The 243,362-nt window shown below is 40.0% G+C and overlaps 1 protein-coding gene and 1 long non-coding RNA gene across 2 annotated transcripts; one reads left to right on the top strand and one right to left on the bottom strand.

The window, feature by feature from the left end:
* Positions 1–11,163: 11,163 nt before the first annotated feature.
* nrg3b (neuregulin 3b) lies at positions 11,164–227,803 on the bottom strand. The gene is made up of 9 exons (XM_085170975.1): positions 225,052–227,803; positions 126,804–126,939; positions 60,804–60,877; positions 53,365–53,391; positions 48,599–48,701; positions 46,328–46,454; positions 30,346–30,455; positions 21,907–22,089; positions 11,164–18,816 (listed from the first exon to the last, which is right to left on the bottom strand). The coding sequence occupies exons 1-9, from the start codon at positions 225,884–225,886 to the stop codon at positions 18,072–18,074; spliced, it is 2,340 nt and encodes a 779-aa protein (XP_085027101.1). The 5' UTR covers positions 225,887–227,803; the 3' UTR covers positions 11,164–18,071.
* LOC146512697 (uncharacterized) lies at positions 103,716–105,721 on the top strand. Its single transcript, XR_014875798.1, has 2 exons — positions 103,716–104,340; positions 105,562–105,721. It is a non-coding gene; the product is annotated as an uncharacterized LOC146512697 (long non-coding RNA).
* Positions 227,804–243,362: the final 15,559 nt, after the last annotated feature.

Below are 243,362 nucleotides of genomic sequence, written 5' to 3'. Positions count from 1 at the left end.
TGAGTTTTTTGTATTATGTTCTTAGTTCACTTTGTTGTCCCAGCTTATTCTTTAGTGTAGTGTCTTTGTTTGGTTTTCTTGTATTCTGTTTAGTTCTCTGAGTATTTAGTAGCTCCCGTCTGTGTCTCTTTGTTGTTGGTATTGTCTGTGTTTCTTAGTTGCTCTGTCTCCCCTAGTCTAGTTTGCGTCTTCCTGTTTTACTTTGAAGGTCTGTGTCTCATGTGAGTGTATCCTACTTTGCTCCCGGTCTCGTCAGTTCTGATTTTCCCCAGCTGTGCTCTCCTTCCGTGTCTCATTCCCCTCGTTACTTCCCAGTGTATTTAAACCCCGTGTTTCTCTGAGTCAGTGTCGCGTCGTCCCTCTTGATGTGTGGATCTCCCTGTGTCTCCCCGTGAGTCTTAGTTTGTTAATTCCCTGTGTGTTTTAGTTTGTTTTTCCTGCCAGCAAATAAAGCTGCGATTTTGAGTTCATCCCCTGAGTCTGAGTCCTGCATTTTGGGTCCTACTCCTGCTTGCCACACTGCAATCCTTGACAGAACGACGCGACCAGTAATGGATCCAGCGGACTCACCGTGGAAGCGCAGCTCCCGTTTTGACGGGACCCGGCTGGCGCTTGGAGGGCCTCCGTGCTGCCGTTCCTCGCTAGCAGCCCACCCTTCGGCCCGCTCGTCTGCTTCCTCCCCGCGGACGCCCCGGTCTCGCAGAAGACGCTCCAGCCGGTCCCGGGAGGATTACTACGTGCCTGCCAGCAACCAGCTTACGCCTGCTCAGGCATTCTATAGGATGTTAGGGATTGTTATCGTGCCACCCGACTCACCCAGCGTGTCCACATCACTGCAGCAGCCACCTGCAGCTCCGTCAGCTGATCAGCAGCCACCTGCAGCTCCGTCAGCTGATCAGCAGCCACCTGCAGCTCCGTCAGCTGATCAGCAGCCACCTGCAGCTCCGTCAGCTGATCAGCAGCCACCTGCAGCTCCGTCAGCTGATCAGCAGCCACCTGCAGCTCCGTCAGCTGATCAGCAGCCACCTGCAGCTCTGGGTCCAGTGTTTTCCGCTCAGCAGCCGCCTGCAGCTCCGGGTCCAGTGTTTTCCGCTCAGCAGCTGCCTGCAGCTTCGTGTCCAGTGTTTTCTGATCAGCAGCCGCCTGCAGCTCCGTGTCCAGTGTTTTCCGCTCAGCAGCCGCCTGCAGCTCCGGGTCCAGTGTTTTCCGCTCAGCAGCCGCCTGCAGCTCCGGGTCCAGTGTTTTCCGCTCGGCAGCCGCCTGCAGCTCCGGGTCCAGTGTTTTCCGCTCGGCAGCCGCCTGCAGCTCCGGGTCCAGTGTTTTCCGCTCGGCAGCCGCCTGCAGCTCCGGGTCCAGTGTTTTCCGCTCGGCAGCCGCCTGCAGCTCCGGGTCCAGTGTTTTCCGCTCGGCAGCCGCCTGCAGCTCCGGGTCCAGTGTTTTCCGCTCGGCAGCCGCCTGCAGCTCCGGGTCCAGTGTTTTCCGCTCAGCAGCCGCCTGTAGCCCATTCACCAACTCCACCACCATCACTTTCATCTCAAGTTCAGTCACCCATAGCTCGGTCTTCACCCCCGCTATCTATAGCTCAGCCGCTACCCCAAACAGATTATCTGCAAACTTTGTTACAGTCCATAGCCCAGTCAGTAGCGCAGTTAGTAGAGGAATCATTAACTTTGTCATCTGCACAGTCAGCCACTCATCTTCACCCTCAGCCAGGGGTCCCTATTGCCTCTGGCCCTGCATCTGCTCCAGCTGGAGGGCTCGAGGAGCCCGTCCAGCCGCCTGTCTCGTCCGCTGGAGGGCCCGAGGAGCCCGTCCAGCCACCTGTCTCGTCCGCTGGAGGGCCCGAGGAGCCCGTCCAGCCTCCTGTCTCGTCCGCTGGAGGGTCCGAGGAGCCCGTCCAGCCTCCTGTCTCGTCCGCTGGAGGGTCCGAGGGGCCCGTCCAGCCTCCTGTCTCGTCCGCTGGAGGGTCCGAGGGGCCCGTTCAGCCTCCTGTCTCGTCCGCTGGAGGGTCCGAGGGGCCCGTTCAGCCTCCTGTCTCGTCCGCTGGAGGGTCCGAGGGGCCCGTCCAGCCTCCTGTCTCGTCCGCTGGAGGGTCCGAGGGGCCCGTTCAGCCTCCTGTCTCGTCCGCTGGGGGGCCCGAGGAGCCCGTCCAGCCACCAGCTGCTCCACTAGCGGCCGCATCCACGCCTGCAGCAGCAGCCGCATCCACAGTTTCGTCCACGCCGCCGCCTGCTGCAGCGCCTCCGTCTCCGGCTTCACCACCGTCATCCACGCCGTCGCCTGGTCCGGCTTCACCACCGTCATCCACGCCGTCGCCTGGTCCGGCTTCACCACCGTCATCCACGCCGTCGCCTGGTCCGGCTTCACCACCGTCATCCACTTCGCCGTCGCCTGGTCCGGCTTCACCACCGTCATCCACTTCGCCGTCGCCTGGTCCGGCTTCACCACCATCGACTTCGCCGTCGCCTGGTCCGGCTTCTGCCTCATCTGCCTCACCTGGTCCGGCCTCTGCCTCATCTGCTTCGTCTGGTCCTGGTCCAGCTCCGCCTTGGTCTGGTCCAGCTCCAGCTCCGCCTTTGTCTGGTCCAGGTCCTGGTCCAGCTCCACCTTTGTCGGGTCCTGCCTCAGCTCTGCCTTCGCCTGGTCCTGCCTCGTTTGGTCCTGCGGTTGCCACACCGCCGTCAGAGCCAGCTCGACCTGTTTCACCTCGCCTCTGCCGGCCGTCTTCCGGGCCTCTGAGTTGGCATCATGGCCTTCGGGGACGGCCCCCAGAAAGAGTTCGTCGCCGCCGCTGGCATCGCGGCCGACCTCCGGCCCTGCTTAGTGGCCACCGCTGCCTTCCAAGTGGTCGGCCTCCTGAGTGGTTTTGCCTGCGCCGCCGTCGTTGCCGCCGCGTGCACGGTCGGCCCCCAGAACAGTCTCTACGTCGTCGCCGCCGTTGCCCTCCGCACGGCCGGCCTCGGGACCAGCTCTGTCACCTGTGCCACCCACCTGGTCGGCCCCCCGACCGTTTGACTTGTGAATTCTTGTGCCGGCGACCTTCGGGTCGGTCCCCCGAACTGTTTTTCTGTTGTTGCCGTCTTCACGGCCGGCCCCCTGAACTGGCCTGTGTTTGGGCTGTTTTCTTGGGCTCCAGTGTTTCCTGTGCACTGCTTTTTGTTTTCTGTTCCTGGCCCTCCGTCCTGGGCCCCCGCTGCCCACCCTGGTTGGGTTGTCTTTTGTTTTTCCTGTTGGGCTGTCTGGGGCCAGCCCTTGAGGGGGGGGTACTGTCATGGTCCTGGGTCAGTGACCCAGTGTGTTGAGTTTCTTGTGCCTCTGAGTTTTTTGTATTATGTTCTTAGTTCACTTTGTTGTCCCAGCTTATTCTTTAGTGTAGTGTCTTTGTTTGGTTTTCTTGTATTCTGTTTAGTTCTCTGAGTATTTAGTAGCTCCCGTCTGTGTCTCTTTGTTGTTGGTATTGTCTGTGTTTCTTAGTTGCTCTGTCTCCCCTAGTCTAGTTTGCGTCTTCCTGTTTTACTTTGAAGGTCTGTGTCTCATGTGAGTGTATCCTACTTTGCTCCCGGTCTCGTCAGTTCTGATTTTCCCCAGCTGTGCTCTCCTTCCGTGTCTCATTCCCCTCGTTACTTCCCAGTGTATTTAAACCCAGTGTTTCTCTGAGTCAGTGTCGCGTCGTCCCTCTTGATGTGTGGATCTCCCTGTGTCTCCCCGTGAGTCTTAGTTTGTTAATTCCCTGTGTGTTTTAGTTTGTTTTTCCTGCCAGCAAATAAAGCTGCGATTTTGAGTTCATCCCCTGAGTCTGAGTCCTGCATTTTGGGTCCTACTCCTGCTTGCCACACTGCAATCCTTGACAGAAGCAGCAACATCTGTCATATTGATCCTTCTTAAAGCAAATGAGCCAAAGGCTTATCTAGTCAAACTCTGTCAAGATTTGATGAGTAGGAGGTTGTTAAGTTGACACATCAATAAAAATGGAAAGAAGAGAAAAACTGCAGTTTTCATATATATATATATATATATATATATATATAGATATATATATATATAGATAGATAGATATCTCATCGGAGGTCTCTGTCCAGAAGAGCGCAGTCCTGGGAACAGCTAAGATACTGCGCAGGACCCTCAAGCTCCCAGGCCTCTGGTAGAGGACCCGAGCTTGAAGGATAAACCTTCAAGCTGGGTGTTTTTTTACATATATATTCTTGTTCGCGAGTGATGGGAGAAGGGAGCCGGAGATCGACAGACGGATTGGGGCTGCAGCTGCAGTAATGCGGACGCTGCACCGGTCCGTCGTGGTGAACAAGGAGCTGAGTGTAAAAGCGAAGCTCTCAATTTACCGGTCGATCTACGTCCCTACCCTCACCTATGGCCACGAGCTGTGGGTAGTGACCGAAAGAACGTGATCGCGGATCAAGCGGCAGAAATGAGCTTCCTCCGAAGGGTGGTTGGCCTCTCCCTTAGAGATAGGGTGAGAAGTTCGGCCATCCGGGAGGGGCTCAGAGTAGAGCCGCTGCTGCTCCACATCGAAAGGAGCCTGCTGAGGTGGTTCGGGCATTTGACAAGGATGCCTCCTGGGCGCCTCCTGGGTGAGGTGTTCCGGGCATGTCCCGCCGGGAGGAGGCCCCGGGGCAGACCCAGGACACGCTGGAGAGATTATATAACTCGGCTGGCTGGGAACGCCTTGGTGTTCCCCCGAATAAGCTGGAGGAGGTGGCTGGGGAGAGGGAAGTCTGGGCCTCTCTGCTTAGGCTGCTGCCCCCGCGACCCAGCCTCGGATAAAGCGGATGTGTATATATGTATATATGTATATATGTATATATATATATATATATATATATATATATATATATATATATATTTATTAGTGGATGATTAAGGATGCTTTGAGTGACAAGGAGGGCACTGACAGATGGCTACACCGCTATCTGTCTCCAAGACGCTTCAGAATGCAGTGGCTACATCCATCGTTTATCCATGACTCCCACTCCACCAAGCAAAAAAGGGAAAAAAAGCTAAATAAATTCTTTTTTCTTTGCTCACACTTTTTCCTCTTTTTAATTCCACGAACTGGCAGTGAGATAATCCCTCTTCAGACTACTCTAGACCTTTGTCTAACATACATTAAGCATCATGAGTGTAATTGACCATCTAACCACATAAAAATCCATTTTCGGCTCGGTTCATATTTTTGTAAAAGTGCTTGAAAATGTGGTCATCACTGCTGAACTCAGTGCATCTTTTTTTTTTTTCCCTGCAGCAAATAAAAAACCTATTTCAAAAGCAGATACAATGTGAAAATGTCCTAATGCAATAATGATGTAGCTCTTCAAAAATGATTTATTTCTTCATGATAATAACTGTTAGTGAGTATTTGGAGTATATATACAGTATGTCTGCTGTGGTCACCAAAATAACATCTTCCCTTTTATTAATTAGCTTCTGGGTCTAAATTAATAAGGAAAAACACATTAAAATAGTCTGTGTAATCACTTGTGAGATTAACAAAGTCTGATAATACTCCTGATTATAGACTGACATTAAACCAACACAGCTCCAGTTTGTACAATTTTCATGTAAATGTAACATTTAGTAACACCTTCAAACATTTGTTATTTAAATGAAACCCCAATACTCCTGGTTAACATTTGATATTGCATATTAAGTATATTGGTTGCTGATAACTCTGAGTCTCAGGGTCTATGGGTCAGATCAGCAGGTGAAGCCAAACCTACACTACTGCTTATCACACTGTTTTGATTCTAGCACTGAGACTCACCCATGTCAGCAGTGTTCCTGCAATTGCAGGCTGTATAGCAGATAAGCGTGATGGAAAACTCGAGCATCAGCTGCGAGCAGAAGAGTATGGAGTGAAGAGAAAAGAGTGATGGGCTGCAGATGAAAACTGAGGGGAAACAGATTACCCTCGGCTATGGACTACTGGAGAAAACTGGCTGAAGTTAAGCAGCATGAGTGGGCAGGTTGCAGAGGTTAGGTCGCATACTGATGATTGGAAATAGAGACTTATGCTCAGTATACAGCCGTTTAGACAACAGCAAGACTTGACAACCTGACAAGAAGTGCCAAGAGATTCTGCCTTAAATAGACTCGAGCAATTAGGAGCAGCTGCTGAGTAATGAGGACAATGCAGGGCGGTGAGGTTGTGAAAATCCAGATAAACTGAGGTGCTATCATGATGTGTGAGGACTAGACGGCAGCATGATTAGAAATAAAGTTTGTCTTATAAGGACTCCTGTATGATGGACCCAAAGCAGACAGCTAGCTTAGCAGAAAAGCTGGAAATAATAGACTGTATTTAAAAGATGGCTGTAGCCACTATGACATCACTTAGTGGTTGCTGTAGTTTTGACTGTTTTTTATCTTGAGTATTTTATAACTAAAGGTGACATATAAGGGGTAGATGTGACCAATAAATCAAGCTAGTTTGCCTCTAATAGGGATTATAGTTCACAACATAACCATTTTGTTCTATTCATTAAAACCGGCACTTATTCATTAAGTATTTTCTCACATAATATATTAAGGGTCATTTACTCGTGGCCTTCTTTTTGCAAACACTGGTCACACTTTGCTGGCTGCTAAAAGCAAAGGTGGTTTAAAGCACTTTTGCACTGGCATCACTTTTCAGCTTGCTAATTTTTACCTTTTTAAAAGAACAAAAAAAAAAGTATGTCTGAAACTGAAGTGCAAAAGTAACAAGCCGTGTCTTGTTATTTCTTGACTGGAAGCAATAATGTCCTGAGGTCCTTTTTGTCAATGTTTTGCAAAGCTTGCAATGTAACCGGAGGAGCTACATCCGCTTGCTGTTGGTTGCAGCTTCGTAATTACTAGACAAAATTTACACTGGTATCAGTCTTTTTCTTCAAAAAACAAGGATATTTCTCAGAAATCCATGCTTATGTTATAAATTGGTTATTAAAAAAAGACTGTAAATGCTGAAACAGTAGAGATGCACTGTGAAGATTGATACTGAATTTAACACTGAGCCTGATTGCATCAATTAACACAAACTGCCTCCACCATGAAACAGTTGCTAGAAATAACTGAATGTAGAAATACAGAATTTGACAGAAATATTTCCACGCTTTCTCGCTCTCTGATCATATGACCTCACTCCACTTTGAACTCAGCAGTTCTGAAGTCTGCATCTTGACAGCCTGTGCATAGGGAACATCCTGATTATAGCACAGTCCCAACCAGAGTCTGAGGTCAGGACCACAATCTGTCTTGCAGGCTGACTTCGGAGTCTCTCAGGATCAGAGGGATGTAGCTTGTGGATGCCCCATCAATGACAGCAACCCTAAGGGTTTCTTTGTATGTGAGGGGGGTGGGATACATGAAGTGTCCCTGTCATTCCTGCACATCAGAAGTATAATAGCGTATTAAAGAGTCTTCTGAAGAGTGATTTTTCTGGGAAAATTCCCTTGTGGCAAGCATATGTAGTCTAAACTCCTGTATTAAGTCTGGGCATACATCTCCCAGCAAAGGTTTGGACTTACCGATCTCCTTTCATTTGAATGAAAAGCACATTTGTTTTCATCTAAACTGATCAAACATCTTGAAAATAATAAGTCATAAAAAATCGAGTTCTTAATGTTTTTACTAGAACGTCTTTGCAGTTGTATAGAGGTCCATTTTCAGCACAAAAATACTCCCAACAATGATGCATTGTTACTTATTGCAGCTTTATCATGTTAAAATGCTAACTAAGCACATTAACAGGAGTAAAAACTGTTTCTTACAAAGAATAGCTAATACCTTTTATTCATGTTTGAAGGATTGAGGGCTGCTTCATGCACAAAGTTTCCCAAATATTTCACATGAGAATATGAACTGCTCCCTTTCCTTTTCCAGCAAAATGTCTGGTTTTATTCAAAACAGCTGCTAGATGACAACCTGCAAGGCATTTGTTTCTCTGACTAGAGACTCTGTTGTATTTGTCCTCTTGCTCAGTTGTGCAACTCTGATTAGAGCCAAGTTGTGCTGTTCTGTGAAGGGCACAATACAAACCATTATATGGAAGCTTCACTTTTTTTTGGCAATTTACTCCCTGCGGAGTAGCCTGCATTTTAAGAATACTGTGATGGGCTTTGTGATGGGAGATAATAGTTGCCAAATTTATTGCTTATTTAATCAGCAGAACAATTTTCAGCTGTGCTAACATAATTGGAAAATGTTTTTCTAATGATCAATCAGCCTTTTAACAATGATAAACTTGCATTAGGTACCACAATGTGCCACTGGAACACAGGAGTTGATTGCTGAAAATGGGCCTCTGCACTGCGTAGGTATTCCATTAAAAAAAAAAAAAGCTCTATGATGAATGATTCCTTTAATCATGAATTGTCATTTCCAATACTTGTGATTATTTTCAGATTATATTAGATATAAACAAATGTTTTCCTTTACAAACACAAGTGTATTTCAAAGTGACCCAAAACTTTTGAGTGCTTCGTGCTTAATTTTAGTTTTAAAAAAAAGTATTTATAATTCATTTCCCTAAACAGTACCTGTCTTTGTAAAGGTAACAAAATATAACAGTGACAACACTAAAAAAACATCTTAAAGTACCACACTGGCTACATATATGGAGCTAATTGGGAAAAGAGCTTTGTGGGTATTGATCCAACCTCTTGTTAATAGCGTGGCCATGTAGGGATGAAACACACTACTCTGTCTGTCAGCCTCTTTTTTTTCACCTTTGTTATTTCTCCTTTGCCAAGAGAATATCTTACACTGGTGGAGGTAGCATACAGTCATTAGAAAAATAATTCAGTAGCTGGTAAAAACTCCAATAACTTGCAGCAGTCGTTCTCTGTATGACTTTATTAGTCTCTCACATCGTTGTAGATACCACCACTCTTAGCAGTTTGTATGAGGTTTTTGTGCTGATATCCTCCATTTGTTTTTTGCAAAGTAGTGATGTGCATTATGGCCACACACATCTCCACTTTGGTCTTGTCTGTCGAAAAGTCATTGTTCAAGAACTTCTGTGGTTTGTTCTAATGCAACTTTGCAAACCAAGGTTGTGCTGCGTGTTCCTTTTAGAGAGAAGAGGCTTTCTCCCGGCAATCCTTCCAAACATGTCATACTTACTCAGTGTTTTTGTAGTTGTACTTTCATGAACTTTAACATTTAACATGCTAACTGACGCCTGCAGAATCTTAGATGTAGCTCTTGGGGTTGTTGCAGTTTCTCCAAGCATTGCACAACCCCAAGAGCTTGTGGTGTATTTGGGGACATCCACTCCTAGGAAGATTGTGGGATTGTGCTAACACACAACTGAATTCTCCTGACTAGCAAACTGAGAAAGCTTCTATTTTTATAAAAGTGCTAACACTTGCTGATGATTAATTAATGAAATTGTGTTTGATTAGCAGAACTTGGTTAATGCTTTTAATCTGATTCTTATGGAACCAGTAGGGGTCCATAGAGTCCTGTGAAAACTTTGTTTTGGATGACTTCAGACCCACTTTCCACCTCTTTGGTCCACCTATGTTATCTAAATTACTACCTTGAACCTTTTTTATTCCTATTTTTGAAAGGTACTTTGTACTTATTATGTTGTCTGGCTTTGCAGCTAACAGCAACAGCACACTGCAGGCTAACATGCTTGGGAGCACCCTGTTTTGTCTTAGATGTAATATGAACATAGACCTAACCTAGGCCTGTGGCCTGATGAATCACTAAGGATGTAACAACTTTATCCACAAGTATTTACATACCTTGAGAACTGATTGACATACATGCTGCCTGGTATGTCACTTGATGATGTATGTGCCCGTAGGAGCGTCATGATTGAAAACCAGCCAAAAACGCTGCACATTACTCAAGATATACATTTTTTGAGGACCCATTTTTTACCCCTTTGGAAGCAGGAAATTTAAACCGTCAACTTTAAGGAAGCAGCAGCGTCCAACCAAATGAACCAAATGAACAGTGTGTTTTCGGATGTCTTAATTAGTTCTCCGCCATCCATATGTTTGGGCTGGTCATTAAGCGAGTGTAGTGTCAAACTTTGTCTGAAAAATAGTACATGATATGACAATGGTGTGCCTAATGATCTGAGTGTGCCTTAAGATGTATAATGTTTTTGCACTGTGGTTTTTAGAAACCTCCACAAAACAAGCCTGCTGTTTTTGTTCACTATGGAGCTCATCACTCACACTCTCCCTCTTGATGTTACTAGTGCATGAATGCCATTTTTTTCTTCCAGAGGAAGAAGTGTAATGCTGCAGTGGCGTCATTAAAACTCCTGTCTTGACTTTTGGTTTGAGCAAGTGAAGCAAATGATCACATACATTTCACTTTACGGTGTCACACTGAAAGAATAACAGAAGTTTTGCCATCAGTGTGAGAAATTTTGTGAAAATAAAATTGCTTAATAATTCCGACCCGCAATGTCAGGACAGCAGTGTAGCGAGGGGGGAGCAGATGGACTATTGTTGCTAACATAACAATAGCACTGCCCCATTGATAAACTCCCAGCATTTTAGCAGCTGCATTGTTCTGCTAATCCCTCTACATTTAAATGGAAGACTACACAAGATAATATACTGCAAGAATGCCTTACGGGTAAAAAACAAAAAAACAAGCCCTTGTCTGAAATCACATGGATAATTGACCAAGCTGGGATATCACAGTGACATAGTAGCAGGACAGCTAGATTACCGTTTAATAAGGAGAAAAAAAATCAGCTGTCAAAAACCATAATTGTTAAATGCCAAGTCTTGTCAGCTCCTCAGGCTGAAAGAGAAAGGTCTTCTCTCCGCTCGCCATTTTGAGCCATTGTTCAACAATCATGCAGCGATGCCACCTCTTATGTTAATAGCAGCGGACACAAAGACAAGATTGGCTGGGTTTTGTCACGCTGTCTTATCTTGACTCTCTTTTTCCACCTATAATTCTAAAATGTAATACTCTGGCAATGTTTATATGTGCAGCATTTACCCATCTTCAAAAAAATTGTATTAATTATACTATGAGTATAAAACATTTTTGAAAATGACAACTGGTGCTGAACAATTAAGCAAATGCCAAAGTGGCAATAATTACGATTCTGGGAATGACCACTTGATCCTGGAATCCATAACTGGGCTTATACTCAAAGAATGCTTTTGTCACCTTTTGATTAAATTTTCCCTTTTCTTTAAAAATGTGATTCACCTGTTTTAATTGTACTTATTAAGCAATGCATTCTTATGGGCATGACAAGTGGGAGCCAAGAAGTGCAGCTGTAGCAGGTAGTCATCTGCTCAACATCTGTACCAGAGCTGCACTTTGTTTTTGGTGGTATTGACTTTTTAAGCATTTTTTTGTGCAGTCATCAAGCTAACAGGATGGCTTGCTCTGTGGTAAACACCTGACAAATCACTCAAAAAGTCTCTTCTCCTGTTTATAGGTGAGTGAATTTTTAGAATTAGCTCTTCATCTGTGATTCATCTGTATCAATAAGGCGAACTCAATTCTGTTCAGTGTTAATTTTATCTCTTTATAAGCTTATTGGTGTGGCGCTCCAGAACATCCCAGTTCTCTGGTGAAAACTAATTGCCCACTCCTGATCAATACACTCCTTTCTATCTGTCCTCACTCGTTTATTAGCTCTGCAGCCCATTGTCCAACCGCAGACAGTATGAAAGATAGATAGCTAGCATGACATCACCCACTGGTTACTGAGATGACCATTTTCACCATCGCCATCTTACAAAATAGCCATTTGTATTGAAAACGTGGAGTGTGCCGTAGCTAAGCGCTATCGTGAAGCTAAACATAGCTCCCCTGCCACCTTGCATTTGATTGGTCTTGAACATAACTCTTCCTGCCATATGGGGCAGTTTATCTAAACTGCTGTCTCAGATGATGCATTGCAGTTCATCGATCAGCGCAATGACACCTGCTTGTCTGAATGATGATTTTTACTGTTAAATGTATTTTATGAACAAGCTAATATGACAGCCTTAAAAATACAGAATGACGTTTATGGTAAAACTTCAGTTATAAACTCTCTACTCTGTTGTAATATTTATAATTGTTATATTGTTTAGAGGATGATTATGAAAGGGAATTTGATTCTTTTAAACAAATAATGAACAGATTGCAGTATATAAACATTAGCAACATTAGCATGTTTGTTGGCATTGCTAAATAAACTGTCAAAGTATCAAAGTTTTGTGTTTGTGCTACATATTACCTTTGGGTATTCAACACTAGACTCGTGACTGTCATTAGCCAGTGAGTGTGCGCTTTCTTAGCACAGTGACCCTCCATACTGAACCATTGTTTCACCAAGATTTATAAAAGAGACATTTTTCTTTGTCCAATATTACCCAAAATGAGTGATTGAGTCCATTAACTCAGAAAAAAAATGTTTGCAGAGGTCAAGGCAGAAAGCTGTTCTCCCATCGAACTTCTATATGTCCAGAAATCTTTTGCCACAGCTTTTCTCTTCTGGTAGTCTTCAGATAGAATGCAAGTGTAAGCCAGTTCCACATTGGCTTTATTTATGCTAATACTTATCATCTTGATTGATCAACCAAGCATTGTGACATGTAAAAGGAGGGAACCACGTGCAACCGGAGGTAGATTGGCTCATCTACTAATCAAAAGGTCAGCAGTTCAAACCCCGGCTGCTCTAGTCTACATGCCAAAATATACTTGGGCAACATACTGAACACTGAGTTGGCATTCGTCAGAGTGTGAATGTGAAGGCTAGTTTAAAAGCATTTAAGCACAGAAAAAGTCATTTCTATAAATGAATGGGTGAATGAGGCGTTTAATAAGAAAGCACTTTAGGTACTCCAATAAAGTAGAAAAGTGCTATACAAGTATCAGTGCATTTACCATTTGCATAATTATGATTGCATTCCGTTTGGGTTACTTCTGGTCTTGTACATGCCAGTTCATTGAAACTGCAAGTTCTTATGCAGACATTAAAAACAGATACAGGAAGCTTCAGCATTCATATGAAACATACTGCAGGAGATCCTATCTTAACTACTAAATCTGCTGCATTCACAATGTCAGCAGCTGTCACTTAAGAACAAACAAAACATATTTCCTTTCAGGAGAGAAACTTTCACTATCAACATGGCCACTGGCAATGTTAAATATCACCTGATATCCCACATCGAGGGGAGCCTGTGAGAGATGCTAGGAGACATCCACACTGGTAGCTCTGCATTACACATGCTGGCCTGCTGTCGTCATAATCTCCATGCCATCTGGCGGGGAACTTCACAGTCCCTTTGCACCCCTGGCTCATTAGTATTCCTCTCACACTGAGCAGGAGAGACCAGTGTGTATGTGACATTTCTCAGAAACATAAAAGAGTCAACACCTGCGAGGATTAATTGAAGAGTTACAGAGTAAGGGCCCACCTCCAACAAACCGACTCATTTTAGGCAGTGAGAACACTTAATTTTTCATCCTCCTCATTTATGTGCTGCAGTCCCTTCACAATGCCAGCGTCTTCTCCCGTTTCCCACAAAATGGATCCACTACTTTTGTTACATGTGGACTACTGATATTAGCTGATTAAGTCTGGGTGAGTGCTGCCTGGATCCCTGGCTCAGATGTTTTAGAGGGAGAACCCAGTCTGCAAACAGTGAGACTGCGACTCTTTAAAAAGATGCTTCAAACAGCGCTTCCAGCATTCACTGTGAGCTGTGATCAAAGACTGATCCCGGCCTTTTTCAAATCCACACGGCCTCTCATTAGTGCCACATGGGAAGAGCCTTTTCTGACAGCAATCTATTATTTCCAGCTTTATATTTGACTACAATCGTGAGCTGTTTAGAAAGCTTGCCATTGTGTCGTGGTGATTTTCACATTGGTCGTTATGTAATTTTTTCAATAAGAAGATCAGTTAGCATGTGGTTCAGAGCTTGTATGTAAGTAGCATGGCCTCGCAGCTGGCAGTTTTCCATGAGATATGATCAGGGATTTTCAGAGCTTTGGTGTCTAGTGTTGACTGTATCCACTTCAAGTGTTTGATGGATTATTGGATAGAGACACTTCAGGCGTCTTTGTTAAAACAGCAAAACAGTATCTACAGATTTAGAATTTTTTTAACACTATCTAAACCAACTTAAATAAACAAATATATGCTACATTTTCACTAACAGAAAATGTGCAAAATGTGACAAACTAATTTGCTCAAGATCTAAAATGGTAGAATATAAGGTATAGGTGTAATTTGGCAATCCCGAAGTGCAATTCACAGATATTAGGCCATTTGAATTAGATACGGGAGACAAATTAGGGCCATGGTAAATTCCTGGGCCACCATTTCCTTGGTGTGCCATTGCATTGATACTCTGCTGAAACACCACTCTTCCAAAAGATATTTCCCACTCTGCTGTTTTGCTGATGGTAGTGAAGTGCCTAAGACAAAATCTCTCCAAAATCTCTCATCGTATTCATCTGGGTTGAGATAGAGTGACTGCAAAGGCCATAACAAACAATTCACATCATTTTCATACTCATCAAATCATTCAGTGACCCTTTCTGCCATATGAATCGGGGCACTGTCTTTCTGGAAGAGACTATTCCATCAGGATAAAAATGTTTCATCACAGGATAAATATAATCACTCAAAACAATACTGCATTGATTTGCAGTGACCATTCTGTCTAAGTGTAGCCACACCATGCTAGCAAAATACTCCCTTGAGTTGATAGTTTTTCCTTCTATATTATTTGAGTTGGTCCTGTGTGCCTGCATTTTAGCTTAATGATGACTCTGCGTACAGCATAGTTGTTACTTTAGATGGTAAGGGTAATATACTACGTTTGCTTCACGCTATTTCCTGCACATATCACTTTGTTCCTGATGGTAAAGCATGAAACGCTGATGGATAAATGTGCATCCGAATGATGCATTCAGAAATGTGATGAACTGTATTTTAGTTGGCAATTGTGTTCCATCATTAGTCTTATTTCATGTTTAGAGTGCTGTGAAACACGTCAGTCCATAATCTTTTGCATGCTATGAAGGAAACAGCATGCACACTATAACTTATACCCTGTATGGAAATATCAGCATTTAATGTGCTCTTCACTTTATTTATTCACTTTAAAAATAAGAAAAGAAATACAACTGTATTCGCACACCTGGGGCACCTTTTGTGATCAGGTAAAACTCCTATGCAAATCTCCATCAGCATCTGAAAATTCAGTGAAAAGTATAGTAAATTCTGTCTTACCAGCTTTTACTGTATGCATTTAGGATGCAAGTTATTTTCTATTTATGGTAATTTTATCTTTCCTTTGCAGCTGTCTTGGCTCTATTTCTCATCAGGGATCAATGAAGTTCGTTTTAATCTTCACAAAAGCCTTCTTATAGACTTAAGATAGTTTTATTCTGCAAAAAAAAAAAAAGTGATGAAGAAATCTCAGTAATACCCATTTGTAAGTGCTGTACAATCTACCTTGCCAGCAGTCATTGCAAACCTGAAAGGGAGGAAAGTGAGATATAGTAAATTTGACGTAAATGAGGCATAAATAAAGAATTGCGTTCAGCTTGTATGCTGCCGTGCTTCATTTCCAACCACAAACCTCATGGCCATTGTTAGCATTCATCACTGTGGAAGGAGGTCTTCTTTTGTGCTCATAGCCTATGGATACGGCACAAGGTTTATCATAGGAAACAATGAATAATGAGTATAATTCTGCACTCAGTGAGAACATGGAAAATCTTTGAAGAACTCTTATCATTCACAGTATCTGAGTCACCTTTTTCTTTCACATACACAATAGTTCCATTACCAAAGCTTTCCCCATTATCCTCGGCTCAATTTACATATTTTTTTTGTGAGATCCATTGTGGGAAACTTGCGTGCACACACATGCACAAGCAAAAAATTCCAACCAAAAAACAGTAAATTTTAGATTTAAAGGGAAAGGTACCATTCATCACCACGGAAACTTTGTATATTGATACGGCAATCAGTACTCCCATACCATTCTCTATATTTTGAAGTTTCGTGGTTGTGGCTCCAACTATAACACACTGGCAACTTCACCAGTCATCTCTTTCATTTTAACATCATACAGTATGAAGGTGTTTGGTTATATGCCTCAGAGGTAAAGGGCTGTGGTAATATTGATATGGTTCAGCACTTGTAGCAAGAGCAGTAGTAGCAGCTTAGCTGTGCTCTGAAGTTTATAGTTTAGTTTGTGTTTTGCCATGTTTGTTACCCCTAATGCTCTTTTTACCTGTGTTTTGTGTTTTGCTCTTCCTGTTTAAGGGTAGTTTTCCTCCCCGCAGTTGCCAAGTGCTTGCTAAAAGTGTGACTGTTGGATTGTGTACTAACAAAGCACCTTTATCATATTAAGAAGGCCTTTATTGTTAACCAGTGAGCTACATAAATAGAATTTCACTGAACCAAACCAGAATCCTTATACACTTAAGTTTGATTTCTAGTCCCAAAAGCTCCCATGGTTTGCAAAAACAAATCAGTTCCAATAAAATGATAAAATATTACATTTAACATTTGAAAAAGAGGAGTTAGCTCACTAGTTTTTGTCAAAAGGTGATGCACGATACTGTTCTGACTTCAGTATGTAAAAAAACTGAAATGTGCAGGCAACATTTGGAAGGTTAGTAAGTTGGGCTAGCTGACATATTGTGATGGCTAGGGAGTTCACGAACACATCAGCACAGTAAAGATGTGGAATGAAGGTCAAATTTTCCCTGATAAAACTTGATCCATTGGGTTGGTCATCATTTTGTTACTGTGTGGTTTGAATTACTCGCTATGCCAAAGTTGAGATCTTAAGCTAACACTGAAATCTTTTCTGAAGCATTCAAGTATTTGTTGTCTTGAACACTGTGAGCCCAAAGGCTGCAGAGTTTTAAAAAGATGTGTCGCACATCTGTAAGGGGGGGCTTTCCTATGTTAAATAAAACATAGGATTGCAACACGTTAAAAAGCCAACAGCTTAAACAAGTGAAGTAGGAGCTTGGAACCAGCAAAAGCTTGATATCTTATCATTCGACAAGCGGATTACTGAACATACAGTACCTAAACCAACTTGACCCTTCCATTGTGAAGGACGGATAATCCCTCACAAAACACTTAGTGACAGCCCTGTGACAGTCTATCCACAGGCCCAGCTGTAGTTGTTGCTTATCTAATGGCAATATTTAAATAAGTTCATTAAAACGGGCTCCCAAGTTAACAACTAAAAACTTTAAAAACAACAGCAAGTGTTGCCATTTTTAGTCTGGCAAAATCCCATCAGCAGGAGACCAGAAGGCTGCACGATGGCTTACTAAAGCAGCCAAACATGGTGCACTGCTTTACTTATAAAGAATCTTGTTTTTGGTGCTTCCTGCATTTTCTGGTGATACCCTGTTTATTTTCAACTACCTGCTTATTTGCAACTACAATTTCACATACAGTAGAAAGAGAACTCATATGTTTGAAAGCTGATGTATTTCCAACAAATGCAACAATCTCCTGACAGCTTTGTCGTTACTTGTAATCGTTCGACTCGACTTCGATATTTGTCCACATTTATTTCAGAATGCCGATTAAGTCACGAAAATGGATTAAGATGAATAAAGCCCATAATTAACACTGTTATCTTAGTCTTTATTTTGTCACAATTGTATGTCAAATATATATATGTCTATATGACATATATTATATGACATATATAATTTCATTTCTTTACAATAGAGAAACAACATAGAGATAACACACTATTTTGGTTTCTAAGTAGAAGCTCCTTGTAATAGTGGCATTTTTTTCAATACACTGTTTAAGTCAAGCTCCCACTCAAGTCATGGTTTTGTTTTCCTTTTGAGTCACATTTATTCACAATGTGTGTTTGTTTGTCTCTTTTCCTTTTGTAATTTGATGTCTTTTGTGTCAATATTTTTTTCCCCCCTCGGGAATTCAATCTGTTCGTGTTCTTTCGAAAACTGATGGCCATCTGTTATTGGTCCATGTGGCCACACAGATGGTCCCACCTGCTAGCCATACTGAGCCACCAGCAAAGGTATACATTTATTGGAAACGGTGTCTTCTCTTTACAGAGTTAATCCAATCAGCTCGCAGAGGGCTTGGCATAAGTGTTTTCAATTCCTCTGCAGATGGGTCCTTTGGTGGCCAAGTCTGCCCCTCCGTACACAAGAGATGTCTGACCTTGGCACTGTCCCCGGGCTCCTCTTTGGCCTGCTGCCTTCCATCCTCTGGTCCCGCTGCCTGTGTGCAGAACTCTGGGGGAATACTGGACACTTTCCCCCTCTGACTCCAGTGCCGTCTTCGTCTCAAGAATGTTTGTGCCACCGTGGTGGATCTCACTGTGAGACCCAGACCTTTCCATGGGGCTGCAAAGGCTTTTCTGTTTTAACTCCTGCGCGAGATCCACTGTAATTTCAAAGGAGCAGGGTGTTTGAGGAGAGCCGAGATTCTTCTCCAACCCCAGGAGAGAAGCGGCGGCGGCGGGGGGGCTAACGCTGCTGGGCATGACACTGGTCGCCAGCACGACGCTTTCAGGGGGAGAGGGAGGATTGCTAACGGGAAGGCCTGTCTTTCCAGCCAGCACGGGGTGCCACTTGAAGAGCCCTGCTTGGTTCTGGTCACTCGTGAACGGGTGACCGGCCTCAAGGTCACACGCTTGGAGCGAAGGGATGATGGGCACAGATCGGGTGCGGAGGGAGGGTGGCAGGAAGGTTGTACCTTGATCGAGGCGGGTGCAGGGAACCTCAGTCCATCCTTTCCTGGCTGTGAAGTGAGAGAGTGAGGTCCTGCTCAGGAGGGCGCCGACCCTTCCGCCGGCAGAATCACACCTTTGGGCAAAGAGAAAAGGATGGAAATGTCAGGGTGAGGAAGTCATTTATAATTTGACCTTTTCATCCTAGACACTTTCCTAATTTTAAATAAATAAAAAAGCCAGCGCAATAGAGAATATGAAGTTACCATCCATATTTAGAACACCAAGATGACATTCGTTGTGTTTTAGAAAGATGCCAGTCTGTCAAGGCTTCACCGTATCATTTCACACCGGCACAAAAATATCTTGTACCAAACAAAATGATCACTATTTAGGTGTTGTTGTTTCATAATCTACGTGTAATTATGTATAATCCTTGGCATGAGCGGCGTCTACTGTTGCTGCATGAATGTTTAACTGAGAAATCCCTCTGCTCATCACTGCCTTATCAGAGATTTAAGGCTTTAGCAGCACAGCAGGTGGATTCCTGACCCGCCCTGTGTGACTGTTGTATGTAGAAACAATACACGGCTTCACATGGCTTCTAATTTCATTTTATTGTAGTTTTCACACAGCAAGCAACTAATCAGATGGGCCCACGATGTAACATTAAGCAGGGTTGAACGGGGGAGTGAGTCTCAGCAGGTGCATTTGCATGATGATGCATCCTCCTTCAAACGTAGAGCGGAAGCAGAAGCTTGAAAGGCATTATCGTCGGCCATGACAGTAACACGGCAGAGAGGGGAAACTTATCTGGAGTCAAGTGGGCAAGTTTGTGTATGTTTGTTAAAGTTGTTATTGAAGCCTCGACTCCCATTTAGAATCGCATCCAGTGTTATTGTCAGCCTTGAAAGACTGTTGGTAGCGTAACCAAGTTTAAAAAATTGAATTACCACCCCACCCTCCACCCCCACCCTTGGTATTAGAAGGGCAAAAGCAAGCTGGAGGTAAATCCGACAGATCAAAACAAAACCTAAAAATAACTCCCATAGCAAATTTGCCTTCAATTCCTCCCCTAATCGTGATGGGTAAATATGTTTTGACACCAGATGATGAAACTGACAATACTCTGGGGATTTGTTGTCACAAAATGGAAAACACGCAAGAGTGCTCTCGTGTTTGTTTGTGGCTCTCGCCTCTTTATTAACACTTTCCACCGCGCCGGACTCGGTGCCTCCATCTTTACTTCTCGGCTCAGTCCTCCTCCTCCTTTCCCCTCTCGCGTTCTCTCATTCTCCTTTCCACCTCCCGTCTCTCATTTCCAGAGATGAGAGGGTGTATCCATGGCAACACGGGAGACATGGGGGCTGGAGGAGGAGGAGGAGGAGAGGGAGGGGGCTGTAAGCTTGGTGTTGCGTGGCTTGTAAGTCGAGAAATAGGTCATTTCAACCTCCAGAAGGCCAGCGAAAGCCATATTTGAGTGATGGATGTGTGGGGGAATTATCAGTGGCTAATGAGATCTAAATTGTTTAACTACACAAATGCAATTTTATCCCCAAGAAGATGACAAGCCCTCCTATTTCAGCTCCTCTCCTAAACATTTGACAAAGCGCGGCAGATTTAATTGCCTATAGCTTTACAGATTTCGCCGTTGTGAAAAAGAATTCTCGTCAGCTTCTTTATTAGTTTGTTTCGTTACTCCTTATAAGTGCGAGCGTGCATGTTTGTGAGTGTGTGTGTGTTTAGAGGGAAACTGCTCCTGAAGGATCTTTCTGCACAACCATTTGAAAGAACTGCTGAGCTCCGTGGAGCTTTGTTTAAAAATGTAAATTATGGAAATAGGTCACATAAAGAGTTTGGCAGCTTGCAGTGTAACTTACAAGTCACTGTAATGCTCAATCAGGTTGGCATGCTAATAGGAACATTGCTAGGCACTTTAAAGTGTATGAAATGCACAGGGGACACTGCTGCTTTAATGACAGACGTTTCTGTTAACAGTGCTATTGCTCAAGTTCCACACAGTGACATCAAATTAGGCTGCTTCTGAGTCATATGCTAAACAGGACTGTCTTACTCAGGATTAAAGATGCTCTTGTCTGCATCTGTAAATAAAACCTACACTTATTTAATGTTTACAGTGTTTTGAAGGAGAAATGCCAGTGGAGCTGCTTGACATTATGCATCAATGCACCGAGGAATACAAGCACCTCAGTGATAAATATTTTCCATCTTTGGTGGTCGTTACGCAACAATCAGCCTGAAAAAAGGGCAAAAGAAAAGTTATAACTAATGTGAAAAGCTTTGTTTTAACATCAAATCAAAAATCAGTATGTCAGAGAGGATTTCACATCACATCACATTTTAGCAAGCGTGACCAGTCTGTACTTTTTAAATGTGTTTTAAGTCTGCAGACTAGGCTGTGCCAAAAGTCCCTCTCGCTTCTAATGCCTCCTGAAACAGCACAAGGAGCTGCGCTTCGCTCGGGATGGCCGTCAAAATAGGCCAGCTCGCTTCACTTGACATCAGCGGGAGCATGGGGGGCAATTCAAGATGTGCAAAAGCCTGGAAGTATTCCATTTCAACATGTAGCCTGTTCTAAGAGGCCGCAGTCATCTAATGTGGCTTTATACTCAGCTTGTAAATTACAGAAAATTAATCATTTTGTTGATATGTGAACTATGACGCTTCCCATGCTTGATCATTAGCCAAAATCAAACCGTTTTGGATAGCTAGAAATTCGTGTGAACCCGTGCATCATTTGGTAATTAGCTTTGGCACAGCCGTTGTATTTTTAACCCTGTTAAAACATGCAGATAAAACAAATTTTCATTCACAGCAGCAGCCCAGTGGCAGCGAGGATTACACACATCTTCCCCAGCACCATGATACTGTTGCGCTTTTGGGATCAAGTGTGTTCTCCAAATTAATTGTGACAGTCCCAGCTGAAAGAGGAGGGGGGGGAGGGGGGCACTGCAGATCTCATTTATTTCCCTGGATCACATTTCATAGGCTGGTTCACGGATTTGAACTGAGAGTCTTCCAGTCATAAACTCATTTCTCCCTAAATTATCCCTCTGCCACTCCGACTTAACCTTAGTTAGTCCAGAGGTCTGTATCACTGAACCGGCTATTTGACCTCGGCGTGGAGGGAGGCGAAGAGAATTTCCTCTTTGCTGGCTCAAACAAACATGACAAAACTAATAACGAGACGTAGAAATAGTTTCACCTTCTTATGGACTCCATGTCCGATGACTCATCCTCCTGCAAGTGTTTGTAGACATGCCCTGCCACTCTGGATCCGTCAATAAGATTTGTGGATATTTTGTGTTTCCCTCTGGAAATGGGTGGAGTCCTGAAGTAATTAGTCTCTCTCCGTTGTAGGGCTGGGCTGAGTGAGAGCGAACTACTCCTGAAACCAGACAGCATGCAAAAGAGATGGGTCAAAATCATCAGGTAAAGACCGTTCACTAATTCATCTGTTGTATCAGCTATAGATGTCCTTTCTAGGGTTTCATGATGTAAAAATGGTCTGGAGTAAATCGACCTTTGTGCTTGAGACTTGAAAGGGGAAAAAACAAAATCCAATCCCACATTCAATTGACTCGACGCGGAAATTACCCTGGTATCGAAGCTTATGAGACAGATGAATCAGATACACGTGAAAGGAATCGTAAGTTATCAATAAGCAATACAATTTACATAAGAATGGAATCACTTCCATTCATCCATCCATTTTCATCTGCTTATCTAATTCAGGCTGAAAGGCTCGGTACACGGCAGACAGGTTGCCAGTCTATCTCAGAGCTAATGCAGACAGACAGACAAACATCCAACCTCACATTCGCACCTATGGCCAATTTAAAACCACCAATTAACCTAACATGCTTTGGATTGTGGGAGGAATCCGGAGCACCCAGAGAGAACCCACACAGGCACAGAGATAACATGCAAACTCCACACTCTTCCCACCCCCGCAAGAGAGGAGGGAAGGAACTATGGGAGAAATCTCAAGCTGTGCCTTAAACACGAATGCGCTTGAAACGCCACCCCCCTCCAAAAAATATCTTTAGTGTAAATGTTTTAATTTCAGGATTAGTATGCATTCTCTATGCTTTTTTTTTTCACTTCCTTCTACCTGTTGAAAAGGGGGCTTAGATTAATTAACATTCACAAAGCACACATGTAGCATAGAAAGATGGTTTTCATGCCAAGCATTCATTCATTCTTGGAATTGGCTCACCTACGAAGAATGCAGCTGTTTTTTCATATTACAAAAATACACCCGTGTTTTCCCTGCAATATGTGCTGTGAAAAGGTCTAATCCCAAGGCAAATGTGGAGGTTAGCAGTGTGATGATGCTCTGTTTTTGTTGCCTGTGAATGTAAAGATGCAGGACTAGTTTCTCCCTGGGTTTTATTGAACAAATCTCAGAGATTTTGCCTTGAACCAGGTGCCGGAGAAGAGGCTGTGTACTTACTGCGGTGCATTCTAGGAGAGGTGTGTTACACTATTAAACACATACTTTTTCATGTACTTTGAGGGCTGCTTTAAAATTAAAAGATTAATATAAAAAGTTTTGTTACACACATGCTTAAATGAAAAGCCCTGTGCTGCTTGAGAGAAAACAGTGCAAAAGTCTTGAGTCTCTCCTATCCGGTTTTTGGTACCACCACCTTTATTCTTCAACACAGCAATGGGAAAGCCTTCTTTGAGTAACCTCACCTATGGTTATGAGCTTTGGTTAGTGACTGAAAGAACGAGATTGCGGATACAAGCAGCGGGAATGAGCTTTCTCCAAAGGGTGGCTGGCCTCACCCGTAGAGACAGGGTGAGGAGTTAGGCCATCCGGGAGGGGCTCAGAGTAGAGCCGCTGCTCCTCCACATCAAAAGGAGACAGTTGAGGTGGTTCAGGCATCTGACAAGGATGCCCCCTGGGCGCATCTTGACTGAGGTGTTCCGGGCATATCCCACCTCTGGGCAGACCCAGGACATGCTGGAGAGATTATATAACTCGGCTGGCCTGGGAACGCCATGGTGTTCCCCCGGATACGCTGGAGGAGGTGGCTGGGGAGAGGCCAGTCTGGGCTTCTCTGCTTAGGCTGTGGCCCCTGCGAGCTTCCCCCGGAAGAAAATGGATGGATGGATTCATGGACCGAACATTCAACATTTTAAACAATCATTTTGAATTAACATCTGTGTTTATACATTTTATTGTCAGTGATGGATGCTGGAAGCTGGGAATCACCAAGAAGACAGTGTCACTCCTACTTGTAGAGTTTGATTATTTCCATAATTTTTGATTTAGACATTCAACGCAAATTACAGGATAATCGCTGCAGTTTTAATGTTACATTTTGAAGTGTCATTTTGATCCAAAGAGCCATGCACTAGCATGGTTAAGCAAGTGCTAACATGCTAACGAAGTTTACATACAGACCTTTATCGTTCAGAATATATAGAAAACACTGCTTTAGTGTTTTCTTTCTGTGAACTTCAAATAAATGCCATGTATTGTTAGGGGTTATCCTGCACCTTGAAAATGACCTCTAGCTTACATACTGATATTCTACTGCAGTTAATGATAGAAGCAGCTGCCTTTAGAGACTGAGCTTCCTGTTTAGGCACACAGTTTTTAAATTGGTCTGTGGGCAGTAGGTGGTCTGCCTCAAAGCAGATCCCTGGATGTCTGCAGTAATGAAGCAATGGTATTAAATCCAAGGTATACCAAGCCATAATGCAATCTGATGTGTGAGCACATCATGCAAAGACAAACAGCTCCCAATGAATATGTAATCACAAAATACACTCAATTATTTTGATGTTATTATGAATTTCTTTAAGACACCGTGGCTCCCCTGATCGTTGCTTACCAGCAAATCCTCTGTGATCAATATGATCAAACAATATCAGTTGATTGTACTAGTTAATCTGAACCACTGAAAAGAGCTGAAACATTATTATTGTCGTGTAAATAACTTTATTTTTGTATTGAACCATTAAACAAAAATCAGCACCACACGCGCTCACAGCTTGATTTTGGCTCTTGAATAATTTGGCACAGCACAAAAATGGCTTGTGTATGAAGTGCTGCATTGTTTGATTCTTCTTGTTATTGAAATAGTAATCAAGATGTTCAAACTTTAGGATTTTCTTGCCAGTCATTAAACTGAACTCCCTGATTCCTTTTATTTCATGCAGTAAGCTAAATAGTCCAGTGGATGACTGCTTAATAATTGATAAACCACTGGAACACTGAAAAAAACAACAACAAAAAAAAACGCTCAGCTACAGTAATTTCCTGATGTCCGTGGCTGTGGAACAAAAAGCATACACAATGTTGGCTCTAGTGTTTGCTAGCTTTTATATCGACTGATGTTGTAAAAAGTTGATATGAATACAGCTAAATATTGTCTGTTTTGTTGGCTATTAGCATGCTGATTTTTCTTTTAATTAGGATTAACCGAGAACTGGAAAAAACATGAAAACATGATTTTTTGGGGCTGTTGTAATTACTAAATGATAAAAGTTGAACCTTTTAAAACAGAAAGGCAGCTGCTTATCTCCACAATTCAACAAGACTGTGCAACCCCCTGATGTTAAATGGGTAAGCCTGGTTGGTAGGGGAATCCAGTACTTATTTAAACCACTTCCTCCCTCTGTTAATGCCTTTACCGGACATATCGCAGAGAGAGAGAAATGGCAGGAAAACAGAGGGGGATGTCATGTGACAAAGAACCTGAGGTGAGTTAAAAAAATGGAAAAAATTTGCCACATTTTCAGAGTAAACACCATTTTCTACTAAACCAGCAGGAAACACCCACATAGCACTTCTGATATTCACTATGGATACTGATTATGTCCCCTACTCAACATGTACAAGCCACACGTGCTGGCTTTCAGCACATTGATTAAGCTTCTTACTACAATTTTCTCATAATACCATCATGACAAAGGAATCATTGTAATCAATTGAATTTAAGTGAAAACGGCAATTGACTTGTGGCAGCAAGAGTCCACTGTTTTCATCAAAGCAACTCGTACATATTACTGCATTCAATAGGACACGCAAGTGGGAAGTTACGAATCGAAATGATTTTTGACCTCTAAACATTTGATGAACGATGGTTGCCTTGAGCTTTTTTTCTGCAATCAACAGGCGTGTAGTTCAGTTAACTGCAGGAGCAGAAGAGCAGGAAAAAAAAAGCTCAATACATCCTTTGTCCAATATTATATCAGGTGAACAAGATGAAGATTTAATTGCTTTTGGTACTGATGTGCTAGATAACACATGGCACAAGGTTTTAAGTTCATATTTAACCAGCATTGTATTGCCAGTTATTCTTGGCTGAATGACTTAAATCATGGAAATCAAGGCTGAAAAATCTCAGTTCTGGTCAGAGCCAGAAATTCCTAGCTGCCATCAAAGGCAGCATCCCCACGAATAGGCTGAGTATGACAGGGCAATATGGCCAAAAATATTTATCACGATATATATTTGAAAATTTGCGATAACAATATAACTGAGGATATAATTAACACGAGACAAAATAATTTACAACTCCGCAACTTTATTAGTGCAAAAAAACCAAAACCAAAAAACCCATCAATGTATTTTCACTTAAACAAGTAGCTGTTTTTTTATGCAAATTCCTTGCTGACAGTTTAACCATTTCCAGTGAAAACTGGCGGACATATCCTCAGCATAACCATGTATAATATCCACAAAACTTAAAAAGTTATACAAACACAATACGGTAACATTATGTTGAAGCACAGTACGTATCACGTATCAGCCTATGATACCTGTAATGCTCCGACAATCCATCAAGTGGTGCGGCTTCGTAGCTTATCAAAGTCATACTAAAACATTTTTGACAGATTTTCGAGCGCTGTGTACCACATAAAATCAGTTCAAGGTCAGTAAGCACAACCAGAATTCATACATAAAGCGCACCAGATTATAAGGGGCACTGTCGCTTTTTCAGAAAATCAAAGGATTTTAAGTGTGCCGTATTTTCTGAAAAACACGGTAATAACGACGGCCCGCTTGCATGCTCTACCAAAAATTGTGCTTCGGTGTGTATCTGACGGACAAAAGCTAAACCAGTTCCACACCACTGAAGTTGCAGCATTTTTACAAACCAACTCTGGTTCATCCGTTTCATTCAACAATCCGCTTTTGCCCTTCTCATTCTCCGTGTCCGCCATGCTTTTTCTGCCATGTGCATATTAAAACAAAGGCACTGCGCATGTGCGTTTTACCCATATTCTATCACGATATTTCATTTTCTTATGATTGCCTAACATTATACCGGTATTACGGTATTACGGTGAACGGTATTAAATGGCCTAGCCCTACTGAAGACAGTGACCTATGCTGTTTCGATTATTTTCAAGCACTTTTCTTTTGCCCAGAGACTTAATCTAGGGACAGTCATGGGATTTTGTGCAATGGCAGTCCTCAAAGGATTAATTCTACTTAAGTTGATTTACCTTACAAGAGATCTGGATTCACACGAGATTCATAATCACCAAAGAATCCATCTTACTAAGTTTGTCAACTACTGCATGCCATCAAAGGCGCACTGAAGTTGGTACAGTGAAATAGAAGGAGAACTATGGGGTGTATAAGGTCAACTAAAGGTCTGGTTTACCTTTAATAATGGATCTTATATGTAATCACCTAACAAAGTATTTGTTAAGTATCTTTAGGAGTCCTTTATATGCATATTTTCTTTAGGAAATCTTGCTAGCTTTCAAAGCTTTCAAGGTCTTCCGAATCTGTTGTTTTCTTCCCCTCTTTGATGTTCCTTGGTTGTCCTGTGGCTTGTTGATCTGCTGTTTGAGTTTAGTCCATGGTGGGGCTATTGCGCAAATGGTTCAACCAATCACCTGTCTTTTTTGAAGAAGACTGTCCTTTTCTAACTATTTTTCACAGAGAAGCTCTCTGCAACAAACCATGTTTCAAAAATGTTGATAAGATCTTCTGGATTTTCCACTAGTGCAAACGTTGGATGATATTTATGGGTTTTAGACAAATATCTTCTATTGCAAACATTTCCATTGACTGCAAGGCAAGATATTGCTAATGCCTTTGGTGACGTGTATTAAAGGATAACGTTTGCTTGTGCAAAACAACAAATCCTGTCAGCCTTAAATGTGCTTAATGCTAATTACCGAAGGTTCAGACGCACTAACGTATTAATGCTAAGTTGGTTAAAGATTACGTTACAGCTGTTTTAGAATCGTATTGTGACATTTAACAAAATCTCAGCTCAACAGAGGCAATCTGCATTACAAGTGAATCAGTTTGCATATAATCCAGCCCAATTATAAACCAATGAGACACAGGTAACCATTTTCAGCAGTATTGATAGGCCATATTGACACATTTTTATGGTGCAGTTCTCCTGATAGCTCACGTTGTGGTCCACTTTCAGGTCAATAGCTCAAAGCATCTCAACATCATCCATCACAGTCTAGTTCTCCCCTGCCTCGGCCTACTTTGAGAGCAAGCTGAACAGATGATTGACTGTCAGCTGCCCTTCACGAGGCACCTGCACGACACTGCGGAGAATAAAACACCAGAGGGAGATGGTACCATCCCCGCAGCCACATATGACAACCTTTTTTTGTGAAAAACTTTCCTCTTTGAAACAGCACTGGTCCATTAAAACAGAATAACTGCTGCCACAGTGGGGCTTTCACTAAAGGTGGCCACACATAAAAAAACCTTCCTCGGTATATAGAGACAAGCTCGCCATTCACCGTTTTCTACCCTAACATAGGCTCTTTTAATCTCTGTACATGCTGTATTCTGTGTTTTTGATGCAGAATATGGAAAATCCATCACGCTAAACCAAAAATAATGAGGTTTTAAATAAATATGTTAAAAGAGTTCTGTTTAAAAGTATTGAGTCACCCCTGATTTCTTTCTATTTCTCTTTCAATGAGCCAGATTTTCTTGTAATTTCATGAAAGTGGTGAGTTGAGCAACAGTTCTCAGTTTTCAGAGGTTTTTTTTGTCTAGCCACAACACTGACCTATAAATCCATTCAAGCATAAAAAAGGCACCTAACTCAAGGGGTGAATCAGCATTTTGTCCACACATAAACAACTGGCAAAAAACTATTTGCAGCCTGTTGCAAAAATAGATAATTTGCTTCCCTTTCTTTTGTTGAATCTAATGCAGTTTGACAAGTCATAAAACAGTATTCGAACTATTTAACCAGTATAAATGGAGAAGATCCAGAACATTGAGTGTCTACAACCATCTTTAAAACATGGTGGAGGCTCTGTGGTGGTTTGGGGCTAAATTTCAGCCAGTGGTGTTGCCGATCTGTTCAAAACTGATTGAAAAATAATTACATTTTAATCCAGCATGTAATACCATCTGGAAAGCATCTGATTGGTAACGGCTTTATATTTCAGCATGAAAATGATTCAAAACATATTCCCAGTGAAGTTCAAGTATACCTGAAAAGAAAAAGCACACAATGGAGCACTATCAGTCATAGACTGATCTGGCCAGAACCCAGACCTCAACAATACTGCAGCAGTGGGAACATCTTGACAGAGAACAGAACAAAAGGCAGCCAACATCCAAAGAAGAGCTTTGAATTTCCTTCAACAAGCCTGGAGAACTATTTTTGAAGACTCCTGAAAGAAGCTAGAAAGCCTTGCGTTTACCTGTTTGTGCTTCATTTCCATGCATGTTTGCAAGTTTTAATCACTGCAATTATGTACCATTTCCCACGCAAAATATAAAGAAAAGGGTGGCTCAAGACTTTTGCGCAGTGCTATATCTTGCATTGTAACATAATGTGCAGCTCCAACACTGTTATTCAGATTTGGTACCAATCATCTCAGGTAACAGGCAACAAGTATGAGGATCAACAATCCGTGTAATAGCTTCTAAGGAAAATAAACTTCTTTGAAAAGATGGCAGGCTTACATGTCGTGTGACTGAATGGCATTAACTGTCAAAGTGTGCCTGCATCCATATCATCAAAGCAAATGAAACGTCTCTTTAAACAGCTCAGATGAGGCCATTGTAGCGCGGCCTATATCCACATCCCTGTGTTCTTCTGAGGATTGGAAACTGCAGCATTTGATACTGAGTGCTGTGATCACAAAGCAACCCTGCTTGCGATATCCCTTGTAGCAAAAGCGCTGTTCATTTCCTTGAATCTTCTGTCATTTGAAGGATGACATAAAAATTGGGCTGAGTCAGTGTTTAACTCTGGACATTAAATTCACTTCTCCTTGGAGGAGTGTTATTATGTTCGCTCCTATCTGCGTTCAACTAGTCATTTCAGGAGATGCCCGAGGACACATTTAATTACTTTGAACAATTTACTTGAATGCCATGTAAATAAAGACGTCTCCATCCTCAACTAGCTTGACAGCCTCTACTCAGTTTTTTCTTTTTTATGTCATGTTCGCTGAACCAATAATCATACAATAAAATGCACGCAGATATAAGATCTAACCTCTATGTGTATGTGATCTGTTTCCTTTTGTTAGCCGCCTCGACGATATACATATTACACTACATGGGATGATTAAATTTCTCACCTCACTGCCCCTTATGGCTCAAACATGCTGACTCAGCACCAGATATGAAACAGGGCAGGAAAAAAAAAAGAGCATGTCATAATTGTACCTGAAGCGTTTCCCTTTAGACAGTGCTTTGCTGAGAATAGGTGGAGCTACTGTTGATGCCCCTGGTGCCACTTTGCCGCCCTTAACAGACGATCCGTGAGAAGTGCAACTCTGCAAGAAATGAAGAAAGTTGCGCAGGCAGTTAGTGAAACTCAGATACTCAATTAGTTATACTCAGCAAAAGACCCGGAAATGTAGCTAGATTCCACTGCTGTAACGATTAAAATGAAAAACAAAATGTCCAATGTAAGTAGCTATGTAAGTACACAGAAGTGAAGCTTAGGATATAACACATAAGGCTGATAATTCTCTATGAGTTTAGCAGCAATCCCCAGTCAGGTCGAGCGTGTTCTCTCGCTGATGTATCCCCGGTTACTCAGGCAGAGCGTCTTTAATTACATTTTACATTTTAAAGCGGCAGATTAGGAGGGGACACTTTGTGAATAAACTCCACACTGGCCCTCACAGCACTCCTGATTCACTCAAGAATTAATCCAACACAAGATTACATTAATGGTTTCCTAAAGAAATTGCCCTCTCAATTCTTTCCCTTTATTCTTATCAAAATTAACACTATTATCTTACAACAGGCTGCAGTCAGAGCTCTGGCACAGTGACCGTGAACGCCCCGAGACCCCCTCTGTGAAACACTAAGTCATGAGATAATTCTGTCATTCCAGTTACAGCTCTCTCTCCTTCGCTGTCTGATTGTACATCAATTGCATGTGACTTAGTGCTGGGTTCACGGTTCTCATGAATGATAAGCCTCTTTTTTTCCCCCATACACCGTTTGGCTTCCAGAAGAAGCTGTTACCGCTGCTATCCTAAGTTGTGCAAGAAAATAGTATCATTTGGCCACCCTCTCATATACCCTGCGGGGGGAGAACACCTCACTTTGTGAAACAATTGCCATCGCAAAGCTTCCTGGGGGAAGATATCTATGTCAGGGGATAAAATAAATAGCTGTTGGCAGTCTGCCATGCCATGCAGGTCTGCCACTGGCAGACAGTGGCGTAGCCCATTGGCGTAACCCTGTTTGCTTGTTCCCTCCCATCACAATTTTGCCTTGTTTCATGCCACTTGTGAACCTTGGATAAACACAAGGCAATGTGCACACACAAGGAAAATACAAGAGAAGGAGAGAGTGACAGGAAAAAACCCTCCCCCATCATGTTGACTATCACCTTCATATTAAGAAGTAAAGCAAACCTATGCATTCAGAGCAGCCATAATCCCCCTTGGATTACGATCAAATCACAGGTCCTGAACTGTGCATAATAGGATATTTGACCATTCTTCAACAAGGACAGTCTTTGAGCTGGCAGCTCAAAACTGCATGTACGTTTACTGAAAGAGCATGTCTTAACACTTTAGGCCAAGGTGTGAAGATTTTTAATGGACAACAAAGTGCGACTCTACCCCGTATTTAAATGTTAACGAGTTCATTCAGAATTATGCACCGCCATGCTCAGATTTGGATTTAACATTCAGGCTGCACTGTCCTTTCCTTTTAATAGTCGCTGAGATACCTGTAGAAGTTATCATATCTCCCCTTCAGCTGACACAACACCCCTGCTGAACAAGCGGCTAATAGTCCTGATCCATTTCCTATTCATAATTGTACTCTGCTTGATTATCTGATGGCAGAAGCACAGCTTCAGTACTTTACACTTTCACACTTTCTGAGACATACTACATGGGTGCTAATTGAAGCTGTTCCATCAAATCTTTCCCAGATGTTTGAAGTTCATTGAACAACGTAGATCTGATAAAAACTAATGAATCAAAATGAACAATTCTCTAATTATCTCGAGAAAGTCTTTGGCAAACAAAATTAGACGAAAAACGCATTACTTCATAATATTAATAATAATAATGAAATAATAATAAAACTGACCATGGTTCAAGAGAACGTAGCCTTGAATCACACCGAAGCATTCATTAAAATATTCTGATATGATGAAGTATTTATATAGCATGCTCACTCCTGAGAGGGACTCTTCTTAGAAGACTAGTTAGTTAGAACCACTCAAGCTTCAAGCTGATGTCCTCGTTGCCTGTGTGACCCTATTCCTTCATGTCAGCACATGTCTGTTACCGTGCAGCCTGTCTCATGGGTGTATAAGCCATCTCTTTCATTTGACACATATTATTACCACAGAGGTGTTGATTCAAATAACAGTGGACACAGAGGGGTGTTTCAGTATGTACTTACAGTTCATTTTCTCTTTTTCATTTCCTTTCCTTTCCTTTGTAAAATACTTGATATATACAAATCCCAGCTGTTTACAAGTGTGTATTTGAAGTAGCAGTTCATGTGGAAATGTATACTCTGAAGATGGAAGAAACATATGCACAGAAATAGCTACAGATGTGCATACAGTATATATAATGCTTCATGTTCCACTTCAGGTGCCCTATCAAAACATAATAAATAATAATCATCTGTATTGCTTAAGGGGTGGTTAAAATGATGGCTATTTACTTGGGGAACCTCCTGTAGTCATGTAAAATATAAACCCTTTAATCTTTTCGGAAAGATGGTCATCGCCTCAGGCATAACAAGGAAAATGGAGGAGAAGGTTGCTGTCAATACAGGTTTGCATGCATGTGCTTAACATATAGCTAATACACTATTCTTACACGTTCACAAGACATTTTATTAGATACATCTTGCTAGTAGCGGTTTGTTTCTTTTGCAAAGCTACCTTAATTCTTCATGGCTTGGATCGATGAGGAGCTAAAAACATTTCTCTGACATTTTGGTCTATATTGACATGAAAGCATCACACAGTTGCTTCAGATTTGTTCCACCACATCACAGAAGAGTTCTGGTGGCTGTGGAGGCCATTTGAGTACAGTGAGTACAGTACAGTTTGTAATGAATCAAATTGAAATCACTTTGTACTAAGGGGCCAAAAGTGTGCCAAGAAAATATTTTGGTTTGAAAGAGGAGTAAAAGAGGCCATTTATGTCCACTGTGAGCGACCGTCTTTGAACAGAAGCGGTGGCTTACGACACCAACTTTCTGCCATCTATAATCCAGTCCCTTCCCAGACGCCTTAACGCCCACTGACATCCTGGGGCATTTGACCTCAGGAAATCACATGATAGGGTGGGGGCTAGGCTTCACAATGAGCTCACCTGAAACCTTGGCTGATTGTGACCTACACCCGTTTTCACACCTTGGCTCGTGTGATTAGGTAGAGGATCATTAGGGCGTCCATTTGTCCCTCTTGGGGGGGATACTCCCACTGGGTTTAAATCTGGGACTCTCCACCATTTGACCCTAGAACTGAAGAAGCTTCTCGGATGAGAGGTGAAACGTCTTCAAGCAACTTAAAGAAGTCCAGACGCTTTTCTTTCCAAGCTCCAGGACTACAGTGACCTGGATGACTGAGAACCTTCACAGACAAGAAAGTACCATTATACCAGCAGCCTGAAATGTTGATCCAAGACAGGTTGGATCCATGCTTTCATGGTATTTACGCAAAACTCGGACCCTACCAACAGCAAAAATCGAGACTTCTACTGTCCACTTTAGGTATGCCTATGCAAATTTTATGCTCTGTTTCTTGACAGGAGTGGCACATGATGTGGTATCCTGCCACTGTAGCCCATCTGCTTCAAGGTTCAATGTTGTGTGCATTCTGCATACTTTAGTTCTAACGAATGATTGTTTACTAGTGATCAGTTACTGTTGCCTTCCTGCTCAAAGCAGTCTGGCCATTCTCCTCTGCCCTCTGCCCTCTGGCATCAACATCATCAATTTTCACCCAGAGAACCACAGCTCACTGGACGTTTTCTCTTTTTCAGACCATTCTCTGTAAACCCTAGAGACTGTTGTTTGGGAAAATTTCAGTAGAGCTCCAGATTTTGAAATACTCAACCATGCCACATTTAAAGTAATTGAAACTGCCTTTCATCCTCATTCGGACACTCAGTTTGATCTTCAGCAGGTTGCCTTGACCATGTCCATGCATGTTCTTAACATATGGTTAATGAACCATAAGGGTTTAATATAACCCAAATCATTATATTTTCCTAAAGCTAATCTCTCCATAATTTCCATCTTGATGTGGATTTTGTAGGTTTTTACACAGCTTTACTGGCGTCGACACCATTTACATCAAATGCACGCCATTTCAAGAGTGTGCCTCTTAGGAGTGACGTTATGCTTTGAATACAAGAGTTCAATTTATTCTATAAGGAGTGTGTAGGTGCCCAGGTGTATATTTTTAAAAAGAGCTGAGGGTTTAATTTGTCTTGCATATGCTTTCATCATGTCAGCATATATGTCTTTAGTGATCACACCTAGAGGGGAAATGCCTTTCTCTTTAATCCCAGAATTCAAAGAGTTAATAACAACTGAGCGCCGCATTAGTTTATTAGAGACTTCAAATGGAAGACAATGACTAAAAAAGGGCTTCAGTTTTATCCTCCCCTCTTGCACCTGCCTTGTCAGAGGCAGACATTTTTTTTCTAGCTCGCTGCACTCATCCTCCATCCTACTGCCTTGAACACATGCACAAAAAACCCCCATTGTGCTTTGATGCTGGGTTATGCTGCATACACCAAATGTTTTGAGCCTATTTAAGAACACTCTGCTCTGTTCTTCCTTTGAAAGTATTTTCATTTTGTCTGTGTAACTTTAAAGAAAATAGAGATATTGTAGGACTACACCACCCACACCCACATGTCCTCTCCCTAGATGGTTACAAGCTGAGGGAGTGGGTGGAGAGAAGCTGTGGTCTGGGGTCATTGTGTCAAATCTGTGGAAAAACAGGTTTCACTTGTTAATCTTTCGTTGGTCTGTACAGCTCATGCCCCCTCCTGGGTGCTTATAGCCAGTGATCTTTCACATCCCACCTTAAGCTTCCCTCACACTGTTCTATTATAGCTTGTGTTTCCGTGTTGTCTTTGCCTTCCTCCTGGCTTCCTTCCTTTGTCCAGCATTCAATGCATTTCTTGTTGGATGCAGGGCTTCACTGCCTCACCCGCTGAGCCCTAACACATTCCCGATACCACCATCTGAGTCTCCCCTTTTTTTAGGTTGCTGTTGTGCTGGTTATTGTGCTTATATGAAAACATTTTTTAAATATTACTTAAACGCAACTACTTAACAGCTTTTTTAACATTTGCATCAAAGGTGGTACAGCGTCTTAGCGATCAGCTGCCCAGAGCCATGATTTTCAAATGACACCCTCGAAAAGCTTTCAGATGGTGCCAACTGCAGATCCGTGGGTGGGGTTAGCTTAAGGGGTGTTTGTTTCAGTGGGTGACACCAGACAGTGTTGAATTATTAAAGAAGCCTCCATATACAGTGGTATGAAAAAGTGTTTGCCTTCTTACCGATTTACTAGTTTTTTGCATATTTGTGACACTTGCATGTTTCAGATCATCAGACTCATTTTAATATTATACAAAGATAACCTGAGGAAATACAAAATGCAGTTTTTAAATGATGATTTCATTCATTAAGGGAGAAAAGGTTTCCAAAACTACCTGGTCCTATTGCGAATTAACTGTGATTAACCACTTTTTTTGAAAATCTGAGTTCAGTTTCACTAAACACATTCAGGGATGATTACTGGCAGACCTGCTGAATTAAGAAATCACTTACATTGAACCTGTCTGACAAAGCAAAGCAGCATAATAGATCTCTAAAAGCAACACATCATGCCACAATCTTAAGAAACACACGAGAAACAAAATCACAGACATCTACCAGTCTGGAAAGCTATTTCTAAGCCTTCAAGCTCCAGTGGATCACAGTGAGAGCCATTACACACAAATGGAGAAAATTTGGAACAGTGGCGAAGCTTTCCAGGAATGACTGGACTACCAAAATTCCTCCAAAAGCACATCAACGACTCATCCAGGAGTAGGGATGGCTACCGGTATCCGGCGCCATAATGGCACTGGTTCTGACATAAATGGTAGTAACCAGACCGAAAAGCAGCACGTACGTTCCTTTATAGCAGAGCTACAGATTAAAAATGCCCAAGGCGAAGCGGTCAAAAGTCTGGCTGTACTTCACAGCAAAAGATGCAAACTCAGCAGCCTGCAACAAGTGCTTTAAGGTGATACTGTGACACCTTGAATCTGATGACAAACCTGGCGACGCATGGCGTTTTTTTAAAAGCCGAGAAATGCACCAAGTTAGCAACATCCCCAAAGAACCCGGAGAGGAGAGTCCTGGCCCCTAGCCCTGCCAGTGTAGCAGAAATGATGAAGGATGATGATGGCAGCAGCAGCCGTTCTTCTCTGCGTGAGTAGCTTAATGTTGTTCATGTGTAATTTAAGTTGAGTAGTTTAACCACGTTATTACATTAATGCATGTAAGGTGAACTAGCAAACATCATCATAGCTACATGCGGCTGTCTTGTTTGATGGCAGATACTCCCTTCACCCTGGCCAAAAAGGCTAAAATGACCAAAGAAAAAGTGGAAAACAGCTAAACATGAGAGGTTTTTCGACAAAGTTTGTGTTTTTTCCATTGATTAAGCACTGCTTCCAGCCAAGAGTGATACCATAAATCCCCTATAGCTGCAGAAAAGGCTAACATTGTTGTCTTTTTACAAAAAAAAACAGCTGAACATGAGAGGTTTTTGGACAAAGTTTGTGTTTTTCATTCTTTAAGCACCGGTTTGAGAACCGTTTAAGCACCGGCACCGTTTCAAAAGTACCGGTTTGGCACCGGTATCGGATAAAACCTAAAGGATACCCATCCCTATCCAGGAGGTCACAAAAGAAAGTAAAACAACATTAATGAACAGTAGGGTTCACATGTTTCAGTTAAGGCCAGAGTTCAGGACACTGGGCAAAAATGGTATCCATTGAAGAGAACATAAAGGCTTGTCTCAGATTTGCAAAAAAACATCTTCATTAATGTGGCTGAATTACAACGATTCTGCAAAGATGAGTGGGCCAAAATTCCTCCACAAGCTCTGTAAAAGACTCATTGGCAGTTATCGAAAAGGCTTGATTGCAGCTGTTGCTGCTTAGGGTGGTAAACCAGTTATTAGGTTTAGGGGCCAATCATTTTTTTCCCCACACAGGGACATGTAGGTTTGGATTTTTTTTACCCTTAATAATATACAGCTTCATTTAGAAACTGCAGTTTGTGTTTACCTGTGTTATCTTTGACTAATATTTAAATTTCTTTGATGATTTGAAACATTTAAGGGTGAAAAACATAGAGAAAATAAAGAAATCAGTGTTATAGTATTAATCAGTATTAATAACCTTGCTACCTTATTACCCATACATATTAAAATGAGATTTGTGGAAGCTGTAAAGTATTTATGTTTCAGAAGTGGAAACGTCAAATCTATAATTGATCTCTCTTTCATTTTAGCATTGATACATGATGGACTACTACTCCATATAACTTCCTGAAATGATAAAAGAATAACTGCACACTGAACTTCTTTAAAAACAAAAAAAAATCCATCTAATTAAATAAAGAAAGTAGGAACGCATTATGCCAAGCGGTCAGACTCTTTGATGAAACCTTTACAAGTGTGCAGTAGAGTGCAATTACCCCTCTGTGGAGACATTAGCCTTATCAGTGCCATCCACGTCTTCTCTCTGCTTTTTCTAAGAATGTCTGGGTCACTGCTGCTGCAGGCTGTGGTGGCTTGTAATGAATTCTGAGCCACTTTTTCTTCTACGGTTTGCCATTTTTTTTCTTAACCAAGAATTATTTGCCCGCCTGGATGAAAATTTCTTCCTAGAGCTGATGCTATGTGTTTATTAGTTGATAAATGATTACATAATATTCGTCTCTTTCAGTTTTTGAGTTGGTCGAGGGTTATGTAGTTCAAATTTGCAAAATCCAACTTTTTAAACACATGAACCTGCTGTAATGTACAGTTTTGTGCTCATTGTGGATTATGACTGTGCTGCTGTGCTTGAATGTTGAATTCAGGATTCATGATCCAGAGTATGGGCACAATTTTACATTCTTCTATTTAAAGAGGTCAGAATTCCAGCAACGTTTACTTCAAGATCAACTTCATTGGCTGGGGACTTTTACTATCAAAAGAGCCATTTTTAGGTAAATGTAAAACACCCAAAATCTTATTTATTTAGCCTATTATGTATAATTGAGGTAAATCTTTTTGTGTATTTTGTTGTTGTTGTTGTTAATAGTTATGATAATACAGTACTTTAACTTGGCATTTTGATTTTAATAGCACCATGTTTCTGCCATTTGGCAGTGGCACAAAGTTGTTTTTTTGTGCCCTTTGCTGCTTAAGTTTTATTTAGATCTTTTTTTTATGTTTATATGACATAGTGAAGAACAATCACAACCACAATTCTCAAGTTTCATAAACTTTTTATTGGCAAATTGTCACGGCCAGGGGATCAGCAGGCCGCTGACTAGGAGCTCTCTTGCTCTCTCTCTCACTCTCTCTCTCTCTCTCTCTCTCTCTCTCGCCAGGGCGGAACTCATGGTGGGTTCACGCCTTCGGCCCACACCCCTCTGAAGAGGAAACACCTGGGCCTCATCAGCACAGCCAGCATTTAAGCCAGGGAGTGGCTTCTGCTCATCGCTGGATCGTTGTGTGTGACTCACGTTAGTGCAGCCCGGCTCTGAGCACGTTCTCTTTTCCCTACGCAAAACCTTTGACGTATGCTCCTTTCTGTACATAGATCCCCTGGACCCGACCCTGCATTCCCCGAGTGGATTCCGTTGTGTGAGTGTCTGGAGAGAGAAGAAGAAGAGCGAGCGTCCTTTCCCTCCCTGGATTACCCCGGAGCCTTTTCCCCTGTCACTACCTTGTATATAGCACTACCCCCCTCTGCACTGTTTGTAAATACACCGGGTGGAATTGTAATAAGTACTTTGCCTGAGTCCTGCGTGTGAGTCCTCCAGTGAACCCTGACAGTAACGATCCAGCCATACGATGGACTCAGCGGACTCAACCCCTGCCCAGCATATCGCCGTTTCTCCGGAAGCGGTACTGGAGCGGCACGAACAAATGCTACGGCAAATCAATCATCAGCTGGCTGCGCTCACCCAAGCCCTGGCCCAACATGTGCCTCTGGAAAGCCCTCCCACATCATCTCCGCCTTCTCTTCCACAAGCTCCAGAACCCCCGGCGCCTCAGCCCTCCACTCCGGTTTCATCGGAGCCCCTGGAGCGTCCGCTACCCACACCGGAGCCCTTTTCGGGTGAGTTCGACAAATGTGCAGGATTTTTGATCCAACTCGGGTTACAGTTTAGACTGCAGCGGAGGACGTATGGGAGCGATGAGTCCAAGATTGCCTTTTTCGTTCAATTATTACGTGGTCGAGCATTAAATTGGGCGCAGGCTGTGTTAAGATCTGATCCGGAAATCACTTACCATGATTTCCATTCTAAGTTTAAGAGTGTTTTTGAGAGGGGCACCGGGGCGGCCGCTGCTGCTCACCGGTTGCTGAATTTGAAGCAGGGCAGACGAAGCATGGCAGACTACTCCGTTGAATTCTGGACTTTGGCCGAAGAGACCGGGTGGGAGGAGCCGGCGTTGATAAGTACCCTTTTGAACAATGTTTGTGACGATTTAAAGGGGGAATTACTTATGAAGGAGTTACCCGCTTCTCTTGATGACGTTTTATCACTGTGCATAAAGGTGGATGAGCACTTACGAGCGCGCCGCGGATTGAGAAACTACAACACCCATAAGCCCCCTGGATACATGGAGATGGCCTACAGCAGAGGTGCGGTCGGAGGCGGAGTCCTTCGGGAGAGGGAGGACGAGACCGAGGGCGAGCAGCCTATGCAATTGGGACGCTTCAGGTTATCTCCCGAGGAGCGACATCGCTGCTGGATGGCCGGTGAGTGCTTTAACTGTGGCCACAAGGGCCATATTGCCGCCACATGTCAAGCGCGACCAAAAGATCGTGCCCGCCGGTAGTGAGGAGAGTACGGGTGGGCGAGGTTTCCTGCACACGGTCTCCTCCGCGTTTAATGATTTCAGCCAAGCTTACTGTTCACTCGGTTCCTCATCCACTCCGCGCATTGATTGATTCAGGGGCGGAGCAAAGTTTCATTGATGCCACTCTGGCCCATAAATTAGGCCTCAGCCTCACAGCTCTGCCACATACGCTTCAAGTCACTGCCCTCAGTGGCCAGCGCCTTCCTGATATCACCCATATTACAGAGCCACTAGCTTTAACACTTTCCGGCAATCACACGGAAACCTTACAGTTGTTCGTCTTTAAGGCGCCCCTCACTCCATTGATTTTGGGGTTTCCCTGGTTACAGCAACATAACCCCGTACTGGATTGGAAGAAGGGATGCGTTCTTGGGTGGGGGGAGGGGTGCCATATGACCTGTTTGAAAGCCGCCACCCCAGCTATTACCTCACGCACTCCCTCTCCAGCATCCGACCCCCCTGACCTCTCCTCTGTCCCATCTGTCTATCATGATCTGGGGGAGGTGTTTAGGAAAGACAGGGCTTCCTCCCTACCCCCCCACAGACCATATGATTGTGGAATAGACCTACTGCCGGGTGCGTCACTTCCCAAGAGTCGACTGTATAGCATCTCACGACCCGAACGGGAAGCCATGGAGAAGTATATTACTGAGTCTCTTACTGCAGGAATAATCCGCCCCTCCTCCTCCCCCGTAGCTGCGGGATTTTTCTTTGTTGAGAAGAAGGACAAGAGCCTGAGGCCTTGTATTGACTATCGTGGTCTCAACAGCATTACTGTGAAGAATAAGTACCCGTTGCCTCTGTTGACCTCGGCCTTTGAACTGCTTCAAGGGGTCACGATCTTCACCAAACTGGATTTACGGAACGCATACCACCTGGTGAGAATAAGAGAGGGGGATGAATGGAAGACGGCTTTTAATACTCACTTGGGTCATTTCGAGTATCTAGTTATGCCGTTTGGTCTGACCAACGCCCCTGCTGTTTTTCAAGCTTTGGTTAACGACGTGCTCCGGGATTTCATAAACCATTCAGTTTTTGTTTACCTTGACGACATCCTCATTTTCTCTCGCTCCGTTGCTGAACATGAACGCCACGTCAGACAGGTCCTGCTTCGCCTCCTAGAGAACCAGTTATTCGTCAAGGCTGAAAAATGTGAGTTTCATGTGAGCACGGTTTCTTTTCTGGGCTATGTCATTGACCGTGGCAATCTCAAGGCTGACCCCGCTAAGGTCCGAGCAGTCGTCAACTGGCCAACCCCTCCCAATCGCAGGCAGCTTCAGTGTTTCCTGGGCTTTGCGAATTTCTATCGTCGTTTCATCCGTGATTTCAGTAAGGTCGCTCTCCCACTAACCCGTCTTACTTCACCTAAGGTTCCCTTCCACTGGGACGAGCCGGCTCGCCGAGCGTTTGCCCTCCTTAAGGACCGCTTCGCCTCTGCCCCCATCCTTGTTCAGCCAGGACTCACTCAGCAATTCGTCGTGGAGGTGGACGCTTCGGATTCTGGGGTGGGGGCCGTGCTCTCCCAACAGCACGAAGGTAAACTCCACCCGTGTGCTTACTATTCACGGTGTCTCACCCCTGCAGAACGGAATTATGACGTGGGGGACCGGGAACTCCTTGCCGTCAAGCTTGCCTTGGAGGAATGGCGCCACTGGCTGGAGGGCGCAGCCCAGCCTTTTGTAGTGTGGACAGATCATAAAAATCTGGAGTATATTCGATCAGCGAAACGGCTCAATGCTCGACAAGCTAGGTGGGCCCTGTTCTTCACTCGGTTTCAGTTCACCATTACTTACAGGCCTGGATCTCGCAACACCAAACCCGATGCTCTCTCTCGTCAATTCACGGTCTCCGAGGACGTTGCCCGTGACTCTCCCATTCTCCTGCCCACTTGTGTTATCGGAACGCTGACCTGGGAAATAGAGACTGCCATAAAGGAGGCCCAACGAACGGAACCGGACCCTGGAACCGGCCCGCCTGGATTGCTTTTTGTTCCCTCCTCTGTTCGCTCCCAGGTGCTGCACTGGGCTCATACCGCCAAGTTTACCTGCCACCCAGGGGTCCACCGCACCATCTCATTCATCCAACGTTTCGCCTGGTGGCCCACCCTCGCCAATGACGTCCGTGAGTACGTCGCTGCCTGTCCAGTCTGCGCGCAGAACAAGACTGTCAACCGACCTACCGCTGGTCTGCTCCGGCCTCTACCTACACCAAGCCGCCCCTGGTCACATATCGCTATCGACTTTGTGACAGGCCTACCACCGTCCTCAGGTAACACAGTTATTCTCACCATAATTGACCGTTTTTCTAAGGCTGTACACTTTGTCGCCCTCCCCAAGCTTCCCACGGCTCTGGAGACCGCCCGGCTCCTAACAACCCACGTCTTCCGCCTCCATGGGATCCCCACCGATGTTGTGTCCGACAGAGGTCCGCAGTTCACTTCCCGCGTCTGGAAGGAATTCTGCTCCGCCCTTGGGGCTCAGGTCAGTCTCTCCTCCGGCTTTCACCCGCAGACGAATGGTCAAACAGAGCGCGCGAACCAGGAGCTCGAAGCGGCCCTACGATGTGTGGCCTCCACCCACCAAACCACCTGGAGCGAACAGCTCCCTTGGATCGAGTATGCGCATAACAGCCTCACTTCCTCGGCCACCGGTGTTTCCCCCTTCGAGGCCTCTCTGGGTTTCCAACCACCCTTGTTCCCGGCGATCGAAGGTGAGCATTTTGTGCCTTTGGTTCAACGGCACCTCCGAAGGTGTCGGCGTGCCTGGAAGGTGACGCGGACCGCTCTTCTCCGAACAGCGGACCGGAACAAACGCCTGGCGGACCGCCGCAGGACCCCGGCGCCAGCATACACGCCTGGGCAGAAGGTTTGGCTGTCGACCAGGTTTGTTCCTCTCAGGTCGGAATCGAAGAAGCTGTCTCCCACCTTCGTTGGCCCGTTTGTGATTAACTCTTTGGTTAACCCAGTTTCCGTCCGTCTTGAGCTGCCTCGGAATATGCGAATTCATAACGTTTTCCACGTGTCTCAAGTAAAGCCCTGTCTCTCCAGTCCTTTGTGCCCTCCTTCCAGGGCCCCGCCGCCCGCCCGGATCATCGACGGCCATCCGGCGTTCACCGTCTCTCGGATCATGGACGTCAGGCGCCGGGGGCGCGGCTTGCAGTATCTGGTGGACTGGGAGGGCTACGGTCTTGAGGAGCGCTCGTGGATCCCACGGGCGGCACTGCTGGACGAGGACATGTTGCGGGGGTTCCACGCGGCTCACCCGGAGAAGCCTGGGGGTCGCCGGGGGGCTCCCGTTGGGGGGGGGGGTACTGTCACGGCCAGGGGATCAGCAGGCCGCTGACTAGGAGCTCTCTTGCTCTCTCTCTCTCTCTCTCTCTCTCTCTCTCTCTCGCCGGGGCGGAACTCATGGTGGGTTCACGCCTTCGGCCCACACCCCTCTGAAGAGGAAACACCTGGGCCTCATCAGCACAGCCAGCATTTAAGCCAGGGAGTGGCTTCTGCTCATCGCTGGATCGTTGTGTGTGACTCACGTTAGTGCAGCCCGGCTCTGAGCACGTTCTCTTTTCCCTACGCAAAACCTTTGACGTATGCTCCTTTCTGTACATAGATCCCCTGGACCCGACCCTGCATTCCCCGAGTGGATTCCGTTGTGTGAGTGTCTGGAGAGAGAAGAAGAAGAGCGAGCGTCCTTTCCCTCCCTGGATTACCCCGGAGCCTTTTCCCCTGTCACTACCTTGTATATAGCACTACCCCCCTCTGCACTGTTTGTAAATACACCGGGTGGAATTGTAATAAGTACTTTGCCTGAGTCCTGCGTGTGAGTCCTCCAGTGAACCCTGACACAAATAAATAAAAATTGCCAATAAAAGTGCTCAAAAGTGTAGAACTGCAATAACTAAAATTGTTATCACTCGCCTATTTTTTTAACCACCAGAATGGAATAATTGTGAAGTGAAGGAAGAAATGTCTGGCAGAGCAGCTATAACATGTGTTTTGCAAATTAAAAGAATCCTGCTCTGATATATAAAAAACAGCAGCCAATGAAAGTGAAAGTAAACAGACATTTCATAATATTTTACTTAATTTTAATTTGATTTAAGTCCAGCAGCACATCAAACATACTAGTGTAGTAGCAAATATGGTGAAAGCCAACAAATGTGTCTATTGTTAAATTCTCTATTCCCCTCCGCAACTCAATTTTTAATCCATAGCCGGTGGGACTCAGGACTTGACATTTAAGTGCATACATTCATGCTAACCACCAAAATTGAGATTCTGCATAACTGATAAGATATATACATTAATACATCAAAAAGCACCAATCCCATATGTAACCATCATCACCATATACAATAGTTCCCTTATTTAGCCAGGGAAAACAACTGGCCTGAACTTACATGACTTATGTCTAATGTACAGTGCTGTGAAAAAGTCTCATTTCTTTATATTTTGCCTCAAAGGAGCGATGCTCGGTTGAAATTACAATTGTTCTCCATGCTTTCCGAGGTTTTCCTTTCATCATTAGCTGCTTTTTAACTTGTTTCCACTTCAGTTCTCGTGCCTGATCATTCCCAGAGGAATCTTTCTTTGTCCGTTTGTTTATTTGTTACGCCAATTAACACTGACATATAAATCATTCAAGCATGAAAAAATGCACCTAACTTGAGGAATGAACCTGTGTTGTGTCCACTTATAACAGCCGACTTAGCAAATATACATTTTTAAATTTTATTTCTATGCACTTTTTACTAGGAGCCTGTCAAAAAGAACACCTGATTTCTTTGGTTGAATCGACAAAAAATACCAAAGATAACAGTTTGGCAGGCACAAAATAGTAGTTTTGCACAAATAATGTGATTCCCAAAGGCCTGTTAGCCAAATACCTGGCATATCTGGGCATGGTGTGCAGTCTGTCTTTAAAAAAATGAGGAAACTGGACAAGAGGCTGACAAAAGAAGAAGTGGCAGGCCCAAAAATGATCTACAGCAGATAACCAGCATCTAAAGGTCATGTCCTTAAGGAAACACTCCAAAGACCTTATATAGGACCTGAGAGAGGCATCTGGCCCTTTACTTGTTCCATTTACTGTTCACTGAAATGATCTTGATGCATGGCTGTCGAGAAGCCATTCTTAAGGAAGAGAAACCAGGAAAAAAAGGTGTATTATGCCAAATTACACAAGACCTGGACAGAATATCGGTGGTAGAATTTTGCACAGTACTGTATCCTTGTACACCGTAAAACAACGTTCATAGTTACTGCTTACTAAGTTAAATATTTTGAGCTTTGTCACTTCTGACATTTTCTACCTTTCCTTGATTTGATTTGCTCCACTTTAAAGTATAATTTAACGCACTGTTTCTACTCCTTCAACATCAGTATACAGTATGTGTCTGACATCACAATGTAAGTGCATGTGGAGAGGGATAATAGGAAAGCAATCAATCAATTAGTGTAAGCCCTGTTAGGCTATTGAGAGTATTATGCATGCAGTCGTAGATTGTATTTATTATTATTGCTGTATGTGGTTGTTTCTGGAAAGCATTGGTTTTCGAGGAATGTCTAACTAACTCAAAATTTAAAGTTTAGCAGCCAGCTTCAAACCAATCCCTTTAAAATGTTATTTGTGATATTACTAAAATGAATATGCACAAGCACAATCACATTTAGCTATCAATAAAGTTCTGCTGGAGTTCTTTAGAATTCAGGATCCTTGACACCAAAACAGATTATAATTTCTACTCTGCAGTTTGTCACAGGAATCTGTCAGAGTGAACATGGCAGGCAGATTTTTCCTCTGTAATGTGTGATGCATTTATTTTAAGCTATAATTCCCCACTGCCTCTCAGCCTATGTCAGATACGAGTGTGAACAAAAGACTCGAGCCAGTAGAGAGATTATTAAGACGTATTTTAGATCATAAATCATCCTGTCAGGAACTCAAAAGACTATAATGTGTATATGAAGTACTGTATATATAAAGAAGAAGATGGTGACAATGATGATTAGGGTGTGACTGGAAATGAATAAATACATTATTGATAAAGACGCACCTTTTGGAGCTGAAGGCTGTATTGAAGTCTGGGGGTAGATTTGGACATGAGGCCGGAGGCATTGACGGTGCAGTCTCTGAGGCTGCGGCTGTCGGAGAAATGAGCCTGGAGTTTCTCCCTGTGTCTCCTGTGGAGGAAATGTGCCGGTGAAAAAGGGAGAACAAATGTAAGTCTACAACAAAACTAAAGAAATAATCCAGAACAATGGATAGACTGATGACAATACAGCATGCAATTAGGAAAACAAAGGGATTTCTATGAGGCAGAAAAACCTCCCTATAATAGCTGCATTTGCTCTGCTGAGGATTCATTCTTTTTTTTTCTAGTCGTTACACAGTTTAATAACGGTTTCTTTTTAGGTCATATTCTTCACACACATCTAATGGCAACAATATTACATTTATTGACTTGTTACCATTTATTTCTGAGACTCCCTTACAGATCACACATAGTAAACAAGATAGGCCCTGTCAATGAATTTCACATCTACTCACATCTACTCACACATATGTGGGAATTGTGACGATGAACTAATATATGCATTTTTTGTTATGCAGCGATAAAACATCCTTTGACAGTTTGAGGTTTTTAAAACGGTGAAATTTAACATTTCTGGAACACACCATAGCTGAAAGTGACGTTCAACGTTCAACTGTGATTACTTTTCCGAGGTGAAACTTAAGGTGGTAAATGTGCGCCACAAAAATAGCTTTAAAATGAACAAAAAAATGCATGAAAATAAGATTTAAAACTACATGAATTTAATCAAGGAAAGTTAAAGTAAAAGAGATAAATACAAAGGTTTTATTGATTTACTATGAAAGCCAAAGTTTGGATTCTCTCATCTTTGTGGGGAACTAGAGGGAGAATTTCACATGCAGTGATATCCATACATACAACAAGAAGCCTTAATTTACAGCAGTGGGAACAGATATAACCTAAGGAATTGAAGTAAAGTCAAGTTTGCTGACATGAGCAGACATTCCACTACTTCATTTTAGTTGTTCTGCCACATTTTTACCTACTCTGTCTTTTACCTTTACCACACATACACACAAAAAATGAAACAGTAAAACGTGACAAAGAAAAAAGTCAAATTCTTCTGCTATACATTTTTTTTTAAAAAAGGAAAAAAGATGATACCGTTCTTTCATTTTGGATTAAAATTTGATTGGATTAAAATTTAATTGCTGTTTAAGACTTTTGGATTAAATGTTAATTCACCATTAAATGTTCATTTTTAAATTCTAGAATGCAAAATTCTGTCTGCAGCTGAGACTCATTAAGTGTTTCCTGCATAAAGGATGATAGCGAGAAGTAAAAAAAAAAAAACTTTTTAAAAATGTGGAAAGCAACAAATCATTACATTGGTTTATAGGGTTAACAAACTATAATCCGACTACCTAATGGCTTGGAGGGATTAAAACGTGCTGCAGGAACCCACTCTAATAAATAATAATAATGAAGTTATACCACCTAAAAGCAACCTTTCTGAAAACTTTACTAATCTTTTCTGAGAAGTAGTGATACAAACAAAATTTCACATTTTTTCTTGAGAGGAAAATAACCACAGAGTTTAAAAAGCTATTTATCCACGGTAGCCTGGCGCACAGCTATTTCTTTTGAAGGAAAGAGACTTATTATCACAGGATTTGTGATTTTGGATCATTTTCAGTACATTAATTCTATCTGTGAGCCAGGACTATCTGTTCATGTTGACCAATATGTGCTGCACTGCTCAGAGCACTACACTTCTCAAACATAAAACCACCGTTTTTGTTTTTGTTTAGCAAGCTTAATTTAGTCAGCACAGCATTCATTCACTCCTACTGAATGAATATACATACACGCACTCTTCCAGTTCTTTCCCTCTGCTTTCTTTTTCCTTCTTCTTTGGTGCCATGCATAATTGACTTTGGTGGTCTGCTTCTGAGCCACCAGGAAACCCTCTTATCTTGTCACACACATGTACACGTGCACTTAGGGTCTACTGAACTTGAACTTGGTCTGTCTCTTGCCATATCTGAGTATTTTGTTTTGTGTGAAGCATTTTGTGACACACCTGCTTGCTAAAACCACTTTCAAATAAATCTTACATGAGTATCTGTCCCAAATGCATCCTACACTATTTAGATTTGTTGCCTTGCTAAAACATCCTCTAGCTGACTCACACTTAGAATTTCATTGGGCTCCATGCCATGATAGTAAAGTGCTCTTTCTGCACAGCCGGGGGCATACGCTACTAATGTGGTTCTCGCTGGCATCACTCACTTGTTGTGGCGGTAGAGAGCCATACATGCCACTCCAAGAAGACAGATCCCCGAGGCAATGCTGAATATGGACAGCACCTGCCTCTGGTAGGTGTCACCACTCTCTGTGGAGGAGAGAATAAAGTTCAGTCCAATGAATTTCTGCTGTGACATAAACAATATGGACTATGGTTCCGATTGAGCTGAGAGGAAGAGATGGATCATGAGGAATTAACATACCTAATACACATAAATGGTGGAATGACATACACTCGAAACCGCGCGCAGACATCTGCCCACAATCTGCATTTGCATAAAGCGACCAATGCTGCTGTCAGTAAATGTCACTGTCTGAGCAAGAGATAGGGACATGGCAGACACAGGCAGGGCTCAGTGACGTGCTAACTGAAGTGTGATAATCATTTCGTTCAGACAAACCCAGCAGGGACCGATGGACTGTCTGCACAGCAGGACTAGCACTTGGTGTGTATGTGCATGCAAGGGCTGCATATGTGTCAGCATTCAGAGACTGATGGCGACAGGGAATTAGCAGCAAATGAATGCTCCCGGAGCTTCTTGTCAGACCCCTGCACGTCAGCGGCAGAGGCTTAAGGTCACAAGCAGCTGGGACAAGTTGTAGTTGATCCCAGCAAATATCTGTCTCACTGAGCAACTGGATTGCGGTGCTGAAATACTTAGCACGGTGCACAGTGTGGAGTTCAAGGGCACGCACCCACTGGCTTACCAGAAACTCTCATGACGATACTATCTCATGATCAAAATGAGCACAATCCATAACCAGCAACTCATATCACTAATCCACAAAAGTCGCTGAGAGTTTGAGACACTTTTCTGATCCACCAGCGTCCATGACCTTACGGGCAACGTCCTGTGCCATTACTCGATCACTCAAAAACAACAAATCCCCCTGTGTCTGATTTTACTACCTTGACAACTGCAGGGGAAAGTGCAGAAAACATCACCGCAACCTGCTCATGACCTTTAAGGGCTTGTCTGTGGCTTTTGATGTTGTCAACAGAGAACTGTCCTGGGAGGTCTTCTTGATCCGTGCTTGTCGGTCCAGGTTTATCAACTTCCCTCAACTCTTGTTTTTGAGGGCAGATACTGCTGGAGAGCGTTTTTGTTCAAAGCTAACGTTTGAGTGCAACCATGCGTTCTGTTTTGCACCGTTTTTTTTTTCTCTCTCTCGCCCCACCGCTTTCTTCCTCTGCATTACATCAGTGCTGCATCAACACAATTTTTGATAGTATGATGTAACTGAGTTCAAACAGGAGAGAAACCTTTTTAAAATTAGAGTGCTTCTGGCAACAGATAAAGATAAAATCTGAACATATCCTGGAGTGACAGTATGTGAATATATATATAAACATTGGAGGTCCAAACTACCCACTCAGCTCCCATAGAAGGGAAGCAGGATGAATTAAATATAGAAGTGATCCATAGAAATGCTGCAGGAGTGGCCTGCTGTGGCACACGATTGCTTACTTAATACCGTCAACCAATAAATAGTGGGGGTTAGCTTTGTTAGGCTAGATCACATTTTTTACTGTTAAAACAATAAATGTTCTGAAATGAGAAATTATTGAGTTGGAAAAAATAGTCAATCGACAATATACTGTGTAATGACGCAAATATAACTATTTATATATATGAAAAAACCCAATATAAGCTCCTGAATTACTGAATTGTATAGTCTGGTTCTATCCTATAATTTTAAATGGATTTTAAAAAAATGTGTTTGTTTATTGCTGTGCAGGTAGAAGAGGAGAAATGTCCTGCAGCTGCTCAGTAAAAGTTGGCTTTTTTCTTTGTTTATAAGTAATGTGCCACTTGGAAATCCATGTCCCTGTAAAGCCTCCGGCCTTTACCATCAGTGAAATGACCTCTGCATGGTTGCATATCTGAAAGATATTGAAAACATTTTTTTCCTGCTCCTGCATTATCAGTGCTCATGTGGAGCACCACCTGAGACAGGCCTTTGCCTTTTTTTCCCCTTTTTTTTTTGAGGGATGAAAAAGGCTTTTCCATAATGTGAACATAAAAACAGCTGTCTACAAAGCTCTGCTGAATGGCTGCAAGGAAAACCGACATGCAGTCTGTATATAAAACCATTACAGGCCTTTCATGCCAGATGCCTATGAGGCATTCTTGAAATTAGATGCAACAGCACGTTATAAAAGAACCCCACCAAAGTGAAGAGTCTTAGCTATATTGGCTAAGCCGTGTTATTTTGACTCAAAGACAAGACAATCCCATATGGCCGCTATGCCAGCGATGCACTCTACACTTGACAAGAATAACATGCTATAATGAAGTTCATGCTAAAGAATCCATGAGAAAATGGGGTATTCAGACTGCAAAACATCAGAGTCAACTATTCTGAGTCACAAAGAGCTTCAGTTGCTGGGCTAAAAAAAAAATGCAAGAAAATCAAAAGACAAGATTACTTTTAGAGCGCTCAATTCTACTTCAAACGGAGCTTTGCTGTAGTCTGACAGGCTGTCTCAGACTGTCACATATCAGACTTATATAACAAGCTATCAAACAATTCATTGATAAAGCAAAGACGAACTCATGAGGGAACACAATGAATACCAAACCCAACCAAAAAAAAAAAAAAAAAATCCTATCTGTACCTCTGTCTGTCATCTGTCCGACTATCAATCGATCAGTCCTGCTCTCATTTTCTCTAATGCATCCGCCCACCTCCAGTAGCATTCTGAACTAATTTAGTCCCCCAGATTAAAGTTACTGAAGTGAGGAATGCTGTTTGCAGGGCATACATCCTCTCCCTCCTATTTCCTGGAGCTAGCGTGTGATGTGACAGCAGTGTATGAAGCCATGTTAATGGAAAACTTCATAGCATGCGGTGTTAGTTTTTATGTATGCACAAAAGCAAGGCAGAAAGTGGAAAAAAAGATAGGAAAAGAGAAAATGAAAAACGGTGTTGCAGATAGAGTGTATGTGTGTGTAGTCTGGGGTGATGAGACTGTCTCTCCCCTCCCTTGTTTTTTTTTCTCTTAGTTTGTTGACAGTCTGTAGGAAAGTAGAGAAGTACCTAAAGTAACTCCAATGAAAATCCAAAGAATTAAAAAAAATCTATATGCACTGCTTCTCATTTCAGTATTTGACCTTCTTTGGATTTTTATATTTTATATTATACTTTAGATCCTATTGTTAAACTTGACTAAACATCTATACCAGAAAAAGGCTCAGCCTCCTAATTGAACTTGGTTTGTTTTTAGGTTATTTAATCTAAAAACAGAATAATGTACTCATGAATACACATTGATTAGTCTGTAATTATGTTCTCTAACAAAATTATAACCCATTACATATACACTGGGTTGAGATGGCCAGGAAAAACAGCAATGAAAGAAAAGTTAAGGATATCTTTAACAACTCAGCTTACTATCACTGTTATTGGACAGAAGTGACCTACACAGACTCCTCGAACCATATCAGTAAGTAGATGTGAATGCTCGGGTTATTGATAGCTGAGGTTAACAGCATACTGACAACCTACACTCACTGCAGATGAACGGCAGCCAGAGGTTATGAAGTGACTCAGCAGCAAAAATGTAAAATGCAACAAAATATTTAATTGTCACATATCTATTTTTATTTGTGGTTTATTCAAGTGTTAATATTCAAATATGTTAAAACATGCCGGCCAAAGCAGTTATCGAGTGCAGTCTAAATTTGACATTTCTAATCTCTCTTAGCTAACTAAAATGTGTTTGGTCTAAAGGGGCCACCGTAGTTAGGGTTATGGCTAGGTGCTTGAATTGGAAGAGATAAAAAAAACTGAATTCAAATGACTGCGATCTGTGATCTACTGACATCTAGTTGTGAGATTTTACACACTGTACCTTTAAGAGTACTGACGGAGACTTGCTTGAACATGGTCGACACTATCTGAAGTATAGAAACTAAATTGCTTCTACTTTTAAAATGAGGGTGAGTTCCATTTTAACTTTCTACAGAACGACTACTACATTTTTAGTAATCATTAACTTCATAATGTAAGGGCCTTTTATCTTTGTAACTACTTAACAGCTTGTCAGTAACACACTGTTGTTGCTGTTGTGTGTCTGAAAACTATCCGTCCACTGCATATGAATCAGTTCAGTCATGCAAACAAAATATTTTGTTCATCATAAGCATCGCAAAATTCAGAACGCTGTAAACTTCTATACAAGACGTTTCTGTTGTTGGGCTTCTTGTTTTACTATCTGCCTAAGACTTAGTGAATTATACATAGAGCTGTGTCTTATATTCAAACACAACAAGTACAGAAAACCAAATGAATTATGTAAATCTGCAAATCAAAACTGCAGATTCAACTTGGAATATTTTTGTCGAAATAGAACTTGGTGATATTATTTACTTCTCGAACATTTCGACTAACTTCATGCTGTAACACGATTACACTGGAAACCGGGATCATTTTGGAGATCACTACCGAGATATGAAATTTTCACATAGTACACAGTAGGCAAGTAGACTCGGATTTATACAGTACATGAATCGCTTTCTTTGCTCCATAATCATTACATCACTCCTCTCTAACGGTACTGTTCTTCATGCAGACAGAATACACCTAATTCACCACCACAGTGTTTCCATGGCGACTAGCCCACATTAATTTTCCAAGGTGAGCGGCCTTGTTGTGCTGGTTGTGTGTGTTTTGTATGCAGTATTTCACAGACGTGAGGCACACGGAAAGATTGAGCACTCGGCACAGTCAATGAAAAGTTGTCTTACCCATGAACTCGATCCCAAGTTCATCCGCTGCTCCATTCAAGGCGGGATAGCATGAGAAATGAGGGTGGGGAAAAGAGAGAGAGACAGAGCATAAAATAATTACAACATGATGCGCCTCAGTTTTTTTTCCTCACAGAATTCACCTTAGGGGTGAGACACTTGGTGCAACTACACTGTGGAGTTGGCTTTGCTGGCTTTTTCTAACACGGCTTCCTCTTTTGCACCAGGTAATGAGCCAGCCAGCCAGCCTTGGAATGCTTTTCCGTGATGCTCTGAATTTACACAGCCTGCAGTGGCTTTGATTGAAGCAAGAAAACAACGCAGATGTGGGGGCTGAGAGGATTAGAGGAAGGATCATGAAAATAAAGTTGGAAATGACATATCATGTGGCTTTATGTCATTGATGTTGCTTTGCACAGGCCTTTTATATTGATTTGAGCCTGAGGCATTGCAGTAATTGTCCTCTTCTGTCTCCAAGCATAGCTTTTCTCTATTCACAATCTGGTTGCTTTAGGATGCGTCACTCTAACACACACACACACACACACACACGCTCAAATGCATGTGTACCCACACGATATGGTATAAGCTTGCACGTGTTTTTGGTCTTTTTCTGCACAGGCACACACTTTGACATTCACCCTCTCTTTCACTCTCCTCCTAACACACAGTCTTTCTTCATGCAGTTGTCTTTTCCCACAATCCCAGCGCTGGGGAAAACAGATAAAAAGAAGCACTCGTGTTCTTTCCATCCTGGCAGTGCCCCCTTTTCATGTCACTGTAATGTAATCTTATTTAAATTAAAATGAAACCCTCACTAGTAATTGCTTTTCTGACAGAGGTGGTCTGAGTTTTAAATAGAAGATGGCTTGCCAAGCCCTGACAGATTATGTGTTGGAACCTCTGAAAAAATGTCTATAAAATAGGGGGAAAAAAGCATTTTGATTGTGCCACGGGAAAAATTCTGTCATTGCCATGGCTTTTATTTACAGAAAAATAAAAACACAGCGTGACAGGAGTGAGATCCAAGCATTTAGGTGAATGGATTAAAATAAACTGTGCTGCCTTATTAAGAGGTGGAATGTAAACGATTAAAAAACCCTCCCTACATTGCATAAAGGGAATGCTTCGGAGGGCATTTGGACTTAAATGGTAAGATAAGTGCTTAAGTCAAATTAGGCTATTTGCTCTAAGATTGCTTGACAGGTTCTTAATGAGCCAAAGGGATTTTCATGATCACAGAGATAACAAGAAAAAAACAGCCTGGAAAAGCAGGTCTGAGATTCCCAAATTAATCAATGAACAAATGAGTTTATGTTTGTATTTAGACAGGCTGCAGGTGTCATTGTGTTGTTGTTGAGCAGAATGCAGGGTGTGCATTTTCCTCCTGCAGCCTCGAGGATTATTTTACATGCCAACATTTATTATACGCTCCTTCTGAATCATAGTCAGTCTCATAGCAACCTTGCAAACCAATGATTAAACAGTTAAGAGCCAATCACTTCTGACTGGGGGACTTTATGCTTGTTGCCACAAAGAGTTCGGAGATATAACTGAAATGAAGATATGGCTACCACTTTTCTCACTTTTTTTTTTTTTTTTTTACACTTTTCTGACTCGCCCTCCTTACAAACAACAAAAAAAAAAAAAGAAGAAAAATGCAGCATCTTCCTGACGTTACTTGATCTGTATTATACATTCAAGCCTTTTCCTGTGATTGCCCATGGCAACAGCCAACCCTTCTCCACTCTAAATTGCCCTGACTGTCATAGCCTGTGCAGATGATGTCATTACAACTCTGATACACATCCCTTCCTCTGGCATTGCCTTGTCTGGAGACATTCACCAATCATAATATGTGCAGGCTCCCAATCCTTCGCACTGGCAACTCGAAGCACCCGGGGGAATCATTCACGGCATCTTATGGGAGCCTTGAGCAAGCTTGGAGAATACCTGTGCATCGTGTCAGATGCTTTTGGCCCGATTAAGAGGCAGGAATCTGGCTGGTGGGAGAGACAATGGCAGGAGTGAATCAAATCCTTAATCCCCTCCCTCACTTGGGTGAGAAGGGAACTGCAGAGTCAATATGTATGTGTGTGTGTCTGTTATTGAATTCGATATCCTGTGTAGCTACTTACTCCAGGCATAATATCTACAGAAGATCAATAGTTCAAATTAGAGGATTGCCTCCTTCCTCTTTGTGAGTAAACCGGGTAAAAACCAAAAAGGCCCATCTTTCCTCCGCCTCCTCTTCAGTCTTCTACCGAAATATCCCCTCTGTAGCCTCAGAAGTGCGACTTGCCCAACTGAACACCATTAGTGGGATGCTCTAAACTTTTTCATGGTTAAAACAGAAACTCAATCCACATCCTCAAGCAGTTATAAACTAAATTGCTGCCTTCCTACTCCGCCATGGCTCCACTTAAAGACTCCACCACTTGCCCTGTGCACCAATATGTTAAACTCCAGCATTATTTCCAAAGCTGAGTTCACTGCAGTACGGCTGGAGTGTTACAGAGAGGACTTAATTCTTTTAGTCCATGTGGTTCTGTCATGTGCAGGACGGACTCGGTTATACAAAAAAAAATCAATATTGTGATTATTTTGATTAATAGCGAGATTACTTACTACTTATTCATCGTTAAATACATTTACCCTTTTTTTTTTTTACACTGGATTATTTTTCCTTTATCAATGTATATAATTTAAGTAATAAAAACAATTTTTAAAAAGTCCCTGTTATCTGTAGTCTCCATCATAGGAGTTTTGTGCAGACAGTGGCAACAAGAGGTCCATGAGGCAATTTTCTTATGTGACCTGACAGACCTGCACAAAAGTCACAAACAGAGAGCGAGTGAGGGCTGAGTGACACAAGTTTATTCCGACTATTACTTCGTCTCAATAGATCTTGTTGACCCAAGACTCCTTTTTTCACCATGTTGCCTGGAACTGAATTAAACAATGAGCAGGTCTGGGCTTTCAGGGAGGGGCCACAGCACTATTGTGATAACGACTGACGCATGATAGTCGCTTTATCTCAATTATGTTGTTTTCATAATCACTGGAGCCAAAAATCATAATTTGATTAAACTCTAACCCGCCTTCGCCTGTGATTCTCTATCTACTTCTGTGAGGACGTGTGAATGAGTGAGTGACTGAGCGGCACTGTGGTCCAAACTGCTCTTTTGAGTATTTTACCAGTCGATACGAAGAAAAAGGATAAGGGGCGAGAAATGATTTGTGACTGTAAGGTGCTCAGATATTGATCTGAAATGAAAGCTCAAAGCAGAAAAGCGTGGCACGGCACGGCAAAAAAAACTCCAAAAAAAAAAAAAAAAAAGTTGCTTATTTGTACACACGCTGAATTTCATCAGCGCTTAAGATTTAGCTGTTGTTGGTATATGCATGTATGTTTGTGCTGTATGTTATTACGTGATTTGGATTTTGGAGGCAGGATAATCCTCCAAACCCTTGGTAATCTGGGTAAATTTTAGATGAGTGTGTATCAACACAGATCAAAACTAGGCTCCATTCCCCCCCGACTCTCAAATCTTCCTGTGTTATTGGTCACGGTCACTGGAAGCCGTTTTCTGTGGTTAACTGTTGTGGCCATTGAGAAGTGATGCAAGACAAATTCAGGATAAAGCTGTCAGTTTCTTTTTTTCCTTTTCCTTTTCTTGTGAAGGTCAGGGGTGTACTCGGTGCACCGTCTTAACCTACTACTGAAGATTTCTTCAGCAGCTTGTTTGTACAAAGCATTTTATTGATTCTTTCTTCCAGCACAAGGGAAGCATTCTGATTAAAAACGCTAAGCAATTTTTTGATTTTCCATACTCCCTGATATATAAATCTCTTCCAGCACTCCTCTGATCATTTCTATTTGTAGATTGGAAGCCTCTGAACAGTGCATTCAGTGTGAGAAGGAAAAAATAGAAAGGCTTTTGGCTCATTGTCCACATCTAATAAACATTGACGCGAGCTTGCTAATGGCTAATGCATTTGTCTAAAGGGTTCACAAGATGAATGGGGGTGGACTGACCACCAGAAAGATCAGTAATTTTCCTGGTAGGTTAGTCTTTTGCTGATTAGCCCTTTATCTTGAACCTGCCATTAGCCTATTTACACTCACTGGCCAGTTTTTTTTAGGCTTGTCAACACAAATATCTAATCAGCCAATCAGGTGGCAGCAACTCATATAGGCATGTAGACATGGTCAAGATGACCTGCTGAAGTTCAATCAGAACATCAGAATGGAGAAGGTGAGTTAAGTGACTTTGAATGCTGACAACATGGTTGTTGTGCCAAACTTGTTTGAGTATTTCAGAAACTGCTGATCTATTGGGATATTACCACTCAACCATCTTTAGAGTTTACAGAGAATGGTCTGATAAAGAGAAACTTCCCACTGAGCGGCAACTTTTCTGGGTAAAAATGTCTCATTGATGCCAGAGGTCAGAGGAGAATGGCTGGATTGCTTCAAACTCAGACAACATTAAGTCAAATAACCACTCATTGTGACTAGGGTATGCTGAAGTAGATCTCTGAACGCAAAACATATTGACCCTTGAAACAAATGGGCTAAAACAGCAGAAGACCTCACCGTAGCGCTCCTACTCCTCTTGTCATGTAAGAACAGGAAACAGAAGTTATAATTTGCGCAGGCTCACGAAAATTAGATGATACAGGACTGGAAAAACCTTGTCTGGTCTGATGAGTCTTGAAGTTGGCTGCAACATCGGAATTTGGCATAAACAACATAAAAGCTTCACGCTTGGATTAATCCTGCCTTGTATCAACAGCTCTGGCTGCTGTTGGTGTAAGGGGGAATATTTTCTTGACACACTTTGGGCCCCTCAGTATGATATGAGCCTCTTTTAAATGCTGCTGACAATGTTTATCTCTTTGTGACCACAGTCTTCTGATGGCTCTTTGCAGCAGAATGTCACAAACCTCAAATCATCTCAAACTGGTCTCTTGAACATTAAACAAGACATGACATGAGTTCAGTGTACTCACACAGTTACCAGATCTCAGTCTAACTTTGGGATATGATAGAGCAGGAGATTCAAATCATGACTGAACAGCCTACAAATCTGCAGCAACTCTGTGACACTGTCATGTCAATATGGAGCAAAATCTCAGAGGAATGTTTCGCACACCTTGTTGAATAAATGCCACCACATTAGCATGCTATACCTAATAAAGTGGCCAGTGAGTGTAGCTTACAAATCTTCAATAGGTCAACAGCTGGTGCAATCAAGCACAGCACAGACCTGAAAAAAACTACTAAAAATTTTAGTAGTTATTATGAAAGCAGTCGTACAGCCAAACATGGAGGAGCATGTGGCTCGTGGTTCAGATATAAGAGAAACAAAATTTCAAAAGAAGAAGTCGTGCCAAACCCTGAAACACGAGGTAATGGATTTATTTAAGTGATGGGGTGCAAGTGATGACAGTTGCAAGAGGCAATTTTCTCTTAAACTGCTCATCAGTCTTTTCCGCATTACAGCCTAGCATGTAATGCTAGGATACTTAGCTTGCGATCTAAACAAACAGGTGAACGTGGCTCTGAACAAGAATGGTGATCAATCAGATCCATCGGCGGGGCCCTGTTCATGTCTGTCGTCTGTTTATGAAGTGACAACATCATTTATATGATCAGGTTGGACAAAAGTACCGTTTGCATTGCAAGAAATCAAACATTTCTATCAATGCAAGGCAATTTATCACAAATGTAATGAATGCACGTATCAGAGGTAAGTCAAATTAGATATGAATTAATTTACAACCTTTAAGCGATAAATATTTCCAATCTGTATTTTTGACAGAATTATTGATAAATATTTTGCTGATTTCATAGAAATCCAAATGTGGTCATTTGTGTGAGCTTAATTTTGTGTTATCAGATGGGGGCAGTTCTCTAGGTTGCTTATTGTTGCTGGTTGACTCCTGACTGAATGACACAGTGAAACTGTTACAGTATAAGAGCAGCAACTCCACAGCAACAGCTTAACAGCTCAGGGATTGCTTCTACAGCCTGGGAGATCCTTGCTCTGAAGTGTTGTGCTTCCGTCATGCTAATTAAAGTGATTTATAGGTCTAGCTATAGCCACTGTAAAAGATGCTCGCCCCTGAAATGCAAGTTTTTGTCTTCTGAACGATACGGTGTAAAAACTTCACCTTTTTGTTTCATATTTTGCCTTCTGAGGCATATTGTCTTATATATTTCAATAAATCTACAAGTACCACGGCTTTGTTGTAATTCACTGGTTTGTTTTAGAGTCCGTTTTTATCCAAAGCACAGTAGAATTCGGCTTATTTTAAATAGCATCATAAAAATCTCTTGAGCTGGACACGCTGGAAAATTAATGTCTGCCTATGGAACATAAAACAAATCCTAGTGTGAAAACTGTGTGCCATGCGAGAGCATAAAACAAGCTTTGTGACACTGGCTTGTGACTCTATTAATGGACTCTCAGCGGGCCTGATGGAATCAAACAGACGGCAATAGGAGTTAAGTTTTCTCTTTGACTCTTGGTGCGGAGGAGACGAGTCACTCCATAAAACAGTGTGAATTTGTAAAGCTGCACTCTCACGGGAACGGCTCTGGGCCTCCAGTTTTTCTTCTTTGTACCTGTGACTTTTGCTTTATTTTATGTTTTTTTAAGTACACCACACAGCTGTCATCGCTTTAGGGGAACAGTTTTTCACGAACACCAGGAAAGTGAATACTTTCCTTCCTTTAGGCTAAATAAAAGCATGATTATAAAACATGCAAAGGATTTTTCATGCATCTATATGAGGGACATTCGTGTAGGACAATGAAAATAAATCTATCGGGATACACATTTTACCCGGTAACTAAATAATATCTTTGACTGCAGTAATAACTGCTTGCATTAATATTTAAATGAAAACCCCCACGTTTGACACAATATCCAATGTGTGATCACCTCCGTAGATATAGTAGGAGATATTAAAGTAAATGGAAAAAAAAAAACTTTTCTTTATTGAATGAATTCAGCGCCGTAATACCCTTGCTTTTTTATTTTCAATGCGCACGTAGCAGAAAAACTTTAGCATGAATCTTAACCTTTTACCCCGCTAAGCTGAACATTTTTCTTTGACCACCTTTGTCAACTTAAGGAGCGCCTGGAGGTTCTCTGCATTTGTATACTTCAAAATGACTGAACCATATTGGAAATGTTAGTTTTTTCAATATAAAGCTCCACACGATACTTTGATCACATAGTATTACTGTACAAGACCAACAGACTTAAACAGATAACAGCTAATCTAAGGCTAATTTGTCTTACTGATAAATATAGTAGAGTAAGAGATTTGCTCAAGGGCATGTAGCGTGCACTTGTTATGAATTTGGTTTTATGTTTCAGATCAATACACCAAGACTAAAAAAAAGGGTAGAGTAGGGAGCGTACTTGGATCTGACAAGATAGCATCTGTCTTGGGAACAAACTGGTCACAGCGTAGTCCATGGTAGCCCTCTTTACACCTGTCAGAGAGAGAGGGAAAAAAGAGACACAGAGCAAGGTTTGAGATTAGAGGCAAGACAAACAGAGCAAAAAGTACCAGCATGAACTATCAGCTGAAGGGACTTTTAGATAAAGAAAGTTGAAAACAGGAAGACCCTAGACAGATGAATGAATGGATTGCTAAAAAAAAAAAAAAAAGTGGAGTGGAGTGGAGTGCTCGCTAAGGACCGAGGTGGTCGAGGGAGATACACAGCAACTGTGGAGAGGGGTGGAGTGAGGACAGAGAGGGGAAGATAGTTGGGCAGGCCCAAGAAGTGCCTGCAGTCTCTCTGATAGCACATGACTGGCAGGAATGCCACGTCCCAGAGGAAGAAAATGGGGTACTGGGAGCGGTTAGTACTTGGCGTGGATGCAGCAATGCAAGATTTTCAAGGGAAGGGAAGCTGCCATAGTTTGAACAATCATAAACAAAGTCCTGGCACGGTCCAAATATTTACCTTCATCATCAAATAAATATGCCTCTACTGCTGATTCCTGCAGATCTTTGACCAACTGTTATATACCTACTAAAATTATGACAGTTGATGACTGATTGGGGATATTTAGCAATACAAATATCAATTTTACTTTATTGGCCAAATCGGACCTGTAGAAGGTACAAATGAATGAATGAAAACAGACATATAGTTTCATAATTTAAAAAAAAAAACGTGCCAAAGCATATTCATCAAGTTTCTCAAAACAACTCATAGTTATGAGGAACTAAGTTTGGCACAATCCTCAATAGCTTTTGTCTCCAAGAGACTTAAACACTTTTATTTCTGTCTTCAATAGTGGCCACAGTGCGGGGACATTCAGTAGGCTGATCCATCCCTCTGCTCTTTGAAAGATTAGGCGAGACAATTGGAGGATTTGCTTTGATGTGCCGTTTCGACATAAACTTGTACATGAGCGAGTGACATGTCAGAGTTGTCTATACTTTCGCCATTCCATCATTCGGTGCTTTATTGTTGGTAGACGACGAGGGGTTAACACTGCCACAATATCCATCAATATCTGTCCACCATGTTTCCAGCAGTGCCAAAGAATCCACCACCCACCACCCCAATGCAGTTTAATGCATTGGATGAGTGACACGCAGAAGTGGACCATTCAGTCTCTCTTAGCTTGGCTCGAAATAAATTAATAAATAAATAAAAAGAAAAAGTGAACCATATTTTTGAAGAAAAAAAAGAGTAAGCAGCAATGGAAATAGGAAAGTCAGAAAAATTGTTATAAGGTTCTAAAATATTCTCTGTTTTTAGGTCTTTGGTGGACGTTTATGCTCCATAACTCAGCTCAATAGGTGCAGTTTGCCATCTTTATGTAAATGCTTCTACATGGTAATGTTTATTTTGTAGCCAAATTATTGAATCTGGTTGAATTTGGTGAGTCTGCAGAAAGGCCAGTGAAATTTCTGCATAATTTTAGGACACAGAAAATAAGAAGCAGTGTTTTGCAAAACGTTAAAATTTTATATTTTGAAAATAGCACAAAAACAGTATATCAAATGCCAAAAACATTCATTTGAATTTCTAAAAGCTGTGTCTGAGGCATATTTACGCGTCTTTCTAATGCAAAATATTTCCCTATTCTTGCTTGATGTAGAATTTCAGCTTTTCAATACTTCAGGGCTTTCTTTGTCATATTTCTTATTTCAGTGAAAGCGGCTTTCAACAGGTGGCAGGTCTGCACCTGGATTCTACTAAAGTACAGAGCCATTTGTCATGGTTCTGGGATTTTGAAATCTAAGCTTTAGTTTGTTGGGACTAGGTTATTGTTAAATTCTCTTTGATTATAGTTGTCTAATTTTTCTGTTCTTATGGCTGCTTTTTTCTTTTCATTTCTGTCAGTCTAATATGGTTTACAGTATCATTTCCAGTCACTTCCCGTTCTTTATATTCTAGTTTGTATTTGTATTCTGTATCTTCATTTTGCATTAGGTTCATGGTCATAATGTTTAGTCCTTAGTTGTTGTTGCTTTGTATTTTTTGTTATTCATGCTAGCTTCATTGCTTTAATGTCTCCTTGTATCTTGTTGTCAAGTCTTTGTCTTGGTGTCATATTACTTCCTGTTTTATGCTGATAGCCATATGTCTCTTGGGCCATGTTTTACTTTCTCTTACCAATGTTTCATTATCTGATTAAGTTCAGCTGTGTCTAGTTTCCCAGGTGTCTCCATTCTGCCCCAGTCACCCTTATGTTTATAAATCGTTGCTGTCTCCCTTTGTCAGATTGTCTGTGTTCCAAACTTGTTTTGTTCTCTCTATTTGCTAAGCCTTATGTGCTTTTGCTTAAGCCTTTTGAACCCTGCAGTTGATTTTCTGTTTTGGACCTCCACAGTCTTACTACTCAACCTGAATAAAGGCTGATTTTCTGTTTATCAGGTTCTAGATCAGCAGCCTGCATTTGGGTCCTTTTCTGCACCGCAGGACACTATGCTGCTGCAAATGTGTACCACTCAGCATTATTGGGGCCTTGCTGTGTGCACTAATCTGATCTAGCTATCGAGCTGTTTACTGTTAACAAGCAAACATGTATATGAGAGCCTAGTTTAATTTTATTTTAGGGGTGCATCATTCATGATTTCCAAAAATGTTTTTATATTTTTATTCATGAGATCATGGGGCAGTTTTCTGCTTCACCTCACTTCATCTTTACCAACCTCTGGCCTAGTTTTGTCTTAACATATGCTTGTTTCTGTGCACGGTAGAGACAAGTATCCACTTGCATGTGAAGACAGAAGGACTTACCGTGTTCAGTGGCATTGGATTTCAGAAGTGGTTCTAGAGCCCATGCATTGATTTCTACCACAGAATTGTGTTTTGTTTTAATGCAGCCTGGAGGTATACAGATGATGGCTATTCAATACTGGTCTTCGGTCTTGACCTCTGCGTACCAGGATCGACATAAAATTCTAAATTGTTTATTTTATTACATTTTATTTTCAATTCAGACTTTAATGATTTTCAATTTTCATCACAGTTTGTTTTTATTGTTTTTTTTGCACATCATCTCAACTATTTTTGCAAACTCTTTTTTGGATTTGTTTTGCTGTCCACTAAATTTATCTGTAATTGTTGCTTTATGTGAACGAGCTAATTGCTAAAGATTTTAATCTGTTGTTTGCAGTCTGGACATCTGTAACTGTTCAACTTTTTTGCATATTGTGGTTGTACACTGACACATGCCCTGATAAATTAATCTTCACTACAAACCACCCCTTTCACATCAAAGTTATTATTATGCTAAGTTGCACTGAAATGTATAAAAACATCTTGAATTATGGGGGTTCTCAAAAGTGAGTTTGAAAAGCTTTTGACATCTGTGTTGCCTTCATAATGAACAACATCGCTGTCAAGCTCCAAGGTATGATCGTTGAAAGGGCCATTTTGGTGTTATGTGGCAGTAAAAACCTCTCTAACTGCACCTTTAAATAGCGAGACTCATTACTGTTCAAATGATGTGTGAAAAATACCCTTGAATTAAACCCTCTAAATCTTAAAACTTTGACTCTTTGTGTCATTTCATTTCCAGAGTAATAAGCAAAACACACAAAACCTCTATAGTCCTCTGCTCAAGAAACCGAAGGAGGATAAAGGACTCCATTCTCTCTTGTCATTGTCTCTCCTACAGCCAGACTCCTGCCTCTTAATCAGCCTGAAAAATGACTAAGTCAAAACTGAGGATTCTCCAAACTCTGCAAATCTTTCTTTCATACAAATATACACAACTACACAAAGATTCTCGCAGCGTGGCTCACGGACCTATCAATACCCTGCACTTGCACTAAACATCTGAAACATCGAATATATTAGGCAAAAACCACAGTAGAAATGCTTGTATAACTCCCAAGAACATTTTAGGGAAGAACTATTCCGTGATAGATAACTAGATGGAAAAATGTTTGTGGTGAAGAGCATCAGTTGGATTCTTACAATCATCATCTACTCACTATGCATTTTAGGAGACAAAAGAGACAAAAGCCAACCTAATTTAAGTGATCGCAAATGAAAGCTTTGAGAAATCATATTAAATCCAACACCCATCTAAAAATTATCATTAATCACCATAGAGATAGACTATTAAATCTGATTGAACATTTTACAGTGAAAATGGAATATGCAAAAGAACATGCCATGCGATGCGTAAAGCAGCAGTCCAAATGACTGATGCAAACAGCTTAGATTTATTACCACATTAAAGCAGCTCGGTATGTGAGGTTTGCAATGAGAAGGGCGTGGACAAGAAATGTTATTTTGCATCAAATGTTAATGTGACGTTTCCATTACCTTTATGTTGAGAACTTATTAAACACATACCAAAGGAAATGAACCCACTCTCACTCCAACAGCGTCAAATATGATGCTTTTCAAAGCCGCTTGTGTAAAAAAAAATATGCACAATGCATCCAGTGACACTGCTGCTGTGACTCAATAGCTAATAGTAATCTTCCTGAAATGCTGCGTAGGGGAATTTGTGAAGGGCCCTTTAGCATTACATTAAAAATGCAAAGGGTGCCTTTAAGTGTACGAGGGTTAATGCTGTGAATGGATGTATTTTAACCTAATCCATGATCTTTTCCTAAATGAAATTGTTTTGTTGCATAAACCAAACAGCCAATAAAAGCAAAACTAAACAGAAATGTGATTTGCACTACAGCTATTCCCTTCTACTCCTTTCTCTGGACCTTGTCGCTTCATCAAACAGACCATTAGCTCCAATATTAGTCCAATATTGCTGCGACTGCTGGATCAAGGAACTATGAGAAAGGCTTCCTCTCTCCAACGCCAACGCCTTTTGATAAAATGACAGATTGTGGCACATTTTTAGCAGCCAAACAGAAACTTAGAGAATAGCTATGTTCTTGATTTCCTTGTTTAGGTGTGAGAGATATGCACTGTCCTTTTGTTTTTGTCAGTATGACAATCTCAGTCAAACAATGATGTTCAGAGAGGGACCTGAGATGGCGAGCAAGATTTTATGGGTACGCTTTCCCTCCCCTCCCGCCGCTTGGCTCTGCCCTGCATCACACCTTCTATCCCTGGGTGTGAGCTGAGACGCCTTGTTAGTATTCTGAATCACAACCCCAAAGGCAGAATGCCTGTCTGGCTATCTGTTTACATCTCGGCTTCCTGTCTGTTTGTCTACATCTCTCTCTTCCTGTCATCTTTGTAGTACTGTGAAATAAGCTCAGAATTCCTCAAAGAAATATGAACAATGCTTTGTAAATGTGTTTGCAGGAAAATGGCATTGAATGCCTGAATGAATGATAAACAATGTGAGATAATGACATGCATGAGTATTTGTCTGGGTTTTGTATCTCCAAAGAGGGAGGGAAAAGGGAGGAAAAATCTCATATCTATGTTTGCGTGCATTGTTGGGATTCAAAAGGTGGGAATATCTCAAAGTGAAGTGTGTGTCTGTGTGTGTTTGCTTATACCCTGTAGTCACTGTGTATATGAACAGCAGCTATAGACTCAGAGCGTGTTTTCCCCTACTGCTCCAGAGCTGTCTTTGACTACCCAGCTGCTTTTAACACATGTTCCAGTCACAGAAAAAACACACCTCTGAGTCTGGAGGATGACAGGAGGGTGGGGAGCTCTGCCTCATAACTAATCACCATTCTGCCTGTTAATTAGCAGGAAGAAAAATGAAGGATAGTTTCAGTGCAAGGGGAGGGAATGGAGGTTCAAGGAGGAGATAAGGGAAGGGAGTGTGATCATGTCAACCAAACTTCATTTACCTTCTGACAGCAGTGCATATTAGCTTCCGCATGTTCTATAAAATAACTCCATATGCTACTGCTGATGAGGCACAGAGGAGTTGCCAAAGCCTACTGTCGGGGGATAGCACTTTCTGACACGATGAATGATTAAAGCTTTGAACCTATGTTGCCGCTATAGGTCGCCTGGCTAAACAGGTGAGCCACATGCCAAATGGCTGCAGGGGCTTGGGTTTGATTTCACGCCGGACTGTTTCTTGTGAGTCATTGGCCCTTGCTCTGGCTTAATGTTCTTAAATGTTCTGCCCAGTAAAGGCAAAATAACCCCCCAAAAGAGGATTTCAACTTATATGTGGTTAAAAACCAAAACCCATCATGTATTTTCATAAGCACACTGTCAGTAATAGTTTTAACTAGATAAATTGTTTATTACTGAATTTAACAGGGGATTAATAGCTTGATTTTTTTTACTAACATCTGTTCACAGGCAGCTGTAATGATGTGGCAATTTCTGTTGTGCAGTTTATGGAGTTCTTTAATTGACATTAAAGTTTTACAAGTCATTTTAGCTGAAATTACCTTTGAAGCTGCAGTTATGAGTGCTAATGCAACTGGCTAGCTTTTATTAGAAAAGCTGCTAAGATAATCTAACCTGCTGTATCTGATATTTACTGTACAAACACAAGTGTGGCGATTTGATCTAATGCTCAAAAATAAGCAAGAAGTTCCTGAAATACAAATTTCAGAAGATTTCATTCCAATCTTGACTGTAACAACTGTACGTTAAGAATTTTTTTGAACTCCATCCAGAAAAATGGAGGATGTCTTAAACGATACAAATGTAACATTGCTTCTAGCATAGAGCTGGGCGATAGAACGATAACGATATGTATTGCGAAATAACTTTTTCTCGATAGAAAAATTAAACTATTGCAATAGGCCTCATCTCTCTTGTCCTCTTAAAAAAAAAAAAAAAGAACAGCCAATCAAAATTAAGTAGCGCAGAGCTGAACCAATCACAGCCGCAGCGTCACGTCACGTGACTTGTTACGTACAGCACAAGTGCCAAGCCGCACATGTGTATTTGTTTGGGAAGCAGCCAGCCGCCGTGTCGTCCAGGTAATGGAGGAAATGAGTGTGCCGACTAGAGAAAAATCAACCGAGAGCGTGACCGAAGGTTACCGAAGAGAAAACAGATGATGTACATTAAGTACATCTACCATGTTGAACTTATTATGGGAAATAAATATTTAAATCAAAACAAGCTGCTGATTATTTCACATTTTACCTGTGAGCAATGGCACATTTAAATCTTACAAATATAGTTATTTGGCTTATATCGTGATATATATCGTTATCGCCTGAAATGAAAAAAACATATCGTGATATGAAAAAATCTTATATCGCCCAGCTCTATTCTAGCAATGGACTAACAAGCTCCTGTGACCAGGGCTTGCTTGCTGTCCAACACTGCTTGCTGTCCAACACACGAGGCTGAAAGCAAAAGGCGACAAAGCTTTTGGAACTGTGGCCCCCAGAATGTGGAACTCTCTCCCTTTGAGCCTGAGATCTGTGGACTCTTTTTAAACTTGCTTTTGGTTGATTTTTATTTTTAGGTTTTAGCTTCTGTGAAGCACTTTGTGATTTTTATCTTGAAAGGTGCTAAGTTTTGCTTACTTATTTACTAACAAATATACATGATCTTTTTTGATATGTATTCTTATTAACAGACCCCCCCCCCCCCCCCCCCCCTCCTTAAACTAAATTATTTTATAAGATAGCATACAACATCCTGTAAGGATCAATACTATGACTGTGTCTCCTTTCACTTGAAATCTGGAGCTGAACACACCTATAGTCTCCAGCTCAGTATAAAATGTATCTGTGCTTGAGACAATTAGTCTACATGTGACTAAAGCTGGCTAACCCAGAACTGCAGGAAATTACAATTTCCAGCTGTTAGATGTTGGATCATTTTGCCACAGTGAAATTAACAACTTTTTATACTGGCATGAACAGATGCCTTAGAAAAATTAGCAAACATGAGAGGGAGAGACGCCGCATGTTACCGAAATTTGGCGCTTTATCTCGTCTGTTCACAATAATTGCATGTAAACTTAAAGTATCTACATATAATCTGAAACACAGGTAATGTTGGACCGGACCAGGTTTTCCCTAATTACCTGACTTCTTGGAAATGATTTTCTTCAGGCTCACTATCAAAGGCAATCATTATTTGGCAGCAGGGATTCTCGCCACACTCAATAGACACATTTATCACACTGCACCGAGCCTTTTGACTCGCTGCCACATTTCATATGGCACACCAACTGGTGCGGTTGATGTTTTCAAGTATTACTGAATTGGGCGTTACCCCTAATTTCCATAACTTGACCTACAAGGCACGCATAATAAAATCAAGATTTGCATATGCATTGAAGCACAGATGCAATATGGCATTATGTTAATTGCTAAATATTGAAATAAATTATTTAAAATCTATTCACTGTGTGGGGCTGGTGAATGCTGTGGTATTTTAATTTGCTCAGTTTTGAGATACAGCACCTGCTGCAGTCCATGATATAGTCCTGTTGAGTGTATGAATGCAGTACAGAAGGAGGCTGGGGGCATGCGGCTGATTTAAGCCGCATTTGCTTTCCACCACAGTCTAATTTTTACCACTGGGAAGGTCAGGATGACTGACGGAAATCCATTTTATTATCCATTCTTATGAGCAGAAAAAAGCAGACCTCAGTGATGTAATTTCTCTTATAATAAGAAACACACACACACAGACGCACACTCTCATACACACAAACAAACAAACATGCACACACCAAACCATCACTGCTTCACTCTCAATATCAAAGCATAATCAGTGGCTGTCACTTCTCTCATTGTTATTGATGAGCTATGGGGGAAGAATAGGTATGAGCTGGCTGCAGTGTGCCCCGATTGTTCTAAGCTGAAAAATAAATAACAATAATGCCAAAACGTCTCCAATGACGACAGTCTTTTGCCTGTATCTCGTCGTGCAGCGGCACACTGTGCGATCTGTCTTTTGCAGCGGTGCAGCAGAGCAGGTAGAGACATCATTTATACCTTGAGAGAGGTTTTATAGATGTCTACTGTTACATGTGAGCTGTTTACATACATAAGTAATATGCAGCTGCTGGGATGTGCCTATCCTCAAAAAGCATATGACAAAAAAAAAAAGTACAGGAACTTTTGTTTGAGTTAAATGTATATAATGCTACTGTAGTAGTAATAGTAGTAGTAGACTATTTGGCGTAATGAATGTAAACAACTTAATTAAGGTGATGACATAACAATCTGTTAATAAGCTGTTTCACTGTCTGTGGACATGTAAAGTCTGTATGATGTATGATTAGATCCATAATATAATGGTGTGATTAGGATATACATTGTCAAGCCAAAGAATTACAGGGTCAGAAATTGCACATGAAAACACAGCCACAGTAATTATGGCTTCATTAAGGTTCTCACTAATGAGCCACTTTACTGCTGAAGTAAATACATGGTGAATATAGTTAAGTGAGGTTATAGTGTCCTCATTTCTCTCCCCCCCCCCCCCTTTTTGGATGGTATCCTGAATACATTTTCCATCCCTGCTAAATAGTGTTTACAGTACACTGCATTTCCTTGAGCTGTACCCTGGTGTAATTGCTGCTGCGATGTCCCCATTTTGTTGTAGGCTCCATTATATTTTCATCAGCTAAGACGGTAAACAAGGGTGCCGCGACCATCTCATCCATCAAGTAAAAAAAAAAAAAAAGAAATCTACCCATCAAATGTCACGTGAACTAACAAGCTAAGCAAAACATTGCAGTAAGCACGGGGGCATAAAAAGAAAACCAGCACATGACACTCTGGTCTAGCGTGCCCTATCTAAATGCTCCAAGAAGTCATTAAGCTCTTGGAGGATGAAGACATCCCAGCTTGTTTGCCTCTCACATAAGCAGGGCTGAACTTGAAACTGGGAGCTGGCACTGTATCACGCAGGAGTGTGCACTACATCATAACGGAGCTCCCAAGATGCAAGGCTGTAACAGGTGCTGTTTCAAAGCACTAGAGATAACAGAGAGGAAGAAAAAGGGTGAGGGGAGACGGACAGTGAGAGAGAAGGGATGCTGCTAAAGGAGATGTACTCCTCTTCATCTTCAGAGATGTCTTTTTGCTTTTATTTGCGAACGGGAGTATGTGCATGGGCATGCAATTTGAAAAGAAAAAAAAAACCCAAACAGAAACAAACTGGGACATTCTAATTTTGTTTTGAAAAGATGAATATTTAAAGCTATACACCTCAAGCATAGGGATGGATTTACCAGTCGTCCATATGGATTAAATATTCATATGATTTGCACTTCTAGTCCTAGTGTTATTAACCCTTAGGTCTTAAGGTTTTTGCACTTCTAGTGATTAAAAAATAGACATTTACTAGATAAAAAGCTATGTATTTCCATTCTGAACTGAAGGAAAATAAACACAACCAAGTCCATTGTTTTAACTATCTGGAATATCGAGTAACAGCCGTCTCTGAATGCATTTTCTTATGCTTTCTTTTGTGAACAGATCGATTTTTGAGCAAGGTTTAGAGAGAAAACCAGGAAAGGGCTTTGTCGTTTGGCTCTCGGGGGTCAGGTTTTGCATTTTACAGGCTCAGTAGTTGGGGCATTTAGAAATAAGTGTAACAGATTTCTCCATTGAGTGATTTCATAATGGAGCCAGGCATCAGATCAATTCATAATGAATTTACACACCAACCATCACCAGGGAATCGCCACCGGGGTACATCCACATTACTTATTTTCGTTCTTGCTACTTAACCCCTCCCACCCCTCCGACTCTTTGATATCCAGGCCACTTAGTCACCGTACTCCACACTATGGGTAATATCATGTATTTTTCCTAACAAGGAAAAGGTAAGGAGGAGTTTAACAGCGACTAAAATGCACAAACAATTTCAACTTCAACTGTGCTTGTTTATACAGTATGGCACATTAGGACTTCTAAGCCGTTAGGAGTGATAACTGTGGGAATATTTGGACTGAGATAATCCTTGCTATTTTAAAGATACCACAGAGCTTGAGAGCCATCAAAACAATATCTCCCTGAACCACCAGAGACATGTCTGTGACTTTTATTATTCATTAGGCTTCTCTTTCCTGCAAGCGACTGCCAGCACCAGACAGCCACAACACATCCTTTTGGCTGTCTCCACTTCTGATGCAGGGGCATTACAAATTTAGCAGGGGGGTTTGAACTGTACCTTGAGAGGACATAATGTGATTATTAAACAATAATAAAGAAAGATGACTAGAGAGGGGGGAAAACCCACTCAGGGCCTGCGCCGTAAACGAGGTGTGTAAAAGCGTATTCTCTTTGATATTATTTACATGGCCCTTTAGGAACGGCGCCAGTGGGGAAAAAAGCGATTAAGTTCAACTGTGTTGCTTTAACCCAGCAACTGGAGAAAAGCTATTCTTGAGACCATACATTGCTCGTGAATGATTTTTTTGTGTCTGACTAAAAGGTGCCAAAAATTGTAGCATCATCAAAGCAGGAGTGAGAGTGACCTAAATAATTCACCTCCTCTCTGTAATGGGTAGTCAAAGATGTATGTAGCATCATAGTCTTGTCTAGACAGATCATATGAAGTGGGAGAGCTTTGTCAAAAAGTTGGTGATACTTTTAGGATTGAGAGAAAACATGATGGGCGGATTTAAATCTTAATGCGCTTAAAAATGTACACTTGTGTACATTTTACAGGCATTTACTTCACATGTTTTAAACTAAAACAAAGTATAGTAGCTTTATTAAAAAATATTATTTATGTTTAAATCATTTATTTAAAAAAAAAAAAAAAACACACACTTTGCAAGATTTTGTATAGGATGGAGCTCATTATTGTGTTATGAAATCTTAGCCACCACATCAATCTTTAAAAATCTCTATTTCCCTGCATTATCTTTTAATAAGGTGTTGCTGCAAACAAATAATGGAGAAGAAATTACCTTTATCCGATAAAGTACTTTAGCTTGTAAATAAGTGCGACATTAAATGCAGATGTCTCTTGGATATCATAGCCCGAGAGGGATGTTTTGTTGTAGACTAGCAATTTAGTCTTGAAGAAGAGGGCATTGCCATTTAAACGTGATTATACTGTGATTATAGGATGAGAGAGTATAGGGAGAGAAACTGATCTGTTTATGCATTACATTTGACTAACACTTGACACAAAGTATCAGCAGTTCTTTAAACACTGTCATCTCCAGGAGACAAAACATTAACCCCCTGTGTATCACAGCTTATTTTTGATTTTACCTTTTTATAAGAGATTCATTACTGGCTCTCCTGTTTTACGCTTGTTTCCAGATATATAGGGAGTGCAGCGTCTCTCCTTTTTGGCCTGTGTGTGTTTCGGTGCTACGCTTTAGGCTGTAGAAATGTTACAATGCCAACAACAAAAGCAAAAAGATAATGTTTCGGGAAGTAATCAGAAAATTCCACCCTAATCGAAACTAGACACAATCAATGCCATTAAATTCTTGGATGACTCACTACACCAGATAAACATATGATATATGGATACTGTAGTTACAATACATTAATCTTGCAAAAAAAAAAGTGCTTAAGTAAGTACTTACAGTAAGCCTAGTGGCTATCTTCAGTCTGTCACGCACTTCTGTTCCATCTTTATGGTTACACTAACATTCATGCTTCTAATTAGTAAGTATGAATGCAGTCACCATCATATGCCACATTTAATTAATTTTTACATTAGAAATGGGTGGAGAAAAACTGACACTTAGAATGCACTCAAGAGCTTTAAGTATCATCTGTGCAGGATTATGCTGTGGTTTTCTCTGTAAACATCAATATGATGATGTATGCTTAGTTTCCCTTCTTGGCCTACACAGTCCCAAATTTGTCTCTGGGTTTTAGATCTGGCGGATCACTCTGCTCTGTCATGCGCAGCAGAGTGCAAAAGCCACAGTGCAACATAGCTCCAGGTGCTAATGCTAATCGGCATTCGTATCAGAAGCTCATCAAGAGGTCAGGTCGAGTTAACCTTTTCCCTGAGACAGCCGAGCCCCCCTCCTCTGCGCCGCGTGCAGGCCAGCCTTCTCCTGAAGATGGATATTGCATTTTCAAGAGCTTTATTAAAAGGTGTTTCTTAAAGGAAAGCGGACACTGCTGCCTTTTCTGTCCAGCGTTTTGGATGCTGTTGACATCTACAACCTTAATCCTGTCGGTGACATTCAGCATGATTGATCTCAAATCATTGTAAATGCTAATGGACTTTAAAGGGCCTCTGCATGCTCGCCATAAAAATACACGCGCGGTGACAAATACTCAGCTGCACACTGAAAGTGTACAACACTGTCAAGGTAGAGCTTTGTCTGTAGATGAACTGTCTTGAAGTCAAACCCTCCAGCTCAGCTACAGTATCATCTGTAAAAGATGGATTAGAGTTCTCTATAACTACTCTCTCACTGAGGCACAATGTAATAATGTGAGTGTGTATGTGTGTGTGTGTGTGTGTGTGTGTGTGGGTGTGCTAGAGAGAAGAGGGCACATCTTAAAGTGACTGCAAACAGCTACCGTGCCTACTCTGGTATGTTTACTTCTGCAACCTGCCTACAAGTGTGAGCGGTTTAAAGGAGTCTGCTCTGATAGAGACAACTGGAACAGCTTACACTGCTCCCTAAAAAAAAAGCAAACAAGTGTCTTGAGGGGGAAGGGATTGCTCCTGTTGTGATCAATCTGACTGCCTTAGCCAACCAACCTTGAATAGATGGTCACATTTCACCCTGCAGACAGACACAACTATGCAGCACAATGTCGCGCAGACTGAATGACATCTCACCCCGGCTTAAAATCTGTCATCAACCTCTTCTTTTCCCTTATGCCCATACAATTGTTTACACAATATCTCACGGTATAATAGAGGCTAAATGCTTCCTAAATGTGTCGAGATCATAAATGTGTGCGAGTAAACAACACAGTTTATAAGACCTGGATCTTGTTAGCCTCCTTATTACACCTGTGGTTACTTGAAAAACGCCCATGACGACGACTGCAAATAGAAAACACTGTCAAACTCCAAAGACCGATTGCTGCAATCACCCAGCGAGAATTATAGTTATCACAAACAGAGACCTTTCATAGGCATAACAAAGACTTAGCAACAGCAATATCGCTGCCAGTGTGAGAGGCCCAAAACAATGTATCAAAGAAATATGAAAAAAAAAATAGCCACACGTTTCAGCTGCTTTGGAGAGGCGAGATATCAAAGAAACTTGCAGATCAGTGAGGCTGGGTAGGTGTTGGCGGGGTTTAGACCAGACGGCATTTTCTTAAATAGCTGCATTCTCGAGAATTTTCATGTCATAAGGAACTGTCAGGTTCTTCGATGCAGAACACGACATTCCCACTGTGGAACTAGTGAAACCGATCTCACGGAGGGAGCGAGATCCGCGTCGAATATTCATGATAAGTACTTCTTGGCATCGCTTTAAAAGCAGCGGGTACAGTACCGGTAATTTCCGGTCATTAAAACACGCAAGATTAAACAGGTGTGCTCTAACACAAACCACAATCCCTTCCCAAACATCACCAACTGGGTTTGATGCTTAAATGTAACCTAGCAACAAGTGAGAGCAAACTAAACAGCAAATGAAAACAGAGCACAAGAAAAGAAGGAAGATGTTCTGAACTGGTTACAGTGTGTCCAGTGTTACCACAGCAGTCAAAGCACCAGTTCTCAAGGACATCTTGTGCATACTTACAGTATGTGATACTACTGTGTGCTGTTAGAACTGATGCATCTTTATTTCATTTTCCTCATTATCCATTCTCAAGCTTGCAAATTTTTAAATATAGATGTTGTGCTCAAGATGCCGCCTACTGTACTTCACTGAAACCTGTAAGAAATGCACATAATCTAGTGGACTTGCTGTATTCAAAAAATCACACATCTGTTGCTTACTTAACAGTTGGCACTGATTAAATTTAATGCTAGTATGAATAGTACTGTAGCTCACAAATGTTGCATAAGAGCAGGAAAAGATGCAGGAGCAGAGCATACTTAGAACATCTTGTTTCCACTCTTGCAGCGGTCTGAATGCCCTTGAGGGATGTTTTTAAAATGACAGGTATGCCTCCTTTGTTCATACCAGCTCTTATAAGCTCCTTTAAATATTTAACATCATGCATCGACTTCATTTAGCATTCGGACAGTGTATTTGAAAGATCCCAATTAAAAAAGTTTAGACTTTTAGCCATAGTAAAAGACTCATGGAGTTAGAATTAACCATGCTGTAAGGTCATGGTTTTTGCACAGCACTGAGCCCTAAGATGCAGCTGGGAAACATAACAAATATAGTCTTTAGGCAGTGAGAAAACAAATTCCATCTAAAAGATTTAAGAAATGGATTTCATTCACAGTTAGAAGTGAAAAACAAGGCACCAGACCAAAGTTATAGCTGCAAAGCTAATTGGAGGAGAATTGAGCTGGAGAAATAACCTCGCAGTCTCACTGCCGATGTCAGCCACTATAGATTTTCTGTGTGGACAGTGATATATATTTACTATACACTCTAAATACACCAATGTTTTATGATTTACCTATTGGCGAGTTTTTGTGTGAGCAAAGTCTATTTTTTAACTCGAGGATGGCTATGAATTGGTATCGATTAAATTCTAATTCAATTCCCCTCGTTTTGCTGTTATTGCCAGCAGAAGCTCAGATGCACCGCCTGTCTAGGCAAATGTAGCTCGAGCACAGAAATAGATGACCTCTGTTGCTTTAATTACCCTCAGCCCATCCAGTGTGGTGAGTCTGACTTGCTGGACTATATATTTACATTAACGGCATTAAGGATGGAAAACTGGCACATCGAACTGCCAAAAAAAAAAAAAAAGAAAGAAAAATCTCAGCTATCTTGCTTAGAAATAATTCAGCTGACAATTATCACCTAGTCAATGTTTCACAGTTGATTTGAGCTGCTTTTCAATGAAATTACACCATTTTGTCAGAGAGCATTGCACTGCAGCGAGAGCCAGATGATTCTCTCCTCCGTTTGTTTCACTCCCCGGTAGCAAAACAAACCCAAATCCTATATCCATCTGAGGCAAGCTGGGCTCCAACTATATAGTTGTCAGTGGATTCGCTTCCATGTTTAGCCTTTGGTTAAATTCATTATAACCATCTCTCTCGTAGTTTGAATCACGGCTAAAAGGAAGAGCATGAAAGTGATGGGCAAAAGAAGTGAAATTGAAGGCTGGGTGACTCTGGGAATTATAAGAGGGAAACCGTCAACGTAGGGTGCATCAGTGTCAGTCAAGCTCCATCCCCAATGATGGCGGCTAATTAGATTTTCCTATGCTCAACAAATCGTGCTGATGGGGAGAAACATTTTGCAACTCAATAGCCAGCTGACATGTACTGATAGCATTGTCAACAGAGTCAGCTGTGCTGCCTGCTAACATGGTTCAAGTGGAGGATTATGGATGATATTACAGATGCATGTTCTGTTTACATGCAGTGACAGATTCCATGAGGGGGAAAATGCCTATAATGAGAAATGAATGAATAAATGGATGAGCGATATCATACTGCATGTTCAGAGGCATCAGCTAATTTCTTTATATTATTGGTACTATTATTTCCTTACATCATCTGTCTGTCTGTCTCTCTACTCATATCTATCTGTGCTTTTTGCCCTAAATTATTCATCTCTTCTCCAGTCATATCCTTGTTTGACCTTGATGATGCAGACAGTGTTTCAAACGCTTTAAAGGAATTTAGTTCAAAATGAGCCCAAAGACTTGAGTAATCTGCCTTGCTGGATGTACTGCACTGCCGGAGTGGTAAAAATCTTCAGTTGTAGCTCTGACTTGGCTTGAGTTTTCATTTGGATTCCAAGATGTGGCAATTCACAGCAGATACTTGGCTTTTCCTTCATAGTCACATTAATGAGGACAAATAAAAATAACAGACACTAAAATGGTCAAATTCACAAAAGCCAAATGACTGGGAAATTGTGGAAGGACAGACTCTTCCACGCTATACAGTACATTCAAACAATAATATTTATTTCATAGCTGATGGTATTTTAGAGGGGGCAATTCTGCAGAAAAGCACTGTGTTTTTCAGCTTCAACTGCAACTGTCAACTCATGCACATATTTCCTCCCTCAACTGCTTTATCTTGCTTGTGAGGTGCTGCCTAGGTACTAATTACTTTCTTACGCGCTGCTGATTAGCTCTGCCTTGAAGTCAAAGCTCCAGAGTGTGTATGTGTAAATTTGTGAGTGTATTCATATGTATGGCTTCTAATCGCTTCTATTTGATTGCAAAAAGAAAAATGACAGTTTTTTACAAAGATGACAAATCAAGGGTCCTGCAATTTTTTGATGCAAGATCATGTGTGACTGGGGGAAATCAATCATGCTGACTTAAGAAGTGTCCCTCACTCAGTTCTTTCCCTTCAAACTGGTAATGATGAGATTACATTGTCTGGTAATAAACGATAACCTTTAGTGTGTCTCTGTTTGTTCACATCTCTGACAGTGAGTTATTAACCTAGAGCAGCTGCAGTGACAGGTATCAGATTAGCAACCAAATTATTCTGAAGGGTTTTCTGTTGTTTTTTTCATTGTGTAGGATGATTATTTATTTATGTGAGCAATTTCTTGGCTTTCTTTGCTATATGTTTATAATATTCTTGTAGGCTAACGTGCTTCCTCAGGCAGTTGGCAAAATTCAGCCATCGACATATTTGTACTAAAATAAACCAGCCTCCTTCCTTTGCAGGAATTTGGCATTTCTTCAGTTAAGTATTGTTATTGCACTAAATTACGCAAAATAAAGAACTTTATGGTACTGTGGAAAAGTCTTGAGCCACCCACCATTTTTTTATATTTACACATCTTCATATTTTACTTCCAAAACTGGAAGTTTTTCTAATTTTTTTCCCAAAGTGATCTTGAGCTTTCGTTCTCCAGACTTTCTGAAAGTCTGAAGCTTTCTTTCAACAATAGCTGCTTTTCCCTTATTTTCAGTCCAGTCCTTATACCGGACCGTTTTCAGACGAATGCTCTTTGTAAAACGCCTTAACACTGACAATATGAATTTTTTAAGTGTAAAAAAAGTGTTGCGTCTGCATATTTAGGCACATAGGACAAAACACAACTTGGTCCATTGAATCGACAAATGTCAACAATAGGACAGTTTGATGAGCATAAAATAGTATTTATGAACCAGCATCGTGGTTTCTGAAGTACTAGATGAGAACTTAACATAGCTTTTTCTCTTGTTTGGTGTGTCCTTAAATTACTGGACAAGTTGAGGATAAATGAAGAAGTGATAGGGCGAAGAATCTATCTGCAACAGATGGACACTATCTGAAAGTCACGCTGAAAGATAGATCTGGCACTTCAGTTGATCCATCTACTGTGCCTCATCAGAAATGGTCTCAGTGGTAGGGTGGTTTTTAAGAAGCCATTCTTAAGAGCCACCCTACCTGAGCTTTTTTTGTTTTGTTTACCAAATTACAAAAGAACTGGACTGAAAATTGGTGTGAGAAGGATTATGGAGTGGTAAATCCAAACGTAAAAGAGGTCCGACAGTGAGGCCTACAGCCATCAGTGAAAAATGATGGTGGCTCCGTCTTGGTTAGGGGTTGAATTTCAACCAGTGGTGTTGAGGTCTCGTCAAAACTGATGGAATTATGAGTTCAGAAAAGTACCGTCAGATTTCAATCTGCAATGGCTGCATTTTTTTCATACAACAATGATCCCAAAAACACTGCAGATGCAGTAAAAGCTCACCTGCGTAGAAAATATACTGTCAATCATGGATTGGCCTCAGCAGAGCCCAGACCTTAACATTATTGAAGCACTGTGGGATCATCTGTTCAGAGAACAGAACAAAAGGCAGCCAACATCTAAAGAAGAGCTTTGAATGTCCTTCAAGAAGCCTGGAGTACTATTCTGAAATAAATTACCAGAAGCCTGTGTTGAAGAATAAAGGTGGCCATATTAAATACTCCCATTTTTGCCTCATTAACTGCATTTCCATGCATGTTTACACATATTTGAATAAACACCTATTTAAATTTCAGGTAAGCAAACGCCATCACTTAAAAATAAATCGTGACATATCGGGCTAATAAAAAAAATGTTAACTGCAATTTCTGGGGTGTAAAAGTTACCACGCAGCGCATTAGCTATGAGGTGGGAAAGTATTCAAAATAAGGTCACAATGGAAAAACACAATCTTTTACTGAAAAGCAAGATTATCTCAGGATTTTCAACCATGTTATTCTTTACATGACAGCCTCCGTTAAACAGGTGAGCAAAATAACAAAGAATGCTTTATCAAGGCAATTATCTGAGCAGAACTGCACTGGTGAATGTATTCCACTCTTGACTTCTCTTTGATGAAAGCAGCAGGAGCCTTCTCACTCCCTCCTTCTTATCACACTGTCAAGGCAGCTTGCCTGCTCCCACACTGTGCTTGCCAGCAGAAAGGGCACTGCTCGTTAATGCCAGTGAGCTGGAAATGAGTCACAGCACCTTGTCACGTGGCTGATCTGTACCCTGGCGGCGCCCTCTGCTCGGAAACTAAAGAACATGGTTTTCCCCGCTCGTTGACATTCAGTGCTGCTTTCATGACTGTTGTTCTCATCAAATTGAGGGAAAAGAGCAAATGCGCACATGGAGTAAGACGTGCTGAATTGAACTGCAAGGTTGGCGGTGTGGCTACTGGATCCTCTGGTCTTACATATTGCAGTCTTCAGTAAAAAATATCCACTCTATGGACTTCACAGTGATAAAAGGTGTGTAAAAGGTGAAAAAATAAACACGTCTCTTTTTTGGGCTTCATCCAAGCTCGTATATGGTACAAACACCGGGTAGTCGTGCAACATAACTTTAGTTGTGCGTCGGTGTGCTGAGATTATATAAACATTCATTCTCTCACAGTTGATTTGTTTCAACCGGCTCCGTGTTTTCATGTGGGGCTTGGGAAACATTTGATATAATCAGGTTATCTTCCACAGTTTTCCAATGTTCTGTGTGGAATATAGAGACAGTTTTCTCAGTGACTTCACATCAGCGCCATATCTTGTGCAGGCTTTGAGGGCCCACGCTCACCTTGAATTCTGTGCTAATCTCCAATGGCGTGTTTTTCAAATGCGCTGAAGACGAATTTGCACAATCTGAACTCGGACACTGTTTCTTAGCCTCTCTTTTCTCAACAACCGTGAAAACATTACGTCTGTCACACTAAGTCAAGTCTTCATTAAACCCCAAGCATAACACAAAGATAGAAAGCCATCTAACAGGCCAAGCACTGAAAAAGGACTTCTGTATTGATGTATCTCACAGTAAAAGACCTCACTAGAACCATGAGCATGAATTAATGCAAATGACTTTCCAAGTGCTAGCCCTGTCTGCTGCAACATAAAAATAGCATAATAAAAGTAGAAGCCTAAAGGCAGAGTTTAAATACAGAAAGCTCCCGCATTAAAGCAGAAAACTCAGGATCAGAAGCTGCTATCATTTCCGATGTTGGCCTGTTCTTAACACAAGAGTCAAACAGCAACAAAGTCAAATTTATAAATTATTGATGCAACTGTAGGTTTACTTCACCACACCAAATCACACCGACTCAGTGGTCTTCTGGTCTAAATGCAAGTTGATGCTAGAAAAGCATTGTGTAATATTCTGCAATGCAATTACTGCAGATATTAATTATTACTTGCCATCGCTGCTGCTAACTTCTTCTAAACGGTTATAAATTAGGCTTTTAAAAACACCTTTATGAGCCCAGCTTGTCTAACATCCTTACTAAGGTGAACAGATGGTGATGGACTCACAGCTGATTCACTCCGTGTGGCCATTTCTCAAGCTGAACATGGTACCTTTTTATTAAATTCTAACTCGATGTTAGTGTTGTAGCTAAGCAGTCATGTTACATATTAATATTAAAGCATTCTGAAGCACTACTAGGAAACTGTGTTTGTAGACACACGAACCAGCATCTTTAATCATGGCAGCTTTCTTATTTTCCCAATTTCAATGCTTCATAACATAATGACTTTACTGTAGTTCGCACCATCCACAATTGCAAATCCTGTTTGCAAACCAATATTATTATTCAACTTACTCCAGGAAGCCCTAATGTTGCTTTAAATCCAGGAAATAGTCTGCCACAATGATATATTTAAACATGTATGCATGCATGTGTTTAGTAGCCATTACAGATAAACATTGTTGTAATTTCATGGACCCCACTGTGTTAGGGCCCTGGTAAGTTAGCTACACTATTCCACTTTGTACAACATCCCCGTTTCATAAAGTCACATTACCATTACCAAGGCCAGGCCCTCAAAATAATACATTGTATATTCTCATATATGAGACAGCAATTAGTTTGATCATAATTGTAAATCCATAAAAACTACTTAGACAAATTATTTTGTGAGTTTGCGTTCATTGCTTTCAAGAAGTTAATATGTGGTAAATGCACATTTAGCCCTTTTTTTGTATCCACTTCCTCTAAGTTTAACTGATTTCCTTTCCATTCTTTGAATTTATATTCAGAATTAGGAAATGAACACTTAACTTTAACTCTGTCAGTGCACCAGTGTAGCTGTCAAGCACCACTCAAGCAAATCTGTGGAGATTACCAAAAAAAGAAGCCTTTTCATTTTTATTGTGCGGCGTCCTCTCTCGGGAATAGGTGACCCAAATTCTGAGTGAGAGTGTAAGCATTCTTTGATAATCTGTTAAAAACACTGTTATATAATCTTTAAGAATTCATAGGTTTGATCATGGGACATTTGTGAGACTAACACAGCAACATTTATAGATTTCCCCCTGAGGAGTTTTCCTAATGACAGTTATTGAATAGAATATCTTAGTTAAACGCTAAATTATGCACAGCTAACATGCTGATCCTTTCAATCTGTTATGGTAGAACGTTATCAATTGCTAATTGATGCTAATACCAAAATACAGCTGTCATTAGTTTTGTTGGAAATTGGTCTTAAACCAAAATTTTGACATTCTTGATTAAAGTAATAATAATAATTATATACCAATCTGGCTATTATTGTTATTGAGATCTGGAGCAAAGTGGTGGACAGCTGGCAGTATGACTCCTCGAGGCACACTATTAACATGCCACATTTTTAAAGCCTGTGATGGCTGCATGCAACCACACAATTGAGATACTTAGGTAATATTCATTAGGTCTTTTGTCTTATGTTTATGTTATGCTCTAAAGCTTCTGTGATCATAAGTTAACTAATTTGATATTTTGAGTTTACCTGTAATGCATGACAGCACTAAGCTATAGCCCAAATGGTGGCATAGACTTTGCTTTGCATTGTTTGTTATTTTATATGGGTATATGTTATATTAATTATATTTCTGCTCTTTCTGAGTTACCCGACCTCCGCTCCAGTCCTTCCTGGTTTGGCTGAAAGAGGAGGCTGAGGGTGGAGCTGGTTTAAATGCAGAAGCCAATAAAGTGGACTGGACCATCTATTGTGATCATGCAGGGGGAATGGGGTTCTTCTTGAATGATGGTTAGCTGTTATCTCTTTAGTTTTCACCTTTGGTGTATATAATGGTTTATTCATTTGCTATATAACTGGAGCTGTTTCTCATTTGGGAGGTCAGTTTGTTGAGTTATGTTTTTGTTAAGTGACTTTTGAATAGCATTCTGTTAAGTTAACCTCTTTTATGGGCCCACTTGGTTCTTAAAAGCTTTATTTTTGTTATTTTGAATTTTTGTAATCATCTTGTCCTTTTTGGGGTATAATAAAACCCTTTTTTTTTTTATGAAGATTACATTTGTGCCTGTGTGTTCCTGGCTGCTTGGATCATGACAAAGCCTTTCAGCAAACTAAAACTATAGATGTCAACTCTGCTTAGTGGTCTAGCTGTCACGGTCCGGGTGTGTGGCTGTAAAATTCTGCTGAAGGTCTGGGCCTCCCTGGTATCCACCCATGGGCAGGGCCTACAGCCTCCCTCACCTGAAGCTGATTGAGGCAATCAGGTTGGAGATTTAAGCTGCTTGCTGACGCTGCTTCCTTCCAGTTCGTCAACTACCCTATTTACTCCTGGAAATTCCATCACACTGAACGACTTATCCTGGAAATCTGGTTAACCCGCCTGCTTTCAGAATCATCTCCTTGCCTCACCTGCCTGCCCTCCTGCCGTTACACCACCTCGGGACCTTCACTGCCCAGGACAGCTGCCACACACCACCAAACCCACCTGGACCACACCACCTCTCCTTCAACGCTTCCACCTCCCACCTGCACAGTAAGACGAGGATTTTCATAGCTTCCACCCTCTCCAGAACTCCACATTGGCTACTGCTTTAACACTGCTCTCCTCTCTTCCAGTGCTTACCTAATCACCAGCCAGCTGCCGTTGCTTTCTTGGACCTGTCCCCTTGCTTATCCCTCTCCCCTGGCCAAGACCCTCACGCCCTATGTGTCAAGCCTGAAGTCAAGTGCTATTGTAAACGTCATTTTTGTGCTAGTTAATAAACGTTTGTTAAACCCTTTCCTCAGCCTCCGCTTTAGGTTTTCGGCACGTGGGTTTGATTTTTGGTACTCGGCCTCTGGCCGTTTTGTGACATTAGATGCTTTAGTCCTCAGAAAAGTGGCTGTTTTGGCATTGCTTCCATTTTTCAAAGATAACTTTGCCTGTGATCTTTCCCTTTTGTTTGTCTTTGAAATAAGCTTACTACACGCAGCAGATCAAATACAGAAAGCACAGTGGGCTTACTGTAAGCGAATTGTTAAGAGGAGTACACAGCAAATCCAGCATGTCCAAATTAACACTGTCAGATTTGATTTCAACACTTTTAAAGTGTCTATATGGGTCCACACCAGAGAGTGTTAATTTAACTCTTTTTGGAGAGTTGGTATGTTAACTCTGATTTAGTGTTAAACACCAAATCTCTCTGGAGTTGATAATTTAACACTTGGTGTTAAGAGTTTATATATTAACTCTCAAAGAGTATTTTAGTTTAACTACGTAAGAGTTATCTTCTAATTAATTCTAAAAAGCGGGAATTTTACTGTTCTGAACTTCTAGAAATTTCTTTTGGAAATAAACATTTACTAAAAAGACGCAATGGTTTTTGAAAAACATTTATTCTGAACTGTGCACCACAATTTCAAAACATTTTCTGAAAGATGTAACAGTGTACATGTTCTCACTTTCATTAGAATTTCGTTTATCAAAAGGTCTGACATAGGTGAGCTGGTAAATGCAAATAACAGCATTCTCATCACTTATTTCAATAAATACAAAATACAATATGCATGTCCTTCATTCATCACTTTGTGGAACTTCAACGCACTTCTGCTCTCCCCCATATTCCATCTTCACAAGCATATCCTATGTGGAGATTGAATAAAAATTAGTTGACACTAATTAATGGCACAAATCAATTGCAGCACAGAAAAAAAAAGGAATCCTTTTTGAGCCATTACTTGTGTAAAGTATTTTCCCAAAAGACAAGGACACAGACAACAGGTATTACTGAACTAAATGTAAAACCTCAACCTTTTTCATTTTTACCTAAACCGTGTGCACAAAACTCTGGAGGAATCTAAGTGCTAACGTAGAACTCAGTCGGGACTCGGGACATCTGCTACTGCTGTTTGCTCGTTTTTTATGGGAGATCGTTTTCAGGCTTCAAGTAGCACCATTATATCAACATTTCACATTCTAGACATTGTTTTAAGTGTATTTGACCAAGAAATTTGACTGAAAATTCACATGCAAGCTTTTTTTCAAGGCTGTGGTATTTGCCCGCAAACAATACCTTTCAGCTAGCTAAAACAGAATATTATGCTATCAGCGAGCAACATGGCTAATGCCTTTCACACAGCTTTGTCTCAACTCCAAAGAGCCACAGAAGTAAAAGCTAATAACAATAATTGAAACAATCTTTGAAAACATGACTTACCAAGCATGGCAAACAACTCAAATATGTAGAGCAAAATGTTCTGAAACGGCTTCACTTCAGCTTCGATTGGAGCCGTGCTGGGGGCGGAGTCTGTGAATTTACTCTATTAGTGTCATAGCCCCTCTAGGAGTTCAGAGTTAAGAGGTCAAGAGTTAATGTTTCCATTGTAACACCTCCAGATTTGAAATAGAAACACTCATTTTTAACACTCGATTTTAACTACTATCATTTTACACCTCAGAGTTACATTAAAAGAATGTGACTCTACTTAGAGTAAAATTAACTCTAAGACTACTAACACCAAAACATTTAACACTTTTGAATTTGCTGTGTACTACTTACTTTACAGACCAGATCAATTTTTCTATCTTGCAAAATATAATTTCTTAGAAGGATCAGCAGTGGGTATAAAAGAGTTGGGGTCAGATCACAAACATTCGAAGAGACTGGAAAATATAAACTTGCCATGGCAGCGTAAACATTTGCAGCAGGAATTTCTTGATGTTTTAAGATAGCGGAGGTGAATCGAAATCAAGCAAAGTGCCCAGTTTAAAAAGATAACACAGGGAGCTGTTTAAAGGAAGGATGAATGGTGTAATATGTCTTCTAAATTGAGAAAGCACAGTTGACTTACTGTAAGCTGTGTATTCTCAGCCAGGTGTAATGGAATGATTGAAGGATAAAGGCCTTGAATTGTGAAAGGCCTGTTTCTTAGAAACAAATTCAGTGTTTGTGTTTAAAAGAAGCTGCTTGGCTAGATTCATCAAGGTATTATTTTAAAATCTGCAGCACTTAATAGCGTTACAATACTGGTAGTTTGGAAGCTTTTAAAGGTTACAACAAAACTACACAGCAACTCGGATTACTGCTGTAAGAAAAATGAAAGTTTACTGAACTGCCTGGTTGCCTGTGCCCTTCCAAAAATGAGCTCATTGGTCCTAATAAAGTCTGTGCTTTGTCCTTGAGCTCCTTCTTGTAAAGCAGGAAGGCAGAAGGCTGGCAGACAGTAAAAAAATAAACAAATAAACAAATGATAACATTTTTAAAGAGACTGAATAAACGGCCCTTAACTCATCTTTCTTAAAAAATATTCAAAACAAGTAAACTATGGTCAAGGACTGACACTGGGCCTATATTAAAAATATGCGTTTTTACTGCATTTATTATCTGCGACTGCATCACAGTTAGAAATATTTAACTACATGTAAAGTGCTTAGGCTATACGATATATAGCAAGCACTAGTGTTGGCTAGTATACATATACAGTGGGGCAAAAAAGTATTTAGTCAGCCACCGATTGTGCAAGTTCCCCCACTTAAAATGATGACAGAGGTCAGTAATTTGCACCAGAGGTACACTTCAACTGTGAGAGACAGAATGTGAAAAAAAAATCCATGAATTCACATGGTAGGATTTGTAAAGAATTTATTCGTAAATCAGGGTGGAAAATAAGTATTTGGTCACCTCAAACAAGGAAAATCCCTGGCTCTCACAGACCTGTAACGTCTTCTGTAAGAAGCTTTTCTGTCCCCCACTCGTTACCTGTATGAATGGCACCTGTTTGACCTCATCATCTGTATAAAAGACACCTGTCCACAGCCTCAACCAGTCAGACTCCAAACTCCGCCATGGCCAAGACCAAAGAGCTTTCGAAGGACACCAGGAAAAGAATTGTAGACCTGCACCAGACTGGGAAGAGTGAATCTACAATAGGCAAGCAGCTTGGTGTGAAAAAATCAACTGTGGGAGCAATCATCAGAAAATGGAAGACATACAAGACCACTGATAATCTCCCTCGATCTGGGGCTCCACGCAAGATCTCATCCCGTGGGGTCAAAATGATCATGAGAACGGTGAGCAAAGATCCCAGAACCACACGGGGGGACCTGGTGAATGACCTGCAGAGAGCTGGGACCAAAGTAACAAAGGTCCCCATCAGTAACACACTACAACGGCAGGGAATCAAATCCCGCAGTGCCAGACGTGTTCCGCTGCTGAAGCCAGTGCATGTCCAGGCCCGTCTGAAGTTTGCCAGAGAGCACATGGATGATACAGCAGAGGATTGGGAGAATGTCATGTGGTCAGATGAAACCAAAGTAGAACTTTTTGGTATAAACTCAACTCGTCGTGTTTGGAGGAAGAAGAATACGGAGTTGCATCCCAAGAACACCATACCTACTGTGAAGCATGGGGGTGGAAACATCATGCTATGGGGCTGTTTTTCTGCCAAGGGGACAGGACGACTGATCTGTGTTAAGGACAGAATGAATGGGGCCAAGTATCGTGAGATTTTGAGCCAAAACCTCCTTCCATCAGTGAGAACTTTGAAGATGAAACGAGGCTGGGTCTTCCAACATGACAATGATCCAAAACACACCGCCCGGGCAACAAAGGAGTGGCTCCGTAAGAAGCATTTGAAAGTCCTAGAGTGGCCTAGCCAGTCTCCAGACCTCAACCCCATAGAAAATCTGTGGCGGGAGTTGAAAGTCCGTGTTGCTCGGCGACAGCCCCAAAACATCACTGCTCTTGAGAAGATCTGCATGGAGGAATGGGCCAAAATACCAGCTACTGTGTGTGCAAACCTGGTAAAGACCTATAGTAAACGTTTGACCTCTGTTATTGCCAACAAAGGTTATGTTACAAAGTATTGAGTTGTATTTTTGTTATTGACCAAATACTTATTTTCCACCCTGATTTACGAATAAATTCTTTACAAATCCTACCATGTGAATTCATGGATTTTTTTTTCACATTCTGTCTCTCACAGTTGAAGTGTACCTCTGGTGCAAATTACTGACCTCTGTCATCATTTTAAGTGGGGGAACTTGCACAATCGGTGGCTGACTAAATACTTTTTTGCCCCACTGTACATGCACTCACCATCATTAAGACACACTAATAGTTTAATGATAGCAGAAAGTCTGTGAAGTAGACTGTATGGACGGAGTCTTATTGTTATTTAATATATGTATGTTAGGCTCACATTCTTGATGTGTCTGTGGCCTCTTTCCTCTTTTTAATCCTCCATCTGTCTTTATTGTTCTTGAATATCGCTACAAAACAGAGTATGCTATACTGTATGCTAATATGCTGCTCTTCTAGAAGTTAGAAGATGGTTGAAAGGCCAAGCTAACTGTGACGTGAAGTACCAAACATAATGCATTATAACGTAACGGATAGTCTGTTTTAGGATCCATATATGCAAACATGGCAGGGAAAGCGGGTTAACATGTTTTGATCCATATTAATCTGCATTTAGGCCCTAATCACGTGTTTTAAGCGAGCAGTACAACCTATAAAACCACCTCAGTCCTCCAATGAGCCACTGAGTAACTAGAGTAGATGGGGATAAAGGCTTCACTCCCATTGTTTTTGAGACACTTTACATATTCATTTCTCCCACCTACAGTATATTTTCAAACCTGTACAGCTGGGCTCAGCAGTCTCATAGTGCGACCAGGTTTCTCTAATTATTGTGTTTCTAGCCAAGAGGTCATGAAACTGAGAAACTAGTGAAACAGCTGAAAATACTGAAACATATAACTATGGTATTACCGCGAAGCAGTCACAGCATGAGCACTTATCTCACTCTCTCTTTTCCCTCATAGTGCCTACAGTGTGGTAATAAAACAAGCCATAACATTTAGAGTTAACTATCAAATATGTGCTATACATGCTTCTCTACATAAATTACGCTGAGGGCTCTACAGAAATACTTAAATAAATGAATATGTGTAAGCAGACTTCAACAAAGTCACTCACATGGCAAACATCATTAAAATCTAGGGCTGTAAACAGAAAGCCAGCAACACAGCTGAAATGGAAATCCCAAAAGCATCCAAACTTGCACGCATGGGCCACAATAGATTGGCTCAGAGCCTAATTGGTCAGTAAACAAAAATAGATCTTTGTTTTGAAATGAAAGTAGGAGTCTTTCCTTTGCTGTGCCATAATGTAATGTACATATAAGCTAATTAATTAATACATTCTTTACTCCAAAGAGGATAAAAAAACAAAAAAACAAGACAGTCTAAGGATGCCATAGATTATGGTGGTTTAGGTGGTCAGTGTAACTTAATTACTGATGAAAACAAATTAATTTAATCTGAGTCAGTTTAAACCACGTATTTGAAAATACGTTTGGCTGCTCTGTATAAAATTAAATTTTCCTTCTGATTAGAATTAAGACCCTAAATATTAAGCTTTCAGTACTCACGCACGTCAACATTTAGATGCAAAGTCTGTTGAAATGTGAGTTATTACATTAGATTCGTATCCCAGATTATGTGAAGGTCAGCCATAGAAATGTGCTTGATCAACATTACACATCAGCAAACGGAATCAAGCTTTGTGCAAATTAGTAATGTTAAATATTCTGAGCTGCTAATGATCAGATTACTAGATGCGAACTCAGGATCCCAGCGGCATGCGTCGAAAGTATGGGATTGGTGGCATGAAAGCAGATGAAATCTCATTTAAGCAGTGAGGCGATTATTCATGGGTTAACCTAGCTTAATGTAATGCAAGCAAATAACGCTTATACAATCAGCTAATTCAAATGACCCAAAACATCCGTCTATACACATGAGGATAGCATGCTCAAATAAACTGCATTAAGCAAACAAACAAACAAAAAAATGAATATACATATATACAGTTATTAGATGTGTGTAATTGTGCCAGAACGCAAGGACTAAGCATGAGCACTTTAGGGATCTACTGTATTTCAGTGACTGTTTTGGTTATATGACCTTCGACTTTGGTTTTGAGTGCAATCAAACCTGATTCTAACTGTGGCAGACACTAAGCCATGTAGCTGTCCAAAAGCTAATCAGCAAACACACAAAGTCAGCGGGAAGCCTGCGAATTGCAGTAGCCTGTATACGCTTACTTTATTAGGCACACCTGTTCAACTGCTCATTAATGCAAATATCTAATCAGCCATTCATACGGCACCAAGTCTACACGCCCAGTGTATCTAGGGATGCAGACATGGTTAAGGCAATCTGCTGAAGTGCCAGAATGAAGAAGAAAGATGATTTAAGTGCCGGTAATACGGTGATATTCTGATGTTCTGTAAAAGAGAAAATATCCAGAGAGTGGCAGTTCTCTGGATGGAAATGCCAGAGGTCGGAGAAGAATAGTCGGTCTGCTTTTAGCTGATAAGAAAGCAACAATAACTGAAATGACCCCTTGATACACCCAAGGTAGGGATAAGAGCATCTCTGAATGCACAACACATTGTTTGGATGTACAGTAGCAGAAGACCACACCAGGTACCACATTCAGATGGCAAAGGTATAATATGATGGAAACAATGTGAAAGCATGGGCCTAATGAATTGTCCAGGGAGTGTATGTTAATACTTTGTCTGTCCAGTGTACAAAAATGTGATAGCTTGAGAGCTTAATTGGCCTTGGAAAAAAAAACATTTTCTTTCAAAAGCTTTTCAACGTAAGTGAATCCATACTACAGTTTTAATTTGTTTTTGTTTTTTTCATTTTTAAAAGTGGAAAATCTGTAAAGGATGTTTTCTTTGTGTTGTGTTGTGTTGTGTGGCACATACTCATTATGTTACTGACAATAGAGAGACTTATGAAACTAACTATAGCCGTATCCCATCTTGAAAAATCTCTGACCTGATAATTAGAAGTGATGTGGGAAGTTGCCATAGCAACTCTGTAATCCACATCATGTATCTCTATTCACAGACACAGCACAGGTGATAGCCAATGAAATAATTATGCAAATGCAGCCCTGCATATTTAACACCTACCAAATTGATTTCCTATGCACCTGACGAAGTCAAGCGTACAGCCTTCTTGTCTTGATAGACTAGCGAAGGAAAAAAAAGAAGAAGTCTTTCCTAGGAAATCATTTGTGAGACGAGGTGCTAGAAAAAAAACATGTTTGAATATGACATTGAAGCACTAATTGAGCAGGAAATATTGCATCAATCAGAAAACAAAACAAAAAATAAATAGTTAAGCGGTCTTTCTTTCCCCACCACAGCCAATATGACGAAAAATGTGAAAATGAAATCTTCCAACTTCGCTCAATACTCCTTTACACACAGATTGGAGGATGTAAAGTGAAAACTAATGAGATAAGAGGAAACCTAATTAAATACAAAGCCAGTGGAGGGTGTCTGGGGGACTGCATGGCTTCTAAGCAAGAAATTTCCTTCACATCTGCAGGTCAAAGCTTAGTTTAACCTGACAGGGTGATAACATCAACGTGACGTCCATATTTTGGAGCGCTGGTTTGCAATTTTGTCTTGGTGTGACAATATAAGCAAGCTCCCAAAGTATCCTCTTATCTATGAAGTGACACAAATACCCACTCCATCAACTCAATGTGCAGAAGGTGCCCCAAGTAGCTCTTATCAACACCCTAACACATCCCCTTTTGCCAGCCTGCACTCTGGATGCAAACCCTTCACCCTCACCATGCATGGTGCACAGCCAAAAGTGTCAGCAAACAGCCTGAAGAGCATTCAATTCAGGAGGTTGATGCCATACTGGCTTGTTTATGGGTGGCAACAGGTTAGATTAATGTTGTTTTGATAAACCCTAATTATTTTATTTTTAGAAATATACAAAAAAACCATAATAAGTTTTTACAACTGTTATTTTTAATAGCCTGTTGCCATTTGAATGTATGAAGTGGTCGAACAAGGAAAATCCTGGCATACTCAATATTTTCTCCCTTTCAGTAAATCCTGGAAAATGACTCTTACCTTGTTCCAAATGCGCACCGCACTGTTGTTTTATTTGAGACATTCCCATATACACTTTTCTTCTGCCGGTGAGGAGGAAACATACCGACTATACTGTATCTTTGGGAGTGATAACAGCTTCTAACAGCCATTCGGTGGGCTGATATAACTTCTGAAAAAGGTGACTAAATGTGTATTAAACCGCAGTGCCAAACAGGCGGCGCTGTGCACTCCTCTTTGAGTAATGTGGGGTAAAAACTACAGCGTTCAGCTGTTTTAGAAAATTACTTTATACTGTATCTTGTGAAAACATCAATCCATCCATTTTCTTATCTGCGTAAGGGAGCTGGAGCCAATCCCAGCTGACGTTGGGCGAGATGTGAAGCGCACCTTAGAGAGCCAGCCCGTTAAAGGACCCCGTCTGAAAACCAAGCCATGCATTTTTGACCTGTTTTAAAGACTTATGTGATCAGAAACAGCAAATGATGAGAGGTTTAACTGGCAAAGTTAAGCTGGTTTGGTTTGCTGACAAAAGCAAACATTTTAATATAACATAGGCTTATCTTCTAAACCCTGATAATAAAATAACAAAACCGCTAAACAGTATTGACGCAAGACAGATAATTATGACAAACTGAATTAAACGAATTACTTATTAATATTGAAGGCAACAAGAAAAAGGCATAATTATACATGACTGACTGACTAGTTTATAATACATTAATGTCTACATGTTATTTTTGGCCAGGAAACTACGCCAGACAATTGATGTTGCAGCTCTGTGTTTTGACTTTAATCTGGGTGGGGTTCTGCCTGGCTTGGATCGCATGCGTATAAGTTACTTTGAGCTTGTTTATTACTATGTGCTGATGTGCCCGTGCCCATCATGACTGATCTCTTCCTTTTTCACAACCTCCCTTTTACTGGCAGACAACCGGCTAATGAATAATTTAAACCGCTGCTAACATCCTCAGCTTAGACAGAGAAAATTGTTTCGGAAACACATGAATGTTTAAAGACAAGTCACTGAACCTCTGTGGTGTCTGGAGGGGCCTCACTGGTGTCATTAATTTGTGCCCAAACTGCTATCAGAAGGTTGAAGCAACAGCACGAGGCTCCATGCAAATTCAGCAGAAGAAAGAAAATCCCTTTGATTTGTTGGGTGGAATCGTTTGTTCGTGTGCTGATACCTTTCCAGACTGATACAAATGAGTGAGGAGCTTTACATTTCAGTGCAAAATGCCAGGCTGCAGTCGGGCTGCAAGGGGGAGGGGTTGGTGGGCGGGTGAATTTTAAGCCACCTCTTAGCATTGTTGGCTGTGTCTCTGCTTGGTTTGGCAAGAGTCCCTGTAAGCTCTGCATACAAGGATTCAGTGTGCATGTCCATAAAAACAAACTTTTTTATCACAGCCCCACTGCTGTGCAGGATATTTATGTCAACATCAAATGAAACGAGAAATGAGATGATAAAATTAATGCCTGCCTCTTTCGCCGCTTGACATAGCGCGCATGATGATGGTGATGGTTTCAAACGTGATGCATTTCGGCTTTTATTGCAAAAAAGCCTTGTATAAATCAGATGTTTTATTTGAAGTGCAAACGAACAGCTCTAGATTACGTTTAAATAAATAACTGGACGAAGAAAAAGTGAGCTATAGAGTCTGTGTTAAGCTTTCCATTTGTCAAAAGAGAACCAGATTATTATTGCTATAATATAACTCTTACAGATGCTGAACGAGGCCTGCGCTCTTCTACTTGCATCTGTAAATACAGTGTTTAAAATACACACACACAACACGAGCTCCTTTTATGTCATTTCAAACCTTTAATTTACAGTCGGGCTGCTCAGTCTCAAGTAACATTTCAAGCTCCATCCTTTTTGCCATTTTCGTGCCTGAAAGTGTCTTAAACTACACAAAAGTCTCTGGAAAAAATTTCAGAGCTAAGATGAGCATCACTCCCACACAGATATTTAGGGTGTCTGTCATAAATTATTGAGTGCCATCTAACCACTCACAGAAGGTAGAGCAACTTTAGAAAGCAAGAACACAATTTTTAAAAAAAAACAAAAAACTTTGTGTTTGTCTTTATCTCTGATGCCATCTGTATATAAAACTGGTGTTTGGAGCAATATTAGCGTAAGCTGCCCGAGTGTCTTATATTATGCAAAATAAAAACTGCTAGACAGACAAGGACACAGAAGAGAGTGAAATTATTTCAATTCCTTGAATAAATCATTGGGTTGCTTCTGTCAAGTCTTTACTAATTTAAATGAGCTATTTCTATTGCTTTCCTCCCCCACTTCCTCCTCTCCATCATGTAAAGGTGCTACGATTGCACAGCTATGATGTACAGCTATGATGTACAGCAGAGCCGTCACAGAAATGACTGTGCATCACTTAGAAAGAATATGGACTGGATTTCTGCCTATTTTGGCTTCATTAGTGCAGACTATAGTTAAAAGCTTTCTGTCTGCACCTCAATTTCCTATCAAAGATCTTGATCTTGCGATTCCACAACATTCTTTTATTCTATTGAGCAATTTTTCTCACCAGCTGTAACCCTAGCTATTACTTCAGCGTGCACAAAAAAGCTCCCAGGGAACGGTTGACACTGAAACACTCTGAACTCAGCAGATTAACCTTTCTTGGCCTAATACAGTGTAAAGGGCTACGGGGCACCGCTGCCCAGATGTGTCTCACTCATCCACACGTAATTTTTGCTGTAAGAAGAAGAAACCACTGTAACGCTGGGGATATTCACGTCTGCTTATAACATTACATAACTACTGCACTGCTTCTGTGTTTAATACCACTCCAAGAAAAAATATTCTCTAATCTTACCAGCATGTGTGAGTGCGGATCAGAGGAATAACAGATGACATGAGACAAGTGTGCCTCATATTTATATTCTGACTAATCTCAGTCGTGCCGGTTCCTTGCACTGACTATATGTAATGTAAACTGTATGCTTGAATACAAAAATAAAAGAATCCAGCAATTAGTTTGAAACCATAACAAAAAAAATTGTTCCTTTGTTATTGCTTTTGGAAAAATACGGATCATTTCTGATACAATCTAACGACTAATCCTCGTTTTTCTTGTTATATTTTCGCGGTAAATATATAGAAACATATTTTGTCGTATCGCAATTATTGAGATGCCGCTTTGTGCATAAGTTTATTAAATTCTCGGCTGTGCTGCTTTGTGCGGTGTTGTTGTCTAGTCCCAACAATAATGAAAAGCAATTCCATCAGATCATGGTCGTCTTCTAAAAAAACTAATTTAATTTCTCCATTCCGTTTGGTTTCAGTTAAAATATTCATCATGTATGGATGTCCCAGTCATATTTTTCTGGCTTTGATTTTGGAGTGAGAGTCAACTATAATAAATCACTGTGAGAGCAACCTTCTCTGTAAAATACATAATCACTTGCAAGCATATGCACATATATGGAAAAAAGCGAATATCTTCCATTGTTGTATAAATAACAGCAATTCGATACACAATATTTACTGATAAAATCCATTCTAGTCTACATAAATCGGCTTCTCGTTGCATATTCTGGTGATTTTTTTTTTCAAAGCATGATTTAAACATAAGCATATTGGCTCATTAATTATATTCTGTTAATGTACTGTAACATAAAGAATAACATTTCACTGGTAAACACTTTTAAATAATCCAGATGTAATCCCACTTGCTGCTCACAGGATGATTCCGGCATACGACAGATATCAACTTACATTTGGGCTTCATGTGCAAGCAGACAAAATAAGCATTGATAGAAGCCCATAATTAAAAATTAAGTATAATTTTGAAAGAAAATTCATTTTTTTCTAAAAATCACATTCAATTCAATAGTATCTAAAATAGTTTTTTCTTTACGAGTGAACCCCTTTCATGTCAGCATGAAAGTGAGACGATATATGACCATTTAAACATATAAAATAATTTTCAATAATATGACATTCAGCAAATTAAAACTGATATCAGCCTAAAGCAAATAAGTAAGTAATATTATGTCAGCACAATGTCAAAGTAAGCATGGCCATGAGTTATCCGGGGTTTTTTTCCTTCATATCCGGCGTGTTCATCGTGTCTTCATATAACACTGTAGATGGCTTTAGATAAAAGGCAAAATAAGAATAATCAGCATAACTCATTTGAAAATTACATTTTTCTTTCAACAGCAGAACTATAGCGGAAAGAGCATACTATACTTCACATATGTTCAAGGACATTTACTCTTATCCACATTTTGGTTTCCTTTCTTTTACACTCACGATCAACAGGGCTCCATGAATGCTAAAATATTCAGTGTTTATGAAACCTTTGAAGAAGCTCCGTAGAGTTTTTGACCGCTATCTGCACTAGGAAACAATTACTAATAGGACTTTTCACAAGTGCGTTTCCATGTTGTTTGTCTCTTGTGCTCAGCCAACACAAGAGTAATGTGATGGACAGTTTTGCTGACTGCAGAGGCGGCATTGGAAATCCATCACGGAATGTAAATGACAACAGAGTGGAACAGAATAAATGTACAAAATTCACGTCTTGTATAAACAGTAGGTTGGAGAGTGCAAAGAGGACCATCTGCTTTCCACTAGATAGCATACAAACGCCATGGTGGTCAGGGAGAAGGTCTACAAGCTGACAATTTGTGTAATTTTGACAGCCTAGCAACTGAAATTGGGTCACGGAAACCTAATGAGGGGACAGTTTGAAAGATGAGATATATTATACAATCCGAGCAGCTGCTATGGGGAGGGCATCCAATTTGACAGCAAAGTTAGGTTATACAGTACTTTCATATAAACAGAAAAGTAGGATCCCTTATTGAGACGTGAAAAGAAATCTCTTACATGACACATACAGGAACTCTTCCACCCAAATATAGGACTTCGAGTTGCACTACATGGTACATTAACAGAAGAGTGTCTTTTCTTGAGCAGAGGCTGAAAGAGGCAGACTGTAGGACAAGGATGAGTGGGTTCCAGGAGGTATGCTCCTGCCAGATTACATAACAATACAAGATGAACTCTGGCAACAGTGTTATGTGATTAGGAAGAACATTTTCTCCTGTATGTGAGGAAGATCTTTGGGTTTTAAGATAACCTTCTAGCGTAGCTTCCGTGCTATTGTCCACATAATCACATGCTTAACCGGTCAAAGGGAAAAAGGTTGATATCTCATTGTTGCAGTGATGCGCAACTGTGTAATTCTGTTCAGTTGTATTACAAAGGGATCCTGTCACAAATGTGACTCTGGAGTTATAGATTTTTGGGTCAATTTTCAAGGCAGCCAGAAACTCTGCTCTACTTTAATATTTCCTCAGAGAAGATTAAGATAAGCATCTTCGTTCGTGTCCTAAATGCAATGAAATGACAGCCCCTACTGCGCCCCTGGTTCTGAAGGGAGAGAAAAGCAGGGCTGTGATACGCCTTGCTTAAGCAAACGGGGACTGAATTTTGAACAGATGTGACCTAGGTCAGACTTTGCTAAGACTACCCTCAATCCAAGACTTTATATGAGGAAAACCCTCAAAAAAGGACGGGGATAACTTGGATGAGTGGAAGTGTTTTCACAAGGAAGTAGTTACCCTGCGGTTCCTTTCAATGTGAGTTCTTTTCCACAGTCATGCCAGGATACATTCATTGACAAGTCTCGATACATAAAAATTGGATTTTGCTCGCAGCTTTACTGCGCTGTCAATATCAGAAATGAATGAGACCGACCTCGTATTTGTGATTCGAATCCAGTACTGGAGCACAATGTGTGTGTGATATATGTCAAGATATCATCACATAGAGCAGGAAAAATAATGAACAAACTCAAAGGCGCACTAAACTGTGGATATGAAGTTCAATTTAAATTCATGCCTCGAAGTTAAAGTCACGTACACGGGAACCAACAGCACCATGAAAACCAATTTGTTATTTTAAAAAAAAGAAAGAAATATCATCAACAACAAATCTAAAACTACGAGATCCAAATATATATTTTTTGTTTATATTTATTTTGAGCATAGAAAGCTCAATAGGTGACGTGCAGAGACATTTCACTTGCTCATTACGTGGTTTTCAGCGAACGGTCTCAACATCTGGACGTCACACAAATTTTATAGAGAGAATCAAGGAGCTCTCCGGGACCGATTCAAACTCCCCTGCATTGTATTGATCTGTCACTGACATGGCTGTAATGCAGGACATGGCTCCTAATGGAGGGTGATAAAGTAACTTTAAACCTGCTGTAACCTGCCAGTGTATCACTGTAAAAACAGAGAGCGGCAAACGAGAGCAGCAGGGGGAAAGCAAAGAGATGAAGATTTCTAAATTTTTGTAGTACTCCCATTAAAGAGACCTTTTATGGATTGTTTTTCTTTTGTTGTGAGGATGACAATAGCAAAGCATTTCACCACAGAGAGCAACAAATGGGGAACGCTGAGGGGGGTCTTTTGTGATCTCCTAAAAATGTAAGCTCGACGTGGTGGTTACTTTCCACTTAAGCCTTAAATATGCATGCGTTGAGCTTGGCGAGGGAAAAATAGTCGGCCTTTTTGTTTGTTTACCATGTCTCACGGGAATTTTTGTAAAATGGCTGAGGAAAGCTAATTGCCTTTTTTGTTACTCCTAACCTTTCACATTTGAATGCATGTAACTTCCTGCAATTACACTGTGTGCCAAAGGATATGTGATTTTCCCATTAGAGTTCCGTAATGTTTTTCCTTTTGGAGTAAGCCTACAGTGATGAGAGGTATGCAAGCCCAGCAGCGTAATGCAATTAAAAACCAATGTTATTTGAAAAATTTCTGTCTTTACAAAATATTATTGCTGTGAGGGGCTGAGTTACCATCACCAATCAAACGTGTCACTTGCAAAATAGTAGTGTAATTATTATCGATTCCCACAGAGGAAGTCAGATTTCAAATTTACTCTCCCGCTGCAGGGATAAGCGTCTTGTTCAAGGATGCATAAGCTCTTGTTTGTCCAGTTGAACAATCATTTTTCTGACCCTCCAGCTATCCTATATAAAAATGACCACATATTTATTTCTTATATAAGAACAATGTAAGAAAGGAAAATACTTGTTTACCTCTTTTATAAAGCTGGAGAACTGAGAATAGATTAAATAAAAGTGGTCAATATTGAGCACACAGAGGCAAAAAAACATCCCAACACTTCATCAGTAATATGGGCCGAGCTGTATAAACATTTGATCGCACATTTCCCACAATGTAACTTTCTAACATTTCATGTGTCTCAAATGCCCAACTGAATAACTCCATTTGTAATATAAGCTAAACATTAAAGTTCTAACCCCAAGACAATATATTATTATCTTTTCATAGGAAGTGAAAGGCAAATAAAATAACAGTATCGCTCTTTTCACATTCACTACACTCACGTGAAAAAGAGTTTTTACTGGACTCCATGCAGTGCTATGAAAAAATACTGCTCCCGTTAGAGTTGAGGGGTTAAGTAGCAGCAAGGTGCAACTAATGAAATATATCTGATTAACTGATCATCAGCAAGTGCAACCATGTCTGTAAAAGCACAAAGTCTGGCAGTTTGCCGCACTGGAGCATCCAAGTGTCTGTTAACACGATGCTACAATCTTCCCAAGAGTGGGCGTCCCAGCAAATTCACCCCAAGGTCAGACAGTGCAACGCTCAGAGAAACTCCAAAAACCAAACAGCTACATCTCAGACTCTACAGGCCTCAGTTTATGACAGGACAATTAGATAAAGACTGAAAAAGGATGGCTTGTTTGGAAGGGCTGACAGGAGAAGGCTTTTTCCCGATAAAAGGGACATGGCAGCATGGTTTAGGCTTGCAGTGTTTCATCTAAACAAACCACAAGACTTCTGGAATAATCTCCTTTAAACAGACGAGACCAAAGTGGAAAGGTTTGACCAGAAAGCACTGTGCCATATTTGCACTGTGCCACATTATGTGAGCATAAACACCTCACATGCACTGTGATGGTGTAGGGGTAATGATTAGGGCATGTTTTGTACCATTTGACAGGACAACGATCCCAAGCAAACCACGAAATCAGCAGCAGAGTGGCCGAAAAAGAAAAGAATGGAGGCATTCCAATGGCTCATTTCGATTAGGTTGGAGTCCAGACCTCAAACCCCTCACACTGAAATGCTGTGGCAGGACCTTAAGAGAGCTGTGCATATATGAATGCCTGCAAATGTAAATGAGCTGAAGGAACGTTGCGAAGAAGAGAAGGCCAAAATTCCTCCGCAATTATTTGAGAGACTGATAAAGTGAGAGACTGATAAAGTGATGCAGAAACAGATAACTTCAAATTACTGCTGCAAAAGGTCCTTCGACAAGCTAATGAATCATAACAACTGGCGTGTTAAACACCATTCAGACATTTGCCTTCCCCCATGCAGCTCCACTCGCGAAAATTCAGGGATGCAGTTCGTGTGTGAAAAAGGCTACTATACAAATTAGGGTTTTTTTGAAACCACACCCTGGATACCCAAAGGTACAGTTAGATTGTGTCCTCAAATTTTCCCTAAAGGATAATACACCATATCAGCAGGGAAGCATTAGTAAAAGTTTTATCAACACATTGTTGGAGTAAGCTCCGGATGTAACAGGTATTTTTTCAGACAGAGAAAATGGATAATCACGAAATTATCCCAAAGAGTAATATGTGGTATGATCAGTTTTGTTTTTGCATTGTGCAAAAAGTTGAAAAAGAAAAAACACACAGTTTTAGTCATCTAATGATAGACAGAAATCCGTTTTGCAAGAGCTTCAATTTGTTTAAGGTTACTACCAATTATTCAAAGGTCACAGCAATTCATTTTAAACAGAAATGAATTGTGTCACTGAAGGATAGTTCTAAAGAGGATGGATACCGAGTAGCAGGCATTTCATCGCTCGAGTCAGAATTAGTTCTGTTATTAGTTGGGTAAAATCATATAGCAGAGCTCTGAGCACTTAAGTGAAATAAATGTTCGGTACGTGTAGCACGCACGTCATAAATAAATACTCTGTGTGTGTGCACATTAAGCCTGTTGATGATGTGTTTTGGTATGAAAGACTGACAAACATTTGAAAATAATTCCCATGGAAACTGCAAAGAAAATGAAACTTTTCCATTAATTTGATTTTTTTTTTTTTTAGCTGTAAACTGTTTAGCCTGATAATGCACGTGCAATAATTCTATTTATTACTAGGAAGTCAGCAAAGGTGTTTTCACACATGTATGATATGACTGTCAAGCAAAGGTGCCACACTTTTCTTCAAATTCATATTTCTTCCATATCTCCCAGACTGACTGCTGACTGCAAACACTTTTTGAAACCCAAACATTCATTTGGGTGTTTGCTTTGCTTGAGCATAGAAATAACACATGGATCTTTAAATTGACTGCTAAACACAACCTCACCATTTTCTGCAGTGCTATCGATGGCGCCCACTCTTTTTTTGTGCGTGTGTAGTTTTCCTGCAGTGTTACATGGACGCCTGATAAACAGCAGATTTCTATTAAGATGATGTATGAAGTTTTTATTTGTCCTCTACACCGCTCTGTCAGGCTCTTTCACAGTGTAATAACATTCACTTTGCTCGGTTTAACTTCTAAAATGTTTAGGTTCAATATACATCATGCTTCACACTATCACCACCTGGCAAAATAACCAGGAGCATCTTTCCATCCTTCTTACTTCTTGTCCACCCTTCTCTCACTTCCTCCACTTGACACTCTTTTTGTAAAGCAACTACACTAAATCCATATCTGCCCCACCGCCACATTTGACCTTCTCTGCTCGCTTTCTTCTGTACTTCCCTGTCAATCCACCTGACTCCTTGCTGTCTGAAGCCTTGCAAATGGAATGAACTCGAGTTCATGTTGCTGTAAGTAAGTGGCTCAAATCGGGCATGTCTGATGACCTGTCTCACTCTTATTTGCTCCTCACTTTCTTATCAACATTTCTTTCAGATGGCACCTTATCCCCTTTATGTAATTCCAATCCCATGCTTCTAACCCCAGCAAATTAGTCTCCATACTGTATATCTCACATGCCTCTAAATTCTCTTAATTCTGGAGGCTGTGTCACGCAGACTCCCAAGGAGTTTAACAACATTCAAGGCTTTTTCTACCAGCTACCCACAACTCCTGTCCTCAATTCCCCTCACCACTTCCTCTGCTGACCTGACTGACTTTGGTGTAAATTATCTACCTTCTTTCTCCACAGATGAGGTCCTGAAACTGATCCGCAGTCTTGCCGCTCTTCCCGATTGCTATCATCAGCACCTCTTTGACGGCGGACCGATTACAATCTGCCTTCAACTCAGGTGAAGCGCTACTATAGGAACACTTCACAAAAAAAATGGTACTTTACAAGCTTCAGGAAAGTTATTGAATATAAATAACATGATTCTTATTATACACTAAAATATTTCTAGTAGAACCTAGTGGCATCATAATATATCAGCCAGCAGAGAGAAGAAAAAGCATATATGGGCAATCATTTATAGACTATATAGTCATTTATTTTAGTTAGACCTACATATGTTGAATGAATGTTTGAAATAATTACTAATCATGAAAAAAATCTTCATCGCAAGTAATATAAGATACTGTACCATTGTCAAGTTTGATTTATGGTCCTGAATTTGTATTAGATTTTGTAGCTCCCAAGGTATGCAGAGAGTTGCAATGTGGGAATTCAAGCCATGCAAATCTTACAGAGAGGCACTTGTGTGCAGTCCTCCAACAGCAGGTAACCCTTGCATTATGCAAGGGTTACCTGCAGACTGGTTGAAAAATTGGCCTGGTCATGACAGGGAAAGAACACAGCAAAGCTCACCACTAATGATGGTGGTGATGAAGTGCAAAAAACAGGAATAAAAATAGTAAAGAACATGCGAGGAAAGCCGATACAGTGACTGCAGGGGACTGTTTTAATAGCTTTTTTTACACTAGATTTTACTTTGCTTCAAAAAGTATCATTGTAAGTTCGGACCTCTGTTTTTCCCTCAGTAGGCAGTGAGCTAAAGGAGAGCAAACAAAAGTGGCCCAGACTACTGGGTATGCTACATATTTCACAGTGTCGCCAAGAGGCAGTACCCAAAATGCAGATATGGGTCTGCAAAGCTATGTACCACGTCTGGACCTTGAGTCGCACCAGTATATAACCCTTACCAATTATGCTTGGTTAACTTAAGCAAACGGCAATATTAACGAAATTTTGTCAAATGTCGCGATCAACCTACGTACAGATTGAGTCTTTTGGTTTGCTTCTTAAGCAGTCATCCCTCTTTGAGATACTTTATCATCACCTGCATTAAGGACTGGCCTTTTGCTACAGCATCATGTTTCAGTTTAGTACTGTAAATAAAGACATCAAAAAAAGTACAGGCTCAGAAACCGACACAGTCGTTTCGAGTCTCAAAAGGAGTCACAAGCTTTTAACATTGTAAGATTCATAAATGTGGTATTTCTTGCTTGGGTGTTGTATTGGATTGCATTATGCACTATATTTAAGATCTGCCACCGTGTATTTCAGTGAAAATGACTTCCCTCTGTGAAAAGCTCATAAATGAAAATAAAAAAATATATCAGTATAAATCAAGTACACCTTGAGATAAAATATTAACCATCTGCATGGATATTTCCATAATGATAAGACATGATATTATGTTTAGAAAACTAAACTAAATATCGACTTGACCCAGCAAAGGTGGGTTGGGGTGAAATGACCTGTTAGGCATTTGAGCCCAAACAACTGCCTCAGAGAGAGAAAAAAAAACATAGCTTATATAAAGAATGTTAAGCAAATCATACACCCACCCAAGCAGAAGTCAACAGGGAATGTCAGTGGCCTACGGTAACCAGGGTTCAAACCAACATGCACCATAACCAACCAGCTCAAACAGAAGTAACTTGTGCTTGTTTGTCCGGCACTGTATTAATGTTCTCTTTCACCCACAGTGTACTGTAGTGATGGGTCGTTCGCGAACGAAATGGCTCTTAGAGCCGGTTCGTTGAAGTGAACGACGCGAGCCGGTTCCTTATCGCGAGCCGTCACGTGTTTTTTTTTTTTTTTCTTTCTCTCAGCCTCTCTCTCGCACTTTTTTTCTGCTTCACTCAGCACGCGAGCCTTGTGCTTTACGCTGGGCAGAGGGGGGAGGGGCGGTAGTTACACTCAGTAGCACAGGAACAGAGCCGGAGGGAGAGAAAGAAAGCCAGGGACAACAATCTCACATTAGAAAGGTATAGTAATCATCCACAACTATTTTCAGTTGCAGATGATAAAGGATTCAGAAAGTTTATTCATGCGGGCCCATATAACAGAGAATATGCATGTTCTTTTTGTTTTCATATTTTAATTTGTATTTAATTGTGTTGTGGTTTGCAGTGTTTTGTGTTGTTTCACTTTAAATTTGTAAAAGGAAAAAGCTGAAAATTTAAATAGTTAAAAGTTGAAATGTGAATAGTTGGTTTTTGTATTATATGATTTATTTATTACATTTTATGTGGAGTGAATAAATAAAAGTATATTTACGGTGGCCCCTAGAGACAAAGCACATACAAACTTCAAATCACGTACAAACCCTGAAGCACGTACAAACTCCAAAACACGTAAAAACACGTACAAACTCCGAAGCACGTAAAAACTCAGAAGCACATAAAAACTCAAAACACGTACAAAAGTCAACAGAAGTGCTCCAGAATGCTAGGCGCAGTGTTGAGCTTTTGTTACCTAGTGGCTACACAAGCCAGCAAGTACCAACGACCGGATTTGGTGTGTGGTAGTAACAGGTACATTGTTTTTAAATTATTTGAATATATATGAGTGCCTGTGTATAAATACACAAACAATACACACATGCTTTCAATTGTGTAATTTAAGTGATCTAGTAGCTCTGCTTTGGAAGTTCAGTTCATGCTAGAAATGTGTTTTGGAGTTTGTACGTGTTTTGTCTCTAGGGGCCACCGCATATATTTATATATAAACATATATCAATAAAACCACTTTTTTTACGTTAGTAATTCCTTTTGTGCATAATTTAATATTATTGTTAATAATAAATTAATTAAAGCAACAAAACAACCTGAAGAGCCGGTTCGGAGCCGAAAGAGCCGGCTCTTTTTAGTGAGCCGAACCGTAAGAGCCGGATCTCTAAAAAGAGCCGGAAATCCCATCACTAGTGTACTGAGCAACATGAAAACAATCAGTAATTAGAAAACATACAGCAATTTGACGGCAGAGGCTACACCGCTTTATAGCTGTGAAACATTCTGAACGTAGCCAGCGCACTCTCTTTAAACTCATGCAAACAATGGCTCACCAACGTGTAGCTATTACACACATTTTTTTTAAAGAAAAATCTTGTTTTGTCATACAAATGTTCATTATATTGTTCATTTGAACAATCACATGGTCACAATCGCACAGTGTGCCTTTTCTTGCATCTAACAAACGCGATGCTTTTTGAAGCCATGTGTGATTTTGTTTCCTCCGAGTTATTAGTAACTTGCTTTTTATCTCCGTGTCATCTCTGCATTTTAAGACACTGGCGTCTGTCGCATTTTCATCACTTTGGTTCGCTCGCACGTATTTTGAAGAAAGGTTTCAAATATTAAATTACATGCGGTTAATTCGATTTCAGAGAACGCACTAGTAAAAACTCTTTTGAAAAAAGTGTTGCCTTTTTATAACACATTAAAATGCATGTGTGTAAAAATGAAGACGTTATAAATGTTTAAAAAGAGAAAAAAAGGAAAAATGTCCGTGCATATATCCATGAGAGTCGTGTGTGTGTGTGTGTGTGTGTGTGCGCAATACTGTGAGATTCTGTAGAGGCGACTGACAGATACACTGCATGGCAGTAGATAAAAGAGACTGCCTGACAAGGTGGGAGTTAAAGTAGGTTGTGCGATGTACTGAATAAACGGAGACTGGACTTAAATACTGAGACAGTGTCTGCTTCCCTAATACTTGTGGGAGGTTTGGGGGGACAAGGGTGGGCTGTTTTTTTTGGTTCTTTTGTTCCCAAATTGTTCCTGCAGAGATGGGTAATCCTGCAAGAACACAATCAACATGTGGATTTGCAAAAATTTGGCGAAGAGAAACGACGAGTAACTACACTACGCATGTATTTTCTGGATATTAAGGCTGCATATTTGTGCATGGCTGATTTATGTGTGTGGGTTTAGTGTTCAAGAGGCCGCCGCAGCAATTCCAGAGGATTCGGCTTCTGAAGAAAATGACAGGATAACTAATACAAATATCTTAAATTATAACCAGGCTTTTGTATAATGCTTAGATGCAGCTGGCAAAAAGTCACTGTTATTGAAAGAAGTGTATTGCCACCTTTGATGTTGCATACCACAATTACAGTGACAAGAGCACATCTATGTAGTGTAAATGACCGAAAGGAAAGAGAACTAGCATAACAGGATAAAGCTAAACTTTCGTGACTGTGGAAAATAATCAAAATTTGTATAAAAGTTCTTTGTTATTTGGGTTTTGGCAAAGCCAGCTGAAGGTTAGTATGACCGAGGGCAAAAAAACCCCCCTACAAGCTACACTTGAGTCAAAGAAAACAAAGACTAATGCAGATCCCTGGTCAAAATAGAAAGTCATTTGTTAGTTTCATTATAGCTGTCTCAGTGGTCCTGTAGACTGCACTCTGAGGCAGATTCGGCAAGGTGATAGATACTGAGAAAATAAGTGGGCTCAAGATTAGAAATTGGTCTGTCATTTTTCAGACTTCACTGTTGCTGATGAGCATTTTTTTTGTAACAGCAGCTTAAACTTGCTACTTTTTCAATTAAGGAACAAAAATGACAAAAAGGACCTCTCAGAATACTATTTATTTATTTATTTATTTATTTTTAACTGAAAAATGTGAAATATTTCTTAAAGCACGTCTGGGAACAGCAACCGTAAAGTTCTGGACAATTTGCAAATCATCTACATAAACCGATGTAGAAAAACGACTAAAAGAAACAACAAATTGGTGTAAGTAGAAACTCAGTAGTATATACTGTAAGTGTGTAAGTATTGAACAGAAGAAAGAAATGTCAAATTGATTTTGTTGTCTTGCTTGTGAGAATGGAGCCAGCTAAGCTCCGAGGCAGCTGACTGTATTCATAACTAGGCTATGACTTCCATCTCCCCCTTCTTGTCGCTGCCAATTGACACTCGACACTGCAAAGGCTGCTTTTGTCTCTACTGACATTTCAGCCATATCAGTGATGTTACACCGCCACTTAATTGCTAACTACAGCTGGGCACTAACTGAAGCTTCATTGTGCCACTTTCTACGAGATTTATCCACCCCAGCAGTCAAATGTGAAATCCCTTTTAGGGGTTTGGTTGGGAGTGATGGTTAGTGCAGATTATCTGGTATAATAAAAGCTTATTCACTCGAACTGACATGGACTGTTCTGGGCTATACTGATAATATGACTGCTAGTTACCAGGATCTGAAAGAGGCTTTTAAAGAGAATCGGTGCATCTCACCTGCCACTGCAAAGTCTGCTGGTTTTTCCCTTATCGCTGCATATTAAGTTATGACATATTAATGCATAATGTATGTGAGATTAGGGAGCTTGACTTTATTGCATCAGTGACATTTCAGGAGTCAGGAGGATCATCTTCAGTATATAAATGTGTATGACGGCTACTTATTAGCGAGCAAGAGATTTGAGATTGAAGATGTTAAAAAAAAATGTAAAAATCAGTGGATTCTGAGATTTAATTAATTTTGTGAATGGATTTTAAAATTTTCCTCATGTGGCTCCAGTATTTAAAAAGCATCTGTTTTTCTCAGTCTACCATGAAATTATGTGCTCTCTCTGTGCTCATACGCCCCCCCCCCCCCCCCCCCATCTCCCTTTTTGTGTGGAACCATTATTCATCTTATCACTCATTTTGCCACACAGTTGTTAATTATTTTGTTTTACAAGCAAAGTTTTATTAAAGTAGTTAAGTGCCGCAAAATGGATTATTTTGCCATCTTTCACCACACTGTCTATCGATTTATGTGTCAGCTAAGGTAATTGGATCATTGATCTGTTCATTCATCCCTTTATTTGTCTTGCCACATGGTGGAAAACTGTTCCCTCTTCAAAGTTTTGCTGAATTATAAAGCCTATGTTTTGTGTAATTACGTTCGGGCCTATCAAGCTGAAACTTAAGTAAACATTTTGGGTTTCGTACTCACAGATTATCATCATAACTCAGCATTAATTAAGACTTTGATTCTGTTAGCTGGGCTGCTATTAATTACATTCATAAAAGCATTTTTTAAAGCACTTGATATTTCACTGTTAAATATGAAATAAATATTGATCACACAAACATTTTGATGATTCTTTATGCTACACATGTTCTCGTAGAGTCCTGTACAGTCTTGTTTGGTTTCCGGTGATTTGGACAACTACTGTGTTAAAAAACACTCAAACTTGCCCAAACTCTCACTATTTATAGACAAACACCAGCCCAGAATTTTGCTCAGCTTCAAGTATTCAGCGAGAGTTTTAGAGGGTGGGTGCACACTCATTTGCACACATTTGCATGTGATTAGCACTTCAAACCTACAAACTTGAAAGGCTTTCCTTGTCAAGACACTCTAATCTTCCTCTCTCTCTCTCTTCGTCTCCCTCTCTGTCGTACTCTTTCCCAGGTCTCTGCTCTCTCGCACAAGTAGCGATTAAGTAGCTTGGGACATCAATTAGAAAGTTTAGCCTTCTGTTCACACTTATGACAGTTTCTAGGATATTGAAATCAATAATATGCTGGTGTTTGTCTTCAGCGTATTTCAGCTTAGAGCCTGAGCCGCATCAGAATCAAAAGATAAATAAACATTTGAATTTCAAAGCAACCCAGTGTTTAAGTTAATATAACCAATAGGCAGCTGAAATGATTGCCTCCTAGAAGCGTAAATGGCTAAATGGTACTGTTACAATGTAGCCTTGGTTCTCTGAGTTCCATATTCCATTGTTATGAGATAACTATTAAAGGTACTTTGAACTGAGATATTGCAGCCTGATATCCCAGTCCATTACAAAGTAAACAAATGAATTATTTAACGTACATATTTCCAGGTCACTGCCCTTGGCTCTTGTGATGGCCAAGCTGAGCGACCCACTTGCAAGATGCTAAACTGACCGAGGAAATAATGCTGGGTTGTCTACTGCCGAGACACACCCAGCACTTGCAAAGAAGAGGCTGGCTGCCACATTAAGTCAGGAAATCGGACTCACAAAATCTCGTTGAAACTGTACAAATGGCCAAGAGGGAAGATCCCTCCCCTAATTCCCACGAGGTGGCTAAACCTTGGGTTGAATGAGCCCAGACTCCAGACAGAATGGGAACACTCAGGAATGCAAACGCCTGTTCTCCTCAAAACACCAGGATTGAAGCAGATGAAAAGTTAGTCGGTCTTCCTAATAGTGTCAGAGCACCTGATGTACTCTGATCCGAACAGGGCACAGAGTAGCCTCATTTGGCTTCCAGCTGGGACTGCAAAAACTATAGGATGGCCTGCATTGTAGCCTTCTGGGGCATGTCTGGTAAACTGAACACCAGGTGGTGAACACTGCCCAGTGGTACCAGTAGGCAAGCCAGGAGACCTGTGCCCGAGACTTGTGGACAGTTCAGCTCTAGCACCTGTAGGCTTGAAGTGTTTTCTTCACCAGATCATTGTCATTTCTTTAGCATGGACTCAATAGAGAACTTGCTTTAGGACAGTGAATAAAGGAATGTGTAGATGACAGTGCACTAATACACCCTGGATGTGAAAAGGGTGGACCTCTGCACTTTTGAAAAGATGTCACATCTATTCAACCATCTGAGGATGGAATCTGTAAGTTGGACTAAATACTCAGAGACGTACAACAACCTTTCAATCACAAGTCAACACATTTTAGATCGACACGCCCTGTATCTAACTCAGCACAGGTGCTTTATAGGTAAGCCATGGGGCGTGACCAGGAAAGCTGTAGTGTCTTAAAGAAGTATCCACATGGCCTTGACTAGCAGGATGAACTATGGTTTAAAATTCACCTAGTAATTTCAAAGTGAATTGTAATCAGTTATTTTCCATTTTTCTGTTATCAAATTTCATTACAAACTTGGTATTCAGTCGGGTGAGATTTCTGATCTATTTTCTTTCGATTGCAGACAGCTGTTTCAGTTTAGTATCTGAGTGTGTGGTTTTTAGCTCATGCTTTCCAGCAAAACTTCCTTTTCTCTATCATGATCTACAATGCAAATTAACTAAGTCGACTGTACGTGTGTGTCTGCGCATGCGAAACAGAGAGGGACTGTAATGCAGTACTTACTTTACAATCAACTACTCAAGATGGCCTAATTGTTATTACTTTGTAACCATCATCATTATGCGACTCTGATTAAGTATTTCAGGTACAGTTACCTCCTGCTTTCTTTAATCACTTTCAATTTAAAACACACTCACACGTACATGCACATGTAAATAGAGTATATAGATTTCTTTTTACCATACTACTGGGAAACTCATTAAATCCATTATTGCACTGAGAAACAAGTATGAATATGATTTAGCTGAGACGCATAAAAATCCAACTTGTTATCTGCCTTTTAAAAAAAATATCATATTATACAAGATTTTTTTTTTTTTTTTTTGACAAAATGACAACATCTAATTATAATATGGCAGGAACTTTCATGAACTGAGTTACACTGAGATTAACAGAAACTGCAGTGACAAGCACCAGACTGGCACACTTGATGGAGTTGAAGCTTTGGGTTTTTTAGATGTTGAAAAAATACCAACAAAGGCATTTCAAGACATGTAATCACTGTCACGCTCTCCTGAAAAAATGTTTCCATCCACTGAACTGTTTGAAAGATGCATTTGACTACATTACCCCATTTCTTGTCACAAGTTCAGACAGCTGCTTCAGCTGAACATAACTTCTCAGCAAGGACAAAAAAAAAAAAAGGTCTTATGGTCTTTATGTGGCTTTTACAAAAACAAACAAATGAGGGAATTCTCCTTAAACTATAATGAACTAATATTCATATACTACATTGTATTGAGGTCTTTCATAGAAATTCAGTAGGCACTCTATGAAAGGCACTTTAGCGTAACTGATTGAATGAAAGTAAGCATCCGGCGCACAGTACATGCTAAGTTAAGCTCAAGTAACAGAATCCCCAACAAAAAACAAAAACATGCTGACAGATTACCAGTGCAGGGCAGTCCCAGAGAGGCCAAGGCAATCCCTCAGTTCGCTGACAACTATGTACTGAGGTCAAGCAGAACACGGCCCATTAACTGCTATCTCCATTCATCAGAGATCGTTTGTAACAGGTAAGCGACCTGGAATTAATTCTGAGCTTCTTTATAACAATGAAGACAAGCTCAGAATTCCCCCACTCTCAACAAGCATACAAGTAAATTATCTGATCCCAGTTATTGATGCAATGTCACCCAAAATGTCAGCCTTAACAGTCAGCAGGTTGCTGTTATTACGAGCTTGTTTTCAAACCCCTCTTTAGCTTGTTTTACTGCCTGTTGTGCTTTCATTTTAACCACAATATAAATGTACTGCGGTCAACAATATTAAATGTTTCTGGTGCTCACAAGCTGCTAAAACGAATAACTGACCGTTCAAATCAAATGTTACCACACAAGGTAGCACACTTTGCAAACTGTGCTGCATTGTTACAGAAAAATCTTATGTAACAGTGAATGTCATTCACGTGGACATAGCGTTAATCTCTGTCTTTACGCATAATATTGTGCGTATGCATTAAGTGCATATTTGGACCCCCTGTAATAAAATGAGTGAGATAGCAACGGTGTTTTCAACTAATGCACAAAGCTAATGGCACCTTAATGACCTCCACTTGATAAAATCTGTTAGTGACAGCTGGTAAAATCAACCATTGTCAGATGTAAAAAGGAGGCCTAAAAAATCTAAGTTGCATAAGCGCCACTGCCATCATTGTGAACTGGACATCGAAGATATAGCAACCCTAACTTTAGAGTAAGTGACTTTGTAAACAAGTCCCTTTAAAGTATGAATATTACAGTGAAGCATAAAAACACAACACTTTAGATGACATGCTGATAAACTTACTACAGACCTCTTCTTCTGTTGAGTACTTTGTAATGACACACATGAAATACAGTGATGGGCTCCCTAGTAATCATTAACAAGAGCTGCGATTGCTTAGACTGATATGTTTAATTAAAATTCACTATGGCTTCTTCAGATGTGAGGAAATCGGCAGTCTTGGGTGTTGTAAGATTAAATCTTTAACTTACATTGGTAATTGCACATAATCAATTTCAAAATTGTTACCCGTATATCAACCAGTATTACATTCAGTCCCGTCTTTAAAAGTTGTTGCAGTACAGTGTTCACATTAAAATAAGTTGTGCTTCCTTCTCTAACTTGTTTAAATTCCAATAGTTATTATATAGTAATTTAGGTAAAGTCATTTATTATAAATGTGTGAAATATGTAAATCTGCTGTAAGAGAATCTAATCAAGAGCTTGTTTTTTCATGTAACTGGTTAAATTAGGTTATACCACACGTTTTTTCTTAGATTTCTGCCAACATTTGGGTTTTTTTCTTAAACGATTAAAAAAAACCCTACACATTAAAGAAATATGAACACAGTAACCCGCATGTCTTGTCACTATTTAACTGCTATTTCCTCTCCTCCACGTTAGCTTTGTTAGTCAACATCAATCTTGTATCGACGAATAATTTCCATCCCCAGTTTGCTTGTTGTTTTGCGGAGAACATGTATTAAACTAGTCCGTTGCTTGATAATTGATCTCAGGCTGAGACAGGTTAAGGTGGAACAATGGGATTTCTTTCTCTCTCTTTCTCTCCATCTCGTTGCGTGTGCGACTTTCCTTAATTAAATTCAAATTCAATTCAGGAGTGTTCTATCAATAAACATGGACGGTTCTCGTGGTGCACTACCAAAGCGAATCCTCTCGTGGAAATGTAGCGTGCATATATCAGGAAAAATAAAGAAACATTGTCAGATCATTTGATGATAAAATACCTCGTCGGGTTTCTTTTTCTTTCTTTTTTTTTTTTTTTATACCATTTTTCTCATCTTTGTTTTTTTTCTCTCCTCAGTTTGCTCAGTCCTCTGCCTTATGTTTCCCAACAGACCGATGTACTTATCCTATTTGACATCCTTCTGAGGATAAAATGTGCAAGTTGCAGCTCAGTTAAAGTCCATAAAGATGCTACAAATAGGACTGTACTTTACTTGTGACAGGGAGGGAAAAAAGGGACTCACAAGGGAGACTGTAGGAAAAATGCAGGCGGTGTTTATCAATATAATAGAGGGAAAAGAAAAGCTTGTTATTTTTATGCTGTTTAACTTAATGTTATTTGATGGCCCCTTGCCCTTATATAATGGAAAAAAATACAACACTTTATGGATATGCACTTGAAAATATTACTAAGTCAACATAAGGACACCCCCCAAAAACAAAGTAGAATAGGTCTCTTCTAACTATAATTATGAAATAAGTGGAGCTCCCTCTGCTGGGGTAGAGGTGGCAATTCTTAGCACAGTTGATGAATGTATTTCAAGGTTTGGCATGCACCTGAATCCCAAACTATCATCTGATACCCATGTGATGGAAGGGAGCTACATGCATACTCCCACTATTCCCAGATTAAGATATTATAGATCTACATGTAGTTGTTATACCACATGTCCCTTTCCATTGCTTTTCCTGATATCCTAATTACAGAGTATTATACACAGAAGCCCAGGCAGCTCTTATGAATCCTTCAAGAAGACCCCATGTGCATGCGATGGCTACAGAGATATCAAAGTCTGCTGTCAAACGATCTTCTGTGCTCAAGCATGATGATGCAGCCAAACCGAGTCTACGCTGTGTCCACTGCTGAAAATCATTTAGTCTAAACATCAGTAATGAGAAGCAGCTGTTATCCTTCACCAGCTGAGCTCACGTCGAAATTGCAAGTAAAGAGCTGCAGGCAACTAACTAGAGCTCTACTGCTGCCTTCAAATCCGATACAGTCTCTTTGCAGCGGTTACAATCAAATGCTCTGTAATTGCTTCTTTATCAAAGGTCTTAGGGTACATTTGATGTGGGAAAGGGAGAGTGGAGAGAGATGCTGTGTTGATGTATGCGTTGGTTGTTGTTAATTTAGCTTTTGCGAATGTGATTGTGGACGTTCCTTTTTTGGAGATGCATGTTTGCCAATAACAAAGGGCTATAGTGATGTGAGTTGAAAGAAATATTTCTAATATATTAGCTTTTTTATTATTTTGAGGGACGGCGTGCATTTATGCATTGTCCGCGGGTAAGACGTCTTAAAGTCAAAATGAAATTTGTTCTCGCCTCAAAAGTTCCAAGAGAAGAACCATTTTAGCCAAAAAAAGTAATTCCACAAAGGTTTCTTTTCAAACAAATGCCCAACAACTTCCAAACTCGTTATTCTACTCTGCTGTGCTACCAAACTAATAGCCAGCTGCGTAATTGAAAGCACATAAACACTGTAATAAAAAATTGCTTGATTACTATGTGATGAAATTTAACATTAAGCAGTGCAGGTGGCGGGTCACTGATACTGGACTGCGTAAGCAAAACACTTCACTTAAACACACACTGCCGGCAGCTCTTGTAGATGTTCATTTACTATATATGGTAAACTGTAGCTATTACATAGAAGACTCCTCACACCTGATGATTCACACATTAGAAGCCTTGTTGCTTTGGATTCTTCTTCTCTGCCACCTTGGAGACACGTGTTGTTACCATTTGCTTAAGTTAAATGCTTTCAGCAGTTGATGGTTAATAACTGCTTTGCATTTTAAATTGCAGACCTCGTAAGGTACGTTTCTCACACATATGAGAAACCATATTTATGTTAATTTACCAGAAAAGTGCAGATACATAATCAATGAAATTATTACAGTAATTCAAGTAAACCTATGTGTCAAAGAATTATGAGACATTCAGCTTAATGTTAAAGTAAAACAATGAAGTATATATATTTTTCCACTCAATATCAGAAAATTGTGGCATATCACATGTTTTGTCAGCAAACAGACATATCTCTCAGCTACTCATTTGTAAGCCTTCTTGCAAGAAAGTAAACACTTTTATTTGTCTTCTTCATCTTATCTTGGTTTGTGCCATTCTTTCTTACTGAACAGCAGTTTTCTGAATTTAAATAACCCTCAGAAATCAAATCATCGCTGCTGAAAAATATACATTTCTGACTTACTGATGATGAAAATATTTACCTATTAAGTGCAAACCCACAAAAACAAACACCAAGGATATATATGCAGAGTTAATGAAATTCACATAGCATCATATTTTTATTGCTTCTGTTGAAAAATCAGTCCTCAAATACTATATTAAACAAAAAAACATATACTGCTTGCAAATGTAAAATTCTAAAAAGAAAATTAATTAATCTTTAAACTGAGCTGAATATTAAAACAGCAAATGTAGATTAACATTTTGTGAAAGCTGTGACTTCAGCCTTGGTGAATTATCTTAACAACATGTCTGTCCCATGCTCATTAGTCTTTTATATGGGAAAAAAACAAGTCTTTGTTAGCTGAACATGGACATGTGAGTCTTTTATCTGCAGCGTTTGTGATGGGCCTGCATAATTTAAAATATAATGCTGAAAGAAGCAAGACGAATGCAAGGGTGGAAAAATTAGTCATCTATTAGTAATAGGATATATGTAGAATGACTAATGTCTGACTTGGAGTCAAAGCCAAATGTTTTGGAAAAAATATCCCTTATTATGAGATAATGAGAAACAGAAACTGTATTTCTTCCTGGTCAGATATGGAGGAGATATAACACATGGGAAGTCTAAATATACTTTTAGTTAATAGATGAGAATTTATTGGTGTTGCCAAGCATTGCTGTTCAGTACTCGTGTTCTGTGTGCTTTATAATCCAATTCCTCACAATTGAACATGTGCAGAGAAATGACACTAAATAAAGTTTTGTAGTCAGGCAATGCTGGTCTACACTAGTTTTACTGCCCTTCGTCAGTTTACCCAGGAATCAAGCTAGCTGGCATGAGAATCAAGTCTACAGGTTCACAACACTGCTCATAAAAAATTACAAAACATACCTGGTAGGAATCTCGCCATTCTCTGTTTCAAGGTTATGTTCTTGGGCAGCGCTGCATGACTTCCAAGGTTATTCCTATTTTGAGATTGTGACTACTTGGTACTTTTGTATCTGTATTGGAGCCTGGATCCCAGCTTGGTTATACTTTTGGGGAGCGCACAAAGGAAGAGAAATGTGGAGTGCAAAAAGATTATGTTGGCATGGCAAGAAACCCTGCATTTTCAATGTTTTATAGCATGTGCCATAGTTTGGGTCAATACAGCTGTATGTCCTTCCTCATTACAGTATGTTAACAGTCTGACTATAGGAGGCAAATTTCAACATCTCCTGAACTGATGTGCCTTCTTTGATGCTGAAAACATCTCTTAACAGCAATGATCCTTGATGTGATTGCGAGTTTAGTTTGATGTGACCTTTTAGAGAAGATCGATCAGTGTGCTATTTCTAAAATATTTTTACAGGCTTTGTGATCACAATAAATGTGGTCCGTAGCTCATTTCAGAGTTGGGTGGCCCGGGAGCGTACTGATAAACACAGAACTGAATTACAGTTTTTCTACCTGACGGTTTGACTCTGAAACTCAGAAGGGACGGCCTGTTTGAATCAGAAACCTGATGTGCCAATTGAGCTGAGATCCGAGGCCAAGTGATGGCCCTGTCAGGAACTGTTGCCAACAGGTAAGTCTGCTCCCATGTGTGGTTGCTTTCATACAGCTGCTAGGGGCGGTTGGTGGTGGTAGGTGTAAGGGGAGGGGGGGGGGGGGACATGGCCCATTGGCTTTAAGCCTGGAGTACGTCCTCCCTAGCAGGGTGGATCAGCAAAGGAATGGCAGCATCGTGGATTAGTGCAGCCTGTCAAGGTCTGACGGTGCAGTGACAATTTAATCGTCGAACTGGCTCCCCATAGAAAAAGGAAGATGAGAAGAGGAAAAACAGGAAGGGAAAGTTAAGAGACTGTGGTCTTCATTTATATGATTCATTTTGTCATATCAGATTCTGCTAATACTGCTGTCAACGTCTCCCGGGTCCTGGAAGAAAAAAAAACAAACAGGCTCATGGAGACAGCAGACAGTCTCAGCCTATCCTTAAGCTTAGCCCTACAGAGAAACTACCAGTAGAAACAGCTTTCTTACTCATCAGGAACAAAGAAATGCATTTCATTTGTGAGACATGTTGTTCTTTGTTATATCAGTATAGATGAACATTCAGCATGAACACACACAAACACACCAAATACATCTTTTTTGAAATTCTAGCTTTAAAAGCTACAAATAGTTCTTTGTCTGCACAGATGGGGTTTGAAGGAACAGACATAAAACAAATCAATGTTCTTTTAAATATGATCTAATGCCTTATGCCAGCACAGCTTTGGATGAAGCAATCAAATGTGCAAATATTTCATGAATTATTTACGACTGCAGTCATTCATACCATTAGGGGGCAATTATTTTAATGTCTGATCAGTCAGAATCAGTGCAGAAAGTAGAATGCAAACAATAGAGCATTTGAATTTAGCTGCCATTGCAGTCTCACTATAAGTGAGTCAACAATTATTTTTTTTCAGCTTCTGGCTTCACACTAATGAGGCAAGAAGTTACCATGGTAATAGTAGACACGAGCTACCTTTCCTTGCCAGGCTTTTAAAGCGCACGCTCAAGCACAAAGACACACACTCACACACACAGAGACACACACATGCACAGGGGATAGGGACTTCATTGTCCAAGCTGAGGAGAATAAAAGCGACACCATTAAATACGTACTAATACTGAAAGGCGTGGTAAAACATACAGACGTGGGCTGCAGTCTGATTTTTTTTTCCCTTTTGATCATCATTATTAAAAGCAGCAATTAACAGCCTTTTGCCTTTTCAGTGTCTGACATCCAAACTGAATTTCCTTGACTTTAAGTAAACATAGAATAGATGACAAATCCGAACTGCTGAAATGTATGCATTTAAGCCTTTCCATCACATTAATGTCTTAGACTCTGTCTGGAGATGTTACCAATTTAAATCCACTATATACTCAATAGCAATAATTTTACAATATTAAATTAAGTGGAGAAATTACACTGGTAAACAGCCATTGTTTAAACGACCTATTAGAATATATATATATATATATATATATATTAGGGGTGCAGCGATACACTGTTTGTTTTGATACTTTGGTGTCACGGTTCGATATTTTTTTCGATACAAAAAAATGTTCATGCCTTTTTAACTTGTCATTTGTTAAAATTATAAATATATATTTTAATTCAAAAGTACAGTTTTTAAATTTAATGTTGCTGAAACAACAAAATAAAAAAAATTTAAAAATCTATCTGATCGAGAAATCACTCATCTTTGGAAAAGAGAGTTTATTACAGAGAAATGGCTCTTTCCGAAATAAAAGCTATACTATACGCTTCTTCTGGGCTATATTCTCAGCAGCATATTAAACATATCAGGTCCCCATAAGGAGAATCATGTGCTAACGGCTGTCTAAATGACTCGGGTAAAGTTTGTAGCATGCGTGCTTGTTGTTTTTGTCTGCTTCCACTTGTCTTTGCACTAGGATGATGTCGGCGTAAATGTGCAGTCATATTTGTTGTGTTCCCACTAGTGCTGTCAGCGTTAATCTCGTTAAAATGACATTAACGCCATAACGCATCAAATCTCCGTTAACAAGTTACCGCGGATCGCCCCGTGCGTGGGGCTGGACGGCGTCAACACGTTAACAAGCTAACTGCGCTAACGCACTAGTTCCTACCAACAGCATTGCGTGGCACATCCAACATACTGTTTTACTTTTGACCATGACGCGCTTACCATCAGGGTCATGCTTCACATGAAAACCAAGATAGTTCCAAACACCAGATCTGAATGAGCGTGGGGGAGGTTCAATTTCGGGTAGCGTTGAGGCAGTTGCCATGTTGCAACGAGCTTAGCTTCTGTCTCGCTAGCTTGCGTTGCGCTCAGTGGATCTGCACTTGACAGTGCAGCCTAGGCGGAGTAGTCGAACGCAGATCCACTGAGGGCTCAACACAGACAGCATCGTCAGAAGAAAAGTTAAAATAAATAAAAAATGTTGTATTGTTCGATACATATGCGTACCGAACCGAAAGCACTGTATCGAACGGTTCAATACCGATACGAGTATTGTTGCACCCCATATGTAACTGGAACAATAACAACAATGCAAACCATTTATATATTTACTCTCATGTTACTCTTCATTCTGTTTCAACTATAAAGCTAACTTGCAGTAGCTTTGCATCATCTTTGCAACACAAGCCAGCCTCTGTGTAATGTGCTGTTGAAACAATACCCATACAAGTTAGGAATCATTCTTTTGAAAGGAAGCAATTTTTTTCTTTCAGTGAACATTGACTATTGCTGCTACTGAAATCTGCAAGCAAAACCTTCTATCCAGAAAAGAAATTGGTTTCAACGCATGGGACAAGAACACAGCAGAAAGAATACTGGTCTGAAAAAGCTGATGTACTGCACACAAGTCCACATACAGCAGCCTGGAATTCATGCTTGCTGTATTTCATGCCCAAAGCATGCACAGCATCCTGAATATTGTCCGTATTGCTGTGTGTTACCAAACTATGACACAGTGCTGCAGGTGGTGGCCAAAAAACTGCATTGGATTTTCATTGCAACTAATATATTCCGCAATGCCCTCCAACCAAACAAACTCTCTCTGAGCAAGGAGAAGAGAGAGAAAGTGCTTCCAAGTTTTCAGTTATAACTATATACGCTTGTGACTCTGTGGTGTGAGTGTTACTTAACCCAGAACAGTTAGCATGCACCATTATTCATGGAGTGTGGTTTGTTGAAGTAACTGTCAGGCTCTGGCAAGTCCATCCTGTACTGGCATAGCCTAAGTATCCCAAAAGTCTGCAGTAGGGCCTATGTAACACTGAATTGTTCCACTGCAAGGATCACTGGATTATGTACTATCATTACCATGGTCATCCTCTATTCTAGAACAGTACTTAAGGTGCAGTTTTATTCTAAGACCTACACCACTAACTGCTCAACTGCTGTGGTGCTGAATATAGCACTAAGAAAAAGATGACATGATTGCATATGACAGCCATCTCTGCTACACCTCTTGATAATATATTCCTCCTCCTTTTTCACATGAAGTTCTTTTTTTTTTGTTACAGAATATATATGCTTTCTACCTTTGTGCACTTAGTGAGCTTGACATCTCATGGTAAAAAAAAAAGAAGCTTGTTATTGTTTTCATGTGGCAATTCATGTTAAATGCTAAATGTATGAAACAAGTATCTATGAAACAAACAAACACTGAATAAATCTTTTTCATTTCAGACCTATTTGTTAGTCACACTATTGGAAAAAATTACATTTTGCAAGGAGAATGGGAAGCTCTTTAAGACCGGGAAAAATAGTGGCTGTCTGGTGATTACATGAAATTTCTTTTGCATTCAGCAACCAATTACAAGTGGTTGTGATAACCAACTGGTTACCAAGAAGTTGTATAGCAACACCCATCAACTTCTGGGCAACCTTGCAATTGAAAGTCAAGTCAAGTGTCCAAATCACCCAGTGGGAGACAATCTGTATGATGACCCTGAGAGGTCAATTGTAATGCAACTAAAAAAAACACCAGCAAATAGAAAAAAGCTGCAAAAGAACACAAAAGGAATGTGTTTTTGGTGTGATAATAATGTGACAGACCAGCTGTGGCAGTGATAGAAACCAAAACGTGAAGGATTGTACTGAGATGTGCTTGAAAGAAGTGGAGGATTCTTTAGTGCTGTGAGGGGGAAAAAGGATCGAAGGTAATATGTGATTTAATATCATGATTTGAACAATACAGTAGATACAGGTTTACTGTTAGCGTGTCACCTCCGCAGCTGAACTTCATTCAACCTCCAATTTGTTTTGTGCGGCTTTGAGGCAGTTTTTTTATCAACTTATTCTAAGTTGCAGTGCGTCTGACCTCTCGACGCCACAGTGAACAATCACTGGCAAAGTTCACAAATAACTGCAGTCCAGTTTAAACACATACTGAACACATTAGAATCAATCTGAGTTAGATTGTGCAACTTGTCTGTGACACATTTCTTTGGAGTTGGGGACTTGATTCAGCTGGTTGCCAACTGATTGTAGTCTGGTTATATGCCTATATGAAAGCAACGTGAAAAGTGCCTACCTCATTTGTGGTTAATTTGCAGGAACTGCAGAATTTCAGTTTCTTAATTTCAAAGGACAAAGTTTACAAGTTCATTGTACATGAATGCATTAACTTTTTCATGCTATTGTTTTCCAGCTGCTGTTTTCCCTAATGTGACTGCAGCATAGCACATACCATTTACCATTGTTGGAGTTTGAGATAAATGTTTTTATTAAAGCTTCATCCCATCCAGAAGAAAAGATACCCACTTCAGTATTTTGGTCATTTGCCTGTGCCACTAAACCAAGTAAAATTTTTGGTCCCCTTAGGAAAAAAGGGCCGCTGATCTATCAGCAACATTAAAATCGCTGACAGCTGAAGTGAGTAACATTGATCATACTCAATGAATTGTTCTGCACGGAAATTCTGCGCCCTGGAACTCATGTGGATGTCAGTTTTCCACCTCCACATCCCCATCATAATGCCACTGCCATAGCAGGACAATGCACCAGCCCAGCCCCAAAAACTGACCTGGGAAAATGAGTTCAAAGCAATAAAGAGTTCAAAGATTTGATCCAGCTTTCAAAATTTCCAAATCTCAACATAATTAAGCATTCAAGAGATGCCCTGCAGCCACATTCATGGAGGTCCCAACCTACAGTCCACAGGATCCAAAGCATCAGCTGCCAAGAACCCGGTGCCAGACAGCTTTTCCAGTAGTGGGTCTACAACATATTAGGCATGTCACAGTAAATGCCAAACATGTTCTGGTTTGATCTGTGAGAAATTCTTTTGCCATCTTCTACAAATAAAAGAAGAAAACCTTTTGTAAGGTTTTTTTTTTTGTTATCTCTTTTGTGATAATTCTGAATGTGACTAGGCTGTCATGTGTTAAGCCTCACAAGACTTTTGAATTCTTGTACATTTATTGTACAAAAGGCATGGCACTGATGTGGAAGTAGGTCTTAAACTCGCATTTGCATGTTTATTTTGGGAGCCTTATTAGCATTGGCAAACATGAACATCCGGCAGAGAGTGGTGGGAGAAGGGGCTATGAGGAGGAGAGCAGAGGAAATGTTTCATAACAAATTAAATTGATTCCTAAGTTCAAAATGGTGTTTCCCTACAATAATTCAAATGTTTAGAGACAATTCTGACATCTTTAGCTGTCACATGTTGGAAAATATCCAACTGGCTCTGAAGCCCTGGAGGTCTGGAAGGAAGCATGACATCAAACAAGGCAGCGATCTTTAAACCTGTCCTTTTTCTGTATTTTTAGTGGGAGAGGTCACAGTTCTCAGATCAGGACACTGATCTGACCTTCCTTGAAGGGCTGATCGATCAGCAGCAGCATCTCCAGCACCTTAAACCTGACTGTGAAACGCCAGCCTCATATTTTATTTATCACTTTTTCTTGTTTTGTGCAATGTGCGAATTTACTTTCGTGAACAATATCTGTGACAGGAAGAAGGCAAGAAGATAACTCAGTATAGACTATAAGAAGAAGATGATGGAATAGCAGCATTTTTATGTGTCTTTGTTTGTTTGTTTGTTTGTTTGTGGGGGGTTTTTTTTGCTTTCACCTGGTTGTTATGGTTTAATCCTCAAAAAATAAAACTGCGGGCCACCATTTTCAGCAAACAAGCTCACACAAGCTTATTGTACAATACAACTTCAGCATGAAATGACCGAGTAGAAGATCAAACGTAAACAAATAACTTAACAAGCCATAAATGCAGTCACACGGTTGAGGAATCTGTGCATCAAACAGGAAAGAAAGTATTTGTAAATTTTGGATTAACATTTGTCAGAAACAATGGGATGTTCTTGCTGTGAATATTTAAACACACATTTGCTGTATTGCATGTAACTTTCTGTATCATTATAAGTTAAAAACTTGAATTCACTTTTTTTAAAATGCATTTTAAAACATATGATTTCAACTACAACTTGCAAATTTTGTCTTTATGTCACCGCGCTGCTTTGAACTTGTTGTGACCCCCCCTCCCCAAGAGCTCAGAAATCACCTTATGCAGCTTTAACGAAGAATGGGAGTTTTCATTTATTCCAAATGACTTCCTGCAAGCTTTGATGTAATTTCTGTCTTAGATCAGAAGCCCACTTGGACTCCCCTCCCAGTAGCAATATCATTAAAACACAATCCACTTGGCAGTGATTTATTTATTTATTTATTTATTTGAGTGAAATGATCATATTTTTTTCTGACTTACTGCTTGGACTTCTCTCTGGAAAAAAACAACAACCTTTCAATAAAAGTACTCACAAACCTGTAATCATTCTTTCACACAACAGGCACTCCGCTCAAGAGAAATTACCAGACAGTGTCTCTAGGTCAGGCCCTCCAGTCATTCCTGAGTCCTATATTCATCATTCAGCTGTCGCTAATTATAGCCCAGAGTGTAGTTGCAACAAGTCTTCAGGGTGTCTTGATGCTGTCACACAGGTGACATGCTCAAAATTGTTGTAGCCGTCACAATAATATGACATGAAACACGCACTGCATTGAGCTTGCATCATTTAATAATTCCCAGCATCAGCTGTATACTTTTTTTTTTAAGTTTTACACAACTTATAATTACACTATCAACTAAACTGCCAGTATATTCTGAAATAAGAATAATTTTACATTTAAACACTTTCTAGTCATTTCCTATGAACGTTATGCTTGTTTTATTTCATATTTCATATGTTATATTTTACAATACATTGAAAATATTTGGCTAAAACCTGATGCAGATACAGAAATTTGCAAATTCGTCAAATTCTGTAGCTGTTTAACGTCTTAACAAAATGTTATCAAGTTCTGACTATGAAACGGGGATCGACAGCTGCCCGTTCCAGCTCAACACAGCCTTCACCAGATTTGCAGGTCAGATGGGTGTTGAGGCGCCGCGGGTAAGAAGAATGTGACAGGATATCCACACAGAAGCTGTGGGGAGAGTGATGGAGGGCTTCTGCAGGTTCACCTGTGCCTTAACAAGATTTCTCTGGGTCCCATGGAAACCTTGTTACAACTTTTTTCCCTCTAGGTAGATATTGATTGCCAGAGGCTCTCCTTTGGCACAGCTGAACTGAACAAGTAAGTTTGGGCTTTGCAGATATTTAAAGCACAGAACAAAGGACGGCATCGTTACAAAAAAATTAATTATGCTTAGTAACCAATATCCAGTAATGGGTCATTTAAAGCCAGAACTGATGTTTAAATCAGACTTGATTAACCACCCACATTGACTTTTTATAGCCGGTTTATGTTTTTTTTCCCCTCGTAAAACATTGTATGTTCTGTTTTGAGAACACCAGTCAATTCTTTAAATTTAGCTTCCAGGGAGCCAGACTTTCTTGTAATAGTTTAAAGTGGACTAGAGCAATAATTCTCCAGGCTTTCTAAAGATCTTTCAGAGTTTGTGACCATTTTCAGGTTTTTTTGTTCATTTGTTAAATCACTTAAACTAAACTGTTAATCATTCAGGCAGAGAAAAGGTACTTAACTCCAAGGATGAACCAGCATTTTGTATATAATAGACAACAAAGAACCCATTTTAAATTGTAACTTTTGGCACTTTGTTACTAGGAGCCTGCCACAAAAACACATAATTTGTCCCAATTTCAAAATGGCAAAGATAACACACTTTGGTAGGCATACTTTTTTTTCTTTTGCTTCAATAAGGTGACTCCCAGACAGCTGTTAGCTAAAAACGTGGCATATCTCAACACTATTTGGAGTGAGTCCTTTAAAAGATTTAGGAAACTTCGGGACAAAAGAAATGGCAGCCCTAAAAGCAAGTAAGCAGTGTCTTGAAAGTCACAAGGCATGGTACATTACAAAAGAACTGGACTGAAAATCAGACACAGCAGGTCTTACAGACTGCTAAATCCAAACTGTGGTCAACAAGTATGGAGGATGTCAGGAGTGAGGGTGGTGCAGCCACCTGGAGTTGCATTTTAGTCAATAGCTTTGAGCATTTTTTCAAATTGGAGTTATGAATGCAGAAAAGCACCGCCAGATTTTGATCCACCATGCAATGGAAAGCTTTCACTGTCGATGGCTTCTTCTTACAAGAGGAGTGGAATGTCCTTCAAGAAGAATAGTTCCTGAAGCCTACTTAAAGAAATTACAAGAAAGCTTGCCCAAGAGAGCTTTGTTGGAGAAGAAAGGTGGTCATTCAAGTCTGTTAGACCTGTAGAAACTCTGTTTTGCGTGTGTGTGTGTGTAGATAGATCAATAACCTGCTTCGCCTGTGGAAATAGAAACAAAGAGGTGGCTCAAGACTTCTGCACAGTACTGTATAAACAAGTGATACTTTTTATCTATCACAAATATGAAGCAAATTAATCAAACTGCATGAGAGAGACACACAGTAGATGCTTTCTGATGCAGGCGAATAATTTGTAATGTCAAAGGCATTAAAACTACCCTGGGGCTGCATTGATTTCCTCAATAAGTTTAATTGAGTTAATTGACACCAGTTTACTTATTCCTGCCTGGTTACATGATGTGTCAAGGGTGTACTTGCTTGTTACCTTTATTTATTCTCTTGGGAAACCACAGTGTGAGTGCCAGGCAGAGTAAAACAAAAGGAATACAGCAAAGATGATCATGTCACAAACGAAAGGCAAAAAAGAAAAATCAAGGAAAAAATCAATTTCTTTCAAGTGAGATCAAAGAAGGATATAACAAGAGCTCCTTCTTAACACTTACCATTAAAATGTGGTGCAGACTGAAGGGCCGTGTCAGACAAAAAAATGTTTCCAAGCTTAATACGGAAGGAGAAAGGGATTTTATAAGATTGCTATCATTATTACTACTTTTGTCAGAGCAAAGTGAAGACAGAGATTTCGTCACGTTCACTGCTCCATGGTTGAATCTGCAACTTTTTTTCAGAGAATTAGCATCTGGTTCAGCTAAAGTATATCCGATCCCTCTTGTAGTGGTTCAGGTGATAACAGATCTTAATTTATTGCGCATTTGCACATTGATCTTCCCGTTTCATGGGTTTCATCACTTCCAGAACTAATTTAGCTGGACTGAGTGAAAACGAGTTGAGACTAGTGATTGAATTGGTGATGGATTTGGGGGGACAAAGAGCGTTTCAGTGCCGAGACAGAAACACGGTGCAGCCTTCACACTCACCTGCAGTGTCTGTGAACCCCAGCCACGGTTTCAATGATCGAACACTCTCCCTCGTTCAGACAAAAGGCTAGGTCCTTGTCTTCCACACATGGCTTGAAGACCTCCGAACGAAGGCTGGGATGTGTTGGGGCGAGCGCTGAAGAGAGACAAGAGGAAACCAATTTAGTTCAAATTGAACAGTTTTATATATTTTTTAAAAAAAAAATCCCCTCATTCTTTAGCAACTTAAATCAACAGGAACATTTTTCTAAACTTCTTTCATGTGAAGCGGCAAATGTCATTCAGCAGCGATTTACTTATTTGTAATGAAACAACCACTCTTGTTAGATTGGAAGAGAAGATTTCATTCCTCGCTCCCTTGCGAATCTCAGTGGGCTAAAAGCAAGATAGCCCAGGGAATGATTGTGTTCTATTAAGGACTGATTAAAATTGGTGTTTTCAGCTTGAAGAGACAAAGAGAGGAAAGTAATGATGACTGAAATAACACGCTTGCACTGTTTTTGGTGTATGCGCTCGCATCATTATTAAATACCATGTATTATGCTTGCTTTTTTGTTTCAAATGAAGCCGTTTAACCACAACTTCTAAGTGAAATTCCCGTTCTGCTGCTTTAGTAAACATAGCCGAAAAACCCGGGAATATATTAACGAGGTAAGGCAGAGAGATGTGAATACGTTAGCGCTGCGCTACCCAGAGACACAACACAGAGTGATGGGCTTGGTGATGCAACTTTGATTTTCTTCTTCTAGTCTGACCCTGAGCTGCTCTCACATAAAGAGCATGGCTGCTGTGTACGAGCACCGCAATGCAGGGTTCTCCACCCTGTGAAATATGCACAGCTGTCAGACATGTCAGCACCACAACTATTACGTGCAAACGCGTGCAACCACGTGTAGAATTTGTCCAAACACTATCGGAATTACCCAAGCACACACGTGTGTGCACAATGACACAGAGCACTGGCAATTGGATTGACTAGTATTATACCCCAATACCTTGCCAATACAACTGGATTACTCATCTGATTCTGCTTTCATCCATTTATGTGGTGCACAGACACACCTTTTTGACACCATGTTCTGGTAATTGTAATTCCTTTTGTATGAAGCTCCCACATCTTTCATGCCTGATCCTCTGTACGCTGTGCAGCACGCTTTGGCTGGCAAGTGGCATTACATTACAGCTGTGCCTCTAGTCACCATGCGCACACGGGGGGCTAAAAACTTGATAATCTGTTTGTTGTGCCCCAGTGTCCAGTTCAATCGATGTTTTGTTTATGGCTATTGATTGATAAATCTGGGGCTCTTGATGTAAGGCCCAAGAGCTGATGAGAGATCAGAGAGAACACAAGGAGATATGTGTTGCTCCTGAGGCTACCCGAGACTCTTCTATGTCAGAGTAAAAACTTTGGAAGACATTATTTAAACTACTTATTGTGGCAGTTTAAATGTAAACTCTTTAGTAGTAAAAAAAAATACCACTGGTATCTTCTAAGGTAGACACAAACACAGTAGAAAAGTAAAACATGAACATTTTTTTTTACTCTACAAAAGTAGGCCTCAAACCAAAGCTGACTCTTTCACTCTCTAGCCTTTAAAAGACACAGGGATTATATGGTGTATTATTAATTCCACAAACTCCCAGAGTGAAGCATTAAAAGGTTATCTATTCAAAGATGTAACTTTATTAATAGAAAATAGAACACAACGTCCCCCTGTGGTATGCACATCCCTCGCAATAATTGTCACAGCTTTTAAAGCCTCCTGGAAAGTAGCAGACAGTGAATACACGTGAGAAGTACCACAATTGATATTCAAAGACAACACCCACTATGCCAGGTCAGTGGTTCAGCTCTAAGCATGTGAGGCAGAGGGTTCCAGCTAAAGAGGAAATTGATTTTGTGCTGTAAGGCTAACCGTTGATATATTTACATTAGAAAGCCAAGGTCATCCAGACACCAAACACCTCCAAGTACCTGCAACACAAGGAATCCGATCTGTGCTGGAAAAAAATTCAAAAACTTTATTCTTCAAAGTTGCCATTGTATTTTATGTGAAGCAGTCTCTACAGCAAGCTTTTCCTGATATATCATTAGTTTATCATTTCCTGCATGAGAAGTGGCTCAAACATAGCACTGCTTCCAGCTTCCAGTTTGGATTTGGGAGACAGACACTATCTCTATTTTTAACATTAGGCTTAAAACTTTCATTTTTGCTAAAGCATATAGTTAGGGCTGGACCAGGTGACCCTGAATCCTCCCTTTATGCTGCCATGGGCATAGGCTGCAGGGGGATTCCCATGATGCATTGAGTTTTTCCTTTTTAGTCACCTTTTTCACTCACTTTGTGTTAATGGACCTCTCTGCATCGAATCATACTTGTTATTAATCTCTTTTTGTCGCCAAAGTGCTTGCTCATAGGGGCTCATTTGATCGTTGGGTTTTCTCTTTATGTATTATTGTAGGGTCCACCTTACAATATAAAGTGCCTTGAGGTGGCTACTCTTGTGATTTGTGGCGCTAATAAATAAAATTGAATTGAATTGAATTAAATTCTTATATATATAATATATATACACACATACATATATATTTTATTTATCCTCCAAGAGAAAAAGCTCTCAACAGCACAGTCCAACAGCACCTTCTGTATACTATTTCAATTTTTCAGACAGACAATGTGCCAGTTTCACACCCAGAAGGGGAGAGGCTGACATAAGCTCCTAAAATTAAACATATTATGGCAAAAAGATTTCCATAATAGCTGATTTTCAAAATTTTGTGTGGGCTGCAGTGATTCATCCAAACCTATAAGATGCATCAGTGAACGCAAGCATTTCAACACGTCGTCCGTTTCTTTAAAATACAATGAAAAATGTCTCACCCGTCAATCTACAACTGCCTAACAAAAAACAAACAAACAAGCACATAGGTTTTTTTTGTTAAAGTCTTTAAGGATTACATCTACTCTCTTAGCCCCCTTGTCCAAATCAGGAAACAAGTCATCTTCAGATATGTTCGTCCTTGAGCGGTACACGCTGTCAATTTCTTATGGGTTTCCATTTCATCATCCTTGACAGGCAAGAATTGGTTTAAAAAAAATCTGCAGCATAGCAAGCACAACTCAGGGACTTTTGAATGAGCACATGTCAAGCTGGAAACAAGAGCAAGTTAATAAAGGGATTAGAGGGTTTCTTGTTATCAAAACAAGAAAGTGATAAGCTGTGTTTGATTTTTTGGATGTTATGTTTACTGCGTTGCCATTCCTTGACATTCAAAGGATTAACCCTGAAAAAGTCTGTGTAAATTCTGAGGCTGGTACAAGTACTTTAATGAGTTAAGGACATTTTTCATATCAAACCAGTAGTAGGAGCGTATCACACTTTTTTTCAAATTAATCTTCATCTTCATTATAGAGGTAACAGCTGATAAATGAGGTGTCCCTTGCTTTTAGTTTTTATTAAGATTTAATGTCATGACTAATTATGACAACCACACAAGTTAGTATGATGTTCATTTATCAACACTTTTAATGAAGCATTTTACAAAATAACCCCCCTGCAAAGAAAGCCTCTAGCAAACTCTATGAACCTATGTATGCTAGGTAGCTGTAAAAACCATGGTGGAAAATGTGCTAATAAATGGCAGCTGCAGTGGGAGCATGATTCATCCTGGACTCTTTGAAATCATTTTCACGTCTCTCACTCTCCCCGTTGCACATAGGCAATCCAGATTGCTCAATCCCTTGGTAACTTTCAAGGAATCTACTGGCTGGGGATCACAGATTCAAATGATGCTTGAAAGATCAGAGTTATCTGGGAAGAATACCAAGGCTAGTGCTTTTTCTCTCCCTCAGTACAATTAAGTTGAAGTGCATAACTTCAGTAAGTTTAAGAATTTGCACATAATCGTTCTTCATATTAGAAAACATGCCAGGAATGTAAAGGTATGCTGCTCTAAAATAAATGTAAAGCAACTCCACTTCAATAACAAAAGCAAAGTCTCTGGAGCTAACATTTAAACTGTGCAATTCAGACACATCATGACTTTAGATGTAGTAAAATGGAAAGTTGGTGTTATAAACTCGGGCCTTCAGATTATATGCTACACGTTGTAGCATCCACATTGGTGTGAGAAGGGGGGTCTCAGGGATTTCTGCAGTCCTGTGCAAAACTAAGTATACCCTTACTGCTTCCATAGCAATTAAGAGGGTAAGTAGCAGCCAGGCACAGCTAATCTAATGCACTTCATTTTTTGGATCATCAGCGAGTGTGACTACCTCTATAAAAGCAAAGATTTTGGCAGCTTGCTGGTCAGAAGCATTCAGGTACGTGTCAACACAATGCAACAGTCTTCCCAGCAAATTTACCCTAAAAGTCAGACCATGCAATGCTCAGAGTAACTGCAAAAACTGCCTCAGTTAGCATATTAAATGGTTCATTACAGTATAATTAGAAACGTACTGAAGAACTATGGCTTGTCAGGAGAAAGCCTCTTCTTTCTAAAAAGATTATGGCAGCATAGCTAAGGTGTCCAACGTTGCATCAAAACAAACCACGAGACTTCTGGAATAATATTATTTGGAAAGACAAGAATCAAAGTGAAGATGTCTGGCCATCACAAACCCATCACAGCATATCAGCACAAACACCTCAGACCAACTGTCAAGCACAGAAGTGTAGAGATGATGACTGGGGCTGGTTTTGCAGGCACAAGACCTGGACATGTTCTAGTCATAGAGTTGACCATGGACTCTTTATACCAAAGTATGCTACAGTGAAGCATGAGGCCATCTGTCCAAGAGCTAAAGCAAATTAGGTCATGCAGCAGGTCAATGACGTAGCAGAATGGCTGAAAAAAAATCTAGGTGTCGCAATGACCCAGTCCAGTCCAGACCTCGAATAGATGCTGCGGTGGAACCTGAAGGAATATTGTTGAAGAATGGTTCAAAACTCCTCTACAAGGATATACAAGCTGATAAAGTCATGCAGAAAACAATTATTTCGAGCAAAAGGTGATTCTAGTAGCTACTGAATTAGATTGCGTGCTTAACTTCTCATGACTATAAAAAAGCTTTCTGGGGGTAACTAACATCTACATTGTTTGCCTTTACCCTTTCATAGTAAGTATAAAATAATGTTCCATAACATAAGCATCATTCTTAACCAGTGCACTCACCTTGACATATGAAAATTTGACCTGCCCGTGAAGAATGAGCTCTAACACCGTTTTTTTCAGGCAGGTAGAATTGTTCTGCATCACTTTTCAATGCCCTATAATTATCTTAAATGGAATAACTGGAGAATGATTCATTTGTAATGGTTTGCTGCTGTTATTGTCGGTGGCATATGTCACTTCAGTTTCACAGTGCCATGTGTCATTTTTTAGTTCCAATGCTTGAATCCCCTCAACTGTTAATTATAGTGCAGCTGAAAGCTGTGGTTATATATTTTGATTTTTGCAGCTTAGCTTCAAATCCACATCGTGGCATCATCAATTTTAAAAAGGAATTGCACTGTTCTGGTCTCCATATTTAGTATATACTCTGTAGACATATGCGAGACTTATACACACAGTACAGTGGAATGCATAAACACCAGCACGTCTCATAGTATAGACAGCATCTTTGTTATATACAACAGAAGAGACAATTCTATTTACAACTGTAGCATTTTCCTTCTATGGCTTCCTTCTAATGCGCTCATTAGTGTTCTTGTGCTGAGTCTCATCCCTCAGGAGACTGTGGTTGGGAGAGAACCAGCTGTGTTTACTGCAGCACACATCAAAGAGGGCCTTACAACGTAAAGGGAAAGTCTTAAGGGGGCCTGCTGATTGCCTACCCATCATGCACTGCTGCCTTTTGGACAGAACCATATTCAAGACTGTATACAGTAGAGTGCAGTGTGTATGGACAGCACAATGGCTCTGACAATGCCATCTATCATAATGGTTTGGTGCTTGGATTTTTTCCCTCGGAAGCGGCACTTTAAACTTTGAAGCAGAAAAAATAATTTCTGGATTAATTCAAGGGTGATTGCACTGCTTTACCTCATGGGATACATTCAAAGCCCAGTAGCTTATGCTTATCTCAAGATTCAAGGAACACAATAAGTATGAAAAATAGATAAACCAACTACATTAAACAACGCTTCAAAACTTTTGCAAATGTATATAATATGAATGGAAATATGAAGGGAGATTTCCTTCTTTGTGCAAGTCTTTTGTGGTGGGTGGATAAAGGCAGTTAATCAAAAATGATTTTCAATTGTTGTGTTTTATTTAGATTCCAATGATGATGTGCTGTATGCACGTCTGAGCTTGAATAAGCAGGTGAAAAATATTGATTTGAATAAACATAGCGTTGGTAGAGAAATTAAACATTCCTGTCAGTTGTTATTGATTAATAAGTAGTGTAGGGTTTTTGCCTGCTACCAGAAGCTTGAGAAAGACAATCTGTGGATAAAGCTGCCAGACCTGAGCCATCATTCGCTCTTGTGATGTCCCGTGCAGGTGTCCGAGATGAGCAAGGTTGCCCTGGGCCTTGCTTGCTTACTGAGGAGGAGGCTGTGGACACTGACAGTCACCCTTGTGAAATGAGACCCATTATGCAAAACAGAGTAAGTCAGTTTTGTTTTCAAGCACTGTGAGACACAGAGTTGTTTTTTTTCTTCTTGGATTTATTAACTCTCCCCAAAGTAATTTATTCCATCTGCAACATATGATACAAAATATGCTATATACTGTTTGTTACATAAGCCTAATATATGCATGGACAGTGAATACTGCAGGATGATGAAAAGCACAAACTTTAGCCATTTATTTTTGTCATAAAAAAGCCCTGATGAACACATACTCAGCTACAGGTCAGAGAGACAGCAGAGGTCACACTCGTACACAGACAAATGCACATACATACTGAACTATGTCATGCATGATCATAAGATTACAAGCCTTAGGAGACCTTCTGTTGCCAACATGACAGAAAACAAACAGTAGTTGACCCCCGGGACAGTTGGTTAAAGGTGGCGGTCACTATGTGTAAGCAGGGTTAAAGAGCACAGGGCCTCGGTTACCATGACAGCCCAGTGACAGGCACTTGGTGGACCATTTGTCACAGGTACTCAGGCCGCCCTTCATTCTAGTCCAACGTGAACTGACCTTAAAGTCCCAAAGCTGTGAACCACTATAAACAGTGTGCAGTATTTGTTTCATAATGTAATAGAAAAATCCACTTATATACATCAAATATTCCTTTATTTTCTGGCCACTGAGACATTTTTTAGTCTAGTCATTATCTACATGTAGTAGCATCATTTCTTGAAGAACTAAAAAGGCTTTTGAAAGTGTGCCAGGCCCAAAGCAGCAGGTTAATAAAGTAGACTCCAGAAAACATCACACATGCATTAAACCTCAAGGGAGCAATTCAGCCCCTAATGAAAAGCTTTAATAATCTATATTATCTTCTGACCCTGTGTCACAGGAAGCTTGATTAAACCGCAGATGACCACACAAAACACACACAACAACTCAGCCCCTGCAGTTTCAAAGCCATCTTTCTCCCAAACCAGCTCCAAACAAGTCATAAAGTGATGTTAAAAATTCACTCCACACCACACGCAGCAAAGTGCAAGTATTTTGCATCCAGGAGATTGAACCTGAAAGTCCAAATTGCCTATACCGCGCTCGACCCTTGCTTGTTGTCTGATGTGTACTGAAGCTCTGCTGGAGTTGAACGTGTCTGCACTGTCAGACATAAGCAACATCTCCAGCAGACGAGGATGTGCAAACATTAGCGCAGCCAGGACCGGCATGTAAAGTATGCAATCTCATAAAAGTATGTGTGACAAAATCCAAGTTAAAGTAGAAGGGTGTCTCAGAATCTATCTGAAATTAACAGGCTTTTATCAGTTTCAGAAACCCTGGCTACGTCGCCCAAGGCCTTAATTGGCTTAAAAGATAATTTGCCACCTCAGTTGCACAGTTCTCTCACTCAGTGGTGGTTATGAAGCCTCAATACAAACCAGAGGATGTGAATACATGATTTCACTTCTTTAGACCTGCAGTTCTTATTGTTTCTGAATGTAATCTGCCAGATATAACCGACTCCCCATTTAAGACTGGAATTAGTAATGATGTTTATAAGAATACTCAAACACATAACAATATTATTAGATGCAATTCCTCCTGAGCTAATTTGTCTTCACAACCCATATGCAGTAATATGGAAAGAGACAGATAATTTATCCTGATTCATTGATTGTAATTTGGGGTGTAATTAACATAATATACCACCAGGAGGGACAAAATAATCTTACTGCTTATGATCTCATGGAATGAAGCAAACATGCAATTTGCTATACTGTAGCTGGTACTTTATTCTAATGTTTTTAGCCATATTTCTTTATTTTGAGACAGAAAATAGATGGAGACGAACTCCATCTGAACTGTAAAAGCAGTATGTCCAGTAGGTCCATGAACACACAGAAAAATGGATATGTGCCTCTACCTTGAGTTGTGGATGATGTACTAATCATTAACATGTCATTATTTCCATTATTTACAGAGGAAAAACAGCAGCTGGGGAAACAGATCTGAATATTTCAAATGCATATTTAATGAGGGCGAACTCCTTAGGGCTTTTGCCACAGCAATAACATTAAGATTAAACTTGGATTCCAGGAAAGGACCACAAAAAGTGACCCAGAAATCAAAGCTTGCTGGAGTCAAGATACATAATTGTGGTATTGCTTGAGGAAGGATTAAGTAATTAATATTCATTTTTTTACACATAGAACATCATGAATTAGGCTGAGAAAGCAATGGAAAACAAACAAATGTGCGAGAAGCCGCGAACGCAGTCTTGAAAGAAAATTAGATATATATTCATGTTTAAAAATGAGCTTAGGTATTACCTGGTGTGGCCTATTCATAACTAAAAGTTAAGAAAAAACAACCCTTAACTCTGAATAGCACAGGTTTAATTTGGCAATTACCAGTGTTAGTCAAAAGTTACAAATAAAGACATCTAATTAATATCTGCAGTCGCCATGTGTGTAATTTTGCACATTACATGCCCATCAATAGGTTTTTTAATTTATTTCCATGAGAAGTCCTTTTGTTTTTCCACGACAATTCATTAGCAATGCTAAAAAAAACATTTATTAAAAGCAGAATATTTGGCTTGTGTCTTAATGTGCAGTTAACTGTTACCACACTACGTCCTGTCTTGGCAATGTCTATCTCCATCTGCCTTTTTTTTTAAAGACTATATTTAAAAAGATACCATAAAAATTTAATCCTGGGGGTTCTAGAGGATTATGCTGTGCCAGCAGAAACTGGCACAGACTAAGAGGTGCAGTCGGACAAGTACCTAATTGTGTCTTCATCGGCTTACTGTAACATCTTCACTGACGTGATGACTGAAGCAAAAAAATGCAGATTTTTATGAACTGAAGAAATGTTATCAGCATTATGATCACTACACATTTTTAGGATAATGCTCTGCAAAAATACATACATACATATATATATATGTGTGTGTGTGTTTTTTTTTTCTTCATCAGTATCCACTGTGCTCTCTGTGTGCCCAAAAAGCACATTGCTTTGAAAATAACTCAAAATACTGTGTTCTTCCCCTCTCTTTGCCTCCTCTCTATTTATGGTTAATCCAACAAGATGCAAGCAATTATTCACACCTGAGAGGGCAACATGAAAGGAGGGGCTGTATGCAAAGCATGAGAATATGATAAGAAAAACAACCAGACGCCATTTAAAAATTCTCCTTGGCCTCATCACCATACTGCACTCTTTCCTTGCCAATCAAGCTCCTCAAGGGAACTCTGTGAAGTTAAAAATATCTAACATCAACATGCATCCTCATCACTGCTGGAATACGAGTAAGAGAAGAGGAATTAAATGATTCACCTACACAGACCAGAGTGTGGCTTCCTGTCAGTGCAGTTGATTAAAATTCCTGGGACTAAGAACGCAGGGTGTGATGTACGACGAGCAGGTGGTGTGGGTTTAATATGCATGAGCAGACAGCTCCTGCATCTGCAGATTGGCAGTCACTGAGCTTGTCTGTCCACTCCCTTGGCATCTCTCTTGGCATATGGAGCTGCTGAGGGCATACATGAGCATAGCAGGGGGGCTGGTCTTAGTGCCCACTGATACACATTTCACTTTTTGTGACTCTTGAGATTAATAGGATGGCTACTAGTTACTTTTGGTGGCTTTGGTCTGCTCAAAGTAGCTAAGATGAAGGTGGAGAAGAGCATTTTTCTGTTTATTTTATTGATTTTTAACAAACAGCAGGAAACATCAAAAGGGGGAAGGATTAGAGGAGCCTGTGTAAAAATGGACTTAGATGTGGTTGGGGACTTAGGCTTACTCAAAGGAAGATGTGATTAGTACTCTCTCGACTGGTGATTCTGTTGATATGAAAAACAAACACAGTACCACTATACAATTTGAAGAGTGGAAATATGAGCATAGTAACTTCTTTGACACATAAACTGTGACTTGGAAAGGTTGTTTGAGTTGCTGTGTAAAATCTGATTCACAGGCTTCTTTGTTTGTGTAGACACACTGAAAAGCAATATTTTTCAGCTTTTTTTCCCCTGTCCCTGTTATTTCAGTCATTTGCTGTGAGATCTAGTAGGAGGAGAGGTGCAGTAGGGGATGTGGCACTGGCGACGCAGCAGCGCACTGTAATTTTGATGTCAGGTTTGTCCACAGTTTTTGGAAACAGCTGCCTGTCTGCAGGTCAATAGGCCACTGCGTATGCCACACCCATATTTTGTTGTATTGTCATTATATCGTGGGAGAGCACTGTGACAACTACCATCAAAATCTGAAAATCACACAAAGCCACTTTACTCATGCCTGAGTGACCGTTCCACTTTTGTATTCCTCAACTAGCTGGACATACAATGAACAACAACAACAACAACAAAAAAAAAGCACAGTCAGAAAAAAAAATCTTACAGGTATGAGCTTATATCGCCAGTGTTTGAGCTCGAAATACGAGAGAAAGCATTATAATAACTATAGTAACTTGTTGGTTGCACATTATGATGTAATTTTCCTGTTCCACCACATCCCAAAGGTGCTCTATTAGGTTTAGAGCTGGTGGCTGTCGAGGTCATTTGAGTACAGCAAACTTAAAGCCATGTTCAAGAAACCAGTTTGAAATCATTTGTGGTCTGGGGCATTGTGGATTACCCTGCTGGAAGCAGCCATCATACGATGGTCCACTGTGGTCATAAAGGGATGGACATTGCCAGCAATAATACTCGGCTAGGGTGTGGCATTTAAATTATGCTCAGTTGGTGCTAATAGACCCAAAGTGTGCCAAATCCACACCATCACACCTACAGTGCCAAACCTGAACATTTGACACAAGACAGGATTCTCATGCTACCATCCAAATAACACAGCAGAATTTGAGACGCATCACATCAGGCAAGCTTTTCCATCCATGCAAACTGTAGTCTGACTTTCCTGTTCTTAGCTAGCAGGAGTAGCACTGCAGGTGATCTTCTGCTGTTGTAGGCCATCTGGTTCAAGATTATACACGTTGTGTGGTCAGAAATGCTCTCCTGCATACCTAAGTTGTAACAAGTGGTTATTTGGGGTACTTTTGCCTCATTTTAAAGCAATCTGGCCATTCTCCTCTGATCTCTGGTATCAACAAGGGATTTTAACCAGAGAAATGCTGCTCATTGGATATTTTCTCTGTTCTGGACCATTGTCTGTAAACTCTAGAGATGGCTGCATGAATAAATCTCAGTAGATCAGCAGTTTCTGAAATAGTCCGACTAGTCTGTCTAGGCACCAACATCACTTAAATTACCTTTCTTCTCCATTCTGATGCTCTGTTTAAAACTCAGGAGTTTGTCTCGACTATGTCTATCTGCTTAACTACACTGGGTTGCTGATTTGTATTTGGCAGTTGAACAGGTTTCCGGCCTATATATGGCTTACAAATCAATTAGCAAAAATTACTGTATGTCATTTTGTTGCAAAATGTAAAACAGCAGTCTACAGATAATGATGGTCATTATATGCCATTTTCAAACTTGTTTTCTTACTACCACATTTAGCCATCACACAACATCAACACAACATCAACTAGCATTCATATAAAACTGAAAAAATGATGAGGCCTGCTGGCAGTTTTGATTCTGCCCTTGGGGAACTGTTCGGTGCAGTGAGAGTTGAGTATTAACTCGAGAGCTATGGCTATAATGATGCAACTCAACTCCTATCTCATACAGAGCAGCTAGTATGCTGTCCAAAAGTCTTCCCTTTGAGCTGATCAATTCCCTTTTCATCAATGCGTGGATGGAAGGGGCATTTCAATTGAATGCATATCAAGTCACTTGCGCTGTGAAAGCATGTGCTCCATTTTGACTACTGCTGTAAGTAAGTTTGGAAAAACAGCCACAGAGGCCCTTCATGTTCTCATGTCCCTTGATCGCTCTCTCAGGAAAAATGACAGCGTCAGATGTTTCGGGGAAAAAAAACGTAAGTTCACCTGACAAAGCCATAAAGCGAAGCGGTCAGGTGAATGGATCTGTCAGCAAAACGTTAGACTTGATAGAGAGTGCTGTCCGTTTTCTGTTTCCTACCAACTATCAGCACTTGCCAGACCATGAGAGTAATCATCCAATAACGAATATGGTTCGTCAAGTACGTATTTGAACCCAAAGAGATAAGTCAGGAAACACTTTGATGAGTTTCTTTTAGAGATGATTAAAAAGAACATACTATGTTGTTTGATGTGGAAGATTGGCCCCTGCACCTTGATCAAAAAAAACATGTTTTTTGTCCAGTAAAGTGGTCATTAAATAGGCAAAGGTTTGCAACGTATAGTTAACAAAAATACCTATTTATTACAGTGGAATATTGGGCATTCATGAAAAAACCTAACATCGAGTTATATTTCCCAAAGAATCCTAACCTCGATATAAACATAAAGAAGTGCATGATTATTATTATTATTGGTGAGCTAGGTATGTGAAATTAGCGACATATATAAGACCACACCTGCAAATGAATCCTTCAGAAATAGATCTGTCAATACAATGAATTGGAACTAATTGGATTACATTAATGATAACTAGCTTGGAAAAACTCACCAGGGGACATCAGTTAATCCTAATTATAAATCCCTCTAACTGTGTGGCTCATGGACAAAGAAAAGCCCAGATGAGTCTCGTTTTTCTTTAATTGAGGCCGTTTTCCCCTGTTACCACATTCTGCCTGAAACAGCCATCCATATCTTTGAGGCGTCTTTCTCCCTCTCTCACTCACTCTCTCTCTCTCTCTCTCTCACAAGCAGTGTATCCATGACTGATGAGGCCAACACACTGACTTACTTACTATAACCTCAACCCTAATTGCTACTTGCCTAACCCTAAACTTCACCTCAAGCTAACCTTATTCTAACCTTTAAAACTGTGTTGACCTTAGACTTTAATTATTTAAGTTATGTGCTTTTTGTCCCCACAAGAAGACATGTCCCTATTAAGTGGCCATAAACACATTCAGGTCCCCACTACATGAGTAATTCTTGAACCCCAGGACCACACACACACACACACACACACACACACACACACACACACACACACACACACACACACACAAAGAAAAATAGTGTCAGGAAATTTTCCCTGGCATTATCGCCCCAAAGCTCAACAAAAATAAACACAGGTAGAAAAAAAAGCAGAAAAACCCTCACTCGCAAATGCCTGCTGCTCTCAATGGAGCATTGGGAACAGGATTACATGCCTTTCAGACTGCTCACTCACAGCAGAAAGACACAGCTCTGATCCAATCAGGGTGACACAGGCGGAAACAAGGCAAAGGATCTGGCCTGGCCTCCCTCAGGAGGCAACTTGTTATCAGTACTACTTGACAAAAAAGGAGAAAACATTGACAAAACACTGATAATGTGACCGTTTTAAAATGATATAGCAAAAAGATATGTGGGAGGAGATGATTGGCTACAAGATTGTGAGACATTTTAAGGTAATACTCACCACTTTATTCGTGCATATGTACCTAAAGGCACTACTTCGAGGAAAAGCTGCCAAATGCATACTGTGTGGTATCTCTAACTGAATAGAGAAGCCAGACTGGCACTGGGAATGTGGTGGGTATGCAGTGGGACTGGCAGTGCTGGCCCTGACAGTGGATCAGTGAAATCCTGTTTAGCCCCCCCCGGCCTTCAGGGAGTGCCTGCCATCTAATTCAAGCCAAATCATGGCCTGTTTAACACCTCACCACCTGCTACAATTATTTGTATTTATGTGTATGTGGAAGAGAAAGACAGAAACAGGGTGTGTATGTATATGTGTGTGTGCTTTAAAAAATAGCTTGGTAGCTGAAGGTCTAGCGGCTTTTTTCTCTAAGATAAAGAACGGCTGTTGGAGACGCACACATTGTCAAAAATGTCTCTTAATTGGATGGTTTCAGCATGGCTAACATGGGGATTTATTCTTTCCATTTTTATGCTAGACATGCAGCATGAAAGCATCCAATGATCAATGGAGATGCTTTCACCTGCCACATAGGAACTGTTAAAAATCCCTGTAAAACAAATCGCTTCCCCAAAATATTCTTCTCCCTTCCACTCTATGGTCCCCATCAAGCGACGTATCAAAACATTAAACCTGACCAACAAAAGAAATTTGTACGTGAATGATGGTTGCTTTCAGAAAGTGGTTCTCTTTGGTGCATATCATTCCCTAACAGACATTCATCAAAGAAGTTTTGCTTAGAGCCATTTGGGGAAACATACAAACAGTCCTCTCATTCCTCCACACAACGTTTCCTCCGCTTGATGTGCCACATTCAATGGAAGCCACAGGCAAATATATTTTAACGACTGGATGTCTGTCATCAAATTACAGAAAAAGGCTTTCTCTTGAGGAAACAAAAGGTAGAGAATCGAAGCTTCATGGGTATGCAATCTTGTTAGGTTTCCTGCATTTTTCTTTCTTTTTTTTCTCCATTGAATTTGGCACATTTGCAGCAGAATATAAGGCAAGTTGCTCAAAGCTGAGAACAGAAAACTCCCTAGCTGAAGCAGAAGATAAAGTGCTTTGAATAGCAAACAAACAGAGCTTTGCAAGAGAGTGGCTAGGGATGAATCAGTGCAGGAAATAGCAGTGATTGCTGTGACAATTGTTCCTGACACTCACAGTCACCTTAAACTGTGACCATGTAACAGGAAAATGGTTTATCCTAGCAAAATGCAACAGAAATGTACAAATCAACATTTGTTTCATTCCAGGATTCCAGCATCTACATTCATACCAGCAAAATATAGCACAGTCATATATATATACTATAAAATTAATCATAATAATAAATAAATCCTTATATTACTATAATGTATGAGTTAATCTAAATTATGCTTCAGTAACAAAAGAACCATTAATTTTTTTTTTTATCAACTAATTGTGGAAAAATGAAATTCTTTATGCTCAATGCGCAACAAAGTGGGCTGTATTTCTACATTATTGTAATTGCAAGTACTTTTATAAGCTGAGAAATAGGAATGCAACAGACGAAAATACAGAAAAAGGACAGCAAAGAACAAAATGGAAAATGGCATACTGAACTTTCGATAAACAATTACATAAGTCAAAATTGACTGTAACATCAAAATGCTCTTAAAAACCGTATTAAGCATTTTTCTTTGTTAACATTAATATTATCCCAGCAAATAAATGATGCCAACATTGCATTATTGAGGGAAATGCTCTAGCTGAATCTCACTTTGTCGCTACTGACAAACAGGAAAGCAGCTCAGCTTAAGAAATGACAAAATGTGCAGTGCACCTTAATCCAGTTACACCACAACAGCAGCTGACATTACCAGCCTGAATGCAACATAAAGTAGGGCCTTCCTTTGTGCCTCCAGACCAATTGCAGCAATTTTCGTGGCAAAAGACACATTTAGAAATAACAGCTTCCATAAATAAGCCGTCAAGCCTGATGCTGATTTTAGTTAATGGTTAATGTGGCCTTTGACTTGACAGGACCGCTTCACTGTGACACCCCAACCAGCCTGAAGTCTTTATTCCTGTCAGACGTGTGGGTGGGGAGGTGGGGTGTTTAAGCAAAAACTGGGAACTTCTGCCAGAAACTCTACCAGTCATGTTTACTATTTTCATTCCAGCAGATGTAAAGGTCAAGTACGACTGTGCCATGTTAAGATAATAGACACGGGTGTGCACTGGCTGGGAGCAACTACATGCAATCAGTTTCAAATATTGCATTGATATTTTATTTACTGGGCCACACTTTTTGGCAGCAGATAGAATATAAAAGACACACTAACTGTGGGTGACACTACTAATAAAATAATAATATTTATGAGTAAAAACAGTGGCAAAGTAAAGAAAGAAATCCCTTTCAAGGCACAGCCATGTAACAAAGGAGGATGAAACGCCACCACATTGCAACACTACTGTCTGCCTTGCCCAGGCTCAAACAAACAATAAATACTGCTGGTGGTAGTTGCAGTAATTCCCATGCTTCATTTGTCTTTTTTTGGGTAGTTTTCCCAAATTGACATTTTTAGCGCTTGTAGCAAATCAAGCGGTAAAAATGTCAATTTGGGAAAACTACCCAGGCTTAGTAGGCTTTGACTCCTATCGAAGTGTCACAGTGCTTAAGCTAGCAAGCCTATGTATTTATTATTGTCATTATTATTATTATTAGTAGTAGTAGCAGTAGTATTACACACAATTTGTTGCACATATATCAGTATGAAGGCTTCTTTCTTGAAAAACCAAAAACAAATGATATGTACATTTTCTCCCATGTCACCCTAAAAGACATATATACTGCCTTCAAACTATGACAGCCATCCACAGCTAAACGCAAGTAAGACAGACGAGCTAGTAGAGGATTTTCACCAAAGCCACTGACACCTTTCATCACAAAACACATAAATAACAAACTGGTCAGACTGACTGGGTTGATGGAAGCATTAGAATTTTCTGCTTGGGAGGTTCGGTCCTTTCAGTGTTTATACAATGCTAAAGACTGTCAATCACTAGCTGCCTGTGCACCAGAAGTGTACTAAGGATGCAACATAAAAACTGTAAGTCAAAGGAAGGTTTGTCAAACCATGTAAAGGGGGTTCTGCATAGCGTTGGTAGGATTACTGAACCGTAAAAGAAAAAATAAATGAGGTGTGTTTATATGAAAAAACTGGGTGTAAGTATGCTTTTTGAAAAACAATCTAACTGCAGTGTGTTAGAACACTGTAGCGTGTCCGTCTCACCGAGAACAACACACAGCATATTACTTGCTCGTTTGTGTTGACAGCAATCAGACTGCGCAATGGTTCCAATCAAAACAGCCCCAGTCTCAGCCAATTAACAGTGTGCTGAGGCAGGATGCTTTCAGTGCCTTTATAAACTATTCAGAATTTATTCTAAGTTCACAGTTCTAAGTGCTCTACATCTGCACCGAGGCTGCATTGTATTCATTCTCCCAAATCTTAAAAGTCTTGTCTGGCTTGCTGCACAAGTACAGGATATATCCAGGTCCTAATCTTTTCAGTACATTTCAGTTTCTTCTTTAGATTACTGTGCACAGTGATTTGACACTTTAGGTGTGTGGGTTCTTATCCCAGATATCTCATAATTTTGGTTGAGATTTTAATCATTTACATGTCATCTTAACTCATGGTAACAATATCTTCTGAGTTATTATTAATAAGATGTTTTGAACAACTTTAGCTTAGCTAAAAAATAGTGGCAGTAAATTTCAGCACTATGTACCATAATGGTTGACTGAGGCCTATCACATACAGTACAGTTTGGTCTATATAAGCAAGCTAAGGCGTAATAGTGTAATATGTGATAAGCTTTGAGGCAAATACTGTATATGACCTGTATATGATATATAACACTTAACTTATGTACATGTTGTCTGGTCATTAAGTGCAAACAAAAAACCAACATCCATTAATGTCTTTACATCACAGTCATAACAAAATTGAAGATAACTTTGCATTATTGCTAGCATAAAGGTTCCTGCATATAGTGTGTGTGGTATACAAGAACCAGTGGGACAAATTTACAGAGAAACTTAGACTCTGAAGGTCCAACAGTTCAAGCAACTGACTGAACTGCATTATGTATTATCTAGCATTGTTCCTCAGTGTAATGGTAGATCAGAGTGTGGCAAAAACAGACACAAATAACATCACATTTCTGCACTGTGACGTATATCACAAACGCATTACTTGCAGTCATTAATTTTTAATTTCATATAATTTTGTTGCTCCGTGCCTGCAATAAGGAAAACCAACACACTTAGTTTAATTTTATCTAGTCCCACAGTCCCATATGAATCTAGTTAGCTGCTGTAGAAACTAAATCCTACATTAACAAGCTTACAGCCTGTACTTCATGCCTGAAAGTGGCTCTTTGAGGCAACATTCGCAGCATGCTCTCAGATGATATGCATTACTTTGACCACCAGCTGGTATCGAAATAAACAGGGCTAATGTATGTACACTGTTCAGCTCGAGAAGTCACACGGCACACAGAAACGTGCAGGAACGCGGCAGTGAATCAACAGAATGCCATTTGCATCTTGCTTATGGCTGTTGTTGTAGTTCAACACATATCTGTCAGAGTTGGATATAGTTTCTAAATCACAAAGAATACACCCTACAGTAAAGCTGTGTGCAGCTTTAAGTGAACCAGATTTGTGCACAGACACACACACACACTCAAACAGCAGCCAGGCCCTCTGCAGCCATCAATTCACAGCAGTGAAGCAGACTGCAGGCTGCTCCGCTCTCTCTTCCCCTGTACCAGAATTAATTTCTCCCCAGAGCTGATAGGCTACGCTCTACTGCAGCCAATCCATATAATTAGGCCGTCAGCAATGTAAACCCCTGGCTCAGACTTCAAGTCCATTTCAATATTAGGTGCAGACATGACAATGGCTTCATCAAATGTGAGTTTTTCCTGCAGTAATTTGATAAATTGTTCTTTCTTATCCTTCTATAGTATGTGGTTTATCTCTTCACACAACTGGCTAATGTTTCAGTTCTGTTACACTAGTTCCACTTTTTGGGCTAAGGGGAATTGTAATCTTCTTCTGCTACACAGACGATAGACGTGTCCCGTCTTCCTTTGGGTTTTATGATGCATTTCGATGCTCATGACTAATGAATCACTTGAAAATGTTTTAATGGGCATTTAATATCAGTGGATGTGGAAACCAAAGTGTCCGCCCTCAACACTTTCTCCCTCCCCATCCTCAGCCCACTTACATAAGTATTTTTTCTTGCTGAGCCAATTATGTTGAGTTTTGACGGCTGATCTCACTCCATATGGCGACAGCTCTGTTAATCGCCACCTCCAAGAGAACTGCTGCATGACAGTCTGCGTGTCAAAATCACCATCAAAACGGTGAGGCGTGGAAAGGGGAGGGTGGGAGATGAATGGAATGTGTGTTTGTGCATGTGTACACGTGTGTGTGTGTGTGTGTGTGTGTGTGTGTGTGTGTGTGTGTGTGTGTGTGTGTTTGGGGGGACAGGAGGCGGGTAGCGAGGAGAAAGGAAAAATTAGCCAGAGAAAACAAAGTCAATGAGGCATGAAGGAGGCTCCCCTCTCCTGTGTTTTGTCGAGGTAGTCATGCCTCCTCATTCACCGTTACCACCACTCCAGTGGAGAGGGGAGAAAACTGCAGCTTTGGAGGAGGGAGGGGAGGGCGGACTGGTGGAAAAACAGTGAGGCTGTAACAGGATTCTACGTGTTTGGATTGTACTTGGTCTGGTTATGGCTGCTGACTGAAGCAACACAACAGGCCTCCAATCCTCTGTCCGCATGTTTGAGCAGAGATTCACTTGTATAGTGCATTTGCATTTCCACCAGTCACAGTGGATCTCCTTGGATTGAAAAACACCTTCGGGATGGCATGTCAAGAGAGCATGTTGAACACAACGCTACAATATCATGGTTCGAAGCTATTACAATCACAATGGCCTGCTTTGTGCGTTGACTGATTACCACTGAAGAAGTGGGAAACAGCCTACATCAGCTTAAATCGGCCTCCTACACATATTTGCTATGATAATAGCTATATGATACTTAGCGGACAAAAGACACAGTTTCGTCGAAGAAATGCAACATTGTAACTATAGGCGAAACATTGTGGCTGCTTCTAAAATCCACCACATGGTTTTTGCATATATTTTGTCCTCTACTTTTCCCTAGAGAAAACCAGCATCTAATACAACCCTTACTTAAAGAGATTACAAAATGAATACTTGTCTGCACGTGTATTTCTGTACAATTCCCAGTGAACTTGCTTAAGCACAAAGGCATTATCCATATCATAAAGGTCTTGCCTCTGAATGTGATGCGATTAAAGAGAAACACAAGAACATTTGCATAATTACCTCGACGGGAAGTTGATTGGTTGGTTGTTGCATGCTTAACAAACTACGAGTCGCAGCTTGTGCTTCTGATTTGGATGGCAGCGGGGGGTGGGAGGTGTTTCCAACATATACAAAAGCGTGACAACGATTTATTTGGCTTCTAATTATCACGGCTGTTTTGATAAGCGTAACCTTTAGAGGCAGCTGGCAAAAGATGAGCATAAGTCTAGATACCTCTACTGACACAATCGAGTTCTATTAGCATTCTGATTTTGCAACAACTATAACAAAATATATGCAGTATATGTAAGAATTAAAACTGAAGAAACCAAATGGAGGTGAGATCTGAATATAGTATAGTTGCTTGGTATGAGGTGCACAGAGTCAGAACCACTCGAATTAGTTTAACTGCTTTGATCCACTAGTCTGTGGGCACTGCAGATAGGAATTATATGTTACACCGATAAGGTGTAAAGTGAAGCAGCATAAATAAATCAAGATACAGCAAGAAGTTTCACCACAGAACAAAGTGTTAACCTAGGATTGGTAGAATGTGATATCAGTTACGACCACTAACCTCTAGGGCTAGTCTCTAAAATCACTTACTAGCTACAGAAAATAGACTGTTTAGTGAGTTTACCATTTTCGCCATCCCAAAAATTAGTGTACACCCAAACACATTGTGTCTCATGCACTGTGCCTATATCTGGGACTCTCCACCATTTGACCTTAGAACTGAAGAAGCTTCTCGGATGAGTGGTGAAACGTCTTCAAGTAACTTAAAGAAGTCCAGACGCTTTTCTTTGCAAGCTCCTTTGACTACGATGACCTGGATGACGGAGAACCTTCACAGACACTGTGCCTAACTCTTTAGCCTTTGAAAACCTATTAGGAGTAACCTTTGAAGTTATTTCCTTAACCAAGCAGTTTCTGTCATATTTCAGGCCTGTTTATAGAACAAAACGACAGGGTTTGCATCAGAAGTTAGTGAGGATGGTCACTGCCTATGCAGCTACCATTGCAAAAGTATTGTAATGGTTGTCAAACCTCGTCTTTATTGATATATTTACTGGTGTGTCAAGACTCACCATTAAAGGTACTTGGGAGGATGTCAAATGTCTTCTTTAAGGGAGGAAAGAGTTAAAGAAAAAGAGTAGACAGATTAGAGGAAAGAGAGCAATGCCTCACAGCATAACCTGCCACAAACTATTAGCATTTATTAATTTGGAAAAGTATGCATGTCACTATTTATTTTTTACTCCATCACTTTTATCACTGATATAATTAACAGCATTTAGCTCCATAAAAACTACAGCTGTAGTAGCAAAATTATACATTAGTTCTTTTATTCTTTGTAGACTGTAAATGTTTTTAATTTCCAACAGAGTTATGACATCTTTTCCAATGAATTAATTTTTTAGCTGCATTATATAATTTCTATTTTTATTCATTTTTTATGTCAGGTACAGTAGAAGTATAAAAGTACACTACAATCGCACAGGACACAACCTTCCATTGACTTCATACTTTGCCAACTGCTTGTGGCGATTTCCATCTTTAGGCTGTTTGAACATGAATAATCATTTTCTCTGAACCATGTCCAGCATAACCTTTCTGATTCCATGAGTGAAGTTTACTAAAAACACCCAGAAGCGGCTCAGTGATGTGAACATTTTGAATGCTAGGTAAGCAGAAAGTACATGACACTGTTTAGTCAGTGCGCACTGAGGGTTAAAGTCCAACTGAGTCACTATGGCTCATGTCAGAAGGCCTTAGAGTTTGCCACCTCACACAACACACAGGCGTATGGTCAGTGTCAATGCCCTGCCAAGTGTTGACCTTTGATCAGTTAGAGGAGTGTAAAAAACTGCCCAAAGGTCTTCCTGGGTATATCTCAGAGCAGGGCAAGGAAAGGACAATGACAACAGCCTTTAACTGCCCCAGCAAGACTCTCCCTGCCAGTAAAAACATTAAAATGCTTTGTCAACATAGAGTAGTGGTCTGAATCAAAGCCCAACATGAGCCTAATGCCAAAGCCTCAGAAGTACTACACATCTATTCTCATCACCAGGCCAACAAATATTGCCATTTTGTAAAAGCTTATGAAATCACTGCTAAGATGTCCTTCGGTGTCACTGCTTTTTAGTTTCACTCGGTTTACTTCATGTTAACCATACACACTGAAAAATGGTACTAAAGGGTACAAAGTGCACTGGAATGTGGTCTCAAGGGGTTCCACCCGTGCTTATCTGAATTCTTGAATCTGACTGCAACAATGTAACAGTGCGCTTAGAAAATACTACAGTGAGCTTTTATTTTTGGTGTTCATATGGGTTTTCTTTCATATACTATATTGTAAGTTTTTCAATTTCTCTGAAATATGATGCATATACAGGGAGAAAAGGGAAAATTATACATGTGCCAAGCTTATGGCGGCTATAGCAAAGATATTTTAATTGGATTTTTTTTTTAAACAGATGTTTCTTGGCCCCAACACATTGAGCTTGCAGTGTGCGCAGTACATAATTTCTGTCAGTAAGAGTCTCTCATCGGAAATAACAACAAAAGGCATTGTTTGATGGTGGAATTGTGGGAGTCACTTGTTTCATTACCACTGCTGATGAAAATCTGATGAGTCTCATTTTCAGTTGGATATTATTTTCGCTTTTCTAATTCACTCGTTTTCGTGTGAATGCTCGGCCACTAGCCTTCTATGTCACGTATTATTGCAATGACTACCACTGAGAGTAATTTCTAATTGTGGAGCATTAACACTGCAAACACTTCCTTTAACTAGCAGGGTTGTAAACATTATGGACAGATTGTTTTTAATCCAAACTATGACCTTTCCATAGACCAAAACAGAAAGAAAAAGTCAAAGCAGACACAAAATAACAGCAAGGGAAAACAAACCTTCCAAAAGAGAGATGAACCACAGCCTCCTAGATGGCAATCAATTGGTTTACACCACCTCCACCCCTCCTGCGGACTTGATTGTGCTTTCAAACAGGACTGTTAGCTTTCGCTGTCCAATATTGCTGAGGCACAGACAACAAAAGATACCCTGGGCATATCCCAGGGATGCTTCGAGAAAACATCCGAATTAGCTGGGACAGAATAGGTTTTCTGATGTGACTCTGGCAGAAATCATCTTCTTGAAAGCGGTAACTTAAACCTGTATATTCATGTTCTGTCAACAAAATATATAACACTGGCCTTTTTAAATCAATTTTAATGCCAACATGTTACATATGAAACCTTTAAACTGCTTTAAACAGTCAGTCGCAGAGTGACTGCTGCTAAAAAAAACAGAGTCATATCAATTTCACCTCACACACTGTTTAAATTCCCATTGCACATAATCAGATAATCTTCCATCCACAGCAACTACAGCAGGGAGGCATGATATTGCTCCCCGTGTGCAGCTAAATGAATATTCACCCACGTGTCCAAGTTTTTTTGGGGTCGTTTTTGCTTGATGTGATTTTTACTGGACCGTTGCGACGCAAAAAGCTGCACAGGCAGGCACCTGTAAGCATTAGCATTTGAATATTTAGAATAGGAGTGGAATTTCCTTTTAGTTAGTTATTTCAATGGGTAAAAAGGTCAGCAATTATTAGGAATAAAGCATCAGCTCAATTACATCTGTAAAAGCCTGATTTTGAAAAAGTATTATAGTTCAGAATGCCACGTTGTAAATGAAATGACCGGATCTCCTTCATCTCTCATGCTAATTATTGCTTGCAGCTTCAAAGTGTTCTACGTAGTCCGTTTGCTGTTTAGTGCTGCTGACTAGACACCAATAAAGCTCAACTCTCCTGTGCTGCTATCAGAAGCTGTCTTGACCAATCAAAATGTCTCGTTGTTTATACTAAAGTGGTGTAGGAAGCAAAAGTCAGCATTTCCTGCTGCTAGAGCTATTTTTAGACTCCACCGGAGAGAGAGAGAAAAGAAGAGAGACCACGAGAATGCGTGTGATATTACATTTCCGATTTGCAGGGAGAGTGAGGAGGAGGGAGATGAAAAGGGGAGGGGAAGGAAAGACACTGATGTGAAACAGAGGCGCGGGGAGCAAGGCAGAGAAAATGGAGACAAAAAAGAAGAGATGAGATGAGAGAAAGAAAGCAAGAAGGAGAGACAGTCACACTTGGTTTGCCTCATCTCTGGGCATATCATCTGGCTTGCAGGGGGAAAATTACTGTACCAGTCCCCCAAGGGCCAGAGTGACTTCCTTAACCACTTTAATAAACTGGAAGAGTGTGATTGCCCAGACAGTGCTGCTGTCAGCGTGTTAATTAGACACACTACTTTATCAGAGCTAGCCACTCTTGAACCGACCAAGCATATAACCATGAATGCTTTACTATCAGCCTACATGGGAAAAAGCTCAACTTAAGGCATATAATCTAAATTCTTTTGTTAAATTTTATGTTACCTGCTGAATGAAAACTTACAGTTCGACATGGCTCGGCTGTCAGCTAATTAAACAATAAAACAACGTTCAAAGAAATGCGAGCTGCATTTATTTTGAAGTAAACATTCCAAATGAATGTAGCCTTTGAAACATTCCATAGTTTGCAATCCTCATTTCCAAACCACCTCATTATACAGTGGAATCCAATTATATGTTCACAAACTCTGTTTGCTCGGTGCTTTTTCACCTATAATGTTTTTCTACATCTGCTTATCAGCATGTTTTTAATCCTCAAATTATCGCCCTTCTAATTTGAGACTCCTAACCGGAATTATATAAGCTGTAAACCAAGTGCATGGTGTTTATTTCCCACTGATCAGCTGTTAATTATAAGTATTTATGTGCATAGCATGTACGGTAAAGCAGCATGCAAGACATGAAGAGCATCTACAGATGTGTTTTTTTATTCAGCTTAATTCGATATTTACCATTTAAGAAATAGAAAATCTGACAGTGTTTAGAGGAACTCATAAAACCTATAACATTTTCAGTAAATCATCCCAGGGAAATGCTTACATTCAGGTCTGATCTGTAAATGCCATTTTAAGCCTTTAATGTTGGCTTTTAGTTTTGCCAGTGGGAAAAGGGATAACGCTTGGGATAAAGCGAGACTAATTAGGCAATACGGTCGACCGACTCTATATGTTCATGTTTGATAAACAATTTAGAGGAACAATCAGAGCGCCTCTCCCCTCAGAAAACAAAACGAAACACAACAAACTAGGAAAAAAGAGAAAAAAAGAGAAAAACAACTTGCATGGTCATTTCTCCCGTTCTACACTTTTGAAATCACACCACACAGTATGTCAACACAGCTTGCAGCTACTTCACATTGTAGCTGATATATTCGTCCTCTTCAAGCACAAGAGTATACAATGGGTGGGAAGCAAAAGCAACACTGTTTATTCACCCTGAAGACAGTAGATATAATAATCACCTCCAGCCCAAGTTTTTCACAAAAAAAAAAAAAAAAGAAACTAGGCTAGTGAATAATTCATAAGCTCTGAGTGTGTGTCACCAGCTCAGCATTTAGCTTGAGGAAACTGTGGGAAAACTCTGCGAGGGATACTATTGTTCCCCCTTTCATCTCTTATGTGTAACTCTGTACTTGGTTTATTTGAAATTCACGTCCTCATAATGAGAGACAAAAGCAGCCATCCCAAATAGAACCGCATGTCACTGACGCAACTGCAGATGTCCTCCAAAAGAAAACACTTACAGTTTGTCAATTTCTGCTAAATACATTTTGCTTGGTAGACCCCCAGTCATCAAAAAAACAACAACCCCCCCCCCCCCCCCCCCCCCCGCCAAATATTACTATTTATGCTTTACAATTCTCTTTATTTGGTCTTTTTTTTTTTAAGTCAAAATTGAAGCTGGCTATTCTGCATCATTCATTGACATTGTTCTTTGGGCTAAACCCGTTTGCTAATTCATTGCTTTTTTACAGGGTGCTATAATTTGGTTCAAAAGAAGCTGTATTAGGCTTTTACAGACTTGAATTCAACTTAATTTCACCCATTCAGTAATTTCCCACTGAGCTATTTCCTGTGGATTAGAGCACTAAAGGAAAAATATCTAAAAAGGCGCATACCTTTGGTTCAAAGGCGACATCGAGATGAGACCTACCCGATTTCTCAAAAGTGTGAGACTGACTTTTTTGTTTTTTAATCAATTGGATCAATATTTGGCTGTGAAATGGTTGCGATTAGATGGCTACACAACATCCACTCTAGGTACACTGAATATTTTCTATCAGCCTTAAAAATGGATGCATGGTTAATATAACAGATGATCTGAAACATTATAATACTGTGAAAAAGTTTTATTTTTTTCTAGAATGGTAAGCTTTCATGTATTCTCAATTCATTAAACATAAAAGGGGGATTTTTCGAGCCTTTTCGTGTTTCCACTGAGGTTGTGTTCAAGAGTCACCAAACACAGTCCACCAGGGAGAAAAAGAACTGGACTGTTGCTCAGCGGTCCAAAGTCCTCTTTTCAGATGAAAGCAAAATTTTCATTTAATTTACAAATCAAGGTCTTAGAGTTTGGATGAAGAGTGGAGAGACCCAGAAAGCAACGTGTTTGAAGTCCAATGTGAAGTTTCCACTGTCATGATTTGGAGTACTATGTTATCTGCTGGTGTTGGTGGTGGGTGGCCCACTGTGTTTAGTCAAGCCCAGAATCACACAGCCATCTACCAGGAGATATGGAGCATTTCACACTTCCACCTGCTGACAAGCTGTATTGAGATGCTGATTTCCTTTTCTAGGACTTAGTACCTGACTAGCATGAAATGATTTGCTGATCATGTTATTATTGTGCTTGATTGACCGGTCAACTCTCCTGGCAGGAATCCTGTAGAGAGGTTTGGTCCAGAGGATGAGGTACTGAGTGTCTACATGAACTTTTTTTCCCCAGAAGTTTCTGAAAATATTTCTGCATTGAAAATCCTTTTTTGATTAATCTTGTCTAATCTAGTCATAATAATTACAAAAAACATTATTAAAACAAAAAAGACTTAAAAGATAGGAAGACGTAAAGGCACATTTTAATATTTTAAAAACATGACCCAGTGTCGCTTGCAACAACCGCAAGAACATTGCAGCTGTTGGACAAAACTAGGCCCACTTTGTAATTGCCTGGCAAAATTAGATACTGTAGATTGCATCCCCCCCCCCCTCCTCCTCCTCCTTAAGGAAAACAGTCTGAGAGCTGCAAAATGAGTGACAAAACACACAGAGGTTTGACGTAGTGAAGAAGTGGTCTGGGAAATGAAAGGGAAGATTATCCCCCTGAAGTGCGGAGAGGAGGTAGAGGGGGTGGCTGTGCAGGGCACGTCTTAATCTATTTCCAGAAGCATTTGCCTGACTGCTTGCCCTTGAGCCCATTATTCCCCATGTTGTGGGTGAAAATGAAAGATAACAGTTCATAAGCAAGATACCTGATGGTGTAGGAAGTCAAATGAGGATACGGCCCATGCTGTATTCAGAATAGGAATATCTTAAAAGAATGGAAATGAGAATATACTGTAAATCTTAGACCATGATGACTTGGAAATGACTTTCATTCAAAAATTGAAAAGCCAAAGAATATGGCTGCGACAGGCACCGAAATTGAAAGCCTTTTTTGTATATTCCTTCATGTGCACCTGGTGTCTCAGCTACATACTCAAAGCCTCGTATAGAAGCAATGTGAACTACTCCAAGCTATATCTAAAGACAAAATGTTAAACCAAAACTAAAGAGTGATGTGATCTAAGGAGCAACAAAAAGTATTAAGAAGTCATCCTATGACAAAATGTATTAAAGGTTTTAAATATGGCACAATGACAACTATGAAAGGGACAAGTTCAGCGAGTTGAGCTGAGTTTGGAAGGTGGGGATATTCTACATACATGAGGGGATCACCGGATTCTAGAGTTTAAACAGCAGATAGCGTACATATTTGCAGAAGATATTCTGAGGCTTAGAGATAGTGAACTTGTCGAGAGTGGAGACAGTTTCAGAGTTGTACTAGAGCTTCTGGAGTCACATTTATGCTATTTCAAGTGTCTTAAGTCTTAAGTTTGGTGGATTACTCTCACAATGAAAACTGTTCCAATTTGGCCAGCAAGCGGGAGAGATCTTCATCCATCCTCTCCGCTCGCTGTTCTTTGCTTTGAAACTATTTGTTTGTTAAGACATTGTCTAAGAGGAGGCACCACAAACAACAAACACCAAGTGCATATCCAGTCAAGAAGTGGAGAGTCAGGAGTGGACTAGCAGGTCACAGAGGTACATGTACTTAATTAACCCTACTTGAAATCTGGCCCTGCCTCAGTAGGTGGTGCCAAATGGGCTATGGAGATACAAAGTGATTTGATTAAGTGTGAAGCTGAAGAAAAGATTGGAAAGGAAAGTTATTCCTGAGCTCTAGAGTACTGTCAACGCTGTGAGTCTTTCATTTTAGCTGCATGTTTCATTGTACTGGTGCAGAATAAAAGATAGACAGAACAAGAGGCACATTTCCTGTGTCCTTGCTTCTATTTTAATGGCAGTTTCTGGATTTTATAAAATGCAGTTTTGCATTGTCCACTTGAAGGTAAGGCCACAATAATACTTACTGCATTACGCTTTATATCTACTGTATGGATGGGTTTTATTTTGTTGAAGTGTAGGGGTAAATGTGCACTAGGACGTCCAGGAAGAAGCATTTTGAATACTGAGAGGGATTGTTATATGGCTAATAAAATACCTTGAACCCAGAAACTTGCCCAATGGCGTAGCTCGAAGACAAGACGAGTGCAGAGCAGAGTCTGATAATCTGTGACACAGTTCACACAAGGGTTAACCTAATTCTGAAGCCACGCTTGAGACCTCGGTTAATAACAAATTATTTCATTTGTTTGCTAAAGTGAACTATGTACTACATACAACAAATCTGTCTGCCAGACACTCATTCGGGCAAGGCATTTGTTTTCGTAAATCTCTCTCTCCATTACAGCATCTGAAAATACAAAAGACATTATCATCAGTGTGCAGGCAGAAAACGTATTCTGGGTGCCCGGGCTGTGATGAATTTCACTAATTAATGAAGTGTAAGGGCATCAATACTCACAAATATATTAGCGTGGATATGACATTATGCCTTCATGACTGGCCATACCCACTTTCAAGACACTTACTGTTGAACTTCCGAAATGCAAGAAATGTCCTTCACAACACGAACAATCAAGCTTTAATTAAAATTCACAGCAATGGCAAGACAACGCTTTGTCTTTACAGCCCTCAAACAAACATCATGGTCAATGCCCCATAAAACAAACGTTTGAATTTTTAATCAGTCATGAACATTAATTGTGGCAGCTTTCGTTTGGCATAAACTGTAATTGAGCATAGAAGTCAGTTTATGCAATGAGGGCCTGGGAGAGGCGGATGTCAGTCTTTTATTTTCTGATGGGTTATTTGCCGTTTCTGCTCCTATGACCGCGAAAACGTAGGGATCGAGAAAACCTGGAGCCTGTTCTCAGTGCAAATCACCACCACTGTTTTCTTTGATTTGTTGAGCGACAGAATCTGCACCAGCTTGTCACATCAGCCAGGCCGTAGGCCCTGCACGCAATCCGCTGTCTCTACCCTTTCAAATCGTTGTGTGTCTCTCTCTCTCCCCAGCACTCCCACACTGCTCTCAAGTGAGATTGCTGCTTGCGGGGTGGGTGGATGAGACATGATCTCACTCTAGTAGGTGATGACATTGACAGGAGCAGCCAGTCACTCAAAATTGTTTAAACAGGGTTGAAGTGCGGGCTATCTGTGGCTGGAGGAGGGAACTGAGGGCGAGAGGTTGATGATCCTCTGGACTAGTCAGAACAAACATGTCCACTTACGGCTAGATGATATGATGTGATGCCTCCCCTGGCCATGTGAAAGTAACATGCAGAGTCATGACCTGAATTCGTATCCTTTGGCGACGGACAGCTCTGCAGTATTTATCTTGAATTCCCATTGTTTGCATAGTCATATTCACTGAAACTGTACTTGCTTGTACTTTCCGATGCCAACAGTTAACTTGATTTAAATTGACTTGAAGTTTTGAATAGATTTTAATTTCAAATTTTTACTTGAAGGCAAATGAAATTAATAGTGCGCAAATAACTTGCTCCAAAAAAGGACTGGTACCTTTTCTCTTACAGTTTCAATTAATTTTCCTATACTGGTCGAAGTAACAGATTTCAAATTTAATCCAAACTAATAGGGCTTAGAAAGAACAAAGTGTAGGTTGATAACCGCAGGCACACTTGCTATATCCGTAAGATAAGACAAAAGCAAGCTTCGGTATTTGAGTTATAATATGTAAGAAATATAATATGTAAGAAAACCTTTGAATGATTAAAAATATACTTTAATATCCTTGAAAATGGTTGTGTGAGTCCTTTCGGAGCCTTCTACCAGTTAATATTCATTCAAAGCAGTGTAAGGCTTGGTGAGTTGCATTTCCTGGTGTTACGGCAATCCTGGATTCTACTGAAGGTCAACAAAGGACCTGACTTTAAAAACAATGTATCTGTTTTTAAAATTTGGCAATGCCCATATTGGTAAAATAACAAAGCTGCACTTAAGAGAGCATTACTGAGAGACTACGCATGGAAGGATGATTTCTCCAGGTATCAGCAGCTTGCTACTGAAAGGCTTATTTCTGCCTTCGGGATCAGATGGAAACCCATTGAGACTGGGCTGGCACAGCCCCGTAATTGGAGAGTAATCATAATCCTGTTGGGCTAATAAAAGGGGACAAATTTGAGGAGCACAGACTGGATGAGATTTGGACAGACGAGAGAGTGTGTTCCTTCACAGAGGATCTATTTTTAAACCATGACGTCTAATGGTGAGTAGGGGGTAGCTTTCTTTTCTAAAGGTGCTCTGGTTTTTTTAGTGTTTTTTTACTGGAGTCAGCACCTCTGTTTCAGATCGCATGGATCAGAGGCCAAGAATGAACAATGTGAGCAGAGCTCTGGCACAGAGAAGCGTCAGGACTGCCAGCACACTTCATCCATCCACGCTGGCACCCCGTCTATCATTCACACTCTGCAGTAGGCCCCCGCCTTCCACACACATCACCAAAGCAGAGATTACTGTCTTTTAGAAACATGATACTACAACCAATGCCATGCAACACCCGACTAAAACAAGCATAATCACCCACAAGCACAAACATCGCTGTGGCTTTTCACTTCAGGAGCACGGTCAGCTCTCTGCAGTTCCGGTCACTTGCATCATTGTGTCTAACAATCTATTGGCACAATCATCTCCAGTCAATGAGAAATTTTGACAGCAAACCAGCCAGCTAGCCAATGTGCTCTTACCAATAGCCACTTCAGACCCCGCTGTTGGAGGGTGAGTGTCACTTGACTGCTTCAAGCATCTATTATCGATTTTTTCCCCCCCTGCTCTCATTTGTTTTTCCTACAATATCCAATGGCATCAACACAAAGGTTGGCACACATGCAAACTCAAATTAGTGCGCCATCTCTACAACCTTATTCGACCATTACATCTCCTTCACAGTAACTATAAGTACTACATAATTTGGTGCTTACATTTCCTGTGTGTTCCCTTGTGTTCTCATTATCTGCCTTTCATAGGATGCAATTCTGCAGCTCAGCAGCAAACAAATTCACTGAGCATGTAATAATGAAAAATACAGGCGACTTGCTTTTCATATGAAAAAAGGACTTGTTCTCTGGTTTTGGTACGGTGAGATTTCGGAATTTTTATTTTATCGTTTATTGAGATTTTTGCTTCAAAAATGTATGTGCTTCCTGGTTTACCGATATTGGAAATGTCTTCAAAATTACATAGCGCAGGCATCTGTAAGACTATGTGACTGTGACAGCAGTGTGAGAGCTAGGAAGTCTCATATTTCTGTAGTATTTCCTGTATAATAATAATATTTGAGCTTGAAAAAGAGGTGAGTCTATAGGGGTGCAAGAATTTGTTTTATTTTCCTGTTTCTTTATGACAAGAAAATGACAATTTAACAGGATAGATCCCTAAAATTTAGACTGTTTATAGAAAAAGTACATTCTGCTAAACTCAAAATGCGTATTTGATCCAAAATGCTTGTAATTTTGTTAGTGAATGTTCTGAGTGCTCTGTGGCTGAACACATTTAAAAGAGGTAAGCGAGTACATCCTGTGTGTTTCCCATTGCTAACACCCATGTTCTACTTGACACTTTGTTCACAGTCCAAGAGCTGCACTCAAGAAATCTCCACATCCTTTTCTCTTCATCACGACCGCCTGCCCACTGTTGGCGACACCTCGTTTCTTGCATCAGCTCATCTGCCCTCTAAGAGCACGGACTCCTACATATCACATGAGATAAAAAGCCTGCCTGAGGAAACAGAACAAGTTTCAAGTTACTTAAAAAAAAAAGAAAACAAAAATAAATCACTGAAATCTTAACCACTGTGTTTTTTCTCTAATGCTCTCTTGGGTCTTGTACCGTTCAGAAGCTAACCCCTGAAGCTGGATGATTATTATTTCCTCCGTTAAAACCTGACACTTGTGTTATGTGTCTTCATATCAGGTGTTCACTCTCATTATGCACATTTATTTACATTGTCACAGTATAAATTTCGTTTTTTATTGTTATGGGTGAAATGGAAGCGAGTAAGCGTGTAAGTGAATACACAGTAAAGTTTAGCATAACTCATATAGATAGTTTCTAGCAAGTGAACCAATGAATAAAATGTAATAAATTACACCTTCAAAGGACCTACTCTGTCTGCAAGAGCACACAATTAACCACACTCTCCTGCATGTGCCACAATCCTAAATTTAAAAGCAGAATAAACAGGTACTATAATTCAGATTCTGCTTTGTTGTGCTAAACTGTTTAATATGATTTTTTCCCACTCTCTTTTGTTTTAACAAGTGTTATTACTTACAATAAAACCCATTTGGGTGCTTGTTTCAAGAGTAAAACACTATTGATAATTGGTTTGATTCAGGCCTTAAAGAGTCGTTATTTCATGATGAAAAGTTGTTTTAGAACATTCAGTAGTGATTTTTGTGAAATACAGCCATGCCTCCATTCAAACTGAGTATTTGCTATCAAGGTTTGGCGAATTATGCTGAGCTAACATGCCTCTGTGAATAGCATGGACATCTCTTTCATCTGTGAGAGCAAGCAGCGGTATGTCTACACCTTCTCTGAAGCTCGAGCTGACAGCTGTGATTAATTGACAAGTTGACTGACAACTCAAATGCCAGTGACTGTCATTGCATTCAGTGTTCACCTACAAGCTGGGAGACATCTCCCGTGCTCTTCAGCAGACAGAAATTTCTATTTCTAACTATTTTAGACATGGTATTATCACTCGTTACTCCTCACAAACGTCTAAATCCAATGAAATTTCCTGAAGTAAATTAACACTTCCGTCGCAAATGCATCATTAATATCTTTTGTCTCTTGAGGGATTCAGGAAGAATGTAAAATCCTTTGAGTTTAAGGGCACAGTCTTTTGAAGTACATTTAAAGCTGAAATCTGTGATGTTTTGTTTTTTTCAAAGGAAGCTTAATCTCTGAGTGAGAGTCAGACAAGACAAGACATATTATACATCCTGTTAAGTAAATACTTGACCCAGTCATCAATCAATTGAAAAGGGAAAGAATCACTCAACAAATAAAGTGATCTGTGTGCAAATACTGCATACAAGGCTCACGAATGAACACACCACATCTTATTTATTTAGTACATACAAAAGTATGTATAATTAAAACTGCAAGCGGCAATGATGGGGGCCTTTGGTGCACGTCGATGTCCTCTCATGTGGAAGTCTTGGACCTGGGATTCTGATTTTCTGTTCCCAAACTAGGTACCTATTATTATTATCCTGTAACCACTAGAAGGCAGTAGAGGACATCCACTATATATATATATATATATATATCATGCTAGTTTATATAACCTGTGGAACCCAATTAAAATTTGATGTGATCCCATGATGTTTAGGTGTCCCCAGATTCAGAATCCTTTAAACAGAGTTTTAGATTAGAATTTTTTGCCCTGTGGCAAACGATTGACATTTTGTGCAAGCACACACACACCCTTAAAAACCTGAAAGATTTGCAATTTAGCATCACCAAGGTCTATAGATTAAAGCAAACCCAGAAAACTGTGAAAATGCCAACAAAATTGCATTGAAATCAAAATTTTGTTTGCCACATTTGATTATTATAACGAGACTAGAAACATTTTTATTTCTGCTCTAAAATTGGGTAATTGTTCATGAAAATCCATGGAAATGGCTCTCTTTAGAAGCAAGCCTCAAGTGACCATTAGTGAAACTGTGTTTTAATTTTCATGTTGGCTCCATTTTTCAGTCCCAGACGTTGCTGCTTGGTGTCCCCTTTAGACAAAGCCAGACAGAGCTCAGATTTTCTTATATTGCCAGCCAAGCTAACCACCTACTCAGTATATCTTTATATTGTTATGTATGACTTAAATTGGTACTCTTCTATCTGTCTAAATTCTGGTAAAAGGCAGATAACTGCTGAATAATTAAAATAATAACTGTATGCTAATTGAAAAGATACATATATTGAGGTTGGAAGTGGTCATCCCAGCTATTTGCTGTCAGGAAATATAGACTGATATAATCTAATCATTAGGGATGTCACAATACCAGAAATGTATTAGTGCCAGCAGAATAACATTGTTCTCTATACCTAATTTATACCATGGTGAAAAAAGAGAAAAACAAAACAAAATGATTCTCCCAAGTACTTAAACACAACAATTTCATTAAACCAGGAAGATCCCATTAAGATTAAAAACCTCTTTTTCAAGGGAAACCTGGCCAAGATAGGCAGCAGCAAATACTGGTGGTGGCCAATCGTACCCCTCAGCCTCGTAGTAGATACACCTATGTTATCAGATTCAAACTCCAATGCTGCTTTGTTCCCGAATTATTGCATTCATAAGATTTTCAGAAAACTTGACCTCTGACCATTATTGCATTCATAAGATTTTCTGACCTTGACAGAAAATCTCATCCCAGATTTTTAGTGGATGCACCTATGGTATCAATTTGAAAATCCCAAGTAACTTCCTTCATTGCAAACAATTTGGCATATGGAATAAATGGCAAAATACCCCAAAACAACAAAAATTACTCTAATTGCTGTTTTCATTATCTACTTCAATTCAATTCAGTTTTATCTATACAGCGCCAAATCACAACAACAGTCACCTCAGGGCGCTTTATATTGTAAGGTAGACCCTACAATAATACAGACAGAGAAAACCCCAACAATTATATGACCCCCTATGAGCAAGCACTTTAGCGACAGTGGGAAGGAAAAACTTCCTTTTAACAGGAAAAGACCTCCGGACAAACCAGGCTCAGGGAGGGGCGGGGCCATCTGCCTCGACCGTTTAGGGAGAGTACACATATTGTGGCAGCTGCACTAGTCACCATTTTTCTTGTGTAGTTTTTCGTGCGCTTGTGGGTGTCCGCATATGGATAGTGCAGAATTTTGGTATCAAAATGTGTCCATGGTTATTGAAACGCATCGTAAGTATCAGTTCTGATGATCTCCTTGCTGCTCACACCTGTGACATTCATCAGCTGGAAGTATTACGGTAACGGTTTAGATTGAAAAAGCAAAATTGTAGCCAGCAAAGACACTCGGGTCTGGGTTTTCAGGTGAGTTGCTCAGTTTGACAAACAATTAAGAAAAGAAAAGAAATCAATGTGTAGTTTTACATTGTAAAAGAAAAAAAAGATCCACATAATTTTAGATTGTCCTAAAATAGCATTTTAAGATCACTTCCTTCTTTCTTTTTACAAGAGCATCAGTAGGGAGGCGAGGCTCAGACAGTAGTACTTTTTACCCTGCAGGATGAATTTCAGATGACATTTTCAAAAGCTGTAACTGTCCATTTGATGTTTGTGTTGTTTCAGCATTGCCATAAAAAGTCCAAATAAACATAGACAGGATTATATGTCTTGCAGCTTGCAATGAAAGCAGACTTCCTGTTCAATACTACATTTCTGAATATCACTTCAAAGTCCCTGAACATGCATTTCTGCAGTGCGTTACTGACATAAAACAAAAAACAAAAAAAGACGCCATTGATTCTCAAGCGCAGTGAAACAACAATAGGCTCATTTAAGAGTACACCATGGGAGCCTCAGTTGGTTACTGGCATTTAGACCTGAAGTGCTTGTCTACACATTATTCTGATTGCAAGTGCATTTTTCCTTAAAGATCGCCATCAAAACCTCAGTGGCCTTGGTGTTGACCAGAGCAGAAAGCTGGCGTGATTGAGAGACTGAGAGAGCGATAGATGACGGGACAGAAAACAGACAGCAGAGAGGCAGATTAAAATAGGAGAGAAGGGGAGCTTAATATTTTTTAATAAGAGGATTCAGGTTTAATTTTTGAATTTCGTATTGCTGTGCCCCATGCCCTCTACCCATGCTTGTGTGCAATGTATTGTTGTTGTTTTTTTATTTGCCATGCATGTGCATGAATTCATTGCTCAAATGGAACTATGCTTAAGAAAATTGCCCCACACGGGTCGCCAAGTGGGTAGTTTTGTTTGTTAAGAGCTTTTGACTGATATCAACTTGTGCTACGACAGTTCGCTGCTGTCCCATTAGTCGAGGGCAGGTTGGCACAACATCCAACTACAAAGATGGCAAACAAATCCATCCGTGTTCTCAGGACAGTGATAATCCCCACTGATCTCCTCTTCACCTCTCCTCTCCATTCTCCCCGCCCATCAGACAATGGGGAGGGAGGAAGTGAGGAGGGAGAGGAAGGAAAAAAAGAAAGCTGAGAGAGGTAATACATAGTAAGAAAACTGTTGTGTAAGAGACAAGTAGAGATGTCATGAAAGAATTGTGGACTGAAAAGCCTCACATCTGCCTCCCCCGTGATGTCACAAAGGCTCACTGTGCTGCCATGATGCACATGATATGCCGGAGAGGATTAAGCAGTAATCACAGGGGTTTGGCTGTCCTCATAAGGGAGTATCTAAATCCCTCCTTTCCCACTAGCAGCTGAGCCCTCTGCTGGCTTATTTGAGGGATGTACCTGGGCAAACAGTCAGTGCTGTTAGAGGATTTAAAAGACACTTCTAGGAAGCATTCTGTGGCACCTTAATCACAAACACAAAAGGGGCTTTGGTCTGGAAGCAGAGAACATGCAAAACTTGAAAGGCGTGCTCTTTATTTACAACCTAGATCTTGGGTATTAAACAGATTCTCAATGTAACTCTAATATTTCTACTTGTAACAGAACAATAGGCACACCTGAAATTTCTTTGAAAACCTTTTTTTTTTTTAAATCTCTGGAAGTTGCAAACAATTTTTATTAAAACATTCATCGTTAATTTCATCTAATTTTGACAATTTTTTTTTACCACTTAAGTGGAAAAGTAAATAAAAGTTAACGTTAAAATGTCACTGCTTGAACTCCACTCTGTGTTTAAATAAATCATTTTCTATTATCTATATTTCATAGAAATGCTTAAACAAACACACCAAACAAACCAAATCCGCCGCTGCATTCATGCCAAACCAATTTGCTTTCGCCATGCAGTTGAACTGAGGTAACACTGTAGTCGCATTAAGAGTGTTCCCAAGAATTTGCACTTTAAGGTGAAAGCACTTCACTGAGGAGCTTCGTCATTCTTGGTGGCAGGGAGTTCACTGCAGTAATAAAACTGTTTTAGGTGCAGTCTTCCTCAATGCTTTGGTTTGATCAGAGTCATTACAGAAAAGGAGGCATCGCACAAATAAATGGATTGCTTGTTTCACTGAGTTTTCAGCCAAATTGCTGTTACAATGAAACAAAAAAAAAAGAAAGCAAGAAAAAATAAATTTCGTGTGCCAATAAATATGTGAAACTGGCTTCCAGCTCAAAGTGATTAGATTTGTTGGTCTGTGATGGTTTTGACACGTTATGACTGTCACACTTATTTAATATAGTTAAATTTCAGCGTTAAACTTACTTAAATATAAATGCAATATTATATTATACATTCAATATTATATTAAAGATATACTGATGAAAATGCCTATAGCGGCTTTACTGGTTCGTATACACAGTAGTCCTTTTTACTCTACCTGAGCACTCAAACCGCTCATTCATCCATTCACACAAGCACTTCCTTGGTATCCTTGGATACTGGATAGCATATGCCATACAGACTGAAGCACCAAGGGCTACATCCTGAGCTATAGTCAACTCATGGTTGCAATAGCTGAATATATGTTGAAATTAGCACTAGGACTGGGCAATAAGGTCTCAAAAACAAAATAAATATTTCATTATTTCTAAAGAAAAAATACTGATCTACTTTTTTTATAGACGATTGCACCTTGTGTGTAGTAGCCTTTATTTCAGTGAGTTACTGTCAGTGATGACACATTATGTAATTCAAAGTGTGACTCTACTTCCACAAGGTGCTACAAGCATTTTAATAAAGAAATATATAGAGTGACACAGCATAAGTGTCAAATTGAAAAATATATTCTACCTCGGATGTTGTGACCAGGGTCCAGCCTTGTAATCAGCTGCTACAAGCCCTGGTTCTCCATCATGTACCCACATTAGTAAGTTCCATCCACTGTTTTGCACTTTTATGTCATGTATGCCATATAAAACGGCTCTACGCACAAGACTGATAAACCCTGGGGTCATGTAAAGATGCTCCTGAGACCATCGCAGCACATAGCAGACTGGTGCAAGATGCTAGCAGGCAGGGCATGCATGGAAAGCAATAACCAAGTGGCGGGCATAGCATAAAGAATCATCTGCACTGAGCAAGTTCTGGTATTCCCAAAGTCAAAATGTGACACGAATGTTTTGAGATGGTTGAGAATGACCGAGCTACAATCTTGATCTTGGCCTTATTGATAGATGTAGCTACGCTGAGTGATTGTAGCATCAAGAAAAAGGAACGCATGAAATCTGAAAAAATTCCAAAAGCCTAGAGAAAACACTGGAGAAGATGTGAAGGGTGAAGGCAAAATTGGTCCATTTGGTATTCGGACCACCTGAAGAAGTGACCCCAAACTGGGAAATTGGCTCCAGCAGATCTCAGGAACAACACCCAAGTCCTGTCCAGAAGAGCGCAGTCATAGGATCAGCAAATATACTGCAGGATCATCAAGGCCTCTTGTAGAGGACCCTTATTTATTTGTTCATATAAATAAATGTGTAGATTGATGACATGATATGGCACAGCTCTAACATCTAATCTCCCAAATGCTGTACACTTATTAAATTTTGTACTTGGATGAAGTAAGTTTTCTTCACTTTTGTTTCTGAGTGAAGTTTAAAATCTCTAGGATAAAGGGGTTTTAGAATGACTTGTCCCTCTAAATTCATTTCTTAAAGTCCGCCTACCTGCATGCTCCATTTTGTTATTCACTGCAGGGATTGTAAGTCCTCATTCTTTCCAGTTGTGCACTGTGATATAGTGTGGGATAGTGAGGACCAGACAGCTCAATCTGCTCATTTTTATATGGTATGTAGGTGAAAAACACAGCAGCAAGGCAAAAGATTGAAAGAAGAGATTTCAAGCAGAGGTGCATTTTGATAAAAAGTTTTAAGGTTCCTATTTCTCACTATGCTGAATCAAGCATAGCAGCTAGAAAGAAGCACCCATAGCCTGCAGAGGTAAAGTGAGCACACACAAGTGAACTATCACCCCCCACATCTTCGCTGTCAGCTCAAATCAGGATCTCACAATTATTCCTGCAAATAGAATAAAGTCATGAAATGCCTGCGCAGCGGAAATTGTGACACAAATAAAGAGGCTTTTAAGTGGCATGATGAATACATAGATTTATTGGCTTTCTATGCATCTGGTGGTTCTAATTCCTATTTGATCTTTCTGGCATTTCTTGAAATTTACTTGACATTTAGCTGTGCTTTTATGAGAGCAGAAGGCCTCCTATCCACCAAGTATGTTGTCTGGGGCAGCACAGCTGGCAGACCCCACCCCACTGACACTGGCCTAATCACTAATCCCTAGTCGCCAACATGACCTCTCCAGTCCCCTTCGTGCTTCCTGCTTTCAATAGTGTGCTGTCTGTCAACCTTTCTTATCTAGCCTCTACTTTTCTAGCCCTACCTCTGCTGAGTTTTGGCTTGTTCCCTCCTACTATTTATGAGATCCATGTTTACCCTAAATACATTTTCATTGAACTGCATCAATAACTCAACATCTAATCATACAGTTATATCACTCTTTTTTAAAAACTTTAAAACATCGAAGCAAGCACAAAAAATGAAAGACGTCAATATGAACCATATTGTTTATCTAACCTCTGAAGCAGAAAGAATCAAAGCACAAAAGGGAATAAGATGATCCCCAGATGGAAATTTGTGACGTTATTCCCTAGTCATAAGGGCATTTTGGAATTTGATGTTATTTGACGAATCACATTTTTTAAATGATTAATATCTTTATTGAGATAAAATGACAATCATAGGATCTGATATCACTGGTTTGCGAAGCCTAACTGATCTAGAATTTGTCTGTATAGCAGCTTACACTTCTACTGCTTCCCTTGAGTAGCAAGACCCTCATTTAAGGAGGCCCAGCAAGTACAAGAGAAAATTTCTTTATGCATCCATTCCCACTTTCATATTAAAATGATTCTGATTCAAGATGTCATTTTAATTTATTTCCCATTACACTCCCATACAACACGTCCCCATACCTAAATGACAAAACAGGTCGAGTGCCAGCGACTGTAGAACGAACATGCATGAGTGTTTCCACATTTGCAATGCTAACATTTCTATTGTGGATAAGGGAGACAAAATTCACATTTAAGATGATGTGTAGTTTGGAACAAGCACAAGAGTTTTGAATGAGAAACTTACTCTTAATGATTAAGATTTCAGTAGTTTTACCAAACATTGTCCACTATATAGATTTTCTTGGTGTCTAGCATGTGATGGAAATGAATTGTTTCAGGTGACAGCATTTTAATAGCAATGCTAAACTAAGTAATTTATGTAAAAGGCAGGCGGCTTTAGGTAATGAAGTTATGCACATCCATCAGTGCTACTCGCAGCTTTCTATGGATCTGTTACATGCAACCTTAGGACGTCAGACGAGTCATTGTTTTGTGGTGTTTTGTTGTCATCCTTATTAACCTGCTCTCTTTCTCTCTCTGATTGGTTGCTGAAGAATTGCTGCAGGACTATAAATCCAGAGGAGGCGGAGCACAGGGTTGGTCTTGTGGTTGGTTGAGGATGAGTTGTGTCCTTTATTGGTTTTTTGACTGAATTTTTGAATGAATTTGTGGCCCAGCTATACTTTTCCCTATGCAACTTTCATAACTGCACTAGAATAACTGGACAAAAACAGGTCGTGTACATTTTCTGAGGTAAAAATGTTTTATTCCACTCTTCTGCGTTCTCCCTTGATGCAGTCTTTGTAAAGAGACAGGAAAGAAGCTAAGCACAACACACTCCACAACACAACAATTTGGGGTGGAGCAGCCCAAAAGCAAACAGCAGAGCTCATAACAGCAGTGCAAGCAGGATTTGCATCCACTGCAGGTCTGGAGGTATAAAAATCATTCTTTTTCCTTTTGAATGAATATTTTGCTTTGCCCATGAGAATGTGGTGCAGCTCTTTTTCATAATAATATCAATAAAAGTAAAGGAAAAGGCATCCTTGTAGTGGTTAAGGTAAGAACTGGTAGACGAAGACTTAACCTATTGCTTTCAATCCGTCTTCATAAATGAAATACGAACAGTATTGAAAAAGAAAGGCAAACTGTCCATTTCGGTGAGTGCTCAGTGGAAATAATGAGGTAGACTGAGGAAGAAGCTTAATGTGCCTCACTAAGACATGCCTATACCGAAATACATCAGACTCTGCAACAGCTCTGGAAGCCCTCCAGAGAATGCAGGCTGACAGAAAGAATGAAACTGGCAAGGGAAAAGCAATGTGGTCTTGCCTTTTTTTGACAACAACAGATGTTGTAATCCCAGCTGTATAACAGTAAAGGCACATATCTGCAGTCAGGATTTTGCACTGTTGGCCAGGGGTTTAAAGCAACGCTACTTTCACAAGCCATTGCTCTCATTGTTACCGCTCTGCAGTCACTTCATGCAGATGTTCCATGTAATGTTGCGCAGTAATCGCAGGGTTATGAATACTGTAACCAGGTGCCATCGCGCTTTTAATATGCCTCCCACTCTTAACATTTTTCAAACTTTGACAGACACATTTCTGTTTATAACTTAAATCTGCAAATACAGCGACAGCAGGGCTTCACGTAGACATTCGTATTTCTTTTGTACCTGCTGTCAAATCATTACATTTATGACATCTGCCCTATTTTCTGTCCTATTTATTTCTGTCGCAGTGACTAAACTTCCCTGCTGGGGTCATTCAGACTCCGACTATAGTGGCAAATCAGGGAGAGAACATATGAAAGCGAAAAGAGAGGTACACCAAAAGACAGAATGACATAGAGGCAAGGAGAGGGAGAGGAACAGAAAACATTATTTTTGGCAGCCCCTCCAAGCGTCCCCGTCAGTCACTCTCATTACTATCCAATTGTGAGAGAAGGGCTACTCCATCCAGCATAGTGGAGCACAACCTGGCAGCTGCAGCTCTGTAGGACAAGCCAGAGCTCTTCCACTGAGCCAGGTTTGTGCTTTTGGCTGTCTTTGTTCTCTTACCTATGCAAGTGTGCCACTTAAAAAAATTTCAAGTAATTTCACAGCGATGCGTATTTACAGTTTTCATTATCTGCAAATTAACGTGCGTCGAATGACAACTGCCCTGTTTTAGTTCCAGTTCAACTCTATTACTTATTTAAATGCTTTTCACACTTTTCGTATTTAATTGCAAAACAACTTTTATCTTCAGCGAGGCCTTCCCCTGTGATTATGTTTCATCTATACTGGGCATTTGTAGGCTTTGCCACAAGCTAATGCTTACTGTTGTGTTTGAATTTAATAGTGCATTATTGCAACACTGCTTTAAACAACCATAAAGTAATGTAACAGTATTTTCTTATCTCAACAATCTGGCTATAGCAACAGATACCAACCAATACAGATTCAATATTCAAGGCCAAACATAGATGGTTCATTTCCAAAAGCCAAGAATAGTAAATGTGGCACCCCTCCATGCCTTGAATTAGTTATTTAAACTACAGCCCCTTCAGTGGAGCTGTTCACTGGGCGACTGTAGAAGACTGGGTTTGAACTTGCTTTGAACTAGGCCCCTGTCTATAAAGCCTACATTTCACTTTATGAATAAATAGCAGGATGGTGCTTTTAAATTGCCACTCAGAGATTAATATGACTTTACCTCGAGGAAGATTTTGTTGAATACTGAAACAGGCAGTCTAACTAATTCTGCTCAAGAGAAACTCCAAAAGTTTTCAAATGCATACATGAAAAAAGATGCATTCAAAAAGCCACTTTATTTTGCAAAGCTCTGGACATTTTTTCTATTCGTTCGCCAAAAAAATAAAGAAATAAAATAAAATCCTTTATCGGGCTGCGTGTGATCACTTAAAAGATGATCTGGATCACTGGCAGAGCTCTAGCCAACAGTCAAGTAAATAAAAAGCTTGAGACAGAAGTGAGTCACAAAAGGTAATGTGACCACAGCACTGCGTGAGTCAAGAGCTTACTTTGCCTCTGTTATTTGGAGCATCATTACACATCGTCTCTTATCCTTGTGTTCTCAGACTAACTGTACTGCTCCGGCTTCTTATCGTACCGGCATTACTGATACCCAACACGACATCCGCTGTCTGCGCTTGTTATATCTTCACTGGTAATAGCGGAGCGAGGCAGAGGCAAACATGAACAGGCGAGATGGCGTGTAGTGAAGGAAACCCGTGAATGTGTACTTTGCATTGGCGTGAAGCACTACAAATAACCAGAAACCATCCGAGCTCAATTGCCAGCCCCGCTGTCTGGGGAATTGTTCAGAGCAATTCAAAGATGATGAAAAAAAAAATCTACAACATCCAACGTTTATAAATTGTTCCATTAAACTAGCTTACAAGTAACCAAGATCCAAGAACACCTGCTAGCTGATCTGAAAATGTGCATGCGATAATGCCGTAATTGGCAGGGGTAAATTCCCTCTCGCATTATCAAAAATGCCCTGAACACTACAAGACCCTGCATCTCACTTCTAATGAATTCATCACTCTTATCAGGCTGCGTCCCTGCTGTGATCAAACATGCAGTCGTTCAACCTGTTATCAAGAAAAGTAATCTTGATCCTAATGTCCTCTCAAACTATAGGCCGGTTTCTAAACTTCCTTTTATGGCTAAAATCTTACAGAAAATAGTTCTTAAGCAATTACAATCCTTCTTAGAGGCAAATGGAATCAATGAAAAATTCCAGTCTGGTTTTAAACCTCACCGAGACAACCCTACTGAGAGTTTTTAATGACCTCCTTCTAACTGTTGATGCAAGGCGTCCTGTGGTTTTAGTTCTTTTAGACTTGTCCTCTGCCTTTGATACAGTTGATCACGACATCCTCCTTTTATGGCTTGAACATGTAGTTGGTCTTAAAGGCAAAGTACTTTCATGGTTCAAATCATACTTAACTGAGAGGTCTTTCTCTGTCTCTATGGGGAATCATACTTCCTCCTCCGCACCCCTCCGCTGTGGTGTGTCCCAGGGGTCTGTGTCAAGTCCTGTGCTGTACTCCTTGTATCTGCTACCCCTGGGACAAATTTTCAGAAATCACAATATTTCTTTCCATTGTTATGCGGATGATATCCAAATCTATTTTCCTCTGGATTTGGATCTCCAGTTCCCGCTATTGCCTTTGTTCAACTGCCTGCGTGATGTTAGAGACTGGCAACTGCACAACTCCCTCACCCTTAATGAAAACAAAACAGAAATTATCATCTTTGACAGTCACATGCCCTTGAAACAGCTATCGGATACCTTGGGATCCAATGCCAGTCATCTATCGTTTACTGTCAGAAACCTTGGAGTAGTGCTGGATAGTTCCCTCAAATTAGACAAGCAAGTGGCTGCAGTGGTGAAAACCAGCTTCTACCAACTGCGCCAAATTTCTAAGGCAATGCCCTACTTACGACATAATGACCTTGAAAAGCTCATTCATGCTCTTGTAACTTCGAGATTGGACTACTGTAATTCTCTTTATTTAGGCCTCCAACTTTCCCTCATCCAACGCCTGCAACTAGTCCAGAATGCCGCAGCACGCCTTTTAAGCGGCACCAGAAGACATGACCATATCACACCCACCCTCGCCAACCTTCATTGGCTTCCCGTCAATTACCGTATCGTTTTTAAAATCCTTTTATACACTTTTAAAATTTAAAATAACCTGGCACCCAGTTACTTAATCGACCTCCTTGACCTATACATCCCCACGAGAGCACTCAGATCCTCTAACCAGGGGCTCTTAATGCAACCAATGTCTCGACGGAAGACTAGGAGGGATCATGCTTTTGCTTTTGCCGCACTCTGGAACAGCTTGCCGATTGATGTCCGTGCGTCGGAATCCATCCAATCCTTTAAATCACGTTTAAAAACCCACCTCTTTAAGCTTGCCTTCCAAACAACTTAGTTTTTAACTTTTTCCCGGTTCATGCTTGTTGTCACGTCACCATTTTATAACTGTATTTCCTTTGCTGATAATTGTATTTCCTGCTCCTTTACTGCTGTAACCCCACAAATGTGGCTCGTCTGTGAAGCACTTTGATGTACCTGAGACTTTTAAATGTGCTATAGAAAAAAAATTGAAACTGAAACTGAAAATATGGGTAGTCGACTATGAATTGAGATTTGATCTGATTTAACCGATGAAGGTCTTGTCGTGTTTGTCATTTCATCATCTTTTGACATACAGACAGTAAGCTCGGAAGCCATGAAGTTTTGAAAGGCTTATTTTCATCTCTAATATAGACCCAGGAATATACAGTAAGGAATAAAATATAAATTCACCCACTATTTAACCAAAGGGCTCTAATTAATGTTTTCTAAAAGACAACATTTCTATCTGTATATGAAAGGCTCCCACTAAGACAGGGAGTGCCTGAAATGAACTAATTTGAAGAGTACTGAAATATTCATAGTCTTAACTATATATTTTTTTTAATTTGAATAAAATTTAGACTAGAGCTTCCAAAAGAAATCATTTGATATTTTTTTCTTCTCTTTTTTATTTTTCAATGCCAGTCTTTGAGCTGTTCATTTATTTCTTGCGCCAAAAGGATTAATACTCTGCAAGAGAACTAAAGAAATCAAGGGAAGAAAATGGTATCCAAGGATCTCTGACTAGGTCTGAACTGATTAAAGCTGAAGAAAAAGCTTGTTAACAAAGCAGCATTCTGCTCCAGAGGCTTTTAACCTGATAAATAAAGGAACTTGTGTGTTTGCCAGTTTTAATTCCGAGGAAGGTTATTGTGTGGGTGTGTACAATTTTTAATTTACTTTGTCTATGCACATGTTGGGAGTCTCTAAATTCCTGATGTGCAGTACTTTGTCTAAAAAGGATTAACATTATAAAGGACCTGATATAATACCTATTATGCCTATTTCCATATGTTGTATATACAATGTCAAGTGTTGACCTGAAACTCCATATTTGAAAACAAATAATGAAAAGAAAAACACCTTTATGCAAATTGTAGCACTCACTGATAGCTTGACAAGAGCTCACACAGCAGTAAATTAACTGGAACTGCAGCAGTGATATTTAAACCTAGGTCATCTAATTTCATAACTGATTTTAGAGTTGGATAGTTTACAAAGAAACTAGCAATTTTTGCAGGCCACCTTCCCTGTAATCAATTACAGAGATAGTTGATTTTCTCAAGCGCAAGTCTTTTGTGTGATTATATGCATAAGAGTGAATTTTCAAACGCTTGAATCGAATAAATCCACCCTCGCTGTCAGTTACTAAATGGTCTCTGAAGCTTCAGAGCCATGTAAGGAAACCAATGACTAAAAAGGCGCTTTTGGAACGCAGAATCATGAGGCAACGATGCAGAGGGGAATTTATTTTACAGTAAATTTCACAAGCAGTCGAAGAAATCTCCTGGCTACATCATTTCTGCAATTTCCAGGTGCCACTCATCCAAAGACTGGGGGTGACCCTTGTTAGAAACATTCCATTTGCACTTCCATCCTTGAGAGTCAAATTAGAACAAAAATAGCTAGCCTCCTGTGCACTGTAAAATTGTCACTGTGTGTTTTATGTCTAACAGCCCGATATGTATACGCCAATACTCTTTGTACCAAAGCATAACTAATCCTAAGTTAGTTGTGCTAGGTTACTGACCAGGTCAAAGCAGATTCTGATGAATAAGGTAATAACCTGTCTTTAAATCAATAACTGCAGTAATTAAAGTGGACCGATTGAATCAGGTGGAGGAGGGAGTGTGCACGCAGCAAAGCATGCGCAGTCATTACTCAGCTAGTTAAACTGTAACAACACATACTGCATCAAAGACCCCTGCCTGAGATAGCTCTAATTTAAGATTCCATTTAATTTAAAATAATGTGTAATTGCAGCATAAGTCTTATTTATTTACATTGTTCAGTCCACTCAGTTTGGCAAATGAGTAGCTCACCAGCTGGATTCAACCGGATTTACTTCTCTGTTCTGCATGCCAAGTGTGTTAACCGTGTGGCAGAGCCTATGAGACAGGTAAAGAGATCTTGTAATGGTAATACTGTGCATGCTCTGCATTTAAACAAGGTGCAAGGCCTTCACCAGCCCTATATTATCTTGTGTGGTGCATAATAATGTTGCATTTACATCGACCCGTTTGACAGCCGTCAAAATTGCATAACGAACTAGAAGCACATGCACACAAAGGTGGCGCAGAGCAGAGTATACATATTTAAAAAGTCCCCGTTATAGGTATTCCCACTCATATATTATGTAGCTAATTAAGACTGAGGAACGCAGCGTTGATGATCCAAATTTGTCTGTTTCCTAAAGCTATAACTCCAGTCTTCACATCTCACTTCAAATGATGTTACTGTGGGAGTACCTTTCTTGCTCTTCACTTGCTGGGTTGGAATCTGTAATTTTCACTTATTTCTTTTCTTCACTTTCTTTTTTTCTTAGTGTGGGCGAAGGGAAGGTATTTGAGATTTTAAGGGTAACTAAGGGCTCCATGCTGAGAGAAAAAAAAACCCACTTTAAATGTGGTTTTGGTCTTGATTATCCTTTCAGAAAACACTATCGCAGGAATGCATCCACTTGACAGGTCTACTGTTGTGCATCTGTGATTTGCAAATAGATGAGAAGCCATTAGCTGTGTATGATGCTACTTGCTGCTCTCTATGAGGTGTCTTGTTTTAACTTACTACATGATTCGACTCGAAAACACTCACATGGGTTTCAGCGTTTCTGCAAAACATTATCTAAGGACTAGTTGGACATTTTTGAAAATACTTTTGCCTTTTTTTTGTGCCAAGAGTTATTTTAGAGGACTGACATTACCCGCATCCCATGTTTTAATTGTAAATTTAAAAAAAAAATAAAAAATAGAGCTACTGGCAGCAGCTGGTTAGCTCTGCTTAACATAGACATTTTTTTAAGGAAACAGCTGGTGTTTAACTTCTTATAAAACCACAATGTTATGTTTTTGCACACAAACCAAAAAAAGGAAAAAAAAAACCCAATGGATTATAATTGGATAGCTTTGTAATGCTAGTATGTAGTTGCAACCTGGTATAAGGAGAAGTTGCTCCCACTCCAGGTCAGTAAAACCCAAACTCCCTGTTTTTCACTCTCCTAATCCACTCTGATCTCAGGTCAGAAGTCTCATTCCCCCTCCTGACCCTCTCTGATGACTCTCTGAGCACAGTGTGGTGTGCTCACAGCAGACACAGAGAACTTATTTCTCACAGCAGCTACCAGATTTCTCAGTAAGCGAGAACACGACACAAGTCAAGTAATGTCAAGTTTTGTCTTTTCCCAAACTTGCTTTTGTCAACAACAGAAAGAACATAGCAAGCTACCGCCTGATGCTATTTCCCCAAAGACATCAAAGTAGCAACTGTTTTTTTGTTGTTGTTTTGTGTTGTTTTTTCTGACAGGGAAAAACTAAAAGTCTAATCGACTATGTGTGGACTATAACTCTTCCCACCTTATTTCAGATAACCAGGTCAAGCTAACTAAATATATGAGCATAGCACTGCACAACACAGTTCATGCGAAACTACAGACATGCTCATCCCAAATCAGTATAGATACAATCATAAAGTTTATTTATGATAAGGTTGCTTTGTATTTACAAGATTTCTTGGCGAAGGTGATATAATTACATCTCACGCAGATGCAGAGTCTTACATGCCAACTAACCATCTTCTTTGCTAACCAGGCACTGTAATTAAACATGGACCATCCACTGAAATGACTTAATTTTCCTCACAGGTGGAGAGGAAATTTAACGCCGCCCACACAGTCCTTTCTTTTTTTATTTAGCACAGTGTGCAATTTGTTTTGTTAATATATGCTACTCTACTTAATGTTGCACTATAAAAATCAAGAAATCCTTCAAGCATTAAAAGCTACGTGGTTTCCATGTTTAATATGTCCATAACAGCGTCATTTTTGTTGTAGTTATTAATTAGTTTAGTTTAGTTTATGAAACCGAAGAAGCTTGCATTCCCATTTATTTGTACCATTTTAATTATTCATGAAAATTCCACAACATACAGTCAATAACGTATTAGAGCAAGTAACTGATTTATCAATTTTCCTTCAATCAGTGAAGATGCCCTAAATTATTCAGATTTTACAAAACTGATGACAAGTTAAAAAGTTAAACAAGCTTTGTTATTAGAATATTATCTTAAGACGGTTGTTCCTTCCTGAGACATTGCACTGTGTATAGGGAAGCGAGTACATGAAGGCACTGGGAAATCATGAGAATAATGAAAGAGAATTAGGACAGAGTGCAGCAATACACTGCAGTTTTGTGTTAATGGTGTGTTTATGGCTCTTGCTCCAGGCACTGTCTAGGCTACTTTACAAAGCAGGTAATGAGTCTACTCCTAATTTACTTACCTTAAGCCACCTTAACCATTCATGAGATGGCAACACTCTGTTTGCCTACATAGTTTGGGTACAATTCAACTTGTTTTCATAGGAAAGGCGGGGCTTCATGGTTTGTTGACAGCTACGGTTAGCAGTTATTGTGAGCAGGTTTGCAGAACGAGAAAACAAAAGGGTAAGCGTCAAGCCGAGTGGCGTAAATATTGAGATGTGGACTTAAGATCTTCTCCTAGTTTGCATAAAAATGAGATGACATTTTGATGAGTAAAAGGACGTGTGACTTTACAAGTAAAAACCTAGGTATGCACCAAAAAAAAATAGAAAATGCACAGTGTTTTGTCTTCATATAACAGACACCAAACAGCAACCTCGAGTACAAATAATTTGCAGTTCATCTTCATGCCACTCTCGTATTAAAATGTCCTTATAACCTGGTACAAAAATGGCCTCTATGGATAGTTCTCCCCCACTTAATCAGGAGTTAGACGTTGAGAGTCAGGAGCATGACTGCTTCGATATCACTGACTGCTAGGTCTAACTGCTAACTGGAGTCAATAATTGTATTTTTTGCTGTTGGTGCATTTTCGAAAATGCATTTTATACATTAACTAACAAATGTGTGCACATGTACAGTTTATGGACATAGCTTGCAAACCTCTGCACCCTTTTATCCAAACGAGGTCAAATATGACAGTGTAATTGAAAATATTGAGATAGTTAGCTGGTGGGCTTTTTTTTTATTGCTGCCTGCACAAGCTGATCTCAGCAATCTGCACTATATTTGATATATTTTCTATTACATGCATGAAAGTGAAAGCCATATTAAAATTTGCTGAACACTTGCTTAGCAGCCCATTTCCTCTGTTGGTCATGCAGCCAATAATAATTGTGTCAATTTTAGATATTTCAGAAAAATATGGTGAAAATTTGTGATTTGTTTGGAGCAGCTCACCAAAAAAAGTTTCAATAATAAATTGTTATTGTAAATCTGCCTTCTGGTTAATAGCTTTTTTCTTTGTGTAGTAGGCTGGACCCCATTGTGGTCGCTGCATTGGTCGTTTCACTTGCAAACTGTGACATCACCCCCATCAGCCCCATCACCATTTATATAAAACCCAACCATTGCATCAGTAGCAGTGTAGGCGCAAAAGTTGAAACCAGAAGCAACAAAATCAAAAGTTTTCACCAGAAAGTCTTGTTTTTTCACACTGTTGCAGCATCTCCCTCTGTACAATGAGTTTCTGTACTTATATATCATTGAAATGAACCCGGCTGAATAAGCCATATGAGCCAAAACGACACCAAAGCATGGCTTACACCAACAGATGTGACGTCACTTGTGGCGCACAGCGCTGTTCAAGAGGACAAGGACAATGAGGGTAATGGACCCATCAGGAACCGTCTCACAGCATAGGCAAAAGTTACATCTGAACCACTAATTAGCAATTCCTATTTTGTAAACTCATACTGCTTTTATGGTTTGACTGGGAGCATTAAAAAAAATCTCCACACGCTGAATTTCATCTTTACACCCTGCACAATTAATTCTCAATATAAAAGCATCACCAGTTAACAAATAAAGGCGTGTTGGACTTTAGAATTAGTAATCATCTACATACTTGTGCCTGTGCGAGACTAATTTATTAGTGCAAGCTCTTAAGAGACTTACAAGCATTGTTACAAAAAAAGGGAACATGTCAGCATCCATCATTTTTCTCTATTCTCGATTCTCTATTTTTTTTTTTCATAACATTTAAGAAGACAAAAAATGCTGCGGACAGTTCTTAAAGACATACAAGATATTATTCTTAAAGCCAATGGATTGCAGAAATGTTAAGAAGTAGGGGTGGGTTTTTATAATCGATTTATCATTAAAATCGATTCTGGCTTGGATTACGTAAAATCGATTCATTAAAATCCTGAATCGATTTTTTAATACAAATTTATTTTGCCCGAAATGCCAGAATCTCATGTGAAATCTCACAAAATTTCAACAACCACCAAACAGCTAAAACAGTAAATGAGAGCAGGAACACGGATTCTGCACAAAGACTTAAACACACAGCGCAGCCCGCGGATCAGAATCAGATGTCGAATTTCTCACAGTCGGGGCTGAAAGCCGACAGCCCGCTGATTCTGATCTGTCGGCGGGTCCGCGCTTTGTGTTCACGCCCTTTATGCGCTGATTGTAAAGCTGTTAGTTTGATGTCTCTCCAAACAATATTGACCGAACCAGCAGCAAAAGAAGATCCAAACTACGCTTCACATAAACATCGTCATGTATTCACTCTTACTTTTACTGTTTTGCTTCTACCATGAGGCACAGCTCTCTCTCTCTCTCTCTCCCCCCCCCTCTCTCTCTCTCTCCCCCTCTCTCTCTCTCTCTCTGTATGGTTTTCTGCATTATTCGCTTGCTTGTTACGCACAAGTCTACCTTTGTTTACAGCGCTATCGGCCGACTTTTTTTTTCTTTCCGTTTTATATACTTCCGAAAAGAAAACCTAATTTCTGCCGTTCAATGCTGAACAAATTTAAACTTTTTAAAATTATGCAAAATGCTTAGCCGTGTCTCTAATAAAACCGCTGTAACTTCAGAGGTAATGTTCATATGTTGATTAATGGTTTTCTTTCGTTTTTGATGTACTGCAGAATATTTTTATAAAATCCCAGGCCAGGAAAAATCACCTTCATGTGTTTCTGTGTTTTATCTTCAGCTACTTTGACACAAAGGCATCTGCTGTGACGCTCACACCTTTGATAAAGTCTTGCGTGTGTCAGCTTCCTTTTTATAGATACAAAAATATGTAAATGTACTAATCTGAATTATAATATTTCTGACTGTCAAAATTTCCCAGATTCAAATCGAAGTGAATCGAATCGAATTAAATCGAATCGTGGATCGAATCGATTCTGGACCTTGTGAATCGGAATTGAATCGATTCTAGAAATCAGTGACGATACCCAGCCCTATTAAGAAGTGCTCTCTCAAGAGAAAATGCAAACATGTTCCCAAATACCTGCCCCTAGACTTATTGTGCATGCACTGTAACCATAACTTGCTAACCCAGCAGTGTTCACCCAAGCATGTCAGGACTGGCTGTGATATAATTAAGACCTGCTGGATGGGGCTTTCACCTGCCTCCTCCATGATACTACTGTATAAGTTTGCTATCACGCTAAAAGCAATTTATTTTGGGCACTCACATGTCCTATTGCTTCATTCCCCATGTGTGCATCGTGCACTCAGTGTGCACAAAATCTTCGCAAACACCAACACACACAAAATGTAAACATATATCCAATTTCAGACCTGTGGATGCACCCACACGAAATAATATTCAATAACATACCAGACAATACAAATGTGCAAATAGTACCACAAAACTGTCAGCCTACACGCACAGTGCCACAGCCGCGGGCCTCATTCAGCGAGGAACTCCAGCTGTGCTCAGAAGCTTCCTCCCTCCCTCTCAATCACGGCACACTGATTTTAAGAACCTGCCGCTTGGCAGCTTTTCATTTCATGCAATTACGTCTGAAAGCACTGCTCATTTCTGCTAAGCTAAAGCCACAACTGGGTAAACATTTTGTCCTGCTGCATGATGATCATCATATCTTGCATGAAGTCAAACGACCGTTGTAGCGCCGTGCACATTACACGAATTGTGCAAAATGTAAAGAAAACATTTCATGCTTCCCTGAATCCTCGGGCATTAACAGAGACGTGAGGTAAAGAATGAAATCTCTACTGTAATTAATGTTCTCTTGAGAGGCATAAAATGCTCAGGCATATTTTGGTACATGAAAAATTATTGGAATTAACACAGTGAAGCTTAACTGTGACCAACTCTGACCAAAAGGTGGAAGAACAGCCCACTGCTAAAACAATATCAAAAGTTGGACAAAGCACAACTTTCCACAGTTGAATGAGAATATTGTTTGGCCCTGCAGCTTTTGTCATCACCCAGAGCTTGGATCTGTTATCCACTGATGTCAGGCCATATGGCGAAAAACCTTGGAGTGATATTTGCACTCTGAAATTTGACAAACAGATCAGCTCAGTGAAAAATGTATTCAGACACTGTCTGTCTTTTAGCGCATTCATACCCTCGCAGCTACTGCGGTTCTTTCTATTTTCATATGAATCAGCTGCTGGTTATTGTTCAAACGTGAAAAAGGTACCACATTACACAGATACTAGCCTCTTTGCACTTGTTCCAAATTCTAAAAATTTACTGTTTGTCTTCACACCTCTGCATGTTCTCTGAGAACTTCCCCCACAGTAAAGTACAATCCCCCACAGCACCGCTGAACCCCTCAGATCCTCCCACTAGGGCTTTCACCATAACAATACTGAGAATCCAATAGCTGCCCAAAATACATAATGTTGGTCCCCTTGTATATGTATTAAAATAATATTTTTGCAATATATGAGTATCTCAGCCCTTTCATACATCAAGAAACAATCATACCTCAACACAAAATAACTCACGGTACATATTTCAGGCAGAAATAAGGAGTAAATTAAAGTTTAAAAGGAAAAGATCCCAAATTATTCTCAAGTTTAATCTGCATTCCCTTTTCCTTCATGCAGCACCACCTCTCCTTCTATGTGTGACTTTAAATGAGAATGAAGGTCCACAGCACCTTTGTTATGTCTCTGGTATATATGTCCAATAAAGAGAACAACATAAGAAGCCTGTGGACATGTATAGTCATCTCTCTTGACCTATCCCCTCGCAGTTTTTGGACATCTTAAGGTAAGATAGTATCCTATATGTGGATTGGCTGAAGCAGAAAAAGGCTTTTTTTTTTAAAGCTGTAGGAGGAAACCATAGTCAACTGGCTGTAAGTCATTTTCAGGAACCTTATTTGACTTTTGAGTGAGTTTTACCATTTCTGGTCTCTTCCAAACCTTAGGCAAGTCTGGTTTTCTGCTTTTTAAGTTTACTTATGAAGCATCACAGGACTGAGATTTGAAAGGAGTGAAATCCACATTTTCTTCCTGTCCAACTGTCCTTAGACTTTCCTTTTCTTGCAGACAACATACAAAAAAAAATATTTTTTCCTCCAATTCACATCAAACTCTTTTTTGTTTAAGAATGTATTCATGCTGAGAAGATTACACTTGAGGCTTTAGAGAGGGGTAAAAAAAACATGAAGTCCTAATGTATTCCATCAGAAGTTGTAAATAATATGTTCACAGGAATAATTTTATATCTATCTATCTATCTATCTATCTATCTATGTGTGTGTGTGTGTGTGTGTGTGTGTGCGTGCGTGTGTGTGTGTGTGTGTAGCTTTAAAAACAACTTGAAGCTGTACTGAAAATTAATTTTAAATTTATTAATTAAAATCTATTACTTCTGGGATTAATAATAATGTTTTCTAATTCTTATTCTGACATTAATAAAACATTAATCACAGGGTAAAATGCACCTGTTTCACTCTAACTAGTATATTTATTTATAAATGTAACATATATTTGTTCGGAATATCAGGTAATAAATAAGAAAATATAGTAAAAAATGGGCTCATCTTATGCAATCATACTTCTGGCCACCACAAAGATTTGATACACTTCAACATTGGTTTTAGTGTTTTAGTGTTCAAACCTGGAGGCTACATCAATATTTTCCAGTAAACACAGTTTCTGCTTGACATTGCTTTTACAACAGAAACTGTATGTTTTCCTCAGATACTGCACTCTAAAACAGGCTAACTAATAACCTGCTAATAACTTAAAGCTACAGAGTATATTTTTGATCCAATCTCTAAAAAAGTTGAAGCGTCCCTTTCCTCACCACTGGATGAAAAGTCCTTATATTTAACAATTTCAATTTTATTTTATTATTATCCCTTTACTATTGATTTTTGCACTTCACAAAGATAAAATGAAAAATGAAGTGAAGTAAAACGCTCACCCTTTCAGACCAAGTATCAGTCTAGTGCTTTTATTATCTGTCATAAAGTTAGCACATTTGGTGAGAGTAATTGCATTACAGATATTTAATGAATTATATATGGAATTATGGTTTGCCTAAAAAACTATTAAAATTCTTTTGGCTATTACTTTGTGACTACACAACAGCTTGAGAACCAAATCTTCATTATGGCCTAAGGGTTGCATGCCTCCGCCAACCAGTCTCATATAAAATGCTGTTTTTAATAGAAAAACTGGAAGAATTTAATAGGTTAGTCTTAATGTTAATATCTGACCAATTGTCAAATATGGTTCCAATCTCCCTTTTAGTTTTAGAGAAGGTATTAAATCAAGGCCAAAAAACTGTTTGCATGGAACATTATGATGTGATATTGAAGGTGACCTTCAGGGTCCTGGATAAAGGAAAAGTCATAAATTCATAATTCAATCCGTTTAGACTTTAGAGTGATTTCCCCCCTAATTCAGCAATTAAATGAAATCCTGTTTTAAGGTCAAAAATGTGTTTTGTGACGTTATGTTGACTTCTGAGCACCAAATCCCACACAGCTCATCCATGAGTCAAACTGGACCTTTGTACCAAAGTTGAAGAAATTCCTTCAGGGCACCCAAGCAATATTGCAGATGGACAACTCAAGAACATCTTGCCTATGGCTAGAGCTGGTGGAGAGGGAAGGCATAAAAATAACACAGCTGAAACCTAGCTTAGTGGAAAAACAAATATTAAATCAAAGGTAGCTGGAACTTACTAAAGTAACACAATGCTGACCTTTGTGGCTTCTCGGGAACTTTGAATCAGCATCTGGAATGTTCATAAAATAGTTAAGACTAAAATTAATGAATAAAACTATATAATGTAAACTCTTTGCACACTATGAAAAAAGTGGTTAAAAATCTAAAATTTCACGTTCAAGCCTTATTTGAAGAGCGTTTCCTGACATGACTACAGAGGATCAGTCTACTGCCATTTGTCTGCATTACTCATTCAGTAATACAGGGACCCCCTGCTTCATATCTGCTACTGAAAGATTACATGAATTCACAGTAACTGGAGCTCTGCAGTTTATTTTTTTTAGCAATAGCAAAGATGTAACATTACAATGCTCAAACCTGTAGAGCTTGCATAGATCTATGATGCATGGAAAGATTCTGCGAATGTTTTATTTGTGCGATCATTGCATCCAGAAATTTCTTTAATCAAAAAGTTTTGGTTATTTTGTTGGTATAATGGTGATTCCTATGTCATGGTCCTTGGTCACAATGCTACATTAACAGAGCTCCTTGATAACAAACAAGTCAATGACCCTTGAGAAATGCCACAGACAAGCTGCCCCCTTAGTGCTTCGGTGACAAACGACGCAGTCACCAACCGAGGCCAACCAACCTCAACATTCATTTAGGCTTGCCCACAGGCAAATGGAGGACATGGCACTTTCTGATTACTTTATATTGACTCTTTTCTTTTAGCCTGTAGAGGTGAAGTCCACTGAGGCCACTCTACCAAAAACCAACAATCTAGGACTTAGTGTTAGGTACCACACACCGTTAGTTACTGTAGCTGATCTAGAAGAAAATCCTTAATGTTTTTTTAACCACATCTCCAGGCTAGGCTGGCAATTTGTAGGTAATATCTAGCTTGGTGGGTTGCCACAAAGTTGTGAAATGTAAGTTTTGCTAACAAGCTAACCTTTTTCCCTCTTTTTGCCTGTTTTGAGAAAATTTCAAATTGTGTTTCCAACAATTACAAAAACCTCTATATTTTCTTATCATGAAAAAGTGCATCCTACACTTTGGAAAGGAATATTTTTTCACCTTGTGTTGCATAATGACTAATTCTTTTTTTTTAAGTATTACACATTGAATACAAATATTCGAAAATAAATTACCTGTTCTTCCAAATTCATCGAAGGAATTATACAAGGTAATTTTGGAAAAATGGAACAGTAATTTAACCAAAACTAGAAGCTTGGGAACAGATACACATTGTACAGACGTGCAAGTATATTGCAATAAAGCTAAAAAAAATTTGCAAACTAGATTGTAGTTTTGCTGGTTTATTGGCACATTGGAATCAAACAAATTTGAAAGCTCAATTTTCATAATTTCCTCTGGCAGAACGTGTTTCTTCCTCCTGACCTTTCTCGTATTGAGCTAATGCGACAGATTATCTAACACTGGGAAGGTTTATACGATGACTGACATTGCTTCACGCCGTAGTCTCAACAACATCCTGATGTAGCAGCTCAGTGCTAGTACTGACATATTTCATTGCGCTGAGTGATAGCAGGTTTATCCCGTTACGTCCAGACACACTTCAGTGTGGCCCCATTTATAATGCCCCTTGGAAATCACAACTGGACATCAGCATAACACCCTTTTTCAAATTTGCTCTTGTTCTTGCTCTCGCCACAACTACAACACTCCACTCACAGCTCTTCAGTTTACAGTTGAGAAGTCGTTTTCTGAAAACGAGGGAAATCCTCAGGAGTGGCAGCAATTTGTTTTCCATATACTGTGTGAAATATTTTATTCTGAGGTTTCATCGCAAGAGATTTTGCACTGACTACAGATGTGCCATAATAAAAACACTACAAATCTATATTCACTCAACCAGACTTAATATATTGTTGCAGGCAAGAAGAAGTCAGTGAGGTCTGAATTAACTGCCCGCAGAGGCCTGTGGATGCCTTCTCCTCACACTACCTTTGATTACTGCATATCTAACCCTACGACCTGCCATCACTTTAATCAGGCTGGTCTCCAAGATTCTTGATATGTGCACCCACATCTGCTGCCAATCCACATCCACTCCGTCACGCTTTCTGACAGTAAATTATAGATTATGTTTTTATGCGTGTACGGGTACGTGTGTGTGTGTGTGTGTGTGTGTGTTTAAAGCTGCAAGGAGACATTCTCAAAGACTGGTTTCCTTCCTCTGCATAGGAATTACCCTCCACCTCAGCACCTTTGGAGTTCTTGTGCATGCTGACTGGATATTTTCTATGTAATGTTGGGATCAGCATGTGCTTGCACATACTGTAAGACTTAGACTCTGTAAGAATTATATATATATATTCTACTAAAAGCAGCATATATATATATATATATATATATATATATATATATATATATATATATATATATATATATATATAATTTTAGCAATGCACACATTTCATTGCAACTCTGCCAAGTCATAAACTGTGAAGGACACATTTTAGATGGATGCGCCAGCTGTATGACGTGCCTCTCATCTGCTCTATAAACCCTGCAAATGGCAGGCAAAATCCCACCAACATTTAAAACAGAGTTCACTAGACTTCGCTGAGACTTTCATTGCTGCACACTTAAATGAATATCCAAAAAAGGCATAAAAATGCACCTATATTCTCTGTATCTACAGGTGTGCATAGAAAAAAAGGAATGGAAAATATGCCTATATACAAAATTTAACGATGCATGTACTCTTGCATTCTAGTGGCAAAGGTGTATAATTTATATCATTTTACTGCTCATCAACTGACCCCTTGTGCCTTATAGATGGCTCTATTATTACCCTGGAAGAGAGCACTTCAATCAGGATGGAAATGTTTCATCATAGGATAAAAGTGATCAGTTCAACAGCAATTCTGTATTGATTTGTAGTCACTCTCTAATGGGATCCCTTCACTCGTCAACGTTTTTTTCCTTTATTCTGTCAACTTTCTGTATTTCAGTGCAGTTATCAGAAAAGGGACAACACAGAAGATGTATGCTCTATTTTCTAACCCTGGATTACATAATGCTGCAAGTTAATCTTACCTCCGGCAGCAACAATGCACGAATGGTAGCAGTAATCCTTGAGTGATTGCGCCACAGCTACATTTAAAACTTTACTTACAGGGCTTTTAATGTTTTTTTAGGGCATTGTAATTAATCATGAGCTGGGATTCCCTTTGGATAATGTTAAAAGCAGCTCTTTAAGGCTGTTAGCTTGAAAGGGAGAAAAAAGATATCAGGATTTGGCGATATTAGAGGAAACAAGCAAGTACGAAGAGAATTTGCTTGGAAAACTATTCTATGTTCTATAGTTGGTGATTTAAAAAATAGATATGAGGTAACCAGCTCTATTTTATTATATACTAAGTATCTCAAAAAACATTGAAGGGGTTGTTCTGTGCCACGCTAGATTAGACTACAGTGCTTCTGGGCCTCAGACAGATCCAGACTGAAAGTGTACTAGTGCAAGCAGTCAGTGTTTCACTCTTTGAGAGATTCATTATCTTATCAGATGCATACATTATGTTGCAATGCCCTTCTGAGTCAGGAAGCATGTGTGTGGGCAATTAAACTGAAGTATAAAGAAATAACATTGTCACTACATGAAGAAGCAGAATTGCTCCCAGTGGCCCCACCAAGAGTTCAGTTTTACAGTTAGTACAGCAATAAAACTGTGAAATGAAAACATATGCAATCTTTTGTTTGCAGGGACTCACATTAAGACCCCAACATGAAAAATAAGTAATATGGTTTAAGGCACATATTAGATTTACCTCAACAGGAGATAGATCTCTGCATTTATACAAGCGTGACCGCGTCCTGGACCTTTTCAAAATGATTATTCCATTCCTAGAATGAAATGTTTCTGAGTGAGTTCTTTGTATTAATGTGAAACATCCATCCATCCAGCAATTTAGCCCTGGATGCAGCTTATGTTCTGGGATATTCGTGTAATTTGGTTATTTTTTCCAGTGCAAAAATTCTCCCATTCCCTCAACAAACACAAATTTTATTAGCTTTTAAAATATGAACAGCAACGCCATGCTGTGAATAAATCAGACAAATAAAATGGCAACACAAACTGGCTTTATCATAAGGAAATTAACATAACTAGATCTTTATATTGTTAGTCAGCTTAGTTTTGTATAATTTTGTTACATCTTCAAATAAGAAGAAAGACTACAAGCCACACACATCGTTCCATTACTTCACAGGAACTACATTCATTTCCTGAAGTCATCTTACTAAAATAGAAATATATTGCAAAATGCTTTTTGTGCCCAAAAGAGACTCTAAACAGATTTACATGCCAGCAACCTTAGAAATACCATTATACTTTTTTATGTTTTTAAATTATCTCTTGCCCATTGAGCCGGGATGAAAGGATATTTTCAGATAAACATGAATAATGAAAATTGAAACTGAGGCATATTTCCTGAGAATATTAATTTAATTTAAGCCTCTTGTTTATCTTGTTTACAAACTGTGTCATCCAGCGCAGTATAGTAATCGCACCATAATACGTGTTAGAAGGATGGGGGCACGAGTTCGCCTTTATCGGTAATTTTAACTGGGACAGAAGTGCTGGTGTTGAAACAGACCTTATGAATAATTAATTCTGGATCATGCAGATGAAGGGCTGGCTGCCTGATGACTGCTAGCAAAGTGAACAGATTATTCTCTGAGTCACCTACCATGAATTGAACGGTCTAAGCTCCCTCTCTCATTCAAGGTCACTGCGAGCTCAACATAGCCGACATCTAAAATTCCTCAGATGTCTTCAAAGTATTGACCCCAGCCTGCATCCGCATCCTGCATGCTTCCTTAAATAAGTATAAAGTCTGATGAAAGTTCATAAACAGAACATATCAAACAGAAATCACAAACAGATTTCGAATGACTTTAGTGCTAGACAGAGACCCAAGATCAGCCCTTTGAATGACAATGTACCTACTGCTGCTTCTTTATATTTCTTTCAATTGCTTATGCAAAAATCTGTGTATATTTCTATATTACATTGGTGGCCCATTTACTTATGCTCAGGTTTTTTCTTATAGTAAGCAGTATTTGCAACCTTATTCATTATGTCTGAACTTATAAAGATTGTATTTGATCTGCAAGTAATTTTCCTCTTCATTTTGTGATCCGACTGGTCTCATAATCTAGTTTTGTTGCCTGTCATTAATGTAAAAGGGTCGTGGGTGTAAGGCAGCCATTTTGAGGGAAAGTCAGGCATCTGTTGCACAGAGATTAAGAAAGATCAGAAGATCACAAATGCTTTCAATCTAGGTTTCAGAAGGGACTGAAATGACCTCCCTCTTTTAGCTCAATCACACATGAAGTCCCCAAACAGCCTTTACCATCCACCTCCCCCCCTTCTCTCCCTGTTCCTCTCACACTCTCTATTACTTTCACCTCCCTGGAGCTCATCAGTTTTTCTAGGGAATAGTACTCAACAGTATCTTCAAAAAGCCTCTACAAAAAGAACCTGCTTTATTCTACAAAAGCGAATAAAGCAGGTTTAGGTTTGCGGCCCACATTTTTGAGAGCCTATGTGTGATTCTTTGTCCTTTAACATGCTAAAACATGCCTATTTTCACCCATATTTTTAATGCTTTTAAGTATTTTGTTGTTGTTTTTTTTTGCAATATTAGTAATTTCCCCTAAAAGTAGAATACTGCATTCACCACATACAGTAGCCCTGTAAAACTGCCATTTGTTCTATACCATCTTCATCTGATGTGGAAATGAAAATCAGTTGGCTTCTGCTAAAACAAAACAGAACAGTGCTGGAGGCCAACACTTGGCACAAGTTCTATCGTTACTGCTGCTTAATCATTTTGGCCGCTGATTTTAATAAAAATGCATAAATACAAAAAGTTTAGCCAGTCGGTAATTATAAAAGCATTGTACCTTTAAAAATATAAAATATAATAAATAAATGCTGGTTTCTTTTGCTGCTTTCTGCTGTCCACACAGAACAGCTGGTGCAAAGCTGGCAGGGATCAGTGTCTTGCTCAAGGATGCTTAAGCAGGGCGAATGCTTACCAACACTGAAGCTTAAACCTCCAGTTGAGGGATGGTGTCCTTTTCACAGTGGCATCCAGCCACCTCTAAACAACATGCATCCGAGCTGGCTAAAGTGGCTTTAGCCTTTCAGATCCTAGTACATGAAGACGAAAGTCCAGTTGTTTACACTATCCTTTCCGTGAGACTGCTTAATGTAAATGTGTTTTATATAATATTAAATAAAATTTTTACTATTTTCTTTTCATTTATAACTCTAAAATCCCTCCTTGAACTCCCATGTCCCTCATAGTTTCAATGTAATGTATGAGATGGATAGCAAATACCGGTAAGCACTATTGCTGAAATCATTACCACAAATGCAACACCAAACATTGATTTTATCCATTTTTATTAATCTAATGACCTTTCTTTAGCACATTTACCTTAGGATAAAGTATACAATATATTATAGGATGTATAAAAGAGGCAGGCTGTGAGGCAAAAAACTAAAGAAATGCTGTTTTTGGCACAGAAGTGCCAAAAACAGCATTTCCACAAGTGGCCACTTGAGATTAATCAAACAGTGAGTGACTCCACACAGACTCCTGTGGCAAAATGTCAAACTTTACAACAGAAACAAACATGTTTACAACCTTGGAAAAAAAAGGAAGCACTTTTAGGCTTTATAGTTAATGTTCCTGTCCCCTTTACAACAATATACAGTATTAATTTAATTTTTATGAACTCTGCCTTTTAAATTATATTAGTGCTTAAAGTTTTTAGAGGTGTTGCCGTTTAGACTGACATATGGATCCTGACATGGGCAGTTCTAGTCAGCAGCTTTTTTTGTTTTGTTGTTATTATTTATAATTTAGAGGAACCTATTAATAGACATTAATATAGGAAAATAAGAGATGTAAACATGATAGATTTGAGCAAAAATGTTCATTTACACCCCTAGTCCCTGTGAAAGTCATATAACACCCAGTGAAAATAAAACAGATATACAACAAAAGACACAAACAACCGACCAAACACAAAAAAACACCCTCAAAAAATGAGTTAAACGATGTCTGGTAAGTTTCACCTCATCTGATTTTTTATTTTGTTTTACTGAGCTGAACTTGTCGACCATGTTTGTGAAGTTTAAGCCTTTTGTGCATTTACAAAGCAATCATCTGAAAAATAACGCGCTTTGTCATGCAGCAAATTGTATAAACAGCGTGTCCAAGAAGTCTGAAGTCTTGTACTTCCAGCGAGTGAAATTCTAGTATTATATTTGAATATTGCTTGTCAGTGAATTCCACCTTGATAATAAAGCATTGCAGTGTTAGATGATAACTTAGCACGCCACCCTCGTGTCCAAATATCTTCACTTCTGGATGTAAAAAGATAAATAAATAAAAATGAAAAAACATGACATCCCTGTACTTCTGTCCATCTCTTATATACAGTCTGTGTATGTGTATAATAAGGGTTTTCATTTTACTGATTTCTTTCCATGCATAAAACTCAAGACAATTTATAATTTTTTGTGCACTTCTACAAGCTATAGGCATCTACCTTTCTCTCTCATACTGCCAGTCTTTTGACACTGTGTTTCCTGAGCAGACAGACGCTGTAAAGTGCACTTTGCATGCATCTTAATCTGAATTAGTGTTCTTTTTTCTAATTGCTGAAGTGGTCTTTGTCATCATTTTATTATAGGTATCATTTGTATGTTGATTGTAAGAAGGGTGAGAGTTGTCTAATCCAATCTCTCTTTAACTCTCATTTGAATATTAGTCATAATCACTGAAGTTCAGTGGTGTTCTCTATAATCTACCACATCTTAATGTAATGTCGGTCTTTTGTGGGGCTGACACTTGTTTTCAAAGTGACAGAATAGTATGGATGGCTAGGTAATCCCTGTTTCTCAGTTACGGGTGAAATGCGATACAAGGCTTAAGCATTTTGTTTGAACAACAGCAAAAAACCCATTGTGCTTCATTTCTGACAGTCTACATGGTTTTTCATTTCGTTTGACATTTTATTTGACTTTCTATGTCACCCCTCATGTCCCACTAAAAGCAAAAAAAGTGAAATGAACTGTAAACAAAACCCTGCTACTTTAGCTGCAAGTAGTAGTTTTGGTGGTTTTATGTATTCTAAGTAGGTTCCACTTGACATATTTGTCTAAACCTCTTACTGAGGTGTTAATGCAAGCTGCTTTCCAGTGACTCTCTCGTTACGCTAAAACATTTTGATATTTCATCATTCAATTTCCTTCCCTGAATCATTTTGCAAGTCGTGGTAGTTATTTGTAAGACGGATTTCTTACGTTCCCAAACACAAACTCAACTGCATTACAATGACAGAAACATACTTTTTGTTTAGAAATATGTATTTATTTATTTTTAAAAAATACTATTCTGGTTACTGTTCAGAATTGAATGTACCATCTATACAGAGAAGAGTGAAAGTGGTTCTATACTAAAAAAAAAAAAAAAAGGCCGCACAAGGGGTTCTTTCCAATTAGTTGCTTAGGCCAAAGTCATCTGCATCATGTCGTAGTTAATTTGGCATATTTAAGTGAAATTGTCAAAAGTGCTCCATTTAAAGGAATGTTCATTTTCAAAAGCCAGATTAGGAGAAAACCAGAATTGGCAAAACAAGACTAATATTGTTTAGCGTTATCAGTGTACATATGACAGCATACTAAATGTTACAGCATCAAACCTTACATATCCCATAAAGCATTGTTGTTGTCTAAGATTACAGTAAATTACAGGAGTACAGTAGCAACAGAAGGTAGCAGCAGCAACAACAGTTTGTTATAAGCAGCAGCACCAGAAGCAATCATATGCAGAAGGGCCTTTAAGACGCTCGACATCAAAACATGTTATCAGTTATTCTCAGTTATTAGACCTCTGCTGAGGCACTGTTGTTAAAAACAGCCTTATTCATGGCGCACAATTTGTATTCGACGAGGAAACACAGGTGAGTCATAACAATGATCATTTCTGTGGGTCTCTAAGCCACACCAGTCCGCTGGCATGGTGAATGTTGCTGAAACTACACGCAGTGCACCTATCACTAACAAAGAAGAAGCTACTTTTGGCTGCTTTCTTATCCACAAGGGGATTGCTACAGCAGGAAGGTCTGCATGTTTGATTTGAAAGAGTTCTTCTGCCTTTCCTAACATGACCCAAAAGGGATTTGTCTCTCTTCTTATGATCGCCTTTCACTTGTTAGGCCATTGGTAAACCACTACACTATGGAGCCACTTCACTATTAAAAGGTATAATAAATTAGGTCACCTAGATTTATATAAACAGTTACGTATGTGATGGGAATAAATAAATGGCTAAAGTATTCATTGAAAAAATGACTCCATTATTTCTACCTGTATGTTTCATAGTTAAAACTGCTTTACTCAGATATAAAGATACAATAAATTGAATAATATCAGATTCTTTTTTTAGATGAAGAAAAGAGAAACCAAAAACATAAAGGGAGGTTTTCAGTCAAGCCCAGCCCTCTGCACATAAAGTCCTATAAAGAGGTCTAATGATCCAAAGTAAGTGAAAACACCAGGTGTTGGGCCTTTAAATAAATTACATAGGTAAATGTGTGTAGGCGAAAAGATGGCATTTAGGGAGTTCATCCAATGCTCAGCTTATATGGATGGCATTAATGACTGTGTTCCTGTCTGAACCTACGCTATGAGCTCCATTTGTGCTTCCTCATCTACTCACTCCTCTTCCGTTCTCCACTCTGTGACCTATGAATTGATCAAAGGCCACCATTACCGAGGATGTTCCAATCAGCTAAATGTAGCTCAGATGAGATGAGAAGGAAAGGAAGAGATCTTCAAGAGGATCTTAGAGGCATAATACACAGTTGTATCATTTTATTTTATTTTTTGCAGAGTCACAACACCAGAGTTGAAATCTGCTTATTGATCAGCCACTGCACCTCATATGATCCAGCTATAAAAGCAGTGCGACGGTTTGATATAGGACTGCGACTGCACAACGCTTGCTATCAGGGCAAAACAACAGCATCAATCACAGTGCTATAATACTTCCACTACCACACTACAAACCGCAATGTATTCGGTGTGTGTTAATCTAAGTTGTAAATGAATGATAATAACAATTTTCACATTTTCCTTTCCTAATTAATTAACCAGCCCTTTATCTCTATAGTAGCATTGTACTACAGCTGTGTGAATGCCAATCTTAAAAAACTCCACTTTTATCCTTTTGAAAACCAGAGCATCGTGTTTCAAATGACTTACTTATGTTTGAGATTTTGATTGCATACATAGACATAACAGCCAAAAACTGTGTCCAACACAGTGCACTTCTCACCACTTACTGTTTTTATCTTGGTTACATAGCAAAAAGGAGGGAGAAACAATCAGTTTTTTGACCAGCAGATTTAGGACACATTTGCAGTGCCGCTAGCTAGCTAGTAAAGGTCTCAGTCACACAGGCCTAGAAGACCGGTGACCTCTTTGAACCTTCCCAGGAGTTGGCAAGTGGTTGCTAGAGGTTAGTGGAAGTTTTTGGGTGAAATCAGTTTCAAAGTATGTTTTGCATTAAAAAAAATCCTCACTGCTTCCTGCTTTGTTAGCTAGCAGCTTGTTAGCTTGCTTTGTTAGCTAGCCCGTAGTTTGAATTGAAGACACAGACTTGTCTGCAAAAACTGCATTCAATACAAAAGTGTTATCTTACTGCTGAAACCAACATGTTTCAAATGGTGCAAGTTTTACTTTGAAGGTGAACAGTCTCTGCTTCCACTCAGCAATGCACTCATCAGTTTTACTCCAGAGAATTCAGTGTCGTCTATAAAAGCTACAAATGGAACAATCTCTTATTGACCAAAGCAATCGCAAAAGGGATTTTCATTGTATGTGACAGCGTGATCTAGGGACTGCCATCTGCAACCACCTGCCAACCAGTAAACAGGAGCTCCTAAGGTGGTTGCCAACCACCTTAGGCCTGCATGACTAGGACCCCAGAGACTGAATTTATCAGGCACTGGCGTGAAATGTGTGGTGGCATCATTTGGTGTTTATGGCTCTTAACTGCCTTCTTCAGCTGAGAAGACTTTGCTGTTATATTTTGTCAGAGGGAGGCCAAATGTAGCAGCTGCTGTGTCAATTAGTTTCAAATACTGTAATCATCATTTCTGATGAGCATACAACTTGCCATGTTTGATATGAGACTAAGAAACCCTGTTGAAATTCACCAAGTATGTTGTGTACATAGTGTACAACATGGGGAGTGTGTTTCAGCCGAGGCAGAGGAATGGACTTGATTTAGAGCTAGCAGTGCCATATAAGACCTCATGCCACTTCTTTTTGTGATACAAGTGGTTTTATTTGTGTTATTTTCATTTAATCACAATCTGTGATGCCTGCATTTGATCTGCCATCAGTATTGAAGTGGAAACCATAATTGATCACTGTCAAGCAGAAATGCTTTTGATATCATTTTCCTAGCTCTTTAGCTTTAAAAAATAAACTACGAATCATTCACACAAGAAGCATCCTAAGATTAATCAGAAATAATAAAAATGAGAAATGATTAAAACAAAAAAGAACAGCTGTTGCAATTAATATGAGAAGTAAATGACTTTCTGATCTTATAATTCAACCTGCATTGCTAACTCATGGCGCCGATCTGCTCACAGTTTATTGAAAATCGACAATCCTGATGATGGTCTGTGACATTTTTAATGTGCTTAAAGTTTAATCACACAGCATGCCTATTTAAAAAAGTATTGATGGATTGCCTTTACAAGTAATTTCTTATTACACAAGGTTGGAATCACAAGCATGACCTAACTGTTTTTTTTTTTGTTTATGTTGCTCTTACAAAACTTTCTGTGCTTGTATAGGAGCACAGTTCAGAAGTGAAGATTAATACTTACAATCAGAGCTTCAAAACTGCCATATTTGTAGTATAAAATGAGAAAAGGAAGATTATTCATACATACATATATACATATATTTGGATCTCCATTAGCTTTCACTGTGTGGTTACTACTCACCCTGGACCCCAGGGAGGACTAGCTACAACAATAATGATTTTATTGCATCATTATGGCATTGTGACATGCCATTTGTGACTTTAAAGCATTCTGCATCTTTTTGAGGATGAATTCCAACTGTTCAAATGTCAAAAAGTAGCTTTGTCTGGGCTCGAAGTGGAAAAATACAAAATGTTGACAGCCTCTCAAGAATAAAGGCCACGAGCGATTAAGACCTTGCCTGCAGAAATGTCGTACCCAGGTCTGATCACTTTCAGTCTTTTCTAAACGGACCACTATGAATCGACTCTTAAAGGTCAAGCCATCCCTGATATAAGGACAAACAATCAGGTTTATGCATTACTGTGATCTCTGATCTCTGATCCCCTCGCTTGTCTAAAATGATGTATTCATTTACTGTTATTTGCCGTTTGCAAACAACAGAAAACAAGGTGAAGAGAAATACAGTAAACATAAGGGAATACCGTATCATGACTGCACGTGAATACCCTCACATGGCTCCTGCTAATATGGCTAATTAATGAAGGTGACATGAGACCTCTATGGCTTTAAGCAATGTTATGGCTGAGCTGGCAGAGGAAGAGGGAGCGCTTCCCTCTTCTTTATTCCACATTAGTCAGGACTGTGACAAGAGCAATAGATCTGGAAACCTTGTACAGTAGCTGCCCGACCACAATTCTTTATCTCATGCCTGTGGGGCCCTTCTGGTTTGGATGCTATCCCTCTAATCACCTGGAATTAGATAATACCTGCCAGTTAAATACAATTATCTTGCTCTTTTGAATAGAAAATCTTAGTAATTACTGCATCATTCATGAAGATCTTCTCTCACTCCTATCTTGAGCACTGTGTTTTCAGTATTTTTAGCCACGTTTTCTGGTGTCTCATTACTCATCTCCTGGTCAATTTTGCTGGCCACTTTTGAAACACCTTGAATTTAGCGCTAATGAGAAATCTAAGTATGCTAACAAGCCCAATTTAGATTTTGATAATGAAGAGGCAGAAAATGACCTCTTACCACCGTTTGGTTTATTTTAACTGAAAAACGCTCACATTGCACTAAAGCCTAACTGGTACTGGATTTGCAGAGCTGATATAAATATCCCACAAATCAGTTTTCATATTAATTTATCAGTGTACAAAATCCACATTGCCGTTATAGTGTCTTTACCTTACTGTGTTAAGATAAATGCAAGTGGACCTTGTTATATGCAGACAGTATCTCCCAGTGGATCAATCACTTTTTCATCGTGGTGAGCCTTTCTCGCTGGCTTACACCCCTAATGAAGTTCGAAAATTCAACTGACTATGATTACAGTTTGAGTTGTACTCAAACGTGATGGGGTCATTTTATATTAACTTTCCAGAATTGCATTTCACAAACTATTTAGCAAGTTACCCCCTAACATGCCACTTGATTCCGCACCACCATCTGCCCAGCTGTGATGTGTTGCTGAGTATTCCTAGCAGACTGCATAAACTGGGTCTACTTCAGTGTGCCCTCAGCTGCATCACTTTAATCAAAACATGGCCACATATATTCAAACAAAGCTCAGCGCTCAAGTGTTGGAGAAATCCTTTGTGCTTTGAGGTCAGCAAGACAGTCCAGGGGTGGTGGTTTAGAAGAGGTCCTCTTCACAGATTATATTTGGTGAGCTTATTTTCTCATGAGCACTCAGTATGTTTGTGACAAATTCCTAGCAGAATGACTGTTCAGGTCAAGATTCCCTCACACTAGAAGAAAATGGTAAAATACTGCACTGTATTGTATTGTACAGTCAGGAACTGCAATATATATGATTTAACACTTATTAAACTTGACTTGTACTTTCCTCCTAGTTTTCATTACGAAGAATTGATATGAAAGTGCTTTGGCGTATGCCATTTAAAACATGGTCTTCATTTAGTGCTCTGCCTATATTCTAGTATTGAGAAATGGAGACAAATGAACAGTGACAGAGGGCCAATTACAATTGCTATACTAAATGGCCATATTAAAATGATCACTAGTTATAATCAAGACATCAAGGAAACTTGACAGCAAGAGAGAAATGCATTGATTATTTCCCACATTTCTGTGGTAACAAGATCAAAAATATTGACAATGCGGTCAGGAGCGTCAGAGCTCCTCGCAACCCAGAATCTGTCAGCAACCACAACAAATTTGCGTTTGGATTCACACTCAAAAATAATGGGAAGAAATCCACAATGGCAATGCTAGGAGATAAGGTGCACTTTTTCTGAAAGTGTGGGAGGATAAATGACCGTCTGTCCTTTCAAATTAAGATGTACAGAACTACTTCAGAATGGAAATGGCAACTCCCTATCTGCAGGCCAACGAAAGAGCACATCGCACTGGCACAGCAATCAGAAAGGAGCCGAAAAAATAATTGAAAAAAACAAAAACAAAACTCCATTATGGCCTCCCATTGCCCTGTAAAGCAAATGAGAATATTGTTAAGGTGTTTGCGGTGAAGAGAGCAAATCTGAGCAGAGGTGTGCCATTTTTCTAGCTGTGGCAGATCAAAATTAATGTTGTTAGGGAACAACACACTGATGTACAATAGCAGGAATGAGAGGCTCTGGCTTATATAAACTGTCATGGCTGTTTCAGTGAAAAAAATCACCAAGAAATGAATATGACAAAAACGTTTTGTTTAATTTTCATTGCTATATGGTTCTCCACTACTCAAATCTGTGTTTTATACTTTTTGTAAGTGCGCCCAGTATTCTGGAATAAAATGTTTGAGACACAACATCCTCGAAGGATTTTGAAAAAAACTTTTTTTTTATATAGCTTTTTCCAACCAGGAACTTTCATGCATGCCTCTCTCTCTAAAAGAAAAAAATCACTGACCTATTTAAACTCCTCAACTAAAAAAAAAAAAAAAAAGCTCCATGCATCACTACTGTATAAACACATAGTAATTTGGCCCACCATGACATATTATTTATTCATCATAGTCAAATATTCAAATGTTGTTATTCATTTTTATCGCGAAAACTATTCATATTTTACACTGACTTATTGTCGACCTGGTTAGTAAAGGATTTATCCCTTTGCAAAAAAATCTTTAGAAGCACACATGTTTGAAATGCACAATCGTGACCATTTGAGACCTCACCCTGTGCTCTCCATTTCAAAAGGAGCCCACTGTTGCCAATTTAGCAGCCAAACCAAACTGGCAGCCAAGCCCCCAGATGTGGGGATTATCATAACCCTTTAAGTTAAACATATTCCAAATGTTGCAGGATATTGCAACAAAGACACCGCATATCCTTTAATGTTTTATTGTAGTTTGCCAACTGTGCATCCTGTAATAAAGGTTACATGATATTTATGCCATAGTCATATAAGGCTCATCGCAGCCATTACAAAACTACCATCAGGACACTCCCTCTCTATTAGGTTAATAACCTGATGTTGCTGCATTATCATCTATTACACTGAAACTAAAGACCTTATGTGAGTACTTCTGTGTATGAATAGCTTTGATTTCTTTATTTCATCAGCTCTGTGCACAGCTTGAGGTTAGACGGATGTAATGAGGTAATTTGAAAAGGTTTTGTCTAACCTAAAGGAAACAAACACATTCATACCAATGTGGAATCACTCTTTTAAACCCACACGGCAATGTTAAGCCATTAAAAAACTTGAGCATCGCTTTAAATGAGCTGATGTAATGCGACTATATGCTGCTGTATAGCTGATGTTATGTGTTGTCATCCTGGGTTGTGTGCCGAGTCTTGTATTGTTTATTCCAAACCACCTTTTGTAAGAAGTCACTAGCTAAAGCTCTCCAGAATTCTGAGTGTGGTTGCCATAGAGCATGGCTTATACTGCACACACGTACATCCCTCTGGAATATTAATCCCATCCCAATGGGGCAGCTCAGAGTATGAAAACAATAAGATCCCAGTGCTCGAAAATCCTCAGGAATTGACAGGCACACCCATTTAAAAGAAGAAAACAGCGTGGAAAAAAAATAAGACAATGAGCATGCAAAGCCATCAGTGCTTTTCCCATAAGAGTTAAGGTTTTAATTCCATCAGCCACAGACACAGAAGCAAAAACTGCAAAGCAGTGAAATACAGATCAATAGCCGGCAAGAAATTAGAAGAAGCAAATATTGCAGCCAATAACACGTGAAGCATGCATGTGTTAAATTGCTTCACATTCAGATTTAAGTGAATCCTCTTTCAATTCTTAACTGCTCTGTAATGATGAAGCCTGAATGGGCTCATAACCCCGGTAAGCACCTGCTGCAATAGCTGGAATATTACCATTACCACACCACAACTCTAATGGTTGCCACTCTACGTCATTATGAAATTGCCCCCAAGTGCACCAATGAATGCCGTTAATGTGGTCCCAATTTCCTATTGCAAGGTCTGCAGTGTACTGTCATTGTGGTGAGCCAATGAGGGGTTTAGTGGACAGAGATAATTGTGGCACTGCTCATCATGACTACTGCAGTACTTAATCTATTGTATATGTAGCAAAACAACATACAGAAAGCTTTTTGCTCCTTCAGTAGACCGCTGCTCTCCAAATTCTCATCTTGTTACTGAGTGATTGCAGCGTGTTCCCCCAGATGGTTGGCCCAGGCGTACTGGGTGTCATCACCTCACTGAAGAGCAATTTAACAGTTAACTTACTCCACGCAAACCCAATTACAGGTAAATCTAATCCTGGATTAGACAATATGCAACTAGTCTTTGTTTACAAGGCTGGGGAAAAAAGGGACACCCGATCTGGAAAAATTCCATTTAAAGGCCCCGAATAGATCTGCCCCGACTTACCACTCTGATCGACACCATTCCCTGTTGCATTTACTTTGAGAAATTGGAATATTATTGAGTTGCTAGAAGCGACAGAAACGGAGAAACAGCACAAGTGCATTTCTTCTACTTCACTGCCACCAGACTTGGAAATAAGGTCATATTGTATAAGCATTAAAGCGGCTTGATTTGACTTATCAAATCTACCGTCCTGATCTGTTTCAGGTATGCTCTATTTGCCGCACCAAACGTCACATTCTGACACTGATAGGTATTAGTGTTTTCCTCGTATCTGGACACGTTAACTTTGAGAGTCGACCCTGCCTCTCTCTGCTCTGCATTATTTTCCTGCATGCCAGATGAGAGGAGGTGAAATGCAGTAAATCAAATCAGTATTTGACACGCTATCATTAATGTGGCAACTACTCTACTATTGGTATATTCCCAATCTACTTCTTCTGAGCTTATTTGAAAACTTTGCATAATTATTCAGTGGATTGGGGCTTTCTACAATTCATCTGTCTCTTTATGTAACTGCTGATTTTTCTTTACAAGAGTGACTCAAATTTGGAAGTAAATTTATTTCAGAGCCAATAAATTAAGTTAAATTATTCCAAAACCATTTCATATTTTGAAATCCTAAGCAAGTTGGTTGTTATTCATTTTTTTATGGATTGTTAAGTTAGAATACAACTTTGGGATAAATGAAACCTAAATATTACATCTTTCCAGTTTTTTATCCTCACGTCTTTCTTGTGTGGTTTTTTTTTTCTGTCTGTACAGACAAAAAGAAAGTAGATTCAGGGAAAAGCGGCAACATCAATATATTAGAAACCACTCCAGTTGCCCTCCAATCTGCTCCACACATTCAGACACGTGTGTTTACTCAGCATACAAGGTCATGGCTCCAAAGACACAACTGTCCACAAAAAGAGAGAGTATTGAAATGAAAAGCTGTGCCTTGAAATGAAACGTATTATATGAATTATAAAACAGCCTCGCGACATTAGCAAAGTGACATCAAATGTGAATAGCAGAGTGCAAAGAGAAATTATATTTCAACTGAACTGCAAACAGGGGCATGTATGCACACTCTACATCATAACCATCTGCCTTTTTCTAATATTTGCAGAAGCCTGTATGTTTTGGGAGGAGTCCATTTTGGCAGCCGTAACCTCGCTCAGTCTTGGACTAGAAGCCAACCTGCTGTATATCCCCACATGCAACGCATTTATATCATTTTAAAACTACAGTCTTGGGCAGGTTGTTGGGCAGGAAACCAGCTTCTCTTCCACCTCCATCATTCTTCTCCCCGCACCCCCTTGTGGATACAAACACACAACAAACACAAATACGGCGCACTTGTGCAGCAGCAGTGTCATCTGGTCCTTTCAGCATCACTTCTCTCAAGGATCTTTAGCCAAGGCCAGCAAAGGCCACAAGAGATGGAACGGGTACTGTCACGCACATCTAAAAATCTTTGATCCCATCCATGTGTTTAAAATTTCATACACAGCCATTAGCTTGTGGTAAGTTGGCTTTTAAAGGGGACCACAGAGGAGGAACCATTAAAGTACATCTGGGAGGTCAGGGAATTCGCTGTCGTGCGCTTTGAGCATGCCCTAGTTAATTTTCCAGCAACAATCAAATTAAATTAGATTCAGACATTTTTGATGTTTGAAAGTCTTGCCTGTCAAGGAACTCAGAAAGTAGGCAGCACATATTTTTCATTTATGCTGCAAAATTTCGCTTCATGCTGACTGATGTCAAAAGATGTTGGTCCTTTGACATCAGTCGAATATTCTTTAGACAAGACCGGAAGCTATTAAAGACAGCCTGTCTCGATGGGCTGGGTAAAACCTCATCATTAATGTACTTGAATATTTAAGATATTGTCAGGATGTCTTGCAGAAAGCCGACACAGTTAATTCATTATTGCATGCATGACTTTGGCACAGCCGATCCTTCATTCATACTTTCTGTTAGTTAATGCTGCCAGATTAATTAGATTTCCAGCAAACATCTTTGCTGTATTTTTGTTGTCTGTTGCTGTTATTTAACACAGAACTTGTTCTGTCCTGATTAGATATCAGTGATTATGTGTTTCCATTTTTTTCTTCTTTTGAATAGAAATATGTGAAATGTAATTAGAATTTCATTTAATTTGGTGATGAAAATTATATCGTAGCAGAAGACAGAATTTGAGCGTTTTGTGCTGACACACACACTTTTTTTTCATCGCTAGCACTGCATCTTGATCAGTGAATATCATAAGCATCCCTGACTTTTTAATCCAAAGTAATATTAGTGCTACTCCAGTAGCTTAAATCTTTACTTCACCATAATAACAAGCAACATATTACTATAACATAAAATCAGTTTTAAGCCTACAGAACTAACACAATGGAGAAGAACAGCATCAGGGAAAGAGCATTGGGTTTAAAAGTAAATAAAGGTGTAGAGAAAAATAAAGGGGATTTTACTGTGGGAATAGAGGCAAGCATGATGCAGAGGGAAAAGGTGACAGTGAACCACCATTTGTCATGGTTGTCAATTAAAGACTGCGGAGCTTTTTAAACCAAATTCGCATCCAGTTAAAGAAATTGAATGCAGAAGCTAAAACGGAAACGGATAGAAAAGGAACTCTGATTCCATTTATCGGATTTAAAAGTGAATTCACAATTGCCTCTGGTGCCGTCTCGCAGTTTGCTGTAGATGCGTATAATTTATCCCCGGTAAGGGTCACCCCATAGACACGTAAGCCTATACATACACACAATTTCAGTCCTATTGAGGGGATGTTTGTGGTGCTTGAAGGTCACACTCAATAATGAATTTAGTGGAGTTGTGGCAATTATACACACAAAGTGTTCATTCACACACACAGACACAAGGGGGCACGTGCGGGTGCATGTGTGTGCGTGTCCCTTGACTCCCTTGACTCCAGTGCAATGATGATTGGGTCTCTCCACTGGACTAACTCCACTCCTGCTCTGCCATTTCACTCAGCACAGTGAGAAATCACCTAGTCAGTCTAGGACTATTACAGAGTAATTGGCCTTTTAAAGAGGGGTTCCACCATGTGAAACAGTGTAACTGAGAATGATACTCTTGTTGCTCCATTCTCCATTTTATCCTCGATTTCTCTACTCTTACATTCCTCACCCCTTCTGCCTTTCCTTCCCGTTTTCCTCCCCCCCTCCACTCTCCTGGCCAGCTGCTCTCAGCGTGTCTGTGCCTTTCAGCATCATGTTCGAGCTGCACCCTGTCTTCTGCTGACTCTCGCTGACCTCTAAAAACCTACGTTAGCTCTTTCAGCACCGGACAGCTCCCCGACTGGGCACACCAACTTTTGAATTTTGAAAGAAACATCACAATACGGCTGCAGATCAGAGCAGAAATTCGCTAGCAACGACATGCCATTACTGCCAGCCACGGCACTAGTATTAAAGATGACACTGTCCACGCAAAATGGCTAAACCAACCAAAACAGCAACGAGAATAGAGACAGCAGAAAAAAAGTTGATGTTAATAAAAGAGGAAGAGCAGTAAAAAAGAAAAGAAAAATGCAACAATGGGGAGATTCTACAGCCATGCTTGTGGTGCAGTGAGGCTGTGAGCTAAATACTAAATTATTGAGCAGTTGTTGAAACATTTGACTCATACCAACAACTCAACCTCATGCGAGTGATACCGGAAATATAAAAATGTGACTTACAGCATAGATTAATGCAAATTTTATTTTATACTATGAAGCAGTCCAAACCAAAAAAACAGGACAGAACTGTCACAATGCTAAATAATTATCATTTTGAATAAATAAATCATTTTGAATCCTCCTGAAAGTATGACTGAAAACATACATGTTTTTGAGATATAATGCAAAAATAATTGACTTAATAAGATAAGATAACCTCTGAAACATATAACTGGATCTTTCAGAGGTTGTAGCTTTTTAAATATATATTTTTAGTTAAAAAGATTTTAAAGACAGAGTTTGGACTAACTGATTCAATAATCAACTCAATGATCAATAATCACTGTTTATGTTTGAGCATTCAGAAAATAAAACTCGCATTCGCAACTAAATGATGGTAAGTTCTGTGCTTTACAGCAGCAACTATATTGACATATAGAAAATCCGAGCAGAATGAAGAAATAAACACTTTTTAAAAAATGCATTAAATGCTTTCTGATGTATGATGCTGATGCTATTGCTGCTAATAATCATGATATTGAGCTTTGTTTGTGCCAAATTATTATCTGGAATAATCTGAAAGTATCAACTGGAATTTCAAGATGGTTTTCTTGTTGTTACCCGAACCTTTTTTAGTCTTCGGCAAAAAAATTATATATGATTTTATTAATTTGTCTACTTATTTTTTATTCATTTATTTTTGTTAAGTGTGTTATGAATCACTGTTTCATGAGAGAGAGTACGAGTTGCTAATGCAGATTGTGTTTTCAGTATTTATTGATGCATTTTTAGCAGGTGGGAAAATTAAAACCTGGAGGACTTTGCTTTGCACTCAATTTCTTGACACTGGTTAAAGTATCTTCATTACTTTTCCATAATATGTGTTTGCACGTGCATGGCTTGTGTATTCACAGAGATAGGGCCAGGGAGAGAGCTGTGAAAAAGTGATACGGGGGAAGAAAAGGGAGTAATAAGAGGAAACAAGGGGAGGGGGGGGGTGTGCATCAAACACATCAGCACATTAGCAGACTGTTTGGCTTAGAAGAAGGCAGGAGGGCTCCCAGGAGATGAATCACATAGGTGTGTGTGTCTATGTGTTTGTGTGGGAGAGAGAGGGAAATGGAGAGAATGGGGAAGACAAATGGTGGGAGAAACAGAGAGAAAAACGATGCATCTGAGAGTGGGTATAATGAGAATGTGACCATGTGTCTCTCCGTGTGCCTAAGTGTGAACATGTGTTCTTTTGTGCGTATGACATGTGAATCTCTAGAAGTGAGGAGGAACAGGATTTGGGCCCTGAGAGAGGAGGTGAAGAATGACATCTTTAACAGTACACATCAGCTGAAAACCATAGGAAAAAACAAAACAAGCACAGTGTGAACCTGCCAGCACATATTTTAACAGCACTGAAGGCATAGGTTTAGTCTGGACACATGTAGCCTCTCCCCTTGGAGGTTTACTGGGCCGAGAGGAGACACAAAGGGTCTGACCCAAGACACTCTGCAGGGAATACGTCTCCCAGTGGAACCAGAGGCTACACTAAATCCTAAGAACCTGCAGCAGAAAAGCAGGTCTGGGTTGCTCTGCATGTCATGTTGTCATGGTAACCCTGACACGCACATGCTATATATTGGGGTGGCTGGTTAATGGCATCCAGTGACGTGAAATGATTATGGAGATTGTACTTTGAACAGGATGATCCAGGCAGTAAGCATCTAACCTATTGATATGCTGTTTTGAAACAGCTCAACACGGATTAACCTGCAACAACATCAAACCAAGCCTTCATGTGTGGGGATCAGAAGCAATTTAGGCATAGTGGTTGTGCCAAAAGATGCAAAAATAAAATGCATGTGTGTGTGTGTGTGTGTGTGTCCTATAGGGCAACTCAGTGTCTTTAAGAATTTTCATTCAAAATACTGAAGTGCAGATGCATCATTTACATTAGTTTCCTGTGTTGGCAGTTGTGTGTTGTTCAGGCATAAGCTTTCTGTGGGACTGTTTTCCTACCGTAGCTGAAGAATCTTATGGTAGATTTCACCAGTAGAACTACTGACCTGCTCTATCACAGGTTAATCTGCTGGCATTTTGCTTTCTGGAGGTGGCCTGGGGATGCACTGTTCATTTCTTTGTGATGTAGAATAATTTGAGAACAGCCCTACTTTTCAGCACCCCTGACCCCCACTCCAAACAAAAAAGAAAAAGGAAAAAGGTACAAAAAGTTACATTCTGGCAGAAAATGCCACTCACTATAGCTTACTACAAAATTGCCAACTTGTTCACTTTAGTATACATGAAAGTAAATAAATGAAGTACCCCACTATTCATGGGGAAAAGCAGAAAGGAGCATATTTAGTGCTTATAATACTTTTGTGTATAATCATTTCTGGGGATTTACCTATGATGACATCATTGTGTGAGCATGAACCAATGCCTGGACTTAGACCAAAATTATTTGTAGTTTCAATGGTTAACTACAGAAAACAACAACATACATGCAGATGAACTGCCAGAAGGTACTGCAAAATGCTGTTCAACTGTTATATTACTTAAGTTACTACAGTACTACAGTTTTACTAGTTCACTGCTCACAGCTGATCAGATACATGTGGTTTGTCCGTTTTAATCTTCTTAGGGTGGATTTACTTTCCGACAGGCTTGTTGGAAACCTATGCATGGCGTAATATATGATATGTTGCGATCTTTATCCAGAATAGACGTCAGAGAATCAGATTAAAAATGGATTTTTCTGACGTTTGAAGACAGTAGCCATCTGGACGATAACTCTCAGTGCATGTGTGCGGCTCTCCCGCATAAGAAAAAAAAAAAGGAGGGGAAAAAAACTCAGGGATTCATTTAGATTAGTCGCTTGCTGATCTTCCACTTCCTCTCACAATGAGTAGACAGGGTGGCTTTCGGACATTGGAAGCTACCTCTAGAAAACACATTCATGCTGCTAGCCAGACAGGAAGACATAGGGAAAGAAATAAAGGGTGAGAGAGCCAGCAAAATTCCGGCCTACTCCTAGCCAGAGAGCGACAGAGAGAGGGAAAGAGGGGAGGAGAGAGAGGGAAAGAGGGGAGGAGAGAGAGGGGGGAGGGAGGGGGGGTGGGATAGGACAGGAGAGGAGCAGGAGAGCAGTAATACGTTTTCATCTGAAATATTAAAGCCTCTGCATTAATCTGTCTTCGCTCTCCCTGGGGTGCTGGTGAAGGCTCTCTCTGTCCTAGAGTTCCCCTGGAAAAGGACAGAGACTGACTGCCACACCTCCTGCTTCTCTTCAGGACGCAACTGCCTCTCCACCACTCCTTTCATAATGGCCATTTAAGTGTTTGAGTGGGAGTGGGCAGTGCGCTAAGGTTTTCTGAAATGGCCGCTACAGGCTGCAAGCGCCAACTGACCAATTTTGAACTTAAGGACAATGGTGATGGGGTTTTTTTTCCACACTTTGAAGAGTTAAAAAGTTCTAAGTTCAATACCTGACAAGCTGATCAATAATGGCTGAATATTTATAGTTTTTTAATATCAAGTAAAACGTGTTCTAAGCTCTAACATTTGCTTTTTATTATTATCATTATCATCAGTATTATTATTATTATTTAGATCAATATTAGAAGTTGATAAATCAATTATTTAATTTGTTATTAACTAATTGAATGAACAGTTTTAGCAATTTACAGCGAGCAGATACAAATTGACATGTATTTTTACATTTTATTAATTTTCTAATTCATTTTTTATCTATTTTTTATTTTGTAAAGTTGACAAATTACTTGATACTGGAAATACTTCCCTCATTATTTCAATTCATCATTCTGAGAAATTTAATAGATAGCCAAAATTAATTAACTTTTACTTCAGCTGAGTAAGTAAGTGTCCCGTCTGATGCATCAATGGCATAATTAATATTTTAACCTTAAATGGACGCCAATGCCAAAGTCAGCAGGTCAGTTTAAGAGTCTTCATTAACGACTTAAAAAAAGGCAGGTCGTAATGAGTGCTCTCTCGGCTGGATTTTTGGTCCATCAAAGCCTTCAAGCTTTTAACACCTACTCTAAATGTTCTGCTGGCATCTCATGAAGGTGGTGGCACCCATCTAGTCTTTATCTAGGCCACCAGATCCGCAGCTGGACCCATCTGGCCCAGCTTTCTCCTCGTTCTGTCGCAGCACATACACACTTGCACGTGTGGGCACACACGAAATCCATCACGTACACACGCACTCACACACACATACACACACACCAGCTGTTGTGGATTACCAAAGAACAAGTGCAGTATTTTCTGACTTCTGGCCAGTGTTTGATGGCCTGGATTTGACCCAACACAAAAGCACAGGCTTGGTTATTATTACATACAATAACGCAGGGTGCTTTGCTTCATATGTGCACTGGTGACAAGCTTGTGGAAAGAGGGAATTGTGAAAAATGGCAGGTAAGAGTTTGTAAAGAAGTAGTTATCAGCATCCATCACGCTCACTGAAACCAAAAGACTTTGCAAGTTAGCAATTAAAAGCACATCGTATAGATAGTACCAAGAGACTTCACTGTTTGTGGTGCAAAAATCAGACAACTTAAAACAATCCCAAACCCTCTGCCAAGAAGAAGCCCATGAATTATGCCTTGTGCTTTCTTATCTGATGGAGTGCTAACATGGCCACTCAGAGAAATGTGGGTTCTTTTAATCAAGACGGTTTCCACTTCTGAGAAACAGGAAATCTGTCTGGCCTCACCTCCATCTATCTTAACTTCCCTCCAAACATTGATCTTTGCACACTGACCCTCCAATCTTCCCACTACCCGATCTCAGCTTAATCTTCATTATTCTCTCTAATGCCACAGACTCTTTCTGGATGGAGTGTCAGTCCCATCTTCACTAACCCACACAGCATCCAGCGGTCCCATGTCACCCTTATTTGAGACACACACACGCACTCCACAAATTCAAAGACTACGCAGTCCTTTTGTAAAACAGACGGTTTAGGAGTAACAACATGCAAAATAGTCACTTGGGTACCCAGCTGAGGCTTGAAAGCTTAAGTTATTATGAAGGGGATAGGGTGAAGCCGTTGGACTGAGGCAACCTCACCAACTGCTTTCCCACAACTGCAATAAAATATTCCGTCATATCCCTCAAGCATCCCTGACTCCAGCTGGGATCAAAGAGTATACTTGATGACTGAGAGAGGAGTGCATATTAGTGCCAACAACGGCGCTGTCTCACTTGCACCGAGCTCTTCATTCCGTTCCATTAATGGCCGTCACGGAAAAACACATGATAGGGTTTGGTGTTTCCATTTCCTCAGTAAGTACAGATGCATTAGAGCAAAAGACACATCGGAGCACGGAAAAGTCTTTGCATGTCGCTCGCATGGTCTTTCATGGAATTATAACGATGGGAATTTATGTTTCTTGTCTCTGCTGCTGGCTGGTTTGTTTGCACTGACTTAGCAGTCGACAACAGTGAAAATCTCACTTTTAACGCGCCCTCCCAAGCACAGCAGTAAACAGAACAACCTTAAAATTATGAAAGGCTCAATATGCACAACTTTTGCTATTCAAGAGATCAAAACAAGCTCCACATCTCACTGTGGCTGTATTCCTTTCAGGCCGACTGTGACAGGTGTTTCATAGGAAGGAGCACTGTTGTTGTGGATGTCCTATCAATGATTCAATGCTGCACATCAGATGGAAGGGAGAGACGGAGAGAAAGATGTCTCTGCCTGGATGTTCGGAGGCGAACTTTCAATATATAATTCACTGAGTTGTCTGACGGATGGGGTGTGAATGTGATGGATGCTCTTTCAGTCTGGTGAAGATTCAGCGTACTTAAACCTTGGATCTCTTAGGCCACTTTGAGTATGAACTACACCACTGCCAAATGTCCTTTTATGATCTTTTGATCCTTACACTGTACAGCTGAAGAACCGAAGCACTACACACACGCACACAAAAAGCACGCACCGAACAGGTAAGTCGCTCTCGCACACATTCCTACAGAAGATAACTGACAGCCGGTTCTTCCAATTAAACCGGGAGAACAGCAGAAACTCTCCAGAAACTCTCCAGTTGAATAATCAAACGCACACAAGTGCAGTGAGTAACAAAAACACTTCATCCAATTTAATACTGGCAAGTGTGACGTGTGATAAATGTATTTACTCCCCATTGATTTTATTGATGTGCATTACAATAACAGCACCTCCGCTGACTACGCACTGTTTCCATGAAAGCCTTTGTGGGTCAATCACGGATTTGCAATTGTGTTTACTCAAGCAGAAAAGGGTGCTTGACACAATTTCAATGAAATAAATATCATTTCAGACCACCTTTTTTTTGATAAAAAAGCAAATGAGCAAAGATCCACAGTCCAAAGAGTGTGAGTGTTTATTGTTATGTTTAATCGGCAGGCTCGGGCAACAAATCCATGGAACGGAACCACGTAAGATGGCAGATTAGGGGAATACGGAACACACTCTGGAGTGATCGCTACGCTAGGGCTTTTGTCTTGTTATCTTTGGGAGAGAGTTGACATTATCCCCATGGATAAGGTTTTACCATGCATGGATTACCGCATGAAACAAGCTGTGTACGCCCCCAGGAAAATAACACGAGAGGACCTTAGTTGATCCCATCTCCCTCTCCGCTCGGGCTCCATCCCTCACTATTCATCACTGACATGTTCGGCACACCTGGGGCTTCTGACACTGTGTTTGAAAATAATGACATCTGCTGTAGTTTCACAAGGAGCATTAGGTCATTTTTCACTGTATACTGAACAATGGGTTGTGCAAATGCTTAAACAAGATTTCGCTTAGTCTTTGAGGCCACGTTAAATGTACATTCCCACACAGATCTTTTCATTAATAACTTTTTATTCAATTTACACATATCAGGCTTGAAACCATAAGGCAGGAAAATGGCCGAGCTAAAAAGAGACACTATCTAAATTTTGTATGAGCAACATAATACTAAGTAAAAAAAAGACAAGACGAAACGTTATTGAAAGGGACGTCCTTTAAAGCGCTCGACTGAAGTAGCCTCCTTAATATCTTCAGAAATGGTATTCCACTGTTTGGAATCTGAAAGCCTAGTTTTCTTTCTTTCTTTTTCCTAGTTTTTAAGATCTAACGCAGCGAAGGATCAGACTGACTTGTGGACAAACATAAAACAACACAGACTCTTCCATGCAGGCTGGTCCTCAGCCTCTTAAAGCTTTGTGTACAATGAGAAGTACTTTAAAGATATGCCCAAACGATACACGGAGCCAGTGCTCTTCAAAACACAGTGCTGCTCCATTTCAATTAGCACGATGCGCCGTCTCATTTTAGTTTTGATCAGAAGTCTTGCAGCAGAATGTTGAATATTTTGTAGCGTCTCAAAAGATGAAGGCGAGCAGAGCATGCTATCAGGACAGCTTCTTCTACACAACATCTCATCCATTTGATGAATGCACAAAAAGTTGTTCAAAATAATTTCACGAGACTTGAAACAGGACCTTAACTGAAATGTTCTTTGTGACAGCAAAGTCTTTGGAAGGTTTTAAATAGAAAAGAGGCCATTTGAACCTCAATGTCTAGGTCAGGTTTGTGTAGGAGAGACTCAACGACTGCAGCAGCTCTGCGTCTGGAAAAATCCTATTGTCAGGGGATGTGTTTTTAATTTTCAGGACATTATCTGACACTCTGTTATAGTCATGCTTAAAAATTCTAGTGAGAAGACAGCACGGAGAGGATTTCCTTTCATCTTTAAAGGCTTTTTAAGGGAGGAAAATCGATGCATAAACTCCTGGAGTATGAAGGTGGTATTTCTTTGTGAAAATATCTATTTGTGCAGTAATTTGATTGTTGGAAGAATTTGGTAATTCCACCCCTTGTGCCATTTGGGGCCTTACATATCACCATTATGTAATGCCTCACAAAATAACAGATGAATTGGATAATCTATTTGTAATCCCATTTCACATTTGCGGTAAGGTGCAAAAAGACGTGAATGGAAATTATTACATAAGGAACTGAGCTGTTATGGAAAGCAATGGCTGCTACACCTGTGCAGCTTAAAGGTTTAGCCCAATATGAACAACTAAAGAAATTCAGGGTCCTATTTTGAGCACAGCAGATATCAGCGATGAAATAGGCTCGATTTCTTGTCATAATTTCCTTGGGAATTCTTCTGGAGGAAGTGGCGACAGTAGTTAATATGGAATGATGAATGATACCCTTATCTCTTCCGGTACACTCCTCAGATAAGAGCTCTTATTGGCTGGTAGTCATATTATCAGTGATGTGAGGTGACTGGAAAAAAAGGGAAAGAAAGCCTGCAAAAGAAGAAAGGAGACAGAGGAGAGAGGCGTGAGGGTGACTTAAAATAGAGGACAGAAGGATGAGAATTTCAAAAGAAAGAAAGAAAGAAAGAAAGAAAGAAAGAAAGAAAGAAAGAAAGAAAGAAAGAAAGAAAGGAGAAACTAAGTTTAGAGGCTTGAATGATAGTGGGAGGGAGGCAAGAGAGAGAGAGGATGAGAGAGCAAGAGGTGACCTCCATCTTCACCTACACCTCCACACGCCAAAACAACCCTCTCCATCTCAACCAGGGCATCATGGCACGTTTCCCGTCACTGGGGGTGGCAGCAGGCCACACATTGCAGTGAATCAATCCGACTGCTGCAACCTCCGCAATCCACACTCTCCTGCAGGCTCGTCATGTACCCAGATGCTATGTGCGAACCAGGAAGTGAGAAATCATGTTCTACATGCTGCACGCGCCTCCGTTCAAAATCGTGATTTAAACATATCTCTGTGCTGAAACAGCTGAGGTCTAGATACAGATGATTTTGGAGGAAATGATGAAACGCTGTCTACTTTAGAGCAGGGGGTTTATGTTTATACCAACAAGATTAGTGCTAGTTGGAAATTAACAAAGGAGTTGCAAATTATTTTTCTTTATTTTTTGTTTTTTAAATTAATTATCTATTTAAAAAGTAAATGTAAACATTAATACAATCCACAAGCATGCTATCGTATGTCTTACTCGCAGTGTTCTCCTTTTATAACCCCTCATGCAGCTTTAGAGGATTTGTAGGCCGTAAAAATGTTTTTCATAATAGTTAATGAAGGTTTTATGCAACCACTACAGCTGTAATTTATCCAGAATGGAATCCATTTATCTAACAGACTAGGGAAGAACTAACCTAGCTAACCTAAATCACAAATGGCACTGCCACTTACAGTCCCCTGGCAGACAAAAATTGGACGTTATTAGATTCATCGCATCCCACCAAAACCTGCCTCAAAGCCACCATCACCGCCAACGCGTCGAGGCCCCACTTCCCTTCTTTTCTGCCTCTTTTGTTTGCAAATTGATAACAGAACCAGAGACCCCACAGGGTCTGTAATTCAATATTGGGATCTAACAGTCTCAGATCAGATATGATGGACTGTAATGCTCTCTGCACTTCCACATCCACACACGCTCCTATATCTCAGAGCCCCTCGAGCTATAGGGAAGTAACTGGGTTCTCTTCGCATTGATGAGCGAATAACTAACTGAATGAATGAATGCGTGAATGAATGATGGGGTTTTGAGAATTAGAAGCAGACCTAAGTGAGTACCCACTGTGTTAGACTTGCATTTGACAGCTGGTGATTGAACTGAGCCTTAATGAGCATTCCCTAAGTGTATGCATATCACCACCATCACTAAACCAAGCCTTTAAAGCTGCCTCCACTAGTTATTTCTTTCAATTTGAAAGGATATAAAGCGGGAGACGCATGGTCAGGGACAATAATGTCCACTGTTTACTTTTCATAAGGATTATTCTATTCCTTAGGCTAAGAATACCTTTATTTCTCTGTGGAAATATTAGTAACAACTTCCTCTGTGGGGAGAGATATTGCCACAATTATTAAAAAACAAAGAACAAAAATAAGCTAAATCCTAAAGTTTTCCTGTGTTTGCATCCAGGGCACTTATGAATATTGATGCCATTGCCCCTGAATAGCAGCCTATTGAAGCTAAATTCCATGCACTTACATCCTTTACATGTTCTTGCCATAATAGGATCAAGCACAGGACAGGTGAAGTGCTTTATAAAAGGGAATCTTCATCAGTTATGCACATTTCCCGGCAATACACATTCCACACGGTATTCTTTGGATATATTAATATTTCACTTCCCTGAATATAATGCTACTCCTCGCAGCTATCTCTCAGTGGACATTTTGTCCACATGAATCACACAGTGATATTATGAAGCACCAAGATGGCTTCGTTCAGTACTTAAAGTAGAAATGTTTCTCCGCAGTGGATAAACAGGATATGGATGGCTGCAGTGACACACTGCAAATATACTTGTACCCAGACAGAAATGGCTGATTGATAAGTCACATTTCAGGGCAGCTGAATAAAAAAAACAAAGCAAAACAAACAAACAAAAAAAAATCAAAAGAGTATAAACAGTTTTTTTTTGCTTCTCTTCAGCTTTTTTTTTTTTTTTAATTTTCTGTCTCTTTGAGGTCTTGCCTGTATAGCAAGATTGACAGGGAGTGAGATACCCACCTCGAGCCACATTCCCTCAGGAATCACTGACCTTTTACCACCAGCACGAAAGTCATGTATAATTTAGGTTCCGGGAGCTTAAGGTTAGGGTCGGGGACATTGTTGCAGTTAGGCTCATATTTAACCATCAATGCTATCTCTTTTTCTAGAATGTTCTCAAAAGCCGACACTAACTGCCGATTGATCAGTTGGGTTGATATCATCAGCTGATATTTTCTATTTGTGGCACAGTGCTGTGGTGGTTAGCAATGCTGCCTCACAGCAAGAAGGTCCTGGATGCAAATCCACTCTGACGCCATTCTGTGTGGAGTTCGCAGGTTCTCCCTGTGTCTGTGTGGGTTCTCCTTGGGTAGTCTGGTTATCTGGTGATTCTAAATTGACTGTAGGTGTGAATGTGACTGAATGGTTATCTGTCCAGGGTGTTCCCCTGCCTCTGCTCCTATGACAGCTCCAGGTAGCCCTCAGAAGAAGACTGATTAGATATTTGCTGATCTATACTAATGCTGGTATTTATGACAATTGATGAACATTAAAAAAGTAGGCCCTGGAGAAACACCCTTCAAGTATCTTATGAGTGTTGATATTACATAGTTTGTCCACCACAGTGCAGTTTGAAGCTTCGCTGTTAGCAACACAAGTGTTTGAAATATCACAAAAACCAGTTTAGAGAAAAAATACCCACTGATACAGACGAATATCAGATTTTTATATCATCAAATATCACTATGGGCACTAGTCTTTAAAATCTTCTATCAGTCGGCCTCTAGTCACTAGCAGCAATCCACAAGCTTGATAAATTGACCATTGTTTTCTCAATTTTGACATTTTTGTTTCATACAGAAAATCTCAAAAGTTTCAATTTTCTACAACATAACAAATGCAAACATCAAAATTCCTCGATTCCTCCCGATTTGAAAATACAGAACTTTTGTTATTTTTACTTAAAAGGTGAATCTGCAATACTGGCCATTTTTCTTGAATGCCAGAATCAACTCAAAGAGTTGCACACTCTTACCAGAAGTTGGTATAGTGCATGCCTTTCCAATTTATCTACATAACAAAAAAAACAATACAGCTTCCCACACACATATGCATAAAATGTATGTGTACTGTATAAAATAATACACTGATACACTGATAACTTTGACTGATTTGCATTGCTTGCTGATTCAGTTCAGTATAGAACAAACCATGCAGACATTGCGATGACAGGACTGAAATGAAATACTTGTAAAATTCAAATGCGGATAATACCTCCAGGGCAATCTGCATAAAAATGAGAGATAATAATAGAACGGCTAGAATGGTGGTCTGAGATATGTAAAATGTCTGGCTGAGGCCCATTCAGTTAAGTGTGATGTCTCTATGCCTTTAACTTGTATCTGGATCCTCACTTCTGGGGCCTGCTCTTGAGGTTTTTGACAGTTTTTGCTCCAATAAATTTTTATTTTTTTATTTTTCTCTTTTGTATCAAACATACCCCATTTCTCTCCTCATGCCATCGTTCATTCTTCCTCTCTTTCTCTCTCCTAGCCATCCTTACTCGAGGTTCTCTCTCCCGCCCTCTTCCTTATTGATTCTTTGAGGTTCAGTGAATAGAGCAGAGCACCAGCAATGGAAAGGGCATGGGATCAATTCCCACAAAATTTCAAACATTCACTGGGCTGTCACTCTGGGATAATGTGTCTGCAGGCTTTTCTTTCTGCTTTGTTATTGGTGCCTATCAGTGTCAAGTGTCTCTGCTAGATGTTCAGGGCCACCACTGCACAATACTGCACACATCTTCTACTGTCTGATGAAACCAGGTAATTCTAAATTCACAACTCCCTGATATTTTTTAAGATCTCTGCTTTATGAACTTGAAACAAATAAATAAATAAAAGGTTGTTGTTTTGATATTGTAGGTGTACAGTTGTTTGCATGTTAGAAACACTAATGGAAGCCGTTTGGTACAGTGTCAGAAGAATTATAGGTAGTGCAGTATGTCTGAGTGCATGGCCTTTCCTAATGCCTTCTATAGCAGTGCAAATATGAATAATTTCTATTTGTGTCATCTTACTGTTCACACAAACAATCTATGGATACAAAAACAGCTCCTCACTCATTTTAAGCAATTAAGCATCTAAATAAGTGTTTGGTATACAGCTGTGCTAAACAAAGCTTTCAAAAAGCTAACTAGCATTCACTTTAACAACATCAAAATATCTCTACCTTAAATGGGACCATCATGTTGCTCTTCTGGAGCCAACTAGCTAGACTAAAATGTAACTTAATGACTTTCAGCCTCAAATGATAGAAGCTGGGGCCATATAAGCCTGCCTTGCAACTAGGAAGGTATTTGTAAATCGGTGCAGCTGCACACACTGTGCAGAGGCAGCCTTGCTTGGGCCGGCCTCAGTGAACAAGCAGAGCATGTCTCGGGAGAGACAGAGGGGCCTCAGAGGCAGCCTGGCAAATCTGAGCCTGACCTCCCTGGAGAGAGCGAGAGAGAGGCAAACTGGATTTATATCTTTGTTTTTAATCCCCCTTACACGCATCACTTGTCCTACAGTAATACTTTGTGCAGGCTTTGTGTATAGTCAGGAAGCAACAGAAACAAACAAACAAACAAACAAACAACAACATCAAAACAAGTACTACTTGGTTTTTTTTTCAGTAATATCAGAGAAAACAAATCATTTACGGTTATAGTGTCTTTTTTATTGTTCCTACATCTGTGAGGTACTGTAACTGGCTCGCTTTTAACCCTAAAATCATATTGTGATGTTATTCTGACTCAAATGAAGTAAGTACAGTTTATTTGAATGGCACATTTTCAGTTCAATTGTATTTTTACAGCCCCAAATCACAGAAACAGTCACCTCAAGGTGCAAACTTAAAGACCCTACATTTAAAACCAAAGTGTTTTACAATAAATCAATGATAAGAACAATACAAGAAAAGTAAAAGTTGAATAAATATAAAATAAAAACGTTCCTAAAACACACAGTTCACATAAAACAGTATGGCACCACCAACCTACTCTCCAAATAGTTCCAGAGATCAACTGATTCCAAATCTTTAGTTCAGATTTAAAGACAATCCCAGCCTTTGATTCTTTTCTGAGGTCATTCAGGAGATCATTACAGAGTCTTGGCGAAACAAGACCAAAGGCACGACCCCCTTTTTGAAATAAGCTTCGATCGCAGGATGGTTAAGGCTGATTGGGGACTAAACCTTAATGATTTTGAGCAAGTGTATGGACGGAGCATATCTATCACATTCAAGACCATTAAAGTCTTTAAAGGCTTTAAATTAGTGTTGACATTTACCTCTTATTAAGCTTTTTGCGTGTGTATTTATTTGGCTGGGGCCCGTCACTGTAACTGAGATGCCCATCTGTTTAATGACATTTCCAGGTAACAATGAATCTGTCGAGGCTGCTAAAAATAAAAACGTCCAGATTGTCATTTATCATGATCAGAGCTCTTTGTGCCAAATTATTTCGTAGGATATGTGTTAACAAGCTCAAAAAAATCTGTTAATTGCATACAAGAAAAAAAAAAACAAGCAGCTTCAAGATGAAGGACTAAGTAAAATTTCATTTCCTTAAGTGACAAGGGAGCCAGGCTGATCATTTAAACCTATAGGGAATAATAACAACAAGACATTTTGGGGGGTTTTATGCCTTCAGTGCTCAGCTGTTTTGATTTAATAGCTGTTTTTCAGCCAATTGAGTTACAGCTGCCTTGATGGCTGAATTTCTAGCTTTAACACACTTTGATCATGTTCCCCAAAATGTAAAAAGTGCTGATGCAAACTGGGACACTTCCCACATATAAAGGCGCTGACTGACTCTGCTCTTTCTCTAAATGAGGAAATAGCCATTGATTGCAATAAAGAGCAAGAGAGACCTTTCAGTCGCTTGCAAAAAAAAAAAAAAAAAAAAAGCAAAATTTGAATGTGGCTGGTGATTCACAGGTCTGTAATCAGGCTAGTGAGATGTGGACGGAATTACAACCACACTTTACTGAAGATTTCTTACAAATGAGGCGAGAGACGCATGGGCCCAGAGCCAACACAGAGTCTCATGGTTGCCCAACAGACATTCATTGTGCACTGCTCCATTTGCCTGTTATATCCCTGCTTGTATGTAGAGAGTGGAGCTGCATACATAACCTCACATAGAGAAAAACAGACGAGGGATTCATGGGCACGGGCACACACATGCTTCACGGTTTCCTTTGTGTTCACGAGTAAGTATCGGCAGTTCAGCGACTGCTCATGGATATGAGCTAAGGAGCTAAAGTAAAAGGGGGACAGAAAGCACAAAAGCAAAGCAAAAATAGATGGTGGAATACAATGACACCGAGAGCGGACACAATAACCAGGGGGAGAGAGGGAGATGGGGGGGAAAGGGAGGAGAAAAGAATACAAAAGGACTAGGTAAAATATGTCATTATCCTCAACAGACAAAGATTTTCTGTCTTCCAGGACACAGAGATTCATTTAGATCTTCACCAAAAGTAGCAAGTGGTAGTGAAGTAGAGGGAGAAAAATGCTTTGGAAAACCTACCTCCTATATGTCATCAACCTGAAACCAAAGACTGTACATTATAACAACTTAAAAAATGAAATCCCTTTTATCTGAAGTCACGGTTTACAGGGCATTTTATCACCTGCCAAGAATTTCCCTGCGTGTTCTTATGTTGTACTGCACAACTAAAGGCTCCTATAGCAAGCGTGATACAACTGAGCCTTAGAAGATGTTTTCCTTTTATGTTGGGGTTTTGAGAAAAATAAAGCACATAAAGACTGAGCAGGTTATGGAATTAAATGTAATTAGCAGAAGGGTTGTGAGAATGCAAGTGATATCCAGTAAATAAAATGCTTCAATATTTGAGCCCATAGCAACACCGCAGGAGACGATGCATAGCAGAATAACGTAGCAACAAGAAGCTTTTCAACACTGAGTACAGCCTTGACTTGACAGAATAAGCATCAACAATGGTTGAAATAGACACTGAGAACTAAGCTCTACATTCCTGGTGTCTGTCCTGAGGGTTACAGATGTTTGAGTTAAACCTACACAGATTTACTTTGACATTTCAAAGTATATAGATATATACACATAAATATGCACATATATTGGCAATACTGTGACACTATGAAGTCCATATGAACTTCATTTCCTCCATAATGTCATTGAAAAAGCAAACTTTCACATTTTTTACATTCATTTATTCTGAACATGTGATATCGGATATTTCAAACATTTATTGCTTTAATTTAGATGCATATAGTTTATAAATCATGAAAATAAAAATAATCTTAAGTATCTTAAGTTGGTGAGAGGTTGGGTATTTCTCATCATTGTTTAACAGACTCTCTAATAGGTTCAGGTCAGGTGATTTGGCTAGCCAGTCAAGCAGAGTTATGTCGACACATGGTGAGCAAACCATTTGGTAGTACTTTTGGCACTGTGGGCAGGTACTTAGCCCTGCTGGCAAAGGAAATCAGCATCTCCGTGAAGCCTTTCACCAGGTAAAACCTCCTGGTAGATGTCTGGGTTGATTTTGGACTTAATAAAATATAATGGACTAACCAACACCAAGACATGGCACACCGAATGATCACAGAATGTGGAAACTTCACACTGGACATGAGGCTGACTGCTTTTCCCCGAGAGGCCTCAGACTTTGACTTCTAAATGGAATGCAACATTTACTTTAATCTGAAAAGAGGACTTTTGGACCAATGAGCAACAGTTGAGTTCTTTTTCTCCTCACTCCAAGTAAAAAACTGCTGATATCACTGGTTCAGAAGTGAGAAGATATTAGGAATGCAACAGCACAAGCCTCAGTGCACTCACTGAAAAAAAGGCCATGTTGGATTTACTTGATTCAATAGTGGACATTTGTTGCACACAAATGTTTTGCTTTGGCAGAAACCTAAACAACTGAGTTAAATCAACACAACTTTTTCATATTCAGTAAACCTGTGCATTTTGTGTTCATAAAACACGATTGAAACATGTTCAGATGAAGTAAGTTGAGCTCTTGGAATATTTTAATCCTTCACAATTTTGTCATTTTATTTCAACACTATTCAATAACTTTTACCCCAATACTACTTGGTCACTTAAATACTACATGTTGTCTTCATATTACATAATGTTCAACAAAATCTACAGTCTGGTTACCATAAAAATTGAATGGATTTACAATGACTACCATCCTCCGGGTTGCAGGAGGGCTGGGAAATAACCCTGAAGTGATAGGTTACGAGGCAGGGTACACCCTGGACAGCTCACCAGTCTATCACATAGAAACAAACAACCACGTGCACTTACATTCACGGGTAATTTAGAATCACCAGTTAACCCTAACTCTAATAACTGCATGACTTTTAACTGTGGGAGGAAACCAGAATACCCAGAGAGAAGCCACTGCAAACTAGCCAGAATGTGGATTTGAACCCAGGACCTTCTTACTGTGAAGCAACAGCACTAACCAGCATGCCAACAATCTAGGAAATACAGGAAAGCTATGATTTCCTGTATTTGATGCAGAATTTTTTTGTTTTTGTCCTCGACAGGTTAATCCACAATAAATAGCAATAGCATGCACGTGGTGTGTGTGTAGTTCTCTGCCTCTTATAACTCCAGTGATTTTCCTGCAGTTTGAAATCTTGTGCGATCTTGTGAATTTCATGAGTTCAGCAACTAACCACTCTTACTAGATTGTATCCTGTCATCTCAACAAGAACAAATTAAGTTTTTGAATTCCATGCAAATCCTACATGATTTAATTACGTTCATAGAAACATGAAATTATTGTGTTCAAATTACAAGGTAGACTTTTTTAATGTAACAACCACCCAATTTACTTTTTTTGGTATACCAAAAAAAGTAGAGGTGGCTGCTCGACTTGACTGAGATGGATGCCTTCCTGAAACCACGATCCAAAGAGTGCGAGACTGAAATCCCGTGCAGTGTCGCGGGATTTAACATTGCTATATTATTGACTTACTTCACTTGAACATGATATGAACAATTTAATCTACCCTCTCTGCATATTATGTAGTTTCTACACTATATAGTTACACTTAACTTTAAAGCATGAGGCAATTGTGTTAAATACACGCAAGATGCTTACGTAAATCCAAGAGCTGGCCAATCCCTTTTTTTCAGTGCTCCCTGTCAAGTTCTGGAATCAACTTTTCGTCACAATTCGACACAGATTGTAGTCATCCACGTTACTTGTGCACCTCTTTCCACCACACTTTTCCCGTCCAGTCAACTTTCCATGAATACAGAAAGCTTTGATATGGCACTCAGAGAACAGCCAGTCTTTTCACCTTCTGCATTTTGCCCTCCTTGTGGAGAGTATCAGTGGCCGTCATCTGGACAACTGTAAAGTTGTCTTCCCCATGATTTTGTTGTGTGGACAGAACTATACTATGAGACAGATGCTATTCGTACGGTTTAAATAGTAATGTACTCAAACTTGAAAAGAATGAATCACGATAGTGGATTTCTGATTGGCTGATCATGGGCTACAAGCCGTCATTTTTCACACAGGCTTCATTCAAGTTTTGTTTTAGGAGAAAATCACTTTTGAATTTGTAGATGCTCTGACAATGATCAGCTGCTGTCATGGTTTGATAAATCTAGCTGTAAGATTTTCTGGTGAAGTATCTGGCTGTTAAAATGGCATTACTCACTGTAGAAGCGCAACATATTTTTCCTTCAAATAACACATTTCTGGCATTGTGAACTACTACCAAAGAGCTTTCTAACTCTCACAAGTGATTTTGAGAAACACGACAAGGGCTTAAAGTTTGTAACCTGGATTTGTTGTTCAAGGTTATCGTTTGCATTATTATTTTGTAACACAGAGATTCCTAAAACATTAGTCAAAATCCATACTTGTTGCTTTCAAGCTCAATAAGCCCCGTAGAGTTGCGTTTTGGTGCCAGTGAAGTGCCACCTGCAGGCTTTACTAAAGGATTCAACAAGTGGGCCAAAATGTCAGCCCACTCTGCATGATGTCAACAAGTGGGCTAGAAACTTCTATAAAAAAAAACAGCATCAGCCACCAGTGAAAATTACGCTTACATTTCAAAGCTTCTATTAATGGAAGGCAGCTTTACTAAGTATGCTCTAGCTTGTGAAGCCTGCACCCTTTTATACTATAGAGTACAAACAGATGCTTCCTGATGTTCACACAAGGGGGTTGCCTGCTTTGGCAGCTTTCAGCTGTTTGGCAGCTCTTTGTGGAGTGATATCATTGACTCTGGAGCAGTGGATTATTCTGCGGGAGAAGTCAGAAGACTGTCTTTATGCTATTCCTCATGCCACAACTGTTTTCTGGCCAAACAGGTTTACCACAGCACCCATATTTGGGAAAATGAGAAAGGTAGCACAGCAGGTTTTTTTTGTTTTAAAAAGGTGGTTTAAAATCCAATTTCCAAACAGCTATGCAGGAAATATGTTGCCCTTAGCTAAAGAAAAATATATCACTTAATCACTGTCAGTGGAGTATTAGACACTGACGTGTCCGGCGACGAACACGGAGATAAGAAATAACTTGTAGTCATCCGGAACTGCTGTCCAAACATATGAGCCATAGCAGAAATGTTAAGAAATGAAGGTTCAAGTTGTCATCGTGATACTTTGTCACTGCCCTCTAGAGAAGTAGGTTGAAAAAAAGAACAGGAAGCTATCCAAAAATACTCTAATGGTGAGTCCAGTTATCGGAAGTGAAAATGCAACTGAGCCAGAATAGGGCACTAAAATGAAAGACCCCTACTTAAATCCCAAAATGCTCCCAACATCAGTGAGTTGGAAAAAAAAAGTTACATTTTACGTAGTCATACCCAGTGCTAATGATTACACACACATCATGCTCCACCCACATAAAAAAAGAAAATCTGTGTGAAGTTCAGAACATGTCCCTTGTGGAATTGATCACGAAGCCTTCTTTCTTTACACAATGCAAAATATGCAAAATTCACAGCTCCCCTGCTTTAAACCCTATCTCCCTATAGCCTTTCCCTCACTTAGCCCTCTCCATCTGCCATCTCTCTCTTCTCACAACTCCTACTCTTCAATTTCCTGCTTTGTTGTGCTTCCCGCATTCACTTCCTTCCTCCGCCATCCTCTTCAACTTTATGTTGTTTTCAAAGCATTTCTCATCTTTTAATCCATTTCCTACAACATAGATTTCCACTTGTCCTCGCAAACGTCATTCTCATCCCTGTACCCATCATATTTCCCCCTCTCAGTCTCTTTTTTTATTATTATCTCCTCCTCCTTGCCTCCCTGCAGTGTTAAAGCTGTACCTGCGGCATTCTGCTCTCAGTATCCTCTCATCTAAATGGGATGTGTGGCCTTGTTATATCTGATTCCTCTAGACAAGAGGTGAGAGCTAACCTTTCTCCTGCTTCCACGCCTCACCCGCTCCTGTTATTTGTTTTCATAACACAAATATGCTGTCCTCGGTCACAGCATCCATCAAAAAGCTTTAACATCCCAACTCTAGCAGACAAAACAAAATAAATTCTACGAAATGGAGCTCTGTCTTTAACGGTGCTTAAACCACTGTGTGAAAAAAAGAAAAACCTCCTCCGGAGGTAAGATTCATATCGGATTAATGCACAAGTGAAAGATAAAGACAAGAGGGGTGAAAATACTCAGAATATCCTCGGATATCTGCCTGTGCTAATGAATATGATTAATGTTAAGCTGCTAGAGTATCCACTTTCCATGTGGATATGGAAGGAAAAAAAATTATATTCTCAGGCCATGAGTTACAACAAAGCATATCAGACGAAATAGGTTTTCTTTACCAAGGCACACAGGTAGAGATGATAACTCGTTACTGTAGTCAAATACCATCCTTCCTGTTATAAAGGCCCAGAGAAAAAAGAAGCTCTTATGGTACACTCATCAGGAGACTCACACGCATAACCTCACACAGCAGTACTCACTTATACAATTCCATAAATTCAAAAAGTGAACTTACGCGTCCGGAAGCGGTGGTGTGGGCGTGTGGCCGGGCCCTTGCCTGGGCGTCCATGATTCCAGCGTGACGTGGGCTTGACAGGGGCTGGAGGTTGAGAGGTGGTCAACTGTACCTTAGCAGTGGCCTTCAGTGTAGCTGTAGTTGTAACAGATGTGGTAGTGGTGACGGTAGGCGAAGTCTGCCCTGGCTTGGAGTTGACAGCTCCATTACGTCCATTGCTGTTTCCCTTTCTCACATTACTTCGAGGGGTGACCTCCCTACCGCTGGATGGTGGAGTGAGTCGGGTGGCACGAGTAGCAGAAGTGGTAACAGTCCCACTAACGCGGGTGCCAGCACGGTTATGAAGGTGTGGGGCACTGTTGCCATCTCCATTGGCAGTGCTGCCATTGGCTGAGTGATTAGCTGGAGGCCCTGATCTAGTTCTTGGCGCTGGGGCGGTACCGTCTGCAGCTAGTGGCGTGGTAGTTGACACCATTGCTGTCGTAGAGGCTGCTAAAGTACTGGTGGCAGTGGAAATGTCAGGCCCCTTGGGCATGGCACTGGGTTTAGAGAGAAATATAGGATCCTGTCCAATGCTACCTTTAGGATCCACTAGATCAGTGGGGACATAGTCTTGGACGGATCCCACCACAATCCATTTTAGCAGCATGAGACTGAGTCCCAGTCCCACAAAGCCCATGACTAGGGGCACGGCACAGAGCCAGGTCTGCTGGCGAGGCCACACGGCACAGGGGCCACAGCGGAGAGGGCCCGGGGCTCGAGGAGATGCCTGTTCTGCCCCTGGTTCCTCCAGCGTCATGGCTGCTAGAGTGCTTGCACCAGAACGATCGCTCATCCTGCTGGAGGTTTTTTTGTCTCTTTTAAGGTACTGGGGAGGTCAAACAGGTGGCCAAATTACACAATGGCATGTAAGAGGAAGGACAAGTGGTGCAGAAGAAATGCTGTGCATCTTAAGTAAATAGTACCCACACAATACCTGGTCTATATGCCTTCATGCAGCAACATAAAACACGTACTAATGCACAAGCACCCACAAGCAGAGCAGACACGAGATAGCCTAAGTTACTCAGTCACGTACTAGGTGTAGGCTTACTAATTAAAAGCTGGCACGCACTCAAATGCATACACGAGCAATATAACCTACACTCCCTCTGGCGGACAACAAACCAAACGCACATAAACTCACACAGACACAGAAATGCACAACAATATACACACAAGCACACAGGTTATGGACAGGTGAGAGAGAGAGAGAGAGAGAGGCGGGGAAGAGGGAGGGGGTCGGGGGGGGGGGGGGGGGGGGGGGGGGGGGAGGGCGCCTCACTGTAGTTTAGCGCTAACGAAGCGATGATAAATCCCAGGATGCTTCACTCCCTTGTTAAAAAGCCGACGCAAAAAACCGAAAGATATCGATCCGTTGCGTGGCGAGCTTCAGATTGGAGCTGTAAATCCATACGCGTGTGTGTTCGTGCGCAGACCAACAACCTAGGCTAAAGGCAGCACCCTTCTCCACTCAGCTGGATGATTATCGGCCGAATAAGGTCGGCAAAAGACAAATTCTTCAAATCACTCTACTCTTGGGTCTCATCGGAGTTTACTTTACATTACAGCCTGTAGCTTATGTGCAGCCTACTAATGGGCTCCCTTTCCCACTTGCAATGTCTTTGTAGGCTGCTCCAACTTTGCCCCTCACAGCACGGCCACCCTTTCGGTCGCTCCAGCTGTCGATAATCCAAGCCGGTGAAAGCCACCGAAACTGAAACGAGGCAGGGCAGAAGGGGATCTGATGTGATCTGCCAATGAGACTGGGGCGGTGTTGCTGTTGGTGGTGCCCTGAGAAGCGGGCTAAATCCAATTGATCCTGGTCTAATCCATACGCTGACCACCCCGCGCTGATTTCCCGGAATGACAGCGGCGTGTCTCCAAAGCAGTCTGACTGCAGTCCGTCCCTGTGATAATAGATCCGGTGTTTGGTGGAGGAGAGAGAAGAGAAAGAAGAAGAAAAAAAAACAGGAGCCCCTTACGATTCGTTTACCTTCGCTGCATTCCCACAGTGGTGCAAGCAGCAGAAAGGGAGACGGGTAGAAAAGAGGATGGGGAAGAGAGAGAGGGAGGAGGGGGGTACTGCTGCTCTGAAAAAATGATGCGGCGGCTGTTCTTGGAGGCTGCAGACTAGGGAGAGACAGAGAGTGAGGGGAGAGAGGATGAAGGGGAGGGGAGGCTTGCTCAATCCGCGGTGAATGATGTGGGTTTCACGGCTCCTATCCCATCCGGCGCTCTCCTCCGGTTCATCGCCGTCCTCAATACTCCAAAGTGACGAATAGTGAGTGCCCCATCTTTCCCCGTAGACTCCACGGCTGTAGGTGTGCTCCGACTCCCTTATCAGCAAGAGAAGAGAAGAGGAAAAAAGAGGAAGAAAGCGACAATTGTGGTGGGCAAAAGCAGAAAGACAGCGGGGAAAACAAGACAGAGAGCACAGATGCGTGTTGGCTAAAGCTCTGCAGCAGATGCAGATAGGAGGCAGAGGGAGGAGGCGGCGGCGGCAGCAACAGCGGCGCGCACCACACACGCACGGCAACGAGAGAGGAGAGGCGCTACCATAGACACACCCCAGGGAGCGGTGGAGATAGAGCGAGGGAGGGAAAGGATGAGAGGAGGAGGAGGGAGGCGCCACCCCGATGTCTTCCACCAGTGGCACACAAGAGCAAGCAAACCAAACACCGGGCTCATAATTTAGGCTATGGGCGAGTTGGAGCACTACTTCAACTTGATACTTCCGCGGGCAGTAGATGAATCCCGTATTTAACAGTTCACAGGGGACAGCGGTGCTTTAGGCACACAGCCAGCGTGGTTTTATGGCCAGCACGACTTAGTGAAATGAAAAATGTGCGTTCGTACTTTTAGAAAGCCTACAGTTCAGCAATGAGACGTAAAGTGCCCGAACCATCAAGGCCTTTGGGACCTGCTGTATTTAAAGCATAAATGCAACGCAAACAAACAAATGTGTGTGCGCACAAGTAAACTTGGACGACATAGGTTAAAGGCATTCTGCGAACTTGTATCGTCTTTTGAATTCTGAGAAATAACCACCATTCGGCATCACTTGGAGCAGTCATCTGTATTCTCTTCTTCGTTTTAAAATAGCTTGCAACTTTGTGGCAATAATTTCCTACTTGCGGGAGCTTTGGTTGTCACCAGAGACACATCAGTGTTGCTGTTATTTTACTACAGTACACTCAAAAAAATGTGTTGTTGGATGAACACAATTTAATCATGGCACCCATTTTGCACACGATTTAACCAAGTACAATAAACCATTTTCAATCATGTCAAACCAACACATTTAGCATTTGGCGGTTTAATGTAATCAGATTACGTTGGATCAACATAGTATACTTACATTGATTTGAAGTGATTTATTTAAGTATGTAGAGTGAAATTTGTTTTAATTCATTCTACACACGTTAAAAGGTTTAGGAAAACACAATTAAATCTTGTTGTTTCAACAACTACTTAGTTAATCAAGGCAACTACTGCAAGTCTTGCTTAATAAACCAATATGGGGGTTGATGATTTCACTCATTTCAATCGAATTATTTCAATTAGATTTGTTTACATTTGTTACACATTTAGAAACCCACTACTTTACAAAAAAAGTCACAATCAGATAATGATAACATTAACTTTATTAACTGGATTTAGTGGACAATATAAAAGCTTACCATTTTTGTACACCTGCAAGCATTATGCCACTTCAAAAGGTATAACGTTAGAATACTTATTTACATAGGTAATATGTTGGAACCAAAGCTTCCACAACTAAAAACAGATGCAAAATTTGCTAAATATTTCAACTGTATTTTAAAAAATTAAACTAAAAGATAAAAATACATCTCCCACTTGGCAAGTTAAAACATGTGACAAAATAGAATTACCATTGTGTGAATTTGGAAAAAAAAAAAAAAATTAGAAATAATTTGGGGGCAATACAACAACAACAAAAAATCCATAGGTTAAAAAAAAAGAAAAAAATATATATATAGGGATTAAAAAAAATTTAGGAAGTAAAACTAAAATAGAAACAGAAGGCTTAACATCAAATTAAATGACAGATGACATTTTTTTTTCAAATGCAATTAATTATTTGAAATGAAAATCTATATTTGTTTGGTGTATCTCATTGTAATAATTATTAGTTTGACCAATTTTTATATTTCTGTATTTATTTTTTAATTTTTGTTGCAGTCCTCCACAGCTACCAATATAGTTTTGCTGTGTTTTAAAACATGCTAGCAAGCAAAATGGACACAATAATACAGTGAACTTAACAGGTGGCAGTGGTCTTAAACTTTACAGGCCCTTGACACAACATAGTAACAGTGCAGCTAAAAACAACAATGAACATTTCTTTGGGAAAACCCCTCAATGCAGTTTCTGTAAAATGGTAACTTTGTTCTACAAAGGAGAAGAAAAAAAAAAAAGAGGGGGGCACTAAAGCACTCCAATGGAGTGCTTTAGTGCCCCCCTCTTTTTTTCCTTCTTCATTCAACACATGACAGCATTATGGTATGTGTGAATTAGTACCTATACTACAAACTCAAAATTAAATGAAAAATAATTAACAGAACAGTACTTCTGTCAGTACTTCTGATCCATTTTGAGCCATCTATATAAGGACAAACAAAAATCATCTGCAGTGCTGTATAAAAGGTGAATTGCCCAACAGAGAGAATCCAAAAACTTAAAAATATTTTTTAAATAATAGAAAAAAATATAAACAACTCAAATATTAACATTATATATTGGAAATCACCATTGCACCAATGAACCATTCAAGACCTATCAATCATTTTCAAGTGCTCTCACCCCATAAGCTTGTTTTTCAGAAACTGTGCCTTTGAAGAGAGCTTTTGTCCATCAAGATTTAAAAGTATCTTCTGGAGGACTTCAAAGGTGCATTTAAGTTCTGGTGGGTAGCTCAGGTTCAAACAGTATATGAGTCCAAACAACAGAGCCCATGCTTGTGCAATGTTACCCAAATCAGTGTTAGCCTCCACACCCTCAATCAGGACACCAACGTCCTCTGGGTCATCTTCAGGTTCAGCACCCTCCTTCTGGATGACGTACACCCCCATTTGCTCCATGCAGCTTTTTGCCTCGCTGTCCGTATCCTACATGAACAAATAGAAGACAACAAAGTAAAATTTAAGAGATTGTTTAAACAACTGTTTCTATGCTGTTCATAAAATCCAAGTAGTCAAAGTAATAAACAGAAAATTACACCACTAAAGTAGTTGTTAGTAATTACTCCAATACATAAATTATAAAATACACCTCTCATGTCAAAAGAGGTGGCATAATTGACCTCTCACCAGCCCCTCCCCCAAAAGGGCCATTGTCCAATTACACATTATAGCAACAATTACTGTGTCTGACAAACATTAACCTCAAGCAAGATGGAGAAGCAGTGTGCCCACCGATACCCCGAGAGATTGTGTCTGGAGGAGTTGTGTTCTTTCCATTCACAAAGTCGAAAACAACGTGAATGGATTAAACAGTGTGGATGGCCCCACTCCCAGGTAAATGTACCAAACATTATGAAGCATGTCTGCTCGCACATTTGGGTACCCATTGGTGCGCAGAGGAAACCATTTGTTTGTCGGACATAGCAAGAGTAACTTAGGACTCGAGAAAAGGCTAACTCAGCTGCTAAAATAAAACAGGTATAGAAGTGTTAGTACTAAACAGCTCAAAGTTCATAGACATTTCTATTTACAAATACTGATGACCATAGCAATGAAAAAACAACAGGACTTGTTTTAATCCAAGAGCAGATTCAAAAGCAATATTGTCTTGATGCATGTTAAATGCATTGTATGTTTGTGTATCAAGTTTAACTACTGTATGCATAAATTTCTTTCCTTCCAATACCAAATTCCATAAATTCTTTATTGCAACGCTTAATACTGTTTGGTATTCAAGACATCCTTTCCCCAATACCAGGTGTCTTGTTGCTAATCTCAAAATTTTAATTTTAACGATTTGCATTTGAGGCAACGTCACAATTTGTATGGTAAATAAAATGGTAAATGGCCTGCATTTATATAGCGCCTTACTAGTCCCTAAGGACCCCAAAGCGCTTTACATATCCAGTCATCCACCCATTTACACACACATTCACACACTGGTGATGGTAAGCTACATTGTAGCCACAGCCGCCCTGGGGCGCACTGACAGAGGCGAGGCTGCCGGACACTGGCGCCACCGGGCCCTCTGACCACCACCAGTAGGCAACGGGTGAAGTGTCTTGCCCAAGGACACAACGACCGAGACTGTCCAAGCCGGGGCTCGAACCGGCAACCTTCCGATTACAAGGCGAACTCCCAACTCTTCAGCCACGATCGCCCCATATGAGAATGTTACAGTCAACATGCTGTCACAATGACTCACCAAGTACTCCTTTATTAACTTCTCATAGTCTTCGTTTAGGTAGATGCACAAAGACTTCAAGATGCATGCTCGTCTGGTATGGATGTTGTCATGCTGGAGAGGAGGAGGAGATAATATGAGCCAAAACCAGGCTGTTTTTCTTAAAGCTAGGGTAATCAGTTAACTTGCATAATTATTCTTTAGGTTAGAACCTGGCATGTACCATTTGTTAAGCCGAAACAAAATTGACAACTTCATCTCCAAATAAAAGTTATTTTTGCTGCCTATGACAAAATCTACTCAATCCTAATACAAACCTTGGAGATGGCAAGCATGAGACCTCTTATTTTCTTTCCAGGTGTCCCTCCTTTGATCAGAAAGATTTCCATTAAGCGTGGCGCGTATTGGTCAAGCTCGGCAAAGAAAGTAGATAGCAGAGGCTTTCTGGTGATTCGCAGAAACTCCTTGTCAATCTGCAATAGAGAACAAATACATTGATTAAAAACTCAACTGTATATTTCACTCACTTCACATCTAAGCTGACTAAAGCTGCTTTTAGAAGACCATGCAGACATCAGTGCTGTCTGTGTAGAACATGAATCAGTCTGTGTCAGATCCTGAATTTAAAATTTCCACTGAAGTCACAGGTAAGAGGCAAATGGAACCAAGATCTAGGCCATTTGCTTTTTGAAGTTTGCAAAGACTGCTAAATTGTGCCAGTGGTAGTTCACTCTTTGCAACATAGTACGCTGGTCTAAACAGATTTTTCAGGTTTATTTTTAGTATGTTATTTGCAATTGGTGTTTGTTCTGGGAAAGATATTGCAGACTGAGCAATAATGCATTTCTAATGGGGGCCTTTCTTAAATGTACTGGTCCCAGTAACAAAGGCGCTTGTCGACTCAGAAATCGAGGGAAAACCAACAACACAACCGGCAGAACATTATGTTATTTACACGGGTGCACATACGTGGTCCGCATGTGCGCATTCGCTGTCAAAATAAAAGACGCGCACCAGATAAGAAGTTGCGACGCGCATTTGCGTCCATATAAAAGGCACTGTTTTTGTCCGCTAGAGTGGGATTTTCACGGCACATTCTGCACCACATCTCTGTGCGTTCATCATTTGTTTGAAGCCAGCTCACCTCCTGCAACCACTTTTCCGAGAATTCGCGCTTCTTTTGTGGTTCGGACTCCTTCTGACATTTCTTTGGAGGTGGAGGAACAGCAAAGTAATTGCTTAAAGGAGCTTCTTCGACATCTTTAAGAGTTCTAAACAAATGTCTGTCCTCCTCCAGAAAATCTTATGTACGCAAACACGCATTGCAACTTCTTATCTTGTGCGCGTTTTTTATTTTGACAGTGAATGCGCACCTGCGGACCACTTATGTGCACCCCTGGTTATATAGCTTGTCATATTGCAGCCACAGAAATTCTTGTGTCCATGAAACCATAAAGCTGCACTTTCTTTTTGCCTTATAGTCTGATTTGTCATAATTTTTCCGTTTTGTGGTAAGCTTTTCTTTGGCTGTCACTTCTTCACCCTGACCTGTCTTATTTGGCTCAGCAGAACTAAAATATATATCCTGCTGCTTTTACACACGCACTTACATAACGCTCAGCGATTCTCTGTGCGATCAACCTCTCACATGTTTAAGCTTGCTGCGGGAGATTTCACTTGTCATGTTTGCATAGTAAGCTAACAATTGATAAGACTATGTCAGAGGAATTGGTGCGCAAATTATCATCACTCACCAATCAGTGCTGTCGCTCTCTATACACAGTTCGCGCGATTGCAAAGTGAAAGCAAAAAACAAGCGCAAATTCAAACGCGATTTCAATATGTCACATATTGACAGTGGCTCACCAATGCCAATGACATAATTACCCAGCTACATTTCCGAAAGAATGCAAAAGCATTGACATATATTTTTCCTTCCTATGACAGCCCGACGGGCAGGGCAGAGATAGATTTTGGTGGCCCGACTGGAAAAATCGCTAGCCCCGGGATGTCGGGCTAGCGATTTTGCGAGCCCTGTACAGTGTTTCAATATTTTTTACCTACTACTCTCCCTGATGGAGCAACGCTTGCACTGCCACATACAAGTCACTGAAAGAAAAAAAGAGAAGCAGTTTTAAGGATGGTTTTATTGACCACCTTTTTTTTTTTAACTTTGATTAAATCATAAAACTATCATAAAAATATATGATGGTAAAAACTTACCATGTATTAAAGAGGAGGCACAAACAATCAGAAAAGGGGTCAGCTTTCTTTGTGGTGTTACTATGGTAAAGAAAACAGACAAAAAAAATTATAAAAACTCCACAGTGGATTTTTTTTTTACTTTGTTGCAAACATATAAAAAAATACAAATACATATAAATACCTCTTGCAATATAAAATTCACAGATAAATATCCAATCTGTTGCCAAATGTAATAGCAGTGTTTCACACTATGCAATAAAGATGCTGGTAGTTGCGGTAAAGGTCCGACAGGCAATTTTCATAACTATCCGCCATTGCCTTTTCCTCTGACCTCGTGTTTATGCTCTTTTTCCCATGCACTAGCGTTTAAGTCAATTCAAAGGATGCAGTCCCTGAATTTGGACACAACTAATATTTAGCAACTCGCGCATGCTAGTTTAACTTGCATTACTGCAAGAGGCCGAATGCTTAAAAAAAGGAGAGAGAAAGAGAGAAGAAATGCAAATGATAATAAAAAAAAAGTGAAGAAAGACCATGTCTTGCAATAACCGTCATTTAAAACCAAAGTGAATGCTAACAGAGCTAGGTAAAAGTTCAATGAGACAACCATACAACTTTAGCTAACTTCATTTACTTTGAAATTGAATTTCAAACGTGTTAAATATTGAATTAAACACATTAATAACCGCTAAAAACACTATAAGACTAACTGCAAAAACGGGTAACAAAAAAAAGAAAGAAATGGAAATGCTAATAATAATATAAATATAGCCGGAGCGGATTAGAAATCAGGTATTAGACGGTACCGATTGGCACCGTCTAATACCCGATTTTCACTGTATTTGCTCCACTAGCGCTGTCTAATGACAAATTACACATTTGGAATTAAAAACATTGTTAAACAATTAACGGACGGAACAACTTCGTTTGACTAAGATATTTTCAGTTATTTATTACTTACCTGTATTGTGGAAGATTCTGCAGAGGGAAACGGCAGTTCACCAAACACATATAACTTTCTCCGCGTTCCCGCCTCTTCACTTCTGGGAAGTTTGAGCATGCGCACTAGGCATCGGTTTTAGAGTTGTTGATTTAAAATAATTACATTTAATTGAACTGAAGAATGCAAATCTAGTTCATTAAACTTTTTGTTATTTTATGTTAAACCAACAACTGATAATGATTTAAAAACCTAAACTCAATATGTTCATGTTAAATAGACAAATGTCTATTGAATAAATCAAACAACTGCCTTAGTTGACTTTTTTGAGTGTACCCTTTCCCTGTTCTCCCTCAATTAATTTCAGTTGTATTATCATTAATCAGAAAAGTGGCTAATTTTACACAGGTTGCACTCAGTTAAGGGTTACTCAGTCAGTTAGATGTCTCCAAGCCTGCAAATCGTCTCAGCTGTCCCCTTTTGTTATGTGCAGAGAAAGACGTTTGCAAATACAGAGACAGTCTTTAGTTTCACATGCACCGTTGCTTGAAGTAAGGACTGTGGTCTTATTTAAGGCTGCTTCTTTGTATCATGATTGATTCTTTTTTAAATAGAGAAACGGGAGTAATCGACAAAATCAAGAAAACCGTTTCTCATTTTGAAATGTGGGTGCATCTATATTGCTGTACATTTGAAAAGAAGGTTGAAAATGGGTGCGTGCCTTTCTCTATTAAAGGAAGTGAGAAGGAAAGGACCAAGATAAAGGGATGTCTTGGTCCTTGGTGTGATTCATCAAGTATCCAAAACTCACAACAACTCAGAAAACCCTCCAAAAACTTCTGCTATTACATTCTGTCTTCTTACATATGGCAAAAGTCACATTTTAAACTTCTTCTTTTTTTCTTTACATGTTCCTTTACATTTTCCGCTTTGTTATGGACAATAACAACTTCCGCGACCCCGAAGTTTGCTTTTCATTTCATTTTCATAAACAACAGGAAATGACACAACCACAAGCTCCTTTTATATTCTTGCAGTGATCACATTTTTCATTAGTGGCTTTGCTAATGTTCACAATGAGTCTGACTGCACTGTTTACTGCTTTAGGCGCAGAAGTAATGTCCCGCTCTAAAGATGCTTTTGAACTTGACAGGCTGTCGACAGTCATTCTCTCCCAGGAACATACTGTGCTTCTTACCCCTCTCAAGTATTTGAAGATTCTTAAGAAGGGGGAAAAATGTGAGGATTTCCAGCAGAGGAATCTATTCAAGTCATTGAAATGTTGGTTCCATGGGGCGCCGTTTGTAAAGTGAAACATGCTGAAATTAACGGCAACATTTTTCCGGCCGCATTTTTCAGCTCAAAACCTTACAAAAACATGTTTTTTCGAGTAATTTTTACAACATTTAGTAAAAATATTTGTAACTTTTCATCAAATGTTAAATATTAAATCTAAATATTATATTTAAATCTAAATGTTAAATCTAAATGTTAAATGTTAAATCTAAATGTTACAGAAAACTAAATATTTAGGCTAACATGCAAATTTATTGTACAGATCAACGGAAATACCAAAATAAAAGCTTCCCAAAAACCTCCGGTGCAAAATTGTGTCTGCTCTCCCCCTCACTTCTCCCCGCCATGTGCTGCTTCACTTCTTGCCTACGAGCATGTCCAGCGATTTTGCTGGACATGTACCTTTGGATGGCCGACAAAACGGATCTTCCGATGTTTTCAGCTAAATTGCCGGACGTGCTTTCTCATGGTCCGCGCCGGGTTATGGCTGAATTCCAGTGGAATGACGGTCTGTACGAGTTTCTTTTTGTTTTTGAATAAAGTTTCAATGAGACTTTATTAGACTTATTAGAGTATTATAACACCACATAATGTTTCATATACTATTTCCCAATATTCACTCACACATTACTAATACTGTAAATGCAAATACATTTTAAAATGAATAAATCCAACCTGTAAAAAGCTGTTGTCACAAATGCCACAACTAAAGCATGTGCTCTGGACCTCAGCTTGTATTATGTAATGTAATTATAAATTATTTTATATAAGAAACTAAAAGTGGGAAAATGAAACTTTTAAACAACTGTTTATTTATGTTTCGTTTTTGTACGTTTCTTATCAAAGTGAGTCTTGAAAAATAAACGTGAAAAAAATAAATAATAAGCATAGTGGATATACTGATGGTTGCAGTTCTGTACATGGGGTAGGTACCAAACTATACGCTCTATAATGAGTAACGGTTCAAGCCCTCTGAAGGCAACATCCAGTGATGTCCTGTACTTGTAAGCAGGGACCAGAGAATTCCTTTCTGTTATGTAGAAAAGGGCATTAAGCTCACTGGCTGTGATGAACATCCATTGACGTAAGTTAAAGTTCATCTTGTTGCCATTTGGCTTATCCTGGCTGTGGAGGTTTGTCATTAGAAGCAGATATCATTTTATCTGGTGTATTCCCCTGGGTATCTCCTTGCCCAAGAATATTAGTGGCTCTATGAACCTTTTGCTCAGATGCAGGGTTACATTTGTGTCAGTCATCCTGTCTAAAACATGTCTAGTCTGTTTTTGACTCCAGCCAGTGTGCCTCTTGAGCATGACGATGTGTGTGTAAGCTCAATAGGTAATGGGTGAATTTACACTCTCTGCAACCTTCACACCACTATAAAAATAGCTTATAGGCTTCTTTCACTAACCTTCTTCACTTTGAGAGCATAAACTATGGCAACCTTTATCTCCGTATTGATTATTGCTCTCTGTATAATATTAAAAATCAATGTATTTTCCCTCTGAAAGTGTCTGCATTCAAGGATCTCTAGGGAGCTACTATTTAACAAGACTGATCAGGACATACAAACACATTCTATAACACACTGAGAAAGACTTCTCAAACCAAAATAGAGGAAATACATTTATAATGTGGTGTCTTTTCCATTTGATAACGTCCTGTGCAGCTTCCTTCCTGCATGTGTGTGGTGCCAGAAAAGGTGAACGCAGTCTTAGAGTGTCCCCAATCCAAACCTGTAAAATAGGATTAGTGCTTAATGGGGTTCACTAGTTTCTACTAGTGCTTCAGTGAGATGCTTAGTACTATCCCTTTTTGATTAATGCATTTGGCAAGATCCCTACCTGACCTCTGGAAGCAGGCTTTCACGAAGCACAAGAAAAGTTTTCCTCGGGTTATGAAAATAATTAGCTACCACTTATATTGCAGGGAAATTCAATTTCAGGACTTCCTCTCTTAGCCACAGAAACCCATGCAAGTCACTGGTTACAGCGTCTCCTAAGTCTGCCCCTCAGTTCATCTCAAAAAATTTGCACTTTTCTCATCTATGTGTCGCCGCATTTTACCCCACGACCTTCAACACTCAGTTAGACAACCTTATGAGCGTTAATCAGGAGAATCCACACTGTGCTGCTTGGCTACATGCATTCCTAATACTTGGAAATCACAGCTCTTGTGGGATCAGTGCACTTCAAATATACTTGAGATTTTGTTCACAGGCAGGTTTTCATTTGAATGTCAAATGGGTTACCTGTCAGAGCAGAACTTAGAAGTGGGGGTGCCCACTGCAGTGGAGTGCAAAGTATCTCGTTGGGCAATCTCAACATCTAAAGACTAGCCGGAGAATTCCTGCTAAATGGGAGGTCCAGGTTTTCTCGGTTTTTAAAAAACTTTTGTGATATACAACAAAAGCGAGTGGGATTAGAGCTTTTAAAATTTTTGCAGGAACTGTTAACAAGTATACAAGTTAAAAAGGCAAATTTAAAGCATGTTATAGCCAAATCCATGCCATTCAAGCTACTGTTAGTCATCCCATAACCCAACAGAGAAAGAAAGCTGTTTTAGTGTGTTGTTGAGCATCATGCTCTCAGTTGACAGTCTATCAGTGGCGAGTGTAAAAAGCCCTTACATATTGGTGACAGGTAAGAGTTGAAGATCAGAAGCAACACCTACAAGAGTGCAGAAAGAAATATTAAAAGCACTGTCCATGGTGCTGATTCTTAAAAAAAAAAGTGACCAGCAAATAATCAACCAACCATTATCAGTAAATAAGCTATAATAAGACAATGCACAGTCTCAAGTGCTGTTTCTTCTTAATTTGACTTATAAAATTATATTTTAATGATGTATGCATGATTAAATAACAACATCAGCATTATGGTACCACAATAAACACAGTAATATCGCTCAAGGCGTCAAAGTTCATTATAAATACATCTTAGAAACATGATGTGGAGTAATCTTATCATTGGGGTGTAGCAGGCAGACGATATTACATGTGTAGGAGTAATTAAATCATCTGTCCCCAAATGCAAACACCACATCATCATCTATTCTATATTGTTGAGGCAGCCGAGTCATAAGCCTACAAATGGGATCAGCTGTTCTCTGCTGTTGTTGCCAAACGCAGTGGACCTCCAACATTGCTGCCAGTGGGCACATTGCGTCGTTCAGTTCCAAGGCCTCCTCTTTACTCCGAAATGAGAGGGTGGGGAGGTGTAACCCAGCTGGGGACAGTTGCACATGCTCTGTGATTTCAATTTGAATGTGTCAACAGTGATATGTTTTGCCCATAGTGAAATTCACTTCTGTTTACATTGCAACTCTATGACTTTTGCCAGGGTGGATGGATCTTTATTCCCTTTGAGTATATATGCATTTCCAGCAAAACACTGGCTGAATAGTGAAGGGACAGCTCGATGTCGCTCGAGCAGCATTCTAAGCAGCTGGTCCGAAACTGTTTTTATCATTTACGGAATATCTCTAAACTCAGACTAATGGTATCAAAGCTTGAACTTGAGATGATTATTCATGCTTTTATTTCTTCTCGTTTAGACTATTGTAATGGCCTTTTTACTTGTTTTAACAAATCAGCCTTAAATCGTCTTCAGACTGTGCAGAATGCTGCAGTGCGTCTCATAACAGGCACCAAGAGAAGATCGCATATCATTCCAGTCTTGGCCTCCCTTCACTGGTTGCCTGTAAATTTTAGGTTTCATTTTAAAATTTTAGTTCTAACCTTTAGGGCCCTACATGGTCAAGCTCCTCAATATTTATCTGACCTGCTGAAACCACATACATCTTCTCGGGCTTTAAGGTCATTAGATCAGAGACTGCTGGTGGTACCGCACACTCGTTTTAAAACTCGTGGTGATCGGGCTTTTCAGACTGTGGCACCACGGTTGTGGAATTCTCTCCCACTGTCTCTTTGCTGCACGGACTCCATTGATTCTTTTAAGAAACAGCTGAAGACATTTTTATTTAGAAAAGCATTTGATTAATTTCTTCTTATGCTGTTTTTATAGTTTTATTGTTTTACATTGTTTTATTTACTGTTATATTGTTTTTATATTTCCATTTCCTGTGTTGTAAAGCACTTTGTGATTTTTATCTGTGAAAAGCGCTATATAAATAAATTTTACTTACTTACTTACTTACTTAATGGAACTCAACTGTGGTTCTTCTCTCATCTGGCACTTTCTGGGTATATGTTCCTATTATCTTATTTCCAATAAGTTCAAAAAAGAAAACAGAATCACAGTACTGCTCATAGGATTTCTCACTGTTTTCTTAGTATCATTGGATATTAGTACAAAGCACAGACCATTGATGTTTCAGTCATTAAAAAAACAGCAGGATGTTGTTGTTGTTTTTTTTAAATACTAAATACTTTTAAAAACCCATACACTTTTGTTATGTTATTAATTCATGCATTGGCTTTGCTGCGCTGTTAAACAGTCAGGGACATAAAGAGCAAATTGATTGCAATGTAGCAAACATTATCCTGTGTTTTTCTTTAAACACAACTTACAGGAATTTTGCTTTTTGCATGCAATGTTTATGAGAGTGTCCTTCACACATAAATCCTTAAACAGCCAATACTTTGATTCGCTTCCCTTGATTATCCACCAGTTACTTAGCTATTAACGCTAAGCCGACCTTCAATGACTTATTGACGAAAGCTCTATCTGCAACTATTTTGTGTCTTTCTCAAAGGGTGGCCGTGTCTCTGGGGAGCGTAATCACTGGATGGTAAATCTTTGGAGAGAAGCAACTGCATTTCCTTGAGGTAATATTAGGCTCTCCATTCTGTCCCTTTGTATTGCTGCCTTTATCCTACCCAATGGTTGATTTGAAGAAACAATTTCCAAGACAATAATTTCTTTTGATACCAACAGACTTTAAAATCAACCAATTTCCAGAGTCAGGATTACAAAGGAGGAGTCTTAACCCACAGATTTGTTTCCAAGAATGCAACCTCATGTCGTGCGTATGTCAAAGTTTACCATGAAGAAAACAACATTACTGTTGAAAGCATAACAATCAATCCTATATACCATTAATTCAAGCTGGAGGACAGCACCACACAAATATGTTCGCAGTTCACACTTCCCCTGTGAGAATAATTTGGGAAACACTAGCATTATGTTTTATTCAAACCCTGCTTAATAATACACGAGATATTGCATGATTTGGTTGTGCGATTCAGTGTGTGTGTGTGTGTGTTTCATGGATTTTCTTAATTGGCTAGAGGATGTAGCCTCATGACCACTGTGACTGTGATACTGGAGATATAATGAGAAAAACTCATGGACTGAAGTGTAAGGCAGATTGGTGCTCAATGAAACTAGACTCATCCAGTTTTCAAAATCTGCTGTTTGATTCTGGCTGGTTTGAACTGTGGAAATACTGGACAACATGCCTTCAAAGAGTCCAAGAGCTGAGCTGTCTGCCTCGCCAAATATACATTGTTGAACAGTCATTCAAAGTCTTTCAAGCCAGGAAGTGACTGTGTTCATCTGAACAAATTAGTCATTTAAGCTACACAGTATGTCAGTATGATTTGTATTTCACAACTGCCATTTGTGGCGAACCACCTACGCTTTAAAGTACCTGTGACCACTTTCTATTTTCATGATAGTGTATATCTACAATTATTGTACTAAGACATGTCAGTTGGATTGTGAGTAGATTTATAGTTTTATGATCAAACTGTTAAGGACTTATAATATAAAAAGCCACCATGAAGAGAAACAATGATGATGTATTATGGTGATGTTGAACGCTAATGGGTTGCTGAATATGACCAAAATATGAAACATGGAAAACAAAGTGGATTTCTTTCTTTCTTTCTTTCTTTCTTTCTTTCTTTCTTTCTTTCTTTCTTTCTTTCTTTCTTGTCACATTGCAATTTATTCTAACTTTTGCTTAACACTACAAAGAGACTATAGCTATGTATGTAACAGCACGACAGTTGTAGGAGCCATATGAGTTGTTCCTTTTTGGACTAAGTGGGTTGGTTTAAATTGGCTCACTGTATTGGTGCACGGGTGTGGGGCGTGTCTCATGGGTGTGGTAGATAATAAATGTGGTTGCACTCACCTGTTCACAGCACCTGATGTTGATGAGCAGAAAGGTAGGGTGAGCATGAGGCAGAACTTTTTGTTGACCGCAACTTGATCGCAGCTTGAATTACTTTGATGTATTATATCTGTGCATTTGTTTAATAAGTTAATCCCAGGCACTGATTTGTATATGGAACAGTTGCATGTGGAATAAAAGGAGCAAAAGGTACAGAAGTGTATTTTATGTGTTCATTGTTGCGCGTCATCTGTGTCCTCATGTTTAGCCTGCCGCGGCCATAGGTTGGAGGAGCCACAACAACTATAGATGATAGATGTTAATCCAAGTGATAGCATCTCTAATGTTGGAAACAGAAGTTGTAGGAAAAGCAAATCATCACTCAGTAGCTCCATGGTTTCATCTGCCTTGTCAGCACGCATAATGGCAGAGGCTGACATGGCTGCCCTTCTTGTTCGACAGAGGTTGTTGAAAGAAAAGCATGCTTTGGAAGAACAAGAAATACAGCTTAAGAAAAGAAAGGAGCTGCTTGACTTAGAAACTGAAATAGCAGCTTCAGCAGCAAAGGTGAATGTTTTAAAAGCTTCTGAAATGTCCCAAGTCTCAAGTGCTGTTAATGGTAAATCTGATGGAATGAATTCGTATTTAGATCGAGAGCAGGGGAGTTTAGGCGTTTTAAATCCTAATGCTCCGACGTTCAAACCTGTGTTACCAGAGCAACCATATCAGGGTGTTGATGCAAGTGATCATCAAGCGCAGGTATTGGATGTAAGGCCCAAGGTTAAAAATATTTCTCAGCCTAAGGTCATTTCGTTGGAACAGTCAGAGACGAAGCCTCAAGTATTTCCAGGTGCGGTTCCAACTACTCAGATGATGTTGCAGTCTCACGCACAATCAAAACATCTTACACACACAGCGCAAGGTAGTGAGGGTCATGATCATCTAGTCACAGTTTTGAAGAAACAAAATGAAATTACAACTTTATTGGCTGAGCAGCAGTCTCTGTTTTTGTTACCAAGGCGTGACATTCAGTTATTTGATGGTGATCCTTTGCAATATCAAACATTTGTGAGAGCTTTTGAGCACATGGTGGAGAGTCAAGCTCACAGTGCTAAGGATTGTTTATATTTTCTCGAGCAATACACTACAGGCCATCCAAGAGAAATGGTCAGAAGCTGTCAGTATATGCCTGCTGAGTATGGATATGCTAAAGCTAAATCTTTGCTCCAGGAGAACTTTGGCAATTCGCTGAAAATTGCTGCTGCCTACATTGAAAGGGTCAGTAAATGGCCACCTATAAAATCTGATGATGTGAAGGCTTTGCAGGAATATGGGTTTTTATTAAGGCAATGTTGTAATG

The sequence above is a fragment of the Neolamprologus multifasciatus genome, chromosome 8 (assembly GCF_963576455.1).
Source record: "Neolamprologus multifasciatus chromosome 8, fNeoMul1.2, whole genome shotgun sequence".
In the NCBI taxonomy this organism is placed as follows: domain Eukaryota; kingdom Metazoa; phylum Chordata; class Actinopteri; order Cichliformes; family Cichlidae; genus Neolamprologus; species Neolamprologus multifasciatus.
The sequence above is the reverse complement of the archived record's forward strand: the minus strand, read 5'-3'. Positions and strand labels throughout refer to the sequence as shown.

Bases quoted from the DNA above. Each gene is read 5' to 3' on its own strand.
- nrg3b (XM_085170975.1), bottom strand. From the start codon at position 225,886: ATGAGCGATCGTTCTGGTGCAAGCACTCTAGCAGCCATGACGCTGGAG. The intron at 48,702-53,364 runs GTAAGACAACTT...TCTCCTCCACAG, and splicing joins ACTTGGGATCGAGTTCATGG to AGAGTGGTGACACCTACCAG. The intron at 18,817-21,906 runs GTGAAACTATTT...CTTTGCCCAAAG, and splicing joins GACATGGAGTCCATAAGAAG to GTGTGATTCTGCCGGCGGAA.